Below are 236,983 nucleotides of genomic sequence, written 5' to 3' on the forward strand. Positions count from 1 at the left end.
CAAGCGCAGGGATTACAATGTGTGCCATCACACCCAGCTTAATGGCTTAAGATTTATATTTCACACACAAAGATATCTATGCTATTTTACATCGTATGTAATTTAAATTCAGCTAAAATTATTGATAAAATTAATGACAATTGTAGGTTTTGTTTTTGGTACTATGGATTGAACCCAAGCATTTTCTTTCTCTGAGTTATACCCCCAGGCCTTTTATTTTTGTGGCAGGGTCCCATTAAGTTGCTAATGGTCTTACTAAATTGCTAAAGCTGGACTTGAACCTGTGATTGATTCTCTTATCTCAGCCTCCCAAGTACTGGGATTACAGGTGTGCATCACTGCACCCAGATGACAATTATAGTTTTCAAGGACTAGCTTAGTTCCTAGCATTAGTTTCATTTAAAGTAGCAATCTAAGGCTACTGCTCTAAAAGTCATTTTGAAGGTATAGGGTGATAGAAACATATCCTATATGTAATTATTCCTACAAGTCAATAAATTGAGCTCATTTTTAAAGCTATAAAAGTAAAGGCCAAATTGAAGTGACTTTTTTTCTTTCTCTATTTGCAGAAACCTCAAATATTTGTTCTTAAGTGATCTTCCTGGAATAAAAGATAGAGAAAATCTTGTCCAAGTCTTTAAGACATCACTGCCATCTATGGAACTAAAATTACACTTGAAGTAAAATAATAATAATCATTGTGTCTTATTTCATAATGAAGGATCATTTGAAGTTGCTCCTTAATAGCAATAAATATATAATCATCAAAACTATAAAAATATCATATTGTGACTCTTTTTTTTTTTTTTTGCGGGTTTGGGGATGGAACCCAGGGGCATTTGACCTCTGAGCTACACCCCTGCCCTATTTTTTATTCTTTTTTTTGAAACAGGGTCTCACTAAGTAGCTGAGGCTGTCCATGAACTGCGATCCTCCGGTCTCAGCCTCCTGAATGCTGGGATTACAAACGTGCGCCACCACGCCCGGCTATATCATGACATTTTAAAAGTGGAGAGTTTATCATATGTATAAAATATTCAAGCCAAGCATGGTGGTGTACACTTGTAATACCAGTACTTCAGAGATCATGTTTGTTTCAAAAATAAAGAATAACCGGACATTGTGGCGCACACTTGTAATCCCAGCATTCAGGAGGCTGAGACCGAAGGATTGCGGTTCATGGACAGCCTCAGCTACTTAGCGAGGCCCTTTGCAACTCAGTGAGACCCTGTTTCAAAAACAAAAAGACTAAAAAAATAGGGTTGGGGGTATAGCTTAGAGGTGTAATGCCACTAGGTTCAACCCCCAGTACCACAAAAATAAAAAATAAAGAATACAAGAAGGGCTGGGGATGTAGCTCAGAGGTAAAATGGTTCTGAGTTCAATCCTCAGTACTGAAAAAAAAAAAAAAAGAATATTCAGTTGTGACTCACTAAAGTTACTAAGATCAACATAAGAAATTATAAGCCGGGCGTGGTGGCGCACGCTTATAATCCCAGCATTCGGGAGGCTGAGACCGGAGGATCGTGGTTCACGGACAGCTTCAGCTACTTAGTGAGGCCCTCTGCAACTCAATGAGACCCAGTTTCAAAATAAACAATAAATAATAGGGCAGGGGGTGTAGTTCAGAGGTAGAATGCCCCTGGGTTCCATCCCCAGACCTGCAAAAAAAAGAAAAAAAAATTATGTATATTAGCCGGGCATGGTGGCACATGCTTGTAATCCCAGCATTTGGGAGGCTGAAACTGTAGGATCTCGGTTTGTGGACAGCCTTAGCTATTTAGTGAGGCCCTCTGCAACTTAGTGAGAACCTGTTTCAAATTAAAAGAATAAGAAATAGGGCAGCGGGTATAGCTCGGAGGTTGCAAAAAATTATGTATATTAAATCTTTTTTTTTTTTTTCAGTAGTAAGGATGGAACTAAGGGGCATTCTACCTCTGAGCTACACCTCCAGCCCTATTTTTTATTCTTTATTTTGAAACAGGGTCTCACTAAGTTACAGAGGGCCTCACTAAGTAGCTGAGGCTGGCCGTGAACCCAGTTCCTCCTATCTCAGCCTCCCGAATGCCGGGATTACAAGCATGCGCCACCACGCCCGGCTACATTAAGTCATTTTAAGAAAATGAAACTAGGTGACATTTTCATTTGATGTATTCCTCATTTAATATAAATATATATTGTAGATCTCTACATGCAGATATTGATTTAGAATTCTTTAAGGTGATAAAACTGCAACAAACATTCTTTATTGTAATATAACAAACAATGTACATTACATTTAGTTTTAGCTTTTTTTGAAGTTTGGAAGCATGCTACCATAAATGCACAACTAGATAAAACTGGGAGCTAAAGTACAGACGTCGACTGAGCCAGTTACACGGAGTCGTCAGTGATGGTCGAGACGGGAGCCTCATGTTGCTTCCCAGGCTGCGCGCTTCCTGCTTGTTCTCCTGCAGCCCTGGTCCTTGGTTGCACATGCCATTTCTCAGAATGAATGCTGCGGTTAATCTATTTTATAAGCTTAGGATATTTTATTAAAATCAAACATAGGTACTTGGAGGAATTCAAATAGTTTTGCTGATTGCAACAGAACAGAGGAAACACTCCTAAAGACTGGATGGCTACACTTTTACTTCAATTAAACAGTTGCTTTACACAGATAATTTTAATGTGTCAATTAGAAACCAATGTTCCTTGTATTGAATATCTTGGATGCTATCACCTATGAGCTCAAGGAACAACTGAAAGTAGTATAAACCCAAAAGTCAACTTTGTGTGTTTGTGTGTGTGGATTATTGTGGATTGAACCCAGGAGCATTCTACCTCTGATCTAAACTCCAGCCCTATTTCATTTTTTATTTTGACATGGTCTGGCAAGGTTGCTGAGGTGGTCCTTGAACCTGCGATCCTTCTGTCTTAGCCTTCCAAATACTGCAATTATAAGCATGCATCACTATGCCCAGCTCCCAAGAGTCAATTTTTATCCAGAAATAGTAATAAAAAATGTCAAAGCCGGGCGCGGTGGTGCACACTTGTAATCCCCACGCTTGGGAGGCTGAGACTGGAGGATCGCACAAATTCAAAGCCAGCCTCAGCTACTTAGGCTCTCAGCAACTTAGTGAGACCCTGTTTCCAAATAAAATATAAAATAGGTCTGGGAGTATAGCCCGGAGGTAGAAAATCTCTGGGTTCCAAACCCAGTATCACCAAAAAATAAATAAATAAAAATGTCATAAATAGAAAAAAAAAACAAGTCTTTATATTTGCCTACTTAAATAGCTCTGATCCTTTTATTGTTAGTTATAGGCCAATTTGTGGATTTCTATATGTTTCCTTTGAACATTAAGCTGTTGAATATAAACTTGGCTGGAGATGATTTTTAGATAAACACTTTCTAGGCTTTCAGGTAGAAAAAATATTTTTAATTGTGTTTAAAACTAAGCTTAAGGCAGGTATGGTGGTACATCCCAGTACATGGGAGGCTGAGACAGGAGGACTGCAGGTTTGTGGACAATCTCAGTAACCTAGCCAGACCCTGTTTCAAAACAAAAAAATAAAATAGGGCTGGGGTATATAGCTCAAAGGTAGAATGCTCCTCGGCTTAATCCACAGTACCATAGAAAAAAACAAACAAAAAAATTAAGCTGACAGGAAAACGTTCACTGATACTTCATGGGGAAAATGAACCAGCTTGTATAAATAGCACGTATGATAGAGTATTTTCTAGTATAATTACCACTGTTATTTAAAAAATCAGAAAGTAGTAAATAAAAAGACAAGGATGTGAAACAGTTTCATGATACAGTAGTGATCCCATGCTTAAGAAAAGAATTATAGATATGGTTACATTGAGCATAAGCATAAATTTAATAGCTTTTATTAGAGAAAAATTAGCTCTTTTTCTCAGGTCAGTCTCGTCACTACTGACTTGACTCACCAGTTTAGTCTGGGACTACTTTTCTATTCTAAATGGCTTTTTATGAAACCACTGGATGAATTAAGCAGTTATAGTCATCTGCCTGTGTCAAATATATTTTCATGGGCTAAGAGAAAGAAGAGAGACAAAATTTTTAACTATTCACTGAAGTTTGACGGCCTTCCCTATCGTTTGAGTCAATTCTATGTAACAGGAATTAAATAATATTGAGGCAGTTATTTAATCCTCTATCAGGTCTATACAAGAAACTACATTATTGAGAAGTCGGGTGTGGCGGCGCACGCTTGTAATCCCAGTATTTGCGTGGCCAGCCTCAGCTACTTTGTGAGACACTGTTTCAAAGTAAAGAATAAAAAAACACACCAGGCGTGGTGGCGCACGCTTGTAATCCCTGCGCTTGGGAGGCTGAGACAGGAGGATCGCACGGGTTCGAAGCCAGCCTTAGCTACTTAGTGAGGCTCTCAGCAACTTAGTGAGACCCTGTTTCCAAATAAAATATATTAAAAAAAAAAAAAAGGTCTGGGAGTATAGCCCGGAGGTAGAAAGCCTCTGGGTTCCACCCCAGTACCACCAAAAAAAAAAAAAAAAAAAAACCAAACACACACACACACACACACACACACACACACACAAATCAGGCTTGGAATGTAGCTCAGAGGTAGATTGCCCTTGGGTTCAATCTCCAGTACTGAAAAAAAAAAAGCCCTAGGATATTAAGCTGGATGAGTTAGGAAAAATTACTGAACAGATAACAAGAATTTAGTGAATTAGCAGTAAATGGGTTCAAGAGTTTTCATGAAAAAAAAATACAGAATGACAGAGTGCATAAGAACTTTTTTAAAGATACAGTAAAATACAACTCTAAAAACTACTAGGAAATAGTGGCAGCGCATCACTCAAAAGCTTGGGGAACAGATGTGAGGCTTCGCGCTGCTCCTGCGTATGGGAGCTTTTTGATTAGAAGTAGTAGGCAAATTTACTTATATACCACCATTTTAAGTCTCATCATACAAAGCTAGAAATCCTTAATATCATTTTGGATTCCTTTTTCTCTTTTTACAGTACTGGGGATTGAAACTAGGGGTGCTCAGCCACTTAGCCTCGTCCTCAGCACCCCCTTTTTTTTCGGTACTGGGGATGGAACCCAGGGGCTTCCTACCTCTGAGTTACACCCCAGCCCTATTTTTTTTATTCTTTGTTTCCAAATGGTCTCACTGAGTTGCAAAGGGCCTCACTAAGTAGTAGCTGAGGCTGGCCTTGAACCACAATCCTCCTGTCTCAGCCTCCCAAATGCTGATATTACAAGCTTGGGTCACCACGCCCAGCTCCTCAGCCCTTTTTGTGGCCGGGTGGCCTCACTCACTGCTCAGGCTGGCCTCAAACTCGCACTTCTCCCACTTCCGTGATTACAGTTGTGCATCACAGCACCGGCTGGACTACTTGCTTATTAATCATAATATATGAGTTGTTAGCCCATATATATGTGTATGTATACATACACACATGTATATGTATATATGCATGTGTGTGTAGATATAAAGAGACATTTCATATCACTTAACACTCTGACATCTTTCCTGATGCAAGTTAAAGTTCATTAGTAGTTCCATCTAAAACCCAGATCACTACCTGCAGTTCTGCCTGCAGAACTGTCTCTAGGTCTGAGGCCAAGTTGGAGGGAATGAAGTACTAATTGTTTTCAAGCTGAGAGGTTCAGTTCCTGCAAAGCCTGTAAGTCTTGTTCTAGCCCTTGACCACCCTGGTTAACTGCCAAGCTTCATGGGATTGTTTGCAAATGTAATTCGGTGAACAAATATAGACAGATTACAGTAAATCCATCTTGCCTGCAAAAAGGCCATGACTAAGATGCATCCTTTACTGAGGGTAAAGACAGAAGTAATTTGTATGAAATGTATTAACGTTGTTAACTATATAGGCACGTGTCACAAAATATGTTAATGATAATCCACATGATGTTAGATGTTTTGAACAACTTGGATATGCCAAAAAAAGTTTTAAGATATAAAATCAATACAGCAAGTAGGCGATGGAATTTTAAACATTTTGATTTCAAGAACTAAAGCCATCCTTAACCGTGATGTTGAAAGGGTCTGAAATGTAAAAGACAGGACTCAAGGCAACAGATTCAAGGAAATCCACCTAGGCATTTTGGAATCCATTTTTCACATGTGGCATACAGTACGAATGAACCATAAATCTTCTTGACAGCATCTAATTTTGCCAGGGGTATGGGCAGTAGATACAGTTTATATTCCGTCCATAAGCTCAGCTTCTTAGATAAACAAAAACACAAATGCAACTCCAAACAAGTTTTTCCTTTCTATTCTGGATACCATCATCAAGCATGAAGGTTGGATCTGGAATTCCCCTTCCTGTCTTGCCAAGTGGCCTTCCAGTTACTTGTTTACATGTTTTCCTGGTGTGTTGTTGACTCTGGAATTGTTTTCAGTCAAATGTGTTTTTTCTTCAGATTACTGACCAACTCTTCCTTTATCAACAGTCTCCTAGCTCCTTAAATGTTTGGGAAATGGCAGTTAAATTTCTTGGGATTACAGTAGTGCTTCTTATTATCCAAAGCTGGAAGGATGCTGCTGCTCGTAAGCTGAGGTAGGCTCTGCAACTGAGAATGCAAAACACAGAATTAGCTGCAAAACCATGCTGTGTACTGTTTCATTAGTATTTTCTGGTGCTGGGGATTGAACTCGGGCATTCTATAACTGAGCTACACTTTCAGCCTTTAAATTTTTTTTTTTTTTAAACAGGGTGCAATCTCCTCTCATTTCCATGCACTGGGATACCGGCATGGGCCACCACCTGGCTGTTTTCATTATCTTGAATACATCACAGAAAAAGTAATTAAGTTTCATCACAGAAATACTTTTTTAATTTTTTTTGGCACACAATCTAGAACCTGAAAGAACAAACTGCTTTCATTTGGTCTCTGCTTCTTTTTTTAAAGGTTTGCTTTACATTTAAACACAAGAACAAGAACATTAATGAGAATTTAGAGAATATGGGGGGAAAAGGGAAATCTGCAATATTATCATTATTGGGAAGCAACTTGGATTTACAGAGGTCGAGAGCTCACTGGTACCTTGGGAGCATCTAAGTCAATGACCTGCCTTCTAGCGGAGAAAACTGATGCCCAGAATACTTGCACAGTCTGCCCAGTTATTCTCTTAGTTAAAAAGGCAAAACTAAGCCGGGCGTGGTGGTGCACGCTTGTAATTCCCGCACTTGGGAGGCGGAGACAGGAGGATCACGCAGGTTCGAAGCCAGCCTCACTGGCTTAAGAGACCCTGTTTTCAAATAAAAATATAAAATAGGGCTGGGAGTGTAGCCCAGAGGTAGAAGGGTTTCCAGGAACCCCAGTACCACCAAAAAAGAAAGAAAGGCAAAACTAGCCGGATGTAGTGGCGCAGGCTTGTAATCCCAGCATTTGGGAGGTGGAGACCAGAGGATGGAGGTTCACAGATAGCCTCAACCACTTAGCGAGGCCCTTCGCAACTCAGTGAGGCCCTGTTTCAAAAAATAAAAGACTTAAAATATAGGGTTGAGGGTGTAGCTCAGAGGAGGGTGTAGCTCAGAGATACAACACTCGTGGGGTCCATCCCTATTACCACACACACACACACACACACACACACACACGTAAAGCTGCTTCCTTTGAGCTTCCAGAAATTTTTGAGTTTATTTTCTATGTCAAATGAAAGTAGAAAGAACACGTGGTTTTTTTTTTTTTTCACTGCATGGCTTTATATAACTGAAAAGTGGGTACCTTTTAGTACATTTATTTATTTATTTATTTATTTATTTATTTATTTATTTTTTGCGGTTCTGGGGATGGAACCCAGGGGCATTCGACCTCAGAGCTACACCCCCTGCCCTATTTTTTATTCTATTTTGAAACCGGGTGTCACTGAGTTGCAGAGGGCCTCACTAAAGGTCTCAGCCTCCAGAATACTGGGATTACAAGCATGCGCCACCACGCCCAGCTACCTTTTAGTACCTTTAAATCAAACAATTGAATGCTTCAAGACTTAAAAGCAATACACCAGAGATGTTCACTTATTCCTCTGGGTAGAAATATTTCCATCGAGTCCCTTTTTTCTTGAACAAAGTAACAGTGAGATAGGGATAACTCTGGGGTTGGGAGAATCTATTTCTGGCCCTTTTTGCTATCTGGGTCATATATGACAGAAAATAAAATAAAAACATTCATAATTTTGTAACTGTGTTCTACCTTAGGGCCCTGGAGTTCATGCAGCACCTCTTCCTAAAGAACCCTCCACCCCTCCCTCCTCCATACCTCGCACACACCACCCACAAACCTTCACACTTGCCATTCAGCAGCGGGGGCTGAACAGAGAGACCAAAGCAAGATAACTGATCACGTAAGGACACCCAAGCAGATGCAGGAGTGGCTGGGAGCAGCCAGCCCATCTTGGATGTGGTCCTAACTGCATTCCAGAGATTGTTAGAACTTCTGCCTTTTGACAAGACATTTAATGAAAGGATTTTTAAAAATATTTTACTTTTGATGTTACTGGGGATTAAACCCAGGAAAGTTCTACCACCTAGCTACTCCCTAGTTTTGAAATAGGGTCTCACTAAGTTTTGAAGGGCCTTACTAAGTAGCTGAGGCTGGACACAAACCTGCGATCCTGTCTCAGCCTCCCAAGTATTGGGATTACAAGTGTGCACCACCATCCCCAGTTTGACAAGACATTTCATGTGAGGCTTTTTTTTTTTTTTTTTTTTGTGATACTGGGGATTAAACCCAGGAAAGTTCTACCACTTAGCTACCACCTTTTTTGGAAACAGGATCTCACTAAGTTGTTGAGGGCCTTGCTAAGTTGCTGAGACTGGCCTGGAACAAACCTGTGATCCTCCTCTCTCAGCCTCCCAAATTGTAAGGCCATTTTTACCACTTTATACCAACCAGGATTCTCCGCACTCAGAGTACCATGTGGATGTCATTCTCTAGTTACAGGTGCCCTCCTGCGGATAACACTGCAATCCCTCATCGCTGTATCTACCCTAGCCAGCTCTGACAATTAAAGGACCAGGGAGGAAGCGCTTTTGCTTTTGTTTTGTTGATTTTTTTGTTTTTAGATATACTGGGAATGTTCATATTGAAGGTCAATGTGGTGACCAAGAACTGCCTGAGATGAACCTGATTCCTTTCTCCCAAGTGCAAGAAGCGCGTTCAGCCGGCTTCGCTGATGTACCTGGCTGAGACCTGCACTCCTCAGAAGCCTTGCCCTCCTGTGGCAGCAGGAAACAGCTGCGGCCTCAGGAGGCGGATGGCTCTGGGGCCCTGGTTGAGAGATGGGGTGCTGGAGCAGCAAGCCACAGCGGCCTCCTGAGTGTGGATTCCAACCTGTATCAGGAGGCAGGTGCGAGATCGCTTGGCATTGTAGCTGGGGTGTAAAGCACCGTGGCGCTCTTACCCCGGGCAGGTGCTTTCGGCTCTGTCTCAGGGCCTTCCTCGTTGACTTTTCGTGTTCCTTTGTCAAATCCCCGACTTCTCTGATGCTGTCAAAATATGGGTGCTGCAACAGCTGTTCACATGTGGATCTCTGAGCAGGGTCCATGTGGAGGCAGCTCTGAAAGCACAGACAGTCCTTCTTACTGCTCCAAATTGTATGGACTTGATAACTGTATCAACCTGTTTTTCTTCCTTGAAAGACTAATCTCCTTTTATTAATGATTCAGTTATTATTGTTTATTTATTTATTTTGTAGTACTGGGGACTGAACCCAGAGGCATTCTATCTCCAAGCTACACTCTCAGACCTATTTTATTTTTTATTTTGAAATAGAGTCTCACTCAATGGCTGAGGGCTTCACTAAGTTGCCAGGCTGGCCTTGAACCTGCAGTCCTGTCTCAGCCTCCCAAGTTTTGGGATTACAGGTATGCGCCACCATGCCCAGCTTTAAATTATTTTTAATGGACACATAATAATTATAGATATTTATGGAGTACAGTGTGATAATTTGATACATGTATATAATCTATTAAGATCAAAACAGGGTAATTAGTAAGCCGGGCGTGGTGGCGCACGCTTGTAATCCCCGCGCTTGGGAGGCGGAGACAGGAGGATCGCGCAGGTTCGAAGCCAGCCGTGCTGGCGTAAGAGACCCTGTTTCAAAAATATAAAATGGGACTGGGAGTGTAGCCCGGAGGAAGAAGGGCTTCCAGGAACCCCAGTACCACCAAAAAAAAAAAAAAAACCAGGGTAATTAGTATTTCCATGTCCTTAAACATTTACATTTTATTTGTATTAGAAACCTCCTAACTCCTTTTTTCTAGTACTTTAGTTGTGAGCTATGCTCACCCAACTGTGCTCTATACTGTCGGACACTAGAACTTAGCTCATTTGGGGGGTAGCACTGAAGGCTGAGCCCTCCCCCAGACCTATTATTATTATTATTATTATTATTATTATATTATTATTATTTTTATTACTCTGTGTGTGTGTGTGTGTGTGTGTGTGTGTGTGTGTGTGTGAGTGTGTTTTACTGGGGATTCAACCCAGAAGCTACACCCCAGCCCCTTTTTGTTTTTTTGACAGGGTCTCACTAGGTTGACAATAGTCTCACTACTTGCTGAGGCTGATCTTAAACCTGTGATCCTCCTGTTTCAGCCCCCCAAGTAGTAGGATTTTAGGTATGAACCATCACACCTGACTCTTTCAGAGACTTTGCACAATCTAGTGTTTTTATTTAGAAATAATATTTGTACATAGTGCAAGTGAAATTCATATAGTGTAAGGCAGTCTCTGCCACTCGAGGTCTTCTATTCCCCTTTCTAGAATCAGTCACCTTTTTTTTTTTTTTCTACACTGGGGATGGAACCCAGGGGCACTCTACCTCTGAGCTATAATGGCAGCCCTATTTTTTATTCTTTATTTTGGAACAGGGTCTCACTGAGTTGCAAAGGGCCTCACTAAGTAGCTGAGGTTGGCCAAGAACCGGGATCCTCCTGTCTCAGCCTCCCAAATGCTGGGATCACAAACGTGCATCACCACGCTCGGCTTAGAATCAACTACCTTTTACCTGTGTATCTTTCCAGACATCTCTGTGCTTTACAAGAACTTATGAGCATGTATGTTATATATACAATATATATATATATATATATATATATGCCTCTATATCACATCATGCTTAACTATTTTCTTTGTATTTAATAGGTCATGGGGCTAATACATGGACTGATAAATCTTCCAACTACATACCCCAAGGAACTTCATTAATAAATATTTTAAATAATTTTTTAAATGAGCAGGACATTGACTATCTCTTGCAAATATTTCTCATTCATTCATTCATTCATTCATTCATTGGCACTAGGGATTGAACCCAGGGGCATTCTACCGCCAAGCTACACACCTAGCCCTATTTTCTATTTTACTTGGAAGCAGAGTCCCACTATGTTTCTGAGAGCCTCACTAATATGCCAAGGCAGCCTTTGAACCTGAGATCCTCCTGTCTCAGCCTCCCAAGTACTGGAATTACAAGTGTGCGCCACCATGCCTGGCTTTTTTTTTTTTTTTTTTTTTCGGTACTGAGCATGGAACCCAGGGCCATTGTACCTCCGAGCTACACTCCAGCCCTATTTTTTAGTCTTTTTTTTTTTTTTTTTTTGAAACAGGGTCTCACTGAGTTGCGAAGGGCTTAAGTAGCTGAGGCTGGCCACCTCAGCAGCGATCCTCTGGTCTCCGCCTCCTGAATACTGGGATTACAAATCTGGGCCAACACGCCTGGCCTACTTTTTGTTTTGAAACAGGATCTTGCTAGGTTGCTGAGGGTTTCACTAAATTGCTGAGGGTGTTCTCAAACCTGTGATCCTCCTGTTTCAGCTTCTTTATTACAGGCATATGCCACCACACATTGCTAATTTGCAAATATTTTAACTGGTACCCATGTCTTATTTTATGTAATAGCTCTTTTCTAAAAATGTACATGTAAATTAGCTTTTAAAATCAAAATGTACCTTAAATGTACCGGGGAGTTGACTAAAGGATCCTACAGCTCTGCGTTTATTTTGGAAGAAAGATCCTTTCATAAAACAAATATCACCTCTTTGAAATTTCTATTTGGCATAAATTTAGATTTTAAAACCATCTTAGGTTCATGTAAAGCGAGAAATACTTAAAGATGCTTTTGCTATAATGGAATGTGACCTTTTATTTACTTATTTTTGTGATACCGGGGATTGAACCCAGAAGCACTCTATCTCGGAGCTACACCCCAGCCCTTTTTATTTTTTTATTTCGAAACAGGTCTCACTAATTGCTGAGGCTGGCCGAGAACCAGTCCTGTCTTAGCCTCCTGAGTACTGAGATTGCAGACGTGTGCCACCATGTTCAGCAGAATGTGACCCATTTTAAAAATGGAAACATTTTGTGCTTTCTAAGGGAGACGGATTTTGAAAGGAACATTTCATTTCATGAGTTGACAGGAGTAACTTGGATTCCCGGCGATGGCAACCTCTGTGCTTTCTGGTCTCTTGGAAGCCATGGTTTTACCTTCAGGAGCCCCAGGGCAGGATAAGAGATGTTTGGAAATTTTAACTCCAGCGGTTCCTGTAGAAAAGCAAAGAGCATGTGTCCAAGTGAAGCCCACCTCAGATTACATTTCTTCCTTCTTTTTCTTACCCTTTCCCACTTGTCTCCCATGGAAATAACCTCCTTAGAGGATTCACAAGTTCATCTCCCCACCTCCAAACTGCTTTCCCAAACTTCCTTCCTAGCCTCCTCCTTCACTTCCTGAAGAAGGTAGCAAATTATAAGTGAAAGAAAGCAAATGAACGAAAGAAAGACAACCGCACAACAACAGAACCCTTGCCACGCAATTCTTTCACTTTTTCTCTGCCTCTACTTACATACATTGCCTTTCCTAACCATATTTTTTGACACTTATAATGGCATTATAAAAAGGGGTCCTGCCGGGCGTGGTGGCGCACGCTTGTAATCCCCGCGCTTGGGAGGCTGAGACAGGAGGATCGCACAGGTTCGAAGCCAGCCTCAGCAACTTAGTGAGACCCTGTTTCCAAATAAAGGATAAAATAGGTCTGGGAGGATAGCCCGGAGGTAGAAAAGCCCCTGGGTTCCACCCCCAGTACCACAAAAAAGGGGGTCCTAATTATATAGCATTTATTGACATCATATAAGGATGCTTCAACATAGATTTTTCTCCCTACCCAGGTGAACAGATGTTTCTTGGATTTTCTGGAATAAACCTTGTTGTTTATTCCTCCCACAAGGGCCTGCTGTTTCCCTGATCAGCCCCAGTTTCAAGTCTCTTGAGCAAGCTTCACCAGTCTCCCTTTGGCCATATAAGGCTATTTTGCTTCTGTCAGATCCTGGAGTCAATCAGGAATAACACTACAAATGGGAGGAATGTCAGACAGGCCAGCAGGCCAATTAAAGACACACGGCACCCACAAAGGCTGACCGTGGAGGGAAGCTGGGAAAGAAGAGCCAGCCAAACGGAGCAAACAGATGACCACAGCGCCTGTGTCTATCAAGATGGCAGACTGTGAGCCCAGTGTTACTTAGACAGGGAACCGCCCCCAACAACTAATTCTTTTTTGCTTGTAGTACCGGGGATTGAACCCAGGAGCATTCTACCTCCAAGCTACTTTTAGAAACAGCGTCTCACTAAGTTACTGAGTGTCTCACTAAATTGCTGAGGCTAGTCTCGAACCGGCAATCCTCCTGTCTCAGCCTTCCCAGGTGTGCTCCATCATATAATCAAGAATTAAGAACTAATTCTTGATTGTGTACATGCTAGTGACAGATAAGAGTAAGAGAGAAGAACCCCAATTCTGGAGTTCCCTATATTCAACAAGCAGGGGAAACCCTAAAGCAGATTTGTATTGGCCCTGGCGAGCACCCCACTCAATTCAATAGTTTCCTCACTCTTCCTGTGTGTTGGGTTCTTTCTGTGTGTTGGAGACTGTGAGCACCGCTGGGAATTGTCAAGACATTGCTGACACTGCCTGTGCTGTCTCAGCAGCAAAGCTTGGGACGAGGCGCCGCTTGGCTGTGAGCTGTCAGGGCCCATCCGGCCGGCTGAGCCAGTTTCTCAGCCCCAGAAGCCAGCGGGCCTCCCTAGTCAGGGCTGTGACCCGCAGAGGGACTGGGGCACAGATGTGCGACCAGCACAGCCCCCGCACTGTGCCTCTTCCTGTGTTTCTGTCAACAGGAAATCTCCTGCAGGACAGCCTCTGGGAAAGCTTTTTACATCTATAGAAGCTCGGGCTGCTTCTGGACTTTTGCTGGTAGACAATTGAACAGGAAACTGCTCAGGGATATTTGGTGCCGAAGTGGGAATGTCCAGGTCACAGAGAGCCAGATGGGTCACCTCCCATATGCCAGGTGTCACTCTTGCCTCTCCATCCCAGTGTGACCCACTTTTCCTGGTACTGCAGGAAGGGGAGGGGGTGGGAAAGTGGAAGCCACAGCTGTAGGACAAGCCTAGAGGCTGAAGGAAGAGAGGACACAGCTTAAGGAACAGGCAAACTTTCACCTGGAAAGTGAGCAGTGGAGGAAGGTCAGCTTCCACTTAAAGTACCTTCTCAGACAAGAGAAAGCTTAGTGATTCTCCAAAATGGTTTGGGGCTCAGTATTTTTTGTGTGTGTTTTGTTTTATTTTGTTTTGGTGGTACTGAGGATACAGCCCAGGGTCTCACACATGCCAGGCAAACACTCTGCCACTGAGCTGCCTGAAATGTTTTTGATTGCCGGGCGTGGTGGCGAACGCTTGTAATCCCCGCGCTTGGGAGGCGGAGACAGGAGGATCTGGCAGGTTCGTAGTTAGCCTTGCTGGCTTAAGAGACCCTGTTTCCAAATAAATTAAAAAATATAAAATAGGTCTGGGAGTGTAGCCCGGAGGTAGAAGGGCTTCCAGGAACCCCAGTACCACCAAAAGAAAGAAAGAAAGAAAGGGAAGAAAAGAAAAGAAATGTTTTTGATTATAATACAAATTCATTAGGAAACACTCAAGACTATATTTTAGCCGGGTGTGGTGGCATGCACCTGTAACCCTAGAGACTGAGACAGGAGGATCACAACTTTGAAGCCAGCCTCAGCAGTTTAGTGAGACCCTTATTTATCAAAATAAAAAGGGCTGAGGGCTGAGAGTGTAGCTCAGAGGTAGAATGGTCCTGGGTTCAATCCTTAGTATCACCAAAAGAAAAGAGGAAAAAAAAAGGAATGAAAAGGAATCAAATTTGACGCAAATAGATACTATTTACATTTTGATATATAACCTTGAAGCCAATTATTTAACAATATAAAAAGTTTCCCATGATTTTCCAGTGGTCTCTCACTTCTTCTGTTCTTTATGCCCTAGTCTAATGATTTTAATGAGAAAAACTGTCGGAAGTAGGTTAGGGGAACAAACATCTTTAATTATTTAGTCTTCTTTTTTGGTATTGGGATTGAACTTAGGGGCATTCTATCTCTGAGCTACTCTCCCCAGCCCTTTTAATTTTTTTATTTTGAAAGAGTCTCACGAAGTTGCTGAGGCTGGCCTTGAACCTGTGATCCTCCTGCACCAGCCTCCCATGTTCTGGGATTATAGGCATACACCACCATGCTTTTTTTCAGTACTTTTTTCTTTCAGTACTAGAAATGGAACCCAGGGGCATTCTACCTCTGAGCTACACCCCCAGCCCAATTTTTTATTCTTTTTTAATATTTGGTTATTTTTGTGTGTGTGTGGTACTGGGGTAGAACCCAGGGGCTTTCTACCTCCAGGCCATACTCCCAGACCTATTTTTATATTTTATTTGGAAACAGGGTCTCACTAAGTTGCTGAGAGCCTCGCTAAGTAGCTGAGGCTGGCTTCAAACCTACATGATCCTCCTGTCTCAGCCTCCCAAGTACTGGAATTATAAGCGTGCGTCACCACGCCCATCTTATTCTTTATTTTGAAACAAGATCTCACTAATGCCTCACTTAGTAGCTGAGGCTGTCTGCCTGTTTTTTTTTTTTTCTTTTTTTTTTTTTGTGGTACTGAGGTTCCTGGAAGCCCTTCTACCTCCGGGCTACACTCCCAGACCTATTTTATATTTTGAAACAGGGTCTCTTAAGCCAGCGTGGCTGGCTTCAAACCTGCGCGATCCTCCTGTCTCCGCCTCCCAAGCGCGGGGATTACAAGCGTGCGCCACCATGCCCAGCTTCTTCCATCTTTTTAAAATGAGAGTTAGGCAGGGTAACACAATCTTGTAATCCCAGTATGTGGGAGGCTGAGACAGATGGATTGCAGGTTCAAAGACAGTCTCAGCAAGTAGTGAGACTCTCATCAACCCTGGGATATCCTGTTTCCAAATAAAAATAAAATAGGGCTGGGGGTGTAGCTCAGAGGTAGAATGCCCTTGGGTTCAATCCCCAGTGCCATAAAAAAATTAAATGAGTATCTTTCCCATGGTGACCATCGAGGACAGGCAGCACAGTGAGGCTTGCTAAGCTCCTACGGTTTCCCTCAGGGTCCAGGGAGTGAGAGAACAGCACAGTGTGGCATGTGGACAAGGCAGGGGGAGAGCGCTTAACCTCTTCTGGATAGGTCAATGTCTGGTTTGCCTAGAAGTTGATTGGCTCTGACTCTGTAGGTTCAACTGATAGAAATGATGAAGGAGACAAGTACAGGCAGGGCAGGCAGCCCCGCATTCCTGTCCAGTGGCGGACCAAACGCTAATCAGTAGTCTCTAAATGAGCACGGAAGGTCAAAGCCCTGTCAACCAGTTTGCTCGAATTTTCTTTTTCACTCAGACAAAATTTCTACTGCAGAGTGAGCCGCTGGGTCTGGGAAAGTGATTAACTACCAAAGCCCAGCTAGCCTGGTCTAAAGGGCCCTCTCCAAAATGAATCACTCACCATATCTTCGGGATCTGGAATTTTCACCCCGCTGAAGTACTGATTCGTGCTAAACACTTGCTGGTGCCTAGGAATAAGATCTCCTTTAGACAAGAAAGAAGGAAAGAGATTGGTTAGAAAACATTGACCTATGATTCGGTGTGGTGGCGCACGCTTGTAATCCCCGCGCTTGGGAGGCGGACACAGGAGGATCGCGCAGGTTCAAAGCCAGCCGCGTGCACTGGCTTAGGAGACCCTGTTTCCAAATATAAAATGTAAAAATAGGTCTGGGAGTGTAGCCCGGAGGTAGAAGGGCTTCCAGGGACCCCAGTACCACCAAAAAAAAAAAAAAAAAGAAAAAAAAAAAAGAAAGAAAAAGAAAAATGTTCTAGCTAGAAGGAATGCATTTCCAAATTGGAACCACTTTCTCTTCGACCAATTAGCAATCAATTGGAAATAGTGCTTGGTCTCCTGTTTGGAAGCACTTCCAGTGTGAAGCATGGGTTCAGAACAGCGTTTCTGTATTCCAGAGGAGTGTGTGACCCTCATCCCGAACACATTACAGCCAAATGAAGTACAATTGCCCTCATGTAAGATTCTAGAGCTACTATACTTAAAAAAGAACTGTTTTCAGAGAACACGATGATGCTCGCTGGATGTAGTGGTGCATGCCTGTAATCTCAACCCCAGTAATTGGGAGGATGAGACAGGAGGATTTTAGGATCAAGACCAGCTTCAGCAACTTAGTGAGATCTTGTTTCAAAAACAAAAATAAGCCGGGCATGATGGTGCACGCTTATAATCCCAATACTTGGGAGGCTGAGACAGGAGGCTCACGAAGGTTCAAAGCCAGCCTCCACTACTCAGTAAGGCTCTCAGCAACTTAGTGAGACCCTGTTTCCAAATAAAATATGAAATAGGTCCAGGAGAGTATCCCAGAGGTAGAAAGCCCTTGGGTACAATCGTCAGTATCACAAAAACAAAAACAAAAACAAAAACAAAAAAAGGGCTGGGGATGTAGGTCTGAGGTAGAATGTCTCTGAGTTCAACCTCCAGTACCACAGACACACAGGAGCACACACATGCACGTACACACACGCGCTACTCAGGAAGACCCCGAGTTACACCCAGACCTACTTTCCAGAGCTGAATGGAAAGCAGGGGCTCCCGGTCAGGGGCCTACACGTGTTGCCTTTGGACCAGGCTGGAGTTTTTACATGAGGGCATCAAATTGCCTAATTCTACAGATTTTAGAATTTTACTTCTCACTGAAATCCAAAATATCACCCCATTTTGGATGAAGAGTCAAAATATAGCCTCTAATGCCTTGCCCCAGAACTCAGAGACTATCCCGAGCTCAGTTTCCTGTGTCCTAACAACCTTCTTCTATCAGAGCTGGAAGGATGACACGGAGACGGCGTCCTACGATCACTGGAGGAATCTCAGCCAAGGGAGACCGGGGACGCCGTGGCTACCGGGTGCCTAATTGCAGACACTGGTGGCTGAAATGCAGAAATCTTTTCTTGCTTGCTTGCTTGTTTATGGCACTGGGAGTTGAACTCAGGTGATCTACCTCCAAGCTACAATCCTGGCCTTATTTTATTTTTTATTTGGAACAGGGTATTGCTAAGTTACCGCACACTGGCCTCGAACCTGTGACCCTCCTGTCCCAGCCTCTCAAGTCTGGGACTGTAAGTGTGCGCCACCACACCCGGCATAAAACCATTAAGGCAGCTCACAGTACCTCTGGGAAGACGATGGTACAAGGCGAGACACGGTGCTGGCGGGCACTGCGCGAGTTTATAGAAGAGAAAAATTTTGCCTTAAATTGGAATACTTAGAGGAGCATGATTTAAACGCCTTTTGAGAAGGTCAGTCTCTGCTCATGGATCTTTTCTTCTGGCCCCTCCCTTCCCTCTCTTCCCCTCCTGCCTTGACCATTCCGCTGAAGCGAGAGAGGAAGCGCAGGGTGTTTGGGTGGGAGAGCAAGACCAGGGACATTAGAAGAACCAGCCTTTCTCCTGACACTTGGAAGGTTGGGAATTTTCCTCCCTAGAATCTGAATAATTTAAACCTGCCTGGCAGGCTGGAGTTAAGGACATCCGTACAAATTCCACATCGTAACCCAGGTTGTACAACCCTAGCCCAAAAGCCTGGAATCCAAAATGTCCCAAATGTGAAACGTGTGGAGCACTGACATGATGCCGCGAGTAGAAAATTCTACACCTGAGCGCAGGTGACAGCTGCAGTCAAAGGACAGGCCCCTGAAGAGGCTGCGTAGAATCGCCTTCAGATGTGTGCATATGGTGTATATAAAACATAAATGAATTTCGTGTTTAGACTTGGGTCCCAACCCTAAAGTCTCTCTTTCTGTATCTAAAAATATCCCCAAATCTGCCAGGCATGGTAGTGCATGCCTATAATCCCAGTACTTGGGAGGCTGAGATGGAAAAATTGAAGGTCGGGACCAGCCTCAAGCAATTTAGTAAGCCCTGTCTCAAAGTAAAAACAAAACAAAACAAAACATAAAATAGGGCTCAGGGTATAGCTCAGAGGTAGAATGCCCCTGGGTTCAATCCCCAATACAAAAATAAATACATAATTAAATAAATTATAAAATAAAATAAAATCTAAAATCTGAGAAATCAATTCTCAGTATAAAATAAATAAAATAAAATAAAAATATTCCAAAGTCTCAAAAAAAAAATCCAAGACAATTCTGGTCCCAAGCAAATTGGACTAGAGATACTCAACCTGTAAATAAAATAAACCATGAACCATGAAATATTGTGAAGTGCTAAGCTCCTGCAGAAATGTTTCTATTGTTGCCATAATCAATTTTTCAGTTTAACTTGATCCAAACTATGCTCACAAGAGAATCTTATGTCTTGGACAATTAGTAAATACTCAGTAATTGCTGTTTTTTTGTGGGTTTTTTTTTTTTTGGTGTGTGTGTGTGTGTGTGTGTGTGTGTGTGTGTGTGTGTGTGTTTGTGTGTGGTACCGAGCACTGGTCTACCAGCAAGCTACACCCCCAACATCTTTTAAATTTTTTTGTTTTGAAACAAGGTTTTGCTAGGTTGCTGAGAGTCTCACTACTCAAAACCTACGATCCTCTTGTTTCAGCCTCCCAAATTCTGAGATTACAGGTGTGGGCTGCTACGCTCAGCTGATTATTGTTACCAAAACAAACAAGGACCCTGATAGAGCCACTTGGGCGAGATGTCAAAGTTGCCTTTGCCTGACTGTAAAGGGCATCAGATGAGCTAAGAACTTGGCTCTGCCCTACACCCACACGAGTGGCCGGTTGTCCCAACCAAAAGGTGGAGCACCACTTACCCAAGGTTTTCCTAATCAGATAGAGTTGATCCACATCTGATTTTCCTGGCCACAGAGGCTCTCCTGACAGCAGCTCAGCAAAGACACAGCCAACTGCCCACACATCTACTGGGGGCCCGTATTGTGTGTCCCCCACCAGCAGCTCCGGGGAGCGGTACCACCTGGTAGCCACATAGTCAGTGTAGTAGTCGCTCGGCCCAGCTGGAAAACAGAAAGAGAGTGGGAGCCTGGACTCACACCTGGGCGGGAAGAGCTAAGAAAGCAAGTCTGCAGTCAAGGTTGTGGCTTTTTGAAATGGCTGCTGTCTGTGCTGGCTGCTCATTAAAATCGCTTGGAATCTAGTATTTTTTAAATTACTGATGCTTGGGCACGCCCCAGTCCAAGGAAATCAGCACCCCTGGGGAGGCCCAGGCAGATCAGCATGGTTTTTAAAGCTCCCCCCATGATTCTAATCTGCAGCCAAAGTTGACCATTCTTCTAAAGTAGCACTTCTGAAAAGTATCATTTCAGCAAAGATTGGTGGAAACCAGGGGAACAACATGCTTTGTAATAACCACTTTACTTTGATATAATGTACATAGAGCATACATGTCTAAACCACTGTATGTGTTTACACATTTTCAAATCATAATTACGTTATAGAATTCTATAATTATAGAATTATAATTTATAGCAAGCTTAAGCCCTAAATAGACAAGAACTAGCTTTCTGTAGATAGTATCTAGATCCTTTATCATATTTTATACTTAGGAAAACTTCAATACTCACTCAGAAGCCGAGCAAAGCCAAAGTCACAAAGCTTGATCACTGAATGTTTAGTGATAAGGATATTTTCTGGCTTCACATCTCTATGTATGCACTAGTTACAAAAATCAAAACAAAAGCATATTATGGAGCAACTCTAATATATGGCATAAACATAACACATAAATATTTAGTGCATATTAGATAAATAATTTGAATATCTCATTGGCCTGTTGAATAAGAGAATAACCACCTAAAATAATCTAGTATCATACGTACAGCCTAAGTTCTTAAAGGGCCCAAAAGGTCCATAAAGGGTAAGAAGAAAACTGAAAATAGAGTAGCCAGACTCAGCATCTAAAAATATAGGACATCTAGCTGGGCGAGGTGGCACACGCCTGTAATCCCCGCGCTTGGGAGGCTGAGCAGGAGGATCGCACAGCTTCGAAGCCAGCCTCAGTGACTTAGGCTCTCAGCAACTTAGTGAGACCCTGTTTCCAAATACATTATTAAAAAAAAAAATAGGGCTGGAGGTGTAGCTCGGAGGTAGAATGCCTCTGGGTCGATCCCCAGTACCCCAAATAAATAAATAAATAAATAAATAGATTCTGGATAAACTTTTTTTTTAATCTGGAGATTATTTTATGCAAGATCTTTTATTTATTTATTTATTTATTTTGGTGGTACTGGGGGTGGAACCCAGCAGCTTTCTACCTTCCAGACCTTTTTTATATTTTATTTGGAAATAGGGTCTCACTAAGTTGCTGAGAGCCTCACTAAGTAGCTGAGGCTGGCTTCGAACCTGTGCGATCCTCCTGTCTCAGCCTCCCAAGCGCGGGGATTACAAGCGTGTGCCATCACATCCGGCTTATGCAGGAGCTTAAACCCAGGGCCTTCTGCATGGGCAATGCTCTATCATTGAGCCACCCCCTAGCCCTAAAAAATTAATTATTTTGTGTGATACTGTGGATCCAGCCTGAAGGCATTCTGCCTCTGGACAACATCTCCAGCCCTTTTTATTTATTTATTTTTTTGTTTTGAAACAGGGCCTTGCTAAGTTGATGAGAATCTCACTATTTGTTGAGGCTGTCCTTGAACCTATGATCCTCCTCTGTCAGCCTCCCAAGTATGGGGATTAAAGGTCTGTGTCACGATGCCCAGCTTCACCAAACAGTTTTTAAGAAATATAACCCCTGCAGTATTTGGAGCATAACTATATTCTAAAACTTATACTTTTTTTAACCTAAACTTCAAATTTAACTTCAAATAAAACTACATTTAATCTGATAACACTAGGTGAAAGAGAGACTGTTCAAGGGTCTCAGTGAGGCCTGCGTGGGACACAGCAGAATTCACTGCTGACTTGTGGCCTGAGGAGAGGACAGAGTTGGCCTGGTCACAGGACCAGCCCTGGACCTGCTGAGATAAGCTGGGAAGAGAAGGGCGGGCCCCTGAGCGTGCCAGGAGATCTCCCTTTCAGCTGACATTTGTCCCAACAAGATAAACAAGAGGAGGCAGCAGGGCTCACCCTCTGGGGAGAGTCGCTAGATGTCAGCTCTGTCCCACAACACACCAAGTCCTCTCAGAGCTGCAGCCTCCCCCTCGGACGTGCCTCCTGCTCCATAATTTAGACTCAAATCACCCGTGGTTTCCAGACCACAGCCTACATTCTTTAGCAGAGTGATATTGGAGAGAAGAACGTTTTAGAATCTTCACATGACTCTCTTATTAAATCACAACTTTCTTGGCAAAAAAATTAAAAAATCAACAGCCCAATTAATAATCACATTAAAAAAATTCAATTGGGTTAAAATACTGCTCAGCGTTCCTAATAATCTTCCCTTCTCCCAAGTGTTTTCCTCTCCAGAGGGGAATGTTGGATCTTTTTGTAACTTGAGAGACCCCTCTGACCTGTACCCTAATGCCCTGGGGTTATTTCTTTCTAGAATCTGGAGAGACAGGGTTTTTTTTTTCTCCTCCTTGGCCAGCTCTCATTCCAAAGGACCTTCAGGGTGAGAGATCAGGATCAGTGTTTCCCCATGTGTGTTCATTATTCTGGAAAACTTTCAGGGAGGCCATTTTTGAATTATTTTCTGATAATGTCTCTGGCTTTCAGCAGATAATTAATGGCGTGGAGGTCTCTTTCACCACTGGCTCCGCACGTTGCTATAAATGGGCACATCCATGAATACCATGGTGACATATGGCCAGAAGTACTGTAGGCAAGAATGCGCTCCCCTTCTGTTCTGGGAATTCTTCACAAGTTTCTGCACCCTCCCCCATCGGCACACACAGCCAGGCGGCCTCCTCCGGGGCTCCAGGGAATTGCGGTATGCATTATATTTTAGTGCCTCGGATCTTCCCTACAAGGGCCTTCACGTCTCTCTTTCCTCTTATCCTAAGATCTGCTCTCAGTAAAGTATGAACAAAGCACCCACTCTTCCTGTTGTGCTGAGGATGTGCCCAAGTCCTCGTGCATTGCTAGGGAAGGGCTGTGCGGCTGAGCTAGCTCCCCAGCTCTGACAAGGATCACAGCCTTTGGCCGAATGGACCCTGAGCTGGAAGGAGTGCTGGCAACTCTCCTGTTTTCTCCTTCTGGAATGCAGCTTCCAAAATAAATAAATAAATAATCATTTGGAATAACCCAAGGGAGGGGATTTGGCCCTACCAGCTCAATTGACCCCGGCAGTTGACGGGGTCATAGATAAACTGCTTTTATGGCCAAAATGAAGCTCCAGTACTGGAACTGGGTTTTTTTGTGTGTGTGTTTGGTTTTGGTGCTCAGGATTGGGATCTGGTTTCTTTTTAAGGTACTGGGATCAAATCTGGCTTGCGAAGTAGGCAAGAACGCTACCACTGAGCTATACCTCAGTCCTGGAGCCCGACTCTCTGGCAGGGAGTGGACCACGTGGGATTGGAGGGAGCAGCGGGCTTCCCAGCATCTGTGAAGTCATGCCACCTGGCCAGCAGGCCCCTGTGCTCTCACCAGCCCCGCTGTGGCCAGGAGTTCAGAGGCTGCCACTGGACTACTTCTGTACAGACTCAGCCTACTCTTATCTCACCAGAGCAGACAGCGTGTGCACGGGGCTCGGGGCTCCACCTACACAACTGGCATCTTACAGCTAAAAAGGCGCGAGGCATCTGGGGTCCCCCCCATTGCAGAACCCTTGGGGGGGGTGCCAGTCCAATACAGACTCCAAGTGAATGCGCTTCTATCTTATATTTGAGAAGTCTCTAAGTACATGGCTAGTTTCTAGACATCATTCTAAAATGCATGTTTTATAAAACCTGAGCAAAAAGGAGTAGATAGGTTGGCATTTTTAGTCTCTTATTTCAACCGGGCTTATGAGATTAGATACAAGATTCTATCCATGAAAGTCGGGCATAAACTTTGTGTATGACTCCCCCTCAGCTTAAGGGCAGACTTCTGATTTTTCAAGGGAGATCATGAGACTTACGTTGCGTTTATGGCAGAAGTTTACAGCTTGCAGTGTCTGCCAAGTTATATTCTTCACGAGATGTTCCGGTACCCTAATAAAAAATAAAGAAGCAGCACAAACACATTCTTTACTGTTGCCTTGGAGTTCAGCTCAATAAAAGAAAAAGTAAAGCAAGTGAGACTTTGGCAGTGAAAAGTCCCAGGTGACACACAGTCATCTCCCTCTTCGGGCCGTCCGTCCATGAGTCAGTCAGTGGTGTAAAAAGCGGTGGCCAGCACACTCTGAGTTCTAATTCAGTGATAGTTCTTGGACAAATAATCATGCAAACACCAGTTTCTACATGAAGGGACCATAAAACCCACAGGGATTTCAACAAGTATTTATGATTACCTATCTTTTTTGCTGGGGGTTGAGCCCAGGGGCATTTTACCTCTGAGCTACACTCCAGGGCCTTAAAAAAAAAAGTCTCACTAAGGTACAATACACTGCCTTCAAATCTGTGATTCTCCTGTCTCAGCCTTCCAAGTAAAGAATTATAGGCAATTACCAACATACCAGGCTATGACCACTTATCTTTGTTTTTTTTCCTTTTGGTACTGGAGATTGAACTCTCAGCCCTTTTTATTTTTTGTTTTGAACAGGGTTTGCTAGGTCCTAACAATCTTGCTAAGTTGCTGAGGCTGGACTCAAAACTAAGAAAGAGTCTCCTGTCTTGGCCTCTCAAGTACTAGGATCACATACCTGCACCATCCTGCCAGACTATGAACGCCTATCTTAAATATCAGACACCACTGGGAATCTGCCCAGAAACTTCAGCTCCAAGTGTATAAGGTACTTTCTGTTGGTATAAAGTTAGTTAATCTACAGCTGGAAGGATCTTGTGTGTTTTTTCAAGTTGCCCCAAATTGCCTTTGAAGCAAGACTCATATTCCATATGGGCCTCTCCAAATTCCAGAGTCATCTTTTGGGTAATGAAGATTTTACTGACAATACCACCTGACAAAAGTTAATAATAACTAAAAGCCCAGATAAACATCTAGGTTATTTTCCCATATTGCTTCTCTCTGATAGCCAGCTGCATCCTGCTTTTTTTTTTTTTTTTAGTATGAGGGATTGAACCCAAGGACATTCTACCACTGAGTGACACCCTTAGTCCTATTTTATTATTTTATTTTGAAACAGGGTCTCACTAAGTTGCGGAGGGCCTCATTAAGTAGCTGGGGCTGGCCATGAACCCGTGATCCCCCTGTCTCAGCCTCCCAACTACTGGGATTACAAGTGTGTACCACCATGCCTAGAGATTGTATATACACTGAGGCAGGGCCTTTTCTAAATTACTGCATGCTGGCCTTCAAACTTTGATCCTTCTATCCCAGCCTCCCAATTACTGGGATTACAAGCATGCGCCATCACGCCCAGCCCTTGCTGCCCTTTTCTCTCTAGCAGCATATAACCCTCTGCCACTGTCTCCAGTCCTTCTTCTCCGACTCCAGGCTGAATTAATCAGGCAACCAGAAGCCCCGCAGGTGCTCTGAATGATTTAGAAAAACGTACCTTAGCTGGGAGCAATATTTTAGGAGGTAATGTGTGAAATGGACTCCGGAGCGAGGGTATTTATTTTTAGAGCCCCCCCCATCAACCAGCTGGACTTACTGTTTTTATGAATCAAACATTAACTGCTATTGTTGTGGCCCTCAGCCAAAACTAATAAGTGAACCAGGGAGGAAATGCTGGAATAGTTGTGTTAAAGGTGGTCTCCAAAAAAATCACTTCTAGCCCCTGGGAGAGGCCGTAAGGCCACTGTTGTCACAGGCCAGACGTTCAGGAAATCCTTTCAAGTAGATCAGAGGCTGCGTGAACAGAGGCCGCCTCCAGGAAGAAGAGCCAGGGCCTTTCTGGAACAGGACTATGTCCCCTGGCTTGAATCTGGTCCCTCCAAATTCTCTAGGTCTAACGACATGTAGGCACACCTGCTAGAAAATGCACCTGGAAGACAGGAGGCCTAGAAAAATGCAACTAGGAAGGGTCCATTTCAGGTTCCCCAGCCTCCACGTTTTGTCCAGAAAAAATAGAATCTATTATTCTATTTTTTTTTTTTTTGTGGTACTGGGGTTCCTGGAAGCCCTTCTACCTCCGGGCCACACTCCCAGACCTATTTTATATTTTTTATTTATTTAGAAACAGGGTGCGCGATCCTCCTGTCTCTGCCTCCCAAGCGCGGGGATTACAAGCGTGCGCCACCACGCCTGGCCACTATTATTCCATTTTTAATGAATTAAGTATAAATAGAAGGTTATCAGACCAGGCAACTTTAATCTCTAAAAACATTTCCCAAAAGTATTTTTTTTTTTTCAGTACTGGGGATGGAATCCAGGGTTATTCTACTTTGGAGGTACATCCCCAGCTTTATTTTTTATTCTTTATTTTGAAACAGGGTCTCGCTGAGTTTCAAAGGGCCTCCCTAAGTAGTAGCTGAGGCTGTCCTTGAACTGTGATTTTCCTGTCATAGACTTCCAAATGCTGGGGTTACAAGCATGCGCCACCACACCCAGGCCCAAAAGAATTTTTTAAAAGTGAATTATAAACCAGGTTGGTGGCACAGTAGTCTTAGTACTTGAGAGGCTTAGACAGGAGGAGGTTTCGAGAACAGTGTCAGCAAGTAGTCAGACTCATCAACCTAGCAAGACCCAGTTTCCAAATAAAAATAAAATAGGGCTGGGGTTGTAGTAGAATGCTCTTGGGTTCAATCCCCAGTGTGTCACACACACACACACACACACACACACACACACACACACACACACACAATTAATAATAGCTGGGCATATTGATGCCTTCCTGTAACCCAGTACTTGGGAGGCTGAGACAAGAGGATCACAGGTTCAAGGCCAGCTTTAGCAACTTAGGAAGGCTCTTAGCAACTTACTGAGATCCTATTTCAAAGTATAAAACATTAAGTAGGGTTGGGGTGTAGCTCAAGGGTAGAATGCCCCAGGGTTCAATTCCCAGGAACACACACATAGTAAATTATATTAACATATCATTAAAGCTCCCCTAATACTGAGCACATTATTCCACAATCCCCAAATATAGAAACTCTACAAAAATTATGCAGCATCACCTGGGCTGGCTACTCACTTCACTTCTTTATTATCCAGTTTCTTCTCTAGAACACGGGGCCTCAGACCCTGAGATCCCTTTGGCTGCAACACTGAGATGGTAAGAGGAGTCAGGTTTTCACCGTGGGAGAAGGGACTTGGAAACACAGAAGGGAGAGAAGCAATAGATTCTGCGGTGTTGGGTTGGAATTGGAATGGTGTGTGTGTGTGTGTGTGTGTGTGTGTGTGTGTGTGTGCGCGCGCGCAGAGAAGCAAGAAGGAAAAAGAGGAAACAAGTTCTCCCTAGGTTGCTGAAAATTCTTGGTACATTGCTGAGGCTGTCCTCAAACCTGTAATCTTCCTGTCTCAGCCTCTCAAGTACTGGGGTTGAGAGGTGTGCATCACCATGCCCAATTCTAGACTATATTTTAAAAAATAGATAGGCGTGGTGCTACACACTTGTAATTCTAGTATTTGGGAGGCTGAGATAAGAACATTACAGGTTGGTGGCCAGACTCAGTAACTTGTGTGACCCTGCTTCAAAATAAGAAATAAAATAGGGCTGGGGGTGTAGCTCAGAAGTAGAATGTTCTAGGTTCAATCCCCAGAACCATAAAACTAACCAAAATAAAATATAGCCCAAATATGGTCACCTCTTACCACTTTAACCCTTACTTCAGATGTTCACTTAACCAGAGAAGAATTCCTGGAACACCCCATGAATAAAAATAATAAAATAAAAAAATAAGCTGGGCATGGTGGTGCATGCTTGTAATCCCAGCATTCAGGAGGCTGAGACCAGAGAATCATGGTTCTCCGGCAGCCTCAGCTACTTAGTGAGGCACTCCGTAACATAAAGAATAAAAAATAAAGAATAAATAATAGGGCAAGGGGTATGTATCTCGGAGGTCAAATGCCCCTGGGTTCCAACCCCAGATCTGCAAATAAATAAATAAATAAAAATAGAGCCTTTAAGGACTTTCTGAGGGGCTGGGTGTGAGAGAGAAATCTGTGCTTACTGGACGTCCCAGGGAAGACTGAGAAGGCAGTTTGAATTCAGAAGGAAGGCCAGGCTGGAAATATAGATTCAAGAAGTACAAACATATGATGGTACTGAAAGCCTAGAAGTGAACGAGAACACTTAAGGAGCGAATCCAGATGACACGGAGGAGTTCTGAAGGAAGTTCTGGGGCCCTGCAAGGTTCAAAGGTTAAAAGAGGAGGAGGATCCAGTGAGAGAGGCTGAGCTGAACTAGGAGCAAACCAAGATGACACACGGGAGCATTCACCATCACAGAGGCCACTGAAGACACGCTGCAAGGGACTCCTGAACTCGGATGTTGCCCTGCATTCCTCCCTGAGACCCCGCCAGAATATGCCGATGACGGCTTTTCCTAAAGACAAACCACGGGGTGGAGCGAACAGGAGAAGAGATAATAGCAACACTTTTTGGAATCCAGAAAGCAGGTGGATGAGTAAGTGACTTAACAGGGCCTAGAAAGCTGCAATCTAAGCTGGGAGAAAGAAGAGTGAAGAAACTGACCGCTTTACCCCCGAAGCCCCTCAGAGGCTCAGGTCCCAGCGCTCAAGGTCTCTGGAACTTGGAACCGAGGAGGCGTGTGGCAGATTTGCTATGAACACAGCTAAGTCCCTAGGTCCCCTCTCTGCTCTGTGCCCGCAGGGAACACTCTTCCCTCCAGGTGGAAGGCTGAGCCCTGCTTCCTGGAGGGATGACTTGGAGGGCATTTGGTAAAGCTGAGATCCTGAACATCATTCTGAAAACTGGAGGTTAAATTATTTTACAAACCGGGCGTGGTGGTGCACGCTTGTAATCTACCTCTGGGCTATACTCCCAGACCTTTTTTATATTTTATTTGGAAACAGGGTCTCACTAAGTTGCTGAGAGCCTCACTAAGTAGCTGAGGCTGGCTTCGAACCTGCGTGATCCTCCTGTCTCTGCCTCCCAAGCGTGGGATTACAAGCCACCACGCCTGGCGAGAACATTTTTTTTTTTTTAAAGTGGTACTGGAGGTAGAACCCAGAGGCTTTCTACCTCCGAGCTATACTCCCAGACCTATTTTATATTTTATTTGGAAACAGGGTCTCACTAAGTTGCTGAGCCTCACTCAGTAGCTGAGGCTGGCTTTGAACCCGTGTGATCCTCCTGTCTCCGCCTCCCATGCGTGGGGATTACAAGCGAGCGCTATCACGCCCGGCTCCGGCGAGAACATTTTTAAAAATCATTAATCCACAAAGATGAAAGCTGTGTCATCCATAACATAAGAATAGGGTACCGTGAGAAAAAGAAAGGACCAATCTAAGATTCCAACACCCTAAACTAATAGAAGTCCACAAAAGGAAAGTAAACAAAGATAGAAATCAGTAACAAAAAAATAAATAAACTTTTTCTCAGACAGAAAGGGCCCACCACCTACCAGCACGATGGATAAAGAGCCATGCGCCTGACTTTCATATTCCAAAACAGAACAAAGAGAAGACTCTCCAAAACACAAAACAGAAGCTGGGCGAGGCGGCGCACACCTGCAATCGCAGAACTTGGGAGGCTAAGATAGGAGGATTCAGGTTTGAGGCCAGAGCATGAAAACGTAGACCCTTTAAAAAAAAAAAAAAAAGAAGAAGAAGAAGAAGAAGAAAATAGGGCTAGGGGTGTAGCTCAGTAGTAGAATGCTCTGGGGTCAGTTCCCAGTACCACAAAACAAGGAAAACAAAGAAGGAAGGAAAGAAGGAAGAGAAGGAGGGAGGAAAGAGAAAGGGAAGGAGGGCAGGGAGGTGTGGCGGCACATGCCTGTAATCCCCATACTTGAGAGGCTGAGGTGGGGGATGACAGGTTTAAGGCCAGCCTTTGCAACTTAGCAAGACTCTCTGCAACTTAGTGAGACGCTGATTCAAAATAAAAAACAAAAAGAAAGGGCTTGGGTGTAGAATGCTCCTGGGTTTGAAAAAAAAAAAAAAAAGGCTGGTCCCTCCTAGGTCAGAGGTAGAATGCCCTTGGGTTCAATCCTTAAACACATGCATAAAAATAAAGAAACTTGCCGGGCGTGGTGGCGCACGCTTGTAATCCCCGCGCTTGGGAGGCAGAGACAGGAGGATCGCGCAGGTTCGAAGCCAGCCGCGCGCTGGTTTAGGAGACCCTGTTTCCAAAATGAAAATGTAAAAAATAGGTCTGGGAGTGTAGCCCGGAGGTAGAAGGGCTTCCAGGAACCCCAGTACCACCAAAAAAAAAAAAAAGAAACTTTACAAAGGAGCAAAAAAATAAAATGGTATCAGGCGTTTTTTATTTTTATTTTGCAGAGCTGTGGGTTGAACTCGGGGTGTTCTATCTCTGAATTATACCTCAGCCCCATTTTATTCTTTATTTGGAAACAGGGCCTCACTAAGTTGCTGAGGCTGGTCTCAAACCTTCGATCCTCCTGTCTCAGCCTCCTGGGATTACAGGCATGTGCCCCTGCCACCATGCCTAGTGGCATCAGATTTCTTAATAGCAGAGAAGATAGGTACTAAAGCATTACTTTAAAAATGTTGAAGGAATACTTTTTTTCTTTTTTTGTGGTACTGGGGATCAGCTCCAGAGGCTTTCTGCCTTTGAGGTACACCCCTAGCCCAATTTTTTTTTTCTTTTTTCATTTTTACGGTACTGAGGATGGAACCCAGGGGCATTCTACCTTTGAGCTCTACCCTCAGCCCTTTTGCTTATTCTTTATTTTGAAACATGGTCTCACTGAGTTGCAAAGGGCCTCACTAAGTAGCTGAGGTTGTCTGCGAACCGGGATCCTCCTATCTCAGCCTCCCAAATGCTGGGATTACAAGCGTGCACCACCACGCCCAGCTCCAATTTTATATATTATTGGAAACAGGGTCGCCCTAGGTTGATGAGAGTCTCACTACTTGCTGATGCTGTCCTGGAGCCTGCAATTCTCCTGCCTCAGCCTCCCAAGTACTGGAATTACAAACATGTGCCATCACTCCTGGCTTGAAGGAATATTTTCAACCTAAACCCAAAATATTAATCAATGATGAGAATACTTTTTTTTTTTTGGTAGTACTGGGGGTGGAACCCAGAGGATTTTCTACCTCTGGGCTATCCTCCCAGCCCTATTTTATATTTTATTTGGAAACAGGGTCTCACTAATTGCTGAGAGCCTAAGTAGCTGAGGCTGGCTTTGAACCTGTGTGATCCTCCTGTCTCAGCCTCCCAAGTGCTGGGATTACAAGCGTGCGCCACCACGCCCAGCATGAGAATACTTTTTAAACATGCAAAGGCAAGGTCTTCGACTTCATTTTTTGTTTTTTGTTTTTGTATTTCTCACATTTTCTTTCCCCAGAAGCCCCCAGAGGACACACTCCACCAAAAAAGAATTAACCAGAAGCCTACCAAAAAGGAATAATTAACAGAAGATGATTTGAAACAGGGAGCGGTGGTACCTGTCTGTAATTCCAGTACTTAGGAGGAGGCTGAGACAGCACGATAGAAGATTTGATGACAACATCAGCAACTTAGTGACACCCTGATTCAAAATAAAAAATAAAAAGAAAGGGCTGGGGGTACAGAATGCTCCTGGGTTCCACCCCCAGTACCAATAAATAAATAAATTAAATTAAATGGGGCTGTTGGTGTAGTTCAGAGGTTGAACACCCTGAGTTCAATATCAAATAAAAAGAAAGGGCCGGGCGTGGTAGCGCACGCTTGTAATCCCCGCGCTTGGGAGGCAGAAACAGGAGGATCGCGCAGGTTCGAAGCCAGCCGCGCTGGCGTAAGAGACCCTGTTTCAAAAATATAAAAAATAGGCCTGGGAGGGTAGCCCGGAGGTAGAAGGGCTTCCAGGAACCCCAGTACCACCAAAAAATAAAAAAATAAAAAATAAATAGAAAGAAGAAAAAAAAGAGGGCGGGCAGCTGGAGACCCAGCACAAAGGAAGCCATGCACTCTGGGGAGATGACCGGCTAACTCGGTCCAGGCGCAGATTATAACAGCGTGACTCGAAAGCCAGACACGTTGAAAGTTGTCACCACCATGTCTTCTACCTTCTGCCATCTTAAATAGGAAAATATGTAACAAACTTAAAGCTTTGACCGGCTACGCTCTCCAGGAGCTCACCTCATTCTCGAGAAAGCATGGTTTCCACACTGGTGGTAGACAGTGGTGGTCATTCTTGGCTCCAGGGACAGAGAGGGACGGACAGAACAGTGAGGACGGGAAGGAGCCCAGCTCTCTCTCCCTCCTCCCTGCCTCTGGGAGCCCTGCTGGGTGCTAGCTCAAAGGCAAGCTCTGTCCTCAGAGGAGGCACCAGAAGCTCGGCTGAACCTCTGGGGGAGGAAGACGCCCCGATTTTCTCCTGAGTCTCATACTCCTCTGCCAAGGGATTAGGCTACTGAACCCTACACAAGCCGCACCCCAGTTGCTCTCCTGGCCAACAGTGCTCAGAGCCTGGGTCTCCCAGACTCCCAGCCCGCTCGGCCTGGTTTGGTGGGATTATCTGGGATTGAGGGGTCTTGGAAAGGTAGGGGAAAATCAATCACTTTCTGTTCCATCTGGATCATCTCCCCATTATGGCCCCAGTGCAGCCCCAGGGGCGGAGCTTTGAGAAAGGATGGGATCACAAAGGTTCTAACCTCCTCAGGAGATTGACTGACACCCCTGGTGAATTAATGCTTTGAGTGGGTTATTGAGAGAGGGGAACGAGTTGGAGACGGCAGTCCACTGGGGGAGCCCCAGGGGGGCTTGCTTGTCCCCAGACTCGCCCCTCTTCCTCCCATCGGCTTCCGGGCTGCCAGGTGAGCAGTTTTCCTCCGCCACAGCCTTCTACCATGATCTTCGTTTTTATTTCTTTGGTACTAGGAGTGAACTCAGGGGCATTTACTCAGGGGCATTTGACCTCCAAGCTATACCACCAGCTCTTTTTATATTTATTATTATTATTAATTATTATTATTTTGTTTGCAGTACTGGGGGTAGAATCAAGGGATATTCTACCTCCAAGCGACACCCCCAGCCCTGTTCTTTCTCTCTCTCTCTCTCTCTCTCTCTCTCTCTCTCTCTCTCTCTCTTTCTTTGTTGGTACTGGGGATGGAACCCTTCTACCTCCGGGCTACACTCCCAGACCTATTTTATATTTTATTTGGAAACAGGATCTCTTAAGCCAGCAAGGCTGGCTTTGATCTTGCGCAATCGTCCTGTCTCTGCCTCCCAAGCACGGGGATTACAAGCCACCACGCCCAGCTTTTATTCTTTATTTTAAAACAGGGTCTCACTAAGGAGCTGAGGCTGTCCGTGAACTGCGATCTTCCTGTCTCAGCCTCCCAAACCACCACACTCTGGTTGGTTTGGTTGGTTGGTTGTTTATTTTTTCAGCACTAGGGATTTTGAAGCATTCTGACTCTGAACTACACCCCAGCCCTGTGTGTGTGTGTGTGTGTGTGTGTGTGTGTGTGTGAGAGAGAGAGAGAGAGAGAGAGAGAGAGAGAGAGAGAGAGAGAGAGAGAGAGAGAGAGACTGGGAGCAAACCCAGGAGCAAACCCAGGAGCATTCTACTCTGAGTTACACCCATAGCCCTATTTTTTATTCTTTATTTTGAAACAGGGTCTCACTGAGTTGCAGAGGGCCTCACTAAGTAGCTGAGGCTGGCCAGGAACCGTGATCCTCCTATCTCAGTCTTCCAAGTACTGGAATTACTAGCGAGCATTCACCACGCCCTGCTCTTTTTATTTTCTTGAAACAGGGTCTCACTAAGTTGCTGAGGCTGGCCTTGAACCTACAAGATCCTCTGATCTCAGTCTACCGAGCACTGGGATCACAGGTGCCCCGCATCAGCTGTCTCCGCCATGTTCTTCTCCCTTGTCTCAGGCCCAAAGCAATAGAGCCTACTGATCAGGGACCAAAACCTTTGATACCCAGGGCCAAAAGAAACATTCTCTCTTCTAAGCTGTTTTCCTCAGGTGTTTTGGTCACAGCAATGAAACGCTGACCAAGATGCCTTCCTTCCTACACAGCTGTGTGCAGTCAGGTGGTCTGCCTTGAGGTCTTCTGTTCACTTGATTTATCAAAAGCTTCAATTGTGCTGGGTAATCCCAGTATTTGGGAAGCTGACACAGGAAGATCACAGTTTTAAGACCAGCCTCAGCAATTTAGTGAGACCTTGTTTCAAAATAAAATATAAAAAGGGGTGAGGTTGTAGCTTGGAGGTAGAATGCCCCTGGGATCAATCCTGGGGCTGCCCCCAATAAAGCTACAATTATCCAACCCTGGGGTTCAGAGACTATTACCCACCTCCGGACAGTTCCTCCATCCAGGGAGGGAGGAGAGCAGTCCATCTCCACCTGGAGGAAGATGCGGAAGAGGGCCCGGCCCTGGGTCCTCTGGCAGCCTCTCTCACTGCATTCCTTGTGCCTGCCTTGGGAATTTTGTTACACCCTGGAGCATACAGGGCTCTCAACCACTTGACTCCAAGGAAGTGTGAAGATGTTTCTCTGTGACTGTATCATCTTTTTAGCCAATTATAGACAGATGTACTTGACCAAAATAAGTAAAACCAGAAAAAGGAAGATGGGAAACCCAGGAAGTAATCAATCTAACCATAGAGAAATGGAGAGGGAATTCCAAGGATGACAGCAAAGAGACGTCCTCGGAAGACAGCTGGACAGCAGACCCAGAGGACAGCAAGCCAGACAGCAAGGGGGATGGAAAGGCAGGCCATCTTCAAGGGGGGAAGATGGAACGAACAAGTCACCTGAAAGGTTTTTCCCATGGACAGCTCTCTCAAGAGGCTACTAAACTGAGCACGGTGGTGCACACTTGTAATCCCAGGATTTGGGAGGTGAGACAGGGTTGCAGGTTCAAGACCAGCCTCAGCCACTTAGCAAGATTCTCAACAACCTAGAGAGAGCTGGCTTCAAAACAAAAATAAAATAAAATGCCGGGCGTGGTGGTGCGCGCTTGTAATCTCCGCGCTTGGGAGGCAGAGACAGGAGGATCGTGCAGGTTCGAAGCCAGCCTCACTGGTTTAAGAGACCCTGTTTCCAAATAAAAATATAAAAAATAGGTGTCTGGAAAATAGGTGTCTGGGAGTGTAGCCCGGAGGTAGAAGGGTTTCCAGGAACCCCAGTACCACCACTACTACTACTACTAATAATAATAATAATAAAATAAAAAGGGCTGAGGTTGTAGGTCAGAATTCTACTGGGTTCAATCTTCAGGGCCACAAAAAAAAAAAAAAAAAGAGAGAGAGAGAGAGAGAGAAGAGAAAGAAATGAAAAGAAAGAAAAAAGAGGCTACTAAAAAGAGTAGGAAAAATAATGGGATTTAAAGAGTATTAAGTGAGCCAGGCATGGTAGTGCACGCTTGTAATCACAGTAATTGGGAGACTGAGACAGGAGGATCGCCAGTTCAAGGACAGCTTCTGCAAGTAGTGAGATTTTCATTAACCTAGAGAGATCCTGTTTCCAAATAAGAAAAAAATTGGACTGAGTATGTAGCTCAGAGGTAGAATGCCTCTCAGTTTAATTCCTAGTACCAAAAACAAGTTTAAGCAAATTCATAAATTTATTTATTTATTTATTTTTTGTGACACTAGAGATTAAACTCAGGGGCGTTCTACCTCTGAGCTATTATACCTGTCATTTTCTCTTTTTTAAACGTCCTTATCTAGCTTTGTTATCAGGATACAGCATAGCCTCAAAAAATTGAGGAATATTTATTCTTTCTATATTTTCTAAAAAGAGTTTGAGTAGGATTGCTATTATTTCTTCCGTATATGTTTGATAGAATTCACACATAATTTTTTTTTTTTTGTGTGTGTGTGTGTGTGTGGTACTAGGAGTTAAATCCAGGGGCATTCTACCACTGAGCTACAGCCCAACCCCTATTTTATTTTTTTTTTTAATTTTGAAACAAAGTCTTGCAAAGTTGCTGAGGCTGTCTTCAAACCTGCAATCCTCCTTCCTCAGCCTCCCAAGTACCTTAATTAAAAGCATGCACTACCTTACCCGACTTGCACATAAAATATTTTATTTTCCCCCAGTACCACAAAAGAAAACTTAAAAATATATTTTATTTTATTGTGGCACTGAAGATAGAACCCAGGGGCATTCTACCTACAAGCTACACTCCCAGCCCTATTTTTTATTTTTATTTTGAAACAGAGTCTCACTAGGTTAATGAGTGTCTCGCTATTTGCAGAGGCTATTCTCAAACCTGTAATCTTCCTGTCTTAGCCTCCCAAGTACTGGGATTACAAGCGTTGCACCACCAGGCATAGCTAAAATATTTTAATAATAAAACCCAAGTTAGCATGATGCCAAAAAAAAGTATGTATCAATCCACATCATGGGTAAAGCAAAATCACTCAGTTTGGCAAAACCAACGACCCAAGAGTCACATTTTTGAGATCTTCAAAAGGAAAAGTAAAGGCCGGGCATGGTGGCGCACGCTTGTAATCCCCGCGCTTGGGAGGCAGAGACAGGAGGATCGCGCTGGTTCAGAGCCAGCCTCGCTGGCTTAAGAGACCCTGTTTCCAAATAAAAAATATAAAATAGGTCTGGAAGTGTAGCCCAGAGATAGAAGGGCTTCCAAGAATCCCAGTACCGCCAAAAAAAAAAAAAAAAAAAAAAGGAAAAAAGAAGAAAAATCTATTGTAGGAACACTTTATAGCAGCATTATTTATCAGGGCAGACTATAAAAACATCAGGATTTAATAGTGGAGGAATGGTTAGATGTAATGTAACTTAACGTAATATCGTTTAGCCAATAATAAAGCTAGAGATTATATTTCAGATATACAGAAATATATATGAAAGAATATCAGTGGAGGCTAGAACTTGTCCCAGAGCACACAGAACTTGGCACTTTTTCAGGACAAGTGGCAGGCAGGTTGGCTGCTGTGTTGTGGGCTCCAGGATTGGGCACAGACACCTCATTTTTTTTTTTTTTAATCAGCACACCAAAACAGTATCCATTTCATGGCAGCAGGTGAACATTAAACAAATTAGCCTGATATATAAAACCAGTGCCACCTTATTCACTCATGTTCAATTCTTGGGGACCAGCTCTCTTTATAGACAATTTCATAAAGAAAGTCAAGCTTAAAGCCAGGCATGGTGGTGCACGCTTGTAATCCCAGTACTCGGGAGGCTGAGACGGGAGGATCACAGAGGTTCAAAGCCAGCCTTAGCTTCTTAGTGAGGCTCTCAGCAACTTAGTGAGACCCTGTTTCCAAATAAAAAAATATAAAATAGGTCTGAGAGTATAGCTCGGAGATAGAAAGCCCCTGGGTTCCACCCCCAATACCACACACACACACACACACACACACACACACACACACACACAGAAAGTCAAACTATAATCTACACAGTGAGCAAAGAATTGGGACGAGGGGAAGCAGGCAGCCTGACTGGTTTTGTCACTAATCTGTAGGTTAGTCGCATCTCCCTGCCAAAGGAGGACCTCATCATGAGATAAAACATCTTTCAACTAGTCAAATCTAACCAACTTGGCAATTATCCTATTTCTATAAGGTTGCTTTGCATATCTCTTGTATATGCATTGTCTGTCTATTACTATTACTGGGAACTGAACCCATGGGTGTTTTACCTTTGAGCTAACCACTAGCCCTATTTTATTTTACTTAATTTTTTTTATTTTGAAACAGGTCTCACTAAGTTGCTGAGGCTGGCTTCCAACCTCTCTTTCTTCTATCCCTGCCTTCAAATACTAGGATTACAGGAGACAGGCGTGTGCCACCACGCCCAGCCATTATGTTTATGTGCATATATAAATACATTTTTTTGTCCATGGTTCCTGTCTCAGAACTCCTCCCCGAGTCAGATTATAAAAATTCTTGCCTTCTTCATCCTTTTTTTTTTTTTTTTTTTTTGGTATTACTGTGTATGGATCAGGAATGCACTACCCCTGAGCTACACCTTCAGTCCACTGTGTGTGCGTACATACGTGCGTGCGTGCGTGCATGCGTGCATGCGTGTGTGTGTGTGTGTGTGTGTGTGTGTGTGTGTGTCTGTGTTAGAAAGCCAGAGGTGAGGGCGGGATGAACACTGCTTTCCAAGATAGCAACGGAGGGAGGAGGGAAGGAAATGAACTAGATTAAGACCCAATTCACCACTTGGGAAGGTCTGTACAAGCTACTGCCACACTCGGTGTACAGCCGGCCCAGCTGAGTTCCCTTCAATTCTCAGGGCCCCAACCCTGTCCGCGTCTCCTTCGTAAGCCTCAACAACCAGTATGGCAATGGCGACCGCCTCTGCTTCAGTGTGGGCCAGGAGCTCTACTTCTGTATCTACAAGGGGGTCCGCAAGGGTATACGGTGCTTCTTGTTTCTTTTTTTTTCTTTTTTCTTTTTTTGGTGGTACTGGGGTTCTTGGGAGCCCGTCTACCTCCGGGCTACACTCCCAGACCTATTTTATATTTTTATTTGGAAACAGGGTCTCTTAAGCCAGCACGGCTGGCTTCGAACCTGCGTGATCCTCCTGTCTCCGCCTCCCAAACGTGGGGATTACAAGTATGCGCCACCACACCCAGCACGTCTTGTTTCTTAAAAACCTTCATCAATGCACATCTGTGGAGGATTTATCATGTCCGAGGTCCTGCTAGCTGCTGAGGATGATTTGAAGGAGGTGGATTGAGACATACTTACTGTCTCTAAAGAGATTACATTCTGGTACAGATGACTCTGATGTAAAGTAGGCGTCCATTCCACATGGGGCACGAGCAGTACCACCTCTACCTGGAAAGCCATCTGTCAGGGGCTGATGACCCTTTGGGAAGAGGAGTAGCTGGCTCAGGTAGTGCTACTGCTACCCAAAAGGCTGCTGACTACACTAAACCAATAGATAAAAGGATATACAAAGGAACACAGCCTACTTGTCACGACTTCAACCACCTAACAGCCACAGCAGAAAGTGTCTCTCTCCTAGTGGGATTTTCCGCAGGCCAAGTCCAGCTTATAGACCCAATCAAAAAAGAAACTAGCAAACTATTTAATGAAGAAAGACTAATAGCCAAGGCACGCATAGCCTGTGGCAAATGGGTGCCCGGCTCGGAAAGCCTTTTCCTAGTGGCCCATTCGAGCGGGAGCTTGTACTTGTACAACGTGGAGCTCACCTGTGGCACCACGGCCCTTCACTACCAGCCCCTGAAGCAGGGCGAGAGCTTTGCCGCGCATGCCTGCAAGAGCAGATCCACAAGGAACCCTCTCCTTAAGTGGACGGTGGGTGAGGGGGCCCTCAACGAGTTTGCTTTCTCCCCAGATGGCAAGTTCTTGGGGTGCGTGAGCAGGACGGGTTTCTGCAGGTGTTCACTTTCGACTCGGTGGAGCTGAAAAGGCTACTTTGGGGCTTGCTGTGCGTGTGCTGGAGCCCGGACAGCAAGTACCTGGTGATGGGCAGAGAGGACGACACGGTGACAGTCTGGTCCTTTGTTGCCTGCCGAGTCATAGCTAGAGGCCACGGGCACAAGTCCTGGGTCAGTGTTGTGGCGTTCGACCCCTATACGACTAGCGTAGAAGAAAGCGACCCCATGGAGTTTAGCGACAATGATGAAGACTTCCAGGACCTTCTTCATTTTGGCAGAAATCGAGCAAACAGCAGCCAGTCCAGGCTGCCCAAAGGGAACTCTACAGACAGCCACCCCATAAGTGTCACGTATCGGTTGGGTTCGGTGGGCCAGGATACACAGCTGTGTTTATGGGACCTGACGGAAGACATCTTTTTCACTCCACCAACCCCTTTTGAGAGCAAGAACGCACGCGGATGTCATAGATACCACAAGTCCTCCCGCGGGAAGCAGTGGGAACAGCGTCACGATGCCCGGGAACTCGGTGCCCCCTCCGCTGCCACGGTCCAACGCGGGCAGCAAAAGCAGCGTCATGGACCGGGCCATCACCTTGGGGTCGGCAAGTTCGCCACGCTCTCGCCTCACGACCGGAAGGAGAAGGACCAGAAGAAAGACCACAAGCGAAACCACAGCGTGGGACACATTTCTAGCAAGAACAGTGACAAACTGAATCTACTTACTAAAACCAAAACAGACCCAGCTAAAACTTTGGGAACGCCCCTGTGTCCTTGGATGGAAGCCGTTCCCTTGTTAGAGCCGCGGATCTGTAAAAAGATAGCATAAGAAAGACTGACTGTTAATTTTTCTTGAAGACTGTATAGTCACTGCTTGTCAGGAGGGATTTGTTTGCACATGGGGAAGGCCTGGTAAAGTGGTAAGTTTTAATCCTAAACACTGCACCAGATCTAGAACTTGAATAGTTAGTGATTTTTTTTTCCTTGCGGGTGGGGTGTACAGTGAATGTGAATGAATGTAAATCTAAATGCACCAGAGTCATGATTTTGGACACTGCATGCCATGTAATTCTGAATCACTTGATAATTCACCTTAGAGCATTTAAAAATAAAGCCGGGCGCGGTGGCGCACTCTTGTAATCCCCGTGCTTGGGAGGCGGAGGCAGGAGGATCGCGCTGGTTCGAAGCCAGCCCTGCTGGCTTAAGAGACCCTGTTTCCAAAAATAAAAAAGTATAAAATAGGTCTGGGAGTGTAGCCCGGAGGTAGAAGGGCTTCCAGGAACCCCAGTACCCCCCCAAAAAAAAAAATAAACAAAAATATATAACAAACTAAATGCCAGCGGAGTCAGTCATCCTTCTGGGAGTCTGTTAGAGCCCAAGGTTAACATTCCTGTATCAGACTGCTTCAGTTTTAGGGAAATCATGACGGTGGGGAAACTATGATTTTAAAATGATAAAATTAAAATTTATGCTTTAACTGGAATATTTTTGCTTAACCACTCAACTAGACTGTTGCACACCTGATCAGATTGTGTGTTCAGTACTGATGGCCATTAATTGTCATTTATATGCAATTTTTTATCTTAATCATAAAATGTTTAGGAATCTATGAAATTTAACTTTAGGAACAAAGCATTCAGCAGGGTTGATTGATATTTTTACATTCTTCTGGCAATCCACAGAAAGAGAAGAGACTTAATTTTTAAAACCCATTTTAGTAATTTTATGACAATTAAAATTGTTTAATACACACTTAAAAAAAAAAAAAAGAAAGCCAGAGGCCTTCTACCTCAGGGCTATGCCTTAAGCCCTATTTTATTTTTTATTTGGAAACAGGGTCTTGCTAAGTTGCTGAGACTGGCTCCCAATTTTTGATCCTTTGGTCTCAGCCTCCCAAGTACTAGGATTACAGGCGTGCACTACCATGTCTGGATCCCATCCCTATTTTATTTATTTATTTTGTTTTGCAACAGCCTCATAAGTTGATGAATATGGACTTGAGACTGTGATCCTCTTGTTTCAGCCTCCCAAGTACTGAGATCTCAGGCATGCGCCACAGCGCCAGGATTTTGCCTTAAAGTTGGCCATAAAGTAATTATTGTTTGATAAAAATAACCTTGTTTGATAGTAGGTCAAAAGGCCCTCCTCATTCCAGATAGGTTAGTCCTGCACCTTGGAGAAAGGAATGTTGCCTAAAGAGGCCCAGAAAGAATCTGAATCAACAGGTCTTGCTGGATTCCCCGCAAACACCCAGAAAGAGCTTCTAGGTAGCTGAGTACAAGGAAGTTTCCTGGAGGGTGGTACACCTGATACAATGCCCTATGCATCTCTTCATCTGTATCCTTTACAATATTCTTTATGATAAATCAGTAAATGTAAGCAAATGTTTCCCTGAGTTTCTGTGTGTCGCTGATCAAACCCAAGGGCCAGGTCGTGGGAACTCTGATAGAGTCAGAAGCCCAGGTAGAACGAACCAGGGCTTGTGATTGGCAACTACAGGGAAGTCTTTGGTACCGAGCCCTTAACGCGTGGGATCTGATGCTGAGTCCATGGGGAGTGCCAGAACATATTTGACTTAGAGGATATCCAGCTACTGTCTGCTGTAAAATGAGATATCTGCTTGTTTGCTGATGGGGAGAAATTCCCATATCTTTTGAGGTCGCAAAAATCTATACTGATACTGGGAATGGAACCCAGGAGCATTCTACCTCTGAGCTACACTCCCAGACCGATTTTTTATTCTTTCTTTTTTTTTATGGTATTGGGGGGTGCTTCCAGGCTACACCCCCAGCCCTGTTTTTTCTTTTTTCCTTTTCTTTTTTGGTGGTACTGGGGTTCCTGGAAGCCCTTTTACCTCCGGGCTACGCTCCCAGATATATATATATATTTGGAAACAAGGTCTCTTAAGCCAGTGCAGCTGGCTTCGAACCTGCACGATCCTCCTGTCTCCGCCTCCCAAGCGCGGGGATTACAAGCGTGCGCCACCATGCCCGGCCCCAACCCTGTTTTATAATATATTTGAAATAGGGTCTCACTAAGTCCTGAGAGCCTCACTAAGTAGCTGAGGCAGGCTTCGAACCTGTGGGATCCTCCTGTCTCAGCCTCCCAAGCACGGGGAATTACAAGTGTGCGCCACCATGCCCGGCTGCACTGGGAATTTTAATTATGTCACTACAGCAGAAATATATTCATGTGACTACAGCAGAATACATGTGTTATGGCATAGACTTGCTTTCACTAGTAGCAAATGAAGTTGGATCTTCTCCAAAAGCTTTCCAAACGGGTATCAGATGTTACAGAAATGGTAATAAGAAGATGAATTACTATCCATTTCAAGTCAAAGTGGAGATTAGGCTTATTTGGCAAGATTACTATTATTATTTCAATATATTTGCATTTTAACTGACATAATAATTGTACATACTTGTGGCATACAGTGTGAATTTCTGTTTGTGTGTGTGCGTGCGTGCGTGCGAGTGTGTGTGTGTTTTGCTGGGGATCAAACCCAGGGGTATGCAGGCAAGTGCTCTACCACTGAGCTATATCCTAGCCCTGATATTTCAATATAAATATACAACATATGTATACAATGGGTAATGCTCAGCTCAAGGCAATGGCATATCTATCAATCGCTTCAGATATACATCATTTATTTGTTTGAGGAATATTCAAAATCCTTTTTGAAACATTCAATTAACTGCTATGAATCATAGTCATCCTATTGTGCTATGAAAATTACTTTTTTTGGTACTGAGGATGGAACCCAGGGGCATTATACCTCTGAGCTATACTCCCTACCCTATTTTTTTTTTTTTTTTGGTGGTACTGGGGTTCCTGGAAGCCCTTCTACCTCCGGGCTATACTCCCAGACCTATTTTTACATTTTTTATTGGTAAACAGGGTCTCCTAAGCCAGCACGCGGGGCTAGCTTCGAACCTGCGCGATCCTCCTGTCTCCGCCTCCCAAGCGCGGGGATTACAAGCGTGCGCCACCACACCCGGCTACTCCCTACCCTATTTTTTAGTCTTTTTATTTATTTTTTATTTCTTTAGTGGTACTGGGGGTGGAACCAGGGGCTTTTCCACCTTTGGGCTATACACCCAGCCCTATTTTTTAGTCTTTTTGTTTGTTTGTTTGTTTATTTATTTTTGTGGTACTGGGGGTGGAACTCAGGGGCTTTTCTACCTCTGGGCTATACTCCCAGACCTATTTTATACTTTATTTGGAAATAAGCTCTCACTAAGTTGCTGAGAGCCTCACTCAGTCGCTGAGGCTGGCTTCGAACCTGTGTGATCCTCCTGTCTCAGCCTTCCAAGCGCTGGGATTACAAGCGTGCGCTACTACACCCGGCTTAGTCTTTTTATTTTTGAAACAGGGTCTCACTGAGTTGCGAAGGGCCTCACTAAGTAGCTGAAGTTGTCTACAAACCGTGATCCTCTGGTCTCGGCCTCCTGAATTCTGGGATTACAAGTATGTGTCACCACACCCAGCTAAAAATTACTTTTAACAATTAAACATTAAAATATTATCATAGTAATAAATGAAACATGAAGAAAAACACAAGTAAAATAAGAAATATCTGTAACAATTGCAATTCAGGGAAAATAATAAAATGTTTGTTTTCTACTTTCCTATTCTATGAAAATTAAATATGTATTATTATGATAGCATTTTTTTCATTTGTATGTATTTTTATCTGTAATTATTACAGTTTTTGTGTGTATATGGTTCTGGGGATTGAACCCAGGAGTGCTCTACCACTGAGCTACATCCCCAGCTCTTTTTATTTTTTATTTTGAAACAGATTTTCACTAATATGTGAAGGCTAGCCTCAAATCTGTGATCCTTCTGTCTAACAAGCATGAATCCTAATAGCTTCCATTATAAAGCTCAACCATGATTAACCAATCTTCTATCATCAAACATTTCAGTTGCTTCCAGTTTTTTCATTACAAATAGTGCTTTAAGCTGGGTGTGGTGGCACATGCCTATAGCCCCAGTAGTTGGGAGGTTGAGACAGGAGGATGGAAAGTTTGAGGCCAGCCTCAGCAACTTAGTGAGGCCCTCAGCAATTTAATTAGATCCTGTTTCAAAATAAAATATAAAAATAGGGGTAAGAGTGCAGCCCAGGGGCAGAATGCCCCTGGATTCAGTCACCAGTACTGCAAAATATAGATTAATTGATTATATTAAATAGAGCTGGAGTTGTAGCCCCAATGTCAACACCCATGAGTTTAATTCCCAGTAACACACACACACACACACACACACACACACACACACACCCCAGTACTGCAATGATAAATACTTCTGTACTTTAACTTAATCTTTTTTGCACACATGTACACTACTTTTATGGTTAATTATTAAAAGCAAGCCAGGCATGGCTGTGTATACCTATAATCCCAGTGTTTGGAAGACTGAGACAGGAGGATTGCAGGTTAAAGGCCAGCCTCGGCAATTTAGTGAAGCCCTCAATGACTCAAAAAATAAAAATAAAAATAAAAAAAGGGCTGTGTTTAGCTCAACTTCCAGGGTTATACAGCTGGGTTATAGTTATACTGGATTCAACTCCAATACCAAAAACAAAACAAAAAAACCCAAAGTACACACCTGTAATCCCCATACTTGGAAGGCTGAGAAGAGAGGATGGCAGGTTCACAGCCAGCCTCAGCACTTTAGCGAGGCCCTCTGCAACTTATAACTTGTTTCAAAATAAAAACTAAAATAGGCCTGGGAGGAGCCGGGCATGGTGGTGCATGCTTGTAATCCCCGCGCTTGGGAGGCTGAGACAGGAGGATGGCACAGATTCGAAGCCAGCCTCAGCTACTTAGGCTCTCAGCAACTCAGTGAGACCATTTCCAAATAAAATATAAAATAGGTCTGGGAGTATAGCTCGGAGATAGAAAGCCTCTGGGTTCCACCCCAAGATCACAAAAAAAAAAAAAAAAAAATAGGCCTGGGAGTACAGCTGTAAGGTAGAATGACCCTGGGTTTAACCCTCAGTACCATACACAATAAATAAAATAACAAATAAAAAGGACTGGGAATGTAGTTTGGAGGTAGAATGCCCCTAGATTCAATTCCCAGTACCAATATAAAATAAATAAATAAATAAAGCAGAATTGCTGGGTTTAATAAAATGCCTCTCAGGCTCTTAACACACACTGCCACAGTGCTCTCTGCATAAGTTGCCCCAGCTCTGCACTTATAATGTCCTTTAATTATATTAGTTTTTGGAGTTTTTAAATCGAAGTAACTCTAATCAAGAACAGAAACATTCATAGGATCACTCTTTAAAATCACTTTGTAAGAATCAGTTTTCTGGTTTGTTCCTATAGTCAGGTCAATCCACAAGCGGAGGGCACGCGCCCAGCCAGAAGACACGGGCTGCGCGGGCGAGGAAGGCCCAGCTCTTGCCCTGTGGACTTCCTAGTTTCCTAGGTCAACGAGCTCTGAACATAACCCCAGAAGAAAGCCAGGCCTGGTGGCGCACGCTTGTAATCCCAGCATTCGGGAGGCTGAGACAGGAGGATCGTGGTTCGTGGGCAGCCTCAGCTATTTAGTGAAGCCTTCCACAACTTAGTGAGACCCTGTTTCAAAGTAAAGAATAAAAAATAGGGCTGGGGGTGTGTCTTGGAGGTAGAATGTCACTGGGTTTCCATCCCCAGTACCAGAAGAAAAAAAAAATCAAATAGGAAATTAAAGGAAAATCCGAGTTTCCTGGCCCCTTGTGTGCTGGATCCTCACTTGGTAGCACTGGAGAGCCCATAGTCCACTTAAACTGTACCTTGTCCTAAGCTCTCATTTTCACCGGTGAGGACACCGGTAGGCAACATGCCCATGCCACACAGATAAGCTAACTTACCGGGTTAGGGAATGTACTTACAAAGTTTGGGGGGCAGGTGTTGAGGGATAACTGGGGATTGAGTCCAGGGTCTCCAAGCTACGTCCTGAATCCTATTTAATTTTTATTTCAAAATAGGGTCTCCCTAGGTTCATGAGAGTCTCTCTACTTGCTGAGGCTGTTCTTGAACCTGCAATCCTCCTATCTTGGTCTCCCAAGTACTGTGATTATAAGCATGTGCCAACATGCCCAATACAAAATTTTGTTTATTTTATTTTTTGGTACTGGGGATTGAACCCAGCAGCATTCTGCTTCCAAGCTATACCCTCAGCCCTTTTCATTTTATTTATTTATTTATTTTTTGGCTTTTCCTATTTTATATTTATTTTTTTTAATTTATTTTTATTGGTGCATTGTAATCATACATCACATTGGAATATAAGACTTGAGAGGATATACAAGCACACATCATCCAATTAGCCCTCATCCAGCCCCCATCCCATTCCCTCCCCCTCCCTCGATCCCATGCTTGTTTGGTGATTAACTTTGATACATATGTTTATGTACCTCCTGCTTTTTAAAGAGGCTCCATTCTCCCCTATTCCATACCCTCTGATTGGTCACCTTAATTGCTTCACTATAGGGCCCTTTCTATAGCTTGACCACTTCCTGTTGCCTGTTTCCTCCTAGTTATTGCTGATTAGGGGAAGCATCTGGTTTTAATTTTCTGCGATATTTCTCTGTGCATGCCGCATTTCAAATACCGATCCTACTCTTGACGGCCCCAGTTGTGGCCTGGCTACCCAGTGGACTGATCCAGACCTCACTGGCTCAGGCAGCGGCCTTGCCTCATGGGAGGCCCCAGTTCTGGCCTCGCTGGCCCCGACGCTGGCCTAACTCCTCAGATGGCTCCGATCCCCGCCTCGGAGGCCCCAGCACCGGGCTTCCTCACGGCAGGCTCCAATGTTAGCCGATAGCCCCGACATCGGCCTAACCCCTTGGCAGGCTCCAATCCAGGCCTTGGAGGCCTCAGTAGTGGCCTTGCTTCATGGAAGGCTCCGATGCCGGCTGCTGGCCCCGGCACTGGCCTAACCCCTTGGCAGGCTCCAATCCTGGCCTCGCTGGCCCCAGCACTGGCCTAACCCATCAGCAGGCTCCGATCCCGGCCTTGGAAGCCTCAATAGCGGCCTTGTCTCAGAGAGGGCTCCAATGCCGGCCTCGCTGGCCCCAGTACCGGCCTAACCCCTCGGCAGGCTCTGATCCTGGCCTCAGAGGCCTCAATAGCGGCCTTGCCTCACGGAAGGCTCCGATGCCGGCCAGTGGCCCCAGCACTGGCCTAACCTCTCAGCAGGCTCTGATCCCGGCCTCACTGGCCCCAGCACCGGCCTAACCCCTCGGCAGGCTCCGATCCTGGCCTCAGAGGCCTCAATAGTGGCCTTGCCTCACGGAAGGTTCTGATGCCGGCTAGTGGCCCTGGCACTGGCCGAACCCTTCAGCAGGCTCTGATCCTGGCCTCGGAGGCCCCAGCACCGGCCTTGCCTCACGGCAGGCTCCGATCCCAGCCTCGCTAGCCCTGGCACCGGCCTAACCCCTCGGCAGGCTCTGATCCCGGCCTCGCTGGCCCCGACACCAGCCTAACCCCTCGGCAGGCTCTGATCCCGGCCTTGGAGGCCCCAGCACTGGCCTTGCCTCATGGCAGGCTCCAATCCCGGCCTCGGAGGTCTCAATAGTGGCTTTGCCTCACAGAAGGCTCCGATGCCGGCCAGTGGCCCCGGCACCAGCCTAACCCCTAAGCAGGCTCTGATCCCGGCCTTGGAGGCCCCAGCATTGGCCTTGCCTCGCGGCAGGCTTTGATCCTGGCCTTGTTGGCCCCGGCACTGGCCTAGCCCCTCAGCAGGCTCCAATCCCGGTCTCGGAGGCCCCAGCACCGCCCTTGCCTCACGGCAGGCTCTGATCCCAGCCTCACTGGCCCCAGTACTGGCCTAACCCCTCCGCAGGCTCTGATCCCGGCCTCAGAGGTCTCAATAGCGGCCTTGCCTCACGGAAGGCTCCAATGCCAGCTGTTGGCCCCGGCACCCGCCTAACCCCTCATCAGGCTCCGATCCCTGCCTCAGAGGCCCCAGCACCAGCCTTGCCTCGTGGCAGGCTTCGATCCCGGCCTCGCTGGCCCCAGCATGGCCTAACCCCTCGGCAGGCTCTGATCCCGGCCTCGGAGGCCTCAATAACGGCCTTGCCTCACAGCAGGCTTCGATCCCAGCTTTGCTGTGCCCGTCGTCGGCCTCACCCCTCCGCAGGCTCTAATCCGAGCACCCTCTTCACCCAACTATTTGTCCCACGTTCTCGAGGGTGCGTGGTAGTGGTAGCATTCTGCCTCTGGGGTCATTACTTCAAAGGTTCCAGGTGTAATGCATCAGATCTCTGCCTCCCCTGAGTACTGGCCACTGCCTCCACCATTTCAAATCTTTCCCAAGCTCTTTTTCCACTCTGAATGTTGTCCAGTCTTCCTAAGCATGCGCGACGGTAGCATTCAACCGTTGGTGTAATTTCTCCAAAAAAAAAAAAAAAAAAAAGGTTGGTAGGCTCTGATTTCTGCTCTCCTGAATACAATTCTCCACCGCCAATGCGGAGGCTGCTTTCAGCACCGCCTTTCTCCTTGGTCTCCGCTAAAGTCTCTCTTTACAGGTGATGTCCAAGATTCTTAACAATGTAGAGAAGAAGCAGTCCTCCTTAGCGGGGAATTTTTCCAATAATTCCAGTTCATTTGGATAAGTTTTGTCTGCATCTCCAGTATCCTGGCATCTGCCACCTCCTTGACCCCTCTCCGATATTTTCCTTTTTTCTTTTTCTTTTCCTTTTTTACAGGGTCCTTCCGGGTGGAGAGGGGGGTCGCCTAGGGGTGCCCCGCCAGTGCCTGCCCTCCCACCCAGGGTCGGGGCCAGGGGCTCGGACCACGGGGTCCTTCCGGGTGGAGAGGGGGGTCACCTAGGGGCACCCTGCCAGCCTTGCCCACCCGCCCAGGGTCGGGGCCAGGGGCTCGGACCACGGGGTCCTTCTGGGTGGAGAGGGGGGTCGCCTAGGGGCGCCCTGCCAGCCCTGCCCACCCGCCCAGGGTCGGGGCCAGGGGCCCGGACCATGGAGTCCTTCTGGGTGGAGAGGGGGGTCGCCTAGGGGCGCCCTGCCAGCCCTGCCCACCCGACCAGACCTTTTCATTTTAAAACAGGGTCTCCCCAAGTTGCTGAGGCTGACCTTGAACCTGCAATCCTTTTGTCTAAGCCTTCCAAGTACTGAGATTACAGATTTGTGCCACCACACCCAGCTTCCCCAACCCTTTTAATTTCTTATTTTGGGACAGAGGCTTCCTAAATTGGCCAGGCTGGCCTTGAACTTTCAATCCTCCCAAATGCTGAGATCACACTTGTGCACAGCCAAGTCTTCTTTTCCAAACTTGTTTTTTAAATAGTGTTCCTCAAGCCAATCTGGCATTTGGCAAACCATGTCATTTTCTAATCTGTAAATGAGGTTGCTTGTAACTGATCATACATATATTTACTGTTCTTTCCCTTCTCTAAACCATGTTAATAGTAAAGCATTTTCTACTTCCTGGAACACATTATAACATATTTTAGTCTTTAAAAGAATTTGTATTCAAAACTCTAAGTACCTCTTGTTTGGTCCTTTCCTTTTTCTCTTTCTTTTTTTTTCGGGTCTGGGATGGAACTGAGAGGCATTTGACCTCTGAGCTATACCCCCTGCCCTATTTTTTATTCTTTATTTTGAAAAAGGGTCTTGCTAAGTTGCGAAGGGCCTCACTAAATAGCTGAGGCTGTCCACGAACCGCAATCCTCCCATCTCAGCCTCCCTAATGCTGGGATTACAAGCGTGCGCCACCATGTCTGGCTCTTGTCTGGTCCTTTTCTTTTGTTCAAACTATATGCCAAAAAAGAAATAACTCTCAATTGCTTTTGACCGCACAGATCAGTGTTCCGAAACCACTCATCCTGGCGTAATTAATCACACTCCCCGCAGTATCTCCCTAGTACCACAAGCCACAGTAACCATTCTATTAAGTTTCATTGAAGTGTCACTTGCAAACGGTTTAAGGAGTAAACATCAACACACCAAATGCTTTCTCCTTTGAACCCTTATTTTTTCTGTGTTAGTGACTTTCTGAAGGGAGGTGCCTGTCCTCTTAGTTCTCTCTGGCTGTGTAAACTAAACTCCTGGAACCTGAAAAGCCTGTGTTGTGGTCACTAACAGACCATGAGCCACTTTAATCCCATTTGCCCGAGGTCATGCAGATCCTGTTTGTCCAGCCCCTTAAGGCAGAGGCTAGAAAAAGCCCTTGGGAGAACCTTAGCCTGCAGCCGCCCAAGTGTGAAGGCCAGGGATGGGGGCGCCATTCCATGGTCTGGCCCACAAGGCACTCCAGGTGTCCTCCCCAGCCAAAGCTGAGCTCCGGGGAATGCAGCAAAAGAAGAGGATGGGCACTGGTAAAGGTGACCCACCTTATCAACATCTCTAAATTCTCCTCCTCTTTCAATTGGGAGGCCACATCCACCAAGAAGCCAGCTAGTCAGCCTGCCTGTGCTGCCTGCCTGCCTGCCTGCCTGCCTGCCTGCCTTCCTTCCTTCCTTCCTTCCTTCCTTCCTTCCTACCTTCTTTCCTTCCCTCCTTCCTTCTTTTCCTCCTTCCTTTCATACTAGGGATTGAACTCAAAGGCATTCTACCTCTAAGCTACACCTGCAGCGCTGTCCCCCCTCTTTTGTTTCTAGTTTTTTGAAACAGGGTCTTGCTAAGTTGCTGAGGCTGGCCTAGAACCTACAACCCTTCTGTGTCAGCCTCCCAAGTACTGGAATCACAGTTGTGCACCACCATGACCAGCTAGGAGCCTTCTTTATTTGACTCAATTTGAGTAGTCTCTTCCAGGACCTGTTAATCATTCTGTCCTCTCCCTCTAGACAGTGATTGGCCCCAGGAAGGGTTGTATCACCTGAGCTGAGCCAATCAGAGTTCCAGTGGATTTTATATGCAGAGGCTAAATATTCCAGTGTATTTTTTTTCTTCTCTTCTAGAATAGCTACATAGGTGGAGATCAGCCTATGGCCATGTTATGTATTTTTGTAATTTCCCCTTTATTTTCTTTTTTAGTGATATTAGGGATTGAGGGATATCCCACCCCAGCTGTTTTTTTTTTTTTGGGTTTTATTTTTATTTTTGCAGTGCTGGGGATGGAATCCAGGGGCATTCCACCTCCAAGCTACACCTCCAGCCCTATATTTTATTCAATTTTGAAACAATGTCTCACTGTGTTGTAAGAGCCTCACTAAGTAGTTGAGCTGTCCACTAACCAGGATCTTCCTATCTCAGCCTCCCGAATGCTGGGATTACAAGCATGTGCTACCATGCCCGGCTATTTTTCTTTGTTTTAAAATGGTCTCACAAAGTTGCTGAGAGTCTTGCTATGATGCCGAGACTGTCCTTGAACCTGTCAATCTCCTATTTTAGGCTTCCAAGTAGAGCTAGGATTACAGGTGTGTGCCTCCATGCCCTGGCTCCTCTGTCTGTCTGTCTGTCTGTCTGTCTGTCTCTCTCTCTCTCTCTCTCTTGTGGTACTGGGGAATGAACCCAGGGACATTTTACTTCAAGCTACAACCGCAGTCCTATATTATTGTTTTATTATTTTTTATTTATTATTATTATTATTATTATTATTATTATTATTATTATTATTATTATTGTGGTACTGGGGTTCCTGGAAGCCCTTCTACCTCCGGGCTACACTCCCAGACCTATTTTTTACTTTTTTATATTTGGAAACAGGGCCTTTTAAGCCAGCGTGGCTGGTTTCGAACCTGTGCGATCTGCCTGTCTCCACCTCCCAAGCATGGGGATTATAAGTGTGTGCCACCATGCCCAGCTGTTATTTATTTTGAAACAGAGGGTCTTGCTAGGTTGATGAGAATCTCATTACTTCCCGAGGCTGTCCTGGAACCTGTGATCCTCTTGTCTCAGCTGCTCAAGTTCCCTAACTCTTTTAATCCCATGTCAACACATTAATTCATTCCAAAATTAATTCTAAAACCCACCACATAAGGGGAAGTTTATTTGCAAGGCAGAATGAAGCCAGCACACAGAGCGAAGGTAGAAGGTGGAAGGCAGGGAGGGAGAGGGGACAGAGGGCACGTGCAAGCCACCACCTGGGGCACCTGCCTAAAAGCACCAGCTGAGGCGCAGGCGGCAGGGGAGATCCCGCCCACCCTGAGGGAGCTACCCCAGACGTTCTTTCCTTCTGTTTTATTTTTATTTGTTTTCAGACAAAAACTTTTTTCATCAATCCTTTTAATACATAAAAAGTGCTGCATATCCTAGAAAGGGATGTGTGCAAGAGAAGTGGAGCTCCTGAGAGGCACTCCATCCTTCCCATGACATTCTCTTTACACCTATGCTCGCTTCAGTTGGGTTTCTGTCACTGGTAGTCAACGAAGGCCTAAGACAGAACCCTACATGCCCAGATTGCTTCAGATGAAACTCCGAGTTTGTTTTAGCCTTAAACTGATTGAGGAGGTAGAAAAGAAGTAGGCAGGTAGGAAAGAGGCCTCGGTAGAAAAACTCAATTTCCTGAGGGGCAACGAATGCTAGTTAACTTCCAAGGCTCCTAAAAAGAGACCAGCCCTTCCAAGGTTCAGAGATAAGAATGGCAGAAGCTTCACAAAACCATCTGTTTACTAATCAACAAACCCAGGAGACATCCCTGGAGCAAGTCTGACACCTCTACTGAAAGGAGACCCCTCAAGGACATGCAAGTACCCTATGCAAATTTTAAGAACTGCCTCCCAGACTCCAAGTAACAGAGGACTTACAGAGATATATAAACCCTTAGACCAGTCACCAGGAAGGTTACCCACTCTGGGAACCCCTCCCCTTTGGGGAGCTTTTCTCTCTCTCTCTCTCTCTCTCTCTCTCTCTCGCAGGACGTTAGCTTTGAGAGAAGGTGGGGTGCAATTGAAGGCACTTGGCCTGGGATACACTTGGGTAGTGACCTGAAGGCCTCCACTGGACATCAAGGCCGATCAGGGCCCCTAGGGGTGACCTGCACTTCTTTTCTGGCAGATTGCAAGGACTTTGGGAGAAAGCAGCTTGCAACTGAAGGCATTCGGCTTGGACTACCCTCAAGTATTGTCCTGAAGGCAGCTGCTGGGCACCAAGGTCCCAACAGCTCTTAGGGGTGTTCTGTCACTTTTCCCTATTCCCTGCTGTTTCCAATAAACTTCTTGCTTCCCTTCCTGCTGTCTGCAGGTGTCATTCTTCGGTTGCTGCAGACAAGAATCCGGTAAGGAAACGCCATGTTTCTTCTCAAGAAACCCCGTTTCACTATTAAGCTGGGTGTGGTGGAACACACATATAATCCCAGGATTTGGGAGGCTGAGACAGGAAGATTGCAGGTTCAAAGCCAGTCTTGGCAACTTAGAGAGGCTCTCAGCAACCTAGTGAGACTCTGTTTCCAAATAATAAATAAATAAAATCAGACTGGGGCATAGCTTTGGTGGTACAATGCCTCTGGGTTCCATCCCTAGAGAAAAAAAAAAAAAAAGACTGAGGGTGTAACTTGGAGGTAGAATGGCTCTGGATTCACTCCCAGTACCAAACAAAACACCTCTTTTAAAGGAGGAACCATTGCCATTGCCTTTGGCTCCTCCTTTGAAGCCTTTTTCTTTCCTAGTCAGGCACAGAACAACTCGTATCCTTCCTATTCTTCCTTAGAGACTGAGGTAGTGTCTATGCAGAGATAACACACCAAAGAAAACAAGTTCCATCTATAATGCCGTTGCTGGTGGCTTCATGGAAAGGACCGCTTCTGATGTCTTTCACCACATTTTGGGTAACTTCTCTGCTGCCGCCCCCGCAATAGAGCAAATTACACAAACGGCAAAGAACCATCGCTACTTCCCCTCACAAATCCCGACGTGTCTGTGCTGTACTTTGTTGGTAAGGAATGGAACACTCACCCTCTGCAGTATCTGTCCAGCTCGTGGAGAACCGTGTGGTCACAATACTCAAAGACCAGGTGAAGCCTCCGCTTCCTTCTGAAGACCTCCAGGAGGTTGACAAGGTTGGGATGCTTGAGTTGCTGAAAAGGAAAAACAGCAAGGTGGCACATCTGAGCTGCGAAAGGCAGTTTTCTCTAATCTTGAGCCATGAAAAAGAAAGTTGTTAAGCCGGGCGTGGTGGTGCACGCTTGTAATCCCAGCATTCAGGAGGCTGAGACAGAAGTATCGCGGTTTGAAGACAGCCTCAGCTACTTAGTGAGGCCCTCTGCAACTCAGTGAGACCCAGTTTCATAATAAAGAATAAAAAATAGGGCAAGGGGTGTAGCTCGTAGGTCAAATGCCCCTGGGTTCCATCCCCAGACCCGTGGAAAGAAAGAAAGAAAGAAAGAAAGAAAGAAAGAAAGAAAGAAAGAAAGAAAGAAAGAAAGAAAGAAAGGAAGGAAGGAAGGAAGGAAGGAAGGAAGAAAGTTGTTTGCTTTTTTTTTTTGCGGTACTGGGGATGGAACCCGGGAACATTCTACCTCTGAGCTACACCCCCCAACCCTATTTTTTTTTTTTTTTGAGGGTCTGGGGATGGAACCCAGGGGCATGCGACCTCCAAGCTACACCCCTGGCCCTATTTTTTATTTTGAAACGGGGTCTTGCTAAGTTGTGGAGGGCCTTAGCTGAGTCTGTCTGAGAACTGCAATTCTCCGGTCTCAGCCTCCTGAGATGCTGGGATTACAAATGTATGCCACCACGCCTGGCTTTCAGTCCTAATTCTTATTCTTTATTTTGAAACAGGGTCTCATTGATTTGCAAAGGGCCTCACTAAGCAGCTGAGCCTGTCCTCAAACTGCAATCCTCCTGTCTCAGCCTCCCAAATGCTGGGATTACAAGAATGCACCACCACGCCTGGCCTCTCTCAATTTTCCTTGGATTGAAGGAGGCTATAATCAGCATTACCTTATCCCCCAGCCTGTGTGTGTGTGCGTGTGCGTGTGCGTGCGTGCGTGCGTGTGTTACTGGGAACTGAACCCAGGGGCATTCTATCTCAGAGCGTCCCCTTAGCCTTTATTATTTATTTGGAAATGGTCGTGCTAGGTTGCTGAGAGTCTTTTTTTATTGCTAAGGCTGTCTCAGAACCTGCACTCCTTCAGTCTCAGCCTTCCAAGTACTGGGATGACAGGGGTACACCACTGCCCTCATCTAGAAATACATCAGTTTTACTTAAGCAAATCCTGATCTTCTCTGAATAACGAGGACTGTGCCTCTAATCCACCCTCAACCTAATGTTCAAATCTGCAGCAATCACGGCAGGGCACTGCTGCTCCAGGATAAGACCCCAAGGTCCACCCCCTGGAGCCTGGCTTATCTACAGCCTACCCGCGTCTAACTTCCTCCAGACCCTCTCAACTTCTCACTTCCTGGGATGCTCAGGCTGACTTGCCTTTCCTGCCCGGTTTAATGTTTCCTTGCTGTAAACACTACCCTCCTCCAGATGTTACTTTCTCTGTCCAGCATCCTCTGTCCCGCCCTCACACAGCTGGTATTCAGTGAGAGCTCTGACTGTGGATCCAAAGCAAGGGCCCCAGCAGCATCCACTGTTCTGAGTGGGGCTGTAGCTACGCATTACACCAGCCTTTCTATTTACTGTGCACCTTTTGAAAACTCAGATTCTTGTAACGTGTACAACATTCTGCTCAAATAACATGCAGGTTCTTTTCAAATTTTGGCTAGTATAAATAAGGTTTTGAAAACAACTTACTAGGCCGGGCGTGGTGGCGCACGCTTGTAATCCCCGCACTTGGGAGGCAGAGACAGGAGGATCACGCAGGTTCAAAGCCAGCCTCACTGGTTTAAGAGACCCTGTTTCCACATAAAATATAAAAAATAGGTCTGGGAGTGTAGCCTGGAGGTAGAAGGGCTTCCATCCCCAGTACCACCAAAAAAAGAAAACTTACTAGCAAATTGACCTTAACTTAGAATAAGTTAACTCATACAGGAATCAGTTTTCCATGTGCAAAAGTAGGAAGTTCAAAGTCTACAAAGATAATTGTACTTAAACTGTGTGTCAGGAACACATTAATACAATTTTTATTTATTTATTTTTTTGGTGGTACTCGGGGTGGAACCCAGGGGCTTTCTACCTCCGGGCTATACTCCCAGACCTATTTTTTATATTTATTTATTTATTTATTTATTTATTTATTTTAGTGGTACTGGGGGTGGAACCCAGAGGCTTTCTACCTCCGGGCTATACTCCCAGACCTATTTTATCCTTTATTTGGAAACAGGTTCTCATAAGTTGCCAAGAGCCTCACTAAGTAGCTGAGGTTGCTTCGAACCTGCGCAATCCTCCTGTCTCAGCCTCCCAAGCGCGGGGATTACAAGCGCGCGCCACCACACCCGGCTCTCTATACGGTTTAATTATTGTTATTGTTAACTTTGGGATTACAAGTGTGCACCACCACGCCCAGCTCATATATTCAAGAATCTGCTCATGCGTCTACTTGACAAGAGGACTGTTCTGGGCAGTAGAGACGCCCTCCTGAAGGAGAGTAAGGCATTAAACAAAGAAGTGAATACAAGGGATTAGGCTGCTCAGAGGACCAGCCCAGGGAGGGACCTGGGCTGACCCCTGGAGGTGAGTGAACTTCAACCAGACCAGGGGCAGGGGAGCAGGTGGAGAAGGGGAGCAGGTGGAGGAGGGGAGCAGGTGGAGGAGGGGAGCAGGTGGAGGAGGGGAGCAGGTGGAGGAGGGGAGCAGGTGGAGGAGGGGAGCAGGTGGAGGAGGGGAGCAGGTGGAGGCAGGGCCAGCGAAGGGAATCCAAAGAGAGTGTGGCTTGTAGGTGACGCTGGAGGAGCCAAGGCCGGCCAGCCAGAAGCTGAGAAGGCGAGCCCAGCAGGGCCTCGCAGGCCCACTAACAGATTCACTTCCTCCTCAGTGCAATAGAAGCCAGGAGAAGGAAATCAACAAGATGTGATACCATATCGCTCTGTGTGTGTGTGTGTGTGTGTGTGTGTGTGTGTGTGTGTGTGTGTTACTAGAGATGGAACCCAGGGGCATTCTAGCTCTGAGCTACACACCCAACCTGATTTTATTTTTATTTTGGAACAGGGTCTCCCTTGATTGATTGATGAGCGTCTCACTGCTTGCTGAGGCTGTTGTCCAACCTTCCACCCTCCTGCCTCAGCCTCCCAAGTACTAGGATTACAAGCGTGCGCCACTGTGCACTGTTGTTTCTAAATACTTGTACTGGTGCATTGTAGTGTCACATCATAATGTAGTAATCATGACATACATGCACACAGCACGTAGGGAGCTTTACTCCGGCTCCATTTTTAGTTTTGTTTTTTGGTGCTGGGAGTTGAACCCAGGGCATTATACCTCTGAGCTACACTCCCAGCCCTATTTTTTATTCTTTATTTTGAAACAGGGTCTCACTAAGTTGCAGAAGTTCTGCCGCCCTAAGTAGCTGAGGCTGGCCGCGAACCTGCGATCTTCCTGCCTCAGCCTCCCAAGTAGTGGAATCACAAGCGTGTGCCACCATACCCGGCTCAGCGGAGAGCCTACTGATAGGTGAACAACGGCAGTGGCATGGAGCAGGGCAGAAGCAGGAGAGACGGTGAGAGAGGCGCTGTTCTGAGGTACATTTTGTCATGAGGACAGTCAGGATGTGGCGATGAGCTAGAGATGAGGGGTGAGGGTGGGAAAGGTGTAAAGAATGATGCAAGAGTCAGGCGTGGTGGTGCACGCTTGTAATCCCAGCATTCGGGAGGCTGAGACCTGAAGATCGCGGTTCGCGGACAGCCTCAGCTACTTAGTGAGGCCCTCGGCAACTCAGTGAGACCCTGTTTCAAAAACTAAAAAGACTAAAAAATAGGACCAAGGGTGTAGCTCAGAGGTAGAATGCCCCTGGGTTCCATTCCCAGTACCACAAGAAGAAGAGGAGGAAGAGGAGGAGGAGGAGGAGGAGGAGGAGGAGGAGGAGGAGGAGGGGAGGAGGAGGAGGAGGAGGAGGAGGAGGAGGAAGGAGGAGGAGGAGGAGGAAGAAGGAGGAGGAGGAGGAGGAGGAGGAGGAGGAGGAGGAGGAGGAGGAGGATGTATGTAAGAGCTTGTACCATGAGAGGGGTGGTGGCACCGTGTAGGAGGGAGCAGGTTTCAGGGGAACAAGGTGTATTGATCCCTTCAAGTTAGCAGGGACTCTGAGCTACCAAAGTGGAGAGGCTGGCTTGGCTGGAGCTCGGGCTGAAGACAAAAGCCAGGGAGCGAGTGAGCGAGCGAGGGCCTAAGAGAAGCCAGAGAGAGCAAGGGTGAGACGGGAAGAGGTCCAGAACCTGACGCCGGACCTGGGGAAGATGAGGAGGAAGCAGAGAAGGAGAAAGGGAAGAAGGTCCCCAAAGGGAAGACAATGATGGCAGAGCATGATTCCACGGTGGTCAGTGGTGATGGTCAGTGGTGATGGACGCTGCTGGAAGGTGCAGGAGAGGCTGGAGGCACCCAGTGGCCTTCCCTGCTGGGGGCCTGGGACCTTGTTGGAAGTGGTGTTTATACACTGGGGGACCAGGAGCTGGACAGGGTGGATACTACATCCGAACTGCCTTCCTCCTCCCTCTGACTCCACTGACCGCAGGGCAGAGCTCAGAGGGCCACCTCTGGTCCTGAGGCCCTGGTGCTGTCGGTGGCAGCCTGACCCTGGGGGTGTCTGCGTGCACCAGGGTCCAGGCGCTCCCACTTCAGTACTGACTGGACTTCTTTGGGGACAACAAAGGAACTAGATAAGAAGAACCAGGCGAGACGATGGATGTCAGCCAAGGCTTGCTTGCCACGTGCAGCACACCTACAGGTAATCCAAGGAGACGCAGCAGACTAAATGACCACCTATGCTGCAGGATGTCCAGCCTCGTTTAAACAGAAGTCTTTCCTGTTTCTGAGTGTGGGAAGCCAAAGCCTCCGGCCTGCTGTTCTTCCCCAGCATTCCGTTTCCTGCTGGCTCAGTCTTGAAGAGCTCAGCCATCCCTACCAGGCCATGACCGCTGTCCTCCAGCTACGCTCAGTCTACGAGCCTGCCTACTCGGCTCAGACTGAGCGCCTCGTGTGCAACGTTTCTACTCTTTTTTTTTTGCTAGTTTAGTTTGGTCTCCTTTCTATTTTCTCTCTGGGATTTGAATAGTGGTATTTCACATTATGCTACTAAGTGAGGCATTTTCTCACTTAAAAAAAGAATTTTTGTCAGTGATGTGTACATGTATGTACACACAAGTTTTTTTTTACCTCAATATTATGTATGAATATAATGCACCAATAAAAAATTTAAAATTATATATATATATATTTGGTGGTACTGGGGTTCCTGGAAGCCCTTCTACCTCTGGGCTACACTCCCACAGGCTACACTCCCAGACCTATTTTTTAACTTTATGTGGAAACAGGGTCTCTTAAGCCAGCAAGGCTGGCTCTGAACCAGCGCGATCCTCCTGTCTCTGCCTCCCAAGCGCGGGGATTACAAGCGTGCACCACCACGCCCGGCTAAAAAAATATTTTTAATGAAATGTGAAAAAAAAAAGAATTTTTTTCACTTGATCTATCATCTATCTTTTTTTTTTTATGGTACTGGGCACTGAACCCAGGGGCATTATACTTCAAAACTATATTCCCAGCCCTTTTTATTCACATTTTATTTTGAAATAGGATCTCACTAAGTTGCTGAGGGGCTCTCTAAGCGGCTTAGGTTGGCTTTGAACCTGTGATCCTTCTGTCTCAGTCTCCCATGTACTGGGATTAGAGGTATGTATCACCATGCTCAGCTTTCAGTTGAATTTAACCCAAGGTCTGTTTGGTTTCTCTGTAGAGCTAAGAATGCCACACATTCTTCTTGAACACCTTCCTCTAGCTGCCACTGTCCACTGTCATCGTTGGCACCTATCTTTTATGATAAACTCAGGACCTACATTCTGTAAGGGAAATTGCTGTCCTTTTTGGACCACAACATTCTGAAGAATAATAAGGAAAGGTCACTGATTACAATCAGGCTATTGCTGGGCGTGGTGGCACACAGTTGGGCGGCTGAGACAGGTTCCCAGCCAGTCTCAGCTACTTATAATTTGTTTCAAAATAAAGACTAAAAATAGGGTTAGGGGTATAGCTCATAGGTAGAATGCCCCTGGGCTCAATCCCCAGTAACACACACACACACACACACACACACACACACACACACACAATCCAGGTTACTGCCGGGCATGGTGGCACACAATTGTAATTCCAGTACTTGGGAGGCTGAGACAGAGACAGGAGGATCATAGGTTTGAGGCCAGCCTCAGAAACTTAATGAGATCCTATTTCAAAATAAAAAAATAAAAAGTTCTGGGGGTGTCACTTAGGGGTAGAATATCCCTGGGTTCTATCAGTTACAAAACAATATAAAACTCCAGGTTACCAGGATGCTCTGGAAAATGCTGGCGGCCCAGCAACTTGAGGCCTAGTGTCCCTGTGGCAGTGAAGAGCAGGGCTGAGCGCAGCTGTCTCGGCGGCGTGGAAGGCCTGCGTGCACTGGTTCTCCATGGTCCCCAGCCCTCCCGCTGCCCCCCGACACTGACGCGGCGTGCAAGCTGCCCTTTCTCACCACTTCTGCATTAGAATTTCTTATGTGAGAGTGGAAAGTTCCCATGTATTTATCAAAAGTGGGAAAATGTACAAGCCACAAAGCTGACTGCATATTTCAAAACAAATAAGAGAAAGTGTTTTTGTGGAAGTGAATCATTTCTCCAGCGCCTGCAGGCCAGGGTCCATGATCTCCAAGCGGTCCTCCGTGGTCACGCACTTTCACACTGACTGGCATACAGACCATCGCATCTGCGGAACTGCCCGTCCCTCGGGTGTCAAAGATTCTCTGGTCTGTGCTCTTTGTGGGGGAAATAGGGACACGGTCACCCTGTGTTTGTGCTTTGGGGAAAACTAACAGACCATTTTCTCAGTGGTTATTTCCTGTTTTCCTTTAAAAAACATTCTTCTTCTCCCACAGCTGTGGTAAGTAACGAGAGGACAGAAATTAGAGTTTAGAAAGTGGAGTTGTTTTGGTAAAATGTTTTTCACAAGCCTCTAACATTTTTTGAACCTGGCTCTAGATCTCGGATACACAGACACTTCTGCAGGACTCCCTCGCCAGCAGCCTCAGGCATTCCCAGCCCGGCCGCCCAGACCCTCCCGGGGGCCCAAGCCCTCTGCCTCTTGCAATGGCTGCGGCTGCTCTCTGGTCTCACTTCCCAAAATAAACTATTAATACACCCCCTTGTCTTAGAGGTTTTTCTTTTTTGGGGGGTCGGGGGGCGAGTGGCACACAGACTAAGATAGTTGGTATCATCAAAAGAAAGCACAGCTATCTACATAATGGAATTCTGGAACTGGACTAGTCACCAGTTAGGTGGCACCGAGGCCCCCGCTCCAGGTGATGTTGGGGGGAGGGGTTGCAAAGCACAGTCACTGAGACTTTGACCATGGTCAGGGTGTGTGTGTGTGTGTGTGTGTGGTGTGTGTGTGTGTGTGTGTGTGTGTGTGTGTGTGTGTGAGATAAGGATGGAACCCAGGGGCATTCTACCTCTGAGCTTCACTCCTAGCCCTTTTTATTTTTTGTTTTGAAACAGGGTCTCACTAGGTTGCTGAGGCTGGCCTCAAACCTGTGATCTTCTGCCAGGCATGGTGGCACATGTTTGTAATCCAGTGCTTGGGAGGCTGAAACAGGAGATCGCACAGGTTCGAAGCCAGTCTCAGCTACTTAGTGAGGCTCTCAGTAACTCAGTGAGACCATTTCCAAATAAAATATAAAAAATAGGTCTGGGAGTATAGCTCAGAGGTAGAAAAGCCCCTGGGTCCCACTCCCAGTCTCACAAAAACAGACAGGAGGCCTGCGCAGGTTCGAAGCCAGCCTCGCTGGCTTAAGAGATCCTGTTTATAAAAATATAAAATAGGTCTGGGAGTGTAGCCCGGAAGTAGAAGGGTTTCCAGGAACCTCAGTACCACCAAAATCAAAACAAAACAAAACAAAAAACCCAGTGATCGTCCTGTCTTGGCCTCCCAAGCTCTGGGATGACAGGAGGTCCCAGAAGAGCCTAAAGTTGGCTTCTGCAACTGCAGTGGCTCGGGAGTGCTGCGGAACAGTGGTGATTACGGAGATTACTGAAGGATCTGGTGTTTGTCAACAGCTAGCCAGCCCCTCCACTGGGGATTGGACCCAGGGGCATTCTACCCCTGAGCTATACCCCAGCCCTTTTAATTTTTTTCTTTCAAGACAGTGTCTCACTAAGTGCTCAGGCTGACCTTGCACTTGGAGAACTTCTTGTCTCAGTCTCCAAGTTATAGGATTATGGGCGTGTGCCACCATGCCTGGCTGTCAGCACATTTTTTTGTTTTGTTTTGTTTAGTTTTTGTATTAGAGATTGAACCCAGGTGTTCTACCTATGGGCTAAACCCCAACACCCCTCTTTTTTTGAAATTATATCTCCCTAAGGTTGCTGCAAATCTTGCTAAATTGCCAAGGTTAATTTCAAATCTGCAATCCTCCTGTTTCAGTTTTTCAAGAACCGGGATCATACATAGGCCTGCATCATGATACCCAGCTTGCCAACACCTTTGTGTGTGTGTGTGTGTGTGTGTGTTACTAAGGATGGAACCCAGGGGTCGTATAACTCTGGGCTACACCCCCAGACCTATGTTATATTTTATTTGGAAACAGGGTCTCACTAAGTTGCTAAGACCCTCACTAAGTAGCTGAGGCTGGCTTCAAACCTGAGTGATCCTCCTGTCTCAGCCTCCTAAGTACTGGGATTACAAGTGTGCGCCACCACGCCTGGCTTGTTAATACCTTTTAATTGCTGAAAAAAAGCTAGTGCATCGACACATGCCTGTAACTCCAGTACTTGGGAGATTAAGAAAGGAGGATTGCAGGTTTGAAGCCAGCAAGCGGTACATGGTAAATTAGCAAGATGCCGTTTCAAAATTCAAAAAGTGAAAAAAGGGAGCCAGGTGTGGTGGTGCACGCCTGTAATTCCAGTGCTTGGGAGGCTGAGAGAGGATGATCACTGGTTCGAGGATAGCCTCAGCAAGTAGGGAGACTCTCATCAACCTAGCCAGATCCTTCTTCAAAATTAAAATAAAAAATAGGGCTAGAGGTATAGCTCAGAGGTAGAATGCCACTGGGTTCAATCCCCAGTACCAAAAAGAAAAAAAAAAAAAAAAAAGGGGGGGGTGTTCCTCATAGATAGAATGCCCCTGGGTTTAATAGCCAGTACCAAAGAAGGGGTAGGGGAGAAAGCCTGAACATGACTGATTCGAGTTAGCCACCGGTCAGCTTTGGAGTCAGAGGCCTCTCGGGCAATATTCGAGACATGGATCTCCTGCAGATACAGGACAGACTGCAGAAAATCAGTGTCAGGGCTTACGAGTAGCAGAGCCACACAGGAGACAATACACAGCCTCAACAATTCCCTCATGCCAAAGTCAGGGCTACGGTAAGAAAAGAGAAGGATGCTGAGATCTGGGGTAGTGACGTTTCAGGAGACGAGCCCGAGAACCTTAAACCCCACATTTCCCTGAGCCCCCTGGGCCAGGAGAAGCACCGGTGCCAGCTGACATACGTGAATCATGGTTTCCTCACGGCGACCCTGAAAAGCCCTCACCTGATGCAGGCGCCTCCTTGGGTGGAAGATGGAGGGTGCTTGTCCTCTTAGATTTGATTCCCGCCCCCTCCCGGGGCCCCCAGGCCCATAGCGAGGATGAGGTGGTCACAGATCCTGAAAAAGGCAGTAAGGAGGGAATAACTCTACTCAAAATAGACCTGGCTCATGGGTGTGAGTAGGGATCTTGGGGTGCTAGACCATGGATGTAGCTGGATTGGGGGAATTTACTAAGGCAGAAGCACTATCCTGTGACTTGGGACTTAATTCCTAAAAAAGTCTTAAATATGTTGCTGGCATAGCTCTATGAAGGCTGGCCTTTCAGTAGATAAGGCAGACAGGCTGGAACTGCCTTGGCAAAGTTTTGGGGAAGGACTCTGGAAACTGAAGGAGGTGGAAATATTGGAATGGATATATATGATGTGGGATACAGGGCCCACCAGCTGATGTTTCCCCAGAAGGCCCAGAGGATGCTCTCTCCGCCGGAGCAGTGAGGAGCAGGGAGGAGGTCACCAGCATCTTTGAGAAGCTTGTTGGTGGCTGTCCCGTGAGTGGGGAGCCAGGTTGGAGACACCACCATGGAACAAGATTCGCTGGTTCCAATGGGAATGCGATTCCAGCATGGCTGAGACCAGGTGCTCAGAGTGGCAAGGTGAACACAATGGTCATAATGGGAAGTAAAGCCAGAATCTCTCATTTCACAGAAGTCTATGCTGGTCCACAAATAGGACCTCATCCCAGAGTCCCCACAGGAGCGATAGAAGGGCACTGGCTAGTGAGTGGGTTGCTTGACTTGCGTTACTAGAAGAAAACGGAGAGACGGCAAGCAGAAAGTTTATGTCAACTTCAGTCTAGAACACTGCAGTTCTTCACCTGGTTTCTAGATCTAAGTCAGTTTATAAACCAATATCACCTTGAGGATCCTGCGATGCCACCAGAAGTACTCCTCAGACGTTTCCCAGAGGGATTGATTGGCGACCACTTAAGAGTTAGTTGCAGGAAGGGACATCATGGCCATGAGGTCTGACCTGGCACTGATATCTGGGGACCCAAAATCCTCTTGTGATCCCAGGTTCCAATACTGTGTCTCAGAGGGCCTAACAGGTCTGTAGCTCCACCCTGGAGATTCTTCCCTTTGCTTTCAAGTGTAAAACTTAGCACTTGGCAAACTCTCACATTGGTTCCATGATCTTTGGATCAAAAGCCAGTGTGAGCCGGGCGTGGTGGCGCACGCTTGTAATCCCCGCGCTTGGGAGGCGGAGACAGGAGGATCACGCAGGTTCGAAGCCAGCTGCGCTGGCTTAAGAGACCCTGTTTCCAAATTTTAAAAAGTATAAAAATAGGTCTGGGAGTGTAGCCCGGAAGTAGAAGGGTTTCCAGAAACACACACACACAAAGTCAGTATGATGGACAGACCGAACAGACCCTCAAGTCTCCCACTCTTCCACAGTCCTGGTCAAAATAGTAAATGAGAAACGAAACCAAATCCCAGGAGAAGTGACAGATTAGGACCACCATCCGAGTTTAAGGACGCAGAGATGGGAGGTCCCATCATCTCCCATCGTCTCCCCACTCAGTTCCCCTCGGTAGACTCCTATATACTCAAGCGAGCCACGGTTCCGATTGCAGCTGCTAGGCCAGATGACGTATCTTTTCCAAAATATATATACATAATCTCTGACATCTGGCACGCAACTGTTGATCTGGTGAATGTGTTCTTTCCAACTCTGATCAGAAAGTGGGACCAAAAGCAGATCATTTATTGACAAATAAACAGCAGCTCACACTCACTGCCTCGCACATGGTGAGTCCTCCCGCTCCCTGGCACAAGACAGTCCACGGTGACCTGTCGACGTTCTAGAGAACACCGCGCAGCTCCACTGCATTGATGACGCCGCGCTGACTAGACATCCTGGCGAGCAGAAATGGCAGATACTCTGGATTCCAATAAGACACGTGCGTGTGCCAGGCACAGGGGCTCAGTGCACCAGAGGGTGGGGGAGTCCTCTGGGGCATGGCCTGTGGGTGGTGCTCTGGGAGTCCAAGGGCCTGGGGCATGCTGAGATACTCTCTTTAAATGAAAGCGGAATTGCTGCACCTTGGATCCCTTGCTGCTAGAAGGAAGGCGTTGCTCTGGTGGGTCTCTGGGTTTTGGAGCCCAGTTATACAGCCGTTAGGAATGCAGCTCTTATTTAGCAAGTGATGGAGCCGGGTGTGGTGGTGCACACTTGTAATCCCGGCATTTGGGAGGCTGAGATAGGAGGATTGCAGTTGCGGCCAGCCTTAGTTACTTATTTGCCAAGTGATTTGGAAGGCTGCCAACACTGATTTGGACCCAGAAGCAAGAGAGAACTTCGCAATTGTCAAAGCTGCCCTACACTCAGGCCCGGTGACTCAGTGTACAGGATCATGCTGGGAGTGTCCAGCTTGTGGTATGCCGTTGGGCCTCAGGAAGATGAGTACCTGACCATGGAACAATGAGAGATTATGTAACCTGGGGCTGCTTACCAGACATTTCACTGTCATAAAACCAAGAGTGGAAGCAGCAGCCAGGCACTGTACTATGACTACCATCCATTCAGGGTCAGGCTCAAGCAGGTGTGCAGGGCACGCTCAAGTTACAGAAAGAGGTGGCTCATTCTTCCATACCACTGAGCCGTGGCCCTTCTGCCCTTCTAACAGGTACGGTTCCCCAGGAGTTTCCCAGTAAAGGAGGAGCAAAAGCTCACAGCTGGATCAGCTCATTACATCGGCACTGGTTACAGTGGCGGCCACTGTGCTATGTCCCTGCCCAGCAGAGGTCTTGGGGGACAGTGGAGAAGGCAGAGCCCTCCACTGAGCAGAGCTCCAGGCAGGGTCCCCACTGGCTCACTTTTGCATGGGGAAGAAAGGACCCGAGGTGTGCATGGCCCTTGGGCAGGGGCAGACGGCTTATCTAGTTCGTCAAGAGTCTGGAGGAAGCCAGACTGAAAGATCCTTTGAAGAAGAGGCTTATGTTGTAGTGGTGGGAGGGGGCACGCAGAGCTCGAGGCTTTGGGACTTCTGCTAATGTCCAGCAGAGTATCTACCCTAGCAAGCGTTGAGCATCGTCTCTTTTGGTGGGTGTCAGCCTGCTCTGTCCTTGGTCACCCAGTACTGGTGTCAGGAACCCATGAGCAGAATGGGCCGTGGCTGCAGGGATGATGGCCGCACACAGCCCAGCAGCACTGGCCACTTTGCTCTGAGGCCAGCCTGGCCTTGACAGCTGTTCAGTGCCCCACCTGCCGGCGGCAAAGACTCAAACTGAGCCCCTGTCATGTGGTCTTGAAGGAAACCTGCCCCACTGTGGATGAGGCAGCAATTTGCCCTTAATGGAATTGCTGCTAACTCCAGAGACGGGCCTTGCCTTTCCTGCTTGCTAAGCTCCTCTGAGAGTTTAGTGATGGCTCCTGATCTGGCACAGGAGTCCACGGGATAACAGACCAAGAGGTTCCTTTCACAGTAAGTGAGGCAAGATAATTAGCAAGTGGGTGGCCATGGGATTCCTGGTTCCGCGGGTTCTCTCATCTCCCAAAGCAGACAAACCCAACAGAATGAGGGGTTTGAACTCATCGCAGCCCTTCGAGGGTACACACACTGAGACAGCAGTCGTCGCCGGGCGCTGTGTTTGCAGCGGCTGGAAGCTCTTGGAACCAGAAGTGGTGGTGGGACTGGAGTCTCATCAGAGCTCCCAAGGACCCTCTTGTGGATATCATGCCTCCTTTCCCCATGATTCTTAAATATAAAGGGCTTATCTGTACAAGATTGGCCACTGAAAAGGCATGAATGTTCACTAATAATAATTAGGTAAATCAACCTCAGGACTTCATAGTACACCCAAATGGTGAAATATTTAAAGATATTAAAAAATAAGGCATGGATCTATATGTTGATTTGCAAAGATGTCAAAGATATACTACAAAGTGTAAAAAGGAAATTACAGAACAGTATAGATAATATGAAAGCATATATATATATATATATATATATATATATATATATATATCTTTTTTTCGTACTGGGGATTGATTGAACTCAGGGGCATTCTATCTCTGAGCTCTACCTCCAGCCTTATTTTATTTTTTATTTTAAAACAGGGTCTCACTAAGATGCTGAGTTTGGCCCCGAACCTGCAATCCTCCTGACACAGCCTCTCAAGTACTGGGATTACAGGTGTGTAATCCAGTTTATATATAATTTTTAAAGATAAAATATGCTGGGTGTGGTGGCGCACGCTTGTAATCCCCACGCTTGGGAGGCAGAGACAGGAGGATCACGGAGGTTCAAAACCAGCTGCTTGCTCTGGCTTAAGAGACCCTGTTTCCAAATAAAAATATAAAAATAGGTCTGGGAGTGTAACCCAGAGGTAGAAGGGCGTCCAGGAACCCCAGTACCACCAAATAAATAAATAAATAAATAAATAAAATATATCCTTGAACTAGCAAAGAAATCTGGACTAATACATGAGAGACTTTTTCTGGGGAGCTGAGGATGGGGAGTGAAGGGCAATGGCCGCTTTCTTCTCACTTTATATTCTTCTGTACCTTCAAGATGTTGTTTTTGGGTTTGTTTGTTTTATATAAGCATATATTACTTCATCATCCAAATGGGTTAAAATGATTTGCTTAGTCCCTTTACCATGATATAAAATCAAATCAGATATTTTAAAGTTAGTTTCAAAGCATTAGTTAATAGATCAGTGTTGGGGGAGCTATTTCCATTATGAAAAATATCTATACCGATTATTACTGGCATCTCCAGCCTAGAGGAAAAATCTCCGTGTTGCTCCGTCCTTCTTTCTTTGGGAAAGAACCCACAGTTCTTCCAAAGGTGGAGAAGGCCAGGCGAAGGTCACCTGGGCTGCCTTGTTTGGAGAAGGCTGGAAAAGGAAACAGCTGGGATCCCCGAGACCACGCAAGGCGACAGACTGTGCCAGGCTGCTCCTCTCGCCAGAGGCCGCTCCTGGGTTCCTTTCAAAACCCAATACAGGCCAGAATGCACACCGTGGATGCTTGACCTGCTCTACTGACTAACAAAGTGTTGAAAAGAACTAAGGCAGGAGCGATGGTGCAGGAGTGATCAGTAAAAAGCAACAGTGGCGCGGCCACAGATGAGGGCCGCGACCCCGGAGAGTTTTAAAGAAAGTCATTCATCTGGTTTTCATACAGCATCTGTTGATTTAGAAACTCCCACTTTTCTTTCATTGTCCTGACACAAAGAGAGATGAAGTTTAAAAAATTTTCAACCTGACAATTTTACCCAACAGTATTTGTACTAGCGTTTTAAAGGTAATAAGTAATAGACAAGGTTAATAATTAGCAGGAAAATATGCCTGTTGAAAGCAACTCTGTGGCCTAAAACATTAATCCTGCCAAATATAAAGGTGAATTAAAAACATTTTAAAAAGTTAAAGTGAAAGATACACACCTAGCCTATTTGAAAAATTTTCCATTCCAGCTGAGCGCGATGGCCCATACCTGTAATCCCAGCTACCCCTGAGACTGAGGCAGGAGGACTGCAAGCTTGAGGCCAGCCTCCACAACTTAGTGAGACTTGGTCTCAAAATAAAATAAAAAGGGCTAGGGGTAGAGTGTTTGCCTAGCATGTCTGAGACCCTGGGTTCAATCCTTAGTACTAAAAAAATTTTTTTTCCTCATTCTAAATAAAAATGACCACATTTTAGTGTGGCTTAAATGTTTTGCACAATTATATGTAATATATATATATATATATATATATATATATGTATGTGTATATATATATATATATATATATATATATATATATATATGTTATCTAAAAAAAGTTTTTTGTTTTTTTGGTACTAAGGATTGAGTTCACAGGCTTTTTTTTTTTTTTTTTTTTTACGGTACTGGGGATGGAACCCAGGGACATTCTACCTCCAAACTACACCTTCAGCCCTATTTTTTATTCTTTATTTTGAAACAGGGTCAATTTGAGTTGCTGAGGCTGCTAACCGTGATCCTCCTGTCTCAGCCTTTTAAATGCTGGGATTGCAAGCGTGCGCTGCCGCGCCCAGAAGCTCACAGGCTTTCTACCTCTGATATGTACCTTCAGCCCTTTTATTTTTAAAATTTCAAACAGGATCTCTCTAAGGTACTGAGGCTGACCTCAAACCTGCAATCCTGCTCTTTCAGCCTCCCAAGTCCTGGGATTACAGGTTTGTGTCTCTGGTCTCAGCTTCTATCTAAAATTTATTGGAGTTAGGTGTGGTGGCGCATGCTTGTAATCCCAGGACTTGGGAGGCTGAGACAATATAATCACAGGTTTGCGGACAGCCTCAGCTACTTACCGAGGCCCTCTGCAACTTAATGAGACCCTGTTTCAAAATAATTTTTAATAAAATTTTAAAAATAGGGCTGGAGGTGTAGCTTAGAGGTAGAATGCCCCTGGGTTCAACCCCCAGTTTTTTTTTTTTAATTAGTTGAAAATAAAAAATAACTTAATTGGCAACAAAACAATAATTATACCTTTTTTTTTTTTTGGTGGTGGTACTGAGGGTGGAACCCAGGGGCTTTTCTACCTCCGGGCTATACTCTCAGAGCTATTCTATACTTTATTTGGAAACAGGGTCTCACTAAGTTGCTGAGAGCCTCACTAAGCAGCCGAGGCTGGCTTCGAACCTGCGTGATCCTCCTGTCTCAGCCTCCCAAGTGCTGGGATTACAAGTGTGCGCCACCACGCCCGGCAATAATCATACTTTTTTATCAAAATGAATTCTAAAATCACTTATTCTGGTGTTCTACAGCATAGCAAGATGACTATAGCTATTAGTATTATAAATTTCATTTCTTTTTTTTTTTTTTTTTTTTGGTGGTACTGGAGATGAAACCCTTTTACCTCCGGCTACACTCCCAGATGTATTTTATATTTTATTTGGAAACAGGGTCTCTTAAGCCAGCGGGGCTGGCTTCGAACCTGCGCGATCCTCCTGTCTCTGCCTCCGAAGCGCGGGGATTACAAGCGTGCCACGCCTGGCGAGTATTATAAATTTCAAAACATCTCAAGGAGAGGATTTTATTTTTATACTTTTATTGGTGCATATGGTCTTATAGTCTCACATCACATGTAGTTCATGAAGGTAGTCCCACACATGCACACAGCACTTGCTGGGTTTCCCTCGGCTCGCTCCCCCTTCCTCTTCCCCGGACAAGACTTTGGGCCTGGCAGATATCCTCGCGGCTGCACACCAGGTCGCAGGAAGTGCTTCCTTGTCAGGTCTCCTCCCACAGCCCACCTGAGACCACCACCCTCGCTCCGCCGGGGCGCCTCCTGCACTGTCTGAAGTCTTCCTTGGATCCCGATTATTCCCTAGCTTCTGCACATGAGGAAAAAAATAACCCTTCGCTTTCTGTGACCGGCAATTTTACTTAACATGACGTTAAGGAGAGGATTTCATATGTCCTCACGACTAAGAAACGATAAGCATGTGGGCAAATGGGTCTGTCACTTACTTTGATTCCACGATGTAAACGTGGACCAAAACATCACATGGTCCCCGTAATACATAACAGTCTGTTACTATCTGCATACAATGATTATGTATTAATTAAAAATAAAATAAAAACTTTACAGAAATCATGTGTTCTGCCTGTGCCTGCACTGCCATATTGCATTTTTGAGAGCCTCGGGTGTGAGGCAGATGTTGCGGAGCCTCGGGTGCTCAGGACGCGGTGGGAGGCGCGGCACTGGGGTCCTGGAAGGCAGCAGCCAGCGTGCTGTTTTCTTCTATGGTTCTTTTTTTTTTTTCATTCTACCTCTGAGTTATACTCCCAGACCTATTTCTTTTATTCTTTATTTTGAAACAGGGTCTCACTGAGTTGCAATGGGCGTCACTAAGCAGCTGAGGCTGTTGGGAGCCGTGATCCTCCGGTCTCAGCCTCCCCAGTGCTGGGATTACAAGTAGGCACCACCACGCCCGGCCCTGCCCTTGTTCTTGAGGTATGCGCAGGGCGGTTTATCACTTAGGAGTTCACTACACCTCAGGAATACAATCTTTCTAGATAAACACGTTGTGAGCTAAGCCAAAAAATCTTCCTGTAAACAAACCCAACAGTCTGTTACTATTTGCAGTTTGTGCATTATCTTGTAAAAATAAAACTAAACAGGTCTCCACTTGTTAAGCAAATAGAGAGGATGATAAGGCACTGTTTGGTTTCTATCATCGTGGGCAAGGAAGTACTGGGGCTGACAACTGGTTTACATAAACTCCTGACATCCAACCATACTGCGATCAGTAATGAACACCAATGGTCAGGTCTCTGCTGAGAACATCTGCATGTAATGAAAGCCTTATAATTATAATCCAAGGGCCCCAAACCGGCAGCCTGCAGGCTCAACAGTGTCTGCACATGTGTTTTATTGGGCCAGAATGGTGTTTAAATGTGTGTGTGTGTGTGTGTGTGTGTGTGTGTGTGTGTGTGTGTACGGTACTGGGGGTGGAACCCAGGGGCTTTTCTACCTCAGGGCTACACTCCCAGACCATTTTTATACTTTATTTGGAAACAGGGTCTCACTAGGTTGCTGAGAGGCTCACCAAGTAGCTGAGTCTGGCTTTGAACCTGTGCAATCCTCCTGTCTCAGCCTCCCAAGTGCTGGGATTACAAGCGTGCGCCACCACACCCGGCTCTAGTGTCTAAAAATTTTAAAAGCTACTTGTCAACATTTTAAGATTTTATTTTCAATAAAAGGAATCGGGGTCCCTGGAGAAATGGCTGCTCACAGGACTGGGACAGGATGAACCTGGGACATGCTATTGTGTCACACAGTAAAGAAGTGCTCAGAGAACAATGGCCATCTTCCAGGACACTGGAGACTGGAGCAGGATAAAAAAAAAAACCCAAGTGGCCAAACATGACACTCGGTGGGGGGAGGGGCCTGAGGATTGAACCCAGGGGCATTTCACTGCTGAGCTACATGCACAGCCCTATTTCATTTTTTATTTTGAAACAGGGTCTTGGTAAATTGCTGAGGCTGGCCTCAAACTTGCCATTTTAAAGAATGACGATGGGTTATAGTGTGCAACATGTTGAATAAAAAAAACTCATGAATCAACAGTTATCCTACAGAGTATGAATTGAGGAGGGATAAGGAAATGTCTTTTTATAGAAAAATGATAACCACCGAGTAGAAAGAACTACAGAAAAAATGCTATAATAACTCATTTTAGTCAATTCAGAAAAGGATCATCAGTGGATATTAAAACCACTGTGTGGAGAGTTTTTTGTTTATTTTGTTTGGTTTGGTTTTGTACTAGGGATTGAACCCATGGGCACGCTATCTCTGAGCTCTCCCCACCCTTTTTATTTTTATTATGAAACAGAGTCTTGCTAAGTTGCTGAGGCTGGCCTCAAACCTGAGATTCTCCTGATTCAGCCTCCCAGGTACTCAGGCAGGCGCCACCATGCCTAGCTCCGTGGAAGTTTTATATATATAGGTAGGTAGAGAGGTATGAACTGATCATATATATTAGTTTATAGACATATTTAAGTTATACATATGTTATATAGTTCTTATTAGAAAATATAAGAAATATGAGCATAGACTGAATATTAGATACTAGTACTGTGAGTAGATGATAAGTTTCTTGAGTTTGGAAATCAGTGTGGTTGTGTAGAAGAATGTCTCTTCATTTCTTTCGTATGGGTTATAGAGCCCAGGGGGATTCTACCTCTGATCTATACCACCCTTTTTATTTTTTATTTTGAAACAGGATGATAAGGATCTTACTGAGGCTGGCCCCAACCCTCTGATTCTCCTGTCTTAGCCTCCCAAGTACTGGAATCACAGGTATATACCCATGCACCTGGCTAAGAATGTTTCTTTCCAGGAGATTCATACTGAATATTTTGTGTGTGTGGTGCTAGGGATGGAACCCAGGGGCATTCTGCCTCCGAGCTACACCCTCAGCCCTATTTTTTATTCTTTATTTTGAAACAGGGTCTCACTAAGTTGCAGAGGGCCTCACAAAGTAACTGAGGCTGGCCAAGAACCTATTATCCTCCTGTCTCAGCCTCCCAAGTACTAGGATTACAAGTGTGCACCACCATGCCTGGCTGAGATTCATGCTAAATATTTATGGTTTAGCCAAAAAGTGTTTGTGCCTGCCTATGAAACAGAGAGAAACACACACACACAGACACAGAGAGAGAGAGAGAGAGAGAAAGAGAGAATACAGAAAAAGTCTAAAGGTTAATGAATGAATGTAGTTAAGGGTATGTAGGTATTCATTTTACTATTATTTCTACATGTATATATATGTAGAATACATATATGTATAAATAATATATATTAAAATATATATTAATATATTAGAATATATATTAATATATGTTAAATATATATTAAAAGTTGGAAGAGAAAAGTCCAAGATGTTTTATATAAAAATCTTATGCTAGTCTTTTTTAAAAAACTGAAGATCCAGCACCCTGGTTTGCAACCTGTAGAGCTCAGTGGCAGCTCCCGGCTTCAGAGGAGCCCTGAGGTTTCCAGTCCAGCCTCCGCCTCTCCCTCTTGTCCGACATCCAGCCAGCTTCATGCATTATGGCACCAGAGCAATCCCCACAGACTTGGAGTTTGTAAACCCCAACAATCCATAACAGAGAAGGCTGAACACGGCTAAAACTCCTAGAGACATTTGTTACTAGTCAATCACCAAGCCAAGGGAACAATCTGGAGACCAGGGACCTAGAATGGCTCCTTTTAGCAACAGCAAGACTAATTTCTTTCTTTTTTTTTTAATCCCTTTATTTTGCCAGGACTAAATTTTTAAAGGATGCCACAGATTTCCCATCAGGGTGTTCACTGAGTTGGGAAATACTCCTTCCTGAATAATCCTGGGAGAGCAGCTGCCTCCAAAAATTATGAAACCTCTAATTAGATTCTAATGCCAGGGAGCGTTTGCATGAACTCTGGAGCATTAGTGGAAAGGGCCTTGGCACGGAGCCCACTCAAGTAGGCACTTAACAAATGCTTTGTTTTGGGATCACAGGGAACAGGGAATGTTGTGGGTCCTGCTTCTCCCAGCCCATGCCTGTCACCAGTTCAGCAATTTGCCCAGCATTCCTAGTCTGGTGTTCGAGAGCAGTGGGCCTTGTAGAGAGGTCTGTGCCCGGCTTCACCTCCACCACTTCCTTTGGGAGCGGCCCAGGCTGCAATCCCAGCCTCTGCCTGCCCGACTAAGCACTAAGCTTTTCTCTCTCCTGTGCAGTTCTCTCTCTCTCTCTCTCTCTCTCTCTCTCTCTCTCTCTCTCTCTCTCTCTCTCTCTCCCTCCCTCCCTCCCTCCCTCCCTCTCCCTCTCTCTCTGTCTCTCTCTCTCTCTCTCTCTCTTCCCCTCTCCCTCTCCTCTCCTCTTTCTCTCTGGCTCTCTGTCTGGCTCTCTGTCACACACACACACACACACACACACACACACAGGATTGAACTCAGGGTTGTTCTACCACCGAGCTGCACTCCTAGCCCTTCTGTTTTTGTTTGCTTGTTTGTTTGTTTGTTTGAAACAGTCTTTTTAAATCATTGTGTGCTGGCCTCAAATCTGTGTGTGTGTGTGTGTGTGTGTGTGTGTGTGTGTGTGTGTGTGTGTGTTTGCTGGGGATTGAACCCAGGGACATTCTACCTCTGAGCTACACCCTCAGCTTTATTTATTCTTTATTTTGAAGCAGGGTCTCACTGAGTTGCAAAGGGCCTCACTAAGTAGCTGAGGCTGCCTGAGAACCGCGATCCTCCTGTTTCAGCCTCCCAAATGCTAGGATTACAAGTGTGCGCCACCATACCTGGCTTTTGGCCTCAAATCTTTGATCCTCCTGTCTCAGCCTCCTAAATTCTAGGATAATAGGCCTGTGCCACTGCACCCATCTCTACTTCTGTTGTTTACTGTCCTTTTCTGCTCTGACATCCTTGAGGCTGCCCGATTGCTGTGAGATGTTTGGACCCAAAGCACTCTGCTCCCCTCAGCAAAAAAGCCAGCAAAGCTGTCAGTACCCAACAGAGACAAGATGGCTGGGTTCCAGGAGGCACTAGAGCTTGCTGCAGGTCCTGTGGCCAAACACCACACAGCCCCTGTCCCCAAGCACCACACAGCTCTGGGCCCCTCGGGAAGGCTGTTGGAAGCTAGGAGCCAGGGAAGGAGCAGCTCTGACACGCTGTGGTTATGACTCTTCAAATGAGAGCATGGGTCTGACGCATGTACATGTTCCAGGCTCAGCGGCCCACACTCCTAAGGAGTCTTTCTACACATCTTCTAGTCACTTGCCAAAGGAAACAAGTTTGTTTGTCTGTTTGTATATTCATATTTGGTACTAGGGATTGAACCCAGGGGCATTCTGCCTCTGAGCTACACCCCTAGTCCTATTTTATTTTATTTTTAATTTCAAAACAGAGTCTCACTAAGTTGTAGAGGGCCTCACAAGCTTTCCGAGGCTGGCCACAAACCTGCAATCCTACTTTCTCAGCCTCCCAAGTACTAGGATTACAGGTGTACACCATCATGCTCAATTACCCGCAGTTCTTTTTTAATTTTGAGAAACAGGGTCTCACTAAGTTTCTCAGGGTCCCATTAAGTTGCTGAGGCTGGTCTCAAACCTGCCACCCTCCTGTCTCAGCCTCCAAGTACTGAATTTATATGTGTGCACCACCACATCCCTGCTACCAAATGAAATTTAATGCCACAAATATATTGGCCTGTATAAGCGGTGTATGTATATCTGTGTTTTATACAAGAAGGTTAGAATTCTTTACATTCCTTTCCCCTCCAAAAACATTGGAGAAACATTGACTCCTTTTGGGAGTCAGTATTGTTCTTATGGAATGTATGCACTAATAGCTGGGCATGATGGTGCATGCCTGTAATCCTAGTACTTAGGAGGCTGAAATAGGAAGCATTGCAGGTTCGAGGACAGCCTCAGCAAAAAGTGAGATTTTTATCAATCTAGTGAGACCCTGTTTCAGAATGAAAATAAAATATGGCTGTTTATGTAGCTCGGAGACAGACTGCCCCTGAGTTCGACCCCTAGTAGCCCTCCTAAACAAAAGAACGCATGCGCTATATTGTAATATTTATAATATTTATAATAAAGTTCCAAACAGATGTCTCCTCCCATCCCTATTCTCATCTCCGTGGCAAGTGATAACTTATTGCCTTCCAAAATAACTTATAGGGAGCCAGGTGCAGTGGCACAGGCCTGTCATCCCAGTACTTGGGATGCTGAGACAGGGAGAGTGTAGGTTCAAGGTCAGCCTCAGCGACATAGTGAAACCCTCAGCAACTTAGCGAGACCCTATTTCAAAATTTATAAAGGGGCGAGGGGCGAGGGGTGCATCTCAGGGAGAGCCCAGCCCTAGGTTCAACCCCCAGTATCACAATCGTCGTCATCATCTGTAGGATTATGGAATGAGAGTTGGAAAGAACAGCAATTCCAGTGAGGATCTGCCCTCAGACTTCACAGAAGCCACGAGCAAAGGCCCCGCGGGAGGAGGGGAGGACAGAGTCTGAAGCCCCTTGCCCTGGGGACGTAGAGTGCGGAGCCCGGGGTGAAGCAAGGGCTCGGCGTGAGGGCAGCGGAGCACGGCCTTGGGGTGCACGGGCCGTGTCTGCAACCCGGCCTCCTGTCCAGGAGGACCTGGCAAATCATTGACAGCACGGGATAATAACATCTCCTAGCTCAGGTTGTGTCGAGGGTACCTGGGCATCCTGGGCCACCACACTTGGCAGCTTCTTCAGATCACCTGGGTCTCCAGCCCCTCCTGCCAGATGAGAAGTGTGACTCCTCCATGTTGGTCTCTCCTTTTTTCTTGTCTTTGGAAGGAGAACGGTCACGGTGTCCTAGCTGCAGCTGCTCGCCTTGGCTGAGGTGGAGCTGATCCACTCCAGTGCCCCTGTTCTACCTGCAGGTAGAAGGCCGCCCACGGCGCGCTGCCTAGGCTTGGCCGCCCCCGCTCCTTGGATCCTCTACTTTCTGCCTCTGGAACTCTTTCCCTCCTCTTCCGACAGTTCTACCATCTTCCTTCCTTCCTTCCTTCCTTCCTTCCTTCCTTCCTTCCTTCCTTCCTTGTTTTCATGTTACTGGGGATTGAATCCAGGAGTAATCTACCACTGAGCTACACCCCGGCCCCAAACCTTAAAATCATTCTTTTTTATTCTTTTGTGGTACTGGGTTTCTCGCCGAACCGTCAGGCTCAGAACAAGTATTGAGTGTGACAACCTTTCACCACCTGCACCACTACTTCTGTGAACCAAGTACCATCACCTCACTCCTGGATTGTTCCAGTAGCGTCCTAACTAATTTACTGTTCCTGAAGCTAAAAGAGCCAGTTTCTAGAACATGAGTCACCCCAAAGCACCCCTCTGTTCATAATCCTGCGGCTCCTGTCTTATTCAGAGTAAAATCCATGGAGCCTACCGTGACCCTTCCCGCCCAGCCTCTCCTCCTAGGACACATCACAACAGGCTATGAACATGCACTTGATTCTGCCCGGGGCCTCTGCACTTCCGGTGCCCTCTGTCTGCGGAGCTCTTCCCCAAGATGGCTGCATGCATCATTCCACATTTGCCCCTGGTCTCTGTTCAAATGTCACTTGTTAGAAATGTTTTTCCTAACCACTATATAAAAAAGCAAACCTCAGCTGGGCAGGGTGGCACATGACTACAATCCCAGTACTTGGAGGGTGACACACTAGGGTCACAGGTTCAAAACCAGCCTCAGCAACTTACTGAGACTCAGCAACCTAGCAAGATACTACTTCAAAAAGTAAAAAGGGCTGAGGGTACAGCTTGGAGGCGAAATACTTCTGGGTTTAATCCCCAATACTACAGGAAATTTTAAAAAATTCAAATTAAAATTTTTTATAAAGCAAGCTCGCCACTTCATCCTTTATCCCCTTATCCTGCTTTATTCTTTACCATCTGACACATAATTATTTGTTTACTGTTATTCTCTTTACTAAGAAGCAAGTTCATAAGGGCAGGATCCAGAAACAGTGGACAACAAAAGAGTTCTGTGAAATCTCGCACACAGGTGTCTAACCAGAAACACTGACCACGCACACCTTATTCTTTTCTTTGAAGTAGAAAGTGAGTTTGAGAAGCCAGGCGTGGTGGCACATGCTCTCTCATTTGGGAGGCTGAGACAGGAGGATCACTGTTCGAGGACAGCCTCAGCTACTACTTAGTAAGGTCTTTTGTAACTCAGTGAGAACCTGTTTCAAAATAAAGAATAAAAAATAGGGTTGGGGGTGTGGCTCGGAAGTAGAATGCTCTTGGGTTCTATCCCCAGACCCCCCCCCACACACACACACAAAAAAAAAAAGAATGAAAGGAAGAAAAAAAGAAAGAAAATGAGTTTGAGCCGGGTGTGGTGGTACACACTTGTAATCCTGGTACTTGGGAGGCTGAGACAGGAATATCACAGGTTCATGGCTAACTTCAGCTACTTGGTGAGGCCCTCCACAACTTAGTGAACTTAGTGGGACCCTGTTTCAAAATAAAGAATAAGAAATAGGTCTGGGGGTATAGCTCAGAGATAGAATGCTTCTGGGTTCCATCCCCAGTAACAAACAAAAAACAACAACAAAACAACAATAGCAACAGCAACAACAACAACAACAACAAAACTAATTATGGCCAGGCATGGTGGCACACATCCATAATTCCAGTACTTGGGAGGCTGAGACAGGAGTATTGAGGCCAGTCTCAGCAACTGTGAGACCCTATTTCAAACAAAAAAATAAAAGGGTTGTAGCTCAGTGGTAGAGTGCCCCTGGGTTCATTCCCTAGTGGAAGAGAAAGAGGAGGAGCAGCAGGAAGAGGGGGAGGAAGAGGAAAACGACTCTAGTTTTCAAAGAGTTTGGTAACAATTATTGGAAGTAGCTTCAAATTGTTAAGTAAATGTTTTGGAAAACATACATAAACTCTCTTAGCTTAGATACAGATCAAATTCTATGATAATATAAAACCCAAGGGGCTAATCCCTTGTAGGAAACTGGTATTCGAGCACTGGTATTTTGTTGAATCAGATATGGATCCTCTTAGTAGGACATCACTGGAGTCAGGGAACTTTTTCGTTCCCGTAGTGTTTACTGTCATGAGATTTAAAACGCTCACAGCAAATGATGGTACTGTTTTTTTTATTGTTTTTTTTTTGGTTTTTTTTTTTTGGTGGTACTGGAGTTCCTGGGAGCCCTTCTACCTCCGGGTTACACTCCCAGACCTAATATATATATATATATAGTTTGGAAACAGGGTCTCTTACGCCAGTGAGCCTGGCTTTGAACCTGCGCGATCCTCCTGTCTCTGCCTCCCAAGCGCAGGGATTACAAGCGTGCGCCACCACACCCGGAAATGGTACTGTTTTTTTATGGACAATGAAATGATAAAAATAAAGAGGGTGTGAACAGTATACACATACGCAAACACAATTACACACATGTACTTGATGCACACACACCCAAGACATGTATATGTACAGGTAAAACTCAGTGTTATAGTTGTCAACTACTTTCTTGAGTTACACTGTGGTTTTTTTTTTTAACTTTTTCCTAAAACTGTTCTCTCTAGTTTTTTTATTTTAATATTAAAATGTGGCTGGGCGCGGTGGTGCACCTTGTAATCCCAGCAGTTGGGAGGCTGAGACCAGAGGATCGCGGTTCACTAACAGCCTCAGCTGCTTAATGAGGCCCTCCGCAGCTTAGTGAGTCCTTATTGTTTCAAAATAAAGAATAAAAAATAGGGCTGGGGGTGTAGTTTCAAGGTAGAATCCCTTGGGTTCCATCCCCAGTTCCGCAAAAAAAAAAAAAAAAAAAAAAAAACCCAAACAATTAAAATGTCTTTTATTATAGGAAATGAGGGCAATAGTAATTGGTGTTTTTTTTTTTTTTTTTAAATCCTGCCTGGGCTGGAAAGAGGCTGAGGATGAGGCTCAGAGGTAGGACGCTGGCCAAGTTTGCGAGGGGTCCTGGGTTCAATCCCCAGCACCACAAAAACTAAAACAACAACAATCCTGACAATCTTATCCCAATCTATAAAGAAAAAATAAGTTTGGGTGGGGCACCAAGAGCGTGTGCACGTAGGTCACTGTCAACATGATTATGATGTGAGACTATAAAGCACCAATAAAGCACAAAAGACTTAAAAAATAAAAAAGAATAAAGAAATCCCCCATAAGCACACTGATCTATTAAATCCCAAAGTCTTCAAATAACAAATTTCTAATTAAAAAAGAATAGCCACCCTTCTCGAAAGCTTTCACCTCTAGGTCTCCCTGTCTCCCCCTCCCTACTGTGATGGGGGGCAGCCCCTGCTGGGTCTGGGAGCCACCTTCAGCCTCTGTCCTCCGCATTCCTGAGGCCTTCCGCACCTTCCTGAGGGCCTGCCAAGGAGAAGCCAGGCAACTCCCTGAGCTGCAGTCTGCCCCTGGCCCACCTTGGAGCTTCTCCCCATTGAGGAGGCCTCCTTCCCCAGGCCTGGGGCGATCGATCCTTGGATCCAGCTCATAGAAGCCTCGTGCACTTGCCTGGATCTCACCAGTCAGCTCTCTCATGGATGCATGAGCCTGGAGGGGGGCTGTGAACAGCCCACCAGCCAGAACCAAGATGTAGAGCTAAGCCGGACCCTCCTGCAGGGCTAGGCCTGTGCTCCAGCAAATTCTTCATACCTCTCCCGCTGGGTCTCACTTCCTCCCTCCCCCGGGTCTGTTAGTACCGATCAGATGTCTTGGCCAAGACTTTGGGGTCACTACCTGTATTCCCTCAAAATGCTGAACTTTTGAGCCAAGTGTCGTGCTGTACACCTATGATCCCAGTACTCAGGATCTGAGACGGGAGGATGGCTGGTTCGAGAGTAGTTTCAGGAGGTAGTGAGATTCTCATCAAGCGTGGGAGACCCTGTTTCAAAATAAAAACAGAGTAGGGCTGGGGGTGTAGCTCAGAGGTAGAATGCCCCTGGACTCGACCCCCAGCACCCCGTGCCTAGCAAGAACTCTCTAAACGCTGTTGAAAAATGAACCTATAGTATTAGGAGGTATGTTTGAACTAGACTCGGAAATGTTTAGGGAGGCATGGAAGGACAGACAAGGCGGTCAGCCCAACACGAGGACGCCCGGTGAGTGGTACAGGCCCTGCCGCTCAGGAGCCCGGTATATCAGGAGGCAGAGCCGAGGGGAAATTTACCTTGTCTCCCTCCCGCGAGCGGGGCTTCTGAAAGGCAGGGCAACTTTGAATTAACAATGTTTTAGGCACAAATGGGAATCTGCAAGCATTGACTGAACAAATAATGGAGAAAATATAACTTCACTTAACATACCCTCAACTCACTTATTCAGTAGACATTCAGTAAGTATCCATTAAGTATTAGGGGTATCACAGGATTTGACAAGCTGGGGCTGAAGGGACAGACCACACCCATATCAAATCCTAACCTCGTATAGATCAGGGCACCTACAGCCGTGTGCCTGACTCGGAGAGTGGGGGGCGGTGAGCTTTTTAATCAGCATCTGTGCATGCAACCCAACCTTTAGAGCACATCCACCTTCTTGGTGGTGCACACGCTGGGGTGGGAGGGCCACGAGTTCAAGGGTAGCCTCAGCAACTTAAATAGAACCTATTTCAAAATAAAAAAATAAATAAATAAGGAGGGCTGGGGGTGTAGCTGAGAGGAAGAATGACTCTGGGTTCAATTCCCATACCAAAAAGGGGAAAAAAAAAAGAAAGAGAGAAAGAAAGAAAGAAATGGAATACAGTTACCTCCCACTGCAGTCACTACATGTCTCAGTTCCTATTGACGGGCAATACCTACTTTTTCTAAGAGCTCATTTTGTTAACAGGGTTTTTTTTTTTTTTTTTTTTTTTTTGGTGGTACTGGGGTTCCTGGAAGCCCTTCTACCTCTGGGATACACTCCCAGACCTATTTTATTTTTGAAAACAGGGTCTCGTAAGCCAGCGCGGCTGGCTCCGAACCAGCGCGATCCTCCTGTCTGCCTCCCAAGCGCGGGGATTACAAGCGTGCGCCACCACGCCCGGCTGTTTTTTCAATTCAACAGTAACATTTACTGGAGGCCTAGTACGTACCAAGGAGTATGCTTTGGGCTATAGAGCTACAGAGGCAAGGTCCCCACCCTAAGCAACTCCCTCTGGTGAGCTAGACCTGTAAACAGGCTTGAGAGGTCATTCACAGGTGACCTTCAAGCCAGAAAAGGAGCATCTGTCACCTAGAAAAACACTTCTTTGGCGTATACATTTGTGTTTAATATTTCTTGGTGCATTGCAAATGCACGTTAGTGAGATTCACAGTGATATGTTCATATATGTACCTAACACTATTTGGTCTCTTTCCTGCCCTTTCTTCCTCCTTCCTCCCTGCCCCGGCCCCCTTCTTTCCTTTCCTGGGTCCTCTCCTAATTTACACGAGGTCCTTTTGTTCTGCTTTTTTGCTCTCTAGCTTTCACATTTGAGATAAAACATGCAGTCCTTGATCTGGGTCTGGGAAATCTCCCTAGCATCATGTTCTCCAGTTCCATCTATTTCCCTGCAAATAGCATCATTTTGTTCTTTATTATGGCCAAGTAAAGCTACATTGTGTGTATATACCACATTTTCTTTTTTCCAAGGTTATTTATTTAAATTTATTGGTGCATTGTAAGCATACATCATTATGAGGTACAGAAGATGGCAGAGGCATACATGTACATAAACCACATTTTCTTTATCCATTTATCATTTGATATCTACTTTACACACTGGTATGCTGGGCATGGTGGTACACACTTGTAATCCCAGCACTCGGGAGGCTGAGACAGGAGGATTGCAGGTTCGTGGCGAGCTCCAGCTACTTAGTGAAGCCCTCTGCAACTTACTGAGACCCTGTTTCAAAATAAAGAATAAACAACAGAGGTAGGGGTATAGCTCAGAGGTAGAATGTCCCTGGGTTCAACCCCTAGTACCGCAAAAAAAAAAAAATTGGTATGCATGTATCACTATAATATTCTGATTTCATTTTTTTGGGAAGATATGGAGAGATGGCACAGCTGGATCATAGGTGGCTCCATTCATGGTCTTCTGAGGAAGCTCCGTCCCCATCTCCCTAGCGCTTGTAATTTTCAGTCTCATCAACAGTGTGTTAAGTGTTTCTTCATCCTGGCCAGCAAGCATTATTGTTTGTATTCTTGAAGACTGCCATAAATACCCATTGGAAATGTCATTATTGACCTGAAGAGGTGTGTGGTTCAGAGGCAGAGCACTCATCTAGCACTTACAAGCCCTGACTTCAATCCCCAGCACCACAAAGATAATTTAAAAAATAAAGTAAAAATGGCAATGATCATTTCTTCTCTACGGAAAGCCTGAGAAAGTGAAAATGGCCAGCAGTCCAGGAGAGCCAGGCTAACCTCTCCTGGGTGGAGGCGGGGGAGGCAGCGGGGCGGGGAGGCAAACGCTGCTGCTGTCTCCCCTTCCTAGATGGTATACCACAGGGGCCTCCTGAGAGTCTTCTCAGAATAGACAACATCCTGCTCCTTATGAGCACCTCAAAGCCAAAGAGAAAAGGTTTTCTATCATCCACACATTTTAATTTTTCGGAAGCTTGCTACTTCCCATTCAGGGTCCTCGCCTAGAAATGGCCTTAGGGGAAGACTTTGAGAGAGACCCGGAGAAAGTAGAGGTGCCAGAACAAGGTGAACCCCCGTCTCATCTCTCCCCTCCGGAGTCACGGCCCTTGTCACACATAGTCATACACCTCCAGACACTGAGGCCATGGCCGTCTGAGACAAAGTGGAGCCCTGTATGAAGCACCTCAGGTTCTATGCTGTCATCCCGGCTGCGTCGACTCGCACATGCAGAGAATTACGCTCTTTCCATTAGAGGAAAACGTGCTGCACTCATAACGAACACCTCTGCTCTTCATCATGGTCTGTTAGTGTTAACTAGTAAACACTGAAAAAGTGATCACTGCACTTCTTTAAAAAGAACCGTTAGGCCGGGCGTGGTGGCGCACGCTTGTAATCCCCGCGCTTGGGAGGCGGAGACAGGAGGATCGCACAGGTTCGAAGCCAGCCGCGCTGGCTTAAGAGACTCTGTTTCCAAATAAAAAAGTATAAAAAATAGGTCTGGGAGTGTAGCCCGGAGGTAGAAGGGCTTCCAGGAACCCCAGTACCACCACCAAAAAAAAAAAAGAACGGTTAAGCCAGGCGCGGTGGCGCACGCTTGGAATCCCCGTGCTTGAGAGGCAGAGACAGGAGGATCGCGCAGGTTCGAAGCCAGCCGCACTGGCTTAAGAGACCCTGTTTCCAAATAAAAATATAAAAAATAGGTCTGGGAGCATATCCTGGAGGTTGAAGGGCTTCCAGGAACCCCAGTACCACAAAAAATAAAAATAAAAAAGGTAAAAGGAACCGTTGATTTGTTTACTCTTTTATTTGGTACTAGGGATTGAACCCAGGGGCATTCTACTCTGAAGACCCCCACCCAGCTCTTTTTACCCTTTTATTATGAAACAGAGTCTCGCTAAGCTGTTCAGACTAGCCCAACAGAGAACCCCTTTTTTAAAGTCAGGACACTGCTGGCTGGGCATCATGGCGCATCCCAGGACTTGGGAGGATGAGACAGGAGGATTCAAGTTCAAGCCCAGCCTGAGCAACTTAGCAAGGACCTGTTTCAAAATAAAAAATAAAATAGGGTGTAGAGGTAGAATGCCTCTGGATTCAACCCGCAGTATACCCCCCCCAAAAAAAAAAGGTTGGGGCATTACAATGCTCAGTGGTGGGTGCAGGTGAGGTATAATGGAATCCCGTCAGCTTCCTTGCAGTTTGAAGACAGGTGACAGATTCTTTGAATGGATCAAGAACACCAATAAAAGATAGTCTAGACATTTAAATTCAAGAACATGGACCTGGAGATGCAGCTCAGTGGTAGTGTTGCCTAGCATGCCTGAGGCCCTGGGTTTGACCCCAAAACTGCAAAAAGAAATAAATTTAAAGATGCTAGTAGAAGCCGGGCGTGGTGGCGCACGCTTGTAATCCCAGCATTCTGGAGGCTGAGACCGGAGGATCGTGGTTTGCAGACAGCCTCAGCTACTTAGGCCCTCTGTGACCTACTGAAACCCTGTTTCAAAATAAAGAATAAAAAATAGGGCTGGGGTGTAACTCGGAGGTAGAATGCCCCTGGGTTTTATTCCCAGCACCACAATAAATAAATAAATAAATAAATAAATAAATAAATGTGCTAGAAAAATCAGGTTGTTTAAAGTTTTTGTACTATCTTTTTTTGTACTTGGGATTGAACCCTGGGGCATTCTCTCTCTGAGCCGCACCACCCAGCCTTATTTTTTATTTTTATTTGAAACAGGAGCTCACTAGGTTGATGAGCGTCTCACTACTTGCAGAAGCTGTTCTCAAACCTGCAATCCTCCTCTCTCAGCCTCCCCAGTATTGGGATTACAGATGTGGCCCCGCATACCTGGCACGTTTCTGGCAAGGTGTGCAGGTGGTATGGTAGAGAAGAATAAAATATCTCATAGCATTTCTAAAAGTGAATAATGCCACCTTACCCTTCATCTGCACCTTCCTGGCTCCCTCCAAAACCAGACACTGTGCAGACAGCCCCTGGGTGACGTGGAGGACACAGGCTTAAAGACGGAGCAGGGGAGGGGACCGCGGCCCAACAGAACACGACTCCCTCTTTTTTTTTTTTCTTGTCCCCGAAAATTCACTTTAAAGAAAATGTTATCGATTACCTTGAGCATGCGGATTTCTCGAAGGGCGATTTTCTTTATGACAGGGTCATCTTCTGATTCCAGAAACCTCTTGATGGCCACGATCTGACCCGTGTCCTTGTTTCTGCATTTGAAAACAACCCCATAGGAGCCTTCTCCAATTTTCCCAATTTTCTCATACTTCTCCATCACCGAGGAAGAAGATCTTCTTAGAGTGGACTAGCATGTGGCGTTTAAACCCGGAGGGGCCCGGAGGGGCTGTCAGGCCCTAGCACGAGAAGGGCACGGGGTCAGGAGCCGAGCCCTAGGACAACCTGTCTTTTTCGCTCAGCAGACCCAAGACACTTGAGCTGGCTGAGAACCGAGAAGGCGCGGGGCCCCGGGCTCCAGTTTCGGGTCTCCTTTTCGCGCTGCAAGAAGACACCTCGGCCCGCGCCTCCCCGAGCCGGGCGCCCCTCGCCCAGCCTCCCCTCCGCCCCCCGGCCTCCGGGCCTCGGGGCCTCCCTGCCTCCCTCCCCGCGGGACTCACGCCGCAGTGCTCGCCGCGGTCTCCCGCCGGCCGGGCCCGCGATCCCTGTGGGGCCCGGCTGGTCTGGGCGGGGCCGCCCGCTCCGCCCGCCCCGCAGCCCCGGCCCCCCGACCCCAGCCCTGCAGCAGGAGGCCGAGGCCGGGCTGGGGGGGGGGGGGGGGGCGGCGCCCGCGCAGGCCGCGCTGCGCCATCGGGGGAGGACGGGGGTGGGGGGCCGGAGCACGGGGCGCGGGCTGGGCTCGCCCAGTGGCCGGGCCTCTGCAGCGGGAGCCCCTCCTGGGTGGGGGCTGCAGGTCTGCAGAGCCGGCCTCCATCCGGTCACTTTTCTTTCTCCTCCTTCCCGGGCTCACCCAGCCCGCCCTCCATGCGCCTGCACCACGGAGCTCGCTCCTCGCGTCCAAGCAGAGGAGAACCACACAGCACTCACCCCAGGCCACAGCTGAAAGGCAAACCCCAGCCGAGTTCAGGAAAGGGATGGAGCTGGGCGGGAGGGATGGGGGCCGCCTGCGAAGTGGGGCTCAGGGACGGCCTAGAGGCGTCCAGGACCTCCCAGAAATTATTTTGCAAATGGCAACCAGTGACCTGTCTTTTCTTGTCTCAGTAGTTTTGCCTCTTCCAGCATGTCCCATGAGTGGTATCAAATGTTTGAGGATAAGCTCCTCTTGCTCCATAGGCTGCGTTTGAGAATCGCGCACCTTGTTGCGTGGGGCCTCAGGACCTTCCTTTTTACTGCTGAGTAGTATTCCCTCGTATGGATGTACCAGTTTGTTTACCCACCATTCCTAGTTTCACTTTGGGGTAATTTTCCATCAAGCCACTGGATAAAGATTCAAGCACAGCCTTTTGTGTGAACACATATTTTTATTTCTCTTGGGAAAATACTCAGGGGAGGCTGCTAGGTCATACGATTAGTACGCATTTTTGCAACTGCCGAAGTATTTTCTTAAGTGGCGGCGCCATGTGACATTCCTGCCAGCAGTGCGACAGGTACTCGGTGTCCTAACCCGTGGCGGTCATGTCAGTTCTTTTGATTTTAGCCATTCTCATAGGATAGTGTCTGCTGGTTTTAATTTTAATTTCTCTAATAATTAAGGCTTATTTGCCATATGGATGTTTTCTCACTTACTATTCTAGGAAGTTATTAGAAATTCCTTGGGATTTCTATGTAGACCATCATGGCATCAGCAAATATGAGCAGTTTTAGTCTTTTCTAATTAGTATGCCTTTTATTTATTTTCTTTTTCTTTCTTTCCCTTCTCTTTCTCTTCCATCTTCTCCTCCTCTTCCTCCTCCTCCTCCTTCTTCTCTAGAGAGGCCCCCCTCTAGAGAAGTTCACATTAGAAAGTGGTGGAATTTGCCAATTTTCTTTGTTAAATGGTTTTTAATTACAAATTCCATTTATTTAATAAAGTGTAGGACTGCTTTGTATTGAGAGAGCTTTGGTAGTTTCATTGGAAGAGTTTGCCTTCTTCACCTGGATATTTGAATTTATTGGCATTTAAGTTGTTCAACATAATAGTATTATATTACCATCTGTGGTATCTATAATGGGATTCTCTACTTCATTCTTGATATTGGTATGTTATTTCTCCTTTTTTCCTGATTGGTTTGGTTAAGGCTTGTCAATTTTATTGACCTTTTAGGAGAACTAGGTGTGTGTGTGTGTGTGTGTGTGTGTGTGCGCGCGCGTGCACGTGTGTGTGCGCACTACTGGTAGGATTGAACCCAGGGATGCTCTGCTGCTGAGCTACACCTCTAGTCCCCCCTTTTTTCGGTGGTACTGGGGATCCTGGAAACCCTTCTACCTCCAGGCTACACTCCCAGACCTATTTTTTATATTTTTTTATTTGGAAACAGGGTCTCTTAAGCCAGAGCGGCTGGCTTTGAACCTGCGCGATCCTCCTGTCTCCACCTCCCAAGCGCGGGGATTACAAGTGTGCGCCACTGCCGGCATACCTAGCCCCTTTTTACTTTTATTTTGCAACAGGGCCTCACTGAGTTGCTGAGGCTGGCCTAGAACCTGCAATCCTCCTGTCTCTGCCTCCAAGTACTGGGATTACAGGCATGTGCCACCACTCCCAGTTTAAGAAAAAAACACCAAGGGGTGCTCTACCTCTGAGCTAGACCTCCAGCACTATTTTATTTTTGAAATATGGTGTCTTGCTAAGTTGCTGATACTGGCCTTAAACCTCCAATACTGTTTTAGCCTTTCAACTACACTAGTAGTTGTACTACTACTAGTAGTTGTAATCTTGCACGCCTAAAACAGGTATACAACATTACACCCAGCAGGACAGCTTTTTATTTAGTTTATTTCCTCTATTGTTTCTCTGTTTTTCAGTTTTATTAATTTTTATTTCTCTTCCTTCCTTCCTTCCTTCCTTCCTTCCTTCCTTCCTTCCTTCCTTCCTTCCTTCCTTTCTTCATTTATCTTTGTGGTACTGGGAACTGAACCCAGGGGCATTCTACTTCTGAGCCACACTCCCAGCCTATTTTCTTAATTTTTATTTTGGAACAGGGCTCCACCAGGTTGATGAGAGTCTTCCTCACCTGTGATCCTCCCATCTCAGCCTCCCAAGGACTAGGGCTGGGATCGCAGGTGTGTGCCGCCATGCCTGGCTTTTCCTTTCCTTTTCTAGGGTCCTTTCCTTTTCTTTCCTTTTATCTTCTTTTCTTCTTGTGGTACTGGAGATAGAACCCATTGCGTCACGCATGCTAGGCATGCACTCTCCCACTGAGCTACATCACCGATCCTTTTTATTTTATGTTGGGACAGGTCTGACTAAGTTGGCCAGGCTGGCCTTGAACTTAAAATCCTCCTGCCTCAGCCTCCCAAATAGCTGGGATTACAAGTGTGACCCAGAAAGCTCCAATTTTTATTTTTATTTTTTGGTGGTACTGGGGTTCCTGGAAGCCCTTCTACCTCCGGGCTACACTCCCAGACCTATTTTTTATACTTTTTTAAATTTGGAAACAGGGTCTCCTAAGCCAGCGGGCGGGGCTGGCTTCGAACCTGCGCGATCCTCCTGTCTCTGCCTCCTAAGCGCGGGGATTACAAGCGTGCGCCACCACGCCCGGCTAAAAGCTCTGATTTTTATAGTTTTTTTTTTTTAAATGAAAGCTTTGATTGTTAATTTAAAATGTTCTTCTCTAATATGTCTGTAATGTCATTATTTTTTCTCTCAGCTCCATAGAAGGAATCACAGAAATCTTGATTTGTTGAATTTTTCTTTTTGTCCAGTTCAAAATATGTTCTGCTTTCCCTGGTGACTTTCTCTTTGGCCCACGGGTTATTGTGAAGTATATTGTTTAACTTCTAACTGCTTGGGGATTTTCCAGATATCTTTCTGTTATTGATTCCCAGTTTAATTCCATTGTGTTCAGAGAACTCGCTTTGTATGACTTAAATTATTTGAAATGGCTGGGCGTGGTGGCGCACGCTTGTAATCCCAGCATCCGGGAGGCTGAAACTGGAGGATCGCGGTTCCCGGACAGCCTCAGCTACTTAGTGAGGCCCTCTGCAACTCAGTGAGACCCGGTTTCAAAATAAAAAGAATAAAAATTAGGGCAGGGGTGCAGCTCGTAGGTCGAATGCCCCTGGGTTCCATCCCCAGCCCCGCCCCCCCAAAAAAATTCTTTGAAATGTGTGGAGGTTTGCTTTATGGCCTAGAATATGGTCTATATTGGAAAATGTTTCTTATTGACAATTTTAAAAGAAATGATGTTTTGAAATGTAATGAGAAAGTGTATCTGAATGTCTCCAGAGCTACCTCGACTGAAGTTCATACCAGGTTACATGTTAAAGTTAGTCTGGAAAATTAACTTTATGGGCTCCACAAGGTTCAGTACCCCAGGATCCTGGGCCAGGGCCAGGCCCGGCGGCAGGTGGCCCAGGGAGCCCTTGCGCCAGCTGTTTACACCAGAGCAGCCAGTGGACCAGAAAGCTGGCGGCCTCGCAGCACCGAGTTGTTTTGCTTGGGGGAAGTTGGAGAGAATGGCTTTGAGAGGGAGGCCAGCCATGGAGGTCACCACCGAGCACAGAAGAGAACATGCTGTGGCTTTAATAATACAGTCAAATCTTCAGTCCTATCATCGGTTTTGGGATCAAAAAAGTTTAACTCAATAGCCCAGTGTGGTGGTGCACACCTGCAGTTCTAGTATTTGGGAGACGTAGACAGGAGGATTGCAGGCTTGAAGATCGCCTCAGTAATTAACATAAGGAGGCCTTTGGCAACTTAGTAAGACCATGTTTGAAAAAAAAATGTGGGGTTGTAGCTCAGAGGTCGAATGCCCCTGGGTTCAGTATAACAACAACAAAAAAGTTGCATTTCTGGGAAGTATCGCTCTTGGGAAGCTGAGGAATGGTCTGGTATATGGGAATTTCATTTCTTAAGCACGTGCAAAGACCAGTAAAAACTATAATTTTTGACTTTCTTTGCAGCACTGTGTAATTAGAATACTTTGGCATCCTGGAATAGCACAAACAATGCTGTGGCATTTTAATCACTTGAGGAAATAATAAACATTCAACATAGAAACAGAAAGAGCCTGGGGTTGGAACTCCGAAGACCGGCTTTGTACTACCTTCTCGGTCTTTGACCCGGGGCATGAGAATGAACTAACGGCCTTCAACAACTAGTTAACGAATGCTTGCTTTGAGGCAGGCACGATGTTAAGCGTATTTTACACGAGCCTCACAATAACCCTGGAGGATGGGCAGACTACAGGCAAAGCCGTCTTGAGGTTACAGATGAGAACACTGAATTGGAACAGGCGAGTTGTAAGCACACACAGCTAGTGGGTGTGAGGTCCATACTGGAATTCCAGAACCTTCCCTTCTGTTTGCTATACTAATGTGTCAATGTATAATATTAATGCATAATTGCTACATATTAGGGCTGATTGTCAGGATTTTTCAGTTAACACATAGGAAATAGGGAGTTGGTTTCAAGTGTGTATAGTATCAGAACCCCTCGCCTTGTTGGTACTGGGGATTGGACCCAGTGGCATTCTATCTCTGAGCTACACCCCCACCCCTATTTTATATTTTATTTTGAAACAGGGTCTCACTAAATTGCTGCAGCTGTCCTTGATCCTGCAATTCTCCCTTCTGCGCCACCATGCACTGCTCCCTTCTTTGCTTTTAAACTGCCTGGAAGAGTCTCCCGGTAGCTCAGGGCCTTCCTCCGCGCAGCCTGGTTCACTGAGTGGCGGTCCCAGGCCGACGCTCGACATCTCTCCCAATTATCTTTCCTGTAAGGAGAAGTTGAGTCACACACATCATAAAGTGACCCCATGCAACCATTGAGGAAATGCTTATTGAGTTTATCTTCCCGCTTTAGGTAGATTTGGAAAAGCAATTGTTTCCAGGGCACTTGAGGTAGTAGTTATTAACGACCCATCCGGAGCACCGCGTCTCCAGCTCATCAGTATCCACATTCTGTCTCATCTTTACAACAATCCTAATGGGATTTACTAGCTACTTTATTGGGCGGGGGGCATTCGACCTCCGAGCTACACCCCCAGCCCTGTTTTTTATTCTTTATTTTGAAACAGGGTCTCACTGAGTTGCAGAGGGCCTCACTAGGTAGCTGAGGGCCTAAGTCCTGAACTGTGGTCCTCCTGCCTCAGCCTCCCACTAGCTACATTTTATATTGGAAGAAACCGAGGAGCTGAGAGGTTGATTCAAGAAGACAAGCCACCCTGCTATCAGGGCTGAAGGGAGGTTTCAAAAGCAGCTCCATCTATTCCTGACGCTGTGCTCTGGCGGAGGAGACCGGAGGCAGGACGCCTGAGAGAGGCCTGTGGTCTCCGAGGGAGCCGGAGGCGGCAGACCCACACTGGGCAGCCTGGGGGGCAGTGGTGCCGCCAGCTCCTCCTGACCCCGCAGGTAAAGCACAGCACCAGGGCGGAGTAACTTGATGTATCGCCTAGGGACAGTAAAGCCTGGGGAATCACTGTAAATATCAGGACATCAGTTTTAATTAAAAAAAAAAAACTATCAGCCGGGCGTGGTGGCGCACGCTTGTAATCCCCGCGCTTGGGAGGCAGAGACAGGAGGATCGCGCAGGTTCGAAGCTAGCCCCGCGCGCTGGCTTAGGAGACCCTGTTTCCAAATAAAAATGCAAAAATAGGTCTGGGAGTGTAGCCCGGAGGTAGAAGGGCTTCCAGGAACCCCAGTACCACCAAAAAAAAAAAAAAAAAAAACACCTATCATCCCCGATTTCAAGTCTCTGTGTGTGAGGTACTGGAGATTGAACCCAGGGGTGCTCTACCACTCAGCTACACCTCCAAACTTACTCTATTTTCTATTTTGAAACAGGGTCATGCTAAGTTCCTATGCACTGGCCTCGAACCTGTGATCCTCCTGTCTCAGCCTCCCAAGTACTGGGATTCTAGGCCTGTGCTGTGCCATCAGGCCTGGCTTCATCCCTGATTTTATATGTGAACACAGGCAACGATCAAAATGCTTCATCCCATAATGAACATGACCTTAATTCGTGTGTGTGTGTGTGTGTGTGTGTGTGTGTGTGTGTTCTCTTTAAATGCTAATTATACTTCATATAGAGCAGCCAGGGCTTTTAAAGCACTCTTTCTTTTTCCCTGCAGTGTGGAGCTACAATGAGCTACGTCCCCAGCCCTTTTTAAAGTCTGTTTGCTTGCTTTTTGCTTGTTTGTTTGTTTGTTTGTTTAAGGCCAGTCTTGCTAGCTGGCTTCAAACCTGAAATCCTCCTGCCTCAGCCTCCTGAGTCACTGCGGTTACTGTGCATTGTTGTGCCTGGCTTACTTCTTCCGAACTTTTGTTTCTGAGTCTTCCCTTCACAAGTTCAGCACCTTTAAAACAACCATCCAGCCGGGCGTGGTGGCGCACGCTTGTAATCACAGCATTCGGGAGGCTGAGACCAGAGGATCACGGTTCTAAGACAGCCTCAGCTACTTAGTGAGGCCCTTTGAAACTCAGTGAGACCCTGTTTCAAAATAAAGAATTAAAAAATAGGGCTGGGAATGTAGCTCGGAGATACAATGCCCCTGGGTTCCACCCTCAATACCGCAAAATAAATAAATAAATAAATAAATAAACCATCCAATCCTTTCATCAGTGACCCCAAAGCCCAGGAGCGCTCAGCAATAGTAACGTTAAGACCCTGGAGGTTCTCGTGGCTAACTCTGCGCACCAACAAACACATGCAGAGATCCTTCTTCAGGAAGCAAACTGAAGGTTTCATCTTCTTGTTACCTAGGAGATAAGTATGTGTCATTCTTTTTTTTTTTTTTATGGTGGTACTGGGGTTGCTGGAAGCCCTTCTACCTCCGGGCTACACTCCCAGACCTATTTTAACATTTTTATTTGGAAACAGGGTCTCCTAAGCCAGTGCGCGGCTGGCTTCGAACCTGCGCGATCCTCCTGTCTCTGCCTCCCAAGCACGGGAATTACAAGCGCGCGCCACCACGCCCGGCATCTTTTTTGTTTTTAAAAACACTCCACAAGGCTCCACAAAGGAGAAAAGACACATCTGCCATTTGAGGAAACAGATACAGAAAATTTAAATGAGTCAAAAACAACTTTGACAAATGGGCCTAGAATGTGGGCCGGAGTTCTTTCTTATATTCTCATTCTCTCTCTCTGTCTCTGTCTCTGTCTCTATCTCTCTCTTTGTATATATATATTTGCAGTCCTGGGGATGGAACCCAGGGGCATTTTACCTCTAGCCCTGTTTTTTAAATTTTTATTTATTTATTTATTTACTTATTTATTTATTTTATTTTGGTGGTACTGGGGTTACTGGAAGCCCTTCTACATCCGGGCTACACTCCCAGACCTATTTTTATATTTTTATTTGGAAACAGGGTCTCTTAAGCCAGTGCGGCTGGCTTCAAACCTGCGCGATCCTCCTGTCTCTGCCTCCCAAGCGCGGGGATTACAAGCGTGTGCCACCACGCCCGGCCTTTTTATTCTTTATTTTGAAACAGAGTCTCACTGAGTTGCAAAGGAATTGCAAAGGGCCTCACTAAGTAGCTGAGGCTGTCCGTGAACCGCGATCCTACGGTCTCAGCCTCCAAAATGCTGGGATTACAAGTGTGCGCCACCATGCCTGACTTTTAATTTTGATTCAGGATCTTGCCAAGTTCCGGTGTCAGCCTCTCAAGTCCTGGGATCATGTGATACCACGCCTGACAGCTTTTATTGTTAATGAAAGGACAAAGTTTGACCACACCAGAGACCACCTTGTAGCCAAGAGATTTATTGGAGGGGCCAGTATGAAAGGAAGAGAGAGAGAGAGAAAAAAAAGAGAGAGAGAGAGAGAGAGAGAGAGACAGACAGACAGACAGACAGACAGACAGACAGACAGACAGAGGGGGAGAGAGAAAGGAGAATCCGGGAAGAGAGGGAGCATGTGCTGGGATCAGGGTTATATAGGGGCTTGGGGTTACAGATTGGGGGCTCATAGGCTAGGAGAAATGTCCTTTGAACTAATTGGCTAGAGTCCCATGGGAGGGGGTCATGCGGCCAGGTCATTGGTTCGGTGTCAGCGGGGAATGTCCCTTTCACTGAATGGCCAAGGGCACCAGGAGGGGCAGGTCTCCCAGGTAAGTGACCAGGTGCGGTCAGAGGGGGATGGTAGCTTAACTGGTCAGACCAGGGCCTTTCAGGAGACTTAGCTTAATGGGGGGGGATCTGAAATAAGAACCGAATTCATCTAACAGTTAATATCACAATAACAGTAATAATCCTGGTATCCTATTTACTGTCCAGATAGGATTTTAATGTATTACTAAGATACATTCCATACTTTTCTGAAAACAAATGTAGAATCATGGTTCACTTAAGGCACACCAATCAGGTGTGTCTTTATCAGCATCCCCAGGTGGACCCCAATGCTTCCCACTGCCAGAAGGTGCTCTTTCCAGCACATCACGTTGCCGCTCATGGGACAGTCTCCGGAATGGAGACAGCACGGGATGGAGGAACAGAGGCCCAAGGGCCACCCAGGTTCCTACCTGGTGCAACTTTTTGGCTATGTGTGACCAGGAAAGATTACTTCATATATTGGTTTGTGATTTTTAAAAATCTTGTGTGTGTGTGTGTGTGTGTGTGTGTGTGTGTGTGTGTGTGTGTGTTGCTGGGGATTGAACCCGGGCCATTCTACCTCAGAGCTATACCCTCAGCCCTATTTTATGTTTCACTTTGACACACGGTTTTGCTAAGTTGCTAAGGGCTTCTCTAAGTTGCTGAAGTTGGTCTTGAACTTGTGATCCCCCTGTCTCGGCCTCCCAAGTACTGAGATTACAAGGCGCACCACTGTGCCTGGCTTAGGAAATGATTTTTAAGATAACTGAGATAATTGTGGAAATCCGTTGTAAGGAATAACATGTAGAGAGCATGTGTGCAATTTACACTGTTTTGCCTAATACTATTTCACAAGCCGTCAGATAGCGTCCCGACTAGTTGTTCACACTGATAAAGTCGTGATACAGAATGGGTCCGTCACCACGAAGCTCCTCTTGCTGCCTTTGCCTGCCCAGCCCCTGGCTCTGAATAAGTCTTTCTGTGGGTAGATGAGTTTATTTCTCTTGGGTAAATACTTAAAATTGGAATGGCTGGGCCGTACAGTGACTATATATTTAACTTCCTACAATGCTACTGTAGGATTTTTCAAAATGCCTCTAGTATTTTGCATTCTGATCAGTTAATATAGGAGAGCTTGAGCCGGGTGTGGTGGCACATGCTTGTAATCCCAGCACTTGGGAGGCTGAGACAGGAGGATCGTAGTTCACAGACGGTCTCAGCTACTTAGTGAGGCCCTCTGTGACTCACTGAGACCTGGTTTCAAAATAAAGAATAAAAAAATAGGGCTGGGAGTGCAGCTCAGAGGCAGAATGCCCCTGGGTTCCATCCCCAGTACTGCAAAAAAAAAAAAAAAATAGGGCTGGGAGTGCAGCTCAGAGGCAGAATGCCCCTGGGTTCCATCCCCAGTACTGCAAAAAAAAAAAAAAAAAAAAAATGTATACACATACATGAGCTTTAGCTGGCCTACATCTGTGAAACACCTGGTCCTGTCAACGCGCGCGCACGCGCGCGCGCGTGTGTGTGTGTGTGTGTTACTGAGAATTTATTCCAAGGTTGTTCTACCGCTGAGTACTTTTTATTAATTAATTAATTTATTTATTTTAGAGTAGGCATTCAAATATTTATTGGAAAGTATGATAAATAGGAAATGTAGGCACGAGAGTTGAGGTAGCAAGAAGAGCTGTGGGATGTCATATGAGAGCCAGTGTATCTCAGAAGTATTAATGAAGAGGTAACATTTTACATACATCTTTTTTATTTTTTATTTTATTTTTACATTTTATATATATGTGGAACATATTGAAAATGGCACACATTTAGACTGTGCTTGGTGCCCTCTTACCCCCCCCCCGTTCCCCTTCTCCCCCTCCCAACAATGAGTGTCCAGGTTAACCATGTTGTTATATTCATACTTTTACACATATTCGGGTGTAACTCTTCCACTAATCAACCTCAGCCTTCTTCCTCTCCTCCCCTTCCATTTCAGCTTTGCTGAGTTTTCCCCTCCATTACCTGGAGTCCCTCTGTTATCCCCAATGCTCCCTAGTTTGGGCATTTTAGAGAAAACATATGTTCCTTCTCTTTCTGTGCTTGGCTGATCTCACTTAACATAATGTTCTCGAGATCTTTCCATCTTCGTTTGATTTTATTTATTTATTTATTTATTTATTTACGGGTCTGGGGATGGAGCCCAGGGCCTTTGACCTCAGAGCTACACCCCTGCCCTATTTTTTATTCTTTATTTTGAAACAGGGTCTCACTGAGTTGTGAAGGGCCTCACTAAGTAGCTGAGGCTGTCCGCGAACCATGATCCTCGGTCTCAGTCTCTCAGTTGCTGGGATGACAAGCGTGCGCCACCACACCCGGCTTTACCTCTGAGTAATTTTTAAACCTTGAAAGAGGGTCTTGCTAAGTTATCGGGAGCTAGCTGGGAACCTGCAATTCTCCTGTACTCCGTCCTCCAAGTGCTGGGATGACAGTGTGCACCACCGGTTTGAGAGCACTTTAATAAAGGATGTACAAGAAATTTTGGGATCCTGGCGATTTGGGAAGTGGGCATTAGGGATTTCAGATGAAACGACTATCCACCATGGGTTTCAGAAACCACACATTGGGGAATAATTATGTACTTAACAGCTTGACACTGCAGGGCATTTAGAGGTCAGGGCTGGGACACCCTGGCGGGTGCTCCCTAAGCCACTTAGCCCTCGGGACTCTCTTCCAGCCTCTAGTCATCACAAGATAACCACAGTGAAACAAGCAATTCAGGAAGTCTAAGCTTTGAAAAACATGACCAGGATGAAGTCAGATGCCCAAAATTAGGTGTCATATTTAGAGTGTGCTAAATCTTACACTTCCCAAAATTACCGAGGGAAGAGTATGTGGTTGACTTCCGTGATTTAAATGAACCATCTCCCTCTCTGTCCTGAGTGGTTTTGTTTTGTAAAGCTTCACCAAGTGGTGGTTTATAGCTATTTAGAAAATCTGTTCATTTTTACCATCCCAACATCCATTTCTCTTCTTATTAAGAGCCCCGCCAGGTTGATGGCACATACCTGTGATCCCAGTACTGGGGAGGCTGATGAGACAGGAGGATCACAAATTCAAGAGCAGTCTCAGAAACTTAGCAAGACCCTGTTAAAAAAAAAAAAAAGAAAGAAAGAAAGAAAGAAGGAAAGAAAGAAAAACAAAAAGAAAAGGAAAGAAAAAAATGAAGAAAAAAGGCCTGTGGGTGAAGCTCAGTGGTAGAGCGCCCCTGCGTTCAATCCTCAGTAACTTTCCCCACCCCAAATACAATAAATAAAAAGCACAGCATCTGCTCCTTCTTCTGTTCTTTGTATCTATCTTGGTGGGACTATCCTTCAAGACACCTCATCCTCTGTGGCCAAGGAATATCAAAGCCAGGCCGGGCGGATTCTCTTCCCTTAGATCCCGAATCTTGCACAAAAGGACAGCGCACAGGTGTTTTGGACTGGGTTCTTCCTGAGGTCCGAAAGGAATCGTCCATTGGCTCCTGCTGCCTATATCCTCTCTGAGCCTGTTATTTGACTTATTTCTCAGTTTTTATAATTATTATTATTATTATTATTATTATTATTTTATTATTATTTTGGTGGTACTAGGGTTCCTGGAAGCCCTTCTACCTCCGGGCTACACTCCCAGACCTATTTTTTACATTTTTATTTGGAAACAGGGTCTCCTAAGCGAGCGCGCGGCTGGCTTCGAACCTGCGCGATCCTCCTGTCTCTGCCTCCCAAGCGCGGGGATTACAAGAGTGCGCCACCACGCCCGGCCTATTTCTCAGTTTTAATAAAAGACTAGTCAACGAACTCTCATACAGGAGCGTGGTTCTCAATCATGTTTGTCTCTGATACGACTGACTCTGCTTGGAAAGCCGCTCCCCCCGCCCCCGCTGTCTTTGTTTCCAAACATGTTTCCTTAAGGGATGGGATTAGTTTAACGATTTCCTTAGATATTTGAACTATCTACACTTGACAGATCTGTTGAGCAGTCACAAAGGGTTGATGGAATCAGACAGACAGACCTGGGGCTGACCTCAGCCTTCCAGTTAATTTAGTATGTGTGGTAGCTCGGAGCGTTTGCCCCTCAGTTCTGCCGTCAAGAGAGGGCGTGCTGCAGACAACGGTCAGCATCAGACGCAGTCAGCGCTGGCCAGGCGCTCCCTCGGCTGCTCCTTGGTTCTGTGTGGACTGGAAAGCCGGATCTTCCTCTTCCACTGCAGAAGCCCCTGGTAGGCCATCTCTGCTCTCTGGCTCCCAGTGGACTGGCCTAAACGTCCTCAGCGCTGGGTTGCAGTCCATGGTTTTGCTTTCAAATCCTTCCTCTCATTTCCCTTGGGTCAAATCTGCACTGACAGTATCCCTGCTCGTGCCAGTTGCCCTCTACCCTTTTTATTCTTCACACAAGATGTTTCCCTGAAGTAAATCACTTGCATTTCTAATCCTATCTCAATGTCTGTTTCTAGGGCACCCACTCTGCAGAAGAGATGGCAACTGTGTTGACTAACCTCTTTTATGAAATAGTAATTCTGCCAAGGACATCACAGGACTGATGGGAAAATTAAATATTTCCCCTGGTACACGTCTTGACATGGATTCTTTTTAATAAATGTCTTTATTGAAGGTAAGTACATACAGAAACATGCATAAATCAGGAGTGTACAGTGTCTAGCACAAAACGAGAAGGGATGGAACAATGTAACACCTCTAAGCATCGCCTTAGGTCCATTTTAATCATTTCCCCCCTTCATTCTCAAAGATAACCACTACCTTGACTTCTAACACCACAGATTACTTTGTTTTTACATTTTATTATAAATGAAACCATAGAGCATACTTTTAATGTCTGAACTCTTACAGGAACATTATTATTTTGGAGGACTGAAACCCACGTTGTGGGTAGTTCATCCAAGCTTGTAATCCCAATACTTGTGCAGCTGAGACAGGAGGGTTGCAGGCTTGCAGCCAGCCTCAGCTACTTAGTGAGGCTCTCCGCAACTCAGTGAGACCCTGTTTCCAAATAAAGTATAAAATAGGTCTAGGAGTATAGCCCGGAAGCAGAAAAGCCCCTGGGTTCCACCTCCAGTAGTACCAAAAAAAAAAAAAAAAAAAAAAAGAAAAAAGAAAAAGAAAAAGAAAATAGCTTCATTGAGGTATATTGTACCTCCATAAAATTCAGTCATTTTAAGTGTACAATTTAATGGTTTTTAGCAAGTTTACGGAGTTGTGCCACCATCATCACCATATAACTTTAGAATATTTCCATTATGTCAAAAGGAAATTTCAGGTTCATTTGAGGTCACTTTCCATTTTCAACTCCTGATTCATGCGACCACTGTCTACTCGTTGTTTCTATATTGATTTACATTTTCTAGACGTTTCCTATAGATGGATTCATTGCATGCTGGTTTCTTTCATTTGCAAGTTTTTGAGGTTCGTTCACACTGTATGATGTACTTTTAGCTTTTCACTGCTGAATACTATTGTGTCACTCGGATCTGCCATATTTTGTGTATCCATTTGTCAGTCAGTGTCTTTGATTTGCTTCTACCTTTCGGCTATTATGAATAATGCTACCATAGACATTTGCATTCAGGTCTCTGAGTGGACATGTTTTACCTTGGGCACAGTGAAACTGCTGAGTCACATGGTTAAGACATGTTCAACATGTTTAAGAAGCTGCCCCTGTTTTCCAAAGTGACATTCCATGTCACAGTCTCAAAAGCAATGTGCAAGCGCTCATTTCTCCAACTCACCGAAAGTTTTATCATCTCTCATCTTACTCACTTTGGTCAGCAATGCCATGGCAACCTGGTTTTATTTTGTAGTGTTATTGTTTTTTTTTTAATCTCCTCTTTCTCCTTCATTCATTCATTCATTCATTCGAGGAGTGGAACTTGAATGCCCAGGGGCATTCTACTTCCGAGCTACACCCCCAGCCCTATTTTATTTATTTTGAAACAAGGTCTCACTAAATTGCTGACAGCCTCACTAGGTTTCTGAAACAGGCTTCAAAACGGTGATCCTCTGGTCTGTGCCTCCCAAGTGCTGGGATTATAGGCCTCCACCACCATGCCTGGCAGTGGTACCATTTTGATTTCCATTTTCTTTGGCAACCAGTTGACTACATCTTCGCATATTTATTGACTACCTCAATATCATCTTTTGTAGAATGCCTGTTCAAAATCTCTTGCATTTTCTATTGGGTTGTCTGCCTTTCTCTTGACATGTAGAAGTTCCTTATATCTTCTGGGTCTTTTGTGTACAAGTCTTTTCCCATTCTGTGGCTTGTCTTTCCATTATTGTAAAGTTGTTTTGGAAGAAGAGAATCTTAATTTTAATGAAGTCCATTTTACCAATTTCTTTTCATAGCAAAAGCTTAATGTTATGTTTAAGAAGTTTCTGTGTGCCTTAAGTTCATGAAGATAGTTTTCTTTTATATGTACTAGAGTTTTATCTCTGAGTTGGTACAATCCATCTGGTATTTATTTTTGTGTAATGTCAGAGAATAGTGAAATTTATTTTCCATTATATTTTCAGTCAATTTTCAGTATAACTTATTGGAAGAGCTATCTTTTCCTTTGCTCACTGCAGTATACCTTAGTCATAAGTGAGGTGATGAAGTATTGGTCTGTTTTTAGATTCTTGACTGTATTTCCTTGACTTGTCTATCAGCTTTGTGCCAATGCCGTAATGTGTGTGTGTGTGTGTGTGTGTGTGTGTGTGTGTGTGTGTGTATGGGGGGTACTGGAGATTGAACCCAGGGGCATTCTATCTCCAACCTACACCCCAGAGCTATTATTATTTTTTTTTTTCATTTGGAAAGGGTCTCACTAAGCTTCTGAGGACCTTGCTAAGCGTTTGAGGCTGGCTTCAAATCCGCAGTCTCTGCCTCCCAAATACTGGAATTAGAGGCCTTCGCCACCAGGCTGGGCAATGTCACACATCTCTTTTTTGCAGTACAGGGGATGGAAGCCAGGGGCATTCTACCTCCAAGCTCCACCCCCACCTCTATTTTTTTTTATTCTTTATTTTGAAACAGGGTTTCACTGAATTGCAAAGGGCCTAAGTAGCTGAGGCTGTCCTTGAACCACGATCCTCCTGTCTCAGCCTCCCAAATGCTGGGATTACAAGCATGTGCCACCACACCCGGCTCCAATGCCACACCATCTTAACAGTCATGGTGGCTTTATAATTCTTGAAATCTGGTAGCCTGACGCTCCGTTTTTTTGTTTCTTCAAGATTGCCTTGACTGCTCCTGGCACTCGGCATATATTTAAGTTTGGAATCAATTTTGCCAGTTTCCACAAAATGCCTGGTGAGATCACAGGGAATCTCTTGACATCTTCATAATACCATTTTTTTTTTTTTTTTTTTTTTTTTGCAGGACTGGGGATTGAACCCAGGGGCATTTTACCTCCAAACTACACCTCCAGCCCTATTTTTTATTCTTTATTTTGAAACAGGGTCTAAGTTGCAGATGGTCTCACTAAATAGCTGAGGTTGGCCATGAACCTGAACTCCTCCCATCTCAGACTTCCAAGTACAGGGATTATAAGCGTGCACCACCATGCCCCACTTATAATATCAAAATTTCTAATTCATGTACATGACATTATCTACCACTTATTTCAATTGAATTTCTTTCAGTGATGTTTTGAAATTTTCTGTATAAAGATCTTAAATCTTTTACTTTATTTCATTTTATGTATTTTGTGTGTGTGTGTGTGTGTGTGTGTGTGTGTGTGTGTGTGTGTGTGTAACTGGGGATTGAAGGTGCTCTGAGCCACACACCCAACACTTTTTTATTTTGAAACGGAGTCTAAGTTACTTAAGTTTTGCCTAAAACCTAAAATCGTGTCTTAGCCTCCTAAGTACTGGGATTACAGGTATGTGCCACCACACCTGACTGGGTTTTTAAAAATTTCAACATTAAAAAATTAAGTGTAGCCGGGCGTGGTGGTGCACGCTTGTAATCCCCGCGCTTGGGAGGCAGAGACAGGAGGATCGCGCAGTTTCGAAGCCAGCCGCGGGCGTTGGCTTAGGAGACCCTGTTTCCAAATATAAAAATGTAAAAATAGGTCTGGGAGTGTAGCCCGGAGGTAGAAGGGCTTCCAGGAACCCCAGTACCACAAAAAAAAAAAAAAAAAATTAAGTGTATGCATGCACATAACCAAATAGGCCTTCTACCTACCAGCTACATTCCCAGCCCTATTTTATTTTGGTACAGGGTCTTGCTAAGTTGCTGAGGGTGGCCTCAAGATCCCGTCTCAGCCTTCCAAGCACTTGAATTAAAGGCAGGTACCATCCCACCTGGCTATACTACAATTTTAAAATCTATCCATCTGTTGATGGACACTGAGGTTAATTCCACATCTTGGCTATTGTAGGCAGTGCAGTAATGAACACAGAAGTTCAGGTATCTCTGATATATTGGTTCCACTTTCCTTTGGAGATTATATGTATAATGTTTGGATATACATTATATATAACACAATAGGAATGCTTTATCATATGGTAATTCTATTTTTAATTTTTAAGGAATTTCCATAGTTTCCCATAATTGCGGCACTAATTTATATCCCTGCTATCAATATGTAAGGGTTTCCTTTTCTGTAAATGATCATCAAGATTTATCTTTTCTTTTGATATAACAGCCATCAGGTGTGAAGTGATATCTTACTGTGTCTTTAATAATTAATACTGATACTGATTTTTCAAATACCAATGCTCCTCAGTTTATGACATGACAATGGCCAATAATTGTAACTGAATGACTACTGCACTGAAACTGTTAAACTGAATGGTTCATACAGTGGAATATACAATGGTATATCTTTACACTTACACCATCATTTTTTTTTTTTTTTTTTTTGCAGTACTGGGGATGGAACTCAGAGGTATTCTACCTCCGAGCTACACACCCAGCCTTATTATTCTTTATTTTGAAACAGGGTCTCACTAAGTTGCAGAGGACCTAAGTATCTGAGGTTGGCCGTGAACCTGTGATCCTCCTGTCTCAGTCGCCCATTACAATGTTCTAAGTTGAATCATTGTAAGTTGGGGATTACCTGTATGTTTTCTTTCAGAAATGTTTATTCAGAACACCGTAATAGTATCAGAAGTTGGACATGTGACTTAAAAGTACTCATATCATAGGCTTCTATTCACTTCTCATTTGTTTTATCTTATTTCACTTTTAAGATCATAATTTTATTTATTTTTTGTATTACTGGGAGTGGAACCCAGGGGCATTCTACTTTTGCGCTACACCCTCCTCCCTACTTTATTATTTTATTTTGAAACATGGTCTCACTAAGTTGTAGAGGCTGGTTGTGAACCTGTGATCCTCCTGTCTCAACCTTCCAAGTACTGGCATGCGCCACCATGCCTGGCTATTTTTATATAATATTTTATTTATAATAAATAATTATTTAATAATAAATAAATATTTGTTATTTTTTTGGTGGTACTGGGGATGGAACCCAGGGACCTTCTACCTACGGGCTACACTCCCAGACCTATTTTTAAAAAAATTTTATTTGGAAACAGGGTCTACTATGTTATTTGGAAACAGGGTCTGTTATTTATAAATAACAAATAATTATTTAATAAGCTATTCATTTATTAATTATTAATTTTTGTGGTGCTGAGGATTGAACCCAGGGACATTCTACCTTCAAGCTATACCCCATCCCTATTTTTTTTTTTTATCCTTCCTTCCTTTCTTTCTTTTGTGGTTCTGGGGGGTGGAACCCAGAGGCTTTCTACCTCCAGGCTATAATCCCAGACCTATTTTTTATATTTTATTTGGAAACAGGGTCTCACTAAGTTGCTGAGAGCCTCACTAAGTAGCTGAGGCTGGCTTCAAACCTGTGTGATCCTCCTGACTCAGCCTCCCAAGCATGGGGATTACAAGCGTGCACCACCACGCTCAGCAGTGAAATCCTGTTTTAAAATAAAGAATAAAAATCCGGGCGTGCTGGCACATGCTTGTAATCCCCACACTTGGGAGGCTGAGACAGGAGAATCCCACAGGTTCAAAGCCAGCCTCAGCTGGCTTAAGAGACCCTGTTTCCAAATAAAATATTACAAAAATAGGTCTGGGAGTGTAGCCCATAGGTAGAAGGTCCCTGGGTTCCATCCCCAGTACCACCAAAAAAAAAAAAAAAAAAAAAAAAACAACAACAAAAAAACACCCCCCCCAATAAAAAAAACAGGGTTTCACTAATTGTAGAGGGCCTAAGTAGCCGAGGCTGGCCATGAACCTGTGGTTCTTCTGTCTCAGCCTTCCAAGTACTGGGATTACAAGTGTGTGCCACTACACCCAGCAATAAGCTATTTATTAAAATGAAGACTCAGTCTCCTGATGTGTGCTACTGAACAATGAAACAGAATCCTAGCAACAGTGCACATTCAAGTATTAAGACTGCTGCTGCACCAGGGATTTTTGCCTGACCCTTCATCAGGATTGTTTTCCATTTTTGTCATCTTAAGGGAGGTATAAGTTACATACAATGAAGTATACCATGCTAATAGTACAGTTGAACCGGTTTTGGCAAATTTATATACCAGTGCCCCCACAACTGAGAAAGAACATTTTCTTCAATAGGAAAAAAATCATCTTCTGCAGTCACTCTCTCCCCAGTGTTTCTTCATCTCTATCCTGTGCTCTAGCCCTCAGTTTTCTGTACCCCACACCTGCAATTTGCTTGCTTTATGCCCTTATCTTTGTGAAGCACATCCTCTAGAAGCTTCTTGACAAAAGGTATATTAGGAGATGTTTTTTGTTGTTGTTGTGGTACTGAGGATGGAACCCAGGGGCATTGTACCTCTGAGCTACACCCCCAGCCCTATTTTTTAGTCTTTTTTTTTTTGTTGTTTTTGAGACAGGGTCTCACTGAGTTGCAAGGGCCTAAGTAGCCGAGGCTGTCCTCGAACTGCGATCCTATGGTCTCTGCCTCTCAAATGCTGGGATTACAAGTGTGCACCACCACGCCCAGCTCTAGGAGATACATTTTTTTGAGAACTTGTATGACTAAACCCGTTTTCAGGTAGGCACACAATTTTAGCTTTTTTTTTTTTTAGAATTTGAAGGCATTGCTTCTGTTGAAATTCAAAGCTATCCCTTGGTATGTGACCTGCTCTTTTTTTCTGGAAATGTAAGCAGTTCTTCTTTTGAGTGTATCCTTAAAATTCATAACGAGGTGTTTTGATATAGGTCTTTTTCATCCACTGTATTTTCATTCTAGAATATGATGTTCTTTGGTATTGGAAACATTTCTTGAAATATGTTACCGATTTGTTCTGCTTGTTCTTTTCAGAACTTGAGGAGATTGAATGTTGTTTTTTGAAAAAATCTCAACTTTATATTATAAAGCTTCTCCTTATTCATATTGTGTCCCAAGAGTTCTTTGTACTGTTTTCTGAAAGTTCTTCTTGTAGTGTTTTGCTCTGGATTCAAGGCCGCCACAGCTTTTTCAAGATACTGTTTTTTTTTTTGACATTTCCCTTATCCTGTTAGTCTGTTTCCTCTAAGAGCCTCCCGATTGTTTTCTCTCTCTATTATAGAGGATTTCCTCAGGTTTATTCATTTTTATTAGCACAGGACTGAGACTGAATGTAAGCTCTGGATACATGGTGGGCATACCATGATTTCACCGTGGTGGGATCTCACTGAGCAGTTTAGCAGGGATGCCTCTGACACCAGGATCTTATTCCAGCCTTTCCACTGGTAGGATGGCTGCAGGATGCAGTGAGAAAAGAAGGGTGTTGGGTCTTTGTTGTATTCATCCCTGTACATTTTCCCTGTCTTGATGATGGCCCTTCCTGCCATCTACTGTATTTAGTATCCAACAGTCTAGAAGATCAATCAACATATCCCAGATAAGCAGCCACCCTCTTGCTGTCACACAGCATACATGCATTTTTAAAGAACAAATACTTTGCATTTCACTTGTATAATTTTATTATTTGCATATTGCATAGTGAAAACAATAGAGTCAGAAGACTCATGGTCTGGCTCAACTACTAACTTGCTGCACCAATCAAAGGAAATAAGGTGTTTAACCTGGCTACACCCTTAGTTCCTTGTTTGAAAAACTGGAGATAATAATACTTATTTTACAGAACTGAAGATCAAATGAGACAGTTATACTGTTTTCCTCTCAACGGTGAGAATAATTCTATACCCCACTACTGCTAATCCCTTGTTTATCATCTTAATGCTAATTGCTCTTAATAAATGCATTAAGAGAGCAGACATCAATGTAACACAGTAATTTTGAATACTAGCAATACCAAAAGAAAAACTAAAAAATGGCCCTATCCTTTCTTATTTTAAAACACTGTTTTTTTTACAATACTTATTTATACTATTTCATCAGGAATTCAGTTTCATTTAGACATTTTTTCCCTTAAGCCTACCTACTCAAAATGAATACCTACATATGTGAAGACCCCAAGATTACATGTGTATTGCTTTACAGTTTCCTTCTGGCATAATATAAGTAAAATACATAACATGGGCAGTTAAATACTTTTGTTCTCTACATTAGGGATGATAATATATATGAAGATTAATTTTTTATGAATTATCCCTAATGTAAAAAAATCACAGGTATATTATACTGCTTGTCAAGAATATATACGCATGGTAGTTACACCAGACACATACACCCCTGCTAAGGATATTTCAATCATCATTATTATCCTCTGTATAACCCTTTAAAACCTTGTATCTGAAAACACTAACTCCCTTTTAAGGCAATTCTGCATGAAATTGTATTATAAAAACTTTTGTTAAATGAAATTCTTTATCTGTCAAACCCCTAAACACACTGTTTAACCCTTAACATACTACTCCGAAGAGGTAAACAAATTTTTATACATTATAAAAAAAATTAAGCTGCTCTGCAACCTTTCTTTGCTAAAAGTTAGATACATTACACCACTCCAGCAAGAGATTAATAAATAAGGATTAAATATTCTATTTTACAAAAACATACAGAATGGCCAATGTATAAGTAAAAGGTGTGTTTGGTAACTTTTTATCAAATTATGATCATTAAGAAAGAATAAGACATGGTATAAAATAAAATTGATCACTAAACCTCTCTGAAGATAATCACATGAGTTATCTAAAAATACCATGGCACCTTTGTTACAAACATTATTTTTTTTTTAAAAAAAAGACTGTGTTTCCTGGAACTAGAGGACTATTCATCTCATAGCTTTTATTAAGCAAACTTGATAAAACCACCACACAGTGGCAAGAGATAGACTAGCTGTTTCCAGCTACAGAAAATATTGACTTTTACCCCAACATACAGATCATTTGAGATATAACCCATAACAGTGAAAGCAAACATAGTGCAGTCTGAATTTCCCTAAAACGTTTTTGCTTTCAGAGTATATTCATTTTCCTGTGACTTGAGATCACTTTCTGTCGCTTAGTAACTATTTTCATGCCCAGCCAAGATGTAGAGATTGCTGTGTGCAGTAGGATTTTCTGTTGGTCTGCTTTCCAACACGACAACCCTGTAATTAAATCAAAACAAAAGGCTTAAGAGTAAAAACAGGTTTCTTGCTTCAAATTCTAACATCAAATCAGGACAGAATACCACCGTTCACATTCTCGTAAGATTACGTAAAGATCACAGACACAAACTCGTATTTATACTTTATTAAAAAACAACTGAATAAGAACTGATGAAAATAAATTACAAGTGTGTGTGGTAGCGCACGCTTGTAATCCCAGCATTCGGGAGGTGGAGACTAGAGGATGGAGGTTTGTGGACAGCCTCAGCTACTTTGCAACTCAGTGAGACTCTGTTTCAAAAATAAAAAATACTAAAAACTAGGGGGTGTAGCTTGGAGGTACAATGCCCCTGGGTTCCATCCTCAGTACTGCAAAAACAAAACAAAACAAAAGACTGAATATATATATATATATATATATATATATATATATATATATTCCTTCCTTCCTTCCTTCCTTCCTTTTTTTTTTCTTACTAAGATACCATATTAATTTATTATGGTTTTACCACTTGTCCTTCCTTCCTTTTTTAAAACAGGGTCTCACTAAGTTGTGGAGGGCCTCACTAAGTAGCTGAAGCTGTCCAAGAACTGAGATCTTCAGGTCTCATCCTCCCAAATACACAGAAATATTTTTGAGATAGTCTCATTATGTTACTCCAACTAAACAAATTTGATTACTTACATATGACAACAATAGGTATAATAATGCTTTAGGAATTTATACTAACAGGAAGGGAGCGTAAGGGCTGAGAGAGTAAAGTATCCTCACTGTGTATCAGGGTATTTGAAATGGTTCAAAAATAAGTATAAAATGGGACCCCTCTTCTTTGTGCCTGGAACAAAATCAGGGCAAGGGTCAAAGAAATCATAGAGAAAAAACAAACAAACAAAAAAAGAGATGCCATAGCACTTTAACTGTGGGAAAGAGCAGTATTGAGAATAATATAAAAAATAATATACCTATGAAAAGAAGAAAGTCTAGAAGGGGAATGGGATGAGATATTACACATGTTTTATATTTTCTAGTTATGAATTTGTGAAAACTAGCATGCTATTACTTTTATAATGAAATCATATATGTGTATATATATACATATACATATGTGAAAGGATGTATTACAGAAAAGTAGAAGGGAAAAACAAAATTACTTATACTTCATCCCAGAGTTAATCGCTATCAATATTTTGACATATTTAGTTTCTTTTTCTTCCCCTGGACATAAAAATCTATATTTAAACAACAAAACAAAATTTTAACCACTTTTAAAACTAGGACAAAGAAAAAACTTTGGGACTTAAAGGGTAAGACATATATCTTAAAATCAAAGAGAACATAAGCTGAACAAAGCAACGGTCTGGGGGAAAAGTAGTGTTTCAGAGCTAGCAGTGAAAGAACAGTGAGACCACAGGACAAAGAAGGAGGAGGCAAGCAGAAGGCTCCGGGCGGAGGGAGGCGCCTGAGGAGCGGCCTCTGGCAGCAGCCCGCTGCCCGGCAGGCGGCCCTCTGCCACACCTCACTAAAGCGCTCTCTGAAGTAGGACCACTGGGTGAGCCCGGAGCCATCTGTCAGCATGTTCTGCAGAACAAGAGCCTCCACGCTCTTTCTACTGGCATTGGCCAGATGGTCCTCAAGTTCACTTTTTTCCCTCTATTTCTTGCTAGACTACCTACTGGGTTGTCATGCTTTGTGGGCTCACTTTCTCTGCTAAGATGGTCATCATTTTTCAAAAATTATTTTTCTCTTTATAAAACTACCTTCCATAGAGTCATAACTCCATTTTACTGCCTCTTCTGAAGCATCTAACATTTAAGCAATGATAGTGTGAACCTGAAGACCAGAGGTCTTCCCTTAATGTCTCAGAATAAATGCATACTACTATAAGCAATTCCACTGTATCAGTAACTTTTGGTAGAAAATTAGGAAGGAATGGATATTTTAATAATTATAGAGGTAGGCAGTATAGACTTTAGAGAATAAAAGCTACCATTTTTTACATAAAATGGCACAGTTTTGGGACTTGTCTTTCGTTTACAAAGAGATTACTTAATCCCTTCTAATTTAGATTGGTATCAAAAGGCCTAGCGTGGTCGTGCACGCTTGTAATCCCAGCGCTTGAGAGGGTGAGACAGGAGAATCACACAGGTTAGAAGCCAGCCTCACTCAGGCGTGGTGGCACACGCTTGTAATCCCCGCGCTTGGGAGGCGGAGACGGGAGGATCGTGCAGGTTCGAAGCCAGCCGCGCTGGCTTAAGGGACCCTGTTTCCAAATAAAAATATAAAATAGGTCTGGGAGTGTAGCCTGGAGGTAGAAGGGCTTCAAGGAACCCCAGTACCACCACCACCACCTAAAAAAAAAGAAGCCAGCCTCAGGTATGTAGTGAGGCTCTCAGCAACTTAGCAAGATCCTGTTTCCAAATAAAATAAAAAAAAATAGGCCTGGGAGTGTATCCTGGAGGTAGAAAGCCCCCGGGTTCCATCCCTAGTAACACACACACACACACACACACACACACACACACACACACACACACACGATTGGTATCAGAAATTGAGCTGACCATTTTCTTTTTCTCTTCTTTTTTAGCCAGTGGTAAAAAGGACAGTTTATTTATAATAAAGGTGACAAGGTATAGAAAGAAGGAAAAGGGAAGAATAGTCCTAACATAAAAGCACATAGGAATCATCTCAAATTAAAAACAAAGCCCCCAAAAAAGGGCAGTGGAGGAAGCTGTGTCTGATACATATATATATATAATGCTGATCTAAATTGATTATTTTATTCAAACCTTATAAAATAGTGATCAAATCAGCATTTAAGCCAGTGTTATTAGATTTTGTTACAAAAACTTAAAGCTAAAAGCTTCACATTTAAAATCCTACATTAAAAAATAACATTTAAGCTTTGAACTGAACATTCTGATATAAAAGCAAGTATCAGGAGATACATATTGTAATAGTTACTAGGAGGCAATATATAAGTTAGTCATGATGAAAGTAAAGGAGTCTGAAATACCTGTCATGGTGAGTGCATTAAATATGATACAAGGACATAAATACTACATGTTCTGTGCTGGTTAAGTATAACTCTCTGGAATAATGATCTTTACACTGAAAAAGGACTGCTAAGTTGATTGACTAAAATATTTTCATTCTCTCAATAAAGATATGGAGAAATTTTGTTAAGATGATGAACCCTCTGTCAGTTTAACTGAGTATACCATCTTTGCACTCTTTGGCTACACTGATCAATACAACCAAACTATTACCTGTCTGATCCTAGTAAGCGGAAAACTCTTGTTTCATCAGAAATCTCCTGGGTAACCTAGGAAAGAAAATATCTATCAGTAATATCCTGTCTTCCATATTGCTTAAATAATCATTTAAAAATCATTTAGATAGAGGAGTTATTAAACAGAATGAATTATATTTTAAACACTCAATTCTTCAAATTGAACAAATTTTACCAAGTTTCTTTTTTGTTGATTAGAAATGAATCAACACTGATGGAGCGTCTGATATGGGTCAGTCATTTTCCTTACGAGAACTCTGTACATTGTGCACTATATTATCAGAATCTCGGGCTCAGAAGGTTAAGTAACTTCCACAAGACCATGTAACTGGCAGGCCCAAGATATGCTCTTTCTTATTTCTGAGACGAAGCTATCTGTAGTGGCCCCTGTGGCCCACCTGATTTCAGCATAGCTTGGAGGATACTCCCAAGCACCAGTGTTTCATGTCAGTGTGTTCCTCTCCCCTGTTTTCTCTGATGCTGCTGCAGAAGGTGCTCAACTATGCCTCAGGACTATCCCAAGTGTGGGGAGTTCTGGGGCAGTCCTTAGCCAGATGGGAGAGCAGCTGTGGTAAACATGCTCTTACCTCACCACTTCCAAGAGTAAATTATGAGGTGCATTCTACTTCATCCCTTATGGTCCCTCCTGGATTAAGCCCTGGTTGTCCATAGCAAGCAGCAGCTTCCTACTGTGCTTTTGATTGGGTTTTTGCTGCTCTCCATTTTACAGTCCTCATTCTAACCACTGTTCTCTGTCATTTATTTCCAGAAATATTACCTGCACTTAAGACTAGATTCAGGTCTGCATTTGGAGAAACACAAGCTAAGACAGTGTGAATGTAAAATGGTTACAAAAATAGTCTGTTAAGAAGGAATGAGCTGGGCATGGTGGCGCACGCTTTTTATCTCCGTGCTTGGGAGGCTGAGACAGGAGGATCACACAGGCTCGAAGCCAGCCTCAGCTACCGAGTGAGGCTCTCAGCAACTTAGTGAGGCCCTGTTTCCAAATAAAGTATAAAATAACTCTGGGAGTATAGCAGGAGGTAGAAAGCCTCTGGGTTCCACCCCCAGTAAACAAGTTAGACAAAGCTGATTCATGGTAGGAAGTTCAGAGGTGTCAACTAGAGTGGCTGAGTGTTGCTTAATGAAAGATGTTTAAGACTTCAGCTAGGACCAGGGGAAAGGATGAGAACATAGCAGCAACAAGAGGTAACAAGATGTGTTAAAAGTAGGTAGTTTGGGGTTGAGGTAGAGTGCTCAGTGTAGAGCACTTGCTTAGCATGTGCGAGGCCATGGGTTCAATCTCCAGCACCATACGGACACATAGCAAGCGAGTTAGAAAATAGAATTTTGTATTTGATACGGTAAGAAATGGGTTACCTTCTGTAGATTACCTCCTCCTTCCATTCCATGTGGTATTGGAGACTGAATCCAGGGGTGTTCTACTTCTGAGCTACATTCTAGCCCTGTTTTATTTTTCTGTTGATTTGAAATAGGGTCTCACTAAGATGCTGAGGGCCTTGCTAAGTTACTGAGGCTGTCCTTGAACCTGTAATCACCCTTCAGCCTCCCATGTCCTGGGATTACAGCAAGCACCTCTGCACTGGGCCATCTTCTGTAGCTCTCAAACCTTTGTTTTTTTGTTTATTTTTTTGGTGGTACTGGGGGTGGAACCCAGAGGCTTTCTACCTCCGGGCTATACTTCCAGACCTATTTTATATTTTATTTGGAAACAGGGTCTCACTAAGTTGCTGAGAGCCTCACTCAGTAGCTGAGGCTGGCTTCAAACCTGTGGGATCCTCCCGTCTCAGCCTCCCAAGCACTGGGATTACAAGCGTGCGCCACCACACCCTGCTTGTAGCTCTCTAACCTTTGGAATGACATGGTGAGGCAAACAACCTTCTGGTGATATGTGAGATTACAATGTTCACCAGGTACAGGACCCTGATGACATTTTAGTGATGTGGTCAATAACTAGATAAATGGACATACTCAAAGACAGCTGATTTATGCCATTTTCTCCTGAAATCATTCTAACTCTGCATACATATAAGAAGTAGACATATGTATTCATATTTATATCTGAACAAGAATGTACATAAAACGAAAGATAAATTCAAACAGAAGAAAATTCTGCAGAAGTAAGTCAACAAATTTGTAAGGCCTTGGTACAGAAAATCACGTGAAGGGAAAATGTCTCTGTTGGAGCAGGATTCATCCCTCAAGGTAAGAGCCCACATTTCCATCGCCTGCATGAAATGAGTCCTGACTATGTCAGCTAGAAGAAACTTTTGGAGACCCTTCAAAACCAGGCTCTACTTAACTAGTCATATGACTCTGGGAAAGTCACATAACTACTATGTATTTGTGAAAACTGGAATATAAATAATATCTACGCATTGGGTCATCCTGAGCTAAAAATGAGCTAAAATCTATAAAGTGTATGGAATATAATAGGTTTTATTATTATTTCTAGTACTGTCTTCAATGTAGTTGGTACTTCATACTTAATGAATGAGTTAATTTTCTTAGTTTCCTTAGTCCTGTGATCTAACATGTATTAATTTCTAATTATATTTATTTATATTTTTTGTGGTAATGGGGATTGAATCCAGAGGCATTCTACCTTTGAGCTACATACACCCCAGCTTGATTTTATTTCTTATTTAGGAACAGGGTATTTCAACACAAAACTGAATGATTTTGGAGACAAAACACTGTTTTATTTTTGTTCTACCAGTTCATAGCATTAAAGACTCTAAACATGGTAATGTAGGTTCTGACATGAAATGCATAAAGTCAATGTTTCAACATTAAAATCGTTAGTGGGAGTCAATGGAGGTTAATTTGAGTACTCTTACCTCATCAGACTTGAAGCTTTTACCTTGCATCCCATGCTTCCAGAAAGCCAACACACTGTCTTGAAGGCAGACTTAAAAATGAGATGAAGGAAAAATGAAATTAAAATAAAGCATAAGCATTTTACTAAATTTTCCTGTTTTTAATAAATGATAATATAAGTCTATTCATGTGCTTAGGGCAAAATTCTACTGTCTAGACCATTATTTCTCAACATTTTTGTGGCTAAGACATGTCTAAGCTTAAGTAATTTACTAAGGCAGGGTTATGTAAGTTTTCAAAGATAATGTAACAAGCATTTATTTAAATTTGACTTAATATATTATAAGCTGAAAATCATTTGGCATATTAATTTTTCTTTCATATGCTGTATGTATCTTTTTTCTTAAGTGAAATAACAAAAACATAGATAACTTGGTTTTGAGTTAAAAATGGTTATTTAAATAGCTATTAAGCAATAATCTTTATATCTGCATTTTCTTGTCACAAATTAATTTTTAAAAATAAACCTCTAGAATTCAAAATTTAATCACAATTTAATCTTTATTTATTTTTATGATATTAGAGATTGATCTCAGGGGCATTCTACCCCTGAGCTACATCGCAGCCCTCTTTTATTTTGGTTCTTTATTTTGGTACTGAAGATTGAACTTCTGGCATTCTGCCTCTCACTAGGTTGCTGAAAGTCGCTCTAAGTTGGTGAAGTTGGTCTTGAACCTGTGATTCTTCTGTCTCAGCCCCTCAAATACTGGGATTATAGATATGTACTACCATGCTAGGCTTATTTTGAAACAGGGCCTCACCAAGTTTCTGAGGGACTTGTTAAATTGCTGAGGTTGTCTCAAACCTGTGATCCTCCTACTTCAGCCTCCAAAGAACTGGGATTACAGACATGCACCGTGATATTTATGATCTAAGTGAATTTTTATGTAAAATCCTTAGTAGTTAATCAGCTATTATAATGTAAGTATCAGATACTTGAATCAGAAAACCTAAGCATAAATAATGATGGGAGAAAGTGAAAATTACTTATATTTCATATTAGAATACTAAGTATAAAGTTAGTGTAAGAATGTGCAGGGAGTATAATTCAGCTCAAGTAGGTAGTATCTGTGTGTGTGCACGTGTGTGCGTGCATGTGTGTGCACATGTGTGCGTGCATGTGCACATGTATGATGCTGGGGATTGAACTCAGAGGCATCCTATCTCCGAGCTACACCCCCAGCCCTATTTTTCGTTTGGAAACAGGATCTTGCAGAATTTCTGAGGCTGGTTTTGAACCTGTGATCCTCCTGTCTCAGCCTCCCAATTACTGAGATTATAAGCATGCACCATCAAGCCTGGCCTGAGGCCCTGTTTCAAAGATAAAAAATAAAATAGGACTGGAAGTGTAGTTCAGAGGTAGAATGCCCTAGGGTTGGACTCCCCAGTACCAACACCATCACAAAAATAAATAAATAAATAAATAAATAAATAAATAAATAAATAAATAAATAAATATCAAAGCAATAACAACAACAAAATCCCCAAAATCCTAGTTATTTTTATTTTTGGTGGTACTGAGGATGGAACCCAGGGGCCCTCTACCTCCAGGCTACACTCCCAGACCTATTTTATATTTTATTTGGAAACAGGGTCTCTTAAGTCAGATGAGGCTGGCTTCGAACCTGCGCGATCCTCCTGTCTCAGCCTCCCAAGCGTGGGGATTACAACTGTGCGCCACCACGCCCGGCTCTAGTTATTGGTTTTAAGAGGTGATTTTTTGGGGTGGTATTGGGAATTGAGCCCAGGAGCATTTTGCCTCATCTATATCACCAGCCATTTTTTCTTTTTTCTTTTTCAAATTTTGAAACAGGGTCTCACTAGGTTGCTGAGAGTCTCAATATTTGCTGAGGCTGTCTTTGAACCTATAATTCTCCTGTCTCATCCTCCCAAGTAATGGGATTACAGGTGTGTGCCACCACGGCCCAGTTTAAGAGGTGATTTTATTTATTTATTCATTTATTTATTTATATTTTATATTTGTGGGTTTGGGGATGGAACCCAAGGTCATTAGACTTCCGAGCTACAGCCCCTGCCCTATTTTTTATTCTTTATTTTGAAACAGGGTCTCACTGAGTTGCAGAGGGCCTCACTAAGTAGCTGAGGCTGTCCGCAAACCGCGATCCTCTGGTCTCAGCCTCCCGAATGCTGGGATTACAAATGTGAGCCACCACACCTAGTTAAGAGGTGATTTTAAAGCACTCTCTTACCCAAGAAGATATCTGTAATTATTGAGTATATAAATAATACTCAAATTTTATCCAAGATTTACTGGCAAGAAGTGGCAGCTCAGAGGGAACAAATTTTTATATAATGAATAAACTTCCTTATATAATTTGGCAAATATGAAAGAGCTGGGATATCAGTATGTTTCAGTTATATTGAAAAGAATGAGGGGAGGGGACGCCAAGTGCTGTGTGCATGTTTGTCATTGTCAGCATGATTTAATTATGATGTGAGACTACAATATACCAATAAAAGCACATTATAAAAACAACAACAACAAAAAAAGCTGGGCGTGGTGGCGCCACTTGTAATCCCAGGACTTGGGAGGCTGAGACAGGAGGATCTCAGGTTCTCAATCAGCCTCAGCTACTTAGTGAGGCCTTCTATAACTTAACTGGACCCTGTTTCAAAATAAAGAATAAAAAATAGGGCTAGGGGTGTAGCTCAGAGGTAGAATGCCCCAGGATTCAATCTTAAAAAAACAACAATAGTAAGTGCCTATCTGTCTGACTCTCAAAAATATTAAGCTTTAGAAACTGGCAAATAATATTCAGTACATAAAAACAAAATAAACTATTTCCCCAAATTCATTTTAAGTTTTGTTTCTATAAGTTCAATTTCTCAATATAAAAAATAAAATTTCTGCCAGATGGTAACAGAAACACAAACATATTTGATTTTTGATTGAACCTCATATGCTCATGAACCACAGAACTACACCCTCAGTTCCTTATCTTTTGTGATAGAACAAAACTCCAGGGTAATATAAAAAACTCAGATTAAAAAATAAAAACCTTTGTAAATATTGAACACATGTTTATAAAGCATATATACATAATTGCAAAATACATATATTTTGTATAGCCCAAGTAAAAAAAATGCCAACTTTGTTTTATCTTTTTTTTTTTTTTTTTTTTTGCAATACTAGGATGGAACCCAGGGGCTTTCTACCCCTGGGCTATACTCTCAGACCTGTTTTATATTTTATTTGGAAACAGGGTCTTACTAAGTAGCTGAGGCTGGCTTCAAACCTGTGTGATTCTCCTATCTCAGCCTCCCAAGAGCTGGGATTACAAGTGTGCGCCACCATGCCTGGTGCCAATTTTGTTTTAACTTCTTTAATTTGTAGCAGAAACATATCAACAATTATTCAAGATGTTTGTGGCCTTAATATTTTTCTCACAAGTTACAAGTTCTATCACTCATGGGGAAAATACTGACATATAATCAAGGAGAATGCAAATGATGATATATTGCCAACGATCTTTATTATAAGACTGGTGACTACTACAGAATAAAAACATTCATGGACAAGGAAGCAAGTTAAAATGGCATATTAATTTCTAAATACTTTGAAAGCTTGCTATTTATATATAACAGAATTATAAGCAACTATCAATACACTCCAACCAAAATCTTATATGGCAAATAATTATAGCACATCTAACACTGTGTGTGTGCGTTTGTGTAATGTGGCACACAAATGCTCCCATGATTTGCAAAGAATTGGGGCATAAATAATTCACTTGGTGTAGCAATAAGAATAATGAGAAGAAATGTTAAAAAATGCTTGAAATTTTAAATATTCAGGAAATAACAATATTGTCTAGACCGGCACTGTCCAATATGTAGCACTAGTCAAGTTTCAGGTACATGTATCTAATGACTATAGCACTTAAAAATATAGAAAACATTTGTATCATCACAGAAGCTTCTACAAGACAGTGTGCTGGACCAAACAACACAAAGTATAGACTGGAAGAAAATCCCAATATTTCAAACTTAGTAATAAAAAAGTGCACTTACCTACAGATTCAATGCGAAAATCAAAGCTTAGCTCAGAGGCCAGTTTCTTACTTGATTTTAGTTTTCCTTGTAGATTTACAATTTTCACAAATTCTTAAAAAAAGATAAAGAAGTCAAAACCAGAAGTGCAATTTGCTAAAATAAATATAACTTGATTAATGCATTTTATATGGGTATCAAATAATATTCTTTTTTTAAAAGGTTTTTTTAATTTTTTTTTTTTTTTTTTTTTTTTTTTTTTTTGGTGGTACTGGGGGTGGAACCCAGTAACTTTCTACCTCCGGGTTATTCTCCCAGACCTATTTTATACTTTTTATTTGGAAACAGGGTCTCACTAAGTTGCTGAGAGCCTCACTCAGTAGCTGAGGCTGGCTTCAAACCTGTGCGATCCTCCTGTCTCGGCCTCCCAAGCGCGGGGATTACAAGCATGCGCCACCACGCCCGGCTCAAATAATATTCTTAATGAAGTCAAAATTCATCTTAACTCAAGCATGCCCTGTAAATACTCATTTGTGTTTTAAAAGATATAAGAGTACATTCTTTGGTACATGTCAATTCTGCGGCTATTATTTTATATCTATATCCTGACCATTGTCACTTTTTTTTTTTTTTGGGCTACAATCCCAGATCTATTTTTATGCTTTTTTTATTTGGAAATGGTCTCTTAAGCCAGCGCACGTGGATGGCTTCGAACCTGTGCGATCCTCCTGTCTCTGCCTCCCAAGAACAGGGGATTACAAGCGTGCGCCACCACGCCTGGCCCACTGTCACTTTTTAAAAGTGTATTTTGTCAGGCATGGTGGCCCATGCTTGTAGTACTTGAAGTTTGAGGGAGGACTGCAGGTTTGAGGACAACCTCAAGAAATAGTGAGACTCTCATCAACCTTGTGAGACTGTTTAAAATAAAAATAAAAAATAGGGCTGAGGTAGGTGTACCTGAGAGGTAGAATTACTGAAGCTGTCCTGGAACCTGCAATCCTCCTGTTTTAGCCTCCCAAGCACTGAGATGACCTTGTGCCACCATACCCAGCTAAGAAGTAGTATCCCTAAAAGTGGGAAACTCTGGGACAAGGAACTTGTACAAACAATTCTCCCCCCCCCTTTTTTATAGTTTCATTGTCTTATCTCTGACTTAGAAGATAACCTTTACTCTGCATTGCTTTCTCATCTGTCTACTGCCATGATTTGAAATTACAGGCTATCTCCATTGCTGTCCATAAAAACCAATTTATAAACTGTATAGCTGACAACAAAATTTTGAAGTCTTACTCTACCCCTTTATTTATTTTTATTTTTTAGCGGTTATGAGGATTGAAGCTCTAAGCTACACCCCCAGCCTTATTTTATTTATTTATTTATTTATTTATTTATTTATTTATTTATTTATTTATTTATTTGGTGGCACTGGGTATTGGACCCAGAGGCATTCTACCTTTGAGCTACACCCCCAGTCCATCTTATTTTATTTTTTTGTGGTACTGGGGATGGAACCCAGTGGCATTCTACCTCCAAGCTATACCCCCAGCCCTATTTTTTTATTCTTTATTTTGGAAACAGGGTCTCACTGAGTTGCAAAGGGCCTCATTAAGTATTAGCTGAGGCTGTTCATGAACTGCAATCCTCCTGACTCAGCCTCCTAAATACTGGATTACAAGTGTGTGCCACCAAGCCTGGCTCCCAGTTATTTGTTTTATTTTATTGAAACAGAGTCTCAAAGCTGGGCGTGGTGGCGCACGCTTGTAATCCTAGCATTCAGAAGGCTGAGACTAGAGGATCGTGGTTCGCGGACAGCCTCAGTAACTTAGTGAGGCCCTCCGCAGCTTAGTGAGACCGTTTCAAAATAAAGAATAAGAAATTAGGGCAGGGGGTATAGTTCGATTGTCGAAGTCTCCTGGGTTTCACCCCCAGATCGCAAAACAAAACAAAACAAAAAGCAAAAACAAAAAACAAAAAATCCAGGGTCTCGCTAGGTTGATTACAGTATCACTACCTGCTGAGGCTGTCCTTGAACCTATAATCCTCCTGTCTCAGTCTCCCATGTACTGAGATTACAAATGTGTGCCATCACGCTGGCTGCTTTTTACTTTGAAACAGAATCTCATGAAGTTGCAGAGTGCCTTATTAAATTGCTGAGAGATGGCTATGAATCTCCAATTGATCCTCTTGTCAAGCCTCCCAAGTCATCCCAAGTATGAATGTCATCATACCTAAATTTTACTCTACTTCTTTAAAGAACAGAAATCAAGAAAATTACTTTTTCTGGGTGTGGTGGCGCACACTTGTAATCCCAGGGCTTGGGAGGCTGAGACAGGAGGATCGCACAGGTTCGAAGCCAGCCTTAGCTACTGAGTGAAGCTCTCAGCAACTTAGTGAGACCCTGTTCCTAAATAAAAGTATAAAATAGGTCTGGGAATATAGCCCAGAGGTAGAAAAGCCCCTGGGTTCCACTCTCAGTACAAAAAAAAAAATTATATATATATATTACTTTCTAGTTACTTTGATTAACTGGGAATTGTAGGGCCTTATTAATCTATGTTTTTTAAAAACTGTGTTAAACAGCCGGGTGTGGTGGCGCACACTCATAATCCCTGCTCTTGGGAGGCGGAGATAGGAGGATTGCACAGGTCTGAAGCCAGCCATGCTGGCTTAAGAGACCCTGTTTCCAAATAAAAATATAAAAAAATAGATGTCTGGGAGTGTATCCTGCAGGTGGAAGGGTTTCCAGGAACCCCAGTACCACCAAAAAAAAAAAAAAACAAAAAACAAAAAAACAAACAAACAAACAAAAAAAAGAAAACCTGGGTTAAACATACATCACCCAAATGAAAATTAAGCACAATTTATCTTCCTTTGATGACTCAACAAAGGTATTTAGGGATTTAACACTAAAGGTTCTGCAATATTAAATTCTGGTTATCTCATTATTTGGCTAATAACCAAACTTTCTACTTGTTTGGACAAAAAAAAATTGATTGATTTACTTAAGAGTAACTGAATAACAACCCAAATTTTATCTGTATTCAGAGAATCAACAATCCTAACAAAGGGATGATAGTGAATGAAACACTGGGTTTTACTTTATTCATCTATAGTATCGGATGATATTTATAATTTTATAAAGTCCATTAGAGAACTCTTTTTGTGTGTGTGTGTGGTACTGGGGATGGAACCTAGGGGCATCCTACCTCTGAGCTATACTTCCAGCCCTATTTTTTATTCTTTATTTGAAAACAGGGTCTCACTGAGTTGCAAAGGACCTCACTAAATATTAGCTGAGGCTGTCCATGAATCTCAATCATCCTGTCTCAGCCTCCCAAATGCTGGGATTACAAGCGTGCACCATCACGCCTGGCTTTAGAGAACTCTTCAGCGCACAGAGAAAGGAAAACAGGGAAAATTAGTAGTAAAGCAATCTTTTACAATAACTTAGAACTCCTCTGGGTAGGTCTAGCCACTGAAAATAAGTTGGAATGGACCAATTATAGCAAATATTGCCAATTTTCAAATGTAATCCCAAATCTGGGTAGATTCTACCTTTAGACCGATTTTATTTATTTGGGAATGGTCTCACTAGTTTGTTGAGAGCCCCACTAATTACTGAGGCTGTCCTCCAAACTGTAATCTTCCAGTCTCATCCTCCTAAGCACTAGGTTTATAAGCATGTGCCACCATGCTAAGCAAATAAGGTGGGTTTTAAGAACCCACTGCTAACTTTTTTCTGCCTCTTTAAGCTGTCCACAGTACAACATACTTCTATCAATAACATCTCTCCCTGCATCAAAGAATCACAGCAGGTAGAGGTGTCAAATCCAGAAATACATTAGAACTGGAGTCTTGATTCCAAACATTCATGCTACATGACTTTATAGTACTGTTACCTTCTAATTCTCATTAATTATAATGAGGTATGAGATAAAATACTTTATATAGAATTTTATTCCAAGTTATGGCAAACAGTTCTAATATACTGTCTCCAAGTAGGCCAAATATAAAGAATAACATGACAGAGGATAGCTAGCACTGATAAAATTCATGTTCGTGTGCAAACATGAATTAATTCTTCTATTTGTAGCCAATTTAGTTTTTTTTTTTTTGTGGTACTGGGGTTTAAACCAAGAGCATTATACTTCTAGGCCCTATTTTTATTTTTTATTTTGAAACAGGGTCTTGCTAGGTTGATGATAGTCTCACTACTTGTTGAAATTGTCCTTGAATCTGTGATCCACCTGTCTCAGCCTCCCAAGTAATGGGATTACAAGTGTGGGCCACCACACCCAACTTATTTTTTTCTTCAATAATACCCTAACCCTTAAAGTACTTATTTTTTTCTTCAATAATACCCTAACCCTTAAAGTAGAAAAGTAAAAATCTTGAGTTATAGTTTCATAAAATAAACTCCAACAAAAGAACAGTTTTATTAAGTAGAATATGCAAAATGAACTTTAAAATAGTACTTACTGTCTAAACACACTAATACGGTATCCCTCTCCAGCTGTGTGACATGAATGGAATCTAACTGTTGGCTGCCTTCAAAAAGGAAAAGGTTACAATTGTTGAAAATGCTTTTACAACCCAGAGCTTAGAAAATGGACACAAAGTCTATAAATTCTGCTATGATTCAGCCTTTGAAATGCAATACATACATTATATTTTATCACATGTTTAATATATATATATATATATATATATATATATATATATATATATATATATATCAGTTTAGGAGAACAAATGTAAATCCTAACATGGATAACTAAGCTGAGAAAAACTAAGTATTAATTTTAATTAGTACCTCTGGTAGTTATAGAGAGTTAACAAAATGAAATGAAGCAAAGGGTAATATGGGGAGGAAATAAGATGCATGCCATACATTGCTAGATTTTGCTCTGCATTTTACACAGCCGATGGGAGATGGAGACAGGTCAGTTAGGTGAATCACAGCATCTTTTTTTTTTTTTTTTTTGGTGGTACTGGGGTTCCTGAAAGCCCTTCTACCTCCGGGCTACACTCCCAGACCTATTTTATATTTTTGAAACAGGGTCTCTTATGCCAGCGTGGCTGGCTTTGAATCTGCGCGATCTTCCTGGCTCCACCTCCCAAGCGCGGGGATTACAAGCGTGCGCCACCACGCCCGGGATCACAGCATCTTTGAGATAAAATTAAGCTAGTGATTCTAAAGAGCACAAGGATTGATGAAACTGTGATTAGGGAAACATTTTCCTGGTGTTCGTGTGTGTCAATAGGCACATGGGAATTCCTTTAGAAAGAGGACACTGAGTAGTGCAATGAATATTGTCAACATCTTCACAACAGTCAACTATTCATTTTGCTGACATTCAAGGGCTGTGTGCCTTTTAACATCTGCTAATAGATGTGGTGACATTTTTGCAAGATGATTTTTGTAAAACTATTTTAAGCACTTAGATTGTTTAATTGGTTCAAAGGAAAAAATTTAGATTAGTTGTTCTTAATTATACTTCTCCAGGAAGCCTAAGGTTCATCTCATTTGAAAACTGCACATTCAAACAACACAAAGGTACATATATTTTGGAGATACTTTTGGACTTTCCAAATCTACACAATTGATAAACTCGTATGCAACACCAAAAATAATTTCTCAGGTAATCTATTGTCATGCATTCATTCAACAAATATTTGTAAACTACTGACCACTTGCTAAACACCATCCTTGCAGACAAGGATAGTGCAATAATAAATCACACTAAGACTAGAAGGGGTCTTGGAACAGGTATTTTGAAAAGGAGCTCATTCTAATGTTACAACTTTGCTAGTTGATGGCATATCCTCTTGTTTCAACAATGAATGTAGCTGGGAGTTGGATTAATAACTACTTGTGAAGCTAGAGGAGCCTAACACAGGCAAAGTGCTGAACCACGAGGGCTGCCTCACCTCTGCTTGGGACAATCTGACTGACCCTCGTGCAGGGTCCTGTCCCTCCTCAACAAGTAATTTGGGGTCTACTGTAAATTTTAGCCTGGACAGTGTGAAAAGTGGGTAGAATAGGACACCTGAAGCATTAAATAACAAATAACAAACCTTTAAAGAAAACCTGAGTTATAAAAGGGGCTCAATGAAATGTCTAGCTTTGAGCACTGTAATATAATATATCATACAGAACAAAGTGGCTGCAAATGCACACTAATAATAGCATGAAACCTTCTGCTTTCTACTGTACTAACCAGCAAAAAATGTAGTGTTGTTGGCTAGTGATCCTGGATTTTAATTTTTTGTTGGTTACTCTTTTGGTCCACTGGGGATGGAACCCAGGGGCATTGTACCTCTGAGATACACCCCTAGCCCTATTTTTTTAGTCTTTTTATTTTTGAAACAGGGTCTCACTGACTTGCGAAGGGCATCGCTAAGTAGCTGAGAATGTCCGCAAACTGTGATCATCCAGTCTCAGCCTCTCGAATGCTGGGATTACAAGCATGCGCCACCACCCCTGACTTGTTACTTATTTTATGATCATGTGATTTTAGAATAAATTGATCTAAAACCTTTTTCTGAGCAGTAATTGTAACAGGAAGATATTTCTATTAAGGCTGTTTTTTTCTTCTCATGATGATAAAGCAGTGCTACTTTATACCGTCTGCTAGCTATAGCAAGAGGGCATGTATTCAACTCAACTAAAATCACTCAGGAAGCAGGCACAGCTGGGAGGGCACAGAATACATTCCTATTTTACTCTACTAGAAATTATAACTAGGTCCATAAAGAGAGAGTTCAGAGTCCAGCACATGCTAGAGCTGGCTTGTACTGAGCTGTTTGTTTTCAGGAACTCTAAGCCACATGACATTAAGGGTAAGCTGTCTATTTGGGTAGTGTTTATACCAGAGAAATAGACAATGACACCAAATGGTTGCATCCACTCTATTGCTAAACATTTACTAGAATGTAATCGGTCCACTGATTTTTTCTTTTTTAATGTGGTGCTGGGGATGAAATCCAGGACCTTGAGCGTGCTAACCAAATTCTTTATCACTGAGCTATATCCCCAGCCCCCATACTTATTTTTATTCTGTAGGTGATGTTAATGTGGGTTCTATATTAGTCTTAACAGTTGTGATGTATAGCTAGTTCTTATGATTAGCCTGTAAATGGTCAAAAGCCAAAGACATTTACTAAGAAGCATCAAAGCTCTAATATTTGTAACAGGCTCCTTCATAATATAATAAAGAATTTACCAGTGGTCAGTAATTAAATAGCCTAACTAAAGTTTCTTTGACATCCTATGTAAAAATGGCTCAATAAACCTGGGATTATAAATGATAAAATAATACACCAATACCACAAGCAAGAAAATGGATACTCTCATCTCATATATTCTATAGATGAAAAAAATTATTCAAAATACCTATATTAGATGGCTCTGCCAAATATGTGAAAACAAGAGACAGATAGTCATGGATAACCCTTATCATAAGCAAATTATTAGTACTAATGAACAAGGTGAGAGGGGTCAGTAAGCTGGCTTGCATGCTGTGCGTGTGCTTTTGCTTTTTGCTTTGTAGAGTGAATTATATGACAGGCAGCAAGCAGAGATCTGCCAGCTCTACCTGAGATGTATCAGGGGAATAGCTAGACAACTAGACGCACCAGAAGGACAACCTAAGAAAATCATTTAGCTTCAGACATGAATTAGCTAAGGATGCTGGAATTGACGACACCTTTGAGAGTAAGTTACTATATTCTAATAGAATGAAGCAGAGTAGCAGTGTATAAAAAAGGGGGGAGGAACTGCGAGAACATGAAAGGAATTGCTTGACTTAAGCTCCATTTTGTAAAACTGTCACTGCTTAAACCTTGTGTGTGCTTATATTTTTTCCATTTCCTGGAAATTTTAAGTGCTAACTCTGCCCTGCATCCCTTCAGCCAACAGCATAAAGATTGTGTGGCCAAGGCTACCACCAACAGAACTGTGCTGAAAATGAAGTATGTAGCATTTTCTGCATGTTGTTCTTGTCCCCCTAACTTTATAGATGCAAGATCTTTTTTTTTTTCCCCAAAAAGTAAAATTGCCTTGCCAAGGCCCCGCAAAAAAGTCTGTACTAAACTGGGTGTGGTGGCGCACACCTGTAATCCCAGTACTTGGGAGGCTGAGACAGGAGGATTGCAGATTCAAGGCCAGCCTCAGCAACTTAACCGGGCTCTCAACAACTTAGCAAGAACTTGTTTCCACATAAAAAATAAAATAGGGTGGAAGGTGTACTTTGAAGGTAGAATGCCTCTGGGTTCCATCCCAGCACCACACACACACACACACACACACACACACACACACACACACTCCCCCCAAACAAAACATATGTACTATCTATAAATTTGTTATCAGCCATAGTATTCTACCATGCTACAGAACATTAGAAATCATTCCTATCTAACTGCACCCCTGTACCTATCAACCATCTTCTCTTCATCCACTCCCCATGCCCTTTTCAGCCTCTGGTGACCACAATTCTACTCCCATATGAACAACTTTTTAGCTTCCACAAGTGGTTGAAACATGTTCATCTTTTTTGTGTCTTTTTGTGTTTGACTTATTTCACTTAACATGAAGTCTTCCAGTTTCAACAATGAAACTGGAATACCACTGAAAATAACAGAATTCTATTCTTTTTTATGGCCGAATAATATATATATGTATATATAAAACATCTTCTTTATTCACTCATTCATTCATCCATCAATAGATACCTAGGCTGATAATATATTTTGGTTATTGTAGATAGTACTGCAATAAACATGTGAATGAAGATATCTCTTTGACATACTGATTTCATTTCCTTTGGTCTATATACCCAATTTTGGGATTGCTGGATTATATAGAAGTTCTATTTCTAGTTTCTTTGAAAAATCTCCATACTGTTTTCCACAATGGCAGTAGTACATTAGCAAAAACAATGTGTAAGAGTTCCCCCTTTCTCTGCATCCTTGCAACCATTTGTTATTTATTTGTTATTTATTTATTTATTTATTTATTGTCTTGCTAACAGCCATTTTAAACTGGGGTGAAACAATATCTTATTGTGACTTTTTTTTGTGGTGCTGGGGATTAAACTCAGGGACATTCTACCTCCAAGCAACACCTGCAGCCTGATTTTTTATTCTTTACTTTGAAACAGGGTATTTATTACTAAGTTGCAGAGTACCTTGCTAAGTAGCTGAGGGTACCTGTGAACCCGGATCCTCTTGTCTCAGCTTCCCAAGTACTTAGTTTGCAAGCATGAGCCACCTCGCCCAGTGCTCACTGTGACTTTGATTTGTATTTCCCTGATGACTAGAGATGTTGAGCATTTTTTCATGAAAAGATAATTTCTCGTTTGCTTTGCTCCAATTTTAAAATTTGAGAATATTGTTCCCCATCTTTTTAAAGCTTTCACCAGGACAAGTCAGATAAACCCCTAGGCTAAATACCATTCTTAGAAAGTACAATGGATACTTAAATGAAAGAGATTGAAGACCAAACCTCAGAAGCTTAAAGCTTCTATTGAAGTCTGTAAAACACATTAATGATTCTAAGGGTGGGCAGGGGGATAGGATAAAACAGGGTATGGAATAAATGTAACTCTCTTTGAGAAGTTGGTAAAATTTTAAGAGTAGCTTAGGAAATGTAATTATTTATTTAGCAAATCCAAAGCTCTGCTCTCTAAATGTGAGGAATAATTAAAATTTTCCTTGGTAAAATAATTTTTGCCAAATTTCCTCTAGCAAAGAGAGATCATAAACTACATGTACATAATTTCTTGGGTTTACTTAGGAAACTATGTTCTAAATCTTTATTTTTAAAAGCCCATGCTGGTTGAACTAAAGTTGCTCTGCTTCCGTATTTATATGCAAAAGTATCAACATTTCAACATAAGGTAAAGACCACTTACCTGCACCAATTTCTGTAAACCATGAAGATGCAGAATTCAAATTGATTGTCTCAAACTGAACTACTTGATTTGATTCAATGCCTTTACTAATAGCTACACAGACCATAGGGTATTCTTGTTCTGGTATCACCAGCATTTCAAAAACATTCAAAGGACTTGGTAAAGGAAAATCAAAGTGCTGAAAAAAATAAACAACAGAACCATTACATAGAAACAGAAAGGCTTCTTTTTCTCAATTTACTTAATTCTATGAAAGTTTACCTCCAAGATAGTAAGGAAGGACATCAAGGTCCTATAAAAATGTGTTTTAGAGAACTGTCCGTATTAATATTCACGGCTGTGATGGTTCTAGAAGTTTATTAATTAACATAAGTTAAAGAAGAATCTTACCAAGAACACAAAGACTGAAATCAAATATATATATTTACTACTAATTATAAATGTGTTGACCCAGCCGGGTGTGGTGGTGCACGCTTGTAATCCCTGCGCTTGGGAGGCTGAGACAGGAGGATTGCACAGGTTCGAAGCCAGCCTCAGCTACTTAGTGAGGTTCTCAGCAACTTAGTGAGACCCTGTTTCCAAATAAAGTATAAACAAGGTCTGGGAGTATAGCCTGGAGGTAGAAAGCCTCTGGGTTCTACCCCCAGTACCACCAAAAAAGAAAAAAAAGTGCTGACCATAAATAGCAGTAATAAGATTTTATAATTTTATTTCAGCTATACACCAGTGTTTCCTAAGAAGAAAAATGTAAACAAAATAATACATACCTTTATCAACATGAATTTCTGCATTGGCTCATACCACTGAAGTAAAACAATTCCAGATTGTAAAGCTCCACAGAGGTACTTATGTCCTGTGTAAGGGTTTCTTACTGGAAAAAAACAAGAGCAAAACTAGATACACCAGGACACTGAATATTTTTATGTGAAAACACAGTTTAGTTAAAAGCAACAACTGAGCTACAGTCACTCAAAAGCTAACAGCTTTCTATATAAAGGCAGTGCTGACATAAAAGGAAAAAAACACAACAGAATGTGATCTGTATCAGTACCAAAACATGAATAGAAGATGAAACTATCGGAAGTGACTATTTAGCTGATAAAGAAAAACTATATTTTTCTGTTAACTAGGAACAACAATGGTCAGAAAATAAAGATGACATCTTTTTCTTTTGGCTTTGTTACCCTTTTCTCTTCACTTTATCTCATTCAAATTATATACACATACTTCTAAACAGTAATACATTAAGTTCCTAAGCATAAGAGCTTTTTTTTTTCCAGTAGCAGCATCGAGGATGGACACCAAGGTCCTCTACCACTGAGCTACATCCCCGCCCTTTATATTTTTTATTGTAAGACAGGGTCTCACCTAAATTGCCTAGGATGGCCTGACCTTGAATTTGTGATCCTTCTGCTTTAGCTGCTTCTAATTAAACTGACTAAAATAATTTTCTGACCAGAAGGTCTAGAGACAATTGAAATGCATGATTTTATTTTTGGCATAGCAATTTTCAGTTACCTAAGTAAGGCAAGATGAAAATAATTGTTGTGTATGTACATATTAACTTATCTTGATAAAACTTCCTTGACTCAAATGTACAAAAATTCATATTTGCCTTTCCTTCTCTACAATTTGACTTCCCTCAATAATAACACATATTCATTAGAAGAGCAGTTATTTAAGTTCTATATTATTATTTATGTGTATCTTGGACTGTAAGCTTCTAGACCCTACTGAGTCATAGATCTTGGGAATCTGGTAACAGATATGGACACCAACATGATTCTCCCCAGGAAGAGGCTAACAAAATGTGTTTATACATTCCTATAATATTTTAGTCAATGATGGATTGTGTATACTACAATGCTTCTGTCAGATTATATTGCTTAGTAACATCACAGTAGCGACAGGTGGTACATAAGTATAGTGAAGAAATTGCCTAATTATATTTCTCAGAACTAATTTCCACCACTGAGTGACACATGACTGTTAACACATTTTGTAGTAAAATGTTTTTATTCTAGAGCGAATAAACTGTGCTTCTAAACTATTACGTAGCATGAGGATCATAATGTAAGCTCAATGATCAAACAAATGAATAAAGAGGTAAAAGCATAAGATCTAAAAACACTGAATCTGAGTCTAGGTTATTACTTGTGACATAATTTGTGTCAAGAGTTAAGGATTAGGAGAAGTAAAATAGTAAAGAATTTAATTTTGCCCCCAAAGAGGTCTGTCCTCTACTACTCCTCTCCTGAATCTCTATGCCTCTGGAATGTTGTGTTTTATAAGAGTGTCTTTCTCTGGGAGCCTCAGGTCACTGGAGAGTCTCACAATATTATTTAAGGTGCAACAGGCAATACCAGACGTCTCAGTATGAGGGTGTTGGGTCATACAGCATATGCTGGCCTCTGGAAGGCTTAGATACTCAGGTCAGTCTTGTGAACAATCAATCAGGCCGTCATGATGGAGCCACAATAAAACCTGTGGACACTAAGGCTTGAACCAGCTTTCCTGATTGGCAATGCCTGTGTGTACTGTCACTGTCAATGCTGGGAAAGTAAGAGCACTGCTGTCCACTGATCCACAGGGTGAAGAAACAGAAGCTTCATGTTTGGGACATTTCCTGTACTCTGCCCTACTGTCTTCTTCCCATGGCTGACTTTAATCTGGATTCTTTACCTGAAATAAACTATAAGTGTAACCATGACAGCAACTGCTTTCAGGGAATTCTGTGAATCCTTTGAGAGAATTTTTGAATCTGATAGTAGCTTTGGGAAACCCCCAGACCTGCAATAGGTATCAGAAACGAGGGTGGTTTTGTATGGACTATCCTATTTCACAGTTGGCTAAACTCCTATAATAATGTTCATAAAGAACTAGCAGTAACTGGCAGATGACAAGTGTTCTATAAATGAAAGCAAGGATACTAGTAGAAATATGGCCTCAGGTACTAGGATTAAAACCTCTAGGAACACTAGGTCTAGAAAAACACAAAGGCTATTATTTCCAAGCATTTCTATGCCATGTCTCTGTACATGCTTGTGCTTCACTGGTATCTTGGCTCTTTAAAAAAGCCAACCACCTTTCTATTTTATTCTGTAAATCTCTTTAAATAATTTTAAAGATGTTAAGGATGTTAATAATTTTATAGATGTTAAAAGATCTAATCATTCAGTTCAAGAAATAGCATTTACTCACCTATGCAACATTTGTGGCAACCTTTTGTATCAGGAATCTTTGTTGTTAAAGCAAATTTTCTGAAAACATTAAGACAAAATAAATGAAATCTATTGCAGTGATTGGCATGTGGTGATTTGTGAATCAGTTGTATCAGAATCAGAAGGAAGGAGCTTTAAAGAAAACACCTTGGACTGTCCAATTTTATAGGAGCAATGTAGACCCTGAGAATCTGTATTATAAAACACCCACAGCCGATTCTCATGGACACATTTAGGAAACACTGATCTTTTGCATTCTGGATGATATGTACGTCAGTATAAATGAACTTTCAAAACTAAAACAAGTGAGTTTTTTTTCTTTTTTGGGGTGTTGGAGGATAGAACCCAGGACCTTGCACATGCTAGAGAAATGGTCTTCCACTGGGGTACATTCCTAGCAATACTCCCTACTCTTTTATGGTACTTGACATTGAACCCAAGAGCACTCTACCTCTGAGCTACACCCCCAGCCTGATTTTATATTTTATTTTGAGGGTCTCCCTAAGTTGCTGAGGGTCTACCTAAGTTGTTGGGACTGGTCTTGAACCTGTGATCCTATATCAGCCTCCCAAGTATTAAGATTAAAGGTGTGTACCACCATCCCCCCCTCCCCTCCACCATAAAATTTTATTTTGAGCAGGGTCTTGCTAATTGCTGTGGCTAGCCTCAAATGTCAAGCCTTCTGTCTCAGCCTCCCAGACAGCTAGGCTTCTTACTGTGTGCTGCTTGCCAAGTCAAAGGAAGTCTCCATCCCACCCTCATTTTGGTACTGAAGATTAAACTCTGGGGGCATTATACCTCCAAGCTATGCCCTCAGTCTTATTTTATTTTCTTATTTTGAAACAGGGTCTAAGTTTCTGAGACTGGCTTGAAACCTGCAATCCTCCTGTCTCAGCCTCCCAAGTCATGGGATTACACGTGAGTGTTACCATTCCTGGCTCCAAAGAAAGTTGTTTTTTTTTTTTTTTTTTTTAGTGGTACTCGGGTGTAATCCAGAGGCTTTCTACCTCCAGGCTATAATCCCAGACCTATTTTATATTTTATTTGGAAACAGGGTCTCACTAAGTTGCTGAGAGCCTCACTAAGTAGCTGAGGCTGGCTTCAAACCTGTGCGATTCTCCTGTCTCAGCCTCCCAAGCGCGGGGATTACAAGCGTGCACCACCACGCCTGACCAAAGAGAGTTTTTAACTGGGCTAAGAATAATGATAGTTTTAAAGATAGATACTAGCCGGGTGTGGTGGCGCACGCTTGTAATCCCTGCGCTTGGGAGGCAGAGACAGGAGGATCGCGCAGGTTCGAAGCCAGCCGCCCGTGCTGGCTTAGGAGACCCTGTTTCCAAATAAAAATGTAAAAATAGGTCTGGGAGTGTAGCCCGGAGGTAGAAGGGCTTCCAGGAACCCCAGTACCACAAAAAAAATAAATAAAGATAGATACTAATTCCTCCCACTCTTAGCAGAATCAAAATGGTGTTTCATACCTTGGTAGAATGCGGTCTGGAAATCTGTGAGTTTGAATATGGGCAGCTAATCCTGGTTTTTTGGCTTGTTCAAACAAAGCAATGAGATTATGAGAGTAGAGTTGAAAGGTTTTTCCTGTAAAAGAGTAACATTACTTTTATTAGCATCATTTACAGCAGAGAAATACAATTTTAAAGTAAAAGAAAATACAATTACCTTCTAAATGGAGCAGTCCAATAATGTTCAAAGGCCAAAGAAAAACATGCAAAACCAAACAAACAAAAATTCAGTTAATACTATTTTGAAAGCAATAATGGGTAAAATAATTTTTAAGTGAATAGACAATTCTGCTTCATAATGTATAAATTAGGTATATAATGATGAATAAGTGATCTGGACAGAATATATGTAAATCTTCATGATGCCAGCATAGAGAAAAATATTAAAAACTGATGTATAAAACCTTATGTGTTAAACTGAGTTATAAAGATCCATGTAATAGTTTCAGAACAATATGAAAAATTCTATAAAACCATATTACCTCTCTGGAGGAAACCTATTTCTCAATATACATCAAATCATCTTGAATTAAATCTAACTTAATTAAATAATTGTGAATGAAGTCTTAAATCTAACATTGAAACAAAATTATTATTTTATTTTTTGTGATACTGTAGATGGAAACCAGGGGGATTCTATCTCTGAGTGACACTTCCAGCCCTAGTTTTTATTCTTTATTTTGAAACAGGGTCTCTCTGAGTTGCAAAGGGCCTAAGTAGCTGATACTGGATGCGAACTGCGATCCTCCTGTCTCAGTCTCCCAAATGCTGAGATTACAAGTGTGTGACACCATGCCTGGCTGAAACAAAATTCTTTTAATTTTCTCAGAAAAGGAACATTCTGGCTAATACTATATTACCTTCCTTTCTTTGTTTCCCTTCTCTACAGTTAGCTACCCAGCTAGCGAGGCACCATTAAACACACATGTACATGCACGTGAATGTTCTGTTAAGCTTTGCTACTAACTTTCTTTCAGTGTTAGGAATCATTTTAAATAGAGAGCAGAAAGAACTAACTTATAGGTGCCTATGGCTAATTTTTCACCATTGAATACATACCTGATAATGACATTAAAGTATTATTGATAACATATAGCCAAGTGCACTTCCTAGGAAATAACTAAGAAAAGGGAAAAAAGATAATTAAATCATGTAATTTTCATTCTCTTACCCTTAACTCCCAAATTCCAATATTCTAAAAATTGCACTGTTGGAGCTAAAGTTCAGTGGTAGGACACTTCCTAAAATGGTAGTCCTTGGGTTAAATCCCCAGCATTAGATAAAATGAGTAAATCAGTATTATAAAAACTTTTTTGTCTTTTAGTAAATAATCACCAAAGCCTTAGGACATGTAAACAGTACAATGTTACCTATTTTATTTTTTTATTAAAAAAATTTTTTTTTTGGTGGTACTAGGGAATAAACCCAGGGATAATCTATCACAGCCCCTTATTGTTTTTTTTTATTTTGAGACAGGGTCTCAAAACACTAAGTTGCTAAAGGTCTGGCTAAGTTGCTGGGGCTAGCCTTGACCCTATGATCCTCCTGTCTCGGCTTCCCAAGTATTGAGATTATATGTGTACACACGGTGCCAGATTCCTTTTTAAATATTTAAATCATAAAAAATAAAATTGGAGCCCACACAAGTTGATTAAGATTTTAAAAGAAATTTTATCAAATCTGTCCAAACTAATTTTCTGGGTTCAAATGCCTTATTACCTGTTCCATAGTTGCCTCGTGTAGCTCATTGAGATTCAACGTGTAAATGCCATCTTCTGTTCCAAATATAATGTACTGATCTAAAATAGTTAATACATTATCAGAATTTATTATAATTTTCTGAACTCATTCACTAAAACAATGGCTTTATGTTGTAATGCTATTATGAGTTAGATAGCTGCCATCCCATATAAAGTAAAATTATTTTCTAAAATTCATGCCCTTTTACCTCTTTCCCCAACACCTTTCTTAGTTCTTAAAGGCAGGTATGTTAAGCTTATTCACTCTGACTTTACCTTACTATATAATTCTACCTTTCAATATCATTTTATATTTTAATATTTTTATTATAGAATTTTTACAAGACACCTCAAATATTCTTGAACAAGGAAACTGTATATTAAATATAAATTACAAATCATGACATACTACAAATAGTAAGTTCACCAAGTGTTCAGATCTTGGTTTCTAAGTGCTGTTTCTACTGAAAAGAACCAGGGCTTCTTGGAGAAAAGACTGGTTCTAATTCTGGGGTAGGAAAGTATTAGATGAGTCTAGAAATCTTGCTGTGACAGAAAGTAAAGAAGTGTTCAAAAAATGACTTTTCAAACAAAAGGACATAGGAGTGCCCACTACTAAAAAATTCAGGGACAATTTAAGTGTGAAAATAAACAATACTAGCCGGGCGTGGTGGCGCACGTTTGTAATCCCAGCATTCGGGAGGCTGAGACTGGAGGATCACGGTTTGTGGACAGCCTCAGCTACTTAGTGAGGCCCTCTGCAACTTAGTGAGACCCTGTTTCAAAATAAAGAGTAAAAAAATAGGGCAGGGGGTGTAGCTCGGAGGTCAAATGCCCCTGGGTTCCATCCCCAAACCTGCAAAAAAAAAAAAAAAGAAACAATACTGACAGATCGTACCTCACCAAATTTAAAAATATCATAAGTTCAAACTGATTAAGTGTAACATGTAATCTTGAATTAAATGTTGGAACAGGGCAATTAAAATGAGGTACAGAATAGAAAGAACACTATTGGGGAAAAAAAGTTTGAAAGTAGATTTTTAGATTAAAAATAGTATTATATAATGATAAATGCTCTGATATTTATACTTGTACTGTGGTTATGTAAAATGATGGCTTATGGCTTTTCTTTTTTTGTGGTGCTGGGGATTGAACCCAGGGCCTTGTGCATGCTAGGCAAATGTTCTATTGTGAGCTACATCTCCAGCACAAGTGATGATTTTTTTTTTTTTTTTCTTTCCTGGAGGCCCTTCTACCTCCGGGCTACACTCCCAGACCTATTTTTACATTTTTTTTATTTTGGAAACAGGGTCTCCTAAGCCAGCGTGCGCGGCTGGCTTTGAACCTGCGCGATCCTCCTGTCTCTGCCTCCCAAGCGCAGGGATTACAAGCGTGCGCCACCACGCCCGGCCTCATACTGGCATTTTATAACTTTCTTTACTACTGTTTGAAGTATAAAAAAACATTTCCTGAACTCCTTTACTCCCTACCTCTGTGTGCTAACCGCCAGACATTCAGGAAGGTTCCTAAGGGTATTCATGTTACAAATGACCACAATGAGAACCAAGGGTATTAAGCTTGTTTTCCAAACCACCTGGTAATGACAGCAGGAAATCAAACACAGACTATCTGATTCTAAACTGTTACCTTTACATATTATGCTGTATTACTTTAAAAATATATTCTAAATTTAGAAAAAACCAGCATCTTTGACACCATTTCAGCCTTACAGATAAATTAACAGCATAAAGAATCCCCAAAATACCTTGATTCCTGAGTACCAGAGACTCCACAAATGCTGAACAAAGATCTATCACTTCTGTTTCATCACTCATTCTCTCTCTCCTAAATATATTTTGTTTTCTGAACTGTTTAAGATAAATTAAGTATAAAGCCCCTTTACGCCTAAATATTTCAGTATGTTTATTTTTAAACAGTCTTATAAGACTGTTTAAACACAGAATATGAACACTGAAACCATACTATAACTTATAGACCTTAATGAATGAGATGACAAATTGCCCTAGTAAGATCTTTTTCTTTTTTGTGGTATTGGGGATTGAACCCAGGGATGTTATACCTCTAAGCTATACCCCACACCTTTAATTTTTTATTTTGAAACGGTCTCACTAGGTTGCTGAGAGTCTTGCTACATTGCTGAGGCTGTTCTCAAACATGCAATCCTCCTGTCTCAGCCTCCAAAGTACTGGGATCACAGGTATGTACCACCACACCTGGTGTAATGTCCTTTCAGAGTAAAAGAAAATCCTAAATTAAGGATGCAATCATCTGTGATGTCTCTTTAGTCTACTTTAATAAAAAACAGTCCATATACACTCTTAAATTTAATGCATTTAGCCGGGTGTGGTGGCGCACGCTTGTAATCCCGGCGCTTGGGAGTCAGAGACAGGAGGATCGCGCAGGTTTGAAGCCAGCCGCGCACGTTGGCTCAGGTGACCCTGTTTCCAAATAAAAATGTAAAAATAGGTCTGGGAGTGTAGCCCGGAGGTAGAAGGGCTGCCAGGAACCCCAGTACCACCACCAAAAAAAAAAAAAAATGCATTTAACCCCAAACCTTATTTATCTATTTAGTTTGTCACAATTTCCTATACTAATTAGTCGCTATGTATGTATGTGTGTGTGTATGTGTGTGTGTGTATGTGTGTGTGTGTGTGTGTATGTTTTTTTTTTTTTTGGTGGTACTGGGGATGAAACCCTTCTACCTCTGGGCTACACTCTGAGACCTATTTTTATATTTTATTTGGAAACAGGGTCTCTTAAGCCAGCAAGGCTGGCTTCAAACCTGCGCGATCCTCCTGTCTCTACCTCCCAAGCGTGGAGATTACAAGCGTGCGCCATCATTCCTGGCTGTTTATATTTTTTAAGGAAATAACCTTAGTTTACTGATTATGAAGACATTTTCTTATAATAAATATTTTATTGTGATGAATAAAAAATAGACATTTTATACCTTTTGTATCAGGATGTATCCAGGATGTTGCACAATTAATTTTCAAAGGACAGCCATCAAACACTTTTGAAAAACATGCTCCCATCTTATTTATAAAGAAAGAAATGTTGATGTGTTTGATTAGATAATTTTAAGTATCTTAGAAAAGTCATTATAAAATGTTAAAGGTAACTCTTATTTGCATATACTTCTAGTTTAATCTCAAAACAAAAATATATATTTTAACATAATTTATATCCTTTCTACCAAGATAGTCTCTATTCTCTTTTGTATCTATGTTAGGAAAAAATGTCAAAGTTACCAAACAACCACCTATTTCAATGATATATCCTAGGAATATTAAATTATTACTTTTCATTAGGACTAAAAATTATTAATGTAAAAGAGGGATGATTTTATTCAGCAAAATCACAGTAAAATCACAGTGATTATAACTATAGTGTAACTCCAGAATTGTCATTAATGGCAAAAGGCTAATATTTACATTACACATAAGAGTTTTAATGAGTAAAAATGTGCAATTTATAAAGTATCTTATTTATATGATTGGCTAAGCCACCTCACACGATGAAAATAAGCATAAGTTTCCCTTCTCTTTTTCACAGTACCTAATCCATCATGAAAATGTTCTCAGGGTTAGAAAGTTAATTAATCCACATAAAGAACAGGACAGAGTGCTATTAACATTGTCACATTAAAATGAAATTATCATTTTTAGGCTAATCTGAGACTCCAACTACTGGCATTTATAAAATGTAAAATGTTCTCTAAATTCTAACCAATTCACTCAAATCAGTGTACATGATTTAGTCTACAGTCTTTCCATATTCATGTAATATCTTTGTTCATATTCATCTAATTCCTTCCCTTAATGGCTCAATATACTTGATAGTAAATCTACTACTTCTGGAGAGATAAAAATGACAAATAGGCCACATAAAAATATTTCTTACCAGCACTTTTGGGGTAGGGGGTAGGCCATTGATGGCTGGTTTCTGTGGAAAAATAAAATTTTAATACCATAAGAACTCCTGAGCCTTAAAAAAGAATCAAAACCCAGAAAATTTCAGCCATTTATAAATTTATTTGTTTTTAGATTTTAAAATTTTTTAAATAAAAATTAATTATATTTTTATATTTATTTATTTATTTATTTTGGTGGTAGTGGGGTTCCTGGAAACCCTTCTACTTCTGGGTTACACTCCCAGACCTATTTTTATACTTTTTTATTTTGGAAACAGGGTCTCTTAAGCCAGTACGGCTGGCTTCGAACCTGCGCGGTCCTCCTGTCTCCACCTCCCAAGCGCAGGGATTACAAGCGTGCGCCACCACGCCTGGCAAAAATTATTTTTTAAAGAGATGGAGACTCACTATATCCAGGCTGGTCCGAAGCTCCTGGGCTCAAGCAATCCTTCAGTATCACCCTGCCACATAGCTCAGGCAACAGGCATGCATCACTACGCCTGCTCCAGTTATTCAAATTCTTCTTTTTTTTTTTTTGTGGTACTGGGGGTCGAACCCAGAGGCTTTCTACCTCTAGGCTATACTCCCAGGCCTATTTTATATTTTATTCGGAAACAGGGTCTCACTAAGTTGCTGAGAGCCTCACTGAATAGCTGAAGCTAGCTTCAAACTCGTATGATCCTCCTGTCTCAGACTCCCAAGCGCGGGGATTACAAGCGTGTGCCACCAAGCCAGGCTGGTTATTCAAATTCTTAAATTACATAGACTATTTCCCCACCCCATCCACAGTATTAGTTACAACTAATTGCCAAATGCCTCTTGTACCTACAGGGAAGTCTCGCTTGTCCTTTTTTCGTGGTAACTGTGGTGCTTGTGCTGATCCTTCTGTATTTTCACTCATCAGCTTTGAAATACCATCACCATTTCCTAAAGAGAATCATAGTTAAAAATCAATGACCACACAAGTAAATACATTCTTTGAAAAATAATTTCTCCTTCCCCCAATACTTGTATTCCTTCTAGGTAATACTTTAGGGGATAGTATTTTCTACTGTCAGATGAGTTGATGTACATTCGGTGCCATTCTCTGGCTTCTACAGAGGCTAAACAGCATCTTTAGCAGCACTCTTTATCCATGAAAACAACAAATGTCTTTCCACAGTGTGAGGGAAAATGAAACCAAACTTGACACTGATAAGACTAGACACTCAAGACCTTTCAAGACCTCTCATTATTGAAATTCAAACAACAATTTCACTCCTACCTTCTCTTTAAATATTATGCCATACTAGAATCTTGTTTCAAACAAAATTCAGATTTTCGTGCCTCAGTGCATTTACTCATTCTTTCTTATTCTCCAAGAATGCTGTCAGGACTGGCTCCAACAACTAAAGGCTCATCAAGGCTTTTACTACCCTGCAAGAGCCCACTTCCTCTTTCTCCATTCTGTCCTCTCTTGGAAATCTCTGGTCTTCTATTATACAGTTATAATTTTATATACAGCTATATATAGCTTTATATAGTTATAAAGTTATAATTTTAAAAGACATTCACATGAGATGTCCTTCCTCCCTCCCTCCCTCCTTCCCTCCCTTCCTTCCTTCCTTCTTTCTTTCCTCTCTCCCTCTTGCTCTCCCCCCCCCCTTTCTTTCCTTTTTTTGGTACTAAGGGCTAAGAAAGGAGGGGGGTGTTCTACCTCTGAGCTACATCTCCAGCCCTATTTTTTATTTGGAAATAAGGTCTCACTAAATTGTGGAGAGCCTCACTAAATTGTTGAGGCTGGATGCAAACCTGTGATCCTCCTGTCTCAGCCTCTCAAGTACTGAGATTAGAAACCTGCGCCACCACACCTTGCTTCAAGCTGTCTTTTCTAATGTTATGTGTATATAGGTACAATTTCTGCTATAGTTTTCAAACTTCTGTAGGGCAGGAATATGCATTCATCCTTCTAGAGTCTATAATATTTAATAAGGGATCAAATTAGGGTTGAAGTAGGCTGAATCTAATAAAGAATCTTCACAAAGCTTTAAACTGAAATAGGACTAAAGAAAAAAGATATTCTCTAAAACAGGAATAAAATGGCCTTCTTTCACTATGAATTATTTACCCAGATCACAGTATCTAGCCGTATGTGCTCGAGGGCTGCTGACACTGCTAGCCATACCCATAGAGGAAGTCTCTGCTACAGGACCACAACTTGGGCTACTCTGTCTTCTGAGGACTTGGGGAGCTCTGTTCTCTGAATCAGGGAAACGTTTTATGGTAGATGACTTTTCTTCATCTGGGAGGCTGTCTTCAGGGTAACTGTTTATCCTTGGCTAGTGATAAGAAGACAAGAAAGCACTTTTACAAATTGGGATTAAAAAACTTGGTCATTAGGCATCAAAGACTTTAGAAGGTAGGTAATACACCTCTTTTCCTTCTTTTGTATAGTTTAATCACTGCACTAACAAAAATTACACTAAGTAAACAAAGTAAGAATTGAGTTACTGTCCTAATACAACTATGAACACGTGAATTTTTTTTTTTTGGTACTGGGTTTGAAACCAAGGGCATTCTACTTCCGAGCAATACCCCTATCCCTATTTGATCTTTATTTTGAAACAGGGTCTCACTAGGTTGTTGAGAGTTTCACTACTTGCTGAAGCTGTCCTCAAACCTGTGATCCTCCTATCTCAGCCTCCCAAGTACTAGGATTGAAAGCATACACCACAACACCTGGCTTGAACATGTGATTTTTAGTCAGCCCCAGTGAAAAAATTGGCAAAATTTTTTATAATCAAAACATTATATAAACAACCCACAATGTGTGTGTGTGTGTGTGTGTGTGTGTGTGTGTGTGTGTGTGTGTCACTGAACCCAGGGACATTCTACCTCTGAGCTACATCCCTAGCACTTTTTATTTTTTGTTTTGAAAGAGTCTTGCTACTTTGTTGAAGCTGTGGTCAAATGAGCTACTCTCCTGTGTCAGCCTCCCTGTACTGGGATTACAGGTGTGGGCAAACATGTTCAGCCCACAAAATATTAAATAACCAGAAACAAACAATGACGATGACTTAATGAAGTATGACGACCGAAATGTCAAAATGTAGTAAAAAATGGGGATGATAAATGATGAGCTTTTTATTAACTTCCCTTCATACAGACAAGTATTCTCTCAAATGAGCAATAACCTACTTTTCTTTTTAAAATATCTATTAAGAATAGTCTATTTGTCACAAAATTTTTACTACATATTTTTATTTTCATATTTCCCCTTCTAAAGAAAATTATATTGGTCTAAAATATAAGAAAAATTGAAAAAAGTCAATAAAATTACTTTTAAAATTTATTTAAACAGGACTTATTGTTTAAAATTTTTAAGTATCTCACCTTAGGAGGTAGGGGAGGTGGTACTGCACGTTTTGAGGTTGATCTAATACAAAAGAGAAAAATTCAATTTAGATGGTAATAAATGATCATAACATAAAACAATGACACTATTAATTATGCACTAAAATCTTCTCTATATAAAACACAAAGATCACGATAGAGTGTAATACCTTTAGGAATGCCTAAGATCTCATATTGTCAGATTGTTATAGTAGTAATCACAAAATAGAAATTTTATAAAGTAGATGAACAGTCTTTTATTACTTTATAGCTATACTTTGCTATATTTAGTGTGCAATTAAAATTGAACTAAGCTGGGTGTGGTGGTGTGCTTGCAATTGCCAGTACTTGGGAGTCTGAGATAGGAGGATTGCAAGTTTGTGGCCAGCCTTTACAACTTAGTGAAACCCTGTTTCAAAAGAATAAAATAGGGCTAGGAGTATAGCTCAGAAGTAGAATGCCCCTGGGTTCCACCCCTAGTACTACAAAAAACAGACAAACAAAACAAAAAACTGAACTTATTGGTATAAAAGATAAATTTAGGTGAGGGGTGTAGTTCAGTGGTAGAGAGCATGCTTAGCATATGAATGGCCCTGAGTTCAATCCCCAGCACCAAAGCAAAAAGTAAAAAACAAAACAAAGCACAATAAACTCACAATTTTGGAACCCATAGCATTCAAGTAGCTATATCATCAAACCCTTTGCAACTCAAAGTATGGTCCTCAGACCAGTGACAATGGCATCACTTGAGATCTTTGGGTCTAGTGAATCAGAATTTACATATTAGCAAGATCTTCAAGTGATCAGTATGCCTCTCAAAATTTGAGAAGCACTGATTTAGCCTAGTTGTCAAACGTGCTGATGCACGGACTTTGTAATAAACTGGGAAGCTTTGGAGATTAAGATTCCAGTCTTAAAGAATTTATTCTGCGGGGCGTGGTGCTGCATGCTTGTAATCCCTGCGCTTGGGAGGCGGAGACAGGAGGATCGCGCTGGTTCGGAGCCAGCCTCGCTGGCTTAAGAGACTCTGTTTCCACATAAAAATGTTAAAAAAAATAGGTCTGGGAGTGTAGCCCGTGGGAGTGTATACCGGAGGTAGAAGGGCTTCCAGGAACCCCAGTACCACCAAAAAAAAAAAAAAAAAAAAAAAGAATTTATTCTATGATAAGAGTTGACAATTTCTTTCTGCAATTGGCTATACTGGACTTTGAAAGCATACAGTAGCCATAACTCTGCAGCTATAATGTGAAAGCAATTCTAGGTAGGCATACATAGCTAATGAACATAATTGTATTATTATTATTACTTTTTGGCAGTACTAGGAGTTTAACCCAGGGACATTCTACCTCTGAGGTACACCCCAAGCCCTATTTTATATTCTTTATTTTGAAACAGGGTCTCACTAAATTGCAGAGGAGAACCTAAGTAGCTGAGGCTGGTTGCAAATCTGGATCCTCCTGTCTCAGCCTTCCAACTACTGGGATTACAACCGTGTCCCACCACACCTGGGTAACATAGCTGTATTCTTTTTTTTTTTTTTTGGGTGTGTGTGTGTGTGTGTGTGTGTGTGTGTGTGTGTGTGTGTGTTACTGTGGGTGGAACTCAGGGGCCTTTCTACCTCCAGACTATACTCCCAGACCTATTTTATATTTTTATTTGGAAATAGGGTCTCACTAAGTTGCTGAGAGCCTCACTAAGTATCTGAGGCTGGCTTTGAACCTGTGTGATCCTCCTGTCTCAGCCTCCCAAGCGCTGGGATTACAAGCATGCACCACCATGCTCAGCTAACATAGCTGTATTCTAATAAATCTTTATTTATGAACACTTAAATCGAAATTTCATATGTAACAAAATATAATTCTTCTGTTAATTTTTTTCAACCACAAAAACTGTAAATACTATTCTTGATGTAGAAATTGTACAAAAAATAGGCAGTGGGTCAGATCTAACCCACAGGCTAAGTTAAGTTTGCCACTCTAAGACCTTTAGGCCTAATGTGGGACCCTGAATCTGTATTCCAAAGAGGTGTCTATGTAACTACAATGCACAATAGGTAAACAACTAATTGAAGGCAGGCCCTTCATTGTTGAGGGAAGACAGAAGTAGAACATGAAGAAACTACAATGAAGAGATAAAACTGGGGCTTTCTGACTTCTACTACAGTAATTTTTCCTCATGATTCATGTGATTTATCTTTCAAAAGAATGCCATTACATACAGTATATTCTGATTAGAAGAAAAACAAAATCCATAATAATAAGTACATGATGCTTTTGGACATTAAAGAAAGCAAGAACCTTTATATTAACAACTTTTTAAGAATGAAAATTAAAGTTTATTAAGATAAATTACCCTCCACCAAATACTGTTTTATGTAACCAAGTAAAATAAAGCTTACATAAGTTAGAAATAACTTACTTGCCAGTATTTGCACCATCAACAAAAGGATTCCACTGTAACATGAAGTTTGGGTCTGATGACACGCTCTGTGAAGATTAAAATGTAGTATCAAATGTTACTTTTATAGATATCAACTATGTTAGCATTAGCCATACTATTTATTACTTAGAGATGTCAACCATTTTATCTGATTCAAGGAAAACTTCAGTGTCATGATTGTTAATGTCTTGCATTCAATCAATTTCTAAGTATCCAGCTAGATTTGCCTTGTTATTTGACATATTTAGGTCAATGACTCATCAGTTGACAGAAACTAAGAAATTCCACAAACAAATTTAGTTTTAAATATGACAAGCCCTCTTTACCAATATGCAGTATATTCTTTTTTACTTTGGGCTGGGGACTGGGGACTGGGTCCAGGGCAACCTACCTTCAAGCTTTTTACTTTGATTTATTTACCCCCAGCACTTTATCTATCTATTTACTTATTTAGAAACAGGGTCTTGCTATATTGCTTAGGGTCTCCTTAAGTTACTGAGGCTGGCCTTGAACCTGTGACTCTATCTCAGCTTCTCAAGTACTGGGATTATAGGCATGTGGCATTATAAATCCTCCCTAATGCTAGTATATTCTAAAGCAAAAACAAAAAACCTTTGAATTATTTACATCACTAATTCATTAGCATGGAGAACTAAATACATATTATTAAATTATCATTTATTTACTAGTACTGCTACTTTTTCTTATAGCATAAAAGTTAAGAATTTATTATATAGAAACATACTTGTAAGCCCAGTACTTCAGAAGCTAAGATAGGAGGATCATAGGTACACAGCCGGTTTCAGCAACTGATTGAGGCCTTCCTCATCAAGTTAGTTAGACTCTGTTTCAAACTAAAAATAACAGGACTAGGGTACAGCTCAGAGGTAGAATGTCTCTGGGTTTAATCCTCAGTACTCCAGGCCCATTTTAATTTTAAAATAGGATCTCACTAAGTTATCATGCATTGGCCTTGCACCCGCGATCCTCCTGTCTCAGCCTCCCAAGGACAGGTTTGTATCTTTGTGCTAGCCAAGGTAATTTCTAAAACTACTAAGGTAATATAAAAATGTATTTATTACAGATCTAATAGAATTGGTAATAAAGAGTCCTGAGGGCTTCAAGTTGATTAATTCAATGTTTAATTTAATGTTTAATAACTTCATGTAAATCCTTCAAAAGACTCAGAAGAGTCAAAATGAATATTTAAAATAGTGTATTATGTTGTACTTAGTTCAAAATACACCTAATTATCAACATCTCAAACTCTGGTGTACCAAATATTTTATCAAAATAAACTTTTAAGAGTATATACTTTGTTTCTTCAAGTATACATAACTCTAAATTTCCTCAAATTTTGAGTCATAATTCTTACCATTTCATCCCGTGCTTCTGTTTCTTTTCTCAGAGGAGGTTCAAACTGCAATTTGTCAACTGCAAAATATGTAAAAGATATTTATGAACTTAGTGTCTTAAAGATTAAGCCAATCAACCTCATAAATCTAATCAGAAGTTTGTGTATTGGTAGGAGGGAGAGAAGGGAAAAATGACAAAAATCTATATTTTTAAACTACAAAAGAAAGTAATGACTTGGGATTTCCCCACATGTCAGTTTAATTGAAATTAGAAAATTAAGAATTACTTATTGTGTAAAAAAATTTTAAGAATTCATCAAAAGTAGATGACTAAGAAAAAACTTTAAGGATTTTCTCTATGATACAGGTTCTTTTTCAAGACTAATTTAAGCTACAGCTGCATGGCAGAACTAAGAAAAAGAATCTATAAATCATCTACAAATAACAAATGATTTCTGCCAAATTAAATGCCATAATGATGCTTAGGATTCTAATACTATATTTTACTTTGTGTTTTATTTGGCCTGGTCAGATTGATTTCAGAATTATGCTAAATATTCAAATAGTAAATTATTTTACGTAAACTATTCTTTAAAGCAGAGAAAAGATGGTTTATTACTCTTTCCTAAAGCACATAGAACTTTTTTTTGGAAGTACTGGGGTTTCTACCTCTGAGCTACTCCCCCAGCCCTATTATTTATTTATTTTTTATATTTACTTTTTATAGCTGTATACTGCTATATCTGGGCATGGTAGTGCATACCTGTAATCCTAGTACTTGGGAGACTGAGACAGGAGGCTTGCTAGTTTGAAGCCATCTTCAGTAACTTAGTGAGACCCTGTTTCAAAATAAATTTTAAAAGGCCTGAGAGTGTAGCTTGGAGGTAGAATGCCCTTGAGTTCAATCTCCAATATAAAAATCTGAGCTTGTGTTGTCTACCTGGGAATCTCTAATTATCTCTCTAGACAAAATACTAAGTTTTGTGTGTCAGATCTTTGGGTGTCAGAGGTGAAAATGTTGACTAAAATGAAGCAAACAACTACAAAAAGAAGGCAGCCTCCATGCCAGTCTTTTCGAGCCTCCATGCTGTCTTTTGGACTAAACAGATAGCTATATGCAGTAGAACATGAACAAGATGCCCAGGGACCCTGACTCTTGTGTTTTTAATCTGCATCTTAATCACATTTAATGTGCACATCATTTTCCTAGTCACATTTCCTCCCTCCTTGACAGCTGAAGGTTTCAGATGGTTGGCAGATACCTGTCGCCTCTTAGTTATGGTACTTGTAGAGCCTTATTTTTAACACTGCTCTCTTCAGCCTTGTTCCTTGGATGAGTCTAACACTTGGCTGACATTTACTCACAAGTCAGCTAAAATCATACATTAAGCCCAGTACTGGGCTTGTAGTCACTTTCCTCTGATCTTCCTTTGGAGTCAATTCCTTGTAATCACGTAGTTACTTAGGTAATTGGATTGAGCCATGAACTGACTTGATATGACAATCTTAATAATTAGGCAATCTGGCTAGTATCTGGATCAGAATGAGAAAGTAAAGAACTCTGCCTGGCAAAATTCATCTGGCTAGGACAGACACAAACCCAAAAGCAAAGTTAATAAGAAATGGCACTTCCCCCAAGGATATTCTGCATATGTAAAGTTTCATATAATGAGCCCCTTTGTGAGGTTTACTGCTTTCTTACCAGGAAACCTCACTCTAAATTTTTAGTCTGTTAGAAACTATCCTGTGTGAAATCATAATCATTATAATCAATCATTCTATTCCTATTTAGAGGATAGGAATCACTGACATAGAGAAATAAACCTGATTTCCAACCCAGATGTTCAGCTTCAAACAAAGGCATACAACAACTCAAAGTCTCAAGAAAAAATACTTCTAGGGCTACTTTTTAGCATAGACCAGGCGTTCACCTTTTCATACACATCCCTACTTTTCTTTAAGTCATCACCTAAATCCCATCTGAACTCTACTCTCTTCAAAATCCGATACTCTATCTTTTCCTGTGTTTGATGAGATGCTGAATGGTGCTGGTATATTTTCTCCCTACTATAAAAGATCACAAGCCTGATTTTGTTGGTGCCTTGTCATCTTAGACTGATTAAACTAGGTTGGTAATAATTAATCATGTGGTTCAATTTTCAGTACCGCAAAAAACCACAGTGGGAATGCTTAATAAATATAAACTCCAACTGGAACAAATCAAATGCCCATCAACAGAAGAATGGATAAATCGTGGCATAATTACGCAAGAGAATATTATATTACAGTAAAAAGAATGAACTACTGCTACATGTGGCATGAATAACTCTCACAGATATGTAGAGCAAAAGAAACCAGGTACAAATGGTACATATCACATGATCCCATTTGCCTGAAGGTCAAGATCAGGATAAAAAAAAATCTCATGGCGTTTGCTGCCAGCCTCAGCAACTTAGGCCCTCTGCAACTTAGTGAAACTCTGTTTCAAAATAAAGCATAAAAATAGGGTATAACTTGGAGGTAGAATGCCCCTGGGTTCCATCCCCAGTACCGCTAAATAAATAAATAAATAAATATCTCATGGTGACAGAGATCAGTATAGTGATTTTTCCTGGGTAGAAGGGGAGAGGAGAGTATAACAGAGGAGGGCAGTGACTAAGGAGCAAGAGAGTTTTCCGAGGTTGAGATAATCTATACCTTGAACTTCATGGTTGTTACATATGTTTGTATTTTTAAAAATTCACATACAGGATACTTAAGATTTGAGCATTTTATACCATAGAAGCTACCAGCTTGATTTAAAAATTGAAACAAAAGACAGAACAGAGCCAACTAATGAAACTTTACAGTCAAGTCATCAATTAAATTATCTCCAACTATACTTCCTGTCTGTGGAACTTGAAGCATACAGAGTTTACTTTATGAGAATTTTAGTACTCTGGGGACTCATAGAAACTAAATCTTTAACTTATCTCTGAAAAAGCTTATTTTGGTTAAGAAAATATTATAAAATGTCAATTTTCCCAAAGTTAATATATAAATTAACAATATATCAGGAAAAACACTAGGAATTCTTTAAAGTAGATATGCTGATTTTTTATGTGGGGAAAATGTAACAGCCAAATATTATAATAAAAAAGAACAGCAATAAGATGTGTGTGTGTGTGTGTGTGTGTGTGTGTGTGTGTGTGTGTGTGTTCAGGGAGTAGGAAGAGAAATAGTCCTAACAGATTTTAACAGATAAAATAATAAAAAATAAGCCAGGCGTGGTGGCGCACGCTTGTAATCTTTGTGCTTGGGAGGCTGAGACAGGAGGATCACACAGCTTCGAAGCCAGCCTCGGCTACTTAGTGAGACCCTGTTTCAAAATAAAATATAAAATAGTTCTGGGAGTATAGCCTGGAAGTAGAAAGCCTCTGGGTTCCACCCGTAGTACCACCAAAAATAAAAAATAAATAAAAAATAGAATACTGATATATAAACAGACCTATTATTGTAAGTGGATAGAATTTCCAGGAAGAGCCCTCAAATATGGTAATTTAGTATAATAATAAAGTATATCAAATCTATGAGTAGAAAGATCAAATTTTTAATAACAGCCTTAAAACAAATGGGTAGTAATCTAGAGAAACTAAAGCTGAATCTATACTTTGTACCTTCTATCAAATACTTTTACCAGATTTAAATATTTAAAACAAAATTAAAACTACAATAAAGAAACCAAGGAAAATTCTTTGTAGCACTAAAGACAAAAAAGCCCGGCTAGATATGCCTATAAAATAAAAGATAAATTTACCACATTAATAGAAATATCATAAAATAAAGAATACAGCTTTATAAAGGAACACCAACTTCACTACTTTTTAAATCTGGTATCTGAAGTCCAGAGTTCATTTCAGATTTTATAATAAGAAGAATGCAATTTGGGCACTATGAAAGACCAATAAATCTTGAAATTACTGACTTAACTATCAAAAGTCCTGATTGAAACAAATGCTATGTGAAGGCCACTCTAGTGCTCCAGAAACTCAGATTTCTAAACCTATATCTAAAAAGCCACAAATATTTTCATTTGAGACTTGGCAAGTAAGACATTTACTAGAAATAATTCTAATTGGCCCAAATATTTAGTCAATTATTTTCTATGATTATGGTTTACAATTCTGTGTATTTTGTTAGTCATATTTCATTTTGTATCTTAAACTACTTTATATCACTTGAAGCAAGTATACATTTAAGTCAATAAACCCATGCTTAAAACTTCTTTCCAACCTGTTGTTCTAAATTAATGCAGGTAAAGTAACATTGTTGATACAAATTATTTTATCTGTCAATGATTAACTTATTAAATAAAAAAGTCTTTCCTTTTAAATATTTGTTTTAGAAAAGATTCAAGTAATCTATGAAAACTGAAAATGACACAAATGAAAAAAGCATCTATCCACAATGTATCAACCACTGCAACATGATGTAACCTTTAAACATAATGGTTATAAAAGCTATGCTAACATATAGAAAATATCTTTATATTAAAGTAAAATTTTATGTACAATATAAATTCAGCCATGTAAAATACACATGAAGAATCATAAAAGGAAATTCGGCAAAATATTAACTATGAATTGGCTTTGAGTGATGTGATTATGTGCAGTTAAATTTTTTCTTAATTTTCTTTTTGCAATGAACACAAAGCCAAAAAAGTAACTTGCAGTTTAGAGTTATCCCGATATGTTAAGGTATGATACATAGCCTCCACTGGTCTGAGATTTTATTACATAAAAAAAATACAAGAATACCCAGCTCAATCCTCCAAAACCATCAATAGGAAATGTATAACAAAAACATACAATTTATTTCTGAAGCTGTCCGTTCAGCTCTGGCATTCCTGTTTGTAGATCTAATGGTATGACGAATGATTGCATGGGGCTGTGAATACAAGCATAACAAACACTTTAAAAAGTTCAATGATTAAAAAGGTTAAACTTTCTCTTTTTAATTGATAACTTATTAACAAATATAATTATCTACTGATAAATTATAATAAATGAAACAAATATAATGAACACTAAGATACTTTAAAATTTTATTCACGTATTCCTTATTTATTTATTTATTTTTGGTGGTACTGGGGTTCCTGGAAGCCCTTCAACCTCCGGGCTACACTCCCAGATCTATTTTATATTTTTATTTGGAAACAGGGTCTCCTAAGCCAGTGCACACGATTGGCTTCGAACCTGCGCGATCCTCCTGTCTCTGCCTCCCAAGCGCGGGGATTACAAGCGTGCGCCACCACGCCCGGCTCCATATTTATACTGTATAAAATACTGAAGGAATTCAGAGAAAGTCAGACACAAATCTTGTCCTTAAAGAGTTAATAGTCTAGAAAGAAAAGATTTAATATTTGCAAAATTAGAAAATGGAAAGTGTCATTTCTTAAGATAACAGATTACTATTAAAGCTCAGAGGAGGGAGAAATGACTTGTACACCAACCCAAAGGAGTAGAGAAGTTGTGCATGAAAGAGCTTTAATCTCATGCAGGCCCTTGTAGTTTAAGTAAGCACTGGATATGGAGTAGTGTAGGAGAAGCACTGGACCACAGATAAATATTAACAAAGAAGGGCAAATGTGGAATGTCTGCAGGAAATAGGCGCTGGTTATCATTTGGCTGCAGGGATGATTAGGTGAAGAGACAACAAAGCTGGAAAGACTGAGGATGAACCAGACCATGAAAGGCTCTGAATGCCAGGTGAGGGCTCTCAATATTCCTAGGAAGATGGTTTTTTTTTTTTTTTTAGATTTTATAGCAAGAGAATGGCATCACAAAAATCAGCTTTAAAGGTAATCTGGTTAAGTGTGTAAGAAAGTATGGAGAGGATAAATACTGGAAACAAAGAGTGGTACATGCTCACTGGAAAGCTCACTATTCACCTTTATAACTCCTCTTGCAGCTATGCCTTTGGCTCAAACTCTACCTGCCAAATTTCTGATGGCTGATTCTTATTCACCAGTGGTTCGAAAAATGGCTTGTATTTTTCTGTGTGTCTCACTCTCTCCTTTAAGACCCAAATCATACCAAGAAACTGAAAGCTGAGGTGGGCTCATAGTTCTTATATACTTCACTGCACACTCCCTGCTGAGCCACCCTGGACCCTGTGATGAGACTCTTTGAGCTTACTCTCTCATTCCTGTCACACTTGCTTAATATTCCCACTGGTACATCAAGGTCACTGATCCACTACTCTCTCAATCTCCATTAGCATCCTCTTACCTTCACTTTTCTCCCTACCCAGTTCATATCGGATAGTTCATAATTTCAAGCAATCCCTTGCCAGTATCCTACATTCCCTCTGCCCCACTGTCCTTTAGTTTTACTACAGTGGCACAGGACAATGTCAACCCTGCATGAACTCAACTAATTATCTTTGTGTTTATATCTGGTGCATTTTATATATATATGAAAAAAATCATCAAACACTACCATCTAAATCCAAAAACGACTTTAACTTAACTCTCTTTCTTTCATTGTTCCTTATTAACCTCCCTTGCCTACTTGATCCTTAAACTTTGAGAGAAATCTCACAATTCTGTCCTAAGCTTTCTTTTGTCATCTAATGTGCTTCATTTGGGTGATACATTTACTTCTTCAAGCACCAACTATACTACATTTGATGCTCTCCTATCTGTATCTGTAGTCCAAATTTTCTCCCCAGGCTACAACCATGTATCTAACTTCTTACAAAGTCTCCATTTGAAAGTCTTGTGCAATATCTTGTTCAAAATAAAACTAAGCTCAGCCAGGCATGGTGACATGCTTGTAATCCCCGCACTTGGGAGGCTGAGACAGGAGGATCGCACAGATTCAAAGCCAGTCTCAGCTACTTAGTGAGGCTCTCAGCAACTTAGTGAGACCCTGTTTTCAAATAAAATATAAAATAGGTCTGGGAGTATAGCCTGGAAGTAGAAAGCCTCTGGTTTCCAACCCCAGTACCACCAAATAAATAAATAAATAAATAAATAAATAAATAAATAAATAAAATAAAACTAAGCTCTTCTTTCATCCCAAGTCCAATTTTACTCTGGTGTTCCTACCTCAGTAAATACTTATATCCATCCAGCTGCTTGAGTCAAAATCTACCTGTGATTCTTTTCCCATCCCTCAATCTCAGGTCTTCATCCAGTCACAATACACTCAGATGACTCATGAATATTAACTCACTTCTCTTCACCATTGCTCTTACCACTCTAGTTACCATTCTCTCTATCCTGGATAACTTCATAGTCTCTTAACAGGTTTTCAGTAATGGACTCACCATTCTGAATTCACAGAGACTTTTAAAACATACATCTGTTTATGCCATGCTCTACCCTTCAGTGGCTTCCTTCCTATTGCTCTTAGGCTAAAGCCAAAAATTTTGACATGGTTTGAGATATCCAGTGTCTAGTTTTATAACTTCATGTTCCACCATTTTCTTTGTTTCCTGCACTACTCAGGCTGACTTTTCTTTAGTTCCTCAAGTATATCACCATCTCTCTTATCACTAGGTTTTCAAACATGCCATTATTTCCTCTGCTTAGAACATATATTTTTACTCTTTTTCTCTAATTCCAATTTATACTTCAGATTTTAAGCAAAAATAATTTCATTTCTACAGTTCTTTCCTGTCCCTTAATATGCCTCCATAGCACCCTATATTTTCTATTACATAAAAGGCATTACACCTGTACATTATTTGTTTCTATTTCTGAACTTTCTTTGAGGCTATAACATAAACTCTATGAAGGCTTGAAGAACAATAGTCTCATACACCATTGTGTTCCCAACTACTAGTAGAAGGCTTTGCATTTCAAGAATTGAAAAGAATGGTGATATCCTTAAACAAAAAAAGAGATTTCAGAAAGTAAGGAGGACTGGGGAAGTCTAGCTAAGTGGTATCAAGAGCGAAAGAGATATTTATACATTTACTTTATTAGTGAGAGGTTAACTAGGGAATCAAATAATATCTAATTCTACATTTATGCTATAAAATTTAATAATATCAAAACTTTAAGGGATTAAAATCACATTAACGTCAAGTCTGCAAATGATAGCTCAATGATAAAATGATTTTAAAAATCTATGTTTGGTTACTACAGTGCACCAAAAAAAAATAGATGAATTAGCATGGAAATTATTTGGTGTATATATGGCATACAATAAGTACCAAATAAGTGTCAGTAGTTGGTAAGATATATATTAAGTATAATTTAGAACTTAAAAACATAAAACAGAAAATTCCCTTTCATAAACAAATCACTTAGAATTCAAGTTTTAGTTGTATATTTCTGCCAAAACTGAAGGTAGAGATGTAAAGGGAAATAAAGGCATAAGGAGAAATGAATAGATTGATTCTGAGAAACGCAGAAACAAAAAGAGATTATGTTATAGATATTCCTACATGTTATCATATATGAAATGACACTTTAAAGAAGTACTGGAGAGAATAAAATAAAAATTTCTAATGGGAGTTTTGTTTGTTTGTTTGTTTGTTTGTTGTTTGTTTTTGGTGGTACTGGGGTTCCTGGAAGCCCTTTTACCTCCGGGCTACACGCCCAGACCTATTTTATACTTTTTATTTGGAAACAGGGTCTCTTAAGCCAGCATGGCTGGCTTCGAACTTGCGCAATCCTCCTGTCTCAGCCTCCCAAGCATGGGGATTACAAGCATGCGCCACCACGCCTGGCCCAATGGGAGTTTTAATTCTTTAAAATTATTTGTATTCTGTTAATGATATGCACAAACAGAGAGATTTCAAAAATAATCAACTAAATTTTTCTTTTTCTTTTTTTCTACATGGTACTGGGCTTTAAAACTTAGTGGCATTCTACCTACAAACTATACCTCAGGCCTCCCCCTTCCTTTTTTTTTTTTTTTTAAACAAGTTCGTGCTAAGTTGCTGAGGCTGACATCAAACCTGTGATCTTCCTGTATCAGCTTCCCAAGTACTGGGATTATAGGCATTTGTCACCATGCCCAGCACCAATTAGATTTCTAAGAAGTCTCTTATGAAAAATAATATGCCCATGTGCTGTGGCTGAACTTTTTCTCTTATTCAGAGTAATTTTTTTTTTAATTCAATCCAGGGATGCTTTGCCTCTAAACAGCACCACTAACCCTATTTCTCCCCCCCCCCCCTTTGGTACTGGGGATGGAACCTCTACCTCTGGGCTACACTCCCAGACCTATTTTATATTTTATTAGGAAATAGGGTCTCACTAAGTTGCTGAGAGCCTCACTAAGTAGCTGAGGCTGGCTTCAAACCTATGTGATCACTTCTGTCTCAGCCTCCTAAGTAAGGAGATTACAAGAATGTGCCAAACTGGGATTGAACCCAGGGGGATTCTAACTCTTAGCTACAACCCCAACCCTATTTTATTTTTAATTTTGAAACAGGGTCTCACTAAGTTGCGGAGGGCCTCACTAAGTTGCTGAGACTGGTCTTGAACCTGCAATCCCCCTGTCTCACCTCCCAAGTACTGAGACCATGGGCATGTGCTATCACATCCATTTCAAAGTAATGTTCTTAAAAATCTTTTTTTCTTTTCTTTTCTTTTTTTTTTTTTGTGGTATTGGGGTTCCTGGAAACCCTTTTACCACCGGGCTACACTCCCAGACACCTATTTTTTATATTTTTATTTGGAAACAGGGTCTCTTAAGCCAGCGTAGCTGGCTTCGAACCTGCGTGATCCTCCTGTCTCGGACTCCCAAGCGCAGGGATTACAAGCATGCACCACCACACCCAGCTTCTTAAAATCTTTATTTCCTAGGAAAGAAACAATTGTAAAAGATGGCCTGTAGAAAGATGTAGCTCTAACTTCAGAAGCTGAGATCTGGTGAGAAGGGAAAATGCCTCTAAATTATCAGGATCCTGTTTCAAAACAAGAGGGAAGCTTGGAGGTAGAATGCCACTGGGTGTGTGAGTGGGAAGGCAGTTCTGATTTTTAACCTCAGATTCACTCTCTTCTTAAAAACTTGAGGCAAATCATACTAGGAAAAGAAAAAGTGATGGTGCTAAAAACTAACCCTACTGTGGTGTACATAAAGAATAGGCAGGAAAAAGTAATGCCTTAGAGGTTTTTTTCAACTTCACTTTTCATTATTTTAATTGTACAAATTGATAATATCCAGTATGATAATTTATACAGGTATATAGTATGTAATTCTGAAGGAGAGTAAACATTTTCAGATCTTTAAACAAAATAATTTTTATGGTTAATACTAATAATTGTACATATACATAGGGTACAGTATTATATTTCAATGCATGTATATTGTTATGTACTGAAAAAAAGAACTAATTCTAGTTAGAATTAGGAAAGCATGAGCAGGTTATGCTATGTGTATTAAAACCACAGTAAGCTGGGCGTGGTGGCGCATGCTTGTAATCCCCGCACTTGGGAGGCTGAGACAGGAGGATCGCACAGGTTCGAAGCCAGCCTCAGGTACTGAGTGAGGCTTTCAGCAACTTAGTGAGACCCTGTTTCCAAATAAAATATAAAAAAGGTCTGGGAGTATAGCCGCAGGTAGAAAGCCTCTGGGTTCCACCCCCAGTACCACCAAACAACAAAAAAAAAAAAAAAAAAAAAAAACACCACAGTAAACAGAAAGTATGAACTGGATAAATGTGGTTTACACAGCCAATTAATCTTTGCTGCTAAGCCTTACTAACTAAATTCAAAGAAGGAATCAGAGCAGGGGATGGCGACTCATGCCTGTAATCCCAGTAACTTGGGAGGCTGAGACAGAAAGACTGTAAATTAGAGGACAGCCTTGTTAACTTAGTGAGAATTAAAAATAAAACAGAGCTGGGATGTAGCTCAGAGTAGAACACCCCTGGGCTCAAACCATCAGTACTAACACACACACACACACACACACACACACACACACACACACACACACACACACACACACACACACGCAAGCATCTGAAGTCATAATATTAACATTTTTCTGTAGTAGGCTTCCAACACTTCCTCACCTCAAAGTCATCATCGTCTCCTTCAATGTAATGTGTGTGGTTGTCTGGATTGTTCACTCTGTCTAACAGCTCAACTGCTAGGGCCCTGGAAAGACCTGGCTGTCCAACAAAAGTATGCTAAGTAGAAACAAAAGAAAACAAAATGTCATGAATACAGAAAATGTTATTTGTAGTTTTCATTCAATAACTAGGGGAAACAAGTGTAACAATCTATTAATACAAATAGAGAATTAGCAAAAACATTAGTCACTGAATCCATAATTATATAACTAAAAAAACTTCTGTGGGATAAGTTTAGAACATGAATAATTTTCTGTATGATCTATTATACTAATGATCTTCATTTTTCATATCCTTATACTCATATCCAAATGAGTGCCAGGTGTGGTCCACAGAAAAAAGCATGTACATTCTACATTTGAATACACTTAATTTGTTGAATTATAATTTTCTTATGTTGCCCAATCACTGACATTTTTGGCAGGCAAAAGTATTCTACACATACATATGCAAAAAGAACCTATAAATAACTTCACATAAGAGGTTAAGAAAATCAATTAATTTTAGATGACAGCAACATTTTTAAGAGTTCTCTAGGGCAGGGGTGAGCAAACTACAGCCCAAGGGTAAAATCTGGTACACTGTTTCTTTCTGTATAGTTTAACTGAGCACTAAAACTATTCCCATGCATTTATACCGTCTATGGATATTTTTGTGCTGCAATAAGAATTAAGTAGTGTGCCGAGCGTGGTGGCGCACACTTGTAATCCCAGCATTTGGGAGGCTGAGACCAGAGGATCGCGGTTCGCTAACAGCCTCAGCTACTTAGTGAGGCCCTTCGCAACTCAGTGAGACCCAGTTTCAAAATAAAGAATAAAAACTTGGGCAGGGGTTGTAGCTTGGAGGTCAAATGCCTCTGGGTTCCATCCCAGACCCACACACACACAAAAAAAAATTAAATAGTGTGACAAAGATTGTATGGTCTGAAATATTTATTTATTATTTATTTTTTGCGGGTCAGGGGATGGAACCCAGGCTTATTCAACCTCCGAGCTATACCCCCTGCCCTATTTTTTATTCTTTATTTTGAAACAGGGTCTCACTAAGTTGCGGAGGGCCTCACTAAGTAGCTGAGGCTGTCTGTGAACTGCGATCCTCCAGTCTCAGCCTCCCCAATGCTGGGATTACAAGCACGCGCCACCACACCCGGCTTCGTCTGAAATATTTACTATCTGCCCCTAACAGAAAGCTTGCTGACCCCTATTATAAGAGGCTTCTAACAATTTTATATTAAAATCTAAATACTTTTATTTTAGCAATAAGTTTAATTATTGCAAAGCTACAGAAAATCCCTCTATAATTCCAATAACTTACAGTCAGAAGTCTTTCAGCAGTTGGTCTTTTTTTGGGGTTTTTAGTTAGTGCTATTTTGACAAAATTATGGAATGTTGATGACCTTCAAATATAAAGAGACATACATAAAAGTATTTCACTATTATTAAATAAAATTAACTTAGAGCAGTTAGAAAGTTTAAAATATTTTTTCCTTAGGCCTCTTAGTTCTATATGCACTAAGAAACTGAGTTTTACAAGGAAAACTGATTATAAAAGAACAATGACTAGAAACTAAACCTATATTTTGCCACAACTCTGCAATTAACCATTTAACTGGGTAAATTCCTTAATGCCACTGGGCTTCTGGGCTTTGGATTCATCTTCCAAAAAAATAAGGGAACTGTACCTGTATCCCTTCTCACTGTAAAATTTTATAAAAACTTATCTTTTTTATTGGTGCATTGTAGTCATACATCTTAATAGAGTAAAGATGGTAGAGGCATACATGCACACATCACTCATTCAGCCCTTCCCCAATTCCTACCCCACTCCCTCCCCCCTCCTCATGTTTGGCTTAGTGATTGACACTGATGTGTTTGTGAATGTACATCATGTACCTCCTGGAGTTTCCCTCTCCCCGCTCCCATCCCCCTCAGTTAGGTCGCCTTATTTGTTCATCTATGATTTCTCACCATTTTGTTTTGTCCTTTAGTTTTGGAGGCTGAAAATTACTTTTGGACATTAAGAAGAGAGCCCTGAAATAAAAATTTCAGTTAAAGGATGATACCAAGTGTTTTTATTACTATATCTAACAATCAGACTGAATATTCTGTAAAGAATTTATACAAGATTAATGCACAGGTTGGCAAAGAAGAAAGCAGAAATTGTTTTATATTTTAGATAGCCTATGGAAAATTTCTCCTAGTTATTAGAGATGATCTATGAATTTCAAACCAGCCCTTGTTCACAAAGCAAAGTTACCATATGTTAGAGAAATATCATTACTATACCGTTAACTATAATAACTAGTAGTACATCTTAAGCACATGTCTACATAAAATTGTATACTATTCTGTAACACAGAGAGATGATATATTACTCTAAAATCAGGTTATATGTTTAACCAAAGATTGGCTTTGTTAGTTATTTTGGGTATAGAGACAAATGATATCTATTTCCTATCTACTTTTTTTACTTGGACAATAATGTCTCACATTATCTCATTATACATATGTCAATGTTCAAGAGCATTCTGTCTATGAATTCACTTTTGGCCCATTCTTTTGATTTAAGGAGGAATTTCTCAGATGCTCTATTTTCAGTATTTCCTATAAAATATCTTCTGCTTTTTTCACTACTAATCAATTTTCCAAGTTCTCTTGGTTTATACATATGTAATAGCTGCCCTAAACTACTAAATAATTTAACAACTCACTAACTTTTAGAGATTTATATCTTTTCCCTTTTTTCTTTAAATGTGTAATCCTTAGTGTTTTCTAAAATTATTTCCTAAGTATAGTTTTCTAAGTAATAGAATCACTGAAACATTTGTAATGCCCTTGAAAAAAATTATTTTCCTAAAGGACTATATCTGTTGGCATCTAGCTAACAGTAGATATCTTTTTTGTTTGTTTGTATGTTTCCTCAGTATCTGGTATGTGCTCATGAATTTTTTTTTTTTGGGGGGGGTATGTAACTAGGGGTTGAAGCCAGGGGCATTCTACCTCCGAGGTACACCCAGCCCTAATTTTCATTCTTTAAGACAGGGTCTCACTAAGTTGTAATAGAGACTCTCTGAGTAGCTGAGGCTGGCTGAAAACTTGTGATCTTCCTGTCTCAACTTCTCAAGTTCTGGGATTACAAGTATGAGCCACCACACCTGGTTTATAATCTATTTTTTGCCTATAGTCTTTGAATGAGTTTCTTATGTAGCATTTATTAAGCAATAGTTGATCAGATCTTAGGAAAATATTTTTCCCATTCTAATAATATACTTTTAAATTTTATATCATTTAAAGTTTAAATTTTATCCAAGATACTTTTCCTTAAAAAATTATATATATAAAATCCAGGCGTGGTGGCTCACGCTTGCAATCCCAGCACTTGGGAGGCTAAGACAGGAGGATCACACAGGTTCAAAGTCAGCCTCAGCTACTTAGTGAGGCTCTCAGCAACTTAGTAAGACCCTATTTCCAAATAAAGTACAAAAACAGGTCTGAGAGTATAGCCTGGAGGTAGAAAAGCCCCTGGGTTCCACCCGCAGTACCCCCCCACATTATATAAATACAATATATATATACACACACACACACACACACACACACACACACATATATGTATATATGTGTGTATATATAGTATGTATGTGTGTATAGTCTGGTGTGGTGGCACATGCTTGTAATCACAGCATTCAGGAGGCTGAGACAGGAGGAACGTGGTTTGCAGAGAGCCTCAGCTACTTAGTGAGACCCTGTTTCAAAATAAAGAATAAAAAAAATAGGGCAGGGGATTTAGCTTGGAGGTTGAATGTCCGAGTCCCATCCCCAGACCTGCAAAAAAAAAAAGAAAAAGAAAAAAAATATAAAAACATTGGGCATGGTGGTACACACTTGTAATTCCAGTAGTTGTGAGGCTGAGACTGGAAGATCACACGTTTAAGGCCAACCACAGCAACTTAGTGAGAACCTGTTTCAACATAAAAATAAAATAGGGCTGGGGGTGAAGCTCAGAGGTAAAATGCCCAAAAACCTCAAATAATTATTTCTGAAAGACAATGTATCCTAGCCAGGAATGGTGGCGCATGCTTGTAATCCCAGAATTTGGGAGGCTGAGACAGGAGGATTGTGGTTGGCAGACAGCCTCAGCTACTTAGTGAGTAGTAGTAGTCCTTTGCAACTCAGAGAGACCCTGCTTCAAAATAATGAATAAAAAATAGGCCTGGGGTGTAGTTCAGAGGTAGAATGTCCCTGGGTTCCATCTCCAGTATTGCCAAAGGGGGAAAAAAAAGACAATGTATCAAAAGCTAAATATACTAAGCATAGGTAGTAATTCATCATCTCTAGAGAAAGTATAAAGAAAGAAAAATCAAATGAGAAAGTAAAAAACAAAACATTTTATGTGGATTCTAACATACTAATAATTTCATATAGAACAAAAAAAGAAAGAAGATAAATTGATAAAATAATAAGACCCAAAAAGACTTGTTTAAAAATAACTGGTATATTGTAGGCTGGTTGAGGGAAACTTGTTTTATGGAAAAGCTTTTTTTTTTTGGTGGTACTGGAGGTGGAACCCAGAGGCTTTCTACTTCCGGGCTATACTCCCAGACCTATTTTATATTTTATTTGGAAACAGGGTCTCACTAAGTTGCTGAGAGCCTCACTAAGTATCCAAGGCTGGCTTCGAAGCTGTGCGATCCTCCTGTCTCAGCCTCCCAAGCGCGGGGATTACAAGCGCGCGCCACCACGCCCGGCTTACGGAAAAGCTTTAAGCAATATAGACAATGCTACGTTACTTGAGTTGTTACTACAACTGAGCAGGTTTTGAGTCTCTTACAATACTTACTATTTTGACATACTTGAAAAATGAGCTTGTAATCCCAGAGTTACCAGCATTTCACTTTCCCCAAAGACTTTTTTAACAGCTGCATAACTATAAATTATGAAAATACCTCATTGGATGAAGATCAAACATTGGTGGCTGAAGTTCTCCAAGTTCAATTGCTGTTATTCCTACTGCCCAGATATCACAGAGCTGGTTGTAGCCACCATTCTTCTCCACAGCTGCAACTTCTGGGGCCATCCTAGAAGAAATAATGAATATAAGATTTTTATTTATTTATTTATCTATTTATTTGTTTAATTATTTTTGTGTGTGTAGTACTGGGGTTCCTGGATGCCCTTCTACCTCCGAGCTACACTCCCAGGCAGACTTATTTTATTTTTGGAAACAGGGTCTCTTAAACCAGAGCGGCTGGCTTCGAACCTGCGCAATTCTCCTGTCTCCACCTCCCAAACGCGGGGAGTGCCAAGCACTCCCCGCAAGCAAGGGTGTGCCAGCACACCCGGCTACTTTTTGTGTGTGTGTGGGTGGGGGGAGTCTGAGGAGGGAACCCAGGAGCATTCGACCTCCGAGCTACACCCCCTGTCCAATTCTTTAATTTGAAACAGGGTCTCACTATGTTGCAAAGGGCCTAAGTAGCTGAAGCTGTCCTCAAACTGCGATCCTCCAGTCTCAGTTTCCCAAATGCTGGGATTATAAGTGTGCGCCACCACGCCCGGCTTTATAAGATTCTTACTTTAAGAAATGATATAAGCCGGGCGTGGTGGCGCACACTTGTAATCCCCGCACTTGGGAAGCAGCTGTGCCAGCTTAAGAGACCCTGTTTCCAAATAAAAATATAAAAATAGGTCTGGGAGTGTAGTCCGGAGGTAGAAGGGCTTCCAGGAACCCCAATACCACCAAAAAAAAAAAAAAAAAGAAAGAAAAAAGAAATGATATAAAATCTGCTACTTCTTATTATAACCACTGAACTTGGAGGGAAGAGGCTGAGTGCTTACTAGGAAAGAAGAAACCCTACCAGGAAAAGGCATTTCAATCTCTCTCTCACCTTCTTGCCTCCACCCCTGCCCGCAATTTGGGTACTCTAAGAAGAATCTTGTCTTCAGTTTTTATTAGGTAAATCTTGCTATGTAATATAGGAAATGCAAAAGAACACCTAAAACCCTGTGGAGATCAAAGAAAAATCTCAAAGGAGGCAAAACTTAAAGAATGAATCAGCAGGGAGTTAAGGAGGACAAACAGGATGAAAGGGGTTGACTTAAGATACAATTTGAGTGTGAAGTGCTTGAGGATACTGAAGTTATTATCTAATAATGAATATGCAAATGCTGAAGGCCAGCTGTTAGTGAGACTGAAGTCAGTGGTGTGCAATTGCATCTCAAGTTATAAGGTATAGCTGATACTTTTCAGGAGAAAAAAAAATTTTTTTTCAGTATTGGGGACTGAACTCAGGGGCATTCTACCTCCAAGCTATACCCCCAGCCCTATTTTTAACTCTTTATTTTGAAATAGGGTCTCACTAAGTTGTGGAGGGCCTCACTAAATAGCTGAGTCTGGCTGTGAACCTGCAATCCTCCTGTCTTAGCCTCTCAAGTATTGGGATTATAAGTGTGTACTACCCTGCCCTGTTTCTTTTCTTTTTTTTTTTTTTAACACTTACTACTTTATATATAATTTTTGTGGTACTAGGTATTGAACCCAGGGGCATTCTTCCTCCAAGCTACATCCTCAGCCCTATTTTTAATTATTTATTTTGAAACAGGGTCTCACTAAGTTGCAGAGGGCCTCATAAAGTAGCTGCGGCTGGTCATGAACCTGTGATCCTCCTGTCTCAGCCTCAAGTACTGGGATTACAAGTCTATGCCACCATGCCCAGATTTAACATTTACTACTTTAAAATTAGTTATATTTATATAGAATATCACTTGCTTTTATAAGCACTTAGGTTACAAAAGTTATATTAACATACTGTCTCTCAACTTATGTGTGGCTGAGGATATAAAAGATATATATTAAAAAGGCTAACATGTAAATGTATACACTATATTCAAGTGTTACAGACATAATCATGGGTCTGGGAGTAAGAGCAGAAAACAACTGCCATTGAATCCAATGATTAAAAACAAGTTTCACAGAAGAAAGAGATTGAGCTGGAGCCCAGAAAAAGCATATCAATTTCATTTCTTCTGCCCACTGAAGACAGTGAGTGGTGGCTAACTGAAACACCAAGCCAGCCAACACTGTTGCACTCCTGGCTCAGTGACCCATCAGTCTGCTACAGGTGATGAAATGCAGTGTGTGCCTCTCTTTGGAAGGGACTGGACTGAATATAAGCCCAGGAAAACTGTTTTCTAGATAGTTAATAAATATAGCCAAGGGAGTAGTATCTCCCATAGTATAATTAGAGCACAAAAAATAGGTAATTTTAACTGGAGAAGAGTGTTTACAATGCAGGACATCCACAGAATGAGACTTAGTAGGGAAATGGCAGGACATTGAAGAAAATTCTATAGATAGCTAACTTACCTATGTTTTCATTTAACTTTATTTAAGTGATATTTTGGGGGTCTTTGTTATTAAAAGTGCTATGTGCTAAGCCGGACGTGGTCGTGCACACTTGTAATCCCAGCATTTGAGAAGCTGAGACAGGAGGATTGTAGTTCAAGGACAGCCTCAGCTACTTAGTGAGGTACCTTGCAACTCAGTGAGACCCTGTTTCAAAATAAAGAATAAATAATGGAGCCGGTTGTGATGGCGCACGCTTATAATCCCAGCATTCAGGAGGCTAAGACTGGAGGATCGCTGTTAGCGGACAACCTCACCTACTTAGTGATGCCCTCTGCAACTCAGTGAAACCCAGTTTCAAAATAAAAAATAACATATTGGGCAGGGGGTGTAGCTCAGAGGCCAAATGCCTCTGGGTTCCATCCCCAGACACACACACACACACACACACACACACACACACACACACACACTCTCTCTCTCTCTCTCTCTCTCTCTCTCTCACACACACACACACACACACACACACACACACACACACACGCACACACGAATAAAAAATGTGCTGACTAGAGAATTTGGAATATATGAAAAATATGAGGAAAGAAGCATGATCTCAACCAAAGGGAGTCACTATTTAACATGTTCATACTTTTTACTTAAATACATCTTTTATAAAATGGTATTCTATTGCATATGCTACTTTTTACTGTAGTTATTTTGAAACAATGTCTTGCTAGGTTGTGGAGGGTCTTGCTAAGTTGCTGAGGCTGGCCTTGAACCTGTGATCCTCCTGTCTCTGCCTCCTAAGTAATGAAATTATTGGTGTGCACCATCACACCCAGCTCATATGCTTATTCTTGGTATTTTGATTAGCAGTGTGTCATGAGCCTGTACACTGACCACTTATGTCTTACAACATAGTTTTACTACCAGCTTATTATTCCTTTGAATTGAATATACATAATTTCCTTAACTTGTTTCAGCTATACATTATTTTATCTCAAATTTTCATTATTAAAATATTGAGGTAAAATTCCTCATATGCAAATCTGCATGCATCTTTAATAAGTTACTACAAGTGGAAGGAAGTACTGAGATTAAGAATATAAAAATTAGCAGGGTGTGGTGGTGCACATTTGTAATCCTAGTATTTGGGATGGCAGTTTCTTGGTCATCATCAGCAATTCAGCAAGGCTTTCTACAACTTAGTGAAACCCTGTTTCAAAATAAAATAACTGAGAGGCTGAAATAGAAGAAACACCAGAAGAAAAGCTAAGAAAATTGCAAAAAATAATATGTCTTTTTTTGTGTGTGTGTGGCACTAGGGATGGAACCCAGGGGCAATGTACCTCTGAGCTACATCCCCAGCTCAAATTTTTTTTTAAGTCTTTATTTTTTGAAACAGGGTCTCAGTGAGTCACGAAGGGCCTCGCTAAGGAGCTGAGGACGTCCACGAACTGCGATCCTCCAGTCTCTGCCTCCCAAATGCTGGGATTATAAGTGTGTGCCACCACACCTGGCATATGTCTTTCTTTTGAACATTTTATACCTTCAGATTCTCTAAATACAAGAGATTTTGGAGATAGCAAAAATTATTAGCACTTTAACTTGAGGAAAGTGAGACTATGGCAGGTGTCAAAGTTCCCTAACACAATCAGAATGAGGAGAGTATCAAGAAGCATAAAAGTGTCCTGGCTTTCAATAATCACTTGTATTATAAGGATTGAGGATAATCACGAGCCATGAAAAAACGTACCAACCAAAGTAACGTCTTACCAATAAGGGGTGCCAATGAAAGATTTTCGCTTTGCTATGGTAGCTGTTATTTTTGCAGCAACACCAAAATCAGCTGGTGAGGAAAAATAGCACAGAAAGTTTGTTATTCAATGCAACCAACATTTCTGAAGTTTCACTGTTAGGCATAGCATTATTTACAACTCAGGCATTAATGTCAGGAAATATGTGTGAGTTGAATACCTAAGTCTCTTCATGCTAGGTTCATATCATACTCATTAAAAGAAAATAATTTACTGGAATTTTACTATAAAAATTTACTGGAATTTTGCTATAATGAAAAGTTAATAAAAATATACATTTTTTTGTGGTACTGGGGGTGGAACCCAGGTGTTTTCTACCTGCAGGCTATACTCCCAGACCCATTTTATACTTTATTTGGAAACAGGGTCTCACTAAGTTGCTGAGAGCCTCACTAAGTAGCTGAGGCTGGCTTTGAATCTGTGTGATCCTCCTGTCTCAGCCTCTCAAGCATGGGGATTACAAGTGTGTGCCACCACACACAACTTAATAAAAATATTTTTATTATAGGCATACTGAGGTTAATTTGGGAAAAAAAAGCAAAAAAAAAAAAAATCTGAGGAAAACACACTCCTAAATTCCTTTTACCCTAACACTACAAAGTTAGTATTTTGGTGCTATCTACCTATCTATCTATCTATCTATCTATCTATCTATCTATCTATCTAGTGGTATGGGAGATGAAACCCAGGGGCATTCTACCTCCAAGCTACATCCCAAGTCCTATATTTTTATTCTTTATTTTGAAACAGGGTCTCACTGAGTTGCAAGGGGCCTCACTAAGTAGTAGCTGAGGCTGTCCACAAACTGCGATTCTCCTACCTCAGCCTCCTAAATGTAGGGATTATAAGTGTGCACCACCACACCCAGCTGGTGCTATTTTTAAAAATTTACTTTTTTGTGTGTGGTACTGAGGTTCCTGGAAACCCTTCTACCTCTGGGTTACACTCCCAGACCTATTTTTATACTTTTTTACTTGGAAACAGGGTCTCTTAAGCCAGAGTGGCTGGCTTTGAACCTGCGTGATCCTCCTATCTCCGCCTCCCAACCACAGGGATTACAAGCGTGCGCCACCACACCTGGCAAAAAATTTACTTTTTTAAATGCATAAACTCTTTTATCAGGGCAGGGGGTGTAGCTCCAAGGTAGACTGCCCCTAGGTTCCATCCCCAGACCCCCCCCCACACACACAAAAAACCTCTTTTATCATTAAATCAAAAGTTATAAAAATTAAATAACATAGTTCAACACTTTTGTTTTTTCTCGTGGTACTCGGGATTAAATCAAGAGACAATCTACCTCCAAGCTACACCCCCCGTCCTATTTTTTATTCTATATTTTTGAAACAGGGTCTCACTAAGTTGCAAAGGGCCTCACAAGTTCCTGAGGCTGGCCTCCAACCTGTGATCCTCCTGTCTCAGCCTCCCAAGTACTGGGATGACAAGCATGTGCCACCAAGACTGGGTAGAGTTCAACTTTTATTAGTCAGTAAATAAAAATGATTATAGAGACTAAATGCACATATAATTTTTGTCATTTAATATTTTAAATTTTACTCTCACATATTCTTCATAAGTGATTAAATAAATCACAAGTAAACTATAATTAACAGTTTTTCTATTGCTAGATTTAGGTTTATATTTCTCTCTATATGTAATATGATTAATACTTTATAATTAATTTCCTTACAGTGAGTCTCATAAAAAATGAGTCTCTGGAGTAAAATTATTGATCAAACATGAATATTAATATTAAATAATGTTAATTCTTTTTAAAAAAACTTTATTAAAAGTTTTTTTGAAAAAATTTAAGAAGCCGGGCATGGTGGCGCATGCTTGTAATCTCAGAATTTGGGAGGCTGAGACAGGAGGACTGCAGTTCACAGATAGCCTCAGCTACTTAGTGAGGTCTTCTGCAACTTGGTAAGACCTCATTTCAAAATAAAGAAAGAAAAAAAATAGGGCCAAGAGTGTAGCTTGGAGGTAGAATGCCCCTGGGTTCCATCCCCAGTGCCGCAAAAAAAAAAAAAAAAGTAAAAAATTTTAGGAACTTGAAATAACATACCTAATTTTACATCACCATGGTCTGTCAATAAAATATTTGCACCCTAAAACAAAAATATAAGCTCTATTAGGTATCATCATAAAATTTCTTCCAACAGAATTAGCAATTTAAATAGATTAAATAAACTTACTTTGATATCTCTATGCATTTTGCCTTTAGTATGCAAATAAGCAAGACCCTAAAGTTAAAAAAAAAAAAGTATGAATTAGCAAATCTGCACCACAAATTTTCTACTTAAATTCTCAGTGAGTAAGAAAAACTAGAGTGCCTCTGAGGGGACGGTAAAGCTTGGATGAGTTTTTTTTTACTCGTCAGTATTTACTGTATCTTAAAGATTTCTGATTCATTGGTGAAAATGGAAAATGTTTACTAAAACATTATCACTACAATCAAGGTAATGAATGCACGCATTTATCATCCCCAGAAGTTTCCTTCTCTTGTGCATTTTATAATTCCTCTCCTTTTCAGTAAACATTGGTCTGCTGTGTCACTATACACAGATTTCAAAGCTCTTTGAGTATGTTAGGTGCTCTGCACTTCCATAGGAATTTTAGAAATCAGCTTGTCGATTTCTTTAAATAAAAATAAAAAGAGTCTGCTTGGATTTTGACTGGAATGACTCTGAATCTACAGGTCAATTTAGGGAGAATAAACATCATAACAGTGCTGAGTCTACTGAGCCATCTTCTTTCCTATTTATTTAGGTTTCAGGATCTTTCAGCAATTCTGTGGTTTCAGTATGCAGGTATTAATGTACCTCCTGTGTTTTTATCCCTAAGTATGTCATACTCTTTATGTTATTATAAGTAGTATTTTTTAAATTTTAATTTCTAATGTCTTTGCTAGTATATAGAATTTATTTTTATATATGTATTTTGAATCTTGTAGCTTTTCTAGCCTTACTTATTAGTTCTAGCTGCTACTTCACAAATTCTATTCTATTTTTAAAAATATAGGTGATTATGTCATTTGTGAATAAAGGCAGCTTTACTTCTTCCTTTCATATTATTTTTATCCACTGCTCTCTCTTTTTAGACCAGCCAAAATCTCCAATAAAATACTGAAAAGGAAGATGGGCATGGTGATGTATACCTGTAATCCTAGTACTGGGAGGCTGACACAGGAGGATTACAGACTTAAGGACAGCCTCAGCAACTTAATGAGAAACTCAGCAACTTAGCAAGACTCGGTCTCAAAAAAATTAAATTTTAAAAATAGGGCCAGAGGCCAGGTCCGATGGTGCACACTTGAAATCCCAGTACTTGGGAGGCAAAAACAGGAGGATCCCAGGTTTGTGGCCAGCCACAGCTTAGTGAGGCCTTCTACAACTTAATAAGATCCTGTTTAAAAAATAAAGAATAAACAGTGTTGGGGGTGTAGCTCAGAGGTAGAATGTCCCTGGGTTCAATCCTCAATACCACAAAAAAAGGGGCCTGGGGGTATATCTTAGAGGTAAGGTGCCTTCCCTAGGGTACAATCCCTAGCACCAAAAGAAAGAAAAATTAGACAGAAAGTGGTAAGAGCCAGACTTCCTTGCCTTGCTGGATCTTGGAAGAAAATCATTTAGCCAGTCCTTTAAGTATCATTTAGTTGCTAATAATTCATTGATGCTCTTCATGAGATTAGCCATGCTCCATTTCTTTTTTAGTTTTGATTTTGGTATTGGGGGTTGAACCCAGGGTCATTTATCTCCAAGCTACACCCCTAGCCCCCTTTATTTTGAAACAGATTCTGGCTAGGTTGCTAAAGCTGGCCTCAAACCCACGATTCTCTAGTCACAGCCTCCCAAGTACTGGGATTATAGACAAGAGCCACCATGTCCAATTTAACCACTCAGTCCCTTTCTAATCCCAGTGTGCTCAGAATTTTTATAAGAAATGAATGCTGAATTTTGCTAAATATTCTGTCTTTAGATTTTTTTTTTAGTTTGTTGTCAGTTACTAGAAATGATCTGTTATTTAAATAAGCACTGCACTTTAGGGTAAACTTCCTCTTTTATGATGTATAATTCTTTAAATAAATTGTTGAATTATCTTTGCTATACTTTTTATTTATTTATTTATTTATTTTGGTATTGGGGATTGAACCCAGAGACATCCTTCCTCCAATAAAATCAAACTTGATTTTATTTCTTATTTAGAAAAAGGGTCTCACTTAAGTTGCAGAAGGCCTCTCAAAGTAGCTGAGGCTGGGTTTGAACCTGAGATCCTCCTGTCTCAGCCTTCTAAGTACTGGGATTACAAGCATATGTCACCATGCTCAGCTTAAGCTTGTTATTTTTTTAAAATGTTAATATTTGTTGTATGGTTTAGCATGTAATTACCTCTGAGTGATACTGTACACCATTACACTTATCTGTAAGAATCCCATAAGAATATACTTCTACATCCCCTCTCCTGTTCTATATGCTGTTATTGCCATGAATTTTGTTTATACATATATTATAAACTCAACATGAGTTGCTTTAACAACTTTTAAAGATCCAACTAATTTTTAAAAACCTATGCATTTACATACATATATATGTATCAAGTCATATAGTTACTATGGGTAAAAATGTTATTTGTTTCTTTGAGTCAATTCTATATTTTCATCTAATGTCATTTTAATCCTGCCTGAAATATTTTGCTGAGTATTTCCTGTAGGATGGGTCTGCTGTAGATTAGGTATTTTAGCTTTTATAAGTGCCTGGGAGGCTGAGACAGGAGGATTGCAGGTTTGCTGCCGCCTCAATAACTTGTGAGGCCCTCTGCAACTTAAAGAGACACTGTTTCAAAATAAAGAACAAACAAGGATGGGGTGTAGCTCTGAGGTAGAATGCTTCTGGGTTCTATCCACGGTACCTCCCCAAAAAAATTAAAGAAAAAGCTTATATTTTTCTACTGTCTTCATCTTGTACTATTTCTAATAATATGCCACAGATCTTATTTCTGTCATTTTGTATATAATGTATAATTTTGTTCTGTTTCTAAGTTTTTCTCATTATCAAATGAACAATTTGATGATGGTGGTTGGTGGTGGTGGTGTGTGTGTGTGTGTGTGTGTGTGTGTATGTGTGTAGTGTGATGCTTCCTGTATTTAAGAGTTGTTGAATGCTCTGGATCTGTGGGTTAATAGTTTTTATTACATTTGGAAATATTTTAGCAATTGTTTTTCAAATATTGTTTTGTCTTCCCTTTTCTCTCTTCTAAGAAAAATAAATTAGATACATATAAGACCACCAGAGATTGCTCTACAGCTTTTTTTTTTTTTTTTTTTTTTTTTGAGATAGGGACTCATGTTGCCCAGGCTGGCCCTGAACTCTTGGACTCAAGTAATTCTCCAGCCTCACCCTTCTGAATAGCTGGAACTACAGGTGTGTGACACTATCCCTAGCTTTTAATATTTTTAAAAATTCACTTTTGTTCTCTCTGTATTCCATTTTGGACATATTTTCTATTTTTATGCTCTCAATTTCACACACACACACACACACACACACACACACACACACACACACACACAGTGTAATATGCCATATCTGAACTCCCATTAATTTTACACTTTGTTCAGTTCATAACATTGTAGTTTTCATCTCTACAGGTTTGTTTTCAGGCCCTTCTTATCTTTTACACCTCTACCTAATGTGAAGTGGCCTATGGTCATATCCTGCTAGGTCTAGTATCTTTGTTAGTTGTGGGTAGCTCGTATTGATTTTCTCCTTACTTTGCTTCTTTGCATGCCCAATAATCTCTGATTGAATGCCCGACACTGTGAATTGTACTGCATATATTTTGGCTTTTACAAATACTCTAATGCTCTCCAAAACTCGATCTTGAATCCGATAGCTGCATTGGTGTCCCTGGACCCAACTTAGGTTCTTCCTCCTTAAACCACAGCATGGAAATTTCCCCAAAGCCACACTTGGGGTAATAAAGCTTTCTTTGTGTGTTTCTTATCCTCAGACATTGCTGCCCTTCACAACATGATGTCTGTTTTTCTTTCTTTCTTTTTGCAATGTTAGGGATCAAACACAAGGTCTTACACATACTATGCAAGTACTCAACCACTGAGCTACACTCCCAGCCCCATTATAACTAATTCTTGAAAACCACTGTTTCATATATTTTGCTTAGTTTCTTTGATTTTTTTGTGTAGCAAGGTAAATGCTATTATTCCATTTTGACCAGAAGTGGAAGTATGCTAGCATGACAGAATTTTAAAGTTAGAACTAATTTATATTTGAAGGTCACTGATTACAAAGCCTCATTTTATACTTGAGAAACTAAAACCATATAAGAAGCTAAGATCATATGCGAAGAACAGAATGCAAATCTAAGATGCTATTGTTATTCTTCCACTTCTATTCGTGTGTGTGTGTTTTACTAGGGATTGAACTCAGAGATGTTCTACCTCTGAGCAACACCCCTCTCCAACTCTATTTTATAAGAGGGTTTTGAGCCAGGCGTGGTGGCTCATGCTTGTAATCCCAGTATTTGGGAGGCTGAAACAGGAGGATCACAGGTTCATGGCCAGTAAGGTCCTCCACAACTCAGTGAGACCCTGTCTCAAAATTAAATAATAAAAAATAGGGTGGGAGTGTGTAGCTTGGAGGTAGAATGCCCCTGAATTCAACTCCCAATACCACAAAAATTAAAATAAAAATAAAAAAAGAAAGAGACTCGTTAAGTTGCTAGAGTATCATTAAATTGCTGAGGCCGACCTCCAATCTATGATTCTCCTGTCTCAGTCTCCCAAGTACTGGGATTATAGGCATGCATCATCACACCTGGTTTCTTTAATTTCCATTCTTAAAGAAAAAGTGAACTTTGGAAATTAAACTATAAAGAAAACCTGTTTCTCAATAATTCTTTGCTGCTAGGCATGGTGGCACATGCCTTTAATCCCAGTCTTTGGGGGGCTGACACAGGAGGATCACAGGTTTGAAGCCTCAATAACACAGTGAGGGTTTCAGCAACCTAGTTAGACCCTGTTTCCAAACAAAAAAAGTTAAAAAGGGGGTAAGAGTGTATCTTGGAGATAGAATGCCCCTGGGCTCAATCCTCAGTACCACACATACACAAAAAAAATTCTTTGCTATGAATGTATGTATGAGGTTTGTACTTCATGTAGACACAAAAGATTTTCATAGTAAGTAAATACTATAGGAAAAGAACATATATAATTAGCCCTCCATATCTGTGGTTTTTACATCCATGGCTTTAATGAACCATGGATTGAAAATATCTGGGGGAACAACTGTGTCTACACTGAACACGTACAAACTTTTTTCTTAACACCCCTAAACAATACAAGATAACAATTTATATAGCATTTGCATTGCCCAAGGTAGTATTATAAGTAATCTACAGATGATCTGAAATATACAGGAGGATGTACATAGGTTATATGCAAATGCTATAGCATTTTTTTGTAAAGGACTTGAGCATCTGCAAATTTTGGTATCCTCATGGGTCTTGGAACTAAGGTACTGAGGTATGACTATATACATAATACATAGCCACACACACACATAAACATGGGGGATTTACTTTCATTTATCTCACATTAAGATTTTGCATGATGTTCTCTCTGTGTGTGTGTGTGTGTGTGTGTGTGTGTGTGTGTGTGTGTCTGCATGCATGTGCACACACATGCATGTTTTCCTGGGGATTGACCTCAGAGGTGTTATACCTCTAAGCTATACCTTCAGATTGATTTTATCTTTTATTTTGAAACAGGGTCTCACAAGATTGCTGAGGCTGGTCTTGAACCTGCAATCCTCCTGTCTCAGCCTCCCAAGTACTGGGATTACAAGTAATGTCACCATGCCTCGCATGATATATCTTTTAAAATGTGTGAAAACTAACTCTATAAACAGATTAGAACTTTCTCTTAGATCTAGTTAATTTCTCAGTTTCTAAAATATGAGAACCACATATAAAATATCAATTTTATTTTTGTCCTTTTAATTGGTGTATTATAATTAGATATCATATTAATTTCACTACTAAGCAAAATATACAATCTAAAAATTGTATGGCTTGAAGCATCAATTAAAAATGATCAGTTGTAAATTACCAACCTTTCCCAAACCAAAAATCTCATAATTACTACTTAATCCCTTTTCCTCACTTAAGTACCTTAAAGTATATGACAAAATTGTTAATTGCTAAGTTTCTTAATAAGTAGTCTTTCAGGGAACTGAAAAAAAAATCTAAAAATTGGGCTAAATGCCACATACCCTATACCTCTACCTGAAGACTTACTTTATTACACTAAAAGCTTTCACAGATCCTGAAAATAAAGAAGCAAAGACATCTATTTAATACAATGTTAACCAAACTTATAAAAAAAAAGGGCTCTGCTATCAAATCACGAGTATTAATGTCATATAGAACTAGAGACTCCAGATAATATTTTGTCTATTGCTGTGTAAAAATTATTTTGCTTTGAGAGAAATGGTAAAAGATCTCATATCCTTTGGACAAGGATTCTCTTATTGCCACAGAACGTGAAAGGAAAGCTTAGACAACTTGTTACTACAGAGAGGTCTGACAATTCATTCATGGAAGCCAATTTATACCTAAGGCTTTCCTTAATCTGTAGCAATGGAGGACCAGGGGCTACAGAGCAGACTGTGACACACAAATCACTGTATCAGCATGTAAGAGGAGTACCACATATGACCACTTGCAAACGCCCACAACAGTTTATAGGAATTCTTGTGACTTGTTCATAACACAAACAAAAACTAACTAGCTTCACATAACTATGAGAAGGTAATAGAAAAATCACTTAGTTGACCCTTTCTCTTTTGGACAGATCACCATTTTATATCTTTTAACTATGAAATTAGAATTGCCTTTCTGTCTATATAAACAAATATAGTACCTGTAAGGTTTCTCTGCATACATAGGCTATTTGTAATTCTGATAATGGTCCAGTAACTAGAAAAAAAAAAAGAGAGACCACATTGTCATATATATGAATATAACACTATAAAATCAGTTCTACTTTTAAAATGACAAATGATTATATAAACTTCTCCATATCACTTGGTGACTTCCCCAGATCAGGAGCATACCTTATCTTTATGCAAATCAAGAAAAAAACAAAAACAAGGTAACACTGGAAAAATTAAATCTACTTTTAAGAGATTAACTGCTTAACAACTTTAGTCAGTGGAAAGATTAAGCATCCATTAAGTGTGATGCACAGTACTAAGTATCACAGGAAGTTCTAGAGAAAGCAACGATATGATCTCAGTCCTGAACAATTTTTCAAAAATAAAGCCAAAAAGTTGACAAACATATATAACTAATTACAATTATACAGAGATGTAGACAAGCATAAAGAGACTGGGTTTTGGTACTGAAAAGCATCATACACATTTTTAAAGGCCACGGTCGAGATAGCTCTCTAACATTTTTTTTTTTTTGGTACCCAAAGAGCTGGAGTGTAGCTTAAAGGTAGAAGGCCCCTGGATCCAATCCCCAGTGCCACAAGAAAGGAAAGGAAAGGGAAATGGAAAAGGAAAAAAGAATAAGCAGTGATCAGATTTTAATAGTCAGGATTTTTTTGGTTATAGGTTGTTGTGACAAAATTTGATAATTATATTTTAAAATTTACAATTAAGCAATAAATTGATTATAATTCAAAATTTTACATGTGAGCCCTGCTTTCCTTATCTTAGAAGTAATGGCTTATCAATTTGGTATGATTCATTCAATGATATGTTTTATTTTCATACGTATACTTATAAAAATATAATTTTTGAAAGCCTATATATGATTAATTATGCTCTACATATCCATGTCCCTGGGCGTGATGGCACACGCTTGTAATCCCCGCACTTGGGAGGCGGAGACAGGAGGATCCTGTAGGTTTGAAGCCAGCCTCTCTGGCTTAAGAGACCCTGTTTCCAAATAAATAGGTCTGGGAGTGTAGCCCAGAGGTAGAAGGGTTTCCAGAAACCCCACTAACACCAAAAAAAAAAAAAAGAAAAAAGAAAAAAGAGTATGTCCGTGTCAATATAGATTAAGCTACTTTATCTTCTTTTTGGTACTGGGGATTGAACCCAGAGGCATTCTACCTCTGAGCTACACCCACAGTCCTGTTTTGTTCTTATTTTGAAATAGGGTCTTCCTAGGTTGATGAGACTCACTACTTGTTGAGGCTGTCCTGAAACCTGCAATCCTCCTATCTCAGCCTCCCAACTACTGGGATTACAGGGAAGCATTGCCACACCTGACTAAAAGCACTTCCCTTGTGAAGATACATTTAAAATGTAAAATAAGCCAGGCGTGGTGGTGCACACTTGTAATCCCCACCCTTGGGAGGCGAAGACAGGATAGCACAGGTTCGAAGCCAGCCTCTCTGGCTTAAGAGATCCTATTTCCAAATAAAAATATAAAAAATAGGTCTGGGAGTGTAGCCCAGAGGTAGAAGGGTTTCCAGGAGCCCCAGTACCACCCAAAAAATAAATTAATTAAATAAAATAAACAAGTAAATAAATAAAATGTAAAATAAGTTTGTATGTATGTGTTTGTCGTTTGTTTATGTTTGCAGTACTGGGGATGGAACCCAGGGGCATTCTCCCTCTGAGCTACATCCCAGCCCTATTTTTTATTCTTTATTTTGAAACAGGGTCTCACTGAGTTGCAAGGGGCCTCACTAAGGAACTGAGGCTAGCCTCAAACCTAGATCCTTCTGTCTCAGCCTCCCAAATGCTGGGATTACAAGCATGCACCATCATGCCGGCTATAATTAATTAATTAATTTACGGAACTGGGAATTGAACTCGGGCATTCTACCGCCAAGCCATACCCCTCAGCCCTATTCTTTACTTTGAATAGGGTCTTACTAAGTAGCAGATGACTTCACTGTGCTGCTGAGGCTGGCTACAAACCTGTAATCCCATCTCAGCCTCCCAAGTACTGAAATTACAAGCTTGCACTACCATTCCAGGCTTAAAATGTACACATTTACTTTTGAATTTCTTGGCATAGGCTAATCTAATTTAATAATTAATAATCAATAAAAATAAAATTTAGATTTTTTTTGTGGTACTGGGATGGAACCCAGGGGCATTCTACCTTCAAGCTACACATCCAGCCCTTTTTCTTAGTCTTTATTTTGAATCAGGATCTCACTGGTTGCAAAGGACCTCACTAAGCAGCTGAGGCTGTCTGCAAATCATGATCCTCCTGTCTCAGCCTTCCAAATGCTGGGATTAAGCATGTGCCACCACACCCGGCTAAAAATTAGATTATTTTATGTAGTACTCTGGGAACAGAAGAATGCAAAAGAATAAATCTACCTATTAATTTTCCTGATTAACTAGCAATGTCAAGCAACAATCATTAAAGTCAAAGTCAGTTCTGAAATGTGAAGTTAAATTAACAGTACCATGGTAAATATCCTGAAGTGATCCGCCACCACAGTATTCCATACAAATCCACAGCTTTTCTCTGCTAATATGAAAAGAAAAAAAATATATTAGCTGGCAGTTTTCCATCACTGAAATCAGTACTGTCAGGCTCTCACTCTTCATACAGCAAGGTTCTAGATGCACTGGAGAGTGCATAGGAATTCCATAGCAACCTCTCTTCAAAATACAGAAAGGCACATCAGTTTCAGTTCTGCTCCCATTTTAAATGGCTTAGAATACAATCAGTTCTACAAATTAAAATACTTGCTTGTAATCATTCACATTTCTTTAAATTTGCCATATAAAGTTTATAACCACATAAAAAGTTATCGTAAATGGAACAGGAAAAATGATAAAGCCCTAAAAATTTTAGAATATTGACAATTTAATTTTTTTTTTTTTTTTTTTTTTGGTATTGGGGTTCCTGGAAGCCCTTCTACCTCCAGGATACACTCCCACGGGCTACACTCCCAGACCTACTTTTTTACCTTTTTATGTGGAAACAGGGTCTCTTAAACTAGCGTGATCCTGTCTCCCCCTCTCAAGCATGAGGATTACAAGCATGCGCCAACACGCCCGGCAACAATGTAATTTAAAAATTGAACATATACAATAACATTTACATAAAAGAGAGGGAACGTGATAGCAAAGAGGAGATAAATTACAAAGAACAGATGTTTGGGGGGTTTTGTTTTTTACCTGAGGTAGCTCCCAAAGTAAGCAACGATGTTACAATGTTTACATTCTTTAACCATAAATATTTCTTGTTGAATCAAAGAAAAATCATCTCCTGAAAAACAAAATAGGTTGGTCATGTTACTCAAAATCTCTACAAATGGAGGCAGGCAGGCAGGCAGGCTTTGTGATAAATATTTGTTAGAGACAAGGAATTGGGGATTCTTAATACTTTAATGGGAGTGTAAACTGGTACATTCTTTCTTTGAAGACTAAAACCTTAAAAAATGTAGAAATCTATGAATCCACAGTAGCTTCAAAACGTTTTTTCTTAAGAAGATATATACAGAAACAGATGTTTAATAAAAGAGTGGTTACATAAATCATGGTATAGTTACAGATACCCAACGACAGTTCTAAATGTATCTTGATATGTAAATATGTTCATGATATAAGTGAAAAGGGGATTTTATATGTATTATTTAAGTACATTTGAACATGGAGCAAGTCAAAAAACATGCAATGGTTATGCCTGGGTGGTAAATCAAAATAGATTTTCCTTTCTTCATATCCTTCTCCCCTCCCCCTCCCTCTGGTGGGGGAGCACCAGTGATTGAACCCAGGGGTGTTCTACAACTAAGATATACCCCCAGCTCTGTAATCCTCCTGCCTCAGCCTCCTGAGTACTGAGATTACTAGCATGTGCCATTGTGCTTAGCTTGCTTTCTTCATTTTAATCTGTATTTTTCAATATGTCCATCATAAATCTTTTTTATTTGTTCAACAAGAAAAAATTATATTAAAATAAAATACTGTTGTTGCCGGGCGTGGTAGCGCACGCTTGTAATCCCCGTGCTTAGGAGGCAGAGAAAGGAGGATCGCTCAGGTTCGAAGCCAGCCGCGCGCACTGGCTTAGGAGACCCTCTTTCCAAATAAAAATGTAAAAGTAGGTCTGGGAGTATAGCACGGAGGTAGAAGGGCTTCCAGGAACCCCAGTACTACCAAAAAAAATATAAGTAAATAATATAAAAATAAATAAATAAAATATTGTTTATGGGAATTTTATGATAATTATAAGAATACTGCCTAGTATAGTACTGTTTCCATCAAACCATTTCTATCAAAGTAGTGTTTATTAGTATACTACAGCCATTAAGAACTTGAGCTTTGGATTACACATATCTGCATTCAAATTCTTGTTCAGACACTCAGTTGAATATGAACAACTTTACACTTCTAATCCAGTTTCCTCTGTTAAGCAGCCCTGGATTCATTTTGCTATTTAGATTCCTTATCTACCACTCTTACAGATACTCTCTACATTTAAATTATATCTATCAAGTTGCTGGCCATTTTGGTAACAGAGTCTTAAGCCCCATCTTTCTGAATGTTTTGAGAAAGAGATATTGTACATAATGCATTTAGTACATTTGATAGAATAAACATGGTAACAATAACTATGTTAGAGACCAGGATACAAATAGAGTTATTCTTTATTAGGGCATTGTTATAAAATATTTTCATTAGGTATTGTCATACAGTGATCTTTTAAACTGCATATTTAAACTTCATTTTATTAAAAAAAACTTTTCAACAATAATTACATATACATATTAACTAACATTTTGATCATAAGATTTAGTGTTAATAATTTTAAAAGATTAGGTAAGCCAAATTAGAGTATTATCTTCTAATGGAATTCAAGTCTGAGTAAAAGTTTTTTAAGATAACCCAGCTTTAACTTGTAAAAACTGGGGAAACATGTATGAAAATTGCTACATGTACCTTAAACATAAGTGTACTTATGTTGGCACCTTTATACAACTAAAAACTCATTTTGTAACGGTCTGCCAATGAAAGGGTATGGGAGGAAGTAATCCAAAACAAGATTATTTCATGCCCCTCATTATCAGTGTGTACAGAAGCAGTGAGTAAGGCCAGAGGTTAGAGTAGAAGGTTTCCCACTGGGTGCAGAGCAAAGGCTCCTATGTCCACTCAGGAGCATGCAGCACTATATCTCCTTTAATCTTATGCCTCTTTCTGAGATGGGAACTTACTCTTTATACATGAAAATGTCTAACAAACTGGTATCTCCTACCCCCCCCCCTTCAGTTTATCAAGTAGCCCTGAGCTGGGCATCGTGGTACTTTCTGGTAGCCCTGGCTCTTCAGAAGCAATGGCAGGGTCACGAAAGTCCGGGAGTTAAGACTAGCCTGGGCAACACAGGAAGACTCTGTTTTGTTTTGTTTTGTTTTTTTAAAGAGAATTCTGAATTTTAAAGAAAAGAGTAAGAAAGCACCTAACTTAATAAATGCTATTCTTTGGATTTGGATTTCCATCTACTCACATTTATTCATATATATATATACATACATACATATATATTTATTTATTTTTGCGGTACTGGGGGTGGAACATAGGGGCATTCTATCTCTGAGCTACACCCCCAGCCCTATTTGTAATTCTTTATTTTTGAAACAGAGTCTCACTGAGTTGCAGAGGGACTCACTACTTAGTGAGGCCCTTTACAACTCAGTGATACCCTGTTTCCAAATAAAGAATAAAAAATATGGCAAAAAAAAATTAGGCCTAGAATATAGTTGAAGTGGTGTAGTATTTATCTAGTGTTCATGAGACCCTGAATTGGATCCTTGGCAATGAAGAAAAAAAAGAAAACTTGAATTAAAAACCTAAACTTAAGATCCCAAACTCTCAAACTCCTAAAAGAAATAATAGAAGAAAAATTCTTGACATTAGATTTGGCAATGACTTCTTAGATGATATTTATAGCACAGCTAACAAAAGCAATCGAGAATTCATCAAACATTAAAAAGGACATCATAAACAGAGTACAAAGGTAACCTATAAATTGCTAGAAAATATTTGTAAACAATATATCTGATAAAGGTTTAGTCTTCAGAATATATAAAGAACTACTATAACTCAACACTAACAATCAAATAACTTGGTTTAAAAAACAAAAGATTGGCCGGGCATGGCACGCTTATAATCCCTGTGCTTGGGAGGCAGAGACAGGAGAACTGCTTATGTTCAAAGCCAGCCATGCTGTCTTAAGATACCCTGTTTCCAAATTTAAAAAAAAGTATAAAATAGGTCTGGGAGTGTAGCCCGGAGGTAGAAGGGCTTCCAGGAACCCTAGTACCACCAAAAAAAAAAAAAAAAAAAAAAAGCCGGGCATGGTGGTGCACGCTTGTAATCCCAGCGCTTGAGAGGCTAAGACAGGAGGATCGCACAGATTTAAAGCCAGCCTCAGCTACTTAGTGAGGCTCTCAGCAACTTAGTGAGACCCTGTTTCCAAATAAAGTATAAAATAGGTCTGGGAGTGTAGCCCGGAGGTAGAAAAGCCCCTGGCCCAGTACCACAAAAGAAATAAAAAATAAAAAATTAAAATTAAAATTAGGGTTGTAGGTATAGCTCAGTGGTAGAATATTTGCCTAGTATGCATGAGGCCCTGGTTTGGATCCTTGACACTGCAAAAAACAAATATACTTAAAACTATCAGAGAAAAAAAAAAAACTATCAGAGGACCTAGTAATCCCACTTATAGGTATATATTAAAAGTATATACAGCATCTCAAAGACATATTTGCATGTCCATGTTCACAACAACACTATTCACAATAGTCAAGAGATGGCTAACAAATTTCTATCTCCAAATGAATGTGTAAACAAACAAAATGTGGTATATACATACAATAGAAACTAAGTAGATGTAAAGAGGAAGGAAATTCTATCACATGGTACAACATGGATGAACACAGTAAGAGCCTGTCTCAAAATAAAAAATAAAATCACGCTGGGGCTATAGGTCAGAGGTAAAATGCCTGAGTTTAATCCCCAGTACCACACACATAAAGACAAAACAATCATTCACAAGGCAAGCCAATGGTGTTTAAGTCTTTGTATACTTCTTGACTCTTTTCTATTTACTTTCTCTATTTATATTTCCAGGGAAGAAGGCAAAGTATTTCCTGGTAGTATAAAATATTTTAAACATCTATTAGAGGATATTTACAGATTCATATTCTTCTGAAAACTCTCTAAACTAAAAAAAGACATTTGTCGCTTTATTAAAAAATATCGGACTATTTTATGAATATTTCCAATTTAGCATTTTAAAAAACAAAACAGTGAACAAACAAAAGTATACTGCACTAACTACTCAGGGCAGTTATTTTTAAAATTTTATCCCTAAAAGCCAAATATCACAATATTTAACATACTATAATTTGCCTAATTTTAAAGTAACATTGTAGCCAGGCATGGGCCATTCTTGTAATCCCAGTATTTGGGGAGACTGAGACAGGAGGTTCCAGGTTTGCTACCAGCCTCACCAAATGTGTGAGGCCCTCTGCAGCTTAGTGAGACTCTGTTTCAAAATAAAAAATAAAATAAGGCTGAGGGTGTAGCTTAGAATGTCCGTAGGTTCAATCCACAGTACCCCCCCCCGAATTCTGTAGTTTCACCATAAAAGAGGAATAATAAGATGAAAAAAGAAAGGAAAGTAAAATTCTGATGGTTAGCTTTCCCAGGAATTTTGTTCCTGCTCTGGCTGTCAGCCACCACCAGCTACAGACTTGTTAAGCAAAATATGCATCTGTAAAATGAGTTAAGACAGTAGGCTGAAATTCAGACATAAGACAGGAAAACACAGTGGCATGCATCATCATAATATTGGTCTGCTTTTCTAGGGCATTCCAGAGGTCTGACCAAAGAGATGAAACACAGCTAACACAACAGTATTATTCTTGGTAATATTTTCAGTGCTGATGACTGGTAAGTCAAATTCTATTTAATGCCACCATTTGTAAGATGGTGACTGTACTTAATAAAAATGTACTATAAAATGAAAGAAAAGGTTAAATCACTTCTGATAACAATCACATGCCTATGTATATAAAAGGCAACAAGAATACAGGGACACAGATAAGAACGCTGATTTCATTTTCTTTCTTTTTTTTCTTTTTTTTTGTGGCAGCACTGCTGGGATCAAACCCAGGGTCTCCTGCACACATGCAAGGCAAGGGCTCTACCACTGAGTTATGTCCCCAGACCTTTAACAATTATTTTTGTGGATAATTAAAAATTTTTTTTCTGTGCTAATTTATTTTTATTTTTTAACTCTAAGGCTTACTTTAACATTTTTGTAACTAGTGGGAAGAGCTTCAAAAGTAGTCTATCTCAGTAAAATTTTGACTATAATATAATAAAATATTGTTGGGCAATTCAACACATCTGTAATAAAATTTAGCACTCTAAATTATTATAAACTCTATTTTTAAGTGTGTGTATGTGGGGGGGAACATTATTACATCTACAGCTGGGATTTCATTTACTTAAAAAAAATCCTATTTATGTTTTACCAGACATTAGGCCTTTTACCAGACATTAGGCCTTTCCTAAATCATATTGGCAAATAATTATTTTTTCATGTCTAAATAAAATTCAAAACCAGTTCATCTGTTACATCAATATGAGGAAGCACTTCAGTATTATACTGGCTTCAGTGCAATTTTTTAAAAGCTGTTAAGAGTCAGGCATGGTGGCACATACTTGTAATGCCAGTGCTTGGGAGGCTGAGACAAGACGATAACACAGGTTCGAAGCCAGCCTTAGCTATTTAGTGAGGCTCTCAGCAACTTAGTGAGACCCTGTTTCCAAATAAAGTATAAAATAGGTCTGGGAGTGTAGCCTGGAGGTAAAAAAGCCCTGGGTTCCACCCCCAGAACCCCCCCCCCCCACACACACACAGAGTTGCTAAGTACAGTTAAGAATTCACTTTTTAAATACAGCTATCTCCATATTTGTATGCGGGGGTAGTGGGGATTAAATCCAGGGTGTTTGCCGGGTGTAGTGGCGCACGCTTGTAATCCCCACGCTTGGGAGGCAGAGACAGGAGGATCATGCAGGTTCGAAGCCAGCCATGCTGGCTTAAGAGTACCTGTTTCCAAAATTATATATATATATATATATATAATAGGTCTGCGAGTGTAGCCCAGAGATAGAAGGGCTTCCAGGAACCCCAATACCACCTAAAAATAAAAAATAAATAAATCCAGGGGTGCTCAATTTCTGAGCTCTACCGTCAGCATTATTTTATTTTTTATTTTGAAACAGGATCTTACAAAGTTGCTAAGGCTGGCCTCAAACCTGTGATCCTCTGGTCTCAGCCTCTCAAGTACTGGGATTACAGATATGTGTGCCACCAAGCCAGACTCAGAATATTTTGAAATATATAAACTGACCATTGGGAAAATTCATTAGCATATCACTATATATTTTTTACCTTACTTTAAGTCTGCTCATGGTGTGAAAAGTCTGCTTTGGCTTTACTGGCAATGCTGATCACTCTCAAAAATATTATAGCCCCCCCAAGAAAAAAAGTGAAGTAAATACAGGATGCAGAAGACACAGAAAGTTTGTTTTGAAAGAAAATTTTAGCTGGGAGTACAGCTCAGTCAGTCATAAAGCACTTGTCTATCCTGGGCTCCACTGTCAGCAACACACACACATACACACACACACACACACACACACACACGCGGAAAAATTTAAAGTACAGGTAAATTAAAGCAACAAAATGAAACAAAAAGAATGCTGGTAGAGTTGTGGGGAGGAGCTGAAGAAGAGTTACACTTCTATGGAACAAAAGCCTTGGAAACAATTAGTGAAAGTAATACTGGAGACAAGAAAGCCACTGGTGTAAAGGTAGACTTAAAAACTCATATATAAAACTGGGAAGACAACTAAAGATAAACATGACTACAGAGAAAACATGTACGATATATAAATAAGAGGGAGCCAATGTGAGTAGCTGGTATTTCTAAAGTAATGAAATAAGAAAAAAATTCAAGAATGACAAAAGAAACTTTCTTGAAATGGAGAAAATATAAATTGCAGATTAAAAAAGAGCTGTGTTTCAAGGGGGAAAAATCTGTAGAAAATTATCAAGACCACTACATTCCGCTGAAATAACTAATTCCAAAGACAAAGCTTATGCTATCACAAAGAAATAGCAAGTCGCCTACAAAGAAGAAAATAGAAAGTAGGCCTTACAATTCTCTCCAACAATATGCAAGGAAGAAAATGTCTGGCCGGGCGCGGTGGCGCACGCTTGTAATCCCCGCGCTTGGGAGGCAGAGACAGGAGGATCGCGCAGGTTCGAAGCCAGCCGCGCGTGCTGGCTTAGGAGACCCTGTTTCCAAATAAAAATGTAAAAATAGGTCTGGGAGTGTAGCCCGGAGGTAGAAGGGCTTCCAGGAACCCCAGTACCACCAAAAAAAAAAAAAAAAAAGAAAAGAAAATGTCTACAGATTTCCTGAGGATAGAAGAATGTGGGACACAATCATCCTAGAGCTAGCCAAATGGCCATTCTTATACTGTGTGTGTGTGGGGGGGGGGGCACTAGGGATTGAACCCAGAGGCATTCTACCTCTGAACTAAATCCTCAGCCTAATTTTATTTCTTATTTGGAAATGGTCTCATTAAGTTGCCAAGGGTTTTGCTAAGTTGTTGAGGCTAGCTTCGAACCTGTGATCCTCCTGTCTCAGCATCCCAAGTACTGGGATTACAAGCTTGTGCCACCATGCCAGGCTTCTTACATATTTGTCAGTACGTAACTATACTGTCCTAGGTGCTAAGATATAAAAAGTGAAGACAGAAGATTACTGTTCTTATGAATCTTATTCTCTAAGAGATAGGAAAACAAAGGGGGAAAAAGAAAACACACATAGACAAAAAAAAAAAGTATCAATAAGTCATGTCCTATGCAAAGAATTAAAATAACAAGGGTTTGATGGCTATTTGATTGATTGATATTGGAGATTGAACCTAGGGGCATTCTACCTCTGAGCTATACCCCAGCCCTATTTTACTTTTTATTTTGAAACAGAGCTTTGCTGAAAGCCTGTGGTCCTCCTGTCCCAGCCTCCCAAGTACTGGGAATACAGGCATGTGCCACTATGCCCAGTTTGGTGGCTATGTTAAGTTGGCATCTCTGTAGAAATGATATTTAAGCTGAGATATGAATTACCAGGAGTTTTCTGAACCAAGATGAAAAACAGTACTTCAGCCAGAATGGAAGGGCTAGTTTAATTCGGGATGCTTAAATAAAAATAAAAACAAAAGGAGCAGGGAGAGGATAAATATATAAATGTCTTTATCCTTAGACCTAGGAAGTCAACTGATGACTGTTATTTTTTTCATATATATAGGCAGCCAAAGGAAGGACTGTTTTATTTCTTAAGCTGGTAAAAATAATTCCCCCAAAATTAATATTTTACTCAGTCTTGTGAGCTATCCTATGGCAAAACCATGGGCTCTGTATCTTTCAGATTTTCAAATTTGTTATCGTTCAGATTATCTGGATGATGATGATGATGATGATGATGATGGTTTTGGTGGTACTGGGGGTGGAACCCAGGGCTTTCTACCTCTGGGCTATACTCCCAGACCTATTTTATATTTTATTTGGAAACAGGGTCTTACTAAGTTGCTGAGAGCCTCACTCAGTAACTGAGGCTAGCTTTGGACCTGTGCAATCCTCCTGTCTCAGACTCCCCCTAGACATAATTTTTTTTAAAACAAGATTCAAGTAAAGATTAAAAACAAAGCAAAGATGGATATGGTGGTGCACACCTGCAATCCCATTACTTAGGGGCTGAAGCATAAGAATCGAAGGTTCAAGGACAGCCTTAGCAAGTAGTAAGAATCTCAGCAACCTAGCAAAACTGTCTTCAAACAAACAAAAATAAATAAAATAGGGATGGGAGTGCAGCTCTGAGGTAGAATACCCCTGGATTAAAACAAAAACAGAACAAAACAAACAAAAAACTCACAACAGACCTGGACATGGTGGCTCATGATCTAGCTAAGCACAGTGGCACATGCCTGCAGTCCCAACAATTTGGGAGTCTAAAGCAGGAAGATCTCAAGTTTGAGGCTAGCCTGGAATACTCAGTGAGATCCTGTCTCAAAATAAAAATAAAAATAAAAAAATAAAAAAATAAAATGGGATGGGGATGTAGCTCAGTGGTAGAGTGCCTCTGGGTTCAATAACCAGTACTGCGAAAACAACAACAAAAAATCCAATGACCTACAAAGGATTAAAGTAGAAAATTATAGGCACAAGTTTACTAGGGCTATTCACTGGTACAAGCCACAAGGGAAAAGAAGATTAGCAATATCAATACTTAAAAAAAAGTCATATTAAGCCAGGAGTGGTGGTGCACGCTTGTAATCCCCACGCTTGGGAGGTAGAGATAGGAGGATCACGCAGGTTCGTAGCCAGCCTTGCTGGCTTAGGAGACCCTGTTTCCAAATAAAAAAATATACAAAAATGGGTCTGGGAGTGTAGCCCGGAAGTAGAAGGGTTTCCAGGAACCCCAGTACCACCCAAAAAAAAAAGTTATATTAAAACTTTTTTTAATTTTTAAATATATTTTTATTGGCGTGTTGTAGTCAAACATCACAATGGAATACAAGACTTGTTAGGATATCCAACTACACATCATCCAATTAGCCTTTATCTATTCCCCATCCCACTCCCTCCCCCTTCCTCAATCCCATGCTTGATTTAGTGTTTAAAATGGGTATATTTGCTTACATAGATCATGTGCTATAGAGAGATTCCATCTTCTCCCATCCCATCCCCTCTGGTCACCTTAATTGCTCCTCCATAGGGCCCTTTCTTCTATTAGATTCCCTCCTATTATCCATTTCTTCCTAGTTTTTGCATATTAGGGAGAGCATCCAATTTTTTTTATTTTCTGTGATATTTCTCTGTGTATGCCGCATGGCAATTTCCAATCCCACTCTTGAAGGCCCCAGCACCAGCCCAGCCACCCGGTAGACTCTGATCCCAGCCTCGCTGGCTCCAGTACCGACCTTGCCTCGTAGCAGGCTCTGATCCTGGCCTCGGAGGCCCCAGCACCAGCCTCGCTACATGACAGGCTCCGATCCCTGCCTCCTTGGCCCTGGCACCCACCTGCCCCCTTGGCAGGCTCCAATCCCGGCCTCCAAGGCCCTGGCACTGGCCTTGCCTCGCGGCAGGCTCCGATCTCTGCCTCCTTGGCCCCGGCACCCCCCCTCACCCCTCGGCAGGCTCCGATCCCGGCCTCGGAGGCCCCAGCACCGGCCTTGCCTCATGGCAGGCTCCAATCTCAGTAAAACTTTTTAAAAAAGGCATCAAAGAGCATTATGGCAGTGAGTGTTTAAGGAGGAAGGATCCAAGTCATAATGAGAAAGACTGAGGTCACTGGCCAGCATGAGCAATCAATGCATTATACATTTATCTCTCTATTCTCTCTCTCCCAGTAGAATCCAAGGTCCATGAGAACAGGCTTTTGCCTTTTTGTTGTCTTCTACATTCCTACCCTATAAAACAGAGCCTGCATATATTAGTATTCAATAAGTATTTGTTAATTAATGCATGAAGATATGTGAACTTTTATGAGTCAACTGACTTGACATGAAATGGATTAAGCAAAAGTGCCACAATGGAAGGAGAAATGGACTACAGTCGAGGATGATTAACATTTCTCTGGTCCTTGGTGCTTAATGTGTAAACATGGAAAGCACTATCTTAAAATCTGAAAGTCTGAGGCCAAAATTTTCATTACATATAATTTGATTATACAGTTGTAAAAACAGTTTAAAAGATTTGAAAACCAAATCAATGACTTACATAAATATCAACTGTAATCAATTAAGCATAAAAAAGAAAAAAGATCCCATTTGACAGAGGGGCACAGTGCTGTGTATCTCTAGTCCTAGCTACTCAGGAGGCTGAGGCAAGAAATCACTTGAGCCCAGAAATTTGGATATAGCAAGACCTTATCTTAAACAAAGAAAAAAGAAAAAGAAAAAGAAAAAGAACTCATCTAAATTAATCTCAGAAGTACTTCCTATGTTTTCTTTTGGGAAATATTTTAAATAATTACTCCATCTTTTTGTGTATATAGTATTGGGGATTGAACACGGGGGGGGGCATTCTATCTCTAAGCTACAACCCCAGCTAGAAATATTTTAATAAATATTTTTTATTTTGAAAAAGGATTTCACTAAGTTGTGAAGGCCCTCACTATAAACTGCCGAGGCTGGCTGGGAACCTGTGCTCTTCCTGTCCCAGCCTCCAAGTTTTGTGATTGCAGGTGTACACCACCAGGCCCAACTTACTCCATCTTTATATAAGTGACCTCTAACATAAAACCAGTATCTTTGATGAAACAAAAAAAGTGAAAAACTCCAGCCTTTCAAAGGGTCTTAATTTATGACCTCAGCATTTAATCTCTGTATGTTAAATAATAACATTACGCATATTATGTATTTTTTCTGTTGAATTGCCTTCCCCTATTAGTTCCAATATACAGCTTGAGAAGTCAGAATTGTAGGATTTTAAAATATACTAATTCATTATATAAATTATAATCAAAAGCTCTGTGCTTAGGCCAAATAAAACTGCTGTAATAAGCCCATGTACTCACTGAAGGCAGCAAAGGAATACACGTCTTTGCTTCCTCTGAAAGCTAAGCCCAGAATCCAGACCATAATAATTTATCTCCAGGAAAAAAGAACAATGTGTCATATTTGAAAGCTTAATTGAAAAGTATCCCAGCATATACTACCTCAGTAAAATCATCTCTAATGAATCATACACATAATAGCCTAAACATTTTATCCAAGGTATGAAACCATTTTAACTGCTCAAATTAAGAAACCTGCAATGTTTCGGTTTATGAACCTGCAAATGGAGTACCAAACTATTCACCAACCTGGTAAAAAACTACATATGACTACTCTTATTAGAAACTTCGAGGACATCAAAATCACGAAATTGTTTCAGGTTTTATACAGTTTTGTTTTCAAAGCATATTATTCAGTGTGTTTTATAACAGTCTTGATACATACAAAGTTAAGGTCAGATCAAACCCAAATCAACCAGACAGGGAACAGTTGACATACAAAAATCTCATCATCCTGCACATTATCTGAATATCCCTAAAACATTAATTAATACTTTCCTAATCAAATTTTTCTAACAGCAAAAAAGTTAAAATATTCACTATAATTATAAAAAATTACTTGAAAATAGTGATGCATATTCCAATTTTTGAATATACACATTTCAAATTTTATTTAGCAACAAAACTGTCATATCGAACTTTCCTTTAATCATCTTCAATAAGTTTTTTTCTTTTGTTTTTGTGGTACTGGGATGGACCCAGGGGCTTTCTACCTTCTTGCTATACTCCCATACCTATTTATTATTTTATTTGGAAACAGGGTCTCACTAAGTTGCTGAGAGCCTCACTAAGTAGCTGAGGCTGGCTTCGAACTTGTGTGATCCTCCTGTCTCAGCCTCCCAAGTACTGAAATTACAAGTGTGCACCACCACACGCAGCTTCCAATGGAATTTAATATAACCATACTGGAGATAGTTTACTGACCTACAAGAACACATAAAGAAGACTTATTTTTGGAAGAAGAAAAACAAAGAAACAATTATGGAATTATGCTTTTTAAGTCCTATATTCATGAACTGTACAAGAAAACTGTTCAAAAATTGTTGTGAGGTTTTAAATACATACCAGGCTCCAACTTGATGATTTTTACTGCAGCTAACTCTCCTGTATGTACATTTCTAGCCTAAAAATGAAAATGAAAACAAAAATTTAAAAACATTGTTAAAACATAAGTATTACTTGGCATATGTTATTTATCAACCAACTTTTTTTTTTTCTTTCTTTCTTTTTTTTTTTCTGGTACTAGGGATGGAACCCAGGGACATTCTAACTCCAGGCTACATCCCCAGCCAAATTTTTTTTTTTTTTTTTTTTTTTTTTTGCAGGTTTGGGGATGGAACCCAGAGGCATCTGACCTCCAAGCTACACCCCATGTCCTAATTTTTATTCTTTATTTTGAAACAGGGTCTCACTAAGTTGCAGAGAGCCTCACTAAATAGCTGAGGCTGTCTGCGAACCACGATCCTCCAGTCTCAGCCTCTCGAATGCTGGGATTACAAGCCTGCACCACCATGCCCAGCTACTATTTTTTATTCTTTATTTTGAAACAGGGTCTCACTGAGTTGCAAAGGGCCTCACTAAGTTATCAGCGCTGAAGCTGGCCTCAAACCACAATCCTCCTGTCTCAGCCCCCAAATGCTAGAATTACAAACAAATGTGCCACCCTGCCTGGCATCAACCAACTTTCTTTCTTTCTTTTTTTTTTTTTTTTTTTTGTGGTACTGGGGGTGGAACCCAGGGGCTTTCTACCTCTGGGCTATACTCCCAGACCTATTTTTTTTTAATATATTTTATTTGGAAACAGGGTCTCACTAAGTTGCTGAGAGCCTAAGTAGCTGAAGCTGGCTTCAAACCTGTGTAATCCTCCTGTCTCATCAACTAACATTTATTTATTTATTTATTTATTTATTTGTTTATTTATTGCGGGTCTGGGGATAGAACCCAGAGGCATTTGACATCTGAGCTACACCCCCTCCCAATTTTTTATTCTTTATTTTGAAACAGTCTCACTGAGTTGCAAAGGGCGTAAGTAGCTGAGGCTGTCCGCGAACCACGATCTTCCGGTCTCAGCCTCCCAAATGCTGGGATTACAAGCGTGTGCCACCACACCCGGCATCAACCAACTTTTAACAAAATCTTAAAATAAAATCTTTATTTTAAATAAAATGATGATACTCCCTTTCTCAAAAAAAATAGAAAAGAAATATATATATATATATATATATATATTTTTTTTTTTTTTTTTTTTGGCGGTACTAGGGATTAAACACAGGGAGGGGCATTCTATCTTTGAGCTACACTCCAACCCTATTTCTTATTCTTTCATTTTGAAACAGGGTCTCACTAAGTTGCAGGGAGCCTCTAAGAAGTAAGGTTTACCCAAACCTGCTCTCCTCGTCTCAGCCTCCCAAGCCTCCCTCTACAAAAATATTTTTAAAAAATTACCTTCAGTTCTAACACTCAAAAACAAACTAATGTTTAAAGTCTTGAGATAATTTCTACAAATCTTTTCTTTATATTTGGGTGAATTTTCTCAATAATAATTTTTAAAACTATAGTTAGTTTTAAACAACTGGTGTTGTACGGTAAAAGAATTATAATTGTATACTGTACATTTTTTAAAAAGCTAGAAGAAGCCACACATGGTAGAACATGCTTGTAATCTCAGTACTTGGGAGGCTGAGACAGGAGGATCACAGGTTCATGGCCAGCCTCAGCTACTTAGTGAGGTCTTCCACAACTCAGTGTTTCAAATAAAGAATTAAAAAATAGGAGTGGTGGTGTATCTTGGAGGTAGAATGCCCGTGGGTTCAATCCCCAGTACCAAACACACACACACACACACACACACACCTAGAAGACAGTATTTTAAATGCTTTTACCACAAAGAAATAATGTTTGAGAAAATACACTTTCTCAGATCTGAACATTACACAATGCATATATGTATCAAAACATCACATGGTACCTCATAAATATGTAGTTTTATGTCAATTTTAAAACAAGTAAAATATTTCATACATCAACAAAATCTCATGGTTTTAATTTGTACTATAAACATAATCATAGGCCATTAAAGAAAAAAAATCATCAATGTCTACCCAGAGGAAAACAGTTAAACTTTTAGGGTATATGCTTCCTTTTCTACCTATATATGACTGTGTGTGCCAAGAAAGACCATCCATTCCATTACAATCATGTACAGTATAATCTGAAATGCTGCCTAATTTTTCACTGACAAGCTATATTTTATTTAACCAGCTCACTATTGTTGGACATCTAAGATTTTAGCATTTTATAATTAGACATAGAGGGACAAATATATCGTGGCTTTGTATTTCTCCACAGCTTTTATTATTTCCTTTAGACAAATTCCTAGAATCACTATTTTACAAAATATCTTGGACAAACTTTCTATAATTAGTGCTGCAATGAATATCCTTGCAAATACTTCAGCATGTATCAGTTTAGCAATAAAGTAACCTAGACATATAATTGTCAGGGCAAAAAACATACAGATTTAAAATAAATATACTGGCTGTGCCTGTTAGTCCATGTCTGTAACTACAGTACTTGAAAAATTGAGACAGGAGGATGGATGATTCAAGACAAGCCTCAGCAACTTAGTAAGACCCTGAGCAACTTAATGAGACCTTGTTTCAACATAAAAACCTGGAAGTAGAATATCCCTGTATTCAATCCTCAGTACTAAAAAATTAAAAAATACATATATTTCGTATTACTCTAAAAAACTGAATTTATATTCTCATCAACCTTTATTTAAATACATATCTTCCAAGATCTACTGTAGGTACAAATTTTTAATGTTTTTAAAGTTGTATAAGCTGGACATGGTAGCACACATTTATAATCCCAGTACTTGGGAAAGAGACAGGAGAAACACAGGTTCATGACCAGCCTCAGCAATTTAGTGAGGCCCTCCACAACATATTGAGACCCTGTTTCAAAATAATATAGGGCCAGGAGTGTAGCTCAAGAGGTAGAATGCCCCTGGATTCAACCCCCAGCACCAAAAACAAAAAGTTATATGCTTTCTCCATGCTATACATACTTTTAGATAGCCATAAAAATCATCCCTCTTTATTCCAGACATTAAAATGTTATATATAATCTTTTCATTATTCAAGACTTTCTTGCTGATGTATTCTAATATATGATCAAAGAGCATCAACAGGAATAGCAGTTGACAAACACATCAAAATAGTCTAAAGGCAGTGCATTGTTATATTCTCATTGTTAACAAGATGCTCGTTTTCATTGCATTCAGTGGCTTATCTATGTGAAAATGAAATTTAATAATTTACAACACTTTTTTTTTTATTGGTGGTACTGGGGGTGGAACCTAGAGGCTTTCTACTTCTGGGATATACTGCCAGACCTTTTTTATATTTTATTTGGAAACAGGGTCTCACTAAGTTGCTGAGAGCCTCACTAAGTAGCTGAGGCTGGTTTCGAACCCGTGCGATCCTCCTGTCTCAGCCTCCCAAGTACGGGGATTACAAGCATGTGCCACCACGCCCGGCTTTTACAACACTTTTTACTTACTGTATTAATGAATGTCAACTTTCATATATGGCATAAAAATAAGTGTACAACAAAATCCTCTGGATTAAATAAATCACATTATCAGAGGAAAGAAAAGAGAAAGAAATAAAATAACAAATAATACAGGGAAGAAAACATTAGAAGAAATACTTTCAGAATGATAAACAGAAGATGATAAAAAAGAAAAAAAGTTAGCAGTTCCTGTGATGATTTTCAATGTAATGAAATGTGAACTATTACACATTTAAAGTCTTAAAGAGCTGGGCATGGTGGCGCACGCTTGTAATCCCCGTGCTTGGGAGACGGAGCAGGAGGATCCCGCAGGTTCTAAGCCAGCCTCGCTGGCTTAAGAGACCCTGTTTCCAAATAAAAATATAAAATAGGTCTGGGAGTGTAGCCCGGAGGTAGAAGGGCTTCCAGGAACCCCAGTACCACCAAAAAATAAAAAATAAATAAGAAACAATACTAAGACTAGAAGATACTTGGTTTAAGCTAAAAATAAAAATGGAAAAATACAATAAAATAGAACCAAAGGGACTGAAAAAGTCCCTCACTGAAAATTTGTATTAAAAATAAAATTAAGGCCAGGCATTTTGGTGGCGCACGCTTGTAATCCCAGCACTTGGGAGGCTGAGACAGGAGGATCGCACGGGTTCGAAGCCAGCCTCAGCTACTTAGTGAGGCTCTCAGCAACTTAGAGAAACCCTGTTTCCAAATAAAAAATAACAAATAGGGCAGGGGTGTAGCTAGGAGGTCGAATGCCCCTGGGTTCCATCCCCAGACCTGCCAAAAAAAAAAAGGCAGGCAGGCAGGCAGTTGAAGCATTCAAGGATCTAAATTCCAAGTAAGGAATAGGATGCTCAAATCATGTGACAGTGATCTTCTACGCTAACACATTTCCAAAAATACCGTATCTTCGGGCTACTCATTATTTCAGTTTTCCAAGTAAAATGAGCACCAGGCATTCTGCCACTCACTGAAAACTAAAAGAAAATATAAGTGTATACTTCCCAATTACAGATTAGCAAACAAGTGCCAAAGACCTAATGTTTCTCTGGGAACTTGGGGCAACTATTTCTAGTTTAAAAAGACTTGGTGTCTGCCGGGTGTGGTGGCGCACGCTTGTAATCCCCGCGCTTGGGAGGCGGAGACAGGAGGATCGCGCAGGTTCGAAGCCAGCCGCGCGCGCTGGCTTAGGAGACCCTGTTTCTAAATAAAAATATAAAAATAGGTCTGGGAGTGTAGCCCAGAGGTAGAAGGGCTTCCGGGAACCCCAGTACCACCAAAAAAAAAAAAAAAAAGACTTGGTGTCTGGACCCTGTGGTCCGGGCCCCTGGCCCCGACCTTGGGCGGGCAGGCAGGCGCTGGAGGGGCACCCCTGGCAAACCCCTCTCCACCCGGAAGGACCCTAAGGTCCAGGCCCCTGGCCCCGACCCAGGGCGGGTGGGCAGGCGCTGGCGGGGATCCCCAAGGAAAATCCCTTTCCACCCGAAAGGACCCTGTAAAAAAGAAAAAGAAAAAAAGAAAATATCGGAGAGGGGCCAAGGAGGTCGCGGATGCCAGGATACGGGAGATACAGACAAAACTTATCCAAATGAACTGGAATTATTGGAAAAATTTCCCGCTAAGGAGGACTGCTTCTTCTCTACTTTGCTAAGAATCTTGGACATCACCTATAAGGAGAGAGACTTTAGCGGAGACCAAGGAGAAAGGTGCTGAAAGCGGTTTCTGTGTTGGCAATGGAGACTTGTATTCAGGAGAAGCAGAAATCGAAGCCTACCAACCTTATTTTTTTTTTTTTTTTTTTGGAGAAATTACACCAAAGGTTGAATGCTACTGTTGCACATGCTTAGGAAGACTGGACAACATTCAGAGTGGAAAAAGAGCTTGGGAAAGATTTGAAATGGTGCAGGCAGTGGCAATGGCAGTGGCCAGTACTCAGGGGAGGCAGAGACCTGATGCATTACACCTGGAACCTTTGAAGTAATGACCCCAGAGGCAGAATGCTACCACCACCATGCACCCTCGAGAACGTGGGACAAATAGTTGGGCGAAGAGGGTGCTCAGATTAGAACCTGCCGAGGGGTGAGGCCGGCGACGGACACAGCAAAGCTGTAATCGGAGCCTGCTGTGAGGCAAAGCCGGTGCTGGGGCCTCCGAGGCCGGGATGGGAGCCTGCCGAGGGGATAGGCCGGTGCCGGGGCCAACAGCCGGCATCGGAGCCTTCCGTGAGGCAAGGCCATTATTGAGGCCTCCAAGGCCGGGATCAGAGCCTGCCGAGGGGTTAGGCCGGTGCTGGGGCCAGCGAGGCCGGGATCGAAGTCTGCCGCGAGGCAAGGCCGGTGCTGGGGCCTCCGAGGTCGGGATCAGAGCCTGCTGAGGGATTAGGCCAGTGCTGAGGCCACTGGCCGGCATCAGAGCCTTCCGTGAGGCAAGGCCGCTATTGAGGCCTCTGAGGCCGGGATTGGAGCCTGCCGAGGGGTTAGGCCGGTGCTGGAGCCAGTGAGGCCGGCATCGAAGCCTTCTGTGAGGCAAGGCCACTATTGAGGCCTCCGAGGCCGGGATCGGAGCCTGCCGAGGGGTAGGCTGGTGCTGGGGCCAGCAAGGCTGGGATCAGAGCCTGTCGCGAGGCAAGGCTGGTGCCGGGGTCTCGGAGGCCGGGATCGGAGCCTGCTGAGGGGGTAGGCCAGTGCCGGGGCCAGCGTCCGGCATCGGAGCCTTCCATGAAGCAAGGCCGCTACTGAGGCCTCCGAGGCCTGGATCGGAGCCTGCCAAGGGGTTAGGCCCATGCCGGGGCCATCGGTTCACATCGGAGTCTGCCGTGAGGAAGGCCGGTGCTGGGGCCTCTGAGGCCAGGATCGGAGCCAGCTGACAGGTTAGGCCAGTGTCGGGGCCAGCGAGGCCAGAACCAGGGCCTCCCATGAGGCAAGGCCGCTGCTTGAGCCAAGGAGGTCTGGATCAGTCCACCGGGTAGCCAGGCCACAACTGGGGCCATCAAGAGTGGGATCGGTATTTGCAACGCAGCATGTACAGAGAAATATCGCAGAAAATTAAAACCAGATGCTTCCCCTAATCAGCAATAACTAGGAGGAAATGGGCAACAGGAAGTGGTCGAGCTATAGAAAGGGCCCTATAGTGAAGCAATTAAGGTGACCAATCAGAGGGTATGGAATAGGGGAGGATGGAGCCTCTTTAAAATGCAGGAGGTACACAAACAAATGTATCAAAGTTAATCACCAAAGAAGCATGGGATCTGAGGGAGGGAGAGGGAATGGGATGGGGACTAGATGAGGGCTAATTGGATGATGTATGCTTGTATATCCTCTCAAGTCTTATATTCCAATGTGATGTATGATTACAATGCACCAGTAAAAATAAATAAAAAAAAAAAGACTTGGTGTCTACTATGAAAATACTGCCCCCATTCTGGTGCACTCTCCGTCTCTCCCCATTTAAGCCTTACTCCTCCTCAGTCCTTCAGTATGAAGTTGAGTTAACACCTCCTCCAGAAAGCCTTGCCTAATATCTCAAGGTTGGATTAAGTATATTGTCTTCTTAGCTCTGATCATGATCCTTTGAGAGACTGCTACTTGGTAGATGTTCTACAAATTTATTGAATAGATAATTAGGACTGTAGGGATGCTATTATTCTCTTAAAAAATATTTTATTGGCCGGGCATGGTGGCACACACTTGTAATCCCAGTGCTTGGGAGACTGAGACAGGAGGATCACACACAGGTTCAAAGCCAGCTACTTAGTGAGGTTCTCAGCAACTTAGTGAGACCCTGTTTCCAAATAAAGTATTTTTTAAAAAATGGCCTGGGAGTGTAGCATGGAGGTAGAAAAGCCCCTGGGTTAGCCGGGCGTGGTGGCGCATGCTTGTAATCCCCGCGCTTGGGAGGCAGAGACAGGAGGATCGCGCAGGTTAGAAGCCAGCCTCTCGTGCTGGCTTAGGAGAAACTGTTTCCAAATTTTAAAAAATGTAAAAATAGGTCTGGGAGTGTAGCCCAGGGATAGAAGGGCTTCCAGGAACCCCAGTACCACCAAAAAAAAAAAAAAAAAAAAAAAAGCCCCTGGGTTTCACCCCCAGTACCACAAAAAAAAAAAAGATTTTGTTGTAGAAAATTAAAATAATGTAATATAAATCAGTGAATATGAGAGTCTTCCTATCTTACCACTTGAGGTAACTTCTGTTAACAGTTCAGAGTACCTCCTTTCAGACTTTTAATTAGATTGATTCTTAAGAGTGCATATGATCAGAACGCAGAATGCTGGCAGACTATCAGTTTACAAACACTGTCTTACCACGTGACCCAGCAATCCCCACTGCTAGGCATATACTCAATTCAGTTCAAAACTTATGTCTGCACAAAAGCCTGCACACAAATAAGTGTCTATAGAAGTCTTTATTCATGATTGTCCAAAACCAGAGCAGTCATGATGTCTTTTAACCGGTGAATGGATAAACACACTATGGCGCATCTGTACAGTGGAGTATTAGTGATCATAAGAAATGGGCCATCAAGCCACGAAAAGACATAAAGAAACTTTGATTACATATTGCAAAGTGAGAGAAGCTAGTCTCAAAAGGCTACACTTTATACGATTCCACCAATATGACCTCTGGAAAAGCAAAAAAATAGGGACAGTATAAAAAAAAAGCAGTGGTGGACAGAGGTTTGGAGAAGCTGGGGGAGGATGTAGGAGAGTCTTAGGGCAGTGACTATTCTGCATGGAACTGTAATGATGGATACATATCATTATGAATTTGTCAAAAGCCACAAAGAATGAACTATAATGTAGTCTATGAACTACAGCTAAAAGTATTAATACTGGTTCAATAATTGTAACAAAATGTACAACACTAATTTAAGATGTTAAAGAAAAGGGAAACTGTACAGGTGGGAGTGATAAATATAACTGTACTATCTACTTATTCTCTGAATCTAAAATTGCACTAAAAGATTTTAAAAAACCATACAAAGCTCAGAGGTACAATGCTTCTAGGTTTAATCCCCAGCATAAAAATAAAAGAATATATATATATATATATATATATATATATATATATATATATATATATATATATTACTGTGTGTGTGTGCGCGTGTGTGTGTGTGTGTAGCTGGAGATTAAACCAAGAGGCATTCTACCTCAAGCCATACTCTCAGCCCAATTTTATTTCTTATTTAAAAGCAGAGTTTCACTAGGTTGAGAGAGCCTCCCTACTTGCTGAGTCTGTCCTCAAACCTGCAATCCTCCTGTCTCAGCCTCCCAAGTACTGGCATTACAGGCATATACCACCACACCCAACACATATATTTCAATTTTAAGGATTAGAATCAACACAAATACATTGTATTAATAAGACCAAAATGAAGATGCAAAGATGCCTTGATTTTTTTCAGAGGGGCTCAGACAAGAATATCATTTGAAGCTGGGTATGGTGGCACACATTTATAATCCCAGTACTTGGGAAGCTGAGACAGGAGGATCTGAGTTGTGGCCATCCTCAGCTACTTAGTGAGGTCCTCCGCAACTTAGTGAGACCTTGTTTCAAAATAAAAAATAAAAAAATCGGGCTAGGGGTGTAGCTCGGAGGTAGAATGCCCCTGGGTTCAATCCCCAGCATCACACACACACACACACACACACACACACACACACACACACACTCAATAGAGAATTTGAAACAATCACAGAACAATATAAAATAAATATGGTATTTAAAAATACAGCTGTACTATGTAGACGCCCAAAATATGTAGTTACAGAAGAGTAAAGAATATAAACATAACTCCACTGATAGAAATAAATATTTAAATGTCAGTCTCCATTTTGAAGACATTTCTGTTCTCCCCAAATGAAGAACCGATGGGCAAATGTTTGCACTCTGTAATTTTCCAGCTGGGTTTTTAAAACAGAAAGCAGTACCAGGCTCTTTTATAGTGAACAGCAAAGAGGCTTTCAGGGAGGAAAAAAAAATCTTCTAAACAGAGACTTTACAGATTCAAGTCAAGAGATCTTTCAGAAATTCAACTATACAACTTCACAGTATAATCCAAACAAGTTTTGGACTTTGGAATACCAATATTTGAAATCTAACAAGTTAAATATTGTATTCACAAGTCTTTTTTAATTTTAACATACAAGAATTTGAAGATCTTGCATTATTATTAAAAAAGGAAAAATGAAGTTTAGAGAAATACAAATAAGCTGGTACACCCACCAAAAACATCTATAAATTATTATTTCTTATTCCTACTAATTTTAGTAGGTTATTGACATACATCATTAGTCAAGACTTAAAAGCACACTACCAGAAATCCCCCAAAATATTATTAGGGCAGCTACATATCTTTGTCAACTATTATTAATCAGGAACTAAAGTTATTAGGTGGAAAAATAAAAATTCATAGTAAATGAAATCAATTTCTCTATAAGATCAATAAAAGAACCTTTTCAGTTAAATTTCTCTACCAATGTATTTCTCTCTTAATTTATATTTCCAAGTCAGTTTGTACCACAAATATTTTAACTCAAACTCTCTTATCTTTAATATTTAATGATGAAGTTACCCATAGATTTCTACTTGTACCAAGAAAAAAAAATGCAAAGATATTGATCTTCTGAAGACATTTTCATCTCAACATTATACAGTTGACAATTTTATAAACTGTGACGTTTTCGACTTGTCATGGAATTTTTAATGAATCTAAAAAATAATTTATTAAAGGAAAAGTCTAAATATATTAGCTACAAGTTTCAACACAGAATTGAAAGATATGACTCAATGAATAAGGTATAAAGTAGCAATGAAGTTGGAAGTTTTTTTTTGTTTTTTTTTTTTTTTTTGGTACTGGGGATTGAACACCAGGGGCATTCTACCTCTGAGCTACACCCATAACCCTATTTTTTGTTCTTTATTTTGAAACAGGGTCTCACTAAATTGCAGGGTAGCTGAGGCTGGCCACGAGCTGAGGCTGGCCACGAGCCTGCAATCCTCCTATCTCAGCCTCCCAAATGCTGGGATTACAAGTGTGCACCACCACGCCAGGCTCAATGGAAGAGAATATTTTTAAACTGGGACAAGAAAATCAAACTGGCAAATAAGGACAGCCACCTAAAATCTGTGGCCACCAAAATGGTCACCACAAAGATTAACAAAAAAGCTTTGAATCATCACCCTTATTGCTGTTCACATAAGGCCGTTGCCCCCACACACACACATAACTTTGTTCCTGCATATTTTTAGGATTACAAAACTTTTCACTAAGTTGCCCAAGCTGGCATCAAACTTGAGATCCTCCTGCCTCAGCCTCCAGAATAGGTAGGATCACACAGGTAAGTACTCAGGCTGTCCTCGAATTTGTGATTCTCCTGATTCAGCCTCTGCGTAGCTGGGATTACAGGTGTGTACCACCACACCTGGCTGTATCTGATTCTTTATGGAACATTATCTTTAACTGTCTCATTTACAAATAAATATTACTGAATACTATGTGCCAGCCACTGTTGTTGATACTGGGGTTGTAATCAAATAACCTAGTTCCTGTCTTCAGGGAGCTTTTATCAGTTGGAGAGACAGAGAAGTGAACAGTAAATAGAGTACAGTGTGAGAAATGTTCTCAGAGGTGACACAGGGGTGTTCAGAAACCAGTCAAAGTAGACTGAAGAAAAGGTTTCCTGGAAAAAGTAAACCTAAAATGATACCCAATAAAGGACTTTCTTGGGAGGAGTAGGGGGCGGGGTAAAGGATTATGAACTGAATTCCAGACAAACATGTAAAGACAGGATAAAACATGGGCAACTCACAAGAGTAAAATTATCTTGCATTAAAAGAATATAAGACTGAGGCTGGCCTAGTAAGAGGTAAGATTCCTCTGAGGCTCAGGAGAGACTATATTACCCACTATCACCATGTAGGTATAATACACTAACCTCTTGGACACCCCTCCTTGTCTTTTTAAGACTTTAGGTCACCCGGCTCAAAACTTCCTTTCTGCCCCTTCTTGGGGACTTCAACATTCAGATCCACTTTCTGACTTCTTATTCCTTGGCATATCAGAATCTTGATTTCAAACACGGCACGTGCTGACTATTTCCTCCTATCCTTTCAACTCACTTACTCTAGTCTTCACATTCCAGTGGTTCTTCCACCTCATCAACCAAGTTCCTTAATTTTTGTAAGTTATTTCCAAGCTAATTTCCATACAGCTACACAAGTCTGGACATGTACTCCCTTTCCAGTGGAAGCAGGCTGTACTACAGGGCTTATCCTACTACCAGGATGACTGAGCCTAAACGGCAAAATCAAATTTCAGAGCCTGATTTCAAAATCTGTCAATGCGATTTATAGCTCAGGTCACACTAAAGCCTTCAGACCAGTCCATTAGGATATTCCTTTGTCTCTGCAAAGACTTTTCCCACCCTCTCCTAATACAGGGTGATTGTATTAAAATAATTACTTCCAGAAGATATCTTGAGTTAATTATCTAGAGGTTTTAAAGGCAAAGGAAAGGAAGGTTAGGGTCAACAATAGAGAAGATGTGAAATTTCAATCACTTCTGATGATTGCAACTTTATTGGAGAGTCATCAAGATTCGCTGAAACCAGCCATGTAAGATGGCATACATTGTAATCCCAGTACTTGGGAGGTTGAGACAGGACAATCACAGGTTCAAGGCCAGCCTCAACAACTTAGTGGGATCCTGAGCAACTTAGTGAGACCTTATTTCAAATTAAAAAATAAAATAGGGCAAGAGGTATAGCTCAGAGGTAGAATGCCCCTGGGTTCAATCTCCAGTACCAAAAAAAAAAAAAACTATAGAAAATTCACCTCTAGAAACTTATTTAAACAAAAAGTTAAGGAAGCATGAAAAATATGTTCAAGGATACTAATCACAGCTTTGTTTATAAAAGGGAAATATATAACAGATTTAAAACTGTACAACTATATACTCAAGTAATACACAAATATCATATACTTGCTGACATGAAAAGTTGTGTGTACTGTTTAAAAAGCACACTATCAAATATATTCCTGTATAATTTATATGTTACATATAATTTTACATAATATCTATACTATGACTTATGTTTGTGTCCCTAATATGAAATTTTTAAGTCTAAAAAGATAAATATATACATGTTACCTTTTAATAAAAGGACACAAATAATTTTTTTTTATTCCTATAGTATAGTTTTTGTGAGCAGATATTACTTTAAATGTATTTTAAAAATAAAAGGTAGGCCGGGTGTGGTAGTGCATGCTTGTAATCCCTGCACTTGAGAGGCGGAGACAGGAGGATCATGGTGGTTCTAAACCATCAACTTAGTGAAACTGTTTCAAAATAAAAGATAAAATAGGGCTGGGGGTGTAGCTCAGAGGTAGAATGCCTCTGGGTCCAATCCCCAGTACCTAAATAAATAAAAATTATAGATATGCCATATTATACATATGTGTATATATCCCCCACATATGTGTACATATCCCCATGATATGTGTATATCATGTCCCCACTGAATTTTTATTTTAATGCAAAAAAGGACTGAAGGAGGGGAGAAGATGGCATAGGGCATCTAAAAATAAGGATGCGTATGTGTGAGAAGTAACACATTGGTTAACACGGTAAATCCTGCTCAGACAGTACTGTTTTCCTTAGAGGCAAAAAGAAGTAACACACTTAGGCTACAATAGGCAGGTTATTCTGTTTGTCTGAAACAATTAGCATTTAAAAATTTTTAATTATAGTAGCATTACAGAACTTAAGTCTATAGGATTCAGTTAATTCTAAATAATGATAACCATAAATCCAAAGGTCCATGAGGGCAAGAGAAGGCAAAGTAGAAAGGGTGTCCAACAACCAAGAAAAGGGACAGTTTCTGCTTTTAGTTATTTGCATGGTAGAATGGCTATCAAGGAAAGTCATCACTATAGTCAAACAAATCAAAATCAAGCCTGGACTTGGATTCGAAAACATGAATGTAAAAGAAATGATCAAGGAATAACCAGGAAGACCTGCCTCTGACACTTGGTGCTGAGACCTGAAGTTTCTACACATGTTCACATCAGTTCATAGTCCCTCAACTCTTGGCTGAGAGGTGGGGATACCAAGCCTTATCGATCACAATTTGTTTAGAGCTTTTACAGTATTAAGTATTTGTTAAGGGCTGTGTATTCGAGTTAAGTAGTGAATTTAAAGATACAGCACCAAGGCAGTTTGGGATAATGGGAAAAGCAGAAACTTACATGAGAAGATCTGGATTCAAGTCCTCATAGTGTCACCTACTAACACTAAGAACAAGGGCAATAGTAAATTTCTCCTTTTGTCGATCAGAAATGATACTTCTGTTGCACCTACTCCATAGGATTATTGTAAGAAACAAATAATAAACTGATTAAGAGAGGGTTATGCAAACATTAGTCACTCTTAGTCATTTTAATCTGATTTTATTTTTGCAAAAATGTTGGAAGATGGAGGCCAATATGACTCATAGGCCCAACACCTACGAGGATAAACCTGGCTATCAGCCGGGCTTCCCACATCATCTCCTCAAAACCTCAGTGGGAGAGTGTGACATTTAACAGAAACAGAGGCAGATCAGGCCTACATTCATCTCACCCTTTACAGACTCATCTACTCTCTCTAACCTAACTAGTACTTCACATAACTGGAGAGCAATAGCCTTCTAATAATACTCTAACATGCACAAACACTCAAAAAGTCCAGTACTGCCAAATGTTAAGTGCCTACTCCAATTTATCCAATCTTGGACTAAGCTCTCAAGTTGACAACAAAGTCCTAAAAGCACAAGTATCACTTGTTAACAGGCTTCATGTTTTTTTTTCCGATGTTCTTGGTCTAAAACCACAATTTCAAGTTTAGAAGTGAAATTTTAAAATTTTAAAAGCAAAACTGAAATGAAAAAGAAAGTCAAACTGCATTCTATCTTTATGAAAAATGCTGGAAATGATGAGAGTGAAAATGCTGAATCTATGTAACAAAAGAAATAGAATACTATCTGGGCATGGTGGCACATGCCTAGAATCCTAGTACTTCAGAGGCAAAGACAGGAGAATCATAGGTTCAAAGACAGCCTCAGCAAGTAGCATGACCCTGTTTTAAAATAAAAAATAGAAAGGGGTGGGGATGTAGCTCAGAGGTAGAACGCCCCAGGTTCAATCTCTAGTGTAACACATACACACACACACACACACACGAAAGAAAAAGAAAAGAAAAGAAAAAAAAGGAAGAAGGAAGGAAATAGAATACCACTCTGCATGTTCTAGGCCCAAAGTTGAAGTCATATCCACAAGTCAATTCTGTAACTAGATTCTATATACCTATAGTAGTGAAGGCAGTATTTTATGTCTCGTTACCAAGCTGAAATTACTTTAAAAACTTTTTTCTTAATTTTCACAGTATTTTTAAGAAAGTAGAAAGGAGTTGTAAAATAATTTGCTACCAGTTATGGTCCAGAGCTTCACATTTATCATCTCTCTTCTTTTTTGGTTTTGTTGTTGCTGCTATTGTTTGAGACGGGGTCTGGGATGGAACCCAGGGGCATTTGACCTCTGAGCTACACCCCCTGCCCAATTTTTTATTCTTTATTTTGAAACCGGGTTTCACTGAGTTACAGAGGGCCTCACTAAGTAGCTGAGGCTGTCCGCAAACCATGATCCTCCAGGTCTCAGCTTCCCAAATGCTGGGATTACAAGCGTGCGCCACCACACCCGGCTCTAAACCAGATTTTGAGCTCTTGGGCTGAAGGGATCCTCCTGCCTCAGCCACCCAAGTAGCTGGTTCTGCATGCCCGCCCAACTACCCCTGGAATTTTCTCTCTTTAGATGGTTACCATAAGAAAAAGATACAAAGTAAATTAAACCAGATGACTTGTAAGATAGTAGAAACAAACAAACAACAATAACACTGCAGCCTAACAAAACATGCTTTATTTTCATAATAACCTTATACAGTCTTTAACATTGCCTATTTATTTATTTATTTATTTATTTATTTATTTATTTATTTTGCAGTACTGGGGATGGAACCCAGGGACAGTCTACTTTTGAGAGACACCCCCAGCCCTAATTTTTATTCTTTATTTTTGAAACAGGGTCTCACTGAGTTGTGAAGGGCCTCGCTAAGTAGCTCAGGCTGTTTGCGATCTGTGATCCTTAACACTGCCTCTATTTAAATACCCTTTAACAATATATCAACCTAATAAACTTAATAAAAATGTAATTTATTTATTGGCACTGGGGACTAAGCCCAAGGGGCATTCTACTTCTGAGCTACACCCAACCCTATTTCATTCTTTATTTTAAAACAACGTCCGCTGGGCGAGGTGGTGCACGCTTGTACTTCCCGTGCTTGGGAGGCAGAGACAGGAGGATCGCACAGGTTCAAAGCCAGCCGTGCTGGCTTAAGAGACCCTGTTTCCAAAAATAAAAAAGTATAAAACAGGTCTGGGAGTGTAGCCTGGAGGGGCGGGGGGGGGGGGATGTCTCACTAAGTATCTGAGGCTGGCCACAAACCTGTGATCCTCCTGCCTCAGCTTTCCAAGTACCAGGATTACAAGCATGCACCACCATGCCTGGCTACAAAATGTAATTTAAAATAAGATTTTTAGTAGCACAAGCCTGTAATTCCAGTACTTAGGAGGCTAAGATGAGGATCAGCATGCAGTAACTAACCAAGACCTTGTTTCAAAATGAAAAAGACTGCTGGTATGATAGTAGTAAAATGCCCCTGAGTTTGATCCCAGTACTACACAAAAATAAATAAACAAACAAACAAACAAATAAAATTTTGAAGCATTATCCTTCATTTCTTAGTTTCTACTATTAATCTATTTTTCCAAGTTATCACCAACATGTCTCTCATAATATCACACTACCAGGGCATAGAAAGGACACACAGTTTGACTATGTTACTATCAAAAACCAAGAATATGCCATGCATGGTGGTGCACACTATTAATTCTAGTACTTGGGAGGCTAAGACTGGAGGATTGCAAGTTCAAGGACAGCATCGGTAATTTAGTGAGGCTCTCAGCAACCTAGTAAGGCCCTGTTTCCAAATAAGAAATAAAATCGGTCTGGGTATTGTAGCTCAGAGGTAGAATGCCTCTGAGTTCAATTCCCTGTACCACAAAAAAAATAAAAATAAAAATAAAAAACAAGAATATAGATAATGTTTTGATATCAAATATCAGAGAAATAAGTACTTTATCACTCATTTTCTATCAACTTCTGACTTAGGCCCATTAGGCATCGATACAGACCTTATTAGGATTTAAAGGTTAACGAACACTGGTGGAAAGACAGTATAAACAGCTATAAATCCTTTGCTTACAAAATCATACTTTAAAAAATAACATAGGACTTGGTAAATTGCATTCAACTGCTGAACTTAGTTTAAAACTACAATGAAGTAGGACATGGTGGTGCACTCAATCCCATTACTTGGGAGGCTCAGACAGGAGGATCACAGGTTTGTGGCCAGCAGCATGGGAATCTTATCAAGACCCTGTTTCAAAATAAAAAATAATAAGGGCTGGAGGTATAGCTCAGAGGTAGAACATCCCATCCCCAGTAAAAGAAAGAGAGAGAGAGAAAGAGAGAGAGAAAGAGGACACATAGTTCTATGGTCCTGCACCAAAGAGATATAATGACAGCAATGTTTGGGTCTCAGTTCTAATGCCTGCCCCTAAGCTTACAATTTAGCTGTAGACACAAGTTTAGGCAACTCAGTAAGATAGAGAGAAAATTAAGACTTCCTCTGACTATACCGCTATCCATCTAACTCCTTTACCTCCTTCAACTCTTTGCTCAGCTTTAATGTTCTCAATGTGGCCTAAGCTACCTATTCTCATTAATTTCCCAATCTGCCTCTCCTATTCCACCCAGGCATTCCTCGTCTCCCTTAACCTGTTCATCCTTTTCTTTCTTTCTATTTAATCTCTAACACATTACACAATTTATCTACTATGTTTCTCTCCCCCAACTAGAATGTTAATTCCATGATGGCAAGAACCTTTGTCCAAGCCGGGTGTGGTGGCGCACGCTTGTAATCCCAGAATTCAGGGGGCTGAGACTGGAGGATCATGGTTCGCTAACAGCCTTAGCTACTTAGCCAGGCCCTCTGCAACTCAGTGAGACCCTGTTTCAAAAATAAAAAGACTAAAAAATAGGGCTGAGGGTGTGGCTTGGAGGTACAATGCCTCTGGGTTCCATCCCCAGTACTGAAAGAAAAAAAAAAAAAAGAAAAAAAAAAAAGAACCTTTGTCCGCTTGATTCACTTGATGTAAGCATGCCCTGGAATAGTGTCTGTCACATAAGAGGTCTTCTATAAATATTCTCTGGGTGTTAAATACTCGTTGGCACCCTGTCATCCCAGTTCTCCATCACTGCTCCTCACTCATCCCTGTGTCTCCCACCTAACTGGCCTCACAGGGGAATAACTGGGGCTGGGAATCAATAAACAAAGCTCTACTTCAGAGAGTAAAGGAGATTTTACATTTATCCTCTACCGTACTCCCTAACAACATCACCCTAAATTTTTGCCTTTTATCTCCTTTTTAAATTTTTAATTAAATTTTTAATTTCTTCCAAATTCTTTTTCAAAATTTCTTTCTTTGTAGAATTATTTCTCTAAACTCAGCATATCTCTTGGTCATTCTGAATGAGAACTGAAAACTGTAATCACTCAGGGTCAATGAAATAAAACAAATGAGAAGAAACGTCTGCACACCTCAATTCTTTTTCCTGGCATAGTTAGCTACAAGAAGCAGACTACATTCCCTCACCTCCTAGCTTACCATTCACACCTCAATTGTTTTCCTTTTCTTTTCTTTTCTTTCTTTTTTTTTTCTTTTTGTAGTTCTGTGGATTGAACTCAGGGGCATTCTACCTCCAAACTATACTCTCAGCCCTATTTTATTTTTTAGTTTGAAGCACAGCCTCTCTAAGTAGCTGAGGACCTCACTAAGCAGCTAAGGGCCTCACTAAATAGCTGAGGCTGGCTGCAAATCTGTGATCCTCCTGTATCAGCCTCCCAAGTACTGGGATTACAAGTGTGCGCCACTACAACCAGCTATACCTCAACTTTTTTTTTTTTTTTTTTTTTTTTTTGGTGGTACTGAGGTTCCTGGAAACCCTCCTACCTCTGGGCTACACTCCCAGACCTATTTTATATTTTTATTTGGAAATAGGGTCTCTTAAGCCAGCGAGGCTGGCTTCGAACCAGCACGATCCTCCTTTCTCCGCCTCCCAAGAGCAGGGATTACAAGCGTGCGCCACCACGCCTGGCCTATACCTCAACTTTTAATGAACTCTTCTGACTTCTTACATGACCACTATGTTGTTCATGTCTTCAAGACATATTTATAGAGCACATGCTATGTGCCAGGCGCTATGCTGGTAAATTAAGTTTCCTGTTCCCCTGCAGTTTGAATCTATCAGGAAGACTAACAAGAAAAAAACAATGAGTGATAAATGATGAATATGATGATAATAAATGCACAAAGAACTTTGAAAACATTCAGCAGATAGATGTGATCTTCTCCAGGGGGTAGAAAAGGCCTCCCTGGAAATGCAATGTTTAAACAGAAATATGAAGATAGAAGAAGAGGAAGACTGTCTGGGAAAAGGAAATAATATCAGCAATAACCTTAAGGACAGAGAGTAGAAAAGAACTGGAAGTGCCATAGTGTTGGGATCTGCAGGGGCTTAAAAGGCATGCTATTCTAAAACTATTTTATAAAAATAAAAGGGAGAGAGTGCCACAAGCCTCAGATTTATGTTTTGTGGAAGACCAATCCATGTTCCTCATTACAGTCGAACTCATAAAACTCTTCGTTCCTAAGAACTTCCTCATACCTGTCTGTTTCTTCCCAGACACCTTAAATGTATCATTTTCTTCTGCCACCCTGCTAAGATTAGAAGCCTTTCCTTAGCTCTAACTCTCCTGGGTGACCTCACCTATATGTCACAGGTACCACCCATAAAATGATGATGACTCCTAAGCATGTATACCCAGTCCAGAACTCTCAGATCAGAGCTACATTTTCTATTGCCCCACAGATATATTCACTTATGCAATGCCTTATGTCCAAAACCAAACACAAAATCCCAAACCCACAAATTTGGTATTTTCTAACTCTACTGGTGGCACAAACGTCACCCAAGCCAGAAATTCTGTATTAATTACAGACTTTCCCTCATTGATCACTGATGTTTTGATCATCTTTTAAGTGTAAATCAAATCAAATCAGTTCCTATACCATTCATCTCCTATATCAGTGCCTAAATTTAGATTTACATAAGCTTTTGTCTGGATGATTCAGAAACTGATTTCTACACTTCTAGCCATTTTGTATAATCCATTCTCAGGTCCAAGACAAATTTCCATCTGAATGTTTCTCCAATCATAGGAAAAAGTCCAGATTCTTTGACATGACATACAAGGTCCACTATCTGATCTTTTCCTGCCAGAAAATAACCTGTCTCCATTTATAACATCTGCCAGGCTTGATCATATGGAACCTAAAATGAAGATGCATAATGCTCAAAACTCATCAGGATTTCTCAAGCTTCCAAGCCGCTCTTCCCACCTTGTCCAACTAGAAATGACCCTGCATTTCTTTCTCTGTCTCTTTTAGGAAGGGGTACTGGGGAACCCAGGGTCCTTCTACCTCCCGGCTACATCCTCAGACCTATTTTATATTTTATTTGGAAACAGGATCTCACTAAGTTGCTGAGAGCCTCCCTAAGCTGCTGAGGCTGGCTTTGAACCTGGGATCCTCCAGTCTCTGCCTCCCAAGTACTGGGATTACAAACCTGTGTCACTACACCTGGCTATGACCCTGCATTTCAAAAACTCCAGCTAATGCCCCTTCCTCTTTCAATATTCCCTGATTCACTTACTTTTGCTCCCTTTCCTTATCCCTAATAAACACAAAGTTAAACATTTCTTCTATTTCTGCTATGGCACTTACCAAATTATAACTGTTTACATGTCGATCTTCCTGACTAAATTATATATTTCTTGCTGATAGTGTAAGGGATTGAACCCAGGGGCATTCTACCTCTGGGCTACACCTCCAGTCCTATTTTTTATTCTTTATTTTGAAACATAGTCTCACTAAGTTGCAGAGGGCAACTCACTTAGCAGTAGCTTAGGCTGGCCATGAACCTGCGATTCTCCTGTCTCAGTTCTCAGCCTTCCAAGTACTGGGATTACAAGTGTGTGACACCATGCCCAGCCTCAATAAACATTTCTAAAATGAATGGATGTTTCCAGAAGTATTGTGATGTATCAAGCTTTGTTTCTTAAAAAGGGGATCCTGGGATATGTTTCAAAGTGCCTAAAGCCACTCCAGAATTGTGACTGTTGGTTTGAGAGAGATATATAAAGGAGGGATTCATTACAGCAGACTTAGCTCATCTAGCATCCAGAACAACCCATGGAAATGATGTCTATAAGAAAAAGATTTCTACACAAATTGGATCTTAAAAACTAGAAATAACACATATGAAGCCTATAATGATTAAATAAAGGTTCTTTCAATGGGTCCTTTAAAAATAGTATTTTGGAGAACATTTAATGACTAGGAAATATGTTGCTCATTTCAATCAAATAAAAAATGGTGGTGCATCCTGATTCCAATAATAAACATAAAAAGCCATTTTGAAAACATATTGATTTAAGAACATTTAGGAAAAAGCCTAAAAAAATTACTAAATTTACTAACAGTATTTACTCTTGGTAATTTTTTTTTTAACCACTAATGTCATTTAACAAATATTTATTAAGAATCTATCTGGCTAGGCATAGTGGCGCACACTTGTAATCCCCGCGCTTAGGAGGCGGAGACAGGAAGATTGTGTGCAGGTTCGAAGCCAGCTGCGCTGGCTTAAAAGACTCTGTTTCCAAAAATAAAAAAGTATAAAATAGGTCTGGGAGTGTAGCCCAGAGGTAGAAGGGCTTCCAGGAACCCCAGTACCATAAAAAAAAAATCTGTTTGCCATAGTGCAGAGAGGTAGAAGAGACATCCCAGTCCTCGTGAAAGTAAACATGTCATGCTTTCATAATTAATCAGAAAAAGCAATGAAAGTCTAAACCATTTTAAACAGCACATGGGATTGCCCAGTCTAAATTTATAAAATTTGTATCCCATAAGAGTAAAAAGAGAAAGAGAAAGAGAGAGAATGAGAGCGAGAGTGAGAGCGAGCGAGAGAGAGATTCCTAGAATTTCTCTGCAGTCTAGGCTGGAAACTATATTGGTAAGACTGCCCAAATAGCCTGTACTATTGATTGTAAACTATTAATATGATTCTACAATTGTTCTAGATCCTGTGTACAGAATATAGTAGAGACACTAAATCTCCAGTTTTCCTTTCCTGTAAGAATTAAAATTTATAGGAATTAAAAATAAAATTTCCTCAGTTGAAATTTAATCCTTCACTGTCACCTACCACTTCCTTTTCTGTTTCTTTCCCCTCCACCATTTCCTGCTGTTGCCCTCAGTGACTTAGTCCACTTATCTAAAAGAATCTTTACATTCTTCTTCTTTCATTGCGGGAACAGGCAGTTTAAAACTGAGCTTTCCCCTCCTGGGGATCTCAGAAAAGACAGGAGCTTCTGAGAGGATCTGTGGCCTTGAAGAATGTAAAAATAATTCAAAGAATCTCAAAGCTATAATCCTTTGAAAATTCCTGCTTCATAATATTTCTCTGACATAAAAAGTGAAGATAATATTGACTAGAACAGTGACTAATCAGCTTCATTATTCCTCCCTACAATTATTGTACTAGTGGGTTGAAAATAATTTTAAAACTTCCTAGGATTTTCAGCTTACCACAAACTCAATAAATAGTAAAATCATTCTAATTGCCTAGAGCTTAAAAATTCAGCACTACAGTCTAAATGTTACTTGTCTTTATGCATACTAAGGAGCAAATATAAATTGGCAAAATTTTACAGGACTTAGCTCACTGATAATGGGCATGTTATGAAACAGGTTTTAGAACTATTTTCTCAGAGAACTAAAATTATTGAAATCTGTAATAAAATATACATGCACAATATCATAAAAGGCATTAAAGAAATACAGAGACTATTAAATGCTAACTTAACTGTTGTGATGTCAAAAGTAGATGCTCAGAAGACTAGGTGACAGAATTACTAATATTCACTTATTTGTTTGCCAGTGTTTTAGAAAGCACTTACTTTGTGCCAGTAGAATTAGAGATACCAGTAGAGACAATGCAATGAACAAAACAAATAAAAATCCCTACCCTCATGGAGTATTTAGTGGACCAAGACAGATAATGTAAGATGATGGTAAGTACAAGGAAAGAATAAAGTTGGAAAAAAAGATGGAAAGGGCATAAAAGGAAGGAGGAAGCAAGCCAAGTAGCTCTCTGGGAAGAGAGATTCTATACAGAGGAAACAGCAAGAACAAAGGCCCCAAAGTGTGAAGATATTATTATAGTTAAGAAACAGGCGGTGTGGAGCAGAATGAGGGAGAGAAGAGTGCTAGATGAAGTTAGATGCTGGGGGCTTGCTGCAGGAGAATCTGAGTAAGACTGCCATGTACAGGAATAACAGCACAGGTAGAAATGGAGGCTGAAAGGTGATTCCGGGTAATTAGTACAGAAGAAAACAAAAGACAAGGAGATGTGGATGTCTTAAGAATGTTTAGGAATCAGAGGTTGGCCCGTGTGTAATGAGCGTACATGTCAAGGTGGTGGTGTTGTGAAGGCAGGGGACTTGTGGAGGGTAAAGGTGGTATGTGACAAATATTTCCTCTCTGATCTTTTGATTGGGCGTTGTGGAAGAGAGACACAGGGCAGGGAGGCGCCAGGGTAAACAGTGAACATTAGCTGCCCCTTTAACATAGTCTTTGCTTTCCCTGGCAAGAACACAAAATCCTACACCAGATGGTTGCTTTAATTAATGTATTTATGGGGAGAAGAAAAGGTAGGGGTCTTGGAATTATTGTAAGGAAAATCATTTTTTGTAGTGAAAAAAATAAGCAAGAACTGGAGTTTAGACTACTGTATAATTAAGATGAACTGTTCTAATACATAGTGAATCATAAGACAAAGATGACTAAATAATGGGACTGAGAAGGCAAACAGGAATTTCAAAATTTTAAGAGGCATCCCACAAAATGGCTAATCCATGGATAAACAATTAAGACTTAACTACCCCTAATTTTAAATAAAGAGGAGGATTCTGTTATAATTACATATTTTGAAATCAAATATATTCACAAAGTAAGAACTAGGAACTTGCTGGCAATTCAAAAACCCAGTACCTAGAACAGGATCTAGTTTAAAGACTCAAATGTCTATTTAAGTAATAAAACGCCTATCTTTTAAGGCTCATCTCAGTAGAAGGAAACAGTGTTGGAGCTACCATCACCTTGAATTGTTACTATTAATAGAGAGGAATGAAACAATGGCAAATAAGTCGAAAGAAGGGATGTTTTCCATACCTGTTGCCACCTGTGTAAAACGACATAACCTGGAGTAATTTACTGGTTAATTGCCCATATGACCATATAACCCAAGGTCAATTCAGTTATTTGCAGGATTGCTGTGTGGAATAATGACATACATACTTCAAACAATCAAAATCTAACATACAAACCTGTTGCAAAAAAACAAGAACACTTTCTTTTAATCCCTTTAGGGGGTGCATTAATGTTCCCTTTTTGTTACAAAGGACAAAAAGCAATAGGTAATATCAATCTCTTTCCCTTTGACTTTTCAAGCTGACTTAGGAAAATGAGTAGCTTCTCTACAATGTTTTTTTTTTTTAATCCTACTTTAAGAATAACTCACCCTCAGCATTTCTTAAGAAATACAACAGTCCGATAAAAAAAAGTCGGCAGTTCATATCCATTGTGGTTAAAGCTGTAAATTCCAAAGAGGGAAACACTAAAGTAGGAAAAAGCCCAACAAGTTACTATCCTAATTCTGATCATCAATCGCAAACAACCATCCCACTTCTGCCAGGGAAAGCATCTTTCTACCCGGCATGTTTGTACACACGTCACTCTGACTCACTATTAGACTTAACTAATAGAGTTAAGATTTAGAGACAAGGTATCCAAACGTCTTTTTACAGACAAACTCATCGACTAAAAGAATTTTTTAAAAAATGCAGATGTCTGAATGTCAATACTCCTTCCTGCCTCCTGCCTTCCAGGAAGCATTTTTCCATGCTAGCACTGGAACACCCTTCAGGACCATTAGTAAGCCTTGCACACACACGCGCACACACGCACGCACACGCAGCCCGGCGGGGCAGGTCCTTCTGCGGGTCGGCGGCCTGGGTCCCGGGCCTCCGGGGGTGCTCGGCGGGGCGGAGGGCGCCGGCCGCTCCCACCCGACAACAATGCGGCGTCCCGGGCGCCGCCGCCGGCCCGGCCGCCTCACCTTGTACACGTCCCCGTAGGTGCCGCTGCCGACCCGCTGCACCAGCTCGTAGTCCTGCTGCGGGTTCCGCCTCAGGATGTCCGCGCCAGGCCGCAGCGGGGCCTCCATCTTCGCTGCCCGCGGCGCCCGGCTCCCGCTAACGAGCGCGAGCGGCGCCGCTTCCCAACATGGAGCCGCGGCCGCCGCTCGGCCTGCGCGGGGGGCTCTCGGTGGCCAGCCGCGGCCCCGACCTACTTCCTCCCTCGCCGGCGCCGCGTCGTCCGCGCCGCCCCGCGCGCTCCCCGCCGGCCGGCGCGCGGACGGTCCCGCCGCACCACGTTCCCACCCGGGGCTGCGTCACCGGGACACACGTTCCGGGCCAGCGTGGGTCGGCGCCCAGCGGCCCGCCCGAGCGCGCCGGCCGCGGGCCCCGAGCGCCCCCCTGCGGCCGGTGGCGGCGCTGCAGCTCCCGGCGCCGCCGCGCCCCCGCGGCCGGCGCATCCTTTGGGGGCCGAGGCGCCTGGCCGCGATCGGAGAGCAGGGACACCCTGGGGCGTCCGCGGGCCGACAAGCCTCCGCCAGACCGTCCCGAGCCTCTTTAGGTAAATCCGGAGACCGACGGGTAGTGGGACAAGGGTGGGCACGAGGGCGATGGGAACGCAGCGCTCCAAGTTCAACAGGAGGGACGTTGAGGGCGCTGGGGACGGAGGTGGGGGAGTGCCAGGCTAACTCAGCCGCGGCACACCCTACTGCACCTTCCTGTTTTGCAAACCATTCCCCGTGGTACCAGTTTGAGGCTGCACTGCTCACCTGCACAACCTGTCTTCTACTGAGTTGTCTGCGACATTTCTGAAAGCCCCAATTGCTGGGAAGTTTCAGTGGCCTTTGTCCCTGTTGGGCATGACCGCAGGATTGCACCTTTCATGGAACCCTAAGTTCTGCAGAAGCTAAAACAAAGTCAAGGAACAGAGAGAGGCTGGCTCTGGCCAGCTACTTCCTCAGAAAGTGATCTGGGACATGACATCGTTTTTGGCAACATCTCAAGGTCTTTATCTGCATCTTGAAAAGGCTAGGGTTCTGTGTCTGACACCCAAGAAAGTGTGTATCAAGGCTTCCACGGGTTTGTAAAGAGGGCTAAACAAATATAAGAGGTTTTAAAAGACGTAGCAATAGAGAGTATTGAACAGGAGTTGAGGGAAGTAATTTGGCTGATATTTCACAAGCTGTTTAGCAGTTTCAGTTCCAGTCTCTCTCTGAAGGTAGAAACTGAGTTGCTAACTTTATGTGTACTGATAAAGTTATTTGTAGGGCCCAGGAAAGATTTTCAACAGAAAATCCCGATAACACGCGGCCACTGCGTTTAGTGGCTGGGGAAAAAAAATCACAAACAAGTAAGTTGCACATGTTCCCATGTGGCTGTGAACATACAATTCAATTCTGTTCTTGGGAAATATATTACTTATCATTGATTGTTGTGATCAATTATAGAAATTAAATTAATTGTAGAAATTAACATCACACCTTAACAGGACAGGCAATATATGTATTTTCTTGTGTTTCATGCACAAAGAGCACTTATTTAGGGAACATAAGCCCAGATTTACATGCGCCATGGACAAAGCTTATGTGTTTGCTGCATTGAAAAAATTGTTGAGGAACAGTTCCTTCTTTCAGAAATTCTTGGCACTTGTGTCGGTGGGCACATACTTTTGGCTTCGATGACTCAAAACCTCTTCATATGTTCTCTTGGTATCTTAGTACTTGCTTACTGCCATAGATACATCATACGCCCGGCCCTATATCTGATCTGAGCTGTATGTTTTAAATTTATACCTGCATTATTCCACAGGGAGCTTGAGGCAGCGCACAGAAAATGCATACCTATTTTTACACAAGATAAAAATAAGTAAGAGAGGAAACTGGTGTAAAGATAAAGAGAGGGAAAACAGGAAAACAGAACAATGGAAGAAAATGGCCAAAGCAGAGAGTTTTCTAGTGTTTTTGAGATAAAGGTGAACCAGTTGATCAAGAGAGAGGCACATCTTTTCCTGAGGCTAAGACTCCAGCAAATATTTCTCTCATAAGCCTTCTGTAAAGTAGGAATTTGAATGACAACTTTGAGAAAAAGGTAGCTATCCTTCCAACCCTTTAAGCATGTTATTCTTAAAACATTTAAAATAAATTAGGCAATAGAAAAAGTTTGAGTTCGTAGGCTTCAACAAGACCCTAGAGTGTGGATATTTTATGTTGCCAGTAATGGCAGATCCATATGCTTTGACCATCAACCCAGAAGCAGATAGCATGGAAAAAGCCAAGAGTCTATGTGCTGGTTAAAGAATGTGTCTGCTATCATCGTTATTTTACTTGTACCACAAAGGATGCAAAGAGGAAAACATTCACTTTATACTAACTCCAAAAAAAAAGTTAAGGATTTTTAAAAATACAAGCTGAGTTAATTTTTAACAAGATCAGTGACACAGGTTGGTGGGTAAGGAAATTAAAATTCCATTCCCTTATAATAAATGTACAGCAAGTAAAATTAATTTTACATCTTAAACAATTAAACACATAATTTCAAGGTCGAAGATTATGCAATACTAAATCATTGTAGCTAACACTGTAAGAAGTTTTTTTTTTTACAAACTACTCAATTTTATAATGACAATAACAATAAATACAGTTTGATTGTCCTGCATCGCAAACTGGTTATTATATATTCTAAGTGTCTTCATAACATCTGCCATGTAAATGCTTTCCAGCTTTACTTTTCTCTGTATAACCAGCTGTACTATACTCTAATGGTTCACTCTGGACTTCGTAGTGCTTTTCTTTCATTCAGAGTTCTTTAGTAAAATGCTAATTGTAATCTGTGGCCTCTAGTTTCCGCTCTAAAGACAAGGCTAATAAAAAAAATCAAGATAATAATTTTTTTAATTTATACAAAGCTAAGGTTCACAATTTATTATCCAAAAGAAACTAGCTAATTTTCAAGGTGATAGGACAGAGTATAAGGACAATAAATTCAATAATTTTAATCTGTGGAACATATAGATTTAAGCTGTATGATCTTTTTTCTTCCTTCCTTTTTTGGGGGAGGGGTACTGAGGATTAAACTGAGGAATATTCTACCTCTGAGCTAAACCCCCAGCCCTATTTTATTTTTTGTTTTGAAACAGAGTCTTGCTAGGTTGCTGAGAGTCTTGCTAAATTGCTGAGACCAGATTCAAACCTGTGATCCTCCTGTCTTAGCCTCCCAAATACAGCAGTATGATCTCTTGGTGAATCTACCAGCATACACTACTTGCAAGATATAATTTTATGTGATTGAATTAACTGTTCAATAGATTTGTTAAATATAAATGATTAAATTCTGGAAAATACTGCCACAATTATAATGTGGATGTTCAAATAGTTGGTATTAAATTATTCTTGCAGTTACTAATTAGAGACTCTAGTTTGTTGGGGCAAAAATCATGTTTTCAAAGCACAGGACAATTCTTATATTTTGTTTTGAGTAGCAATAGAACATGGATCTTATTCATAATCAGAACCTGATCATTATGATGAGATTTATAAGGAGTGAAGCCATGCATGGTGGTACACACCAATACTTGGGAGGCTGAGACAGGAGGATTGTAGGTTCAAGGTCAGATTCAGCAACTTAACAAGACCCTGTTTCAAAACAAAAAGAAAAAAGGGCTGGAGGGTATAATGTCAGAGGTAGAATACCCCTAGGTTCACTCCATAGCACCAAATACTAAAATAAAGAAGAAGAGGAAAGGAAAGTAATGACATCCCCCTTATTTTTATTGGTGCAGTGCAGAGGATTAAACCCAGGGGCATCTACCTCTAAGCTGTACTCCCAGCCCTAGTTTTTATTTTTTGTTTGGAAACAAGGTCTCACTAAGTTCTAGAGGGCCTCACTAAGTATCTGAGGCTGAGCACAAATCTGCAGTCCTCCTGTCTCAGCCTCTCAAGTACTGAGATTATAAGGGTGTGCTATCATGCCTAGCTCCACACCCAATTTTTATACAGTTTGACTTGATCCATTCAGAAGCTGTATCTATTAACCTTTATCCTCAGAGTGGTTTTGTGGTTGGTGTGTGTGTGTGTGTGTGTGTGTGTGTGTGTGTGTGTGTGTGTTAGGGATTGAACCTTGAACCCAGGGGCATTCTATCTCTGAACTACATTCGCAGCCCTATTTTTATTCTTTATTTTGAAACGGGGTCTCACTAACTTGCTGAGGCTGGCCTCAAACCTGCCATCTTCCTGTCTCAGCCTCCCAACTACAGGGATTACAAGTGTGCACCACCATGCTGGCTCTCAGGGTGGTTTTAAGGTTTATATGAGAATTGATAGAATGATTTCTATGTTCAACTCACAAACTGGTTCTGTGTGCAAATTCCATAGCTAAGAAAAGATAACAACTTACCAATAACCTTATGCTGTTCCTTATGCTTTCCTCACATTACAAGAGCTAAAATGTTCAGAAGGGAACCTGAGTGTGGTAGTACATGCTTGTAATCCCAGTACTCAGGAGGCTGAGACAGGAGGGATCACAGGCTTGAGGACAGCCTTGGCCTCAGCATGTAGTGAGATGCATCAATCTAGTGAGACTGTTTCAAAATAAAAATAAAATAGGGCTTGGAGCCAGAGATGCTGGCACACACTCATAATCCCAGCATTTAGGAGGCTGAGACAGGAGGATCACGGACCACAGATAGCCTCAGCTACTTAGTGAGGCTCTTTGCAACTCAGTGAGACCCTGCCCCTGGGTTCCATCACCAGTACTACCAAAAAAAAAAAAAAAAAAATTAGGGCTGGGAGTGTAGCTTTGAGGTAGAATTCCCCTGGATTTCCCATATTAAACACACACACACACACACGTTCAGAAGGGGCACCTACAGTTTGCTTTTACCTCACATAGACTAGTATTATGGGCAGAAGAGGCAACAATGCCTGGCTGTGGCCCTGTCCGACAGCTACACAGAACACAGCTCTTACGGGGTTCCAACAAGCTCTCCTTTTGAAGACAGGGAAGATGATAATGGCGTCCCACTGTTGCTAGTCTCAGGGTGCCTCATTATCTCTTATTGGTTCCCCTTAACCCTGTCCCTGTTCTTTATAAACAGTCTTTTCATGAGATTATCTTTCTGTACTATCTCTTTCTTCTCAGAGGCTGTGATTGGTACAGTTAAATGAATTGGAAGTAGTCTCAGGAAGAAAAAATTAAAGCTTCAGATGGCTTTTGGGAACGGTGTTAACATATCTGACAACTGCCTACGTAAGCTACTTGCCAAGGAAAGTGGGACAATAGGATTCCATAGCACGGAGGGACATCAGAGTTATTTAAAAAACCAGCAGCAGTGGCGTGAGATGGAGTGCCAGTGGAGGGCATAGCACTGGACGGTCAGTCTCTAGCACCTAGCTGCTATGATAGAGATAATTACTAAAATTGTGATGTCGCTTGGCTGCTCTGACTGCTTCTATATGAACACACTCAGGCGCACGTGCACACACAAATAGAGAGTGTTGACTTCCACTCTTAAGGCACGAGTACAGAACCAGAAAGTTTCTTTGACAGCATTGGAGAAACCCATTATCTTCCATAGTTGCTCGCAAGCAATGGCTCAGGATCAAGCCCAGGGCCTGACGGGAAAGGCCACAGAGCTGCAACTAAATGTGAGACCTAGTTGTATCATCCTAAAGTAAGAACAGAGTTGAAGTGGTCTAGCGGTTAAGACTCAGCACTCTCACTGCCATGGCCCGGGTTCAGACCTAGCCCCACTGAAGGGCAGATCGATCGCCACCTTCTGTCAGAGACACGAAGCTCTCCCTGTCATCAGGGGCTTCAGGGCAAAATCTGAAACATACATCTTTGCCCAGCTGCCCAGCTGTCCTCCACTCACAACTTAGTGAGACCCTGTTTCAAAACAAAGAATAAAATATAGGGCTGGGGATGTAGCTCAGAGTTAGAATGCCCCTGAGTTCAATCCCCAGTACAAAAAAAAAAAAAAAAAAAAAAAGCTAAAGTAAGGGCACTAGGGGGAAGTCCTGGGACCCCGTACCATAGGGTATGGGCATCTGGACAGACAGAAGTCAGGATGAAACAGGCAGAGTTTGGAGAAGTCCAAGGCCTGATCTTGGAGGAACCATACACCAAAGATGTTACAGGATCTTGCCAAATACTTACCTGAGACGCAGATGTGATGTGCTGACTTGGCATCTAGAAGTCCTTCTAAGTACAAGTTTATGTGGAGATTCCATAGTTTCCCTGGTACACTGTAGAGGAAGGAATCTGAAGGTTTAGGGCAATGAAAAAGGAGACATTGAGTAAGGAGGCACATATATCCTTGAAAACTTCTTTGGGGACTGTCCTTAATAGGTTTGTGATGATAATGCCACAGTGATGTGTTGAGATCCTGATAGAAATCGGGTGGCATAATCTTCAAGGACATGCTCAGCACAATTTTACTATTATAAGCCTCATGAAGAAGCTATAATCAAGGTGTCCTGACTACAGGGATATGACATGGTGGCCTATTGATCCCCAAGTCTGTAAGGATGGATGAAATCATCAGCCTACTTAAGTTCTTCTTGACAAATATGATTGAAAAAAGTTCTAGTAGTGAAGGGCAGGAGCTATTTATTGAAGTCACTATAATGGAAATTCAAGACATATTATTCAACTCCAATCAGTGCACAAGCCTGAAGCCCATTAATTAAAGGGCAGACCAGGTTCCTTTGAGGAAGGATCCTGCGGTATAGTCAGGTATAAACAGTGGACCTGCCCTGAGGCCATTTCCAGAGGGACCAGTGACCTTTTACCAGGGTGATTGTAAAAGGAATGTGAAATTCTCATACCTTCTAGAGGCTAATAGGTATTAGACCTGAACAACAATTCTTGTGATCTCAAGATACTACTAGAATTCTAGTGATCAGAGTAGAAGTTTAAAAAATCTAGTGTCATCTTGGTTCAGAACTATTTCATAATAGGTCCAATGGGACTAAAATTTCATTCTAGGGTTATTTATTCATTTCCAACACGTATGTGAGAATTGGTATATTGTGTAGAAGAAACCCTACATGTGGCTTGTGATTGTAAACTGAGGAATGTGAAATTCTCACATTCCTCTGGGCTATTATGATTAATAGGGCCAAGTGTAACCTCTCCAGCTAACCCTTCCCCTTGCCAAAATATAAAATCTAAATTAAATTTCATCACTGGGGAAATCACAGAAGTTAGTGCCACATATAACAATATGAAAGATAAAAGTCTTTCTCTTTTAACTTATCAGTTTGACTCATGCAATCGTGTGCACTGACACACACCTGTCTGTAATCCCAGTGACATGGGAGAGTGAGGCAGGCATCCAGCCTGGAAACTTGGCGAGACTCGGTTTCAAAAAAAAAAAAAAAAAATTAGCCGGGCGTGGTGGCACACGCGTGCAATCCCAGCATTCAGTAGGCTGAGACAGGAGGATCGTGGTTCACAGACAGCCTCAGCTGCTTAGTGAGGCCCTCCGCAACTTAGTGAGACCCTGTTTCAAAATAAAGAATAAAAAATAGGGCTGGGGTGTAGCTCAGAGGTAGAATGCCCCTGAGTTCCATCCTCAATACCGCAAAAAGAAAAAAAAAAAAAAAATTAAAGGTCTGAGGATATAGCTCAGTGGTAAAGTGCCCTGGTTTCAACAACGAATATATATATATATATATATATCTTAGTCTGATATGTGCTGCAATAACAGAATATACACATATACACATATATCTTAGTCTCAGGAGGTCTGGGCTAGCCTCAGCAACTTAATGAGACTCTGTTCCAAAATAAGAGATAAAATAAGGCTAGGGATATAGCTCAGAGGTAGAATGCCTCTGGTTTCAATCCCTAGAACCACAAGAAAGGGAGAAAGAAAAATAAGAAAGAAAGAAGAGAGAAAGGAAAGGAAGGAAGGAATTTATTATTCACAGTTGTGGCAACTGGGAAATTCAGGGTCTAGGTGCTAGCATCTGGTGAGAGACTTCTTGCTGAGTCATCCCTTAACAGAAGGCAAAAGAGCAGAATATTGTTGGTGCCTGCATCCATAGAAAGGGTGGGAAGAGGGGAAAACTCACCTTTTATCAGGAATCCACTTCCCAGATAATGCCATTAAACTGTTTCCAAGGCAGAACCCTCATGACCTAACCACCCCTACAAGTCCCACCTTTCAACACTGCTATATTAACTTTCTTCCTTTCTTTCTCTCTTTCTTTCTCTCTTTCTTTCTTTCTTTCTTTCTTTCTTTCTTTCTTTCTTTCTTTTTTGGTGGTTCTGGGGGTGGAACTCAGGGGCTTTCCACCTCTGGGCTATACTCCCAGCCCTTTTTAATGTTTTATTTGGAAACAGGATCTCACAAAGTAGCTGAGGCTGGCTTCGAACCTGTGCGATCCTCCTGTCTCAGCCTCCCAAGCGCAGGGATTACAGGCATGCGCCACCACGCCCGGCTTACTATATTAACTTTCTAACACATTAACTTTGGGGGACAGATTCAAACCATGGCAAACAGCCAGATTAACCTTGGAGACTGTTTTTAGGTTATTAAAAAATTAATCAGATATTAATTCCAGTGACATTTGTAGTTTTAGGTGTGAATCTGTACTGCAGAAAATCAATACAACTCTTGTGCCTAGAATGTAGCTGTTGAATTTAAACCCAGAATGTAACTTTCTTTTCAATTCCCATCAGCAATAACAGTAAGAAGTAGTTTTCTTTTATATAACTACGATAGCACATTGTCCTACCTTTTCTGGTGTATGATAGAATATCATTTCAGAGGAATGTTGTTTCCTTTATATCTAAAGATCATCATGATAGTCTATTATTATTTTGTGGTAATTGAACTCAGGGACATCTATCTCTAAGCTACATCCCAAGCTCTATTTTATTTTTTATTTTGAAACAGTATCTCCCCACATTGCTGAAGCTGGCCTGGAACCTATGATCCAGGTTCAAGGCCAAGTAGAGCTCATAAGTATGAGCTGGGAAAAGAAAAAGAGGCAAAGAAATCAGGTCAAGCACAGGGTCTTTGAAGTATCTAAGATGCTTGCTACTTACTGCTCACCAGGCCCTATTTGTATAATGTCATCAAAATAATAGACTATCGAGCTGGGAATAGTGGCACATACTGTAATCCCAGCACATGGGAGGTTGATACAGGAGGATCATGGGTTCCAGGCCACCCTCAATTGTGACAGACTGGCTCAATCGGGAATAATAAATCCAGCACTGAATATGGCCATTGAGTCCGTTCGGGACCGATTTATCTCAGAAAGGTGGACAAAGGTTCGGTTGTAGTTCTGCAGCCACTTATCTGCAGCGATTTTTTCCCTTTTATGAAATAAATTCCTTTAAGTTCCTGTTCACGGCGCTTAATGTGGAGATTCCTCTCCAGGAAAAAATCTGAATTAATTGACACAGACAAAAGCCTCTTGTGCAAATGACCACTTTATTCTAGACACAAGATTTTTTTATATTTCCCTATTTCCCATGATTCCCTAGTAGAAAAGTGCAAACACCCAAAATACAATAGTGAGATATACATGTAAATCACCAACCCTGAACAAGACAAAAGTAAGGCCTGTGACATCACAGGTCTTTGTGATTGAAATCAGTCCCATGACCCTGCAGGTGGGTCTTGTGCTTTAAGTCAGCCCCTTTGGCCTTGCCTTGCAGCTGCAGAGGCTTTTAGTGGGCAAATTCCAGAAGAACAAAAGTCACACCCAAAATCACTTGAAGAATTCAGTTTTTAAGAGTTTTCTTTAACCCTTTCGGAACTTTTATTCCTAGGGCTTAGTCCAATGTCCTTCTCTATCTAGCAACCTCCTTTGAGCTGAATGGGGACAAAGTCGGAGATTCCAGCTTTCATACATGTAGTTGGCGTAGGGAAATCCGTGTACATTTATGATGATTTAGAGGATTTTGATGAATGTCTGCTGGATTTTGTCTGCAATACCATCTGCTGTCTGAACGCTTCACCCTATTAAACACTTAAAATATATTTTAGTAGACAGGGCCCAAAAAACAACATGAAGTTCTTATTATATGTCTTTTGTTCTGTCACAACTATTTTAACCAGGTGGTGTTGCCCTGTCTCCAGGCAGTGCTATCACTAGGTGCAAAGGTCAAGATTCCTCCTAGCCCTCTGCTCTATTGTAATGATTAGAATAAAGGTCAAAGATAGGGAGGAATTCTGCATTTGTTAATTGCTGTAACAGGAATGCTTCCACAATATCTGAATTCTGACTAGAATTACATCTTGAACAAAGCCAAGGGCGTCTAGAGGCTTAGACAAATTACTAGAAGATTTATTTTCCACGGACTCAGTTTCTCCCACAGTCCTGATCTTACATCACTGGAGCAATTTGTGTGGAAAGTTAAAAGAATCATTACCAAAAGAATAATAGTTATGAAAGAATATCTAAGAGTGGGGGAGTACTTTAGCCAGAGGCAACGCTCCCTTGGGGCTTCTCCTTGAGATGCCTCTCAGTCATGCATGGGGGCACACGCAGACATCAAGGAAAGTGGGCCGTGGCAGTCAATAACTTGGTGAGGCCTTCAGCAACTTAGTGAAACCCTGTTTTTAAAAAATAGGTCCAGTGTGGTGGCACAAGCTTGTAATCCCAGTATTTGGGAGCTGAGACAGTAGAATGGTGGTTTACAGACAGCCTCAGCTACTTAGTGAGGCCCTCTGCAACTTAGAGAGACCTTGTTTCAAAATAAAGAATAAAAAATAGGACTGAAGGCATAGCTCGGAGGTAGACTGCCCCTGGATTCCATTCCCAGTACTGCAAAAAAAAAAAAAAAAAAAAAAAATAGTGCTGGGAGTGTAGTTCAGAGGTAGAATGTCCCTGCATTTAATTCCCAGTACCCCACCCATATACACACATAATAATAACAACAACAATAATGGACTATTGGCTGGGCACTGTGGTGCACACCTGTTCTCCCAGTATTTGGGTCGGTCGCTAAGTCAAGTGGATTGCAGATTTGAGGACAGCCTCGGCAAGTTAGTGAGACCCTATTTCAAAACAAAAAAGAGAAAAGGGCTGGGAATATGGCTTGAAAGTAGAATGGTTCAATACCCAGTGCAACCCCCCCCCAAAAAAAAAATAGAAATAGAGCTAGGGGTATATCTCAGAAGTAGAGTGCCCCTGGGTTCAATATCCAGTAACATCCCCCTACACACATACATACACACACACACAGACACACGAGAGAGAGAGAAAGAGAGAGAGAGAGAGAGAGAGAGAGAGAGAGAGAAAAAAAAGAGAAGAGAAGAGAAGAGAAGAGAAGAGAAGAGAAGAGAAGAGAAGAGAAGAGAAGAGGCCACTAAAGAGCTCCCAGGATAATACTGTTCCTTAGATCGGTCAATCATTGGTGCAATTTAATTACACTGGATCCCTTCTGGTATGGAGGGAAAAGCAATTGGTCTTCACAGGAATAAATATGTATCCCAGGCATCTTCCCTGCCTACCAGCTCCTGCTAGTGCCACAAAGGAGCTGATTTTTACTTTGAGGGAGTTGTGGCCACAGAGTCATGCCCATGGAACTAACTGATCTTACCTGACACCCATCACTCTGGCTCGATAGAACGAAGGAAAGGCCTGCCACGGGGCCAGCTCTGGTGCTGGCTGAGAGGTGACCCCTGTGGGGATGTAGTGTAGGGCTTTATGTGGCCGTCTACTCCGTATTTAGAATGCATGGGCCAAGGAAGGAGTGGCCCCTCTGTTATTCCTAATAACTCTCTTGAAGAATTTTTGTCTTCACAACCCTAAAGGTTGTGATGCCCAAGGGACAGATACACAGTCATATTTCTATTAAATAGGAGGCTGAACCTTCCACCTGGACATTTTCGGGTCTTTGACCCACTGAACCAAGAGTTAAAGAGGGATTAATTGCACTGGTTAGGATAATTGATCCTAATTACCACAGGGGAATTGGTTGTTGCTCCACAGAAGGAATAAGGAGAATGGGTATCAGGGTGCCTGTTAGTATTCACACTTCTAATATTATTGAACATAGGAAACCTGCCGCAATCCAATACAAATAAGAACAGCCAGTGGAGGTGGCACATCCCTGTAATCCCAATAATTGAAAGGCTAAGACAGGAGGACTGCTTGTTCACAGCTAGCCTCAGCAATGTAGCATAGCCCTCTGCAACTTAGACCCTGTTCCAAAATGAAACAAACTGGGCTGGAGGTGTATTTAGAGATAGAATGTCCTGGGTTTAATCTCCAATATAAAAATAAAATAAAAATAAGACTAATATGGACTTAGAGCCTATGGGAGTGAAGCTTGGGCCATCTGACCAGATTTAGTATTAGTTATCAGTAGAGAGTAATAAGAACATGGAGGTTAGGATTCATCTTTGGGCCCAATGACTACCATTTTTCCTCTTTCCTTACTATCAGAACTATACCTTTATTGACCTTTCCCAGTGGCCAAGTCCATCAGTAGAGAAACACTCTCCATCCTGAGGGATAGATATTATTATTATTATTATTATTATTATTATTATTATTATTATTATACTACCCAGGGACATTCTACCTCTGAGCTATATCCTCAAACCCTATTTTTTTTTTTTTTTTTTTGGTGGTGGTACTGGGGTACTTGGAAGCCCTTCTACCTCCGGGCTACATTCCCAGACCTATTTTATACTTTTTATTTGGAAACAGGGTCTCTTAAGCATGGCTGGCTTCGGACCTGTGCGATCCTCCTGTCTCTGCCTCTCAAGCACGGGGATCGCCCGGTGCAAACCCTATTTTATTTTAAAACAGAGTCTTTCTGAGTTTGTGAGACTCTTGCTAAATTGCTGAGGCTGAGTTTGAACCTCCTGCCTCAGCCTTCCAAGTACTGGAATTACAGGTACAGGTCATCAAGCCCAGCTTCTGGGGAATAGATCTGAGGTCTGGCCTCATTCCTCTTGTTAAAGGAATACTTTAGACTTCGACAATTCTAGACAATGACACATGAAGGAAAGTCTGCAGGAATGCTTCTAGGAAGGTTGTCCTTGCTTTTATCAAGGTGCACAAGATGTAGACATGCCATTTTTTGTCTGTAGGCATGGCTACCTGCCTCTGATGGCTGGAATGCCATTTTGGAACCAGGAGGAGAGCCTTTGTTAGAAAAGAAGCCAACGGCTGGGTGTGGAGGTACACACCTGTAATTCCAGTACTTGAGAGACTGAGACAGGAGGATCATAGGTTTGAGGCCAGTCTCAGCAACTCCATGAGGCTTGCCTCAACTTAGCAAGACCCTGTTTCAAAAAAAAAAAATGTAGGGCTGAGGGTACAGCTCAGAGGAAGAATGCCCCTAGTTCAATACCCAGTTCCACAGAAAAAAAGAAAGGAAGGAAGGAAGGAAGGAAGGAAAGATAAGAGGAAGCAAGGAAGGAGAGAGGGAAGGAAGAAACAAGCCAATGCACTGAGGATAGCAGGGTGTGACCTTGGTTCTTGTGCATGAGCACAGTTATTTTCCAGTGTCTGTTTGCTTTCTTACTTTAGTATTAGAGCCCAAAATTTTAGTTGCATACATGGTATATTTACCTGATATTGACATGATAGGTTGAGTAGAAATGATAGTTGAGTAGAAATGTACCTTCTGGGTTGTACCTTTATACTCTTAAAATAGACATATTCTCTCCTCTGGTTAGAAGGCAAAATTTTTTTTGTGTGTGTGTGATACTGGGGGTGGAACCCAGGGGCTTTCTACCTCCGGGGTATATTCCCAAACCTATTTTTTGTATTTTATTGGAAACAGGGTCTCACTAAGTTGCTGAGAGCCTCACTAAGTAGCTGAGGGTGGCTTCAAACCTGTGTGATCCTCCTGTTTCAGCCTCCCAACCGCGTGGATTACAAGTGTGCGCCACCTCGTCCGGCTAAAATATTTTAGTGTGTGTGTGTGTGTTGCCGGGTATTGAACCCAGGGACATTCTACCTCTGAGCCCTTCTCCCTTTCCTTTTTTCTTCCTTCCTTCTTCCTTCTTTCTCTTTTCTTTTCTTTTCTTTTCTTTTCTTTTCTTTTCTTTTCTGGTACTAGGGATAGAACCCAGGGGCATTCTACCTCCGAGCTACACCCTCAGCCCTATTTTTTATTATTTTTTTTGAAACAGGTTTTCTCTGAGTTGTAGTGGGATTTACTATAAGTAGTTGAGACTGTCTGCAAACCTGCAATCCTCCTATCTCAGCCTCCCAAGTACTGGGATCATAGGCATATACCACCATGCCCAGTTAAAATGCAAATGTTAAATGTCCAAGCTGGAGCAGCCATTTGGACCATATGATGGAAGCCCCACATAAAGAATGAAAGAAGGTATGTAGAGCTTGGGTTCGTTGATATTTTGAAGCCACCATATTACCCCTGGACAAAGTACACTCATATTATTTCATTAAAAGAGGAATAAACCAGGCATGGTGGCACAAGTTTGTAACCCCAGTACTTGGGAGGCCCAGATGGAAGATCACAGGTTTGATGCCAGCCTCAGCAACTTAATGAGACCTTGCTTCAAAATAAAAAATAAAATATTGTTGGGGGTGTATCTCAGAGGTAAAATGCACCTTGGTTCAATCCCCAGTACCAAGAAGAAAGAAAGAAAGAAAAAAGAAAAGAAAGAAAATAGAAAAAGAGATAAATGAATATTTGTCTTATTTAAGCCACTGTAATATGTTTTAACCAATCACAGAAAGCGAAAGGTCATATGCTTTCTTTCATATGCAGAAGCTATGGAATAATCGGGATACAAGAGAAACTTTAGATAATGAAGGAGAAACGTCATTGGAGCAATGGAGGAGGTCTAAGGGAGGCTGGTGGTCTAAGGGAGGGATAATTAATGAAGAAACACTTCCACTGATATTGTACACATATGTGGAATTATCAATGCCAAACACGGTTCCAAGTATGGGGAGAGGGAAGAAAAGGGGAGAGTGAGCTGGGGACACGCACCAAGTGCTGTGTGCGTTTATGTCCCTGTCACTCTGAACTGCCTTATGATGTGAGACTACCATGCATCAGCAATAAAAGTATATTTAAAAAACAAAAATACAAAAAGAAAATAAACTTGATCTTTGGCCTTTAAACGCCTTAATGAGATATAATTCACATGCCATACAACGGACCAATTTAAGTTGTATGATTCAGTGGTTTCTAATATGTTCAAAGTCGCGCAGAATACATTTCACAATCAATTTAAAATTTTTTATCACTAGCCGGGCATGGTGGCGCACGCTTGTAATCCCGTCATTCGGGAGGCTGAGACAGGGGGATTTAGGTTCACAGCCAGCCTCAGCTGCTTAGTGATGCCCTTTGCAACTCAGTGAGACCCTGTTTCAAAATAAAGAATAAAAAAATAGGGCTGGGGGTGTAGCTCAGAAGTAGAAAGCTCCTGGGTTCCATCCCTAGTACTGAAAAAAAAAAAAAAGCAAAAAAAAATCACTTTAGAAAGAAACCTCATCCTCATTCACAATCATGCCCTAATTTCTCACCAATCTCCCCTCTCCACCAGCCCTCAACAACAAACAATTCATCCATTTTCTGTCTCTATAGATTTCCTATTCTAGGAATTTCATGTAAATGAAATCATACAACTTAAGGGTCTTGTGGCTAGCTACTTTCTGTTTTTATTTTATTTCCTGTTTTTTTCTTTTTAAATCATTTATTTATTTATTTATTTATTTATTTATTCATTGTGTGTGTATTACTAGGGATTGAACATAGGAGTGTTTTTACCTTTGAACTAAACCCACAGCCTCAGCTTATTTTATTTTTTAAGTTGCTGAGGGCCTCGCTAAGATGCTGAGGCTGGCATGGAACCTGTGGTCCATGTCTTAGCCTCCCAAGTACTGGGACTATAGGTGTGCCTGTGCCTGGCTCTTACTGTGTTTCCCCCCACACCTTTTTTTTTTTCTTTATTTCTTTTCTTTTCTTTTTTATTTTTTGTGGTACTGGGGATTGAATCCAGGGTCATTCTACCTCTGAGCTACAAACCTCCAAACTATTTTATTTCTTATTTGGAAATAGGGTTTCACTAAGTCGTGGAGGGCCTCACTAAATATAAATTGTTGAGGCTGGCTTTGAACCTGTGATCCTCCTGTCTCAGCCTCCAAAATACTGGGATTACAAACATGTGCCATCACACCCAGCTTCTTATAATGTTTTTTTTGTTTTGTTTTGTTTTGTTTTTTTTTTTGGTGGTACTGGGGTTCCCGGAAGCCCTTCTACCTCCGGGCTACACTCCCAGACCTATTTTTACATTTTTATTTGGAAACAGGGTCTCCGAAGCCAGCACGCGTGGCTGGCTTCGAACCTGCGTGATCCTCCTATCTCTGCCTCCCAAGCGCGGGGATTACAAGCGTGCGCCACCACGCCCGGCCTCTTATAATGGTTTTGATTTGCATTTCTCTGATGACTAAAGATGTTGAGCATCTTTTCATGTCTTTATTGGCTATCTTCTTTAGAGAAAAACCTATTGAGATCTTTTGCTCATTATTTATTTATTTTATTTATTTATTTATTTATTTATTTATTTATTTATTTATTTATTGGTACTAGGGTTCCTTGAAGCCCTTCTACCTCCGGGCTACACTCCCAGACCAATTTTCTTTTTTTGTTTGGAAACAGGGTCTCTTAAGCCAGCGCGGCTGGCTTCGGACCTGCGCGATCCTCCTGTCTCTGCCTCCCAAGCGCAGGGATTACAAGCGTGCACCACCACCCCCGGCTTGCTCATCTTTTAAATGTGGGTTATTTGCATCTTAATTTATCATACTAATACCTTGGCTTCTAATTCAATACCACAGAGTCCATTCGCTTCTTTCCCTTTTCCTCCTTTTATTATCTCCAACAGTGAATGTGATGGCTCTCATTATGCACCATACGTTTGTTTACACCTAGCACATACTCAAAGTAATTTCAGAATTTCTGACACATATATACTGGGAGAAAAAATTTATACACTTGAGTACAATACTTATATACAGTTCCTTTTCTCTTTAGTAGCATATAGTAACAGTTCTATTTTTTAATTTTTTTTTTTATTTTTGGTACCGAGGATTGAACCCAGGGACATTTTTACCTCTGACCTACACCCCCAGCCCTATTTTTGATTCTTTATTTTGAAACAAGGTCTCACTAAGTTGCAGAGAGCTTCAGTAAGTAGCCGAGCCTGTCCACGAACCTGTGATCCTCCTGTGTCAGCCTCCCAAGTACTGGGATTACAAGCGTGCACCACCACGCCTAGCTTACCTCCAGCCCTTTTAATTTTGAAAGAGGGCTCTCTAAATTTCTGATAATCTCAATAAGTTGCTGAGGCTGGCCACAAACCTGCAGTCTTCCTGTTTCAGCTTCCCTTGTACTAGGATTACAGGTGTGTGCCACGATGCTCAGCTAACAATTCTATTTTCTAAAGTTCCTTAGATTAGTTCTTTTCTTCCTATGTTATGTTATTCAACTGTAATACTGTTAGGTTCACTGTAATTCTACCTTTAGTTCTCCCTGTAGCCTGGTTAACTGGTTGTTTTTTTTGTTTGTTTTTTGTTTTTTAAGTAGAGATTGAACTCAGGGGCATTTTACTCCAAGATACAGCCCAGCCCTTAACCCCCCTTTTTTGTGGTACTGGGGATGGAACCCAGAGGCTTTCTGCCTCCAGGCTATACTCCTAGACCTATTTTTATATTTTACTTGGAAACAGGGTCTCACTAAGTTGCTGAGAGCCTTACTAAGTAGCTGAGGCTGGCTTCGAACCTGTGTGATCCTCCTGTGTCAGCCTCCTAAGAGTGGGGATTACAAGTTACGGGGATGCCAGTTTGCCCAGCCATTTTTATTTATTATCTTTGGTACTGGGAATTGAACCCAGGGGCATTCTGTGTGAGCTACACCTCCAGCCCTATTTTTGATTCTTTATTTGAAACAAAGTTCCACTGAGTTGTAAAGGTCCTCACTAAGTAACAGCTGAGGTTGTCTGAGAACTGTGATTCTCCTGTCTCAGCCTCTCAAATGCTGGGATTACAAGCGTGCACCACCACAATGACTGGCTCCTCCAGCCTTTTTTTAAAAAAAACTTTTTTTGAAACATGGTTTCCCTAAATTGCTGAGGTTGCCTTTGAACCTGCAATCCTCTGGTTTTAGTCTCCCAGTACTGGGATTATAGGCATGCAACACCATGGCCTACCTCCCCTACCCCTTCTCTCTCCTTGGTGATACTAGAGATTGACCACAGTGACATTCTACCCTCCCAGCCCTTTTTTTTATTTATTTATTTTTATTTTTGTGTGGTACTGGGGTTCCTGGAAACCCTTCTACCTCTGGGCTACACTCCCAGATACCTATTTTTTATATTTTTATTTGGAAACAGGGTCTCTTAAGCCAGTGAGGCTGGCTTCGAACCTGTAATCCCCACCTCCAATCGTGGGGATTACAAACATGTGCCACCACGCCCAGCCTTATTTTAATTTTTAGTTTGAAACAGAGTCTCACTAAATTGCTGAGGCTGGCTTCAAACCTGTGATCCTCCTGTCTTGGCCTACCAAGTACTGAGATTACTGGTGTGTGCCACCATACCTGGTTCTATAGTCTTTTTTAAAAATGAGATTTACCTGAAAGAGACTTTTAGGCTGGAATGTAAGCTGAGAATTACAGTACAGGAATACAAGATGAAAAGCAGAACATGCTACTTTTGTTCTCTGATTCTGGTTTTTAGATACAGGGGTGAGATAATTTGTCTTCCAATGTTGTTTCATTAGTGTGTGGAGAAGGGAATTCTGTTGAACACAGCCTCTTTCAAACCGTCATGTAAAAACTTGGTGTACGATGTTTACAGCTCTGAGTTCACGGGAACTGCTAAGTGAAAATATGGGCTGGAAGATTTTGGCAGCAGTGGGTGAGAGTTTGGTTTCAGACATGTTGATTTTGAAGTGTTAGTAGGAAAATGGAATGGAGACGACTTCAGACAGCTCATGTCTGGGGCTATGATTCTCCTGAAGAGTATGTACCACTAGACTCATGGACTGGAGGATCATGGGCGTGGAGGTCCTGTCCGAAGCCAACCTAGTGTGCAGAGGGAGGAGTTGTCTGTTACGATCAGTAAGCAGAGACCATGACTCTGGGCATGAAGAGACAAGCAGTGATCTTCTGAGGAGAACTGACCAGCAGAGTGTGGATGACATCCGAATGCCCGCGATCACTGAGACGGTGACGTGTGGGAAGGAGGTATCTAGTGGGTCAGGTAGCAGGTTTCCAGTTTATAGGCAGAAAGGAAGAATGGAGAGAGACTGATTAAGAATGTTTTTAAAGAGTATTTATTGCTTTTCATTCAAAATCGTCTGCAGCCTTTATGGCTGCCGATACTCGCTCAGAATGATTTTATTTTGCTGTTTGGGCTATAACTCCCGACTTTGTCTCTGCAGATATAGTAGGGATTGATGCCCATTAGATGTTGAGCGAGTAACAGATCGTGGTGAATGCCCAGCTTACCTGATCTAAATGTTGCTAGCCTGATTTTAAAATACAGACCCCCTCACTAAACATTTACAAAAATGCATGCCCCCCCCTTTACTAGCATGACTTTGCATTTAAATGAAAAAAAAAAAAGCCCTCAGGAGATGCGTGGTAACGAC

The 236,983-nt window shown here is 41.5% G+C and overlaps 2 protein-coding genes and 2 pseudogenes across 7 annotated transcripts in view; 2 read left to right on the forward strand and 2 right to left on the reverse strand.

Moving 5' to 3' along the window:
• The window catches only part of LOC308271430 (ATP synthase subunit s, mitochondrial-like), a 6,815-nt pseudogene extending 6,131 nt beyond the window's left edge, over window positions 1–684 (forward strand). The window contains exon 4 of the transcript in view: window positions 570–684. The product of the transcript in view is annotated as an ATP synthase subunit s, mitochondrial-like (transcript). The remainder of the gene's footprint in view (window positions 1–569) is intronic.
• A 5,786-nt stretch (window positions 685–6,470) lies between these two features.
• Window positions 6,471–87,234, reverse strand: CDKL1 (cyclin dependent kinase like 1; the record flags this gene model as incomplete). Of its 4 annotated transcripts, none has more annotated exons than XM_080707406.1 (9): window positions 6,471–6,578; window positions 9,412–9,567; window positions 12,495–12,551; window positions 16,851–16,933; window positions 20,168–20,368; window positions 20,936–21,026; window positions 24,370–24,442; window positions 54,617–54,738; window positions 87,067–87,234. In XM_080707406.1, the coding sequence occupies 9 exons, from the start codon at window positions 87,232–87,234 to the stop codon at window positions 6,471–6,473; spliced, it is 1,059 nt and encodes a 352-aa protein (XP_080563532.1). The 4 variants fall into 4 exon arrangements, with proteins under 4 accessions (XP_080563532.1, XP_080563531.1, XP_080563533.1 ...); XM_080707405.1 differs by having other exon boundaries at window positions 9,376–9,567; XM_080707407.1 differs by lacking the exon at window positions 12,495–12,551.
• LOC308271513 (WD repeat-containing protein 20-like) lies at window positions 28,830–40,725 on the forward strand (annotated as a pseudogene). The gene is made up of 3 exons: window positions 28,830–28,923; window positions 38,529–38,774; window positions 39,260–40,725. The product of its transcript is annotated as a WD repeat-containing protein 20-like (transcript).
• Window positions 87,235–109,614: 22,380 nt separating the features above from the next.
• MAP4K5 (mitogen-activated protein kinase kinase kinase kinase 5) lies at window positions 109,615–217,465 on the reverse strand (the record flags this gene model as incomplete). The annotated part of the gene is made up of 31 exons (XM_080708081.1): window positions 109,615–109,702; window positions 112,973–113,028; window positions 115,857–115,927; window positions 119,929–120,021; window positions 124,387–124,451; window positions 129,821–130,002; window positions 130,592–130,695; window positions 133,026–133,084; window positions 134,524–134,638; window positions 135,622–135,682; window positions 136,282–136,361; window positions 139,273–139,357; window positions 140,226–140,267; window positions 141,065–141,162; window positions 142,400–142,553; window positions 143,608–143,650; window positions 146,026–146,093; window positions 147,422–147,480; window positions 152,249–152,327; window positions 158,421–158,537; window positions 159,795–159,876; window positions 160,448–160,510; window positions 163,426–163,557; window positions 167,601–167,673; window positions 169,704–169,746; window positions 169,834–169,881; window positions 176,577–176,632; window positions 179,094–179,158; window positions 179,815–179,905; window positions 192,399–192,456; window positions 217,358–217,465. 31 exons carry the CDS (start codon window positions 217,463–217,465, stop codon window positions 109,615–109,617), a joined length of 2,538 nt encoding a protein of 845 aa, XP_080564207.1.
• Window positions 217,466–236,983: the final 19,518 nt, after the last annotated feature.

The sequence above is a fragment of the Muscardinus avellanarius genome (genome assembly GCF_963383645.1).
Source record: "Muscardinus avellanarius genome assembly, chromosome: 12".
Classification (NCBI taxonomy): domain Eukaryota; kingdom Metazoa; phylum Chordata; class Mammalia; order Rodentia; family Gliridae; genus Muscardinus; species Muscardinus avellanarius.